This window comes from Biomphalaria glabrata, chromosome 8 (genome assembly GCF_947242115.1).
Source record: "Biomphalaria glabrata chromosome 8, xgBioGlab47.1, whole genome shotgun sequence".
NCBI lineage: Eukaryota > Metazoa > Mollusca > Gastropoda > Planorbidae > Biomphalaria > Biomphalaria glabrata.
Genome location: NC_074718.1, coordinates 29,617,359 through 29,833,455, shown reverse-complemented (window position 1 = coordinate 29,833,455; position 216,097 = coordinate 29,617,359). Strand labels below are relative to the sequence as shown.

At 34.2% G+C, this 216,097-nt stretch overlaps 8 protein-coding genes across 32 annotated transcripts; 4 read left to right on the top strand and 4 right to left on the bottom strand.

Annotated features, from left to right (window-relative positions):
- The first annotated feature begins 616 nt into the window (after positions 1-616).
- LOC106066433 (sodium- and chloride-dependent taurine transporter-like) lies at positions 617-20,678 on the top strand. The gene is made up of 13 exons (XM_013225450.2): positions 617-773; positions 6,231-6,362; positions 7,603-7,939; positions 8,147-8,279; positions 8,657-8,791; positions 8,996-9,099; positions 10,140-10,264; positions 10,378-10,490; positions 11,145-11,282; positions 12,401-12,500; positions 15,754-15,875; positions 16,367-16,546; positions 17,823-20,678. The coding sequence occupies exons 1-13, from the start codon at positions 617-619 to the stop codon at positions 18,018-18,020; spliced, it is 1,974 nt and encodes a 657-aa protein (XP_013080904.2). The 3' UTR covers positions 18,021-20,678.
- A 751-nt stretch (positions 20,679-21,429) lies between these two features.
- On the bottom strand, positions 21,430-42,688 carry LOC106066432 (ceramide phosphoethanolamine synthase-like). Of its 8 annotated transcripts, none has more exons than XM_056037809.1 (6): positions 42,513-42,688; positions 37,304-37,469; positions 30,846-31,728; positions 25,878-26,000; positions 22,905-22,985; positions 21,430-21,556 (listed from the first exon to the last, which is right to left on the bottom strand). In XM_056037809.1, the coding sequence occupies exons 2-6, from the start codon at positions 37,315-37,317 to the stop codon at positions 21,533-21,535; spliced, it is 1,125 nt and encodes a 374-aa protein (XP_055893784.1). In that variant the 5' UTR covers positions 37,318-37,469; positions 42,513-42,688; the 3' UTR covers positions 21,430-21,532. The 8 variants fall into 8 exon arrangements, with proteins under 8 accessions (XP_055893784.1, XP_055893785.1, XP_013080900.2 ...); XM_056037810.1 differs by lacking the exon at positions 42,513-42,688 and adding an exon at positions 37,592-37,778; XM_013225446.2 differs by lacking the exons at positions 37,304-37,469; positions 42,513-42,688 and adding an exon at positions 36,174-36,330.
- Positions 42,689-59,567: 16,879 nt separating this feature from the next.
- On the bottom strand, positions 59,568-73,308 carry LOC106066431 (cilia- and flagella-associated protein 58-like). Of its 4 annotated transcripts, none has more exons than XM_013225440.2 (11): positions 73,287-73,308; positions 67,555-67,690; positions 66,827-66,964; positions 66,390-66,569; positions 65,913-66,089; positions 64,475-64,595; positions 64,078-64,370; positions 63,477-63,688; positions 62,569-62,785; positions 60,668-61,395; positions 59,568-59,729 (listed from the first exon to the last, which is right to left on the bottom strand). In XM_013225440.2, the coding sequence occupies exons 2-11, from the start codon at positions 67,657-67,659 to the stop codon at positions 59,645-59,647; spliced, it is 2,256 nt and encodes a 751-aa protein (XP_013080894.2). In that variant the 5' UTR covers positions 67,660-67,690; positions 73,287-73,308; the 3' UTR covers positions 59,568-59,644. The 4 variants fall into 4 exon arrangements, with proteins under 4 accessions (XP_013080894.2, XP_055895482.1, XP_013080892.2 ...); XM_056039507.1 differs by lacking the exon at positions 73,287-73,308 and adding an exon at positions 69,939-69,964; XM_013225438.2 differs by lacking the exon at positions 73,287-73,308 and adding an exon at positions 69,858-69,929.
- Positions 73,309-76,566: 3,258 nt separating this feature from the next.
- On the top strand, positions 76,567-131,604 carry LOC106066430 (copper-transporting ATPase 1-like). 8 transcript variants are annotated; one of them, XM_056037360.1, is made up of 23 exons: positions 76,575-76,684; positions 78,615-78,726; positions 80,982-80,998; positions 103,110-103,953; positions 107,868-108,068; positions 108,884-109,047; positions 109,507-109,668; positions 110,184-110,263; positions 113,050-113,302; positions 113,659-113,892; positions 114,130-114,379; positions 116,292-116,416; positions 116,520-116,654; positions 117,684-117,701; positions 120,970-121,161; positions 121,964-122,146; positions 122,503-122,710; positions 123,364-123,522; positions 124,218-124,360; positions 124,994-125,197; positions 125,512-125,629; positions 126,533-126,635; positions 127,318-131,604. In XM_056037360.1, exons 4-23 carry the CDS (start codon positions 103,209-103,211, stop codon positions 127,574-127,576), a joined length of 3,936 nt encoding a protein of 1,311 aa, XP_055893335.1. In that variant the 5' UTR covers positions 76,575-76,684; positions 78,615-78,726; positions 80,982-80,998; positions 103,110-103,208; the 3' UTR covers positions 127,577-131,604. The 8 variants fall into 8 exon arrangements, with proteins under 8 accessions (XP_013080886.2, XP_055893335.1, XP_013080887.2 ...); XM_013225432.2 differs by lacking the exon at positions 80,982-80,998 and having other exon boundaries at positions 76,567-76,684; XM_013225434.2 differs by lacking the exons at positions 76,575-76,684; positions 78,615-78,726; positions 80,982-80,998 and adding exons at positions 83,690-84,647; positions 90,190-90,650.
- Positions 131,605-137,839: 6,235 nt separating this feature from the next.
- LOC106066429 (copper-transporting ATPase 1-like) lies at positions 137,840-175,219 on the top strand. 6 transcript variants are annotated; one of them, XM_056038300.1, is made up of 22 exons: positions 139,469-139,936; positions 148,223-149,754; positions 151,140-151,313; positions 152,239-152,402; positions 153,780-153,941; positions 155,116-155,195; positions 157,203-157,452; positions 158,676-158,909; positions 159,610-159,859; positions 160,386-160,510; positions 160,688-160,822; positions 161,166-161,357; positions 162,229-162,411; positions 163,037-163,244; positions 163,903-164,067; positions 165,398-165,540; positions 166,011-166,214; positions 166,680-166,797; positions 167,576-167,678; positions 169,351-169,500; positions 171,736-171,804; positions 173,976-175,219. In XM_056038300.1, the coding sequence occupies exons 2-21, from the start codon at positions 148,515-148,517 to the stop codon at positions 171,773-171,775; spliced, it is 4,320 nt and encodes a 1,439-aa protein (XP_055894275.1). In that variant the 5' UTR covers positions 139,469-139,936; positions 148,223-148,514; the 3' UTR covers positions 171,776-171,804; positions 173,976-175,219. The 6 variants fall into 6 exon arrangements, with proteins under 6 accessions (XP_055894271.1, XP_055894270.1, XP_055894275.1 ...); XM_056038296.1 differs by lacking the exons at positions 171,736-171,804; positions 173,976-175,219 and adding an exon at positions 137,840-137,951 and having other exon boundaries at positions 139,648-139,936; positions 169,351-169,964; XM_056038295.1 differs by lacking the exons at positions 171,736-171,804; positions 173,976-175,219 and adding an exon at positions 139,369-139,442 and having other exon boundaries at positions 139,648-139,936; positions 169,351-169,964.
- Positions 174,069-187,283, bottom strand: LOC106066428 (WW domain-binding protein 4-like). Of its 3 annotated transcripts, XR_008779372.1 has the most exons (9): positions 187,036-187,281; positions 180,103-180,175; positions 179,882-179,944; positions 179,135-179,206; positions 178,742-178,835; positions 178,110-178,262; positions 176,747-176,917; positions 176,473-176,576; positions 174,069-174,209 (listed from the first exon to the last, which is right to left on the bottom strand). XR_008779372.1 is itself a non-coding variant. In XM_056038303.1 (8 exons), coding segments are annotated over exons 1-8 (672 nt in total). In that variant the 5' UTR covers positions 187,038-187,283; the 3' UTR covers positions 175,361-176,532. The 3 variants fall into 3 exon arrangements, 2 of the variants coding, with proteins under 2 accessions (XP_055894278.1, XP_013080884.2); XM_056038303.1 differs by lacking the exon at positions 174,069-174,209 and having other exon boundaries at positions 175,361-176,576; positions 187,036-187,283; XM_013225430.2 differs by lacking the exon at positions 174,069-174,209 and having other exon boundaries at positions 175,361-176,576; positions 176,787-176,917; positions 187,036-187,273.
- A 232-nt stretch (positions 187,284-187,515) lies between these two features.
- Positions 187,516-208,500, top strand: LOC106066427 (MBT domain-containing protein 1-like). Its single transcript, XM_013225429.2, has 22 exons — positions 187,516-187,608; positions 189,957-189,972; positions 190,139-190,236; positions 190,644-190,815; positions 191,686-191,843; positions 192,466-192,532; positions 192,658-192,737; positions 193,117-193,240; positions 193,799-193,933; positions 194,441-194,529; positions 195,390-195,533; positions 196,106-196,202; positions 196,371-196,450; positions 196,579-196,680; positions 197,409-197,556; positions 197,694-197,773; positions 197,889-197,953; positions 198,209-198,378; positions 198,491-198,574; positions 201,576-201,782; positions 203,520-203,941; positions 207,149-208,500. Exons 1-22 carry the CDS (start codon positions 187,606-187,608, stop codon positions 207,305-207,307), a joined length of 2,700 nt encoding a protein of 899 aa, XP_013080883.1. The 5' UTR covers positions 187,516-187,605; the 3' UTR covers positions 207,308-208,500.
- Positions 208,320-214,779, bottom strand: LOC129927745 (small ubiquitin-related modifier 3-like). The gene is made up of 4 exons (XM_056038305.1): positions 214,622-214,779; positions 211,054-211,179; positions 209,787-209,858; positions 208,320-209,107 (listed from the first exon to the last, which is right to left on the bottom strand). Exons 1-4 carry the CDS (start codon positions 214,649-214,651, stop codon positions 209,033-209,035), a joined length of 303 nt encoding a protein of 100 aa, XP_055894280.1. The 5' UTR covers positions 214,652-214,779; the 3' UTR covers positions 208,320-209,032.
- Positions 214,780-216,097: the final 1,318 nt, after the last annotated feature.

The window sequence follows — 216,097 nt, the reverse complement described above, 5'->3', positions numbered from 1 at the left end:
AGTGTTTATGGAATGTCCAGTGGCGTTGCTAGGGTGGGGGGAGGAGAGGGGCCCACAAATGAGTGTTTTTTACATTAAATATTAAATATTACGCAAATGCAGGGGCCACCAAAGAGGTCAAGCCCCCCCCCCCGGGCCCCCAAATGATAGAAAATTCCTAGCTACGCCCCTGAAATGACTAATCCACTAAGTGACAAAGGGAACTCATTCTCACACAACATTACATCACATCAACACTTATCATTGCCTGAAGTTATTCATTGTTTATCGATTATTCCTAGCCTATTAATCATAGATCAACATGTATGTATGTATATAGTCTAACAAGTCATTCATTGCCTCCCTTTATGCACCTTATCATTGTTCATTCATTTTCTTTTCAAATTATGTTTCGTTTTTTGCTTTCTTTTCAGTTCTGCTTCAATTTTCTATGCTTGTTGTCTACTCCACCCCCTCCCCCAAGGCGTTGCTAATTAGCCTGTTACTAATTAACCTATTATAAAAGATGAAGGATTGTCAAGTAAAGCGAACATACCTGGAATGTAATATAGGCTTCACAATCAAGTACCGGTAGTCAATTTTCAGAGAATCTTCACGAAGACTCCACAACCGGGCAATGAATGCCTCGGAGCCAGTAGGAAAAGTGAAACCAAAACTGCGGAGAAGGGAACAATGGGCCAAAAAGTTGGATTTTCTGATGGCGTGTATTGGATTCTCTGTAGGACTCGGGAACGTCTGGAGATTCCCCTTTCTCTGTTACAAAAATGGAGGCGGTAATTATTGTGTTTCTTATATATTTGTTTAATTGAGAAACTAAATTTGAAGTTTTAATGGATAGTCCATAGTAATTTCTTAAACAAATTCACTAAATCGTGGACACAAGAGACCGTCGGGAATGGTCACAACGACAGTTGCTGTTATTATTATTTAAATTAAGAGCAAACATTTTTAGCGCCCCCCCCCCCCAAGGGTAAAAATCTCTATTAGTTTTGTGTGGTCTGTCCGGCCGTTGATCCATCCCATTTAGGTCCCAAAAAGTTATGGAAACTCATTTCATGATAATTTGGAGCTTGCAACGGCTACCTTTTATATTCTAAAATTAAATATTTAAGTCCTTTTTGTTTTCCATAAAATTACACCATTTTAAAAATTATCTGTTATTAGTAGCAGGCCTTATAAAGAACAAACATAAATACAGCAATAAAATAAGGGGGGGGGGGCTATAATACGAAAGGGAGTGATTATTTTTGCAATTATTCAAATTTATGCATATGGTTTTGCCTATTGCAAAAAAAAATATTAATTTTTATTGGTAACTTATGTGTTTTCTGTTGTACCAGCGAAAAACTTTTACTGATTACTTGTACTTAAAAAAAAAAAAAAAGAATGCACATGCGGAACATATTGAAACCTGCCTCTTCGCTTGCATTGCTTACCAAACATATGAGCCAAGAATAGAAACTTTAAGGACCACATCTAATGAAACCATTTTTTGCCTTGATAACCAATGAGCCTTAGTGTATATCTGTAGTAGAGATGGGAAACAAACCAAGCGGAACGAACCGAACTCGAATCTCACTTACGACCGAACCGAACCCTAACTTTAAAACTGATCGATACGAACCGAACCGTCCTTACCTTAACCGAAGTGAATCAAGATTTTGCAATCTTCTAATTAGAAAAAAAACATTGTTTTGAGAGACATGATTTGACAGTTATTTTTTAATGCTCGGAACATTTTTCTGCCTTCTTGAGCTGGCCGTGTCCTTGACACTTGTATGTGCATCTTTCCTGCGTCAATTAGGGCTGTCCTACGTTGGTATCCATTCTGAATGTAGACGCTACCAGGAAAGGTGGACAGATCTTTTGCCTTTTGTGGAGCATGAAAATAAGCCAACATATTTGATTTGTATAGAGCTGCTTGTGGCTGTTTCTATAGAATGTAACGTTAAACAGAATTAGGAAATCATAAACCTAAACAAATATGACGACATTCGTAGTATGAGCCGCGAAGATAACATCTTCAAGCAGGAGTGGCCAACCTATAGAGCATGCGCCAAAACGTGTCGCATTGCGCAATTACAAGTGGCGCATTTCACCCCGAGACAAAAATCAAGAAAAAGCATGCCTGCTCGCAAAAAAATGAGGATATCCTATTTCTAAAAAAAAAAAGTTCTACGGGAATTTAATTGACTAGATATTACGACGCCCAAATTGACCGAAATGTTTTTAAAACGTATCAGCTCAACACAGAACACGTTGGTTTTATGTAATTGTTGGCATTGGATATTTGTCGCCAATATGAATGGTCTTTGCGTTAGCGTTGGACATTTTTAATGTTACCTATTTAAGCTTTTTGTTATTTGAAACAAATGATGACGATTTCCATATTTTTAAAGACCTTATTGGCCTTATGTCACTCTAAAGAAAAACCAGATGGTTATTATTTGAGGAAGCAAAGTCATGTCTAGGAAATCATCAATTATATAAAGTAAACTAAGCCGTCAATGACTGGTAGAGTTATTGGAACTATATACTTTTTTAAATGAGATTAATCTATCCTGTTCTGAGATATCATTGCATTATAAACGCTGTGTGTATGGAACACTTTTAAACTTCCAGCATGTTATGGATACCAGTTGTGAAATGTTTCAATACGACTAGAATGAAAAGGATTAGATAGAACCCAGATAAAATTGTAATCTGTAAGATTCATCTATTGCGTGGTGCGTTAACTTTCTATTGCCTGCATGTGAATTGCTTTTTAAAATTTTAAACTGCTAACAGTTTTCATAACATATAATTAGTCTAAAGGTAATTCAGCAGTAATAAATTAAGTGTTAAATATAAACTAAAAATGTTAACAGACAGACTTCATAAGCAAAGTTTTTTTGTTTTTTTCTAATTCACCTTCTCTAGTATACACATATATTTATAACCGACCAAATTCTGTACAAATGACCTACTTTAAAGGAGTGAGACTTCTAAAAGTTTAGGTGGCGCATCAGAATTAGAAGTGAATAAAATTGGCGCATTTGAGTAAAAGGTTGACCACCCATGCACTAGAGATTAGAGGAGAGACGAAAATAGTTCCCAAGAAGGGACAAGAAAATGTGTCGGCGCTATGAGCTTGCTGCAAGGTTGCAAACATTTTAAGTAGGGAAACAAAGCCTTTTTTCGACTGCAAATGCGTAAAAATAGGTGTTACTACCAGTGATGGAGAAATGTATCATGAAAATAAAAAATGCAGTTAAAGCCGCCACCCTTCTTCCCATGATAAATAGAACATTTAAAACTAAGAGATAGAGCAGGAGAGTTCGAAATGTTTTCTATTGCCGCCAGCATATCTGATACCGCTCAACTCTTGGTACTTATTCGCAGTACGAAAAACAATTTTAAAATCACATAAAAGATAACTACTATGAGGAGCGTGCATGGGACCACCACTGGCAAAGACATGTACAAAGAAGTTTCAGACATCATGTAGGATGATTCTATTCTTTGGGTCAAATTAGTTGGTGTGACTACAGATACCACCAGAAGTATGGCTGGATGTCATAGCGGAAGAGCAAGAGTTATTAGAAAAAATATGAAGTCAAACGGAACCTCTGTGGCAAGGTGTCGAATCAGGACCATGTGATGATGTGATCAGCACTTTATATTTTATAAAATTTCAAGCGTTGAACTATAAAATTTCTAAGAATTTTCTGATGTTTTATTCTACAGTGAAGTGCGCTGGTTTAGCAGAGGAAAGATTCTAAAACCTTTTTTTTGACAGACATGAAACGGACATTTTTTTGTCGGAGAAATTAAAATAAATGCCTCGTGGTTGTGGGATTTAGCTTTTTTAAAGTGACATCACATCATATCTGAACTCAATGACAAACTACTAGAAAAAAAAAAGTGGATCTCGCATGTATAAGCCAAGTGCCTTTTAAACGAAATTGCACCTCATCATTTAGCAGGTGGAATGGGCGAAGTGTTGATATTCGACTCACATATGAACATATAGATTTAGTGCTTGGGCATGGTGTCACAGCAACGCAGTGGTATATCGAGAAGTTGGTTTCCGATAAACTTCCTAGATCCCATGAATTAGTCTAAGTACTATATTCAACGTTTCTAATAAAAGTTCTTTCTTTTTTTTTTTCCATTTCTGTTTTTGTGGCCCACGTCACGAGTGACGGAAATTAAAATGGCCCATTGTCTGAGTAAGATTTGCCATCACTGTTTTATCTAATAAATTGATTTGAACATTATTGAATGTACATAGTTTTTGCTATTACCTAATTTCATATTATCGAATCGAACCAGAACTTAAATCTGACCGAACCGTACCTGAACTTAAATCTGACCGAACTGAACCTGAACTCTAAAAGATGGGTTCGATTCCCATCTGTAATCTGTAGGTTAAAACTCCTTATTTTAAAAATCTGTGTTGAATTGAGTTTTTTTAAACTTAAGATTCATCACCAAGTAACTCAAAACGTTTTATCAATCTAACATTTTTTAGACCTAGACCAGCTTTAATATATTGAGCTTTGTTCGTGAACCACCAAATGGTTAATTTGTTAAGGAAGTAAATACAAATCCTTTTAACTCTAACGGAGGTATGTGTAGATATACATATATATATATATGGTAAGAAAGAAATAGTTTGGTAAAGCTTACGCAGGTTGAACATTGTAGTGGGCACATGAAGCCATTGTATGCTATGAACATAAGTTCAAATTTGTTCCAAACTATAACCTAGATTTTATTACCGAACGGGACTAAAGCTGTTTAAAAATAGTGTAGAGTTAAAATTTATGATGAACGAATTCAACAAATATTCTAATGACGTCTAACCTAAAAAAAAACAACTGACCTAATTAAATCTTAGCTACGTGAGGGAAATATTAATCTACATTATATTTGAAGGCACGTCTGCAATTTATAAAAGATAGATAAGATTGGCTACCTATATTTTGTACATGTCTGTCAGCTCATATTGTATTGATGGGAATACATATGAGCAATTTCACTACTAGATGCAAGTTGAAACATAATAAAAAGGTGTGTGTGTTGAGGGCAGGGCTGCTCCTGGGTAGAGCCGGCCTTAGGCATAGGGAAAATAGCAGCCTACGGCCCTCGATTGGTAGGGGCCTCGCAGAGGACTCTTACAATTTTTTTCCCCTCTCCAGACCCTCTCCTAAATATCCACCATGTCATTCTTGCTGTGGTTGTGCAACTATGAAAGTATCTTGTCTAGATTGTTTTATAGTGTTCAAAGTCTTTAACCTACATTTTGTTTTCTTTAATTTAAAAAAAAAAGCAATCCACTTTTAACAGACATTTAAAACAGGAAGAAAAAAAAACTATCCTGTTTCCACATCAAGGGTATTGCGTGGAATCTAAGCCACTTTTGAAATTATTGAGCCTGAAATCTCTTTCTGTTTCATCACTTTTGTGTTGCGATTTTATTTAAATTTTGATAACTTTTGTAAGTACCGGTATTACTAATGTTTTACTTATCATATCAAAGAATAATTCATTATTTGAACATTTTAATAAATAATAAAAGGATTCTTTTTTTTTTTTAATTTTACAAGTTTATATCAACTCTTTATGACTGTGTCTGTCTGTCTGGCCAAAAAATATTTCTACGACAACCTTTCTCGGATGAAGCTGAAATTTTGCCCAATTATTTCTTCTACCCGACAACACGAGAATCAATTTAAAAAAAATACCAATTAGTTAATGATGAAATATTGGTAATTAATTATTTTGTTTGGTATCTCAAACAAGGGAAAGAAATAGTACTTGAATGAAGTATAAGCTGAAATCGTCCCCTTTATTTTAGATTGCCGTCTGAGTGAACACGAACATGAAATAGAAACAATAGATAACCATACATACAATCTTCCATGTTCATACACTCTTCGCTAACAGAGTGGTTACTGCGATAGCTTGAGAAGCCTGAGATGGCATTAGCCCGACGGTTCTAATTCAGGTCGTTCCCCCTTTTTTTAAACATTTAAAAAGCGATCACTCAGATACCCTGTTCTTTCTCCCCCTACCTCTTTCCAACTGGCCCAGAGAAGAGATAGGATCATAGCGTATTGTGAACTCTAAAAGCATGAAATTGAGCTCAACAAAAACGCTTGGTAAAAAAATACTTCATTTCGCGATAATTGTGCTTTTTTAAAAAGTATTTTTCAATCAATTATTCTCTTAAATTGTATTTACAGGCGCTTTCTTGGTTCCATACTTCATCGCTGTCTTCCTTGGAGGTATCCCGATGTTTTTTCTAGAAGTGGCCATCGGTCAGTTCATGAGTGAAGGAGGCATCGGGCCATGGAAGATAGCGCCACTTTTCAAAGGTACATCTAGATGAAACAAGAGTTTAATAATTGCTGTACACTCCAAGTGCAACCAAAGTCTATGTGATTGTAACGTGATGTTATTCTATGGTTTATGATTTCACGTGAGTAAAATCTGGCATATTGTCCTAGGTTTTGACGAAGAACAAAAGGAGAATGGAGGGATAGAGGTGCACATGGAAAAGAAATCCAATAAATAGTAAAACGTAAAGTGTTTCTACGTGCCTGTTCTTGAATGCCACAGTTGTGGTCCACACATAACCTTCTTATATCTTCAAAAATTTAATACTTCACGCCTTCCCCAGTTGGGTTTTTTAAATCTACTCTTATCTGACCAACATTCTCTATATTCCTATTTTCCCAAGATTACAATTTTTGAGTAACAGTTGGCATATATACTAAGTTTGGAAAAGGGAAAATATCGTCTCTAGGCACCTGTATCCCACAGATACCGGGTACTATGAATAAAAAATTCTTCATAAAATAAATTCAAAATATAAGAATAACTTATATTTGCGTGCATCCCAGGTGCATTCAAAGTCTAGGTGATTGTAACATGATGTTAATCCAAGGTTAATGATATCAAGTAAATATAATTTGGTTTAGTGTTGTCGTTTTTGATGTGTGGGTCTCTTAATTGCCTTTCCAAACAATGCCATGGTTGGCTTTGATCATGCGAAAGCCTTTCTGTGCTATTCTTCCAGTCCTCCTGCTGCCTAAACAAATTTTGCACACTTTTTGTTTTTAACTCAAAACGAGGCAGGACAGACAATAGAAAAATATGCTGATTATTCAGTCGGCCCATTTTGGTAGTTAATGGTTAAATGTTAAACTTTTTTTTTCCATTTGTTATCTTATCTTATCTTATACAGACGATACTTCAAAAAAAAAAAAAAGAAGATAATTATGTCCTACGCATTTCATATGTCAATCTAGTCATGCATGTTAATCAATGACTTAAACTCTGATAAGTCGCTGGTTTTCCTGGCTGATTCAGGCAACCAGTTTCATTCTCTAATGGCCCTAAATAGAAGAAGCACTGGTGCGAAATTGTTCTAGCATGTGGAATAAGAAATGTGCCTCTATTTTTGTGTCTATCTGAGTATTTCATTAAGTTTTATTTTTCTATTTGTAAGTTATGGTTACTATAGTAGCTAATCACATTTCTATAACATTTTAATTTGATTTTCTATTGGTATGGATATTTCTTTTTTTTATACATTTTCCTTCTTGTCCACAGGTATAGGCTACGCCTCTGCAGTCATAGTCTTTCTTCTCAACTGTGAATATATCATTATACTCACCTGGGCCTTCTACTACCTATTTGCTTCTTTCACGTCCACACTACCCTGGTCCCACTGTGAGAATGACTGGAACACGCCAAACTGCACCACCTCCAATTATGCGAGTATTGTCTCTTCTTTGGGCCTAAACGTCAGCGGCGGGAGCGCCCCGAGCCTTCATCTGTTCTCAAACACGACGTGGCCACAACAACGTGCATTACAAAACGAAGCTAGTAACATTAACGCCAGCTTGCTCAGGCATCTTGTTTCTGATCCAGTCACAGAGTTCTGGGAGTATGTATACTTTCTTTCTATTTTTCTTGTCAATGTGGAAATAAATTGTAAGATCATTTTCATATTAAGTGTCTACCAAAGACTAAACTTCACATTTCTTTGTGTATGTGTTTACTGTAATATTTAAAATCACATCTAAATTTTAAATTTAATACTGCTCTAAAGTGCTAGGCTTCAATTTAATCTAATGAACTGTTTGCTTGGTAGACGCAAAGTTCTGGCCCTGTCACCTGGAATAGATCACCCCGGACCAATCAAATGGGACCTGGCACTTTGTCTTCTGCTTGCTTGGATCGTGGTCTATGTTTGTATTTGTAAAGGGATCAAGTCATCTGGAAGGGTAATTCTATTTCTATTAACGTATAGACTTCAAAGGCAACAAGTAATGCTATTGTTATGGTGTGTGTGTGTGTATTGATTGTCATATTACATGTAGCTATTTTTGGAAAGAAAGTTTCCATGTCTGTTGTATGATAGATGGGAAGGAATGATGAAAGTGAAGCTGAGGTGCCACTTATGAATACTGAATGGAGAGAACCAGTAGATTTGAATGTCTTCAGAGATATAAAGAAAATCTTTTAACATCTTGTGGCACAATTTTTATTTTGTTTGCATTGTGTCATTAGATTATTATATTATGTATCATTATGTGAATGTTTATTATGTCTTGTCTCTAGATTATTATATAATGTATGTGAATGTTTATTATGTTATTAGATTATGTATGTGACTGCTACCAGCCCTTACATCTTTATGTTCATACTACTAGTCAGAGGCGTCACTTTAGAAGGGTCTTCCAACGGTTTAGATTTTTACCTCAACCCCAAATGGGAGAGGTTGAAAGATGCCCAGGTATTATTTTTGTTTGTTTTTTTAAACTGTAATCTATAGTTATTAATACTTATATAAAGCATTTAACATGCTTCCACTTTCTGACCAAATTATAAGAATTATTGAACAATACAGTGTTTAGGACACACATAATCTAAAAATCTATTTAACAGCATACTTCGTAAACTATTCATTAAAAAGTGCATTTAACTATTTTGTAAATAGGTTTGGGTGGATGCTGGAACTCAGATTTTCTTCTCTTATTCCATCGCATTAGGAGCTCTGACAGCTTTAGGCAGCTACAACAAGTTTCACCACAACTGTCTAAGGTAAGTCAATCCTTAGCGGTCAACTCTTAGTTGTAGGCTTACTTACTTACTTACTTAGGTCCCCTCGCGCTGTTCGGTGCATTAGGTGACAAGCTCCACAATGATCTGTCACTGGCAATGTCTGAAGCCTCCTCCCACCTGGTATCTACTGTTCTAAGGTCCTTCATGAAAGTGTGGTGCCAAGTTATATGAGGATGTCCCTGTTTGCGCTTTCCTCCTTTTGGCTTCCATGTCATCTCTACTCTTGGTATGCGTAGTTCATTTTGTTGAATATGTCCCGCAAACATCATGCGACGCTCTGTCACAACCTCACTAAGTGTTCAACTGCCAGTTCGGCATAGGATTTCCTTGTTTGTGACCCGATCTGTATAACTAACTCCCAAAATCGTTTCAGCCATTTTTGTTGAGCCACATTTATTCTTATCTCAATTTTGGAAGATGACTTCCATGTCATAGAGACATAGTTGTAGGCTATAGTACTGTAAACTAACTATAATGTCAACATGATGATACATTATTTAAATTTATCACAGTTTCATTTCTTTTCTTCTTTATTTTAATAAAGTTTTGATGTTGATAATTGCCTTTTTTTATCAAAATAAAGTAAATAACCATAAGTGATTAAAGTATTCAGAGAGATAGACTTAAGTTCATTCTAAATTATTAGCAGGAATAAGACAAGATCTAATGGTTTTATTTAACTCAAAGAGGATTTTTTTTGACTTAATTCATATACATTTAAAACCTTGCAGGTCATTTCATGCATATAACTAAAAAAAATAGAACAAACAATGCACATAAGAGGACATCAATAGCCTAGTTGGCAGCTGTAAAGTAAAGAATACAATATCTTGGAGCCAGAAAGTAAATTTCAATATACTATTGAAGTTGCCAAATAAAGATGTATTCACTCATTGGTGCATTACAGCCACAAAACCCAGTAGCTTTTGTGTGTTATTAGTTAAAAAATATTTAATGTACTCATCATTATATGCTTGTCACAATCCATGTTTCAACTTTCATTTTTTCTTGATATTTAGAGACAGTCTTCTGTTTGCTTTAATCAACACCTTCACCAGTCTTCTTGCTGGCTTTGTCATTTTCTCTATCCTTGGCTTCATGGCTCACAGACAAGGTGTCTCTGTTGAAGATGTGGCTGAATCAGGTAGAGAAAACCATCCATTATTTTTTTTTCATCACATTAAAGATAAATAGAAATTTATTTTTAAGATTATAAGTGATGACTTAATATTTACTCCAATGATTTTCTTCTAAAAGGGCCAGGTCTTGCTTTTATTGCATATCCTGAGGCTGTTTCCCAGATGCCCATTGCACCTTTGTGGTCAGCGCTCTTCTTCATTATGTTGTTATTACTTGGACTTGATAGTCAGGTTGGTCAGACTGTAAACTTAATTAACATCTTTTCACTGGAGAGTGATGGTCTGCATATCATTTCTATTGTCTGATTTTTATTTTATTATGATATTAAAGAGCACTTTCTGTCCCCTAACAATCAGTTTAGCATACTACGTCTCCAACAAGGATATCCTTCCCAGGCAATACCATCATTGTACTCTGACCATGATATTTAATTTAAAAAGAAAATATGCACTGTCTTTACTTACACTAAAGAAAATTTTTTTGTAATGATTAAACTTATCAATGTAGCTTCAGATTAAACTACCCAATAACACATTTATAAAGCATAAATGCTTTCATCAATTCATTTCTCTGAGCCTAATTAACCAAGAATTTTCACTGTAGACATAAGAAAGGAAAAAAAAAAGATTTTGACTAACTAACAGTATGCTTTTTGCTAAGGCTATTCTACCTGTCTGAATCCTGTGTTTTAACTCTGATATGTAGGTTACAGAAGGGTCTGTACGGTAGCATAAAATATTGTATTCTTCTTTAATTTTTGGACTTGAAGACATACACATAAATACAATTAAAAAAAAATATTGTACATTAAGATTTTACTTATTATGTTTCGTATTACTATTTTAAAATTCCTAAAAAAAATTATTTCTTTTCCCTCTAATCAGTTTGTTGGTGTTGAAGGATTTATAACAGCCTGTGTTGATCTCTATCCCAACATCCTCAGACGTGGTTATCGCAAAGAGTATTTCACAGGGGCTGTCTGTGTTGTCTGCTTCTTGATAGGACTGTCCATGGTCACAGAGGTATTACATTGAATCATAGAGCAACGTTCACAATCTGTGGGGAAATTTAGTCTGATGAGCTTCAGCCAGTGTGGCACCTAAGGGTGACAATACTCTGAGATCACCTATTGGCAACATAAAATATAGTATAGGGCTCCCTCTTGTCTGGGGGTTCCCAAAAATAGTTACTGTGATATTTTCAGTAGTTTTGAAGAGCAAAAGAAAAATTACCTTCAAAGTGCTAGATATCTCGAATAGACTAGGGCCTTATCAAGTCTAAATCCAGCCCTGGTGATACTGCTTGTGGGTCATGCATGGTGGACTGTCATTCAGTCATCTGTATAGTCCTGGGCTCATACTCTGCCATCCCTCGTCATCCTGTTTCAGATTTGGAGTAGATTATCTTCAACTCTGAAGGAACATCCGAAACATGTGAAGCCATTTAAAACATTTACAACCAACCAGTGAGAGGCCTTTGGGTGGAGAGACTCTTGGGACTCCTTAGGGCTGGGAGATTCAACCTGTGAGGTGCTTTAGGGTGGTGAGATTCAAACGGTGAGGTGCTTTAGGATGGCAAAATATTGTGATTACAAGTGGATGTAAAGGTGGTCTTTTTTTCTCAAGAAAAAAATCTGTTTTATTTGTTGTAGATATAAATCCGTATTTAAATATCAATCAAGTAAAAACAACTTTATTACTTATGTTTAAACAATTAATATAGTTAAATTAAAAAAAAAATGTTTCATCTTTTATTGATGTCCAAAACCTACAAAGAAACTCAATTGCTTAACAAGAAGTTTATCTTATGCCGATCCTGCTGAATAGAGATGCACATATGCTTCAAATATCCCTTACACATTAAAAGTTTTTATAAAAGTTGGTGTTCAAATCAGTCTCTGGAAACAATAGTTCTCTATTATGGCATATTTTAATTACATTTTCAATAGCATGATTTATTTTTATCTGAATTAATTTTATTTGTGTATGGCTGGATAGCAGTATAAATCCATGTTCACAATTTTGCTATATAAAATTTTTGAAATAGTTTATTTCTTTTTAAATAATCTTTTTCTACTGAGTTATTACTGAGTGATACATTTTTCTTGTTATGTTTTTAATGCATGTATGTATATTTACAGGGTGGTATGTATTTATTCCAACTGTTTGATTACTATTCTGCTAGTAGGATAGTAATGGTAGTAGCTGTTACAGAAAGTCTTGTTGTTGCTTATGTCTATGGTGAGTACAAGCAGTTAAAATGTTGTCCTTCTTATTTGTAATTGATAGAACTAAAGAAGCTCAATTTAAATTAATTTAGTCTTAAAATACTCAGCTTAAGATTATCTGCTTTAATCCAAAATCCAAAGAACAAAGTAGATTAAATTAATGGAACCTGACCATACATGGGGATAAAAAATGCTGTTGATCATAGTACTTGCAATTTGACATCCTTGTTAATCACTGTTCATAGAAACAAATCTTTACTAATTCTTTGTTAAAATAGAAATCAGTCTAAATAAAGAGTTCATTGGAACATAAGCTCATTTGGATTATTTATTTACAAGGCTTTGAAAAAAATTAGTACAAAGATTTTAAGTGGATCTGTTTCTAAAGACGTTGCTAAATATTTAAGTACATTTTTTTCCTTCTCGTAGAAAATGAACACAATATATTCTAATTGAATCATAACTAATGCAGAAAGAGTTTACAAAAAGTATATAAAAATTAAACACTTAACCCAAAAAGTAAGCAGACAGCTGCAGAGTGAATACAGAAACAATGTAATATCTAAAGATAACAACAAAAACCTATGGTCATACATTAAGTCTAAGAAAATGGAAACAACAGGCATAGCGCCATTAAAAGATGAACATAACATAATACATAATGATAATGAAACTAAAGCAAACATCCTAAACAAATACTTTGCATCAGCATTCTCAGCCCCAGGAGACAAAGACATATTACTGAATTTGAACCAAGTAGACAACATAGAAGATATAGTAGTACAAGAAAATGGAATTCAAAAACTATTAGCCAACACCAAACCAAATAAAGCTTCTGGACCTGATGGTATTCCAGCTAGATTACTCAAAGAACTAAGCAATGAGCTAGCCCCAGTGTTCAAAATACTCTTTCAGGCTTCACTTAATCAGGGCAGAGTACCAAAGGACTGGAAAGAAGCTAATGTCACACCCCTATTTAAAAAAGGAGAAAAATCTGACCCAGGAAACTACAGACCAGTATCACTTACCAGCATCACATGTAAAATCCTAGAACACATAATATGTAGCAACATCATAAACCACTTAGACAAACATAATGTCCTCACACCATACCAACATGGCTTTAGGAAATATAGATCATGTGAAACACAACTGATAGAACTAATTGATGATTTTTCAAAAGGTTTAGATAATAGTGAACAAATAGATGCTATCTTACTAGATTTTTCTAAGGCTTTTGACAAAGTCCACCACCATAGTTTGCTTAAAAAATTAAAATATTTCGGCATTAATGGTTCACTGCATCAGTGGATTAAAGATTTTCTGATAGGGAGAGAACAAACTGTAATAATAAATGGCTCTAAATCAACACCGATAACAGTAAACTCAGGTGTACCTCAAGGAACAGTCTTGGGTCCACTACTATTTTTAATTTACATAAATGATTTACCAAATTGCATTACTTCAGGAACAAAAGTCAGATTATTTGCAGATGATTGCATAATATATAGAACAATAAAAACAACACAGGACACAGATATTTTACAAAGAGAATTAGATGAATTACAGAAATGGGAATCAAATTGGAGCATGTCTTTCCACCCAGAAAAATGTCAGTTGTTAAGAGTAACAAAAAAACTAAAATTAATTCCACTTATTTTATTCATGGCAAACCAGTAACACAGACTAAAAACACAAAATACCTAGGTGTTATAATAAATGAAAAACTGTCATGGAATCCACATATTGATGAAACTACAAAAAAATCAAACAAAGCATTAGGATTTATTAAAAGAAATTTCTATAAATCAAATAAGAACATAAAACTAAAATGTTATTTAACCTTGGTTAGGCCAATAATAGAATATGCATCCTCCGTTTGGGACCCCTCAACTGAAGAAAACATTAAAAAAACTGGAACAGACACAAAATAGAGCAGTGAGATTCATAACAAACGAATATTCACATTTGACTAGAGTAACACCTTTAGTAAAATCACTAAATTTAGAAAGCCTTCGGGACAGAAGGCTCAAAAGTAAAGTAGCAATCATACATAAAACACTGAACCATAATCTTCAAATACAAAAACAAAATTTAATAAAATACTCTGAAAGACACAAAGATAAAGGCACATTCCTCGTCCCATATGCTAGGACAGATTTGTACAAACACTCCTTCTTCCCTAGTGCTATTAGAGCATGGAATGGGTTGCCTGAGCTAGCCAGGAAAACCAGTGACTTGGCTGAATTTAAGTCATTGGTTAATATGCATGACTAAATGCATGACGCGTAGGACGTAATCATCTTCTTTTTTGAAGTAACGTCTGTATTATATAAGATAAGAAGATAAGAGTGTACTTAGGCCAAAAACTGCTTTAAAAATTATTATTTCAGGACATATTATGATCAATAAGGCAGCTAAAGCTTTAGAATTAATTTTGGATTTTTATAAAGCATAATTTTAATTTGTTGTATTTGTTATTTTAAAAAAGTGCATTATAAAGATCTTTAAAACAAAATTTAGTTGTCTGGTCTTTATGTTGCTATTATATTGTACATTGTACAATCAAGGAACACATATTGTTAATGACTGAAGGAAGCTGTGGCCCAATACAAAAAATCATAATCTAATTTACTTTATGTAATGAACCCATTTCTAATATTTAAAAAATATTTTTATTTCAGGACATATTATGATCAATAAGGCAGCTAAAGCTTTAGAATTAATTTTGGATTTTTATAAAGCATAATTTTAATTTGTTGTATTTGTTATTTTAAAAAAGTGCATTATAAAGATCTTTAAAACAAAATTTAGTTGTCTGGTCTTTATGTTGCTATTATATTGTACATTGTACAATCAAGGAACACATATTGTTAATGACTGAAGGAAGCTGTGGCCCAATACAAAAAATCATAATCTAATTTACTTTATGTAATGAACCCATTTCTAATATTTAAAAAATATTTTTATTTCAGGACATATTATGATCAATAAGGCAGCTAAAGCTTTAGAATTAATTTTGGATTTTTATAAAGCATAATTTTAATTTGTTGTATTTGTTATTTTAAAAAAGTGCATTATAAAGATCTTTAAAACAAAATTTAGTTGTCTGGTCTTTATGTTGCTATTATATTGTACATTGTACAATCAAGGAACACATATTGTTAATGACTGAAGGAAGCTGTGGCCCAATACAAAAAATCATAATCTAATTTACTTTATGTAATGAACCCATTTCTAATATTTAAAAAATATTTTGATTTCAGGAATAAACAGATTCAGTGATAATCTTGTCATTATGTTTGGATTCCAAAGCAAGACTTTTATTGTTATTTTTCGATGGGCCTTAAAGATCTTTTGGTGCTTTTTAAGTCCCTTTTTTACATTGGTAAGATATTTAAAGCTTTTTTTTTCCACTGTTATGTAGTGTAGGCATGTGTTCAATAGAACAGCTTACATACAGTTGCTAAATTTATGATGTCTTTGCAGATTTTTTTAAGCAAATCTTTATTCATCCTTAATAATTCAATGCTTAACCAAATATTAAAATATAGGCTATATATTCTCTGTTTGGGACCCCTTAACCCAAGAAAACATGAACTTGAACAGATGCAAAATAGAGCCATGAGATTATAAGAAACAACTATTCTCATTTGATTAGAATAACTTCACTTTCATGTATTCCAAATTTTTAGAAATGCTCCTTCTTTCCTAGTGTTACTAGAGCATAAAATGGGTTACCTAAAACAGCCAAAAAAGTAAAAAAGAATTGAAACAAAAAAAAAAGTGATTACCTCCCATTACAAATGAAAATAAAAAGAAGAAAATGTACAATTCTTTCTTACATCTCATGTGTTGTTTTTTGTCTTTTTTGTCTAGTCAGTATTTATTCTTGGATGTGTTCGTTACTCTGAAGTCAGTTATAAGAGAAAGTTCATGACTTACGAGTACCCACCTTGGGCTATTGGCATAGGATGGCTTCTTGCCCTGATCAGTGTTGTTCTGATACCTGTCTTCATGATTCAGGGACTGATCATAACTCCAGGAACACTAAAAGAGGTGAGCACTAATGTATAATTTAATCAGCTTTGCCTTTATTACCAGCTTTATATATATACATATATTACTTTCAGCATTTTTATTTTTATTTTACAAAATATTTATTTAATAATGTTTTATTTCAATACTAATTAGGTATTTGTTTAGATTGATATAGATTATTGTGTTGTTTAAATGTGATTTGCTTAGCAAGTCATGGCTATGTTATTGGTAGAATCTACTTTCACAGGATAGGGTGCTATATAAAAGTGTTTTAGGGTATAATTCTACATTATAACAATTTCTATTCTAATGTGAAACCATTTTCTTGATCACAAGAGTTGTGTCTGACTACTTCCAATCATTTTTTTTTAAATTTGGCTTTTAATTAGACACTGAAAAGTAACTCTTCCAAATTTAAGGCATTTTAAACCTAGATTATGGTATTATTAGCCCAAAGACACTTACATAGCAGGAAGATTCGTCAAGAAATAAGCAGCCCAGACTCTTCAGTTATGCAGTTAACTTTTAACTCTTAACTAGGCTTCTCCAGTCATATTGTCATCAACTTATTTTACAACTTTTAGAGTGTCAAAAGAGGAAGCACTCTTTGTATCTCTAAAACTCATCCAAACTTTAAATCTTTCTCTTGCTATTTTTGACTTAGTTGTACAATCTTCCATTTTCTTATCCTGTAATATTAAACATTGCTTTAATACCTGAGTTACCTTTTTTTTTTATTTTAAAAAATGGTCAGGAGTTCAAATGATATAATAGATTTCAAATTTTTGTAGATCTAGAGTCTTTAAGCCCAGTCATTATTAATGAGTAACTGATATCTGTGGGGTGATGAAGAAAATGCTCTTACATCCTATTGTAATCCATAGTAGGCAGACCCTATTACCACTACAGCCCAACATAACTAACACTCTGTATGGCAGACCCTATTACCACTACAGTCCAACATAACCAACACTCTGTATGGCAGACCCTATTATCACTACAGCCCAACACAACCAACACTCTGTATGGCAGGACTTTTTTTCTAGGCACAGGCAGCAAAAGAGCCTACAGCTCAGTAGCCAAATGCTGACTAGAAGAAGAAGAATATATGCTCTGAATCTTTGTGCTAGACACTAATAGTACTCAAACAAAATAATAAAGATGTAAATCTTATCATTTTTCTCTTCAGAGCATTCGACTTTTATTCACTTTAGATTGTTTTTGTTGAATTGTCATCTCATTGCTCCATTTTCATTCTGTCCACCACAATGTATGTCTTCTTATTTGCTCACAGCGTTGGAGAATTTTGACAACACCACATTTGAAAAAGCACCAGCTGAGGCCAAATGAAGACATGTCTAAAGTTATCCTTTGTCCTGATGAGGATGATAAACCAAAGAATATTGAAGAAGAAAAGCATAAACTGAATGATCAATTAATGTCCACGTCACTAATAGATGAAACAAATAATGAAATCAATGGACATCTATGACCAAAAACTAATTTTATTGCGTGCATGAAGTTGACAGTGGTGCTGAACCTTTGATTGTAATATTTTTATTGTTGTAGTTGGTAGATAACATTATTTTACACAAATATTATTTATTCAGTTTGTTAACTTTGACACAGATATCAAAATATGTGTAGAAGATTATTGTATTATTATCTTATCTTATCTTATATAATACAGACGTTACTTCAAAAAAGAAGATGATTACGTCCTACGCGTCATGCATTTAGTCATGCATATTAACCAATGACTTAAATTTAAATTATTGGCAGCTTGGACTGCCTTAAAGATATAGAGAGTTAAATTAAGCTCACCTCTTACAGAAATGTTCAAAAATTTACAGTCTAAAATAAGAATTAAAAGAAATGTTGTTTATCCATGCTCATTTTGAGAATGAGGATACTAAAATTAAAAAAAAAGTGTGTTTTCAAAGTAAACATTTCCCTTTTTAACAATGGCAAATTAAATACAACAATTAAAAAAATGTCAGCTTTTTAAAATAATAGTGAATCAACATTCCACTAAATCATGTTGGCCACTTACAAGTAGTCTAAGCTTTAATTACTTTCATAGAAGTGTTATCTGATCAATTTATGAAAGCCATAATCTGATACTGTTTGTCATTTGTTCTTTAAAAAAAAAGTACTAAAATAGTCTTATTAGTATGTACATTTTATAGTTAGTAATGGTGCTAACAAAGAAACATGATCTATATTTCTGTACTAGTCTCAGACCATGCCATGCATTTACCTGGTTGTTTTAAACTATAAACCTCATAGAATATAATCAATGTGTATATATATATTGTAGAAACAAAAAAAAAATATGATAATGTTGAAAGAAAACCAGAACAATGAAAGTTGTCTGGAAGCATATCAACTATTCTATTTGTTTTAATTTACTTTGTCAGATATTGTGTTTTTTTAGTTTATATTTCTCTTCCCCAAACCTTTTAGCTTAATTTAAATTTATTGATTATGACAATTTTATATTAGAAGCTTTAATTATTTATTTATTATTTTTCTCCAACATATCAGTTGACCAGTATTGTATTGCTAAGACATAAATATTGAACACATTGTCCAGTTAATAGATGTCTACATATCAGACCTCTAGTGGTATATTCTACATATCACGTGCTTGTTCATATGGACTGTTATGACAATGGTCCCAAGTTTGAGCCATACATGCCTTTATCCCCTGCTGTCCTGTAGGAGGTTTAGGGGTAGGAAGTAAGCTCCTCATTTCTGTAGGAAAGTATAAAGCATATGAAAAGAAACAAAACAAACCTTTAGTCCTGTACTCTGAAGATCTACGTATCAGACCACTATTCCTATGCACTTATGGCTGGAATAGTGAAGGGATAAAAAAAAACGTGTCAAACAGTACTCATGATATTTAACTTTTTTAGCTTCCCAATCTTAGTTTTAATGTTATCTTGTTCAAGGCTTTAGTTGGATTAGCTTTAGTCAATCTCTTAATGGACAAGCTCATTCGGAAGGAATATTGAATCCTTTACACACACATCGTGTATTATATTTCTATTTGTTTAACTGTGGTCTCAATCTACTCAAAGCTCAGGTCTCGCTGTTCGAGTTTATGCGCATTGGTTGTGAAAGTATCGAAAGGGGTGCAGCACTCTGTAAATGATCCGCTCTTACAAGTCTAAGGCCTATATTCCAATTTAGAGCTTAGCGCATATCATGTTTTATTGGAAATTCAGGGCGAATTTAAAAATAAGCAACAAAAGCTATAGTTTAGGGCCTCCAAGAAATATTTAGAACTGACTGATAATTACCGGACTTATATTGAGTCCCATATCTAAAATAGCCTTAGGCCCTTTTTAGCATTAATACGGCATAACATTGTAGCTTTCGGCATAGGAATGTAGAGATTGAACAAATATGCATATATTGTGAAACGTTATTTTTACTTATCGGACATTTTGTCTTTACATGAAATCATTTAATAAAAAAAATATTTACACAGTTGAATTACGGAATATCTATGTATATTTCTCTTTATTCTCCTTACAAAACCTATATCATCTCACTCTGTCTGTCTGGTAAAACGTGTGTACATGCTATTTCTCCCACAACCAATCTCGAGTCAAGCTGAAATTTTGCACAAATATTTTTATTACCTGACAAAACAAGATTTTTTTTTTAAAGTTGAATTTGTCCCCTTTATACTTTGTAGAGAGAAAAGTTTGAAACTATCAATAGATAACAATAAAACCTTCTATTTTTATGAGCACTTCCCCTGGCACAGTTATCTCGGCATCTACTAGCACGAGGAGGCTTTAGCCCTCTAGTAGAGTTCAAGACGTTCACCTTTTTTTATGTTGTATAAATAGGCCTCTATTTAAAAAGCGATCAGCCAATGTCTTCCACTCCTATCCAACTGGTTCAGAGACAAGTGAAAGGATCATAGCTAATGGAGAAAGTTAAACGCATTGCACTAAACAAAAACAATTGGTACAAATATGTGTAATCGCACAATTACAAATTTAATTACATGACTGATCCAAACTAATTTATACAACTACGCTTAATATTAGCTTTGTTTTTTGTTTTTTTTAAGTATTATATATGTTTCTCTTGTTTTCTGCATTAAATTTAAAGCGTTTATTTCTTTCAATATTTACATTTATTTATAGACTTTGTGTTGTAGTGACTCAAACATAAATTTATGACCAAACAATAAATACAATAGAAAGTTTATGGAGTGATATAAAAAAAAGTAAAACAAAAGTTCAGCCAATAAATTTTTAAAACGTTAACTGGTATGTTTTAAATTTTATTTTGTAATCTAAAGTAGTTTCCAGGCTTAAACTTTTGAAAGAACTCGACTCTTGCTTGGGAAAAAATCATTTCTTTATATATTTCATAAACTCATTAATGAGTTAACGTTTACATTGTTCGCATGTCACAAACTGCTGTTATTGAGACTATTGTGTGATCGGCCAGTCCATTTTTTTTCCTATTATAAACATTCAGTCTTAGGCTAGCCGAAACTCTAACTTGAGACCCACGCTCTAGAAGGGAACCACTTCAACACTCGGCCATAAAACATCAGTATTAGTTTCTGTCTTATTAAAGGCAAATTTACAATCCTCTTATTTTCTTTTCTCATGCACCATAAAATTCAACAAATGTACAAATGCTAAGGACAATAAGCTGTTTACCTGCCGCCTCGACAAGTAAGAGTTTACATTTAGCCTATACCATATATAGTCTTTCTACGAATGTTTTATTGGTGGTTCGCTTTTATTGCCTTCTAATTTTAGATTTGTATAGATCTAATAATTTTATGATTTGGTGCCCAATAAGTACTATTTGTTCGACACAGAAAAAATAAAGCCACTGAACAACGAAAAATGAAGTCGTCGTTATATATATTTGTAAAATGAGTTTATTTTAAATTTATATCAATCAATGAGGCTTTTCAATCACATAGTGAAATAAAAGATCTAATACTTTCCTAGTCACAAGTCAGAGATGAAGGGCGCTACTAACCTGAAATTTAAAAAAATAGGTATTAGGGCCTGCTATTATGGTCTAAAATTTTAAACATGCAAATATTTTGCAAGCCTAGAAATGAATTTGAAATGAAAGTGATACCACTAAAATGTCAGGATATCTCCCTGCCTCCACGTGGCGCCCCATTGGGAAACGGTTGTAAGAGGAAACAATTAGGCTAGGCCCAAAGGGTAGGAAAACAGGTAGGGGGTGCCTAAGATGGTGCGAGAGCACGGGTTGTGGTTGCAAAGAGCGCTCTACAAACATGATAACAATCTACACGTCGTACCTCACAGGTCCGTTTGAAAAAATTGCCGAGTCCTGCCCAATCAGCGTAGGAAAATGGGGGTCGTCTTCTGTGTACTCGGTCTTTGGCCACGTCTCTAATCCCCATGATTCCGGAGTTACTGAGTCACTGGAAATAGTGGTGTGGTACCAACTTCCCAAACAGAAATCTACTGTTCAGGCAGGCCGTTAGAACCCCCCCCCCCCCCAATTGAGAGAATTAGTGATGGGTGAATCTGTCAGCTAAAGCGTTGCCTTATCGTGTAACATCATCGTCACAAAGGAGATCGTTATATCGGTATCTAATTATAAGTCGACTAAATCTTTAATGTAATGATGGTCAACAGGGCCGAATTTAAGGGATGTCAGGTGGGGCTACTGGCACTGTGGTCTACAAAAAGAGAGAAAGACACACATTATAAAGATTTTTAATAAAAAAAAAAATTTTGTTGGCAAAAACTGCTGTGAAAGAAGTGTCCACTTGTTGCGTATTCGTAATACATAATTGCAGATTCTGATTTACGGCAGTGCGTTAACTTAAGGCCTTACCCTTCATAGACTAAAGAAATATGTATTTTATCTGAGATATGCATATTAAATATTTTTTAACAGAAGGAAAATTAGATTAAATTTACAAGTACTCTACTTCTTTCAACTAAAATATGACAAACGTTTATATATGATTAGCATTATTAGTAGGCCTAAATGGATTTTGATTAACGATTTCGAAAACGTGTGGGGGCGTCCAAAAAAAATCCTACCCAGGGTACCGGGACCTCCATTCACTTAAATTCAGCCCTGATTGTTAATCTATTTAAACAAATACTGTTCGATAAAGTCCATGCACTAATTTCATTTATCAGACACTAGGAAAAAATACACGAGAACTGAAGAGGAATTGGAATGTTGAAGAGATGGAAATAGTTAAAAATGGCGGCTTTAAAGGGATATAACTCTTCCCCATACAGTTGCTATGACAATTAAAAAATCTTTTGCTCGTCTATTCCCTTTATTGTGCTGCTTAAAGGAAACCACTGGAGCTTAACAGATCATTAGTTACCTGAAACAAGTATATACATGTCGCTATATAAAGCAGTGACGAAGCTCCGAGGAAAACATAAGGCATATATTGAAGAAACTGCTGAGAAATGGAGAAAGAAAGCAAAATATCATTTTAAACAAATATCAAATCATCCTTCCTCACTCACAAATAGGTAAATTTCTTTAGACGCAAAAAAAAAAAAAAGTTCATTTTCTTTCTTTACTAGGGCGTAGTAGGGTTAGCACAACGACCATCACTTTCGTTCGCTGAGGCAGTCGGGTTGAACCTGGATCTATGGTTTTATGTCTACACTAGGCCTCAACCGCATGACACCCTAAACCAGTGGTTCTCAAACTGTGATACGCGGACCGGGGATCCACAAGACGAACATAGGGGTCCGCTGAAATATAAAACTTATATACCATTAAAAGAACTTAGCTAAAAGCCAGTTTATACAATCAGATAATTTATATATAGTTGTCGGTGCGTAGGTTATGGTATTCTAGCACCAATGCTTATTAGATGCACAATTTTTGAACGCACTTTCTTTCTTGCCTTGTTTTTAAGCGTTTGGAGTTTTGTTATTATGCTGGCGTAACGTTTTTTTGAGATTCTTCTGTGTACCCCTGTTTAGGGTGAGTATCTAAGACAGTACTGCATTTCGCAGTTGTTTCGCATCCATAGCGTTTTGGACTAGACCTTTCATTTTGTCTTTTCATATGTCTCTACAGGGAGTTAGTTATGGCATAGGGAAGTCTACACTAGAGGCTAGAGTCAGCAGTGCGTTGTGTTGTACTTGTGCGTACTAATGTGTTACGTGGTGGGACAGCAAGGTGCAGAATGATTAGTTAATTAATATAACAATTATATTGTTACGAATCTCACTATCCAGGCTCTCTGCAAACTGCACCATACACCACCAACTTAAAGAACTTGAAAACTCAGGGCTCCAAAGTAACTAACACTTTAATAGTTGAATAAATAACAGCCAATACTGTACAATTGGCAACACGTACACTGTACAAATATCTCTCCGATAACACCGTACCGCCGTATCAACTCTTGCACTGGCCTCTCCGTCTCGTTCCGGGCTTGCACTGGGTCCAACAGTTCAGGACTGACTTCACACACTAGGCTCGTTGTGTCGGACTCGATCGCAGACCAAGATCAAGACGCCAGTCGTCTCAACTGTACTTGACAGTACTCCGCACTGAACCGTCGTAATGCTCCGTACAGAACCACACCGTTGAACTGTGCTGTAGTTGACCGTGTTCTGAGCTTCTCTCGTGAACCTTCTGTCGTGAACCTTCTGTCGTGGACTTTGCTGTATTGAGCCCCTTTTCTCGACCGTCTTGACTGCGACACCTCCGCTCTTAAATAGGGTCCCTACTGGCCTTCTCGAACCGGACAGAACGCCGCTCGACGTTTCTAGGTGGTCAGATGACTACAACTCTCGTGACGCTCCTGAGCTCTGTTCACGAAGTCGATCCTTCCCGAACCTTCGTGTTGACACTCGTCTCGGCTGACCGTCGTAACTCGTCACGGTTGACCGCTCGTCTAGCGCTGGCCTGGGGCGATTAGCGTCGGCTGACTACACACACACCACTACCCCCATCTGTGCCACCACCAGGTTTATAGCAATATTATAACATTTGTTAACTTCAATGATATTATTTCATCAATTTGTCATCATAAAGTACATTCATCCCATTAGACACTTATATTGTTAACATCGAGTCGATGGTTTATTGTAAGCACGAAAGTGCCTGTTGAATGTCTGCGGCACGGGCGAACGAGCTAAGGCTTAAACACAATCCTGACAATAATCAACTCGCCTCTTTAAAAGTGTCTATTACGTACTGTTCCAAAGTACCAAAGATTTGAAAACATTATTCATTTGGATATTCCCGACTGGGTATTCAACTCTTTAGCGCGTGAACTAACTCATATCCCAATCACATATGAATCCATATTAATACAGGAGCAACTTATTGAAATAGCCACAAACGAGGAACTGAAACCAATCTCTGAACAAGGAGACCACACATTTCTTGTTACAAAGTGGATTCATTTCCATAATGAGCCTCGTCACAAATCAAAGAAACCGACTAGAAATGAGTGCTCGTTGAAATTTGCAGTTGCTACGTACAAACATTGAGCCGGACATACAAACAAAATCTCTTCAACGTCATCCAATTTTTTTTATATTTTCTTTGAAACAAAATTTGTAATCTCAATAATAACTGCTTCAACAAAATGTTTTGTTTTGTTGTTGTTGTTGTTTTCATTTGTAATTTCTATACTATGCATTTATATAGCCTTTTCACTTAGGGGTCCGTGGAAAGTTTTGACTATTTTAAGGATTTCCCGGGTCAAAAAGTTTGAGAACCTCTGTCCTAACCGTTAAATTACTTGTAAGAACCGCTAACCTAAATGATCATGAATTATATACAATTTCTAGATAATGTTGACTGCTTGACCGTGATGTACAATATGGCCAGAAACCGTTAAAATTTGTCTTGTATGTTATTAGAATTGGAAACAAATAATATATGTACACATTTTTTCTAGCTGTTTTCTTGCTAATGGTCAGAAATCGTAGGATATTAAAATATTATTGTAGATGCAAACTTAATGAAATTAAAACTTAACAACACTCATACATTATTCATAAATCTTAAACTAGGTGTCTGGTTGAAGGAATGAAACATAAATAATGTTATACCGACTTCATAGTTTCAGTTTCACCTATTCGCTTTGCATTACCTAATTTTCGATATTAACTAATATTTCAATGAATACTAATTTGGGAAATTAATATAATCAAAATGTCTAATAATAACAGCTGTGACTCTCTCCTTGTCTGCCTACATGATAAAATAAACACTGAGCTATGATCCCGCTCTATTCTCTCTAGTCTTCACACCTATACTCTAACGTTCACACATACACCACAGGTTGCCTTCTAAAAGTTCAAAGGTTATTACTCACCCATGTTTTATCCAAAAAGATAGCTATAAGTACGTAATTCAATACTGACTGCCCTCCACACAGCCTCCATAAGTAAAATATCACTAAAGTCACGTGCGAATGACTATACTCTGTTTGCATCGTCTGCAATGAAAATAAAGTGTGTACGGAATAAACAACAACTTAAATGCGTGCATATGTTAAGGTCATTAATACGATTGTATCTAATCATTATATGCTAGCCCATGGGCAAAGCCAAGGAAGGGAGAAATTTGAACCCCTCTACCTTCAATTAAAACTACAGTTATTAATGTCCATGAGAGTAGCGATGGGGTTTTGAGGTTTAACCCCTCTCTCCCGAATAAAATATTTCAAACATTGATTGTTTTCTTACCGACGGTGGGATTCATTAATACAATAAACCTATGAGAATTCAAGCCGCGTCATGAGGAAAAGAAATAACTTTCAAAATGGCTTTGAAACATATAGCACATTTATGGGAAAAGATCTATTTTAAGATCAAGTTTGGCATGGGTCTCAAGAAAAAAAAACGACTGTCGTTCAAAAAACAAAAAATTCAAGAAATATAGGCATAACTGAAAGATTTCACTTCATGGATCAATGACAACAATGGGACAAGAAAAATACTGTAACAAAAAAAAATACAATTATTAATTAGTTTGGATAGGTCACGTAATTAAATTTGTAATAGGTCTAGACCACCAATAATAAATCTGTGCGATTAGAAATATTTGTACCAATTGTTTTTGTTGAGCGCAATTTCTTGCTTTTAACTTTCTCAATACGCTATGATCCTTATCACTTGTCTGGACCAGTTGGAAAAGGGTGGGGTAGAAAGAACGGGGTATCTGGGGGATCGTTTTTTAAATGTATTTTTTTTTAAGTGAACGTCTTGAATTAATTACCGATAATTAATAAACTTATTGGTTAATTAAAAAAAAAAACAACTGATTATTGTGTTGTGAGGTAAAAGAAATAATTGTGCAAAATTTCAGCTGGTCAGAGATTGGTTACGGGAGAAATAACGTGTACAAACTTTTTACCTGACAGAGCTGATATAAGTTATGTAAAGCTATGCAAACAGGAAGAGTTAAAAAAAATAAAGATTTGAACAACAACGTTGAGAGATCCATTGTGTTTATCCAATGTTGTAATTATTAGATTACGCATCTGCTTGCTTTGAAATATTGCAAACTCATTTCAACAATAAAACGTTCCTTATCACTGAATCAGCACAGTTAATATTAGCCTTTTTCGTTTGATATATTTGCAAAGGAACGCTTTATTTCATACGTTAGCACAGACCTAACGCTAAACTGAAAAATACAAACGTAGCTTATCAACACTCTTATTATTTCATTCGCCGTATGCACCAAAAAACCTAGCTATAAAAAGATTCTAGAAATTAAAAAATCACCCTTTAGGTCAGGATTTTGTGATGTTACCATCACAAAAGAGATACAAGACACCGATAGCAAAGACAAACAGACATGAAAACTCTTTTGTTTCCCTAGTAGGCTACCAATATCGTTACATATATACACAATCAGATATAAACTTTTCGCATGTAAATTATAATAGAGTCTGGTGTAAATGTATATTTTGGTTTTCTACATGTTTTGTTTGGTGTAATGCAGAACTTTTATGACAAATTTCCTTATGGATAATAAATATTATTATTATTATTATTATTATTATTATTATGTTAGAAATGAACGAGTAGTCATTCTCTGGCGCTGCCAGGGTCGAGTTTCGCTAAAGAGAAACAACATTCATCGTAGTCCCTTTAACAGTTTCCACTGAGGAATTTTCTGGTGATGTGGCAGGTCTGCAGCAGTACCGCCCTCTGACAGGCAACGAAGATGTTCCTAGGAATGTTAAGGGCCTTGAAGGTGTCTGTGAGGTCAGTTGTTATTATCCCCTCGGTTGATATAACAATGGGGTATATTGTTATTTTGGACAATTTCCATAGACGCTTAATCTCCAAGCCTAGGTTCCCATATTTTCTTTGTTTTTCTATCTCAGTTTTTCTTAAATTATGAGACAGTGGTACGGCGATATCGATAATGGTAGCGGTTTTTTCTTTTTTATCGATGAACAGCAGATCCGGGTGATTGAAATCTACCGTTTTGTCGGTCAGAATAGGCCTATCCCAGTACAGCAGATGTTCAGTAGACTCGAGAACCTCTTGCGGAGAGTATTTATAATAAGGGGGAGTGTCCTTACCGATCAATTTGTACGTCAAAGCCAGGTGTTGGTGTATTAACTTTGCAACTTGGTTATGGCGACCCAGGTAGGCTGATTCTGATAGGGCTGGACATCCTGCCATAATGTGTTCAATCGACTCGCCCACATTTCCACATTTTCGGCATTTGTCGACAACATTGAGTTTCAGGATATGCTTCTCGTAATTTTTTGTCCTGATTACTCTGTCCTGTATTGCTGTAACAAAGCCTTCTGTTTCAGGGTAGAGATGACCTGCTTTGAGCCATGTTAAGGAAGCAGCCTTGTCGATGTTGTCCCCATGTAATGAAGCCGGAAATTTTCTGTGGAGTGTTTTTTCCTCCCATTGGCGAATCTCATGCCCTACGTCGTCCAAACCGACATTGACATCAGCATTGTGTAGGTTCAGAGGGGTTGCATCGGAGTCGTATTTCCGTAGGAAGGAAACTAATTTGTTGCTGGAGGCGAGCAGTTTTGATCGTATTTTTAAAACTTGCATCTTACACAATTTGAAGATGTTCTGCAATCCACGACCCCCATCCTTCCTGGGCAGGTATAACCTTATGGTGGAGGACTTGGGGTGTAGGCATCGAAACTTGGTTAGTAATTTTCTAGTGAGTCTGTCAATGTCATGTAGATCGGTGTCAGTCCATTTGATCACACCGAACGTGTAAAGGAGCACTGGGACGGCCCAGCTGTTTATTGCAGTGATGAGATTACTGCCAGACAGTTTGGTGTTGAGGATTTTATTAACTCTTTGCCTATATTTGCCAAGAAAGTCCTCTTTTAATTTCTTATGGTTTATCTTGACATTCTGGTTTATTCCAAGATATTTATAAATAGAGGCGGAGTTCAATTCCTCGATGCCTTCAAATTCAATGTTGGTGTTCGTTGCCTTGCCCTTTTTAATGCTTATGATGCCACACTTATCCAGGCCAAAAGACATACAGATATCGTCACTAAAGCATTTTACCGTTTTGATTAAGGTGTGTAATTTTTGCTCGGTTTCTGCATATAGCTTTAGATCATCCATGTATAATACGTGGGACACACATTTTGTACATTTAGTATCAACCCTAAAACCGTTTGTAGAGTCTTGGAGGAATGTAGATAGAGGATTAATCGCTAGGCAGAACCAGAGTGGAGATAGTGAGTCACCCTGGTATATACCTCTTCTTATGTGCACAGAACCTAGTTTATCACGATTAAGGTGCAGGTTTATCTTCCAATTATTCATACAGACTTTCAATAGTTGTTTTATTCTTGGGTTGATTCTATGAATATCCAAGGTTTTTAATAGCCAATCATGCGGAACTGAATCGAAAGCTTTTTTGTAGTCGATGTAACACATGTGTAAATTTCTCTTTCTTCTATTAGCTTGATGCAATATAATACCATCTACAGTTAGCTGTACTTTACAGCCCATCGACTCTTCAATGCAACCTTGTTGTTCCTCTGCTAGTAGATTATGGGCAGAACAAAATTTATACATTTTACTTTTTAAAAGTGAAGTTAATAGTTTATACACCACTGACAGACAAGTGATAGGGCGATAGTTTGATGGTTGGTTCGGATCCCCTTTTTTGGGGAGGAGAGATGTTCTCCCTTCAGTGAGTTCTAACAGCATTGAAGACGGTTCTGATATTAGCTCGTTAAAACTTGATGTTAGTGGTGCATGTACGGCTGTAAGTTTTTTTCAGCCAAAAGTTGTGTATATTGTCCGGTCCAGGAGCAGTCCAGTTGTGGGTTTTTGATATAGCTGCTAAGACTTCCTCAGCTGTGAAATCCTCATCAGGCATTTCTGGTATTAGGTTGTTTTTAGTTTGGATTTCCTCGATCCAGTCAGCCTGCACATTGTAATTATTATTATTATTATTATATAGTTTTTCTGATATAGAGGAAAATCTCCAATAAAATTATCGAACCCTAGGCAGTTTGAAGATGGGAAACTCAATACAGTTGACATAATTCTTTCATCTAGTAGACTAATTCTAATTGATAATCTAATACTTCAATAATGACAATGTCTTCCATTTAGAAGTTTAAGGGCGAGTGCTATGCTTCACATGACTACACAAACCCAGTTGCGACCTAATCTCTATATTTTTCCTCTTCTCATGCAGACAAAGCCGTTGTCCGCCGGCGGTCTGTTTTTTTTTTCTTTTCGTCTTCTGCGCCTGTCTTTATCTAATACTAATTGCTACCTTAATGATAATAATAACAATAATAATATTAATAATAATAATTTATATAGCGGTGTTAAAAAAACATACGCAATGAAACCATATGAAACATTACTTCGAGAGTTAAAAGTAGCCTAAATAAGTTTGGTAGGATACCTCATTCTAACTGGTACCTTAATACAGTTAGCTAGCTTATTGTTACCTACAAATAGCAACCTACCTTCAAACTATGTCTATTCTTGAATGTAGCCCAACTCTGACCTGAACTCCATTTCTTTGAAATTAACACTAGGACGGCATTTATTTCTATTTTTAAATAAAAGGTAAAACACTAGCTTGCCCTTTCAAATTAAAAGAAAATGATTATACTATTCGAAAACAAACAAACAGACAAAAAGATATGCCTAAAAGACAAAGTAATTTAAAGATAAAGAACACTTTAAGGAATTTTTATCAATATAGCCCAATGATGGACAGATGGAGGGATCCAACCCGTACCCAGATGTAAGAGTAGATAAGTTAAGTTTAAACTATTTCAAGCATTCAGGTGTTAAGGTCTTACCGAAAATGACGATTCTTTCTTAAACTGATATTCGTAAACGTTTGTGAAATCGTCCACAGCTAAATCCCAACATTTGCCAGCGACTGCCAGGCTTAATCCGAACAAGAACGTTTTCCACAGCAAATATCGCTCACTGTAGCTTTCCGTCGTGGTACGATCATTGTCCAGTGTCACCACCGCATCGGGGATATTGGAGTGAAGTTTATACCCGTTGGCTTGCAGTTCGCCATGACCAACCCCAAATCTTTTCTTGAGGTAGTAGAATATGCCTAAGCAGAGAAAGAATCCGCCGAAGGTGTCAAAGATGGAGTCGATAAAGTACCCAGATGAAGAGTGGTTGGAGTGGTACTTGAGCCTCAACCCTGCCTGTGCTCGATACACCGTGCCATCCAGGGAGTCCAGCCACGTACGAAACTCATACAACATTACACCTATCCGCCTGTCCAGCAGGTGGTTCGAGGCTAAGAACTTCCCGGCGATAAACCCGCACAGAAGATGGCTGTAGGAGATGACGTCGGGCGTGATAAATCTGTTGCTAAAGCCCAGGATGGAGTCGACGTACTCCGTGCTGGGCACGACGATGAACTGGCTAGGGTGGTCGTTGAGGAGCCCTTTGACCGAAAAATGTGTTAATGGAGAGTAAACCTCGTCTTCTCGACCTACCGAGGAATCTTGAGAAAGCTGGATTTGAGCGAAACGTTTGAACAGTAAAATGTCCATGATTAAAAAGTACGTCAGAAGAAAAGCTGCTATAGCTACGCAAACGCTTCTTCTGGCTAAGCAGGACAAACATGGTACGTCAAAGAGACGTCTTGCACAAGAAGGTGGTGGAGTGTTGTACCAAACTGCAGTAATAAAATCTGAGCAAACATATTTTAGTGATCTGAAATATAACAATAATAATTATTATTATTACATGAGCTAATATAGTAATTTTCGTCTTAGCGTGGCTAAGGTTGAGATTCGTTGTGGAGAAATAAACAAGACAAATATTTAAAAAAAAACTTTAAAAAAAAAAAAAAAAAGCTTACTTAAATGGGGAAGAGCTCCGTCCTTAAAACTATATCTACCAATGATGTACATGTTATTTCCCCTATTCGACATAAAACAAAATAATTAAATACCAAAAATTAAAGGACTAATTGCGTATTTTTGTTTATTGATTCATGTTTTGTTAGGTACAAAAAAATTTTTTTAAAGTATCAGCTTGATCGGAGAATGCGTGAGGGAGAAATAGCTTTAACAAATATTTAAGGAGTCTAAACCCAACAAATTTAACCATATCTGTGAATACTGAGGTTTCCCTTGATGCTTTTAAAACAAAATTATAAATGATCACTATACCAGTCATTAATTCTCCAATTTGTTACCTTTTTTTATTTATTCATGTCTTGTCTATGTCAGTTAATAATTTTGCGAAGTTTCAGCTTGATCCAAGAATGAATGTGGGAGAAATAACGTGTATATACTTTTTAGCAGACAGACAATCAGACAGATTGAATAAATATAAGCTATGAAAAAAATAAATTTTAGTGTCCATTGAGGACATTTTAGCGATTTATAAATAAAAACATGTTTTTAAAGTTTCTATTGTGTTGTAATTGACTAAAGATATTACTTAAGTAGACAATAAAGGAGATATAGAAGTACAAGAAAAGGGGATCCAAAAACTATTAGCAAACATTAAACTAAATAAAGCATCTGGACCTGATGGTATTTCAGCTAGATTACTCAAAAAAGCTAGCACCAGTGTTTAAATTACTTTCTCAAGCTTCATTTAACCAGGGCAGAGTACCAAGGGACTGGAAAGTAGCTAATGTTACCCCCTATTTAAAAAAGGAGAAAAATCTGAGCCAGGAAACTACAGACCAGTATCACTAACCAGTACCGCATGTAAAATCCTAGAACACATAATATGTAGAAACATAATAAACCACCTAGACAAACATAATGTCCTTACTCCATACCAACATGTCTTTAGGAAATATAGATCATGTGAAACACAACTAATAGGACTAATTGATGATTTTTCAAAGGGTTTAGATAATAGTGAGCAAATATAGATGCTATCTTATTAGATTTTTCCAACGCTTTTGACAAAGTTCACCACCATAGTTTGCAATAGAGATGACGAGACCTGAAGAAAAAAGGTTTTCAATTAAACTCGAAATATATTAAAGTTGGCAATCTCCCAAAGACGACATAGGGGATTAAAAACGGGGTTCTTTCTAGACAAAGGGCAGTCAGACGAGCTATCTGCCACTCCCAAACTTCGCTGCGTTGCATGCAGTGAATAACTATAGTGGGGGTAGGGGATCCAAATTTGAAAATCTCCTCCCCGGGACCCCACTTGAGGATTTCCCCAAACGAGTGTCCGAAATGTGTTTTTACATTAAATCTTACGCCATTATCTCACCTTTAAGCGCTGAAACAAATTAATAGTAAACATGACATGTAACATATAATGATAGCAGCACAAAGATTCCAAGGTACTTATTATTGTTTTTTAATAATATGTAGAACACTCCATGTTTTATCACTTTCTGCCGCTTGTATTGGGTACAATAACATTATGGTTGCCCCAAAACAGGTCAATCATCCCGTCCCAAAATAAATTTCTCCCAATAAAATCTATCACTGGTTAAATCTTCATTGTTATAGTATAATAAAAAGAACTGGTTAGCCTACATACATTCATTGATCTGTAAAAATGTGCACCGAACGATGATCCTTTTAAAATTAGCTTATTCTGACATTTCCTCACTCTCGTATCTAGCCTGTTCGTTCCAGGACGTCACTACATGGACAGTTTCGTTTTTAGCTGCACCCGAAAGGGGAAAGCCGCTATTAGTTTTGTGTGGTGTGTCTGTCCGCCCTCCCTTCCGTAAGTCATTTCTATTTAGATCACAGAAACTAGAAACGAGATTGAAAATCCGACATTATGACATTTTAAAGCTTTCTAACGTTTTGATGCAACGGCAACTTTTGTTCATTTCTGAAAGTGAATCATTTATTTTTTGAAAAGTAAATATGCAAGCATTATTTTTTTCATAAAAATGCACTATTTTATATTACAAATTTTGGTGTGTTCTGTTATATAAGCTACTTACTTTTTTTAATAAATGTTTACTTTTATTATTTTAAAAGTGAAAGGATGTATTTAGTATGTATAAAAGTCGAATATAACCAAAGGGAAAAGTTTCTTCTTTGAGGCCTTGAATGAGAGATTGGCCCTTAAGAAAATTGGACAATCATTCCATAACATAAGATAAGCCACATTCACATTGATCCATATCTTCTCAATCGCCATGTCATTCAATATGTAAAATGAATGTAAAAATAATAAGATTAATATATGCTCGTATCTCCGTATTATATGGAATCATGTCGTCAGTCGGCCTAACAAATAGAATAGTATCGGCAAAACTATCCATACGTACACGTACGTCTTTTTGTATTGTCGGAGATAGGGTTGGGGTTGGTGATAGTTTTTGGTTCATATCTTCTGATATTCTTGCTAAAAAGTTGCCTTTTTACCTGCCTGACTGAATAGAATACTTGGGGGAAGGGGGGGGGGAAAGCGATTGTGATTTTGTGTTTCTAAACAAACTATCTTTGTAACCTATTATTATTTTATGAAAACTTTGTTTTAATAGCAATTTTTATTCATAGAATAATTTAAATAAGTTTTCTTAGGTATTTTCATCTTCTCGCAATGCACTGCTTAAAGTAAACCATTCACTACCAAATGCACTTCATACTGTAAAGCTATACACCACAGCAAATATTTGTATACTGTAAATCTATACACTACAGCTAACATTGTATACTGTAAAATCATATACAACAGAAAACATTTTATACTGCAAAGCTACAAACTACAACTAACATTGTATACTGTAAAACTTATAGATAGCTCCTCCTTCGTGATCGAAGATGAACACATTTCTCATTTCATATGGACTCGAAGATGACTGTTCGACCAAGCCACTCTCCTTGCTTCGAATCTTGAGACTTCGAGACTCACAGCTTCACGACATGAGAAGTGCTTCCCAGCCGTGAATGTAAAACTATACACTACAACTAACATTGTATACTGTAAAACCATACATAACAGCAAACATTTATTCTGTAAAGCTATACACTACAGCTAACATTTTATAGTGTAAAACTATACACTACAGAATTTATTCCTATTAATTTGTAAATGAAATAAAAAAGTGCTTTCCCAATGATTGGATAAAAAATTACTGGATAACCAGAGAATTAACAATATATAAAAATAGCAGAAAAACTACTTCGATGTAGGTTATCTGGTCTAGTTTTTTTTTTGGTCCCACCTTACAGGCAAAGTTGACATATGTGCTAAATGTGTCCGTGCAAACATGCCAATGAAATATTAACCTAGTTTTACTCAATGTTGTTTTCTCCTCAAGTTCCCAGGGAGAAGATTTCTAATTTTGAAATAGCAACACACCTCCCACGTTTTTCTTGTTAGACGCCTTCTTTCACACTGTTCAGACACATCATAATCATAAAAGAGTTAGTTTTCGGATCCTAGTAAATCTGCGTTTTTGAGCTTAGTAATCTGCGTTGAGAGCTTAGTAAATCTGAGAGAGAGGGAGAGAGAGAGAGAGAGAGAGAGAGAGTGTGTGTGTGTGTTTTGATGTAGCCATTAGATTTATGGTCTAAAAAGAAATTTCATTTCCTATGAACTTTGCTTTGAAAAGCACGGGTGGATTGGGCTATTACAGTATTGAGTTAGCTTTGCTCTTAGCCTACTTTTTATTTTCTTGATATTTTATGACAAGGAGGCGCGGTGGCTTGGCTTCTCAACCAGGGTCCCGGTTTCGACTCCTGGTGAAGACTGTGATGTGCTAGCTACATAACACCCTCGTTAACAGTGTGCCACATAAACAGATGGCCTTTACATTATCTGCCCAATAAATCGCAATGTCTGAGAAGGGAACTTTTATTCTATGACATGAATGTGTGTAGGAAGACCATGTGACCACCATTTAGAGTGAAATGACCTAACAACATAATTTATAAAGTAAGGTGTTCACTAAATTTGAAGTGTACCAAGAAATCCCACTTTGTAATATCCAGTATGTCTAGGACAGAGAAATAAGACAAAGCGAAATATTTTTGAGATAACAAATGATTTCTGTATCATTACTAAAAAATAAAACGGACCCAAATCAGCCATAATTTATTAGTGGATCTTTATAGGGACCTACAGAGGTAATGCATAAATCCTACTAGCAAAATGTGTTTCCTAACAAAGAGTTATCGGCCATTCTATATTGCAGTTTTTACAAATCTTACCTTTGCAACATGAAGGCCTATACAAGTCACAAATAAAGTATATACATTATGTTACACGTCCTAAATGTTGATATGTAGGCTACACTTATCCAAAAACCTAATATTTACAACTTAGATAATGCATAGACGATCACGCAATGTTGAAACTTGGATTACACTATGTTAAATGTTGAGTCTGCTGTTTGTACATTTTTTGCACTTTTAAAACCGGTTACTGGGTCTAGTTCTTAATAAACTACAAAAGTCTAGATTGAATTTTTAACAACAAAAAACATGGTGTAACTGAAAAAAAATATTTAAAAAAATGTTTACTTAAAAGATTCCATTTTTTATTCTAGCACTTTTGTCTAGCACTTAATTGTTTTTTATGTACAAACAAAACACTGCCAACAAGCGTAAACAAAAAAAAAAAACGATATTAGACCAGTATAGAAAAAGGGAACATTACTGAAGTAAAACACTGGTCTAAATTCAATCCAGTAGATCAGTAATACCCAAACTAAGGCCCGAGGCCGTAGGTCATATTTGGCTAGTAGAAAATAAAGAAAGCAGAAAATAATCATTATAATAAAGAAAAGAAAGAAAGAAAGAAAGAAGGATAGATAGATAGATAGATAGATAGATAGATAGATAGATAGATAGATAGATAGATAGATAGATAGATAGATAGATAGATAGATAGATAGATAGATAGATAGATAGATAGATAGATAGATAGATAGATAGATAGATAGATAGATAGATAGATAGATAGATAGATAGATAGATAGATAGATAGATAGATAGATAGATAGATAGATAGATAGATAGATAGATAGATAGATAGATAGATAGATAGATAGATAGATAGATAGATAGATAGATAGATAGATAGATAGATAGATAGATAGATAGATAGATAGATAGATAGATAGATAGATAGATAGATAGATAGATAGATAGATAGATAGATAGATAGATAGATAGATAGATAGATAGATAGATAGATAGATAGATAGATAGATAGATAGATAGATAGATAGATAGATAGATAGATAGATAGATAGATAGATAGATAGATAGATAGATAGATAGATAGATAGATAGATAGATAGATAGATAGATAGAGTCAGTATACATATATTACTTGCCTTAGTCTGTCCATCAAAGACAGCTGTTCGCACCCGTGTCTATCTACAACGTAAAGATATAAGCACTTGTTGGTTCAAATTGAACTTCGAATGTCCCTCGCTGTGAATCGACTTCTAACGCCAGCCACATGTATTTCACGCCAGTCATAGCCACCAATCAATCGTCCTGCATTAAGTAAATAACGAAATGGAATAGTAACGCTAAGGTCCTTTTTAAAGTTTGATATGTGTCTGTGGGGCTAATTTAGTGCATGAAATATGACACTATTATTACCACTTTGCCCTTACCGTATAATAGGCCAAGATCTAGTTATTAAAAAAAAAACTTTGTCTAAATGTGATTGTAAGGACTATGTACAGAAATATAAAATTGGATTTGTACGCATACATCTACATTTTATTTTTAGTTTTAAAATAAAGTAACGTTATGCTCAAGATGCTAATTTTAAAATATATTTTTTAAAACTTTGATTTTTCACATTAGGGTTGATTCCATAGACTTATAAAGTATACAAGACTGGAAACCGGAAATGAATTCTTATCCGCGACTGATCGATTCACAGACCAATATATATATAGAGATTTTTATGTACGTAAACTCTTTTTTAAGCGCTAAGGGGAGTCGTCCCAATAAATCTTTTCTGTCTTAGAAAAGTAATGATCTTTAGTTTTCAAAGTTTAGAAATAATGCAAAATCATTTCTCGGATATTCACGCAAATATATGAAACAAAGCCATTTCCTGTTTGTTTCCATTGAGATAATGATTAAAAATCCTAGATCGAAATAATTCATGTTGATTTTAATCATCTTATGTACATTTAAATACATTGATTACATAGATCTTTCAGATTATGTATCTAAAAATTGCAAAATAATAATTATGAGACGAGAGTACTCTTATTTTTGATGTTCAATTAGCCTACTAGATCTAGATATTAAATTATATGTTACATAAATTAGGGTTGAAAAAAAAAACTTCACTTTTTAAAACTACTTCACAAAACAACGCCTTGATCCAACTTTCTAAAAAATTTTCACATTTTTATGTAGTTTTAAAAAGTCTACATGTCCATTCTAGAGTAGTATATATAAGTCTATGGTTGATTCCTTACAAGAGATTATCATAAAATGGAGGCTAATCTTAAATAGAAAGCATTTTGATGTAGGCCTATCTGATGTTTAGAATTCAGAAGGTCTAATAATTTATTATTATTTTTTAGCTTTTTTTTTTTAAATCACTTAGAAATCTATTAAAATAGTGAAATGTGTGAACCAAGAGCAGATTATTTAAAATAAACTTTTAGTATGAAGTTATGAGTTATGAAGAATAGTTTCTTACTTATTAATTATTAAGTCGAAAGCATAGACATAAATAAATATAGACTGGCCGAAGGAAGTACTTCATGTAATATCTATTGTATTCGGATTTCCGAATTATGAAAAATTGCATGATCATCATTCTTAGAGATTAAACAAAACTACACTGCCTCCTTATTTACAATATATATAGGTGTGTGGCTACGTCTACTTAACTTTTATACTGCTCATAAATGCTGTACACAAAATTGTAAGTCACAAATTTTCGTTTCATAAAACTCTTTAATCGGCCAGTCTATATTTATTTATGTCTATGGTCGAAAGACAATGTGTCGAAATCGCAATTACACTCATTAACACGCGTAGAATCTTGTTTTCTTGATTCACTTTATTTTTATAGGTAAAAAAGAAGAAGAGGGAAAGATAACAACGATAGTTACATGCAACAAAATCAAACAAATAAAAACGTCGATTCTGCATAGAGAAGTAAGACTCTTTTATGGGAAAAATCAATTACTCTCGGTCAGAAGTTAAAAGGAAACTAGTTCAAACAAGTACAATAAACACAAGTTTCTCGACCTACGCCATTTTGTTTTATTTCACGTGCACTGTTCAATGGTTACAAAGTAATGAATATATATTTAGAGAAAGAGAAGTTGAGAAATTACATCGCAATAAATGAAGTTTTACATGTTAGAAATTACTAGTCTGCTGAAGGATATATAAAACAATCAACAATATAAGGCTTGTCTTTGAGTTCGCAGATTAAGGTGCACGATATTTCATTCGGCTGCGCAATTCAGTGGTTCACCTTTATGCCACATCCAGTGCATATTTAATAAATACCATATTAGTAACCATAGCCTACTATTCTCGTAGAATAAATACTTTTAAATATGCATAGTGTTTAATAATTTAATTATGTATGGTCTGGCGTTCAAAAGTCCATAGAGTTAGAAGATATGCCCAGCTCCATGGGCGTAGCCAGGGGGGGGGGGGGGTTCAACCCCCCCCCCCCCCGAAATGAAATCCCCCCCCCTGGGGGGGGGGGAGGATCGGAATTTAGTGAATGATTTTTTGCTTTGATTTTGTTTATTTAAGTTGAGATTTTAATACTAAACCATCAATTGCCCCAGCACAACCAATGGGGTTTTGAGTTTAAAACCCCTTACCAGGGGGGTTCGAGTTTAAAAACCCCTACCGGGGGTTTTGTGTTTAAAAACCCCTACTATGGGTTTTGAGTTTTAAACCCCCTACTTAGGGTTTTTGCAGTTAACCCCCCCCCCCCCCCTCTTCTATAAAACAAAACAAAACAAAAAATGCAAACGAAAATCCCCTAATTCCAAGAGCACAGTTAAGGGAGATTTTGATTTTAAAACCCCCTCCAAAATTTACGATAAACCCCCTCTTCAATATAAAAAAAAGTTAATTACGCACTCAAAATGTTATGAGCGTAGCTAAATGGGTTTTGACTTAGTTTTTAGTTTAAACCCCACTTCAGCGGGGTTTGAAGGTAAAATATACCTCTTTAATAATAAAAACAAAGCAAATTATACACTCAAAATGTTTTGAGTGTAGTCAAAGGGGTTTTGAGTTTAAACTCCCCTCCAGTGGAGTCTGAAGCTAAAATGTACCTCTTCAATATAAATAAAAGCAAATTACTCACACTAAAATCTATGAACGCAGCCAAAGGGGTTTTGAGTTTAAACCCCTCGCCAGGGGGGTTTGAGGCTAAAAAATACATCTTCAGTGTAAGCAAAAAACAAATTACTCACTCAAAATGCTATGAGCGTTGCCAAAAGGGGTTTTGAGCTTAAACCCCCATTCAGAGGGGTTTAATGCTAAAAATACCTCTTCAATATAAAAAAAAAGCTAATTACACATTAAAATTATTTGAGCGTAGCCAATCCAATCGGGGGTTTTGAGTTTAAACCCCTCTTCTACAGATGGCGTTTGTTTAAAGTTTAAAACCCCTCCAGATGGTTTTGAGTTTAAGATCCCCCTACAGAGCATTTTGAGGTGGAAAACCCCCAACAGATGATTTTGACGATAAAACTTCTCTTTTCGATATAAAATCTAAAGCAAACTACAGTCACTTAATTCCAAGAGTGTATTCAAGAGTGGTTACACATTTTACCAGTGGCAGGGCTCCCTTAATAAACTGTAGTGAATAGTCATCTGCCGAAATTGAAAAACACTAAATGTGGCTCAACAAAGATGGCTAAGACAGATTTTAGTAATCAGTTATAGAGATCGGGTTTAATCAAGGAAATCCTATGCCGAACTGGGAGTCGACCCTTTAGTAAGATTGTGAGAGAGCGACGCATGAGGTTTGCGGGACATGGTCTCCGACAAAATGAATTACGCATAAGAAGAGTTGCAATGATATCGTAGTACAACTTGACGCCACTCATTCATTGAGGTCCTCATGGCAGGTGGGAAGAGGCTTCAGACATTACCAGTGACAGATTTTTATGGAAACAGCTTGACGTCAAATGCTCCGAACGGCGCGGTAGGGTCTAAGTCAGTAAGAATAGCACATTAGGTTTTTGAAATAAAACTTTTTAATAGCAGGAAAATGCACTGTAGATACCTCAGAATATGCATTTTGTTGGCTTTCAATATCAGAAATAGTGCTTTGCGGCGGGGCTTCGCCCCGCGCTGGGGGAGCTCTTAGCGCTCCCCCAGACCCTCTTGCTAGTATTGGCGGGGAATCTACAATTTTTCCACTAACTCATGGAAGAACCTATTCTAGGGCACAATAAACGTCTTCCGAAAGAATGAAGGGTCAGAATGCAATAAAGATTATTTACACACACACATAAATACATATTTAAAAAAAAAATTCGCGGGGGGGGGGGGTGGGGGTGGGAAGAAAAAAATCCCCCCCAACCCCCCCCCCCCCCCCCCCCCGAAAAAAAATCCTGGCTACGCCCATGCCTAGCTCTAATATAGTGAAATATATTTCGGAGAAAAAAATTTTTGTCGCCGGATTCACTATAGTTGACATATACAGATCTATGTTATAGAGGAACCCGCGACTTGTTTAGATAAAGGTATGATCCGAGCGACTTAGATACAAGACATTATTTATGCTAATAGACTTGAATGCTTAGCTTCACGTGTAGATAAACATAAATATGAAACGCAATAGAAGTCTTCTTCCTCAAGGTTTAAACAGTACACGTTTTATTCAGCTCCTTTATTTAGCAATTGATTTATTAAAACTAAAAGTGATAATCTATTATCTATTCTTAGTACTAAAGATCCTTTTGATGGAGGTTGATATTGTTTTCTATTTTCCCCATTAAAAAAAATATTAATACTTGGAGTCGGTCTAATCAGTCATGTTTTTGGAGATGTTCACAATCAACTAAACATATCAAGGACGCTAAACTGAACGTCACTGTTGCCAGCTAAGGGAAGAAGAAATGATCTACAATTTGAACCATATTTTTTTATTTTTTTTTTGTAAATTTAACCGCTGTGATTTCAATGGTATAAAATGACCAAATTGTTGTATGAGCCTGGTAAGTAATACCAGGTATATTTTTTTTTCGTCCACCGCAAATGTAAGAATTTGTGATGACAAGGCCCCTTAGAAATATTGTTATAGATTAATAAATGTAACATTCTCTAGTGACCGGGGGGGGGGGGGGCGGATGAAACTATTTTATCCTATGGATACCTGTCAATTCAAGCGTTTCTATAAAGAAGCGTAGACAGAGTTGGGTGACTACTACTTTAATTGTGTGTAGGCTATTAAGGCTATATATATATGTGTGTGTGTGTGTTCTTATATAAGATGCCCGAATGCGCGGTTAATGTTCTAATACTTGCCAAGAAGCCACACTTTTTCTCCATATTTTAGTCCATGAAACATGTGCATACCTTCAGACTCTGTATTGTGAGAAAACTTATTCAATAAAACAAACACTTGGAACTGCTGCTCTGTGTCTCTGGCTGCTCTGTGTCTCTGGCTGCTAGCAAGAATTGTAATGGTATTGAACAGAATTGATCTCAATCAATAATTGTCTAAATTTACTTTATCAATAATATAAAGAAAAAAAAAGAAAACAGCTCTTTTGTTCATTTCAACCACTCCAGCCGTAAAAGCTGAAGACATAACATGACTAGACATATTGAAGCTGCATTTTTTTAATTGTTCTGTTATAAACGTGTTGGTTCAAATCTTGTCGACAAAAGAACGCAATGGTCTAGTGATTTTTATATGTTTTTTACATTCACGGATATGCATACAGTTGGGTTCCTTGTAGACCATAAATGAATGCTTTTGATTTATTCCAAAGAAAAAAGATTATTATAATACGAATTATGCTCTGAGATTTTATACGTCATCCGGCATGACAATTATTTATTTATTTGTTTTTAAATCTAAGCTATATATGTCCGTAACATCCAGGTCTGATTCATCTATTGATATCAAACTGTCATCTCTGGTTATGATATTTTTATGTCTATTTACGTCAGCACATTCTGTGTAAGCAGGGCCTCATCCCCATAGTAGGGGCCTCCACAAACAGACAAACAAAAAATAGACAAACTTAAAAAAAATAAACATCTTTTGATTTTTCTAAAATAATACATTTCCAAGCCACTCTTACAGCATTGCAACGTTTACGGTGTTTTAATATTGACGTCCTCAATTAGTTCTCTATGCATCTGTATTTATAGTTTAAATAATGCAAACTGGCTCTTAAGAATAATCCATATAACACATGATATTTTCTTATGCAGAGGTTACTTCAAAAAAGAAGATGATTACGTCCTACGCGTCATGCATCTAGCCCAGTGATTCCCAGAGTGGTCTATATAGACCCCCAGGGGTCTACGAAGACTTCCAAGGGGTCTACGAAAGTGAAAAAATAAATTGGGGGTCTATGAGATGTCTACGGGGGTCTACGATAATAAATTTCATTTAATCATGTTGCGACTTTAATTTTCACATCCCACTAATGTAATTATTTACTAAATTAATCTATGATTTGTACCTTAGTTAATCCTTTAAATATGTATCATGCTATTCAAACGAAAAATTGTAGCATTTAATTTCAATACTTATTTCACTAGCTTAATTTTGTCTCCATGTAACTAATGTTAAACAAAAAAAGAAAAACTGTACAGCGTTGATTATTTAAAACTGGGACTCATTCTTTCCTTGTCATATAAGCGGTTTTATGACGATATGAAACCAATTACGCTGGAGGATCGTTTGAGACGATGCCACCCTGACAAAATAGATAATGGTTTGAAAAACTTTCAAACACTCAAAGATAAAGTTCAGAATAGACTCACAAAATCCATCTTCGACATCATATAGAGAAGATGATGGTTTGTAGGCGACTTACAATATCTCTTTACTTATACCAAAAACCAGAAAACACTATAGGTAAAACATTGATTTTATCAGCCGTTGTAGTTGTAAAAACTGTTTTACACAAACCTACATCTGATATTATTAAAACAATTTCTTTAAGCAATAATACAGTTCAATGGCACATTGAAGGCATGAGCTATAAAATTAAAAGCTTCTTATGTACTTCTTTGCAAACGACATACATACAGTGTTTTGGATAAGCGATATCACAGGCTCTGACAGAATGTAATGCTGTGTGCTTCAAACTGGTTAAGGCTCGCAGGCTTCTTATTTTTAACAGGGTTGACCCACAAAACGTTTCCAGTGTTTGGGTAAAGTTGGACGCAGCAGAGGTTTGAATTCAGTTTTCCTTCTGTTAGGTGGGCAGCAAGTCTAATTTTTAATGTTTGATGGTTACGTCATAGAACAACAAATTCCTATATGAAACATAATATCCATAGCAACGGATAATAGACGTGCAAAAAAGACATTTCCAGTGTGTTTTGGTGATTCCAGTAAAAAATATTAATTGTTATTTTAATTGGTTTAAATTTGAATTTTATGAATAAAAAAAGATAAATCTCTATTTTTCATTCTTACACCCACTACAGGTAGAAATTAGTTTTAAACAATGGAGTTGATGAATTTGCAAAAATGCAATATAAGTTAAGCAGGGGGCAGTGGCGTAGCATCCATGGCGCGAAGGGGTTCAATGAACCCGGGCCCACAAGCAATAGGAGCCCACAGCTGTGGCGTAGCAACCATTGCGCGAAGGAGCTCATTACGCTTGGGCCCATGCCTCAAGGCCAGTCTTATTGGCTGGAGAGGAGCCCATCAAGATGTTCTTGAACCCGGAGTACTGGTGTGATATTTACTTGTGTAGCAGGCAGTGGTTACGTCCTAGTGTCCTCGCAGTACTGGAGTGATATTTACTTGTGTAGCAGGCAGTGGTTACGTCATATAGTCCTCGCAGTACTGGTGTGATATTTACTTGTGTAGCAGGCAGTGGTTACGTCCTAGTGTCCTCGCAGTACTGGAGTGATATTTACTTGTGTAGCAGGCAGTGGTTATGTCCTATAGTCCTCGCAGTACTGGAGTGATATTTACTTGTGTAGCAGGCAGTGGTTATGTCCTATAGTCATCGCAGTAATGGTGTGATATTTACTTGTGTAGCAGGCAGTGGTTACGTCGTATACATCTGACCATCACCTAAATTAAAATTTAACTTAACACTAATAGTCCAATATTTAAACTACATGCTTACATATTACTTCCTAATGTGTCTTAAAACGAATAGATATTAATTAATAATATCATTTTATCCCGTGCTTTTAAGAATGTGCGCTTATAATACTGTCTCTAATTCAGTCACAAGAAGCACTGGCACTTGATTTCCAACATCAATTCGGTCCAACACCAAGCCGTGTTTATCCCATCTCCCATTTAGCTCGAGCTTGTCACACAAGTCCTGGGTTGGATCCCCATACTAAATGAAATATTGATGTTAAATGTTTTCTTGGAGGTTCAGCGAGTGCCTATTTAAATTATTCCGATAGCGGATTCCAGCGGTGGTTGATTTTGAAACCAATACGATGCCGATGCCCATACATTCTCATCGTATGACCTCAAAACCATCCATTCGAAGTTTGTTTCTTTGTTTTCTTGCGGTGGTTGATTTTGAAACCAATATGATGCCAATGCCAATACATTCTCAACAAAGTTTGTTTGTTTCTTTGTTTTCTTGCGGTGGTGATTTTGAAACCAATACGATGCAATGCCCACTCATTCACATCGTATGACCTTAAAAATATCCATTCGAATAACTTATTTTTTTAAAAAAAGGTACGATCGATCTTTACATTAGAATGTCTTTGCATTTAGATTACTCATTTTTGTCACACACTAAATTTGTCTTATTGGCTGGAGGGGACCCACCAAGATGTTCTTGAACCCTGGCCCACCAAGATGTTCTTGAACCCGGGCCCACGGGTACCTTGCTACGCCACTGTCAGGGGGTCTACCGAAAAGCAGAAAACATGGCAAGGGGTCTACGAGATAAAAAAGTTTGGGAACCACTGATCTAGCCATATGTTAACCAATGACTTAAATTGTGCCAAGCCACTGGTTTTCCTGGCTGGTTCAGGCAACCCATTCCGTGCTCTAATAGCACTAGAGAAGAAGGAGTAGGCCTATTTGTACACATTTGTCTTAGCATATGGAACGAGGAATGTGCCTTTATCTTTGTGTCTTTCTGAGTATTTTAATACATTTGGTTTTTGTATTTGAAGATTATAGTTTTAACTGTATATCAACTGTCATCTTTGGTCTCTGGTTATGATATTCATATTTCTATTTACGTCACAACATTCTGTGTACCTGAGCAAGGCTCCACAAAAATAAACATAGTTTTAATTTTCTGAAAGAATACTGTAAAGACCATGTTCTGTAGTGACTCTATGGTTGCGCACCAGCGCACGAGGATGGACTAAATGAACGGGGAGAGAGGGAGAGGAAGTGCGAGAAGATTGAGATTGGAACGGTTCTTGTTTTTGGTGATCTATGTTGATTAAACTTTGTATTATCTTTGTTCCCATACCTCGTTGAGTTGCCTCCTTTAAATGTTGTAACATTGGTATCAGAAGTGGGATTATAGGCGACTCAACGAACGGGAGGTAAGTTAGTAATGGCTTCCCCTATTATGAAACAACTAGACCAACTCTTGATTAAAGAACTAAAACAAGAGCTTCGGTATCGAGGTCTAAAGCTTGGTGGTAGCAAGGAGACACTTACAGCTCGTCTCCGGCAGGCCCTGATTGAGGAAGAAGAAGACCCGGACAGTTATCAATTCGAAGTAGGGCCAGATATAACTGAACTCCTAGGTAAGATGCAGGAAAAGATGGAACTCCTAGGTAAGATGCAGGAAAAAATGGATACACTTGATATAGGGATTAGAACCATGCAGGACAAAATAGACACACTCGATTCAGGGATCAGGACTGAATTGGTATCGGTTAACCAGAAAATAACCACGATGGAGGTCACGATGAACTAGAGAGTCGATGTGGTAGAAAAAGATATAGAAGAACTGAAAGTTCAAGTTAGAGAAGGGCTCAGCAAGGCGCCGGTAATACAGGATCAATGTTACCCGAAGGGCTTGTAAAGATGAAACCCCCTGTGTTTGATGGGTCCGTCTCCTGGTCAGTCTACAGAAGACAGTTTGAGGCAGCTGCTAAGGTCAACAAATGGGGCAGCGAGGAGGAAAAAGCGACCGCTCTAGTACTGGCCCTTAGAGGAAAGGCTTCCGAAGTACTCCAATCCATTCCAAACCAGCAGGATTATGCTGCTCTCGTCCAGGCTATGGAGCTTCGATACGGGGACGAGCACTTACAGGAAGTTTATAGGGTCCAGCTGAAGACCAGACAACAGCGGGTCAGTGAAACCCTACAAGAGCTAAAGACGGACATTGAACGACTTGCCCATCTGGCATACCCCACAGCAGCACAGGAGTTCCTCGAAGTAATCGTCACTGATGCCTTCATCGATGCCGTTCGAGATCCAGAGCTAAAAAAGGTTATTAGAGTTAGTGGCAAGCGTAAGGCCAGCGAAGCCCTTGTGTATGCTCTGTCCTATGAAACCGCTAAGAACGCATCCATCAACAGTCATCATGGTCGGAGACTGGAAGTTCAGGAAGAAGATTTAACACAAGTACTCAGACGGATGACGGAGGTTCTTGAAGAGTACAAGCCAAGCCGGTCACAGGGAGCTCATCGTGCGACCAGAGTCCGTTGCTGGAACTGTGGTGAATCTGGGCATATACAAAGGATGTGTAGAAGAACACCTAATCAGCAAGAAGCGATTCAGCACAGATCAGAAAGGGGTGCATGGCCTGGAGCCAATGGCTATCAGGAAAACTAACATTCGTCGGCTTCAAGGGGCAGAAACCGGCGATCCAGGAAATGGGAGCCCCTGTCAATGTCACTCCAATAGCTGTGCTGGGACAGAGTAGGAGTCTTATGGTAGAAGGAAGGATTAGAATTCGGAAGTATCGGTTTCTCATAGACACTGGTGCTTCACGTTCAGTCATTCGGCCAAATGTCGCAAACAGCAATAATACTACAAATGTGAGCCTTTTCTCCCTAAAAACAGCCAGTGGAGAACTGATGCCCATAAAAGGACTGGCGGACTTAGAATTTGAGCTCGGGTGTCAGTCATTCGGGCATGAATTTTTTATAGCAAACATAACTGATGTTTGCATTTTAGGTTTAGATTTTCTACAGAAATTTGGATTTTCCATTAACATTAGCGGAGGAACTTTGTTGTATGGAAATGTGGAGATTCCTTTGTTAGGTGATAGTGAAGAAGGAAACAATCGGATGATGAAAATACTATTGACGGAGGATACAAGTCTGCCTGCACAGTCCGAATCAATTATTTGGGGAAAGTTAGAGAACGGACATGAAAAGTCGGGAACGGCGCTAATCGAAGGAACGGAAGACAATTACGACGGAGTGGCTGTAGGGAAAACGCTGGTCATGATCGGTAAAGATCATCAGAGAGTACCTGTCAGAATCATGAACCTTGGTTTGAGGGAGAAGCATCTACGAAGGGATAGTTACATTGCTAAATGCCATACAATCGACCTAATTAAGAATTGCAACATTAACAACGTTTCTTTTACGCCCACTGAATCGGTCAACCCTCAAATTACCAGGCTTTTGACAGAAACCAAGGCGAACCTATCTGAAGAGCAGTATAGCAAAGTCAAAGAGTTGATAATGAAATTTGCAGACATCTTTCCATCTGATGAGTCAGAATGCGGAAGAACAGACATGGTACAACATAGGATCGATACTGGAATAAATAGACCGATTCGGCAGCCACCACGCCGCCTTCCTCTCGCAAAACAACAGGAGGCTACAGACCTGATAGAACACATGAGACAGCAAGGGGTCATAAAGCCCTCTAATGGCCCTTGGTGTTCACCAATCGTCCTAGTAAAAAAAAAGATGGATCCATGCGATTTTGTGTAGACTACAGAGCACTTAATGAAGTCACGCATAAAGATAGCTATCCACTCCCAAGAATAGACGATACCTTGGATACGCTTGCTGGATCACAGATTTTTTCTACTCTTGATCTAAAGAGTGGATACTGGCAGGTGGGAAAGCATCCTGAAGATAAAGAGAAAACGGCTTTCTCTGCTGGCAACGGTCTTTGGCAGTTCACTGTGATGCCTTTTGGTCTCTGTAATGCTCCCGCCACTTTTGAAAGATTGATGGAGCGCGTTTTACAGGGACTTCATTGGAACACGTGTCTTGTATACCTGGATGACATTATAGTCACTGGTTGGATGTTTGAAGAGCATCTGGCAAATCTACATGAAGTTTTTGGACGGATCAGGAATGCGGGTATGAAAATCAATCCAAAGAAGTGTTCGTTTTTCAGGAAGAGTGTCAAATATCTTGGTCACATAGTATCAGGGGACGGCATCGGCACTGATCCTGACAAGACTGAGGCAATAAAACGTTGGCCTACACCATCCAATATTCGAGAACTAAGAAGTTTTTTAGGACTCTGTACGTACTATAGACGGTTTGTGCCAAATTTCTCCAATATATGTGCACCCCTTCATCGATTGACAGAACAAAAGAGGTCATTCAACTGGACTCAGGAGTGTCAAGAGTCCTTTGAAATGTTAAAAGACACACTTGTCTCATCCTCCATACTTGCCTATCCGATACCAGGCATGACGTTCATTTTGGATACGGATGCAAGCAATACCGGAATAGGCGCCGTCCTTTCCCAAAAGATTGATGGAACGGAACGAGTCATCGCTTACTTCAGTCGAAGTTTGTCAAAGGCTGAAAGGAACTACTGTGTCACAAGACGTGAACTCCTGGCCGTCGTCGATGCAATAAAACATTTTCATAAGTACCTTTATGGGCAGAAATTTATTTTAAGGACAGATCACGCAGCAATACAATGGCTTCTTTCTTTTAAGTGCCCTGAAGGTCAGGTCGCTAGGTGGATCGAACGTCTGCAAACCTATGAATTTGAAATTCACCATCGAAAAGGACTAATTCACCAGAATGCTGATGCGCTATCTCGACGACCTTGCAAAACAGAATGCAAACATTGTAAGAAAGCTGAGGAAAAGGAAGAGATAATCAATTGTCAACGTTTGGACCTGAATGTTTTAGAACCTTGGTCTGATGAGAATATCCGAGAGGATCAGCTGAAAGATGAGGATCTGGCAATCGTTCTTGTTTGGAAGGAGAAGGGACAACGGCCAGATTGGCAACACATTGCTGAAAAAGGGGCTGCCATGAAGGCGTACTGGGCACAATGGGACTCAATGTTAGTGGAAAACGGAGTTCTTAAGCGAATGTGGGAATCTACTGATGGGACATCAACACGATTACAAATAGTTCTCCCAAAGTTAGAATCCAAGAAGTACTACAAGAGTTGCACAATGGTTCCACGGGTGGTCACTTGGGTATTAACAAGACGTTGGAGAAAGTGAGACAAAGGTTTTATTGGTGTCGGTACAAGGAAGACGTAGAGGATTGGTGCAGAAGATGTGATCGATGTGCAGCAACCAAAGGCCCGCAACGTCGAACAAGGGGACCCCTACAACAGTACAACGTAGGTGTTCCATTCGAAAGAATCGCACTGGATATAGCTGGCCCGTTTCCTGAGACACTAAAAGGCAACAGATATATTCTAGTAATAATGGACTATTTTAGTAAATGGCCTGAGGCTTTCGCGATACCAAACCAAGAAACCACAACAATAGTCGATGTTTTAGTGGAACACTGGATTAGTGTACCTATGGAACTACATTCAGATCAAGGACGCAACTTCGAATCCAAGCTATTTCAGGAGATTTGCAAAATCTTAAAAATTGAAAAGACTCGAACAACGCCACTTCGCCCTCAGTCAGACGGGATGGTGGAACGCTTTAATCGCACATTGATACAACACTTGGCTAAGATGACGGTAGAACAGCAAAACGATTGGGATGACTACATTCCTCTATTCCTCATGTCTTATAGAGGAGTCATTCATGCAACCACTGGTTATACGCCAGCCAAATTATTATTTGGTCGGGAACTTCGGCTGCCAGCAGACCTTTTATTCGGGTTGCCAGGAGAAAAACAAACGACAGCTAGCGAATACGTAACAGAACTTGGGGGGAGACTTGAGAGGGTTCATGCACTTGCACGGAGTAGGATAAAAGACAGTAGCGACCTCATGAAGACCAGATATGATAGAAGAGCCAATTCTACGTGGTTTGTAGAGCATGATCTCGTTTGGCTGTACAACCCAAAGAGAAGGAAGGGAAGATCGCCTAAATTACAAAAGGATTGGGAAGGTCCGTATCGGATTGTGAAGAGAATCAACGACGTGGTATACCGTATCCAGAGGGGTACTCGAACTAAATGTAAGGTGGTACACGTCGATCGGTTGTATCGGTATTGTGGAGAGGAGAGAGGAACAGAGTCAGTTCGGGACGAACAGACATAAGAAGGGGGCAGTGTAATGACCATGTTCTGTAGTGACTCTATGGTTGCGCACCAGCGCACGAGGATGGACTAAATGAACGGGGAGAGAGGGAGAGGAAGTGCGAGAAGATTGAGATTGGAACGGTTCTTGTTTTTGGTGATCTATGTTGATTAAACTTTGTATTATCTTTGTTCCCATTCCTCGTTGAGTTGCCTCCTTTAAATGTTGTAACAATACGTTTCCAAATATTGGTACACCATTGCAACGCTTACAGCGTTACGGTGTGTTCATATTAAAGTCTTCTAGTATTTCTCTATGCAGCTGTATGTATAGTTTAAATAATGCAAACTGAATCTTAAGAATAATACATATACCAGGTGATTGTATGATCTATATTTTTAATACGCATTTTAAATGGTATTTTGAAATTTAAAAAATAGGATACTCTTTCTTCATCAAGGATATACCAATAGTGGAGATTTTCACGATAAACTAAACAATGTTTAAGATGCTAAATTTAAATTTGCCAAAAAACATTACAAAGAGGAGAGCTTAATAAATATACTTCTGCAGTGCTAAAAACATAGAGATATATGTAGGCTATAAATGTAATTGTTTCGAAACTGGATTATCCACAGTTCATTTGTTTAGTATACTGGATACACCAATTAGCTAATTATAGCTAGGTTTTCCTATAAATATATTTATTTTCCTATGTATGAAAATATCCAATTTAGTTATTAGAAGTGCATTTGATGAAAGTTTTTGAATGGTAATAGTAGACCACAAAATAATCAGATGCCTCCAATGACATAAAACCGGCCATATTTCTATTTCATCTACACAAGAGGAAATAACGTCTGTAAAATAGTGAATTTAAAGAGATGTCATGTGCGTGTATGTGTTTGTGTGTGTGAGTGTCTGTTTCAGTAAAACATACATTAATATTTTATCAGTAAATGGAACAGGACTATATTTTAACATTTCTGGATTATGTAATTCGATTTGAAAGAAAATATGGCACACACTTAGTGGGGGATGTGACAACAACGGAACAATTCTTCCTTCTCACTCCCTCAATCACTTATTCTTGTGGTTTGTTTCGTTCTAATTTGCATTTTGACTTAACTTTGTTTCTGAATTCTTTTTAAAAATAGCATTATTAGGGATTTGAATTAATAGCGGATAACGATAAATAGCTAGCTTTTTGTGTGTGTGTGTGTGTGTGTGTGTGTGTGTGTGTGTGTGTGTGTGTGTGTGTGTGTGTGTGTGTGTGTGTGTGTGTGTGTGTGTGTGTGTGTGTGTGTGTGTGTGTGTGTGTGTGTGTGTGTGTGTGTGTGTGTGTTTTTTCTGGTGTACAAAATATAGGGAGTGGTGATAAGATATGTATTTTAGACGGCATAGACCTACGATGATCAGTGCGCACTTTTTAGCATTTTAGGCCTAAAACAGAATTTTAAGTCCTTTAACTTGTAGAGCAAATTAATATCTATTATTTAGTTGGCAGTGATCTTTCAATATAGCGCCCTTGAAATCGTTTAGCTTATCTATTTCTTTCAAAGTCGTTTTTCTTTAGGCTACCGCCCAGCCTCCATTTCTCCGTGTTGCTCCAATTCTTTTTCTATGCAACTGTATTTATAGCTTAAATAATAGTAAGCGGAAACGAAAACTAAACAGAAGGAATATAACTGTTTAGAATTTATTGAGAAAATCCTCAACGTTGGCAACACCGCAGACTGGTGTAATCTATATAGGTCTGTGGGCGAAACCTTTGCCACTTTCCCCATAAATAGATTTTTTCTATTTACAAAATAGTTTGTTTGTGTGTAAATATAATACTTTTTTAATGAAAAAAACTGCTTGCATAAGGGATTTTAAAAATATATTTTTTTTGCTTTCAGAAAAGAAAAAAGTAGCCGTTGCATCAGAACTTTGAATGGTCTAAAATATTGTGATGTCGGTATTTCACTATCTTTTCTAGTTTACGAGATCTAAACGGGACGGACGGACAGACATTTCACACAAAACAAATAGCGTCTTTTGCCCTTTCGGGGGCTGCTAAAAAGTTGAATTTAATATCTTTTTATTCGTTTCCTTGTTTCATTTGTCGGAACAGTTTTTATGACCCCAAGCTACTCTTTTAACCTAAAAAAGACCGAACAAAGCTTACAATATTAACACCGCTCAAAGCCCATTGATAACTACACCGCGTTTACGCATTGGAGCAAAAGTAGGCTACACGTTAGTTAAGGCGTTATCAAGGACGTCGCGGTTGGCTTCGAACGACAGATCAAAGATAACTTAGAATGTTCGTGTTTTCGGAGAAAGACTTCACCCCGTTATTATTAGACCTACCCACGTTGAGGAGCAAAGTTATTCTAAACTGGGTGGTGGTTAATACAATGCAGAGATATATCGTACCCAAATAAATAGCTGAGTTTTGCAAAATACAGACATTTACAGAAATGTAAAAATTTACAAGAAAGGAAAAAAATAATTAGCAAACAAAAACCTAACCTAGTTTGGAGTACAGGAAAAGCGTCATATTTAGTGATATTGAATGTACAAGTACTATATTTCTTCTAAAATATAGCATGCTTTAAGATATAAGTATTTTCATTCAAGGGCGGATCTAATTAAGGCTTAAAAGAGTGTAGGGGCCTCCACAAAATCTTGCCCCGGGGCCTCCACATACCGGCCCTGGCCTTAACTTTGTTTTTCCTCGCCTTAAAAAACTTCTTTAAACTTGAACTATATGTCCTAGACTTGCAATCCTAGTGGAAATATGAAAGGGTGGTGTAAGCTACTTCTGAGGGATACATCGCACACATTTCTACAGAGCAAAAGAAACGCGCAGGTAAAATCAAGAGAGGTCTGGGAAAACCGATGCTAAGACGTCTGTAATGTGCTTGATCGTGAGATCATCCATTTTACCCAGTAGTCTTGGGCCTACTTAAGTCATGAAGAAGGTGTCAACTGAACGATGGTGAGGTGCTTGAGTGAAAATTTGACCATTTTCAGGTTTAAAAGACCGGCGGAATAGCGTTTGTGAAGCCATATTAAAATGACTCCTGAAAGATAACGTTTTTTTGGCAGTCTTGTTGCAGACTCTTTCTTTAAATAGGTATTTATGGTCATAATTACTTAGAATTAGGTCTTTCCGCGCCATTCTGCGCATTGGGTGGCAAGCTGTCTCCATGAAGATATGTTATTGGCAATGTCTGAAGCCTCCTCCCACCTGGTGTACACTGTTCTGAGGTCCTCCATGAAGGTGTATCGCCAAGTAATACGAGGACGTCCCTCTTTGCGCTTTCCTCGTATTGGCTTCCATGTTATCGCAACTCTTGGTGTGCGCAATTCATTGTGTCGTAGAACATGTCCCGCAAACCTCATGCGACGCTCTGTCACAATCTCACGAAGTGTTCAACTCCCAGTTCGGCATAGGATTTCCTTGTTTGAGACCCGATCTGTGTAACTGTCTCCCAAAATCCGTCTCAGCCATTGTTGTTGAGCCACATTTAGTCTTTTCTCCATTTTGACAGATGAATCCATGTCTGACATGCATATGTAGCAATTGGAATGACGATTGTGTTGAGAAGGTGTATTTTTGTCACGAGTACAATGCTAGTCCAAATAGGCTGCAGACTTTCGTCATAATTAGACGTTGCTTTTTTTTCACTAATTCAATAATTTAGTAATTATTTTTTTTTAATTCGGTAATAATGATCCTTTTCCTTGATCAATTTTTGAATATGCATCTATGACGACAATGCAAATACAACAGAATTGTGTATCCATAAAAAACAAGGTTACAAAGACAGTTTGTGTGGAAACACAAACTCAAAATCGGCCCCCGAAGTGGTCCACCCAGGCAGGCTTCAATATTTTCAGAAAGAACATCCGAATGAAATTATATCAAAGACAAATGAGAGATAAGAATGAAGAAAGCAGGCTGAAAGATCTTGTGTAGTGCCCCAACTGTCCAGCAGATCAAAGGATAGGTGCAAGTGAATGCAAAGTTAGATGTGAACCTGGCCTAACTAGTTCCCCTATCAGACCTTATGGTCTATAGGGCAGATGATGTAAAGTTCATCTGTTTTTGTGGCCTACGGTTAACGAGGGGATAATGTAGCCAACGCAACGACCAACCGCCTTTTCTTTTCCCTAACTAATGTCAGGTACCCATTAGAGCTGGGTAGACTCAGAGGCGCCAAAGATTCCGAAGTTGAAAATCCCAGTCTTCACCAGGATTCGAACCCGGGAACCCCGGTTCGGAAGCCAAGCGCTTTACCGCTCAGCCTTCCCTGGCCTAACTGAAGTCTTATAATTGATGTAATTGTTTTGAAAAGGCTCAATCTCTTATTCGAATCCTCGAGAGTTTGTCTTTGAAATTTGAAAATATTCAAGAAAATGCAGTTAACAAGATTACTACTCGTTTTAAATTAGGTCTAACTTATAATGCATACTAAATAGCTTTTTCTCTTCAAAAAACTGCTTGCATGAGTGATTTAAAAAATTAGATTTTTCGCTTTCAGAAAAAAAGTAGCCGATGCATCAGAATTTTGAATGGTCTAAAATATTGCGATGTCGGATTTTCACTATCTTTTCTAGTTTACGAGATCTAAACGTGACGGACGGACAGACATTTGACAAAAAACTAATAGCGTCTTTTCCCTTTTCGGGGGCCGCAGCAGGGGATGGGGTTGTGCACCACATGTTGAGAAACGCTGTTATATACGTCCGCTCTTCACCATATACTAAACGATTGCAGTCTATAATCCAAGAGTGTGTGCGCGTTGTTGCGCGGAAACAAGAACAAGAACCTTTTTTTAAAAAAATATTACCTGGCTATTCAATCATAGACAAACTATTGATATTTATTGATCTCTCTGATCCCTGAATGGCTGCATCTTGAGGGCAACGCTGCTGCAGTAAGTCTTACTATAAATAAGATCAATACCTGGTCTTCATGTGCCACAGTGACCGTCATGCATCGATGCCGCTGAGAGACAGGGAAGGTAATTTGTAGCTTTCACGTAACTCTTTGTATATATGTGTGTGACAAGGCCGGATTTACGAATGTGCAACCGTACAAGGACTCACCCTTAAAGGAAGGCCTCCGCATTTAAAAATAAATAAATGTTTAACAAAATATGGATATTCAATCTAAAATAAGGGGGAAATGAGACTAAATTTACAAGTACTCAATTTTTCTTCTTTACGTGCTTTATATTATTAATATCTTTAAGAACATTTATATTGAAGCTTAAAGAAGGTAGAGGACATCCACAAAATTAGGTATAGGGCCTCAACTTCGTAAAATCTGGAACTGGTGTGTGAACTGTTTTACAATAAGCTATGTGGTAGCTGTAGGTTACCAAGCATAAGTTATATTAAGGGTTTTGTTATAATTTTAGCTACAGCTGCCTGGCATCCAGCAACTAATGGTTTTGTAACATATTGAATGTAAGAAATAGAATGAAGACAAAATTGGCGATTTTCATACATGGAGGCAAATTTATAAATAGCAAGCTTTTTGGTGTATCCGGTGTTTTGGAATACGGAAGTATTGATCTGTCTCTTGACTTTCGTCGTAGGGGTGCTGTAACAGTTTGCGTAACCAAATCCCTTCACTTTCCCCGGTCAGCAGCTCTTCTTAGCAGAATAGTAAGAGTGAGGCCGTTCATTTTCTCTTTTATGTTATCCAGCCAGCATTTCTTCGGACGACCATATCTTCGTACTCCCTCCACTGTACCTTGAAGAATGACTTTTGGTATTGAGTCATGTCTAACAATAGGACCAAACCAGTTCAGCTTTCGTCTCTTCACGGTATTGAGGAGTTCTTCCTTTTTGCCAACTACTTCTAAAAATACAAACTCATTTGTCTTTTCCTTGTATCTGATTCAATAGTTCAGCATAGACCCAGCTACCTGGCAGACAGAGGCACATGACAGAGCATCATGGCGTCGCGCTGTGAAAACTGGCGCACAGGTTGCTGAGGAAAGGAGAACAACGCTGGCAGAAGAAAAACGACAGAGAAGAAAAGCAAGGCCTATGGGGAGGCATAAGACCCCAATAAAAAGCCCTCAGCTCCCTGGATGACAAAGTAGTCATTCGTACCACGATGGAGGAAACTATGTATCTGATACCCAGCATTTTTCTGTAGCTTTTACTCTCAAAAGCTTGAATTCTTTTTTTCAGCTTTAGCTTTCAGTGTCCAACTTTCACAGTTATATAAGGGTACAGAGACCACTAGTGAAAAATACAGTTTTAATTTTACTGCGAAGCTGATGTTACACTTACACTTCCAGATTTTCCGCAGTTTGCTCATGGCAGAGGATGCCAAGCTCAAACAGGTTTTTATCTCTTTTATTGGTCCTTCACCCCTTGTTATGATTAACCCTAGGTATTTAAATGTGTCTTCTTCTAATGTGTGGCCATTCAATAGTATGCAACATCTCGTACTATTTCCACCACAAACAGGTATTTTGCTCTTTTCGACACTGATTTCCGTGCCAACTGCTCTAGCTGCTGCATCCAATTTGGAAGTAAGATATTGTAACTGATCTGCCTTTTCTCCAATGAGGTCTATATCATCTGGAAACCTAAGATTCGAAATAGGCCGCTCATTTATGGTCAAGCTAGAAGAAAATCCTTCTAGAGTTTCCATCTTTATATTAAAGAGCTGGAGAGATAGTGCATCCTTGCCGTACTCGTAAAACTTTCTCCGATTTGGTTGTTCAGAAGTAGGCCTACTGAGATATTCGCATTTTGATATAGGCTTTGATAACATCAATAATGTTTTTATCTATGTTGAACTCCTTCATCACTTGCCACATGCCATACCCGGTCAAAAGCTTTTTATGAAATCTATGAAGTTGTCTACCACTTTCTTTTGGCGTGGATGTATTGATTAGCGATGCAAAATGAAATATTGATGAAGGAAGGTCAGTAATGTACAACTTACTAACCAATGCAATACATTTGAAGTCTTTTAAAATCAGATTTAGTAGTTGGTAATAGCTTTCCTATGAGGTCCTCCATGAAAGTGTGACGCCAAGTTATACGAGGACGTCCCTGTTTGTGCTTTCCTCGTATTGGCAGTGGACACCAGGTGGGAAGAGGCTTTACACATTGCCAGTGACAGTTCTTTGTGGAGAAAGCTTGCCGCCCAATGCGCCAAACGGCGCGTAAAAAATAGTTTTCCTAGCCCCAAATGCTCGGAAACTTTATTTTTTGTGGTAAGAATCAGTGGAGTAGCATTAGCAACCATGTTTCGAAGGAGTTCATGTAATTAAATTTGTAATCTATCTAGACTAACAATAAAAAGGCATCTATAAAAATAAAAAAGGGGGAAAGACCTGAATTCGAACTCAGGTTTCTCGAGTCAACACGGTATCTGGGATCCGGAATTTAGAAGAGATTTAAAAAAAAACGCATAGGGAAGGCTGCCTCGACCTTCGCTAGACTCAGGTCAAGAGTTTGGGAAAACCAGAAGCTCACTACAGTGACCAAAATGGAAGTCTACAAGGCATGCGTTATGAGTTTGCTACTGTATGGCAGTGAATCAAGGACCACCTTTGCAAAGCAAGAGAGAAAACTAAACTCATTCCTTTTGAGATGTCTCCGAAGGATCTTGAAAATCACATGGAAAGAAAGAGTGTGCAATGCTGAGATCCTTGTGCGAACAGGTATTCCCAGCATCTTTACAGCCCTCAGACAACGCCGCTTGCGCTGGCTTGGACATTTTCGCCGGATGGAGGACAATCGCATCCCGAAAGTCATCCTCTATGGACAACTCGCGACTGGCTTAAGAAAAACTGGTCGTCCCCACCTCCGTTACATAGATGTAATAAAACATCAATACTGACCATATAGCTCTAGACCGCACCAGATGAAGAGAGAGAGAGAGAGTAACCAAGAAAGCTTTGGACAGCGAAAAATTATGGGCCTCAGCTTTGTAAAAATTAATAAGCTTAAGTGATTTGGGAACAACTCACACAAGGTTAAGTTACTTTTTAAAACGAAATTTGAAGTTCAAAGATTTACAAAGTTCTATGAAGTAGTGTGTAAATAAATTTATTGTAAAGGTTATATCAAATATCAATACCAAAATTTGAGATTGATATGAAATGAAGTTTCAACTTGATTTTTTCCTTTGACCTTTCAGTATGACATAAAATTCTGCATTTTTGAATATATTTGATGAATTGTTTTGTTGAGATCTGAAAATATATTGAAATAAAATAAATAAATAAAACAAGAGGTTTTTTTAACTAAACAGTACAATTAAATGTTCCAAAATATGCTAAAAGTTCATATAGAGTTTTCTTTTTTTTTTTCTTCTTTCTTCCCCATTCTCATTATTATGTTGGAGCAGTTTTTATAAAACTTTTAATCATAAAAAGTAGTGTTTTCTACAAATATTAGATATACAAGTTGTATGCTCTGATATGTTTTATATTTGTAAAAAGTGCAATGAAAAATACTTGATTTGGCATTAATATTATGAAAGCCTGTAAAGTTTTAATTCCATCAAAGATAATCTTAAACATTTTTAACTGCTAAAACACACTAAGAAATCTATGTTTTTTACAAAATTGTAACAAAGTAAATAGAATTTTTAAATTTAAAACTATCATACAGACAGTTAAAAAAACAACAAAACTGTTATAAAAGGCATCATCTGATCAGGACTTCAACTTTCTTCATTTACTTTTCCCAGCAAATGTTATGTCACATAAGAATGAGGAAAAGTGAAGAATTTGTTAAAACAAAAAATGTCTGGATAATGTATGTTTGGTTTCAATCCTAAAGAATAACCTTTAAGCCAACACGTTTAAAAAAGTAAAGATCCCCTTTCAGACCCTGTGATCTATAGGGCAGATGATGTAAAGGTCATTTGTTTCTGTGGCCTACGGTTAACAAGGGTGTCATGTGGCCAGCACAAACCAACCTCCTATACTTTTCCCCAACTAAGGTCAGGTACCCATTAGAGCTGTGTGGATTCAGAGGCGCCCAAAGATCCCTAAATTAGAAATCCCAGTCTTCACTAGAATTCAAAGCCGGGACCCCCAGTATGGAAGCCAAGCGCTTTACCCCTTTGTCACGGTGCCTCCAACCAATATGTGTAATAAGTTTAAAGTAGAAGTTAAATCATCACCTGTCTAGCTCCAGATTCTGTTGCTTCAAGAAGTTTTTCATTTCAGTGCTAAGCCTTATATGTGATGTGTCACACTCCAATTCACTGCTTTCATCGAAATCCTCAGTTGCGTCAGACTGGTCATTCTCTGATGAAGTGGTTACTTCCTGTAACATCAGCTTAGAAGATTTCCTTGTATTCCTATTTCCAGCATAAGTTGAACTGTCCGACTCGTGCAGTAATGAAAAATTTGGTTTTATGTTTTTTTTCTTTGGCTCACAGTGCAACTCTTCTCTTACTTGACTCAAAGATTGTGTATTTAATTTTTTGCTTGAGTCTTTTCTGTATGACTCGTTTTGCATTTGACATGGATTTTTTCTGGTCATATTTTTCTGCATTGACATTTCAAATGAAAGATTTGTACAGGATCCTAAATCAGCCTGTGATAATTTATTGTATTTTTCATCACGGCCAACATACTGTCTATAATCCTGTCTTTTACCACAATGAAGCCTATCTGTTTCCATGCATTTGTTGTAACTATTATTGCTCTGTTGCTGGCATTCATAGTTTTGAATTTTATTCAGTTTATTTTTGGGATCAAACTGAAACTTTATGAGTGAGTTCACTTTTTTTGTCATTTCTTCTGGCTCTAGAGAAGTCTCAGACATGTTTTCTAGTGTGGAGTCATCTTCACTACTGCTTTCTGTATCTTGTTGATGATGTTTGGAAGGTGAAGACAAAGTTGTCTTAAAAACAAACAAAATTATTTTAATTCTTTATCCACTTTAAAATTATGCATACAAAAAAATTATACAAATATCATATATTCTGAGTTACTAGTTTTTAAAAATTAAAAACTATAATGATAAATAATTGTTCTCTCAATTTTTTGACAAGTACAGCATAAATACAAGAATATAGTGTGAATGACCAGATGTGCTATTTATTATAGATAAAAATAAAGCTTCATTTTGTGTTCTCTTTTCAGTAATTAATTATTTGAATTTCAATCTTTCTTTAGATGCTTTTGGTTTGTTCTTCTGCACTACAAAACCAGTCCCTCAAAAAAAAACCCACTATTCAATTGATAATAGATAGTTTGATTGAATATAGGCCTAATACTAAGTGAGGAAAGATGTAGCAAAGTAACCAAAATGAAATAATAATCTAAAAATAACATTTAAAAAATGTACACAAGCAGCTAATCTAGGTTGATTTTTTTTTATATGAAGAGTAAATCCAATTATTAGTTGATTTTATTTATTATAACATTAACAAATAGGCTCTTGCCAATTTAATGATTACAGCATATTATTTTTCAATAATGTAATATATTTAATTAACTAGGCAAAAATAATAATTACTTTAAAAATAATTAATTTACTGTTTTGTGTGAATATGTATTCCATATGACAAGCATTGGGAGATGTGTGAAAGGCCTTTCTATTGTCTTTTCCTTTTATAGTCTTCAATCAGTTTTATCTTTCTAAGGGAAGCAACTTGGGTATTGAGACTTTTAAGTTATGCCCCATTAAAAACAAAACCAATGGCTAATATGAAAAGTGAGATTCAAGGTCTTTGGCATCCTAAAAACAAATGATAAAAATCTAAGTATTGGGATCAGCAATAATTACATCATAAGAAGTGAATTGTATTCTTTTTTGAAGTAACGTCTGTATTTTATAAGATAAGAAAGGTAGCAATGTCAACACAAGTTTGAAAAGGATCAAAACGAAATGACAAATATTTGTGCACTATATCATAATGATGATGGCATTTATTCTCTATCATTTCTTTTGGTTTTTATCCTTCTAAGAGTATCCAATTATAATTAACAGTATATCTATCATCACCTCTCAATATGTTAAAGATAAAAGATAGCATACATAACAAGTAAGTCAATTTAAAAACTTTAGTACCTTGTAATTGGCTTTAGTTTGATCTTCATCACAATTGTTTCTTTTTCTGTCAATGTTGGATTTGTTAACAAAGTCAAGAACTATATTCTCCACAATTAAACTTTTCTTTTTCAAAAGGGACTCCAATTTGATAACATCTTCAGACTTTTTAATCATTTTTTTCAGGAGGTCTTGTATTGTCAATACCATTTGATACTTTGATGCATCATTGATGGATCTGATTAATGGAGAGGAAATTTATTTCGAGGGACTAATATATATATATATATATAGGCCTATAGTTACAAATATTTTATAAGATGTGTGGTTCTGGATTGAGGCTTAGAGCTAAGGTTAAAATGAAGTGTATTTAAGCATATGGTTTGTGAGAGGTTTAATAGTAAGATTCAGTTTAGTTTTAGTATTATGGTTAAAGTTAGATGTAAGTCTAGATTACAGTGAATGTCATTATTATTGTTACATATATATATGTTTGTACACTTTCGGACATTTATTTTTGTCAACCAATCACCAAATCGAATCATCAAAATTTTCTGATTTGTTGGTAGATGATAAAATTAGCTCAACACAAAATAATACTTAAGTAAGCAAACCTGAAAAAAAAATAAAAACATAATTTTACAATTTTTCCTTTCTAGCCATGGAATAAATGAATATTATGAATTATACTTTGATCATCCAGCTCTGTTTGTTACTTAGAGATTGGTCAACAGCGGAGTCTAGTCTCAGCCCAACTAATGTGTTATGTGGTCATCACATACTACTGTTACATTATAAACAGTTATATATTTGGTCTTAAAGTCTATTTAGCCCCAACACTTATTATGAAACAAATAGGAACAATAATCTTGAAAGATTTATCTAGATTATTGTTCATTGTATAAAAAGGATCAGTTAAAAATAACTACCTTTCTAAAGTATCATCTGTCTGCACTTGCTTTGAATGCACTTTAGCTTGAGTCCTGCAGTTTGTTTTTAACAACTGTTTAAGTTTCTGTTCAAACATTTCATTTCTTGTCTTATTTACATATTCCAGCACCTTCAACTTTTCTGTCATGAGTCTAATCTGTTTCTCATTTTTAATTTTCAGCTCCCTCCATTTTTTGTTTTCAACAGCCAACTGAAATTAATAAATAAAAAAGGACAATTCTGACCATTGAACAAATTTAAAATAAATATACTGAAATTGCACTGTAAAGTTAATTAATTAGAGGTTATTTAGCATTCAAACTGTAAAATATGTAAGTTTTTATTGTCACAACTTATTTATAGAATTTAAGCAGCCAAGACCACTATGCATTGGCAAATGTTTTCAAAGATAGGTACAGAAACTAATCGACACTCCATATTGCCTGTTAGCCACTCGTATTCACTAGTTTTGTAATGCAGATATTATATTCAAAAATGTTTAGAACAGCATATTTAAAATAAAAAAAGATAACAAGTGTAGTAACTATTAGATTTCAATTACAGAAATACATTTTTAGAACAAATATAAAAAAAAATTACTGTTTTTAGAGCTACATTTCGTGTTTCAAGGTCACTAGATTTGGTTTTCAGTTCCTGCTGAAGTTTTTCTATTTCCTTTTCCAAGCCCTGATAATGTTCCTGTACAGCTTGGTCTTGAAATCTCATCGTTTCAAGGTTCTTCTGAGATACTTCAAGTTCCTTTTGTAGCTTTTCTATTAATTTCATGAGTTCTTCTTTGCAAACTTTGTTGATTTCTTTGTCTTTTTTTAAATTCAACTGGCAAAAGTTAAGCTTGTCCTTGAATTTGTCTATCAGATCTTTAGTAGATACACCTGAAGATTGAAAAGATCAGGAAACATAAACAAATAAAGCTTTTTGTAAGTAAAACTGTTTAGTTTCAGCATATAATTTAAAGAAAAGAATTAGGAAAACTGACTATTAGCACTTGTCCCTTCAAGAGTTGACCAAATAACAGAAGAATTCTTTAGAAAAAGTTCTGCATCTTTGTTTATGTTATTGTTGTCCACATTGAGAATTTCATTTTTGGATCCACCCATCTGAAAAGAAAAGAAAACAAAATTCAAATTTAATAATGAGCTCAACAAAAACATTAAGGCGTACAGGAATTACTTTAAAAATAAAGTTAATAACTTTCTTGATCTTCCAGGACAGAAGATTAAAAAACAAATAGCAATAAAATATGAAGCAGTGGTGGCCGAATTGTAAAATGCTTGGCCTCCAAACTAATGGGTATTTAGTTTGAATCCTGGTGAAAACTGTGATTATGAACTTCTGGATTCTTAAGACATTCTAGAGTCCACCCAACTCTAATTGAGAATTAACATAATTGACACAAGCTGGGTTAGTCAAGACAGTTGATCATTGTGCTGGCCACAAACATCCTAGTGATCTTTACATTGTATGCCGCTATAGATCACAAGGTAAGTTTGAATATCGTTCCTACTTTTTGCAAACCATAACTTTAAAAAAAAAAATATATAATACAGAGAAAGAAACAGAAATAGAAACACATTTCTTGTTCCTTACACTGAGACTAACTTATAAAAGAAGCATTTATTTTCAAGTACCAATAAAGCTTGCTTTGCCTGGAAAACTAATGACTTAGTAGACTTAAATCTCTATCAAAGAAGATAAGATGCTGAATGGAGTGAATATTGATATTGTTAATCATAACCTAAGAGTAAACTTGTGACTGGCTCAATAAAAATGGTCAGACCCTCCTCAGATATGTGGATGTATTCAACTGGGACATCAAAGTAGTGGAGATTGATGCTGACAACTGGGAAGACATATCTCTAGACTGCTATATGTAGAGAAAGTTGGTGACCAAGAAAACTATGGATAGCAAAAAAGCATTGCTGTCTGTCCTGGAAGAAAAATGTGCCAAACGAAAAATGGCTAACTCCTATACCAAAGTGAGTTCCACATTAACCTGCGATACATGTGGAAACAAATCTCTCTACGGAATAGTGCTCCAGAGTCACATAAAAAAAGGGTTCAATAAGATGAACCAAGTAAATAAATGTTAAACAAATAGAGTTCAAATAATACCTTGTATTACTAAATTTTACAGTTACATGGCTAATTAATTTAGTAAAGTTATGTATGTTGTGAACTATAAGTAAATAAAATCTGAGTAAGACAAATCAGGTCTGTTTAGGTTTCCCATTAATGCCAGATATTCTTCTGATATTTTTTTTTGAAACTGTTGATATTTGAACTTTTTAAAAAGAAAAATAAACCTACCTTAATTTTTGTATAATTATCCCAATATTGGCTTTCATTTATCACACTTATTGTTGATGATAAAGATTAATAAGTGAATACTAAGAAACAGTTCTAAATCATACTACCTGAGGGTGATTCAAAAGCCTTGAAAGTCTCTCTTTTTCAATATCTAATGAAGTCAGTGATGTGAGGGTCTGACAAGTTTCTCGAGCAGCTATGAAATCATCTATGGATAGTAGAGTTTTATCCTGCAAATTACAGTTCTGCTCCATTGTAAACTTTGAGCCTAATTTATAGTTGTTCTGTAATCAGATAAAATATTGCTCAAAGATAGGTCATTAGCAAAAGACAGCTAGCTGATTGTAAGAATATTGATGTTATTTCCTTAACCCTAATTAGTTTGATAAAATTTTAGTAAAATCACACAACTATACAAAACTGTTTTACCCATATTACTGTAGACCTATAAGAAATGGCCCAGTTTTGTACAAAAATCTAAAAAGAATCTATAATCCAAGCCATGCTCAAAATAATTTATTAATTTCTTAAATTATTCTGAAATATTTCTATTTTTATCATTTTTTCTTTCTAATTACACCCACTTTATCTATAGCGTTTGGCTCCTTTACAGTGACATTCATAGCTCCAGAATCAACTAGTTTTTCAGTTTCCAGGAACTGTAAATGTTTGTCAACTAAAAGAAGAATTTTTGAAAGTTCTTGATAGCTATTTGTAACAGAGTTTAGTTCTGATTTCCTAGCCTCCAATTCTTGATTCTTTATCTGTAACAAAAATATGCTTACAACAATGAATGAGAAAAAGCCTTGATTTTGCAACATTACAAAAAATAATTTGATAAGCACAATTTAGTATAATAAAATCACTTTTCAAAGTGAAATCATTATTAAAACTAAAGTCAATGTCTACTAATATATTTAAATAAAATAATTTGAAGTAGTATGTATACTAAACATTGACTAAGAGTCTACATATTTTAATTTTCATTTTTCATTTATTGATTGTGTAAAATAAAATCTACCTCAATGGCTTTGACAAGATTTACATGTTCATGATAGAGCTGTTCTATTTCTTTCTCTTGAATGCTGCATTTGTGTTCTAGTTCTCTATGTTTGGCTTCAAGGATTGTTAGCTCTTGCAGTTTCTCTTCACAGTATTCCTGGGCATGAAAGAAAATTGTAACTAAGCTGCTAAATTAAATTCTAATACTTTCAGCTTAAATTCTCTATCAAAATGCTTTCAAATACAATATAAGTGCAACTTAAAAAAGTTATTTCCAAAATACATGTTTGACAGAAAAAACATTCAAAGCGAGGTGAAGAATCCAATTCCAAACTTTTACACAAAAAGCAAATGAAGATAACAAAACACTAAGACAAATTAGGAACTAAAGTCTAGTTCGTATTGATTATTATTGCAATAGTCTTATTCTTCAAAAAAAGGTAAATTAATCTAATGATATTAATATTTTTTTCCGCACTAATTAGACTTTATAACCAATAAATATTAAGCATTCTATTAGAACTGAAAAATTGTAGTCTATAACTTTTTTTATGCAAAAATAATTATTAAAAAGAACTAAGTTAATGAATGCAGCTCTATTTATTAACTGAATCCTGCCCTCTCATTCCTGCCATCCTGAGCAGAGATTGGGCTAGAATGAAGTAATTTTCCTTCCCTTCTGAAGGAACATCCAATACATGTAAAACAAATTAAAAGTAAGATTGTTCTGTTAATCTTTAAATTTACCTTCTGCTTTTCGTATAAAGTATGATATTTATGCACATCTCGCTTGAGTTGCATTATTTCCATCTGAAGTTTCTTTTTTTTAGGTTTGCCTTCTTGTTCCATCATAGACTTTATAGTTTTACTTGACGATAAATTACTATGAACAAATGCACAGAAAAGACTTTTGTTACATACATTTTTTTTAAATGTTAAAAAAACAAAGGAAGAATTAATTTACATAAACTATTGTAACATAAGATAATTGAAAATAAAAAATACTATTACTCGGCTTATTTCAAGTCTGCCTGTCTGTCTAGCTTTGATTTCTGTCTGTGTGATCAAAATCTTTTATATGTTATTTCTCCCAGTTCTTAAACTTGGATCAAGTTGAAACTTTGAACAATTATTCATTGTTGGTTACAACACATTAATCAATACAAAAATTTACCAATTAGTTAAATTATTATAGTTTTCATTGATTCATTTTTTTTTATATAAGCTTTTTTTGTTGTTGAAAAAAGGGAGTCAAAACATAAAAACTCTAATAGGGTTTAAACATCATTATAACTTTCCATAATTGAAAGTTAAATTTTAATCAAAGAAGAGAAAAAAAAAAACTGGCACAAGATGTGCCCTTTAATTGTTTCAATTTAAATCACAACAAAAGAACACACACAAACATACTTTGTAGAGTATAGATCTCTTTAGAGTATGACATGTAAATTGCAAGTATATAGTTAAATTTGAATCATTCAAATTATTGCATGATTGATTCAAAATAACTGATGCAATTCCCTTCAATATAAGTGAGGTTATATTTTTATATTTAACTTGTTTTTAAATTTGGATTAAAAGTCTGTTTAGAGGACCTAATGGTGATATGGTACAGTAGAATTGAATATAGCCATTGAAATTGTCACCATGTATCTAAATACACCTCAACAAGTGAAATGTTTCAGTGCACTATGATATCATCATCATCACTCCTTTGAGTTCCTCATGGAACATAGGGCCTCGACAAAAAAGTTTTTTTATGGTTTCCCAGCTCTTCCCGGTCTTCTCTGCACTATGATATAAACTATATATATTGGCCACCTTCAGTCCTAGAACGACTATGGTTCATCTCAGAGCACACTTCCTCATGTGGCTGGGGAGCCCTATTTTGGAGAGACACTCCCTTCCACAAATAATGCAAGTTAAAGTGGCTTTCACTTCGGTGGTAGAGGAGCTGGCCATTTTTCGCATTGTGCGTTTTTCTTCCAGAGCTGAGGCCCATGTTTTTTCGCTGTCATAACTTTCTTGGTCACTGTCTCTCTCCATCTGTTGTGGTCTAGAGCTATATCTTCTCAATTGTCAGTATTGATGTTCACTGATTTGACTTCCCGTTTTATTACATCTATGTAATGGAGGTGGGGGCGACCAGTTTTTCTTGTGCCAGTCGCGAGTTGTCCATAGAGGATGACTTTCGGGATGCGTTTGTCCTCCATCCTGCGAACATGTCCAAGCCAACGCAAACAGCCTAAGGTTCTTTGTAAGTAGCTAAAGTTCAGCAACATTTTACACATGTACTGGTAGGCCTTATATATTTAGATCTATATGAGCTTTTGTGTTGTTGTTGTTTTTTTGGGGAGGAGGGGGAATGGGGTCAGTTATAGTCATCTTTTTGGTTTTCTCATTTGTGTTTTAAAATAATTAAACCTATTTTAAAACTAATCCTACTATAATATAAGGACCTATTACAAACTAAAAAAACAAAATGTACATTCACACCTGACTCATTCATAATTTACATGGGAAAAGTTTAAATCAGATTGTTTCTATTTAATCATAATTTGATTGTCAGGGGAACAAAAGAGTGTTTGTGTCTGTTCGTCTTTGCTATCGGTGTCTCATATCTTTTTTGTGATGGTAAAATCATAAAATTCTGACCCAAATGTTGATTTTTTATTTCTAGAATCTTTTTTCTTTTATTAATATTTGTCTCAAACAGCTGCCCAAAAATGGAGATTGTTTTTTGCCAATGACTTTACCAGCAGCATTTAGGATTCTATGGTGTTAATTTTTATTTTTGGAGCTCAGATTGCTATACCAGGCAGTGGTATTGAAAGTTAAAATATTGCAGATGTGGGTGTGATAAAACATAACCAAGGCCTTTTCGCTAACATTAAATTTTATTAAACGAGGACAGTTTTGTCAGTGAGTAATCGTAATCTTTGCTGCCCTATTTTGTTCGGCTGATTTAACTTCAGCAGTATTTCAACTATTTGCAGCAAAACTTAGTTTATTGTCTAGGATAGTACCAACAAGGTATTTAAATACTTTACATTCGAAATAGAGACCTGTTTCTAAATCTATATTTTATGCAAATTATAAAGTACATATAGATCTAGATCTATATCTACAACTTATGTTCCATTTTACGGCGTCCATCGTGTATCCATGACGCCCAACTCTAGGTCTGTGATTATAGATCAATCGTACATTTGCCGGGAAAATATTTTAAAGAACAGTTTGCGCACTGAGCTAGATATAGAATCTTATCGTATCTTATCTTATACAGGCCTTAATACAGACGTTACTTCCAAAAAGAAGATGATTACGTGGCTTACGTCCTACGCGTCATGCATCTAGTCATGCATGTTAACCAATGACTTAAAGTGTGCCAAGTCACTGGTTTTCCTGGCTGACTTAGGCAACTCATTCCATGCTCCAATAGCACTAGGGAAGGCCTACAAATTTGTCATAGCAAATGGAATCTAGAGTTCTGGACTCTATTCACTATAGATCTATATAATTTAAGTCTATTATGACTTTTAAGCCGAAAAAAAAATATATATCCTTATTACTTATTAGGCCTATATATAATTATTATTATAGTATTAGGCCTACTAATTATTACATTATATACTTATACACATATATATATATATACTTTCAACTAATGGGATATCCCCCTCCCCCTTTTTTTTTAAACCCCTCCCTGGTATCAATCAAACCTGTTTTCCCCTATACTGATTTTGGAGTACAAATTAAATAGTAATGTAATTAATATATATATATAATATATATATATATATATATATATATATATATATATATATATATATATATATATATATATATATATATATATATATATGGCTCCTCATTCTCTGAAGACAATGAATGCGCCCAAATGAGTCACTGGCTTTGGTTTCGTCTTGAAACGGGGCTAAATTTGATGTGAGTGATCAAGCCAATTCTGGAACGCCAGAGTTTGCCACTGTTCGTGCAAGTATATGCATCTGTCCTAGGGCTAGCTGACAGGATAGCTTTCTTCTTCTTTCTCTTGACTGATGCAGCTTCGTTTCTTTAACCCTCGGCGAAGTTCGTACCAGCACGTACAGTCTGTCTCCATGCTCTCCGGTCTTGGGCTATCTCCTCCCACATACTTTGTTCGATGCCCGTGGTTCTCATTATGTCTCGCTTACAGACATCTCTGTAGGTTAGTCTTGGGCGGCCCTTGGGTCTGACTCCCTCTGCAAGTTCTGCGTATAGGATGTCTTTAGGGATTCTTCCATCTGGCGTGCGAGGGACACCGAGCCAACGTAGTCTTCTCTGTGTACGAAGAGCATAGATACTGTGCATATTGGCCCGTTTCAGAACGTCCTGGTTGGAGACATGATCCCTCCAGGAGATGCACATTATGCGTCGCAGGCAGCGTAAATGGAAGCTATAAATTTTTACTTGACACATGTAAGTTGCCCATCTCTCACTGCCACAAAGAAGTGTGCTCAGAACGCAGGCATTCTAGACTAGGATTTTGGTTGCAGTAGTCAATTTGGTATTCCCACACGCGCTTGAAGAGTTTTGCCATTAAATTGCTGCAGGAGTCTTTCCTATTCTTTTTGTCAGCTCGGTGTCTAAATCTAGGTTGCTGGTTATTGTTGTTCCCAATTATAAAATTAATAGGTCAGCTGAATATGTGGATTAATTTTAATACAAAATTAAATCCCAGACGAGTTGTATTTGTAGCTGGATGCCTTTATTTTCCAATTCCGATGAATATTCTTCATACGTCTTTTAATATTCCAATTTTAGACTTTATTTCCGCCACCTACTAACATGAGCAACTTATTTCTAGTTCATTTCTATAGAATTGGAGAAAAATAGTTGAGACAAAAACAATAAAACATTTTTGTTAAGTGACCAGTTCATTCCATTTAATAAGGCTTTTATAGAATCATTCTTTCGACAACTGGTGTAATTTTCCTTTTGCTCTGAATAATTTCCTTCGTAAATTATGTGAAATATGCACATGTCAAGAAGAACAATCCCCTAAAATATTGAAGTTTATATCATATATTGACTGACTCATTGCAACATTATCTTTAAAATCTCAATTGCCACTTATAGTTACTTTCCCATTCTGCGGAGTTAACATTGTGAGATTTTGTAATAGTTTATGTCTGACGAATGTCGTCATTTGATAAACGGTAATTATTGGTGCCATTCTTGTATTTTGATGCTAGCTTGTAGCTACAACTTCAATAGATTCTATTAAATAGATTCGATAATTTTTTTTTTTTTTTTTTTTTTTTTTTTTTTACAAAATTAGAGTTGCTATCTTATCTTATATAATACACACGTTACTTCAAAAAAAGAAGATGATTACGTCCTGCATGTTAACCATTGACTTAAATTGTGCCAAGTCAGTGTCAAGTCACTTGTTTTCCTGTCATGCTCTAATTAACTCTAATAGCACTAGCCTCTAAGTAGAAGTGCAATACGTTATGGTTTAAATTCTTGTTTGCGTGCGTACGTTGTTTTCGTTGCATTATCAAACTTTAATTATTATGATCGTAAATAACAATGAGTAGGTCTATATAGATGCATATTCATAGACATAAATATATGTATGTAAATATATATGCCTGTTGGGTAGGGGGTTTCTGTCGAAACGCAACATATAGGCCTAGATATCTAGTAGCATATATTAAATATTTTGATGTTGAATGGATCTCATTCACCAATCGTAAACAAACAACATTTAGCCACGTGATAATATTGATAAAAACAAAAAAAAATGTCACGTGATAGCCATTGTGTATTACGTAATTTGTATAGAAGAGATAAAGAATCACATGGCTATATATAAATGTATGTTTACGATTGGTGATTGAGGACCATTGAGAGGCCGAAAAAAAAAGTCATAGATTGTAGGCGTAGGCTACATAGGAGTAACTTCAAAAGTCTATGGAGGAGAACATTACGATACGTAGGGAAAAAAACAACACAAAAAGAGGGTTCCAGTTAGAGAAGAAGAAGAAAGGAAAGAGAAAGAGAGCGGCCGTTTTATTTCATTATAATTTAAACAGTTAGGCCTACAAATCTACAATACAATACAATGTTAGGGGATCGTTAAAATGTGGCCCGTTTATTGAAAGTTATAAAAAAAAAAAACAAAATAAGGAGATTTAAGATTTTCCGGCCAAAATAAATAATATAAAGCTTGGGAACAAATCATGACGTAGCCGATGTGTCATCCTAGTTTATCAATGTTTTCCCCATAGACATACATAAATATAGACTGGCCGAAGGAAGTAACTTCATGTAACTTGAAAACATGTATATCTATTGTATTCCGATTTCCGAATTATGAAAAATTGCATGGTCTTCATTTTTAGAGATAAAACAAAACTACACTGCCTCCTTATTTACAATATATGTAATACTTATGTAGGTTATGTCTGAAATAGATATGAATACTTAACCTTTATACTGCTCATAAATGCTGTATAATAAAGTACACAAAATTGATTGCAAGTCATAAATTTTCGTTTCATAAAACTCTTTAATCGGCCAGTCTATATTTATTTATGTCTATGGTTTTCCCATTCTGTACACCGGATATACCAAAGATTTCATTTATGAAATGTTCCACATTTTTATGGTCCTGGAAAAAAAAATGCATTTCCGCTATCATGTTTACCATTTGGATCTAGAATCTAGAGCAATAAACACCACCACAATAGTCTTAATATAATGAATAGATCTAGCTAAATCTAGTACTTTATAAAGTATAGTTCTAACTAGATTCTACCTAGAATAAGAAATTTACTAGATTAACTAGTTCTAGATCTAGATTTTTACCCGTACTAGTACACTCACTGAGTTGAGTCGAGTCACGACGAGTGTAAAAAACTAAAAGACTCAGTTAACTCAGTGTAATGAGTGTTACTTTTACTTTACAGTTTACACTATTTAAAATTACAGTACTGTTTTTAACTATTTTAGTGTTTACATTTAACACTACACTGGACTGATCACTCAGTCTCTCTCACTAGTCTCAGTCAACATACACTCTCAGTTGAGATTCTTAGATCATTGATCATACATTGAATGATTATGATTGATTAGTGAGTTCGAAATCCGCGTATAAACACCGGAAGTAGTATTCCATTTTTCATATAAAACCTGCATAGGTCCATAAACGTTGGTATTTTGAATTTCATAGTAAAATTACATTTTTATTTTTTTTTGTACAAAATTTGTGCTCAATGTGCTCTAGAATGTTAATATTTTCAAATGGCATGTCCCGATTATTCCAGTGTTGGCTTGTTTTTATTAAAATGAAGATCAAATGACTGCATATTTTTTGTTTTTATGTTTGTCAATTGAAATAATCCGAATTTCAAACTTTTTAAAAAAGGCTCATCTGGGTAATTACTTAAAGATTCGTAATTGATAACTTAGAAGCATATTTTCAATCAGATTTAATTAGAAAAACGTCTTCGAGTGAAGTCCTCTCGATTCACTCAAATATGTGACCAATTATCGATAGTTGACATTTTTCAGCACTGAACACTATATTTTTGGACAAGTTGGCAGAAACAAAATTATCCATGAAAACAAGAGCTTTGCTAAAACATATATACATCCATCACTGTCAGTACGTATTTAAATCCATCTCAATCGGCCCCCTATTTATAACCATCTATGATTTGAATAATTTCTTTTTAAAAGCAATTGATTAATCTAAATATAAAATTAATTATTTTTACATAAGGTTAAATAATTTTCTAATTATTCCAATTCAATACAATATATGATTTAATGTAATCTATACAATTTTTAAAAATTCTTAGTTATCTTTTAAATAAGTTTGTACCACTAGTCATTGGTAGTGTTCATAGAATTTAAGCTTTGTTTGCATCATATAATTATCAACTACTCTAGTTAGGTTATTATTATTTCACTATAATTTTTTTTTTACTATTATTATTATTATATTTTATTACTATTAATTTTAAGATTTTTTTATTAAAATATTATATAGCTATTATTGTTAAATACAAAAATATAAGAAATTGAATTACATTTTTAAAGGCAATACTATGGTTTGTTTTTCACATTTAGGTGAAACATCAAGGACACTTTACACTGCATTAAAAATTGCTAGATGCACCAGAGTTTCTATTTAACTCTCAGATTAATGCTTTTAGTTGTCCTCTAAATTAATTATCAAACCATGATATCTCTACTGTTAGTAAACTCCACTCAATTTTTAAATCAAACTATACCTCAGTCTACACTGGGCATATTAATGAGTTTCTCATTACAAAAGGATTTATCAGGCCCATTAGTATGTATAAAAAAATGTGCTTCACCACAATACTTGGGCTGAAAGAATCTTAGGTTTTTTAATTTATTATCATGAAAAGCACCAAATGCTAAAATGGCTATTTTTAGATGGTAAGACAAAAGTCAATGGCAACAACGCTTGCATTATCTTTGCACTAAAAAGAAATGAGCAAGAGATAAATTTTCTTTTTGTTTACCAAGAAAAAGATGTTGGGAAATTATTATTGCACTAAAAAAGAGATGAGCAAGAGATACATTTTCTTTTTGTTTAGCAAGAAAAAGATGTGGGGAAATTATTATTAAATTAATTTAGTGTGGACAGATGAGCAAGAAATGAAATGGCAAATGAATAAAAGCTGCTTTGAAAGATGTTGGTGTGCCTATTCTTAAAGAAAATATATTGTTTACAACAGCAAATAATCTAAGAATCTGTGAGATTACCCATAGCCTATTAGAAAAATTATGGATGATGCTGAGATTATAATTATTCTTTAACTGTGATACTATTTTACATTTCCTTAAATGTATTTTAATTTTATTTGATTGATTTGCTGATGTCTAAGTGATGATTGTAAATATGCTATTTTATTTCCAAAAAAAACAACAACAAACATTTGTTGCAATAAAAAAAATCTATTTTGATTAATAATCAACCCATAAAATAGAATATCTAGACATTTTTCTTATATAAAATCATGCATTAGGTATTAATATTTAGAATGCATCTATTTTTTTCATAATATTAATTATGTTCTTCATTAACTTGTGTTGCAGATTTGATATAGATTTAAAAATTATTTACTTCATTCTTAAAAAATTACTTAAAATCAAAGCATTACTTTTCAATTTTTTAAATAATATTTTCAGCATAATAATTAATTCATACTTTAAAAGTATAGATACCAGACACTTAAATAAAAAAAAAAATTCTCTTTCAAGATTTAAATCTTTCAAAATGAATTTTTAACAAACATAAGTACTTTTCAATTACAAATAGTGTTTTACTATATATTCATTAAGAGTACACTTATATTTCTTTAAATAATAATTATTAATCCTATCAATACATTCAAAATTGATTCAATGTTACATGCAATAAAGAGAAACTCAAAACAAACTTAGAAAAAAATTGAGGATCATTCTTGTCACAAAATTAGATAAATTGGCAGCACAAACAAAAAAATACTCTTGACCTATTTCCCAGTTTGATTCAACTTCCGGTAGTGAACAGAAATGACATGGATCTAAAAAATCAAGACTTTCCTCCTCTCAAATAAAAATTAATATCTCCCCTTCCACTTGTCATACAATGATAAATTTAGTATGGTTGGAAATATTTTTTCAAGCCCTATTCAACCATATAGGTTTTATTAGTATATTGTGAGTTTGAATTTTTTATCGAACTACCTAGATTGATTACATCATTACAATTGATTAGGGCTTAGGGTTAGGTAATTAAAAGTATTTAATTAATTAAAATAAAAAGTCATTAGACTCATTAGTCACAAACTGTGTCAAAGACTTCAAAGTGAGTACACTTAGTTACACCAGACTCGTCTCTAGATTTAATATTTATATTATAATATATAAATAACCAGTGATTTTTTTTGTAAGAAATGGTAATTCGGAATGAGTTCACGGGTCAGCCATCTTTGTTATTGTTTTGACTGTAATCTTAAATCTTGGGTTTTCTCTCAGATTTGGGTTTTTGTTTTGTTTTTATTTTAGTAGCTAAAAAAATATGCTAGATCTAGATACACCGGTATCATCTAGTCCTAAGTCGGCTAAGTCTATTAATTAGACTCAAAATCTAACTGCTAGAACTAATTAATATATTGATATAACAACGGAAGGAAACTGGTTTGTTCTTGGAGCCTAGTATTCAATGCATTCAGTACAAGTCCTGGGAGAACCTGTGATCTGGAAAGGTAGCCTTTCCACAGCATATATTTATGTAGTAACAGCCAAGAAACCTGCAGAACTGTAGACAAGACTTGGGGTGAAGTTGCCTTTGCTGGTCTCCAGTAGCTTTTTTGGGAGACTATGCAAGTCAATACAAGAACTCCATTGAGATTTTTAAACTTGGCTAGAACTGTCTTCCCTTAATAAAAGGCATTCCTTCTGTGTCAAAGCTTGATCTTAGTGCAGTGATATTGTTAGAAGCATGTAATATGTGTGTCATGAGTCAAGTCTGTGACCTATTTCGACCAGTTTCTAGAAGCGAGGTCAAACCAGTGCAAGTATCCAGCGTAAACAAGTTAATTTTAGGTATCCAATCAAAAGAAAGGGGTTTAGGGAAAATAATAGCACACGTCAGCTTCTAGAAGGTCAAAGTTACTAAAATAATTATCGGAGAAGTTTCCATGATTCTGGAATGTACGTTTTAAAAAAGTATAAATTAAGGGAAAGTCAGTTAGATGGGGTCCTCGCTTAGTCCTCGATTAGTAATGGTTATAAGTTTTGTGATATTAGTGGGTCCATTAATTAACGTTTTATTAGTTGAAGTTGAAGTTATACTAAGTGAAGTTTCATGTATCTTTAAGTTTTATTTATGAAGTATCAAGTCAAATTGTTGTTAAATTGAAAAGTTAATTTTATGTGAAAGTTGAAGAAGTATTATTAAAGAAGTTTTGAAGAAAATACAAAGATGTTTCTTTACTTCATTGAGTTATCAAGTTTGATAATATAATCCCCGGCAACTGTGATCGTCACAATGTGCATTTAGTTCTCCTAAATACAACCTGCTTAAGTATGTTAGTTGTCACCCATATGCCCAACCAGCACATCTACAGAATAATAATAAACATTGCCTCTATGGTGTCCACATTGGTCTTCATCAGAATTTAATAAAATACTCAGAAAGACACAAAGATAAAGGCACATTCCTCGTTCCATATGCTAGGACAAATTTGTACAAAAGCTCCTTCTTCCCTAGCGCTATTAGAGCATGGAATGGGTTGCCTGAACTAGCCAGGAAAACCAGTGACTTGGCGGAGTTTAGGGCGTTGGTTAACATGCATGACTAAATGCATGACGCATAGGACGTAATCATCTTCCTTTTTTGAAGTAACGTCTGTATCATATGAGATAAGAACAAGATATCAAAATTTTTGTATAGTCTAGCCATGTTATGCTTTTAATGTGTACAAGCACCTTTAGTGAAATCATTCTAGTAGTCTACTAGTTTGAGTTGTTTTAATAGCAAATTACATGGCTGTGAACAATAGTGAAAGATTGTGAATACCACTAAATGGAAGGTCAGGAGACAAAGAGACATATTTTACAAACTTGGATTATTTAGATTATTGAAAAAAAAAATAGTAACGAATTTTAAATATTTTCATTAAATTTGTGAACATGGTGATTTTAAATTACCAAATTAATATTTAATTGATTCATAATTAAGTAGTGTTAAATGTATTCATAAAAATATACCTTTTTCCTATCATGTTCAATAGGATGTCATTTAGAAGAATAACTATATTAGAGATAGCCAGACTCCATGATTACAGTTCTGTTACAGACCTCAAGAATCTGCTTCAGCAGCAGACTGGAGTTTACTCAGCTGAGGTAGGTGATATGTTTGTTAAAAAAGAAATATTTGTGTATTTATTTTGTATATTCTTAACAACCTTTTTTTTTCTCCATAGCCCTCATTATGCAATAAAGATATTTAATATTTGTATTCTGTCACAATTTTCCTGTAACTCTAGTAGTTCAACTAAAAAAAATGATTTCTTCTCTCTGTTTTCTAAAATTTTAAGATTTTGTAAATTTAGTCTATTTGCTACTAGTATATCCATCATGTCATAGATTTTTTATAAAATTATAAGAATTTAGAAACAAAGTTATTTCTATTTTTCTGGCTTTCAAAAGATTTTAAAAAGTTTTTTAAAATGTAATTTTCTACCTCTTGAATCCTGTGGTGTTAATAACAAATGTCATAGTTTTAATTATCATATTTAATAAATAATTTTCATCTTTGATGTTTATACGATTCTATCTTCTGAGTTAATAGGATGAGCTTTGAACAGTCCTAGAAGTAGCACATTTATCATATTTTTGTCGTCATTGAATATATCACTAACTAAACATTTTATCAGTCCATTGAACATCACACTAGAAGCATGTACATTCAACTTTGAATAATAATAACAAAGAACAAAACTGTCTTGTGAATTCAGAATGCTGTAAAGTCTTTGACTTACTCTTTTATTACTATATATATATATATCTATGTAAAAAAGAATGGCTGTCGCCACAAGTTTCTAATTTTTGATTTAGGGCTTGTTATTCAATATAGTCTTGAGTATATTTTGTTTGTTATATTTTGTGGCATATTTATTATAATCAATCCTTAAAAAAAAACAACTTTCAACCTGTTTTATTTTAGAATCAATCTCTACAACACAAATGCAAACTTTGTATATGGTTGTTTTGCTTATTTCACTTAAGACAGAATTTATTTTTTTTTTAAATCCAGAAAATAATATTTATTTTGATAAATGGCTATGTGAATTTGATAGCAAGTTTTGTTTTAACTTTAAGCACCATTTAACCTTTCATTCCATTCATTGGTACAATATTACCATTTTTGCATATTATCATTATATGTTTGAAGGTGACCGGTCATTTCATCCCCGGTCACTTCATCCCCGGTCATTTCATCCTCGGTCACTTCATCCCCGGTCATTTCATTCCCTGGTCACTTCATCCCCCGGTCACTTCATCCCCCGGTCATTTCATCCCCAATTAAATATTTTATATATAAATATGATTATGTAGAATGCTTTTTGACATTTTATGACTTATTACTAATACGTTTATAGAGTTTCCTCTTCCAGTTTCTTTTCTTAATGAGAAATCTTATTGTAAATCTGGGTGTGTACTTAGCTATAGCGCTTCTATTGGATGTGTGGGTTGTAATATAATATTATCCGGATCGAAGGCCAAGTAAAAAATCATTTGAGAGATAGAAGTGCGATTAGAATAATTATGATCATGCCGCTGATAATTTATCATAAAAGACCAAGTTGTGGTGCAAGTAGTGGAAATCTTTTGAGAGATAGAAGTGCGATTACAATAATTATGACCGTGCCGCTGATAACTTATCAATAAAGGCCAAGGTTTGGTGCAAGTAGTGGGAATCTTTTGAGAGATAGAAGTGCGATTACAATAATTATGACCGTGCCGCTGATAACTTATCATCAAAGGCCAATGTGTGGTGAAAGTACGACCATGTTTCACTTTATTTTATTTTTCAATCGTTCTTTCTTGAAAAAGGGTGCGTCACTTTTAGCCTTGAAATAGGGTTTTATTTTTTTCTAATTAAGGCGGAGTTCACCCATCCTCGTGATATCATGTCGCCTGTATAAGTTTTGCTTTAATTCCTTTTAAACATTAACGTGTTACAATTTTGTCATTTAAATAAAAAATGAATACATTAAATATTCCTCGTTTCATGATTTTTAAAATTACAATTTGTTAGATAAAAATGATCAGATGATGAAAATATCAGGGGATGAAATGACCGAGGATGAAATGACCGGGGATGAAGTGACCGGGGGATGAAGTGACCAGGGGATGAAATGACCGGGGATGAAGTGGCCGAGGATGAAATGACCGGGGATGAAGTGACCGGGGATGAAATGACCGGGAACCATGTTTGAAATCTATGTAGTAAGGATCCAAGCACACTTAAGTCTCAGTTGGTGAATAGAGATTAGTTTGATATAACTAGGTTTGACTTTTAGAATGTAACTTTGATGCTCATAGCAGTTTGATATATTCCTAAACCTTTGCTTTCTTTTAAATATCTACAACAGACTTATCCGATGAACTAGTGAGTAACATCTATGTCATCCTTGTTGTTGATTTTATATTTTCTGTTTCGCACACTGTTTGCCTTTGTTTTTATTTATTTTTTTTACAGCAAAAAAAGTTTGTTTTTTTTTTCTTGGTGACTTCAAATTCTGGATTTCTGGTTGAGGAGTTATTTCTTTTCCCTCCCCTCTTTTTTTTTTCAAACTTTGATTTTGTTTTTTTACTGAAATTTTGTGTTTGTGATCATGCTTATGTGCTTTTTGTGCAGCCATTAAGAAATTTTCTTGAAATTACACTAAAGTTTCAAATTAACCGTTACTGAATGGTTTTGTTAGGTATATTTTACTTACTATGCAGTACATTGAAAAAAAAGTATAAGGATAAACTTAAAGACACAAATTTTGAAGAAAGACTGTAAATATCTTCAAAGTTGCTTTCTCCATTACTGGAGTCTGTAGTAAATCATATAAGAATTTGAGAATGAAAAAAGACATTATGACTAACAACTCTAACAACAATAAAATTTTGATTTACAATTATTTTTATGGATAAAAAATGAAATCATAAATACATTATTCTTACATTTCTTAATATGGTAAAAATGGATTAAATTTAGTAGAGACAATGTGTAAAACCTTTTTTTTTTATATCCACTTATAATTTTTAGCGACCCTGAAAGGGTAAAAGACAGTTTAGATGCTATTAGTTTTGTGTGAAATTTCTGTCCGTCCGTCCCGTTTAGATCTCAGAAAATAGAAGAGAAAATGAAAATTGGACATCATGATATTTTAGATCATTCAAAGTTCTGATGCAACTGCTAATTTTTTCTTTTCCGAAAGTGAACCATTTAATTTTTAAAATTACCTATGCAAGCAGATTTTAAAAAATAAATGCATAACTTTTAAATGAAAAACTTCATGGGAGGTAAGTTTTTTAAAAAGCTCACAGACTTCTTCATTAATAACTCAAGCTTCATTCATAGATTCGCCCATTGGTACACAAAATTTCCATCTAAGGTCACAATGGACTTGTCAGTCTAAATAAGATTAAATAGAGCCCAGATCTAGATATATTTATAATATATATATTATAAATGTATTAATAATTTGAACAAAATTTTAATTATTAAGGCAATAACTTATCTTCTGACAACTTAGGGATGCAGAATGGCGAACACTAACAACCGAAAGTCCTGTGTTTGAATCCTGGTGAAGACTCTAGGTGGACCACTTCGGGGGCCGATTTTGAGTTTGTTTTTCCACACAAACTGTCTTTGTAACCTTGTTTTTTAAATGTTACAGGCAGTTTGTGAAATCTTGCATTCTGAAAGAATACCTAAAGATTTCAGGCAATGTAGGAAATGGGTTCCCTGCAAATGTATAAAATGCCTACGAATGACTTGAACTACTTTAAGCAAAGTGTGAAATTTTGATTTAAAATATTTTATTATATTTCTAGGAATGATATTCTTATTTGATAGTAATCTGAATAGTTTCATTCTGTTCTTTAAAGGGTGAAGTTTGTTTATGACTAAGTGTGTATGCTGTGTACAACTTTATTGTACTAGGTAAATTGTGGATGCAAACATTTTTCATATTTAGTTTTATGAAAGGTGAAAGAAAAGAAAATGTGATGCAACTATTAAGACTAGATCTTGATGTATAAGCTGATCAAACATTGTGTTCTGTCTGTTAGCTCTCCGTGCCGTCTGTTATATCTCCGTGCCGTCTGTTATATCTCCGTGCCGTCTGTTATATCTTCGTAGCTCTCCGTGCGGTCTGTTAGATCTCCGTGCCGTCTGTTATATCTTCGTAGATTTCCGTGCGGTCTGTTATATCTCCGTGCCGTCTGTTATATCTTCGTAGCTCTCCGTGCGGTCTGTTAGATCTCCGTGCCGTCTGTTATATCTTCGTAGATCTCCGGTCTGTTAGATCTCCTGTGCTGTCTATTAGCTCTCCGACCCCCCAATTTGTGCTGCTGCCAAATTCACTTTCACTTGTCTTAACCAATAATTTAAATTTATAATAAAAAGTGTCATTGAGAACGCCCCCCCCCCCTTTCAAGCGAATTCTTCTCCACCTCTCTTTTCCCTCTCTCTTCTAATTACTTGCACACACTCTGACTTCATTTCTTTTTGCTCCATCTCTCTTATTGATGCTGTCGCTTCTCTCCCCCCCCCCTTTTTATTAACCTCTTGCAACCTTTCTTTCTATCCTTCTATCTGTAATTAGAATACATGTCCACTTAAGATCAATAAAGCTGCCTTAGTCTTAGTCTTTGGTTTTCTTTCCTTGTTTTTTTTCCCTCTTTCGCAAGGTTAACCTTTTGTTTTTAAATTGTATTTGCATTACCAGGGTAACCATCCTTAATTGAACATTGATTTTGAAATCTACCTGTAGGCCTACTGGTCGTCTCAACGCGCATCTAATTAACCTTCTCATCCTACCTGTAGGTCTATCTGATTGAGGAGCTACCCCCCCCCCCACCCACCCACCATCTGAGGGAGATTTTAATTTTTTTTTTTCTAGACACGTGTGGTGTGTCCTCCACTGGATACTTTTCTTCACTTGTGTACATGGCATCTTTGGCTTTTATTATTTTAGAACTGGTTTTCTATAGGTTTGCTATATTCTGTTACTATTTAAACATGTCACACTGATCGCCTCAATCTACCCTCAGTTGTATTTAATAATCTGGCGTAAACCTTTAAATGAGACCGTCCGATGTATTCTTCTGATTTGATTGCTAGTTGCTTCCCTGCCCGTAGCATTAGTTGGCCATTGATTTTCATTCTCATGGTAGGTGATTGGTACTATTGGTGTATGTGTGTGTGTCTTGAACTTTATTTATTGAATTCAGAGATTGGTACTCTTAGCGTGAATAGCTTTAGAAGGGAGGGGGGAGGAGTGTAGCATTTGAACGAACCTAGTAGTTCTGTGGTTACTTGAGCTGCAGTTGCCCTCCAAACCGTTTCGCAATCATGGTAAAAAGTTGCGCGATGTTGAGTTATTTGAGAGTCAATTAGGAATAAGTACTATGGTGTATATGTGTCGCTTATGTACCGCAATCTGATAGTTAAGAACACTCTGCGAGGACTATTTCTACGGTGTAGCTATTATTTGGCTAACACCGCGTTGTTTGACATAATTAAGTTCCGTAAAATGGAATTTCCTAAGCCACATTGGCATACTGCTATCGATTATATGATTCCATCCACGAGGTTCACAATTTTCTATGCGTCGATTCTATTTTATGGAAATGTATTGGTAATTTAACGTATTTGAGCAATTTTAGACTGTGTGCGTTGCTTGGAAATGTTAAAAAGAAATTATTTACAAAAAATGAAGAAGATAACGCGATGACAATATATTGCACTCGGGTATAGCATGCTTGAACTATTGGAACGTGTGTTTTTTATGGACCTAAAAACGCTATTATTACATTTTCTAAATATAGGCTAAGGGGAGATCACAACTTGACCAAACTTGCCCTATTTCTCAGGTGATCTATTATGCCCTGATAAATACTAGATTTAGAATGTACATGTCGCTTGTGGTGTGTTGACGTTTTAAGTGCTTCATTTTCCTTTTTTAATTGCTTTAATTTCGCACCGTGGATCAAACATTAGGATGTCAGGATGTGTTAGATAGAATTTGGTTTGATCTATAGTGAGCGCAACTTTAAAATATAACATATGTATGGTATATTACATGTAGTTTAATGTGCGCTAATACATTCATCATATAGATCTATATCTATAATTGGTGTTCACATTGCGTTCCATGAAAAAACACGTTAAAATGTATGTTCCCGATGAGGCAAATTTCTTGTGTTGGATAGCCCATTTTGTGTAGCCTAACATAATTGATTGAACTTCACTAAAAGTTGAACATTACAATGTCCGTTCTCTTCCTTTTTGTGGTGTTTAAGTTCAAATATTGATCTTATTTTTTAAATATCGGCATTTAAAATCGTAGACCAGATTATAATCAGACAGACCGAATTCCATTGGATTTAAATCTCCTTCAAGAATTTACGTACACGCTGAACATTTTATACATTTTCGGCAGTAATTTTCATTCAGGCGGATAAAACCTCAGTTTACATCGCCCGAAATTTTTTTTTGTCTGTCTGTTAACGTCTTCTTGCCTGTTAACGTCATATAAGATCAGTGTGTGTGATATCAGTTCTGCCTTCCATTTTTTCATGTCTTAAATAATTACACACCACGCTTATCCTTGTGTTAATCTAGTCATGCATTTTAATTAGATTTAAACTTTGGACTCTGCTTTGATTCGCTGATATTGTCAATTGTAGTCAACCTGAATTTCCATTTGATTGGATCAGTAAAATTATCTTATCTTATCTTAAGTTGTTGGTTTTCCTGGCTGATTCAATCAACCCCGTTCCATACTCTGCAGGGGTTCTCAACCTGTGGGTCGCGACCCCCTTGGGGGTCGATTGACGATTTGCTAGGGGTCGCCTAAGACGATCCAAAATATGGATTGTTATTGACTACTCATCTATTGCTGTATGTGTGTGTGCTTGGAGGGGGGTCGCAGCAGCAGAGTGGGAGATTGTAAAAAGAGTTCACCAAGCATAAAAGGTTGAGAACCGCTGTTCTAATGGAACCAAGGTAGAAGAGGCACGTGCACAAAGTTGCCCTAGAAATAAGAAATGTGTCTGAGTATGTTCTTAGGTTGTTTTTTTTGTATTCGTAAGTTTTCAGTGTTTTTATGTACTATTTCTACTATATTCTTAGTCTTCTGTCTTGAAGCATGTCTTTATTTATTGATTTTACTAATGATGATATTCTAGTTTTTAAATGTAACTATTCATTTCTTATAAATCTCGTCTCTTTTTTTTGCGTCTGTTCTAGTTTCTTTATGTTTTCTTGTGTTGAGGGGCTCAAAAAAATAAAAAGGACACATATTGTAATGTTGGTCTAAATAGCATTTAGGTTTTATGTTCTTGTAATGTGGTTGTGCTGGGGGGGGGGGGGGGCACAGTTGCTGAGTGGTTAAGAGCTTGGCTTCCGAACCTGGGGTCCTGGGTTCGAATCTCGGTGAAGACTGGAATTCTGAACGCCCCTGAGTCCACCCAACACTAATGGGTACCTGACTTTAGTTGAGGAAAGTAAAGGTGGTTGGCCGCTGAGCTAGCCACATGACACCCTGCTCGTTATCCGTTGGTCCAAAGAAACAGATGCCCTATAAACCGCATGGTCTGAAAGAGAAACTTGATTATAATGTGGTTGAATTACAGTTTTTTTTAAAATTGTATAACAGTTTTTAAAAGGTTATAGGTGCTGGTTTCATTGGCTTTTCAATACTTTGTGTACTTCCTTACTAGTGTAAAGATCTTTGGTTCTTAGTATCTTTCCAGAGCATCTCTATATCTTTCAGTTTTCTCTCCAGTTCTTCCCTTCATGGATTTTGCTCGTTGACGTCATTTAATTCCAATGTGTCCATTATATCCATACAATAAAAAGACTGGAATTGAATGAGATACGTGAAACGCTGAGATTACCCTACCGTGGGAAGTTTAGTAAGCATTATTAATGTACCTCCTTTTTTTCCTTTACAAGTTGGACGTAGATTATGATGTTCGAATCCTGGTCTTGATTGAGGACATTCCAGAGTACACTCAATGTCTCTGAGCACATTTGACTCAAGGCTGCTGGTCTACTACCTGCTGCATACCCTAGTCATTTCATCATGCCCTATGAACCTTAAAGAGAACTTTCTGCTGAATAACTAGAACTATCTTATCACACTTGAACTTATCAGCCTCGTCACTCCTTGCGAAAGTGGGTTGAGACTAGTTGAGATCGAGAAACATTCAGTGGCCTATATATTTGATATACATTTCTAAATCTCAGTCACTTTTCATTTAATAAAAATAACTTTTAATTCAAACATTTTAAGCATATTGGTTTAAACACATTTAATTGATATTTTAATAAAATATTTTAAAGTGTTCTTTAAAACAATAAAAAGTACGTTTAACCTTGAAAATGAAAATAGATTCGAATACGCATCCTCTGTTTGGGCGCCCTCAACTCAAGAAAACATTAAAAAACTAGAACAGACACAGAGTAGAGCAGTTATATTCCTGACAAAGGAATATTCACAGGTAATTATTAACACCTTTGGTAAAATCACTAACTTTAGAAAGCCTTCAGGATACAAGACTAAAAAAGTACAGTAGCAATTATACATAAAACACTGAACCATAATCTTCAAATACAAAACCCAATAAAATACTTAGAAAGATAAAGGCACATTCCTTGTCCCATATGCTAGGACAAAGATGTACAAATGCTCCTTCTTCCCTAGTGCTATTAGAGCATTGGTTGGGTTGCCTGAGCCAGCCAGGAAAACCGACGTATTGGCCCAATTTTTTGTTATTTTAATGAACAATGGATAGTTGGGGGGGGGGGAGCTTTAAACCTAGCTTCATTTGAGAGAGTAAACGTTTGGGTTTGACAAGACCAAGACTGTTAGCTTGTCTTTCCCCATCCCCTAGTATTGGCCGTGTACTTTGGTTGACTATGTGAATTAAGTCAGCTCACCCATGTCTTTTATTCTTCACACATGGTGTCTTTAGTAAAACTTTTTGTTGCTTTTTGCAAAGCTTATATCAACTCACTGTCTGGTAAAAAGTTATTTTTCCAACACCCAATCTCGGATCAAGTGGAAATTTTGCACAATTATTTCTTGTGCTTAACAAAGTAAGAATGAATTTAAAAAACAAACAGTTAGTTGATTAACTATTGGAAATAAATTATTTTGTTTGTTATTGAACAAGGGAAAGAAATTTGCTTTACAGATGTCGTGATATAAGTTGAATTAGTCCCCTTGAGGAGACTTGAGTCCTCAAGTTCGAATTCAAGTCTTAAAACCTTTTTTTTATGCATTCAAAAAGCGCTCCCGGTAACATTTACACAGATACCCCCATCTTAACCGCCCACCCTTTTCCCAACTGATCCAGACAAGTCTTAGGACCATAGCTTATTGAGAAAGATAAAAGTATGAAATTGCGCTAAACAAAAACAATTCATAAAAATATTTCTAATAGCACAGATTTATAATTGTAAAAATATGTTACAAATTTAATTGCATGACTGATTCAATCAAACTAATTGATATAATTACACCCTATATATTTTTTTAAATATTGTTACAAATCTCACTATCCAGGCTCTCTGCAAACTGCACCTTATACCACCAACTTAAAGAACTTGACAACTCAGGGCTCCAAAGTAACGTAACACTTTAATAGTTGAATAAATAACAGCCAATACTGTACAATTGGCAACACGTACACTGTACAAATATCTCTCCGATAACACCGTTCCGCCGTATCAACTCTTGCACTGGCCTCTCCGTCTCGTTCCGGGCTTGCACTGGGTTCAACAGTTCAGGACTGACTTCACACACTAGGCTCGTTGTGTCGGACTCGATCGCAGACCAAGATCAAGACGCCAGTCGTCTCAACTGTACTTGACAGTACTCCGCACTGAACCGTCGTAATGCTCCGTACAGAACCACACCGCTGAACTGTGCTGTAGTCGACCGGACTGTAATGAACTGGGCTCTGAACCGTCTTGACTGCGACGCCTCCGCTCTTATATAGGGTCCCTACTGGCCTTCTCGAACCGGACAGAACGCCTCTCGACGTTTCTAGGTGGTCAGATGACTACAACTCTCGTGACGCTCCTGAGCTTTGTTCACGACGGCGATCCTTCCCGAACTGTCCTGTTTGACACTCGACTCGGCTGACCGTCGTAACTCGTCACGGTTGACCGCTCGTCTAGCGCTGGCCTGGGGCGATTTGCGTCGGCTGACTACACACACACCACTACCCCCATTTGTGCCACCACCAGGTTTATAACAATATATTTTTCTTTGTCCTGCAATTTATTTTAATTAAGTGCACTAGAGGTTCATCTAAATGTATTTATTAAAAAAAAATAATATACAAACGAAAAAAACTATTTTTAGAAAATGTATTCTAACTTTTTGGATCCACTGGCTTTAATGATTGAGTACGTTAATCAATATGAGTTTGTTATTGTCTATTGACTTAAGTGTCACACCTGTTTTGTTAAGATGTTTGCTTTATGTTGTGCGTTAGGGCTTTTAGACGCTTTAAACCATACGGTGACTTTTCTTCTTTGTTCAGTGGTGTGTTCTTTCTTAGAAGTGGGATTCGTAATCATTCGTTAGGTTTTGTTTAGTTTGCCTTTATATTTTCTAATGAAGTGTCTTTATACTGGACTGATTTCATGATTACCAGTCCATCAGTCACCTAAGCCTGGTCTTCACGAGTGCTATCTTACGCTTCTGTTATTTTTTTTTTTTTATCTTGCCAAAGTTTGACCATTACTTGATTTTGTCCTCCATTGGTAACTTTTGTCGATTTTTTTGTCCTCCTCATACTATGCCCCGTTACTAGGCCCGTAGGAATGTCTTGGCGATTACTGTTGAGTTAATTGTTTGTTTGTTTGTTTTTAATGAAGTTTTTTCATACACGTGGTAAGCCCACTGAATTCTTTCTACAAATCAGCAGCAAGGAAGAAAGTTTCTTTACCCTGACCATCAAAGCGATTGTAGTTCAAGGCTCGCTAATATCTTGTAGCTTTTATGGTTTTACTTTCAGTGTGAATGTAGAATAGATCTGTTGGCTGCTGACCTCATTGGTTTTAGATCGATCTTATTATAAGACTAGAATCAGACTTTGAACTAAAGCTTCTGTCCACTCCCTGTCTTCACCACTTCCCGGAGTTATGTCCTCTATCAGTTAAATCGTTGTTTTCTCTTCCGTGACACCTTGACTACTGCTGAAGACATATGACTTTAGCACGACAGTCGTCTGTTGTGTTTTTCCCACTACCGCCATCTCTTTCTATAGCCATAACCATGTTTCATCTAGAACGAAGGTAATAAGAACCGTGTAATCTCTCCATCGGGTCACATATTTATACATCAGTTCCTTTTCATCTTCCTTTAGGCCAGTTTATTTTTCACAGGTCACGAAGCGTTTTATTAACTGGCAGGTTCATCACAGTTGTTTGCAGATCGAGCAACCTGTTTAAAGAGTATAAAGAACTAAATGATTGCTTTTTAGTTTATAGTTCAGTAAAGATTCAGTGTCTCGTAAGGGAATAACGACAAAACGTTATGTTGTTTTTTTTTTCTATTTAAGGATTTCATCTTCGAAATCGAGTTATGCTGGGCAAATATTTAGCTAGCCTATCTTGTTTGAAAACTGTTTGATAAACCTGCTATCTCCTGGACAGACTCTGGTGGCAATGGCCGTTATAGTCTGGCGGGTAGTTTATGCCTGCGAGCTACCAAACAGTTGTATCTACATTTCACACTGACCTTATTTAAATTATGTACAGCTGCTCCATTGAAGAGCACTCCAACCAAAGTGTTTCCTCAGTATTATACACACTTTCCATATGACATTTAGCTGTCGGATTAGAATGATGCGCCCGTCTTCTTATTGTGTCGAAATGGCATGCATTCTGGACTTAATGTGAATAAACCAATACCCAGAATATGGTGTAAAAAGAGAACAGTTACATGATTTCACAAAGTGACTTGGATTAGGACTAGCACTCAGCCATGTTGTCTGGGAAGAAAGGATACCAGAAGTTGAAGGTAAGGGACACTACTCGTGTAGGGTAATGTGTTTGTACCGTTTTTATGTTTATAGATATACTTGTGATGGTAAAGCTAGAAAAAATTGTGGGAGTCCGCCCATCTCCAATGCGTTTCCGACATTTGTTTGTAAGAGTCAAGGCTGTGAGTGGCTGTGCTGGCCTCTCTATGTGATGGCCTCAGAGACAGGTGAGCTTTATCCATTTTACCTCCATCGGCATCTTGTTCTCGAATAAAACTCTTATCTCATTTTTTTAAAATCCTGTGTAAATGATCACAGGCATTCATGCTTCAGAAGTATACTTTTTTTTAGAGAAATAAGTAATAATTAATTTGTAGTTCATAGTGTCTGATATCTGTGCTGAAAATTTCGAAACCTGACTTATTACTTACGTTCAGTGGCGTCAGTAGGGTCGGTGTTACCCGGTGCGGTAAGCTCAAGGTGCCCACCCCCCTCTCAAGGGAAAAAATAATCTCCCCCTTAAAAAACAAACAACAATTTTTTTGTTTCTTTATTTTGAACAATAAATTTGTAAGCTAATTAATTGATTGGTTATACCCGAAAATGATTTTCGATTCTATTTTTTTTTATTTACATTTTATTAAAAGTGATTACATACATTTGTAATGTGCAATTACTGATTTGAGAAACATTGAGTTGAACATTTTTATTAGAGATTATTTAAGAGCTCCTTACGGAAAAGGTTTTTAAATATATTAGTGTTTCTCAGCTGCTTCCAAAAAGGCAAATCAAGCACTATACAGGTTTACGTCCTGCGAAACAACAAAGGATGTTGATCAGTTTTTGTAGATTTAAAAAAAAAGGTTGACAGCTTCCATCGGAATCACTCTGGAAACTATTAAGAGAAGAAGGCATCTAGCAACAATTTGTCCAGATTCAGCGACACTCATCAAATCAAGCTGCCGTGTTACAACAGAAGGTGGAATTCTTCAACATCAATACGGACATAAGATAGGGTTTATCTTATCCCCATTTTTCTTTCTTGCTGCCATCGACGATGAAATAGAAATACATTAAATACATTCGGGTTCCCATGGCGTAAAACAAACCGATTTTGGATTTTGCAGACGACATAGCATTACTTTGAAATACAATTAAATGTATACACGGTATGACAGATGAAGACGCCCTCAAAGTTATGCACATTGTGTGCAGGTTACCCATCTCATTATTTTACAATAAAAAATGTTACGTTCGCCACTCAACTGATCAGATAAGATGTTTGTGGGGGTTATCCGGGGTGAAGCCCCGGGCGCCAATCGTTTTTCTACATTTCTGAGCTTCAGAAACTCTTTCTCCAGGCGTCTACAACGTATTATTTTTCTACTAATAGGAAGATTACAAGCCAAATAGAATACAATTTAGAAAATTTGGGACATACTAAACAGTGAGTAGTTTTTAGTTTTAAAAATTGCATTTTGGAAAAGTGAATTTTTCCGACTTGGGTGTCACCCCCTGGTGGGTGTCACCCGGTGCGGCCAGTACCCCCTAGTGACGCCACTGCCTACGTTGTTTACCAAACAGCGGACCCATATGGGCCGTAACTGAGTATGTGTAAAAACATAACACTTGTAGTAATCTTTTTTTTTTCTTTTAGCCACTCACCACTATTACAGTTCCTATAGTTGCAATGCTTTTAGCTAAAATTATAAAAACAACAACATATCTATAGTGTTTACAACGGTCAGCGAGTATTTGTCTACTTTGTCTTTTTACCTGAATTCAATACCAATTCGCCAATGTGAGGCTAAATAAATCTATGAGGTTTGGACTTAACCAATTATCCTTCTGTAATCACTGATTTATTTGAGACTTATATTACTTTTTTTTTATTCCCAACTAGCGTAATAATCAATAATAATTTAAACTAGGTTGATTAATTAGACTGACTAGTTCACATTCACTTTTCATTTGTACTGCTAGAGGAAAAAAAGGACATAATAATAGCAATGGGAATTTTAGCAGTGGGAAATTATAATTAGTAATATTTAACATAGTAACGTTTAGTAACATTTATTTTTCCAAACGAAGTTATAAAAAATCAGGGTGGGCCTTTGGAGATGGCGAACGTGGACTAACGTTTATGGACTAGCACTTGAGGGTCCCCCGTGATATGAGTTCTTTAATCACTTTCTTACTTCTTACTAATATGCTGATCCTCTACCATGCATTCTAATGTATCGTACCAATACGCTATAGGCTGAATTACGGTACGTAGATTTATTTGGAAACAATTCTCCAAAACCTGGACTTTTTATTAAATATTGTTGAAGCCTTTCCGACATCAAACCAGTACTAGAAGGCCTCCAACATGATTTTTTAAGTTATGACACTCAGGCCCCATCTGAAAAAAAAATGTATGTGTTTTTTTAGCGGCCCCCGAAAGAGGAATAGGCGCTTTTAGTTTTGTGTCGTTTGTCTGTCCGTCCGTCCGTCCCGTTTAGATCTCGTAAACTGGAAAAGATATTGAAAATTCGACATCATGATATTTTAGACCATTCAGTGTTCTGATGCAACGACTACCGGTTTTTTTTTTTTTTTTTCTTTTTGAAAGCGAAAAAATCAATTTTTAAAATCAACTATCATAAAAATACACCATTTTTACAACTATGCGGATATATGTTCTGTTGATAATTTAAATATATTTTTTATAATTACCTTTTTTTTAAAACTGTTTTCTTTTTTCTTTTTTTAAATTTTAATTTTAAGTTGAGATCCCATAAATTAAATAAACCAATTATTGTTTGTTTGTTGTGAACAAAACATTGCATCCATTTTTAGCGCCCCTGAAAGGGGAAAAGACGCTATAGGAATGTCTGCCCGTACCGTTTAGATCTCGTAAACTAGAAAAGATAGTGAAAATCCGACATCATAATATTTAGACCCTTCAAAGTTCTGATGCAACGGCTACTTTTTTTCTTTTCTGAACGCGAAAACTCTTAATTTTTTTAATCACTTATGCAAGCAGTTTTTTCATAAAAATACACCACTTATACAACTATTCACTATTAATAGTAACAAACACGGAAGGCTCCTTAGTAGGGGAGATATCAATTTACCATATTTTTAACACATTTATGCAAACGGTTTTAGAATTTTGGTCAAAAAATATTTTTTTTACATGTGTATTGCTAAGCTTAGTTAAGTTCTGTTATACTAAATACTACATTTACACAAAAAAATGTTTACTTTTTTTTAAGGAGAAAAAATCTATTTAGTATGCATATAAGTTGGACATAATGTTCTACTTTGGACAATATTAAAAACCTACAGACACACTATGATGTTAGTATGTTAGTAACAAATTTAAATCCTAACTTAAATGGTCAGAAATGACTTCGGTTCTTTACATACATAATATATTTGAACAAAAAAATGCATGCCAAACATAGATGTGTATATCACTGTTTTTAAAGACAAAGAAACATATTTAATGTGTCAAAAATATTAAGCGTCATGATGTCTGTCGTCAAAACAACCATGTCGCACAAAAGGGCTGCGCTAAAACGTCTTGCTTCATCACTCTTAACTTAGGCGTAGCGGTAATTACATTTCTATTCACCATGAAACAGAAGACATTTGTCATCATTATCTTCTTAAAAACATCTATCAGTAATCTAGTGAAGCGGAGCACCAGTGTCGACCTCCTTTGCATTCCCGACAAAATGGCAGAAATACAAAACTTGTGTGGTAAAGTCATGGGACATCCGTTGTATCGAATCAAATGCTGAAAATTATTTAAGAAATATCTTTTCTTATCAAGCAAAATTAACATCATCATCAAAGCAATTTGGAAATTTCAACATGTCGGCGGACCTCATAATGTACTCTTGCGGTCGTTTTGTTCAGTCTTACTAAATCTACCTTGATATACTTCATATGTATTCAGATCTGTGTGTAGAGATCTGCATGGATCTTATATGGCCTACTTTTTTTTTTTTTTTACTGCGATGTAAACATGTGAATAGGAATGGGGGTATGGACTTGGTAGGCTCAGACATTGCTATTTAACAAATTGAAAACACAGGGCCTATTCATTCTAATCGCAATAGCGGGCGATGACTAGTTTACTTGTTAAATGAATGTCACTAGGAAAGAAACTATGTGGGAATGTTTCTTCCTAAAACTCTTGTAAGTCACCGATGTCTGGGTCTTGTCAAAATGTGAATAACGGGCCCCGGGGGAGGGGGGAGAAAGCTTTTGTTCAGGAGTCTCTGAACAATAAGGACAATAATAGGCTACTCAGGTCTAGTCTTAGACTTAGGTCCTCCCGCGCCGTTCGGCGCATTGGGCGGCAAGCTGTCTCCATAAAGATCTGTCATTGGCAATGTCTGAAGCCTCCTCCCACCTGGTGTCCACTGTTCTGATGTCCTCCATGAAGGTGTGTCGCCAAGTAATACGAGGGCGTCCCTGTTTGCGCTTTCCTCGTATTGGCTTCCATGTTATCGCAACTCTTGGTGTGCGTAGTTCATTTTGACGTAGAACATGTCCCGCAAACCTCATGCGACGCTCTGTCACAACCTCACAAAGTGTTCGACTCCCAGTTCGGCATAGGATTTCCTTGTTTGAGACTCGATCTGTCTAGTAGGTCTAGTAATTTACGAATTTTTCTTTTCACTCTCAGGATACTAAGACAATGCATTTCTACCCTTTAAAATGCAGCAAAGGGCTCCAACCCGTATCCCGATGTGGGAACTTTCCCCCTGTACTTTTCCATGACCTAGGGTGGGGTGGGGGTGCGAACGTAATTTTGTTTTCCATCTGATGAGACCTCACCAGCCAACGTTTGAGAACTACTGTCCTAACGCCATCATTGGGTGAAAGTGACGTTTATCTTGGCAGCCCAGTGTCGTTAGCTTCACCTGATAAGAGAGACATACGTTTGACCCAGAAATTTACCGTGACATACAATCCACCATCAGTTGAAAAACAAAACTCTAAAAATAAAAAGTGCATCAGATGACAACACATCTTGTGATAACTGATGGTGGACCAAATCGCATGTATTAACGAGATGCTAGCATGCAATGTTTATCTGATTGAAGTGTCTATCTCGGTTATCTTGCGTGATGTGTTCCCTCACCCTGTTCCCCCAAAGTCAGTGTTTATGTCGCTGCTAACATTGTTGGTTAGTTCTCTCAGCGTGAGAATCACTGAATCAGGAAAACACAAAAGAGTGCAGTGGTAGGTGTCACTTTCCGAAATGTCAAGTTGTTTTGTATTAAGGTCCTTTTAGCAGACACTGTGCACCCGGTGGACGTCTGTGTCTGGGTAGTGATGTTCGATTGATTTACTTAGCGTCATCGCGTGTGCTTTATCCATACTTATTGATAATGCGGCTTATCTTTATTGTGTTATGGAGCTCGGGATTGGGGTTTAGGCAAATACATCTCAAGTCTAGCAAAATTGAATGATTCCCGCGCGTCTTCGTGTGCTTGTAGTGTTTAAAGAAGATCCCTTTGTGGTTCCTTTATAACTTAAGATTTTTTTCATTGCAGAAGCCTTAAAGATTAAGCCTTGGCGTTAATTGTGACTTATTCAACTACACAAACTGTTATTGATTTTGCTATTTTATTAAACCACAGTTCACCTCAACATTTAGGATTTAAGAAAAAAAAAAAAAAAAGCTTACTGTTTGTTTTTTTTTTATTTGTTAGTTGTTGTTTGTTTTTTTTTTTTCATTTTGTGGGCTGATTTTTTTCAATAAAAAAAAAGACAACAAAGGTTAAAGTAAAAGAAATAACTATGCTAATAAGAAATGCCCTATTAAAATAAAATAAAAAAAAACACAACAACCTGGGATTTTGGAACAAAAGATTCGAAGCCTGGATTTATAATAATAATAATAATGACAATATCTTTGATTTCCAAGTGACTACGCGAACCTAGTCGCGACCTGCATATTTATCCACACATGATGGAAGCAAAGTTTCCTTCTTGTCTTCTGCGCCTGTCTTCGACAAGGTGTTTTCTTTGAGTCTCAGATAATGTGCGTCCCGCTGCTTTTGTGCTAACTCTCCAACTGTGAGGCCTGGATGTGCAAAATTATTCTCGTGTTATAGATTAGTTTAGGATTAGCAAAGAACTCTTGGTTCACTTTGTTATGCGTTATAGAAAACACATGTTGGTAAATAAATCTCCTAATGATGTAGAGGGGAAAAACAAACACGATATAAAAAGTAGTATTTATATAATGAAAACAAATGTAAACTTAAATTATTTTTTTGTGTATCTGTAAAAGACACCATATTTCATTGCCATTTCTTTTTTTCCACCTTGATTTTTGACTTCGTGCCTTTCTCGTATGAATGTCGTGCATTGTGGTAGTAGTAATCGTCCTGATTCTTTTCATAGTGAAAGTATTTGAAGGCCACAAAAACAAAAATAATTATAAATGTAAACTTATAATACACGAATTCTCCGAGCTGTGACATCACACTGTGTAGGTTGATGTAGTATTTTCCTTGGACGATGCTGACCCTCTAAAACAGCGGTCCGCAACCTTGTTGTTTTTTTTTAGCTCCACGACCCCTAATACAGTTTTTCACGAGGTGGCGACCCCAGACATAGACAAAATTTCGTTCATAGGCCTAGGTAAATGTGATTTAGCTAATTTTATAAAAATCGTTATCAAAATGTCTATATCTGATATCCATGAGGTTAGAGACTGAACATAGCAAAAGCTTTATTTAGTGTCAAATAAATTTACGCTTCAATTACACAAAATAGTCTATCATTTATTACTTTCATTTATTTACTTTTTTTTTATTGCGTGTTTATAACATATTCATGTTGCATACAAAACTAAGCATGGAAAACGTACAGTCTTTGACACAGTAAACTTAAGCTACAATATTGTTGCAACAGTATTTTCAAACACCCCAAAGTAGAGTGCGAAGGTTGAGCTTGTTTTTATTTCACTAGATTAGGAATTCACATGTTATGCATCAAGTTTATTTCTGTATCTAGACTTGATGACTAACTGGCAAAAAAAATAACAACCATGTTTCACGAAGATGTGTTGTTAGAAATGGAAGAAGGTCTCGCGAAAAAATCTCAACTAGAACAGAATGACGCCCAACGATTCATCCAGAATTGTGTTACTTACATTGAAGAGAAATCATATGTAGCTGCCTTGCTATTGATGTAATGCTTGTGGCAGTATCTTTGTTTATGGGGACTCATTCTGTAACAAACATGGAAATCCAGACCGACATTCAAGCATACTTTGAGCAGCATCTGTGCAGAGGTCTTTTACTTTTCCAAAAATGAACTTAGTCAATTACACCACTTGCTGCAGAGGTCATTTTAAGAAGTTTGCAAAGAAACTTAATCTTTATAATCACTATTATGTCAAGGAAACCAGTAATTGTGAACAAGTTACATAATCTGTGGATTTATCAAATTGTATGCTAAATATTGAAAGTGGAAGACATTTAATATTTTTGAATTACCTGCTTGATAATATTAGCAGACATGTCTATTCTTTCCTGTGAACAGTGTCATTAGATAACGAAATTGCACTAGATTTAGTAAAGAATTCGAGCAATGACTTTGACCGCTGGTAATATTAACTCCTTGGTAATAGTGTGAGGTTTCATAGCTCTGGCAATTCTGAAAGCCACCGAATAAAAAGCTTCTAGGGCAATGGCTGTTATGTTTTAATTATGCCAGCTGAGTCAAGTTTGGATTTCTTGACTTTATCAGCCTTCAAAACTAAAATACTAGATGTCCTTATCCGCAAAGCTCGGACGTTTGTTCAGCTTCATACATTGGGCAGAGAGAACTTCATTACAAATGACGCATTTGTCACCCCACTTTTTAGTTTATTTTATTGATGCTTGATGATCGTTTCATAAATTGTTTGAGAATCTAATCTAAGCAATCTCCCTTTGCTCCATTATTGCAAACGTAAATGCATATCAAGCAGTGTACACGTATGCTTCTTACAACACGTGAAAAACGAACAAAAAAAACAATTCCGATAAAAATAGCAAAAAAAAATAAAAAATTCCGATGTTCTTAAGCGACCACTGGCAAATGGTCGTTCGACCCCCATAGTGGTGAGAACCCCTGCTCTAAAATGACCTAAATGAACTATTTGTATTTAGATGTATTGTGGAAGGAAAGTGTGTTCATTCTAATTTTTAACGCCATTGTTTTATCATTAGTTTCACTCAGGGGGGAAAATGTGTTTGTAAGTAACTCCAGAAAAGTTGTCTGCGTGTGTATCTATCTGTATGTCTATCTGTCTGTCCATCAGTCTGTCTATCTATCTATCCATTTAACTGTACATTTTTTTTCTTGATAATAGTGATTTATTTATATATTTTAGCTACAGATGTCTGGAAATATGAAAAGATAAATCAAATAGTTTTTTGTTTTTTTTTTCAAAGGAGCCATTACAAACTTTCTCGACAAAATTGCTACCGCTATTTCCAGTTGCGCGGAGCAGGTGCAATAACCCCATACCCCCCCCCCTCCTTTTTGCGGTGAATGAGCTAATAAAAAAATACCTTTACACCAACATGCCTCAATACGGTGAATCTTTACACGGAGGAGACAACGAGGATTGTTATGAAATGTCACCATTTGATCAATTGATAAAATTGACTTTTGATTTAATGATGTTTTGCAGGCTGTAAAATATTAAATCGAATGTTCAGTATTTGTTTTGATAGTTTTTGAGCGCTAAAGGTGACAGAGGGACAGACCACACAAAACATATAGCGGCCTGTACCCTTAAGGGAAATGGGGGGGGGGGTGCGTGTATCTGCTTGTGTACGTGTATGTGGTCACATCGGAGAATCCCGTTTAAAAAAACATCATATTCTCTCTCGCTCTCATACACACACACACACACACTGTTGGCCTACTCACTCTCTTTTGTAAGAAATGTGTCATTCTGTCGTAATTCAGACTCGTACAATTTTGACCTTTAGGTTGATCTCTTGCTAGGAGCGTACATGAGTTCGTTGAGGTCCTGTTCGAGGCATGTCCATTGATCTAAGTCTGTGGTTAGTGCTAATTCTTTCAATGGGGCATTTTATCTTGATGTATTTTGATTCGCCCCAGTGACTTCTTGTAGACGACATTGTGTCCGTGTGTCGGAGTCTGATTGGCGGTGTCGTGCATCACAGAAGGGGTGAGTGTGTAAGTCGTCTGTTGACATGACAGCACGTGACCAGCGTGACACAGCTGTTTTTTTGTTTTCCTCGTAGCGAGTGCTACTGTATGCCGTTAGTTCGTTGGGAGAGAACCAAAACAACAGTTAAAAGTACATGTCTATATTTAGATTTGTGTGATAGCGTATTGACTGGATTTCAGTCACATTCTGTGCTGTGTGTAATGTAAACAGAGGTAAGGTAGTATAGACTGGGGTATAGTATAGGCACTATATATTATAAGGCAGTTGACTCAAATATGCCTTGTACACCTGTTATTGTGTGCTATGCGTAGACGTTTTAACTCGCCTTTAGTTTTAACCCAAGACCTTCTTAACTTTATGGACATCGAGACAGATATTTTCAGTATCTATGTAGATCTAGATCTGTATAAGTAAATCTTAACATATCTGGCTTTGGGAAGTTTCAATTTAATCTGCCGATGGATTCAAAATAAAAGTATTAGGCCTGTACACAACAACGAAGGCTGAAATTATAATAAAACTATTTGAAACAATTTCCTCGCACATTGTCAAAGGCTCTACTATTATTACAAACGTACAAATATATGACTCTGTGATTTTAATAACTAACTTCATGTTTCTATAAGTAAGTTATCTTAACATCAATGGACTATCTATTATCGTTCCTTTAATTTATATTTACTTGACGAATCTCGTGTAAACAAAAAAAAAAATATATCAATGATACAATGTTTTACATTGGCGTAGTGGAAGCTGTCTTACAATTATAGCACATTGCAGAACGGGACATTGTCCTAGAATGGGATATTGTCCTGTCAGTTCTTACTTTGCAGGGCTCATGCCAAACTTCCCACTTACGATGAGGAAACATGTGCCTCACATTTTCTCCTATTCCAGATTTACTAACTTCCATCCCAACATGTCCACGTGCACTTGACGTATGCTGACTTGCGTGTCTTGTGCTCAACCACAGGGCGTCTGTCCAGCCTCCCAGGCCCTCATTTCAATGGAGTTGGATGATGATGATGGACGATAGTATACTAAATTGTATCACTATTACTAGAAGACAGTTCATTCCCGCATATACTGCCAATTAATGATAGTTTCTCAGCAGTGACGGCTCTACGTTTTAAATTTGAGTTCCATTTATCAGCTCTCGTGGTAGGGCGGGGGCGTAGCCTTGCATCACACTGAAGTGAACCAGACCATATGCTGAACATGTCTGTGTTTACATTGAAAACTGAGTATTGTGACTGCTTTCGTTAAACTGTATGGGCCAATCGAATGTGATGGTAGATATGAACGAACATTAAGGTAACCTAACGAGTCATTCATTACTTAGAATGTTGAAGTGTATGCTTACAGTGGCTTGCACCCTCTTTAGGTATCGATTTCTATTGTTATACAAATGTCTAATAGTTGAGCGAGAATATGGGATGTTTTATCGTTCAGAAGCTCTCAATGTAGCCTCAATGATGTCTGTGATGTGGCCATGTGGGCACGTTTTCATTATTCAAAAGTTCTCAGTGTATAACGTCTGTTGTGTCTGGACACGTTTTCATTATTCAAAAGTTCTCAGTGTATAACGTCTGTTGTGTCTGGACACGTTTTCATTATTCAAAAGTTCTCAGTGTATAACGTCTGTTGTGTCTGGACACGTTTTCATTATTCAAAAGTTCTCAGTGTATAACGTCTGTTGTGTCTGGACACGTTGTCATTATTCAAAAGTTCTCAGTGTAGAACGTCTGTTGTGCCTGGACACGTTGTCATTATTCAAAAGTTCACAGTTATAACGTCTGTTGTGTCTGGACACGTTTTCATTATTCAAAAGTTCTCAGTGTATAACGTCTGTTGTGCCTGGACACGTTGTCATTATTCAAAAGTTCTCAGTGTATAACGTCTGTTGTGTCTGGACACGTTGTCATTATTCAAAAGTTCTCAGTGTAGAATGTCTGTTGTGTCTGGACACTTGTCATTATTCAAAAGTTCTCAGTGTATAACGTCTGTTGTGTCTGGACACTTGTCATTATTCAAAAGTTCTCAGTGTATAACGTCTGTTGTGTCTGGACACGTTGTCATTATTCAAAAGTTCACAGTGTAGAACGTCTGTTGTGTCTGGACATGTTGTCATTATTCAAAAGTTCACAGTGTAGAACGTCTGTTGTGTCTGGACACGTTGTCATTATTCAAAAGTTCACAGTGTAGAACGTCTGTTGTGTCTGGACACGTTGTCATTATTCAAAAGTTCTCAGTGTAGAACGTCTGTTGTGTCTGGACACGTTGTCATTATTCAAAAGTTCTCAGTGTAGAACGTCTGTTGTGTCTGGACATGTTTTCATTATTCAAAAGTTCTCAGTGTAGAACGTCTGTTGTGTCTGGACATGTTTTCATTATTCAAAAGTTCTCAGTGTAGAACATCTGTTGTGTCTGGACACATTTTCATCACCATTCAGATATTCTCTGGTTTTTTTTTTATGTGAAACATTTGTCTCTACTAGAGTAAACTGATAAGTGTAAAGATAAGTGGGAAATGTTGATTGATACTGTTATGATTGATGTTGCTTTGTCGGGCATAATTTAGCATTATTTCATTAGTCAGCCATTGAGTTTCATTCCCTGTATAGCTGATCTGATCAACTGGTCCCTCATCCTAGTATTTCTACCATATTACTTCAGCCATAAGTTTTTGATATGATCATTATATCAGTCATCATAATACAGTATCCTGCTTCATACTCATGTATCTGGTCTGAACACTGTGGCTTTGTATGTGTGAACGTGAGGCTATATGGACATTGAATTACTGGATAAAGCAATATGTATATAATAAGGTGGCCACAGAAGTCTGAGTGACATGGAGACTCAGATCTGTATCAGAAAGTAAAAAACAATTTCTGTGTCCATAAAACAAACCAATCTTCCCTTCTTTGGGGTCTTTGGATACAGATAAATCTGTAATTCTCTTAAATACTTTTTATTTTTTATTGAAATAAATGTTGTTCTTATCCATGTAGTCTAATTGTTCGTAGACTTCCATTTTGCTTGATGTTTTATTCATATAGCTATATCCAACAAACTTTTTATATTTTATTATTTGAATCTTTCAGTACTTCAGAAAGTACTTCCCACCCTTTTAATTTAGTAACTACTTTAACTGAATGATCCTCATAGTCCTAGCTTATATGTTGCATGGAATGCATCTTACTGAAAATGATTTTGTGCGCATATAAAAACTTGCATTAAGTTAACATTATTGTAATCCTTTTATTTTAATCTTTGTTTGATTTAGGTGAGTTTTGAAACCAAGAGGGCTGCTGTCCAGTACAGTCCACTACAAACCAGCCCACCAGTCTTGGCTGAGGCTGCTGCTAAGAACGGCTATCCAGCCATGGTGAAGGCCATAGAGGAGGCCCAGCCTTTTATGGAGGAAATGGAGGTGATGGTGTCGGTGGAGGGCATGACCTGCATGTCTTGTGTGCGGAACATTGAGGGCAACATCTCCAAAGTTCCTGGCATTAAGAGTATCTCCGTCTCACTAGAGAACAAGAATGCCAGGCTTGTTATTGTCCCCTCCATTATCACACCAGAGGCTGCAGCTGAGGCTATAGATGACATGGGCTTTGATGCCAAGGTTATTTCTCCATCTTCCTCTGGGGACAAAGCAGTGGTTGACATTCATGTTGAGGGCATGACCTGCCAGTCTTGCGTGAAAAATATTGAAAGTAACATGTCCTCTAAATCTGGAATTCTGAACATCAAGGTCAGTCTGACCAACAAATCAGCTCACGTGACTTTCAACCCCTGTGTTACTGTTCCACTCAAAATAGCTCAGCAGATTGAGGACATGGGGTTTGATGCCTCAGTTTCACCAAGCAATACAGACAAAAGTGTTCTAGTCTCAAGTTCAGGGAGCGTCAAAGACGTTAGGACTAAAGTTTTAAATATTCGTGGCATGACCTGCCAGTCTTGTGTTAACAATATTGAGGGTGTTATTGGCAAACACCCTTCAGTGGTCAGCATAAAAGTTTCTCTGGCTAGCCAAACAGGGACTATACAATATTATCCATCACTAATCAGCCCTGAAAAACTGTGTGAACTTATTGATGACATGGGCTTTGAAGCATCAACAACAGGTAAGTTCTTTTTTTTTTTTTGTCAAAGTGAAAACAATACAAACAAAAACAACAAGCTAATATATAAAGTGCAGTTGAATCTTATCAGTTCACAGGATTGTTTTGGTCCAAATAACCAGCTAGTCAGATTAAGCAGATTTGACTGTATCTATAGATATCATTTCAATATCCTCTTTGTAATCTTGCTTTCTCTCCATTCAGAAATTAGGCTAATTTAGATTGCTTTTCAAAGCTAGACATGGTCTAGTTAAGTTATTTACTTTTCTGTATGAATTAGTAGAATGTCTGTGTTTCATCTTGTAGAGCTACTACTATAGTGACTATGAATCCTTATTCTGGAGAACCATTTCAGCCACCTATGTCAGTGGCTTCTATCTGGGTGTTTATAAGACAACTTTTTTTTTTAATTTATACTTTCCTTAAAATTTAACAATTTATTTAATATTTTTTCTTAAATCTAAAATATTTTGTTGTTGTAACTTTTAAAATAAAATTGAGTAATTGTGCGCAAGTTTTGTCCCAATGTTTTGCTCTATAATTCTGGGCTACCAAGGGTTGTACCTGCAGTCACAGACCAGGACAGAGGGAAAAGTATATTACTGGCCCATACAAAGATAAAATAAATGCCAGAAATAAAATCACTATTGGAACATGGAATGTGAGACCAGATGCAACTGCTACTTTTTTTTTTCTGAAGGTGACAAATTTAATTTTTAAAGTCAGCTATGCTAGCATGGTTACTACAGCGATTAGACCCCACTATGACCTGCTAAATATTGTAAAAAAATGCAAACTAAAACTATGCCCATATTACAAGAGTTCAGGGCTTGCAATGATCTTCCTTCAGGGAACAGTACCAGGAGAAATTAGAAGATGACTGACAGAGAAAGCGATGGGAAGATGTTGTTACCTGTCCTTGACTTGTAGCACCAAACTGCTGGTAGAAAGACAACTAAACCATTGTAGGCATAATAGCTTAACTAATAGCACAGATTCTCTTTTTATCACTAACTGCCAGCTTCCTTATGTCCATGTAGTGCGGAATCTTGGAGTTTTCTTCGACTCAACACTATCTTTCGACCCTCACATAAGTCAGCTCTGTAAGGGTCTTTATCTACAGCTGCGTAGATTAGGCCAGATCCGACCATATTTAACAACGGAGTCAACAAAAACGCTAGCTGTGGCATTCATACTCTCCCGCCTTGACTACTGTAACGCCGTGCTAGCAGGTATACCTGATGACAAAATAGCAAAGCTGCAACGTATACATATATTTAAAAAATGTTATTTAAAATTTTCAAAGCATGGAACTTCTTGATTTCTATTTGTTTCTTATTTCACTGGCACATAGAATAAAAATCCTATCAGTTTAACTTCACAGACATCAGAACTAAATGGTTTCAACTTCTGTAATTGTTACAATTTGTATAACTGTTTGACAACAATTTTAAGTTATTTAACAAGTTTGATATATAAACTATTATGCACACCTTTGTTGTTTTTCCAAACATGTCATGTAGTTATCATCACATTCTGTAATGTAAATAGTCCTGTTATTTTATATCTAAGAGATAATTGTTAGAAACCAGACCTTAGTTCAGATGAATGATGTCAGATGCTAATCATATTCTTATTTTAGTAATTTATTAGTATTGTTTTTCAAACCCTTTTTTTTTTTCAAAACATTGTCTAAATTAAAACGGGAAAATGATAATGAGAAGAAATACTTCTTAATGCTTTGTTCAGATGTATACACTTTGCTATTTAAATATCCCAGAAGCCTGATAATAAACATGCTTTTGGAAATTATTATTTTTTTAGGGGAGAAAAAAAGGGGGGATGGGGCAAGTTGAATGTGTAATCTTGTTAGGTTATATCAATGCTTTCACATAATACATTACAGAGTATATATATATATATATATATATATATAATATATATATATAATATATATATATATATATAATATATATATATAATATATATATATATATATATAATATATATATATATATATATATATATATATATATATATATTTATTATTATTTTAATAAAATGCTTATTAAATCTTATTGTAAATTAACTTAGAATCATATACATAAATCACTTTCTATTGTAAATTAAATGTAGACAAAAGAATTTTAAGATCATAGTAATTGATGACCACCTTCTAAAAAAGCTCATTAGGGAATTGGAGTGCCAAAGGTATCCCCATCGACCATTGGGATGGAGTTCTCCCAACAGATAGGAGTTGACTCAAGTCCTATCTGAAGGTTCCACAATGGCGCAAATCCCCCGTTCATGGACTCTGTTTGCTACATGAGGCTGTCCACAGGGAATTTCTTCCTATTCCTATTCTGTAACTGCTTCAATACTGTGTAGGAACCACCATACCAGCTACAGGACATTGATAACATCCCCCTTGTTGAATGGCATTGCAGACTTGTTGAACAGTGTTTTCAGGTCTCTGTTCCATCCTCACCCTGAAGGAGATATAAAAAAAAGTTAAACCAAGGTAAACCGATGGAGGCGGTGTTTGACACCTATTATTTGCCTACTTGCTTCCACTAACAGAAATTTCCACTGAGGCACCACAAATTGATTATGTGCATCTGTTTTTACATCTATTGTTACGTGCCCTCATAATAATTAAAATTTAGATGATGAAAAACTGAATGCAAGCATGCAGATGTGGATTCAGATAGGTCTAATTTAGCGTATTTAATTACATAATTGTGAACCAATTTGATATAATAAAAAGAGTGAAGTATAGCACTTGAAAAGGGAGCAAGCTGAAAGTTTTTGCTATACATTAATTTATCAAGGATGAAAAGATCCCTCATCAAAAAACTTTATCAACAGCCTTAAAAAGTGAAACCTTGTGTATTATGTAACTTTCACAAGTTAATTGCATTAGCTCTAACTCAAAAGCCAAGTGTATGGTTACAAAACACCACTGCCAATAAATTGTATGACTTAAAAATTCAGTAACAACCGTTTTTAACAGTTATTACAGAACAACTCTCTTTGCTTTCAACTCCATCTTTCATAATAGTCATCTTCCTCTTCAGTCTTTGTTTCCCCCAATTCTACTCATAATGTCTTATCTCTATTCATCAATTCGTTACATAAATTGTTAATGCTGACTCGAGTCAAAGTCAAATTTCATTATTTCCTTATGTTTTCATGATTGAATGTTAATTCATTTGTTAAAAGGCTTCGGAAGTTGAAGATAATATGTAGGCCTATATATCTATTTTAAGGAGGAGTTAAAGGGTTCTGCATCTTCATGGATGTGGGTTATCTAACGTGGCTTGATCGCCAGAGTAAATGGTGTTGTGAATGTTATTGAGATTCATCAAGGTTCTTAAATGGGTTGTACCAAAGTGGTGAGGAAATCAGTAATTTTATTGCATCACTTACTAGAGGATTCCAGCCCTGACCATCTCTGGTGCACAGAAGAGTTTCAAAGTTCTGTCTTTACAGGATATACTATGACTAAGAGAATCATGCTAAGGAAGATTGAAAGACAAGTTTTGAGAGCAGCTAACACTTAAGAAAATCTGAAGACTGCAGTGAATGGAAGAAAGTTGGTCGATGAGACTGTTGTAGTACCGTGTCGAACAGAGTTTAGGAACAGAATGTGAGAGAGATGGCTTCAGTTATTACCACTCTCAAGCAACAAGAATACAGAAAATCATTTAATATGTAAATCTTGAGTGTATTCTATTGCATGATAGTTTCAACAACACAGTTGCAATCTTAATGCATGATTTAATTTAGTCTCTTTTATTCAGTGAAACAAAACTGACTGTATTTAAACTTTTATAACAAAGACAAACACAACTTTCCTTTTGTTTTATACCAATGAAATGAAGACTTAATTATGCACCAACACTTTCTCCTTACAGATTCATCAGTCAGCCCTGTGCCAAATAAAAAAAACATCCGATCTGTTAGTGAAACTCAACTAAATGGTGCTACTCCTAAGAAAGGGAATGCCACCAAAGCTTTTGATGATGAAGACTATGAGAAATGTTACTTGAATATATCTGGCATGACATGTGCATCCTGTGTGGCTACCATTGAGAAAAATGTTGGCAAAATGGAAGGTCAGTAACAAAACATGTTATTTATTAAGGAAACATGTTTTTTTTTATTTAAATAAATTAAACTTAAAAGAATCAATGCTGCTGAAATATTGTATATATACATCTGTAGCATTTCATGTCGTAAAAGATGATCATTTCCCTTTGCAACTTCTCATGTGATTAAAGAAGCCAATCCTAAGATACCCATCAACTGTCAATGGCTAGGTATTTGTAATCACAAAACACTGCTGCATTTTTAATATATATTTATGTAGTGACAAAGTATTAACCATATAACTTTATATTATTTACAAAAATAGAATTTCTAGAAATGATCCTCATCAAAAACTATGGACTAAATGTTATTGAGAAAAGGACAACACATTTTCTTTAAATGAAATTTCATTCTCAGTGTTACATTATAATGTGGAAAACTTATCAAGGCCTCAATACAATATTTGTTCATTTGTGAGGGCATTTTATCTTTAACTAGTACAGCTATAAAATAACATTTTTGGCATTACATATTTAGTAGACAAAAGTTCTATTAACTGTTCCTTTAAATAATTATTTCATGGTTGATGAGTTAAGCAAGAAATTGTTAATCTTAATTTAATTTCTAACCTGTAGAACTATTCTACTATTAAGTTGAATGTCTGGACCAAATTTTTGTTGAGCTCACTTATTTTGAAATTGTTAGTATTCCACTGTGCTGACCCCACAAAAGTTTGTGTTTGCTGAGCATATTATTGAAATCTGCTTTTTTAAACTACATTGGTTCAATTACTTTTAATTGTGATTTTCTCAAAATCTGTACTTTTAATTTTTATTTCTAGGAGTTCACAAAATTCTGGTCTCATTAATGGCCCAGAGAGCTGAAGTGACTTATGATCCTGCTTATGTTCTACCTAGTCAAGTTGCAAATAAAGTAGAAGACTTAGGGTTCAGTGCTTCTGTTGCTGAGGGAGAAGCAGTTGGCAGAGGAACATGTGAATTGACGGTGTGGAATTTTTTATGTCTACTTTGACATTACTATTTATTTTCCAAACCACTGGTTTGTGACTCCACTTAAACCTGGAAGTTTTTTTTTGGCAAATTAATTGGGATAGTAGGGTGTTTAATTTGATTAAATTTTATTTTCATCTGAAACAGTGCTGGAGAGCTTTCCAATTAAAGTTAAAACACTTTTTAAAAAATTAATTTTTAAGACAATTATTGACAGTGTTGGTAGCTGTAATTAAACTGCAAAAGGAAAAAAAAATAATTTCATGATCAAGTTTAGAGTTCATAGTGATGGCAGTCCTTTGTGCATACCATGACCTGGAAGCCATCTATTTAATTCAAAGCTATTATTTTGTTTTAAGGAAAGAAACAGATATAATATAATATTGAATGCCTTGAAAAACGTAAAATTTATTTGAATTGATTCTGAAAAGGTTGTGTTAAATTTTTATTTCAGATACTTGGTATGACATGTAGTTCTTGTGTCAACCGCATCGAGTCTGAGATGAAGAAAAAGAATGGAATTTTGTCAGCCTCTGTAGCTCTTGCCACAGAGACAGGAAAATTTACTTTTGATTCTGAGCTGACTGGTCCCAGAGACATCATTGAAGCCATAAAGGTATTGTATGGACTGGTTTATAGGATTTTAAACTGCATGTTTATTTATACTTTGGCTTCTCAAAGCTTTGAGTTTCTACTCAGAGGAGTAAATTGTTGTAAGGGAAATAATTCATTTCCAGTAAGTGCATTCTTAAATCTTTGGTTTGAAGACCTATATCTATAGAGGAGACAAGTTTATTTCAGGATCCAAAATAATCAGTCTTTTCAGTTCATAAGTTTCAATCTTCATGTTAAGTTAATTTTTTGTAAATCTGTTATTGAATTTGAATTATAAAGTGTATTATTGAATGATGTATAGAGTGTGTTCAATCTTTTCATGATTTCAACTTGAATATTAAACACTGTATGTTCAGAAGGTCAGGACATCTAAATAATTACATAATCTAGTAGAGCTTTTAGCCAGATACCAACAGAAAAAGTATTATGAAATACTTCTAATGAAAATGGTTAATTACCAACTACTGTAAGAAAAATAGCTTTTTAAAATTATTATTTATGTATATATTCTTGCAGTCATTAGGCTTTGAAGCTAAACTAAGAACAGATGATGACATGAGAGCATCACGCTATGATCACAGAGAGGAGATCAAGAGGTACAAATCTGTTGTTGTTAAAGATACCACTTTAGTACTTGAAATTCCAAATGCTTCTCTAAATATGATGAAGTTTTAAATATTCATAGTTTGCACAAAAATATTGTTGTCTTCAATACATTTCATTTATCTTTGATTTTTTTTTAATAATAAAAGTAATAAGATGAACAAAAAAAAAGTTACACAATTTTAATGTACTTTTGTTTTTTTTGCTTATAATAGTTTTGCTACAAATCATAATGAAAATTAGTCCTGGATATGCTTCCTCAATGAAAATACGGTTTTATTTACTTCTCATAAAATTTCTTTCTTTAAATTTAAATTAGCAAGTGAAGATTAAAATCTTCCAACATTTTTAGCAGAATTTTGATTTTAGTTTTATGGTTTTAAAGCACCTTTGCTGACTTCAAATTCTTAGCTTTTTTTTTTTTTCAATCACACTGGTATAAGTCAATACTTCATTTTTGAAAGTAGAATTTGGCATCTTCTCATGCCATTATTGATCTCTGCATATGCATACTACATGATATCAATAAAAGGCTATAAATGGCATATATCTCAAACAACCTCTCACAACCAGTCCAACTCCTGACCTTCATGTGTGACTCAGAGATTGGGTTATCACTTATATGAGAAGGTGCAAAGGTGCTTATGCCTGTAAGCTTTGGACAGAAATTGCTTATTAGCCTTGGGGAAGGAGAAGGAAAACTATGTCCAAGCCCCTGCTCTCTTCTGCCTTGCGACAATAAGCATGAATAGGTTTCGTGAGTCAACCCTGAGGAAACATCTGGAGCTGGTTATCTTTATGCAGTACATAGTGCTACACCCTTGCAGAACCTGCACTGCAGCTGGTCCTAAACTGTATCAGATACCTTTCATTCTTTTGGACACATCAGTTGTATGGAGAGGGGGGGGGTGCTGGGTGGGCGACATCATACTGCCCATAGCTAATGCCCAGATTTTCATTATATCTCATGAGTGTGACAAGTCAAAAACTCGCTGTCAGAGTCACTCAAATTTATCACAGCATTAATTATTATTTTTCATTATTTATTTATTTTATTTTAATTATTTCCCCATCCAACCCCTAAATCATTCACCCGCCACACCTTTTCCTCTCTACCAGGCTAGACTTAGTCCACCACCTTGGAGAAAATTAGGCCAGTCCTTTCATTTATCTTCCCTTGACCGGGGCAAAGATACGCTCAGACCTTGATCTTATCGACAGGATGTCTGACAGCCGCGGTTGACACCACCTTGGTTTGAATGCAAGCTAATCCTCCCCCCCCTTCCTTTTCCTCACGTCTCTCTTTGATCTAAGAGATTACCCTGGTCAACACACCGCGTGATACTCCAAGGTGCGGCTCTTGTCTTGTCGGATTTCACCCACGTGTAAGATAATTCTTAGCCTAGGACATTTCCGGTGTCCGCCCACACTTTTCAGGCATATATATATAGTAAACCAACTCAAATCACCCTCTCTTTCTCATTCGAGCTGAGCTATCGAGTCTGGACTATATCACTTATTCTTTCTCCCTCCTAGAGGAATACCTGGTGGTAAGCCGAACTTAATCACAAGTTCCATCTTGATTACTCTGTGTATATTTCCATTGGATTTTATCATGTGTATTTTGCTTAGTTCATTTATATTTAATTAGTGCATTGTGTATTTCTCACTGGCCCTCCCTCAGGTGTCTGCCTATTTGCCTACTGGCCTATCTATGTGCTTGGTGCTAATCAGCGCTGCCCTTGCCTAGTTGCTATCAAGAATCACCTATTGCCTAGTTACTGGATCAACGATCCATTTACCTGCAGTTGTGCTTAGTGCTATTCAGCGCTGCATTTGCCTACTGAGATCTACCCAACTCTACTACTTGGCGCTATCGGCATTGCCCACCTATTCGACAGCCCACCTGTCAAGCTATTAGGCGCGACGTCCCTATAGAGTCAGATCTGTGCGAGACGTCATAGCTACGCCAACCCTCTGCAACTCACTGGACATATCCTGTTACTCACACCGCCCACGGCAGATCAGCTCTGCCCGCAGTAACCTTGTGCCCACGGTATCCGGCCACCCGCCATACTGTGCCCACTACAGATACTAGAACTTGGGACTGAGACTCCACAAGAGCTATATCGCCGGCGTCCCTCTATCCGCTAGAGCGCCACCTCCAGCTGCAGAACCTCAAGCCAGGACACAGCCAGCTGCGACATCAACAGGACAACCAGCTAAGTCAGAGGACAAAGTGACATACTCTCTTATTATGTGCAAGAGTGATGATTAAACATAGAATATACTAGAGATAGATGCAAACCCTCCCCCTTTTATTATTATATGTATATTTATGTAAATAAATATCCTTTATTTTAACTTTGGTATCTATCTTTCATTGCTTTGTCTCGTTGCGTGTCTGCTCCCGATTCATATGCTGATAAGTGGGGGTGTGATAGCATTAAAAATAATCATCCCCTAGACATAAAACGTGCCAAACACACGTCACATTTCCCCACCTGTCACAATGAGATTAACCATAGTTGTTAAATGACTGAAGGAAACCAACAACATAATACAATCTCATGCGTGTTCAATTCAATGAGATACAGTTATTGAAAACAAATATTGCCTGAATAGCCAAAGTTTATTGACATTGTTTATTTGCTTTTCTTTTTATGCATGTATAAAATGAAAGAATTAGTTCAATATTGGTGAATATATGCAATTTTCTTTTATCATATGTATCATTTATCTATTACATAAGATTTTTTTTTTCCTTTGATGTATTTAGGTGGAGGACATCATTCTTATGGTCCCTAATATTTGGTGGTCCCTCAATGATCATCATGATGGTGTTTATGTTTGGTATACCCTCCCAGGACTCTCATGACATGACATACAACGCCAGTGACCCCCACAGCAATCACACTGCTGAAAAGCCATGGTCACATGAAAAAATGGACGGTCACTATCCTCAAAAGATGATCATCCCTGGGCTTGACTGGTTGAATCTCCTCATGTTTCTTCTTGCCACACCTGTACAGGTAAGGAGTTCACAGGATATATATTAGAGTATGAAGTTATGAAAACCTTTGAAATGGTTGTAATTCTAATTATGTTTTATTCACTCAATGGACCCTTGGCTTTCAATAGTGTTGCTGTTTAAAATCTCTGCTCCTCTCCTGATCAGAAGCCACCCACTTGATTCGTGTCAGACTAACTACACATTGTATAAACAGGTTTTCTTTTGGTCAGCTTTCTCTGCAGTACCATGGCAAATGATTCATCTGTCTCACTTTGTATCCCAAACATCCTTCATTTTTACAAATAAATATTTTTTTTGTATCAATAAATTTTTATAGAAATGATGTATTAAACAACTATGTTCCTTTCTTGGCAGTTTTTCGGTGGCAGGTATTTCTACGTCCAAGCCTACAAAGTGCTGAAGCACAGGTCCACAAATATGGATGTGCTAGTCGTCATGGCAACCACCATTTCCTACCTCTACTCATTGGCAGTACTTATAGCTGCCATGGTCCAGAAGGAGGAGAGCAGCCCAATGACTTTCTTTGAGACAACACCCATGTTGATGGTGTTTATATCACTGGGCAGATGGTTGGAGCATATAGCTAAAGTAAGTTAGATAGATCTGGTTAGACTTTATAGCTAAAGTAAGTTAAATAGACCTGGCTGGACCTTATAGCTAAAGTAAGTTAAATAGACCTTGCTGAACCTTATAGCTAAATTAAGTTTACAAGAACTAATCTTTTTATAGATGAAATAAGAATATTTATAAAGCTTTTATGCAAACTTTTTTAATAACATTTATTTGTGTTACAATTAGCTTTAATTTTTTTTTTCTTGGTTCTAGGGAAAAACCAGTGAAGCCTTGGCCAAGTTGATTTCTCTGCAGCCAGCAGATGCAGTTTTGGTACAGGTGGATAAGAATTTCCAAATTCTTTCTGAAAAGGTCATCTCTCTTGATCTTGTCCAGCGTGGTGACATTCTCAAGGTCACTCCAGGTGGTAAGATTCCTGTGGATGCCAAGGTCATCTTTGGCCAATCAGCTTGTGATGAGTCACTGATAACAGGGGAGAGTATGCCAGTGGAAAAATCCATAGGTGAATAAAGGCATCTATTCAACATAAAATAGTATATTTTGATTAACATGTCATAGTTAACTGAAAGATGTCCTCTGTAAACTGGAAAACCAAATAGCCAAAAAGTTTACCCACTGCATATGAATGGCTACATAGTTTGCGACAGTATTTTGACTAACATAATTTAGTTTCTATAGCAAAATTTTATTTCCATTTAAACTGATTTAACAGACACAATTAACTTCATTGTTCTTTAATGCTTATTAATACTGAGTAGACACTGAAATAGTAGCATCATAAACCACTTAGACAAACAAAATGTCCTCACCCCACACCAACATGGCTTTAGGAAATATAGATCATGTGAAACACAACTAATAGGACTAATTGATGACTTTTCAAAAGGTTAAGATAATAGTGAATAAATAGATGCTATTTTACTAGATTTTTCCAAGGCTTTTGACAAAGTTCACCACCATAGTTTGCTTAAAAAATTAAAATATTTCGGTATTAATGGTCCATTGCATTAGTGGATTAAAGATTTTGTGATAGGGAGAGAAGAAACTGTAATAATAAATGGCTCTAAATCAACACGGATAACAGTAAACTCAGGCGTACCTCAAGGAACTGTCTTAGGTCCACTACTATTTTTAATTTACATAAAGGATTTACCAAATTGAATTACCTCAGGAACAAAAAACAGATTATTTGCAGACGATTGCATAATATATAGATCAATAAAAACAACACAAGACACAGATATTTTACGAAGAGAATTAGATGAATTACAGAAATGGGAATCAAATTGGAGCATGTCTTTCCACCCAGAAAAATGTCAGTTGTTAAGAGTAACAAAAAAACTAAAATAAATTAATTCCACTTATCTTATTCATGGCAAACCTGTAACGCAAAATACCTTGGTGTTATAATAAATAAAAAACTGTCATGGAATCCGCATATTGATGAAACTATAAAAAAATCAAACAAAGCATTAGGGTTTATTAAAAGAAATTTCTATAAATCAAATAAGAACATAAATTTAAAATGTTATTTAACCTTGGTTAGGCCAATAATAGAATATGCATCCTCCGTTTGGGACGCCTCAACTCAAGATAACATTAAGAAACTGGAACAGACACAAAATAGAGTAGTGAGATTCATAATAAACGAATATTCACATTTAACCAGAGTAACACCTTTAGTAAAATCACTAAATTTAGAAAGCCTTCAGGACAGAAGACTCAAAAGTAAAGTAGCAATTATACATAAAACACTGAACCATAATCTTCAAATACAAAAACAAAATTTAATAAAATACTCTGAAAGACACAAAGATAAAGGCACATTCCTCGTCCCATATGCTAGGACAAATGTGTACAAATACTCCTTCTTCCCTAGTGCTATTAGAGCATGGAATGGGTTGCCTGAGCTAGCCAGGAAAATGAGTGACTTGGCAGAATTTAAGTAATTGGTTAATATGCATGACTAAATGCATGACGCGTAGGACGTAATCATCTTCTTTTTTGAAGAAGTTAAGTCATTGGTTAATATGCATGACTAAATGCATGACGCGTAGGACTTAATCATCTTCTTTTTTGAAGTAACGTCTGTATTATATAAGATAAGATAGACATACATTTTTGTTCCTATATTTAAATAAAAGTGACCTCTTTCTACTCCTAGTGTTTAATATGTATCGTGTGCAACCAGAACAAAATGACAATTACTTTACCCATCAATTATCTGGACTCATAATACACTTGGCTGGACTACTCAATTCCACATTTAAAATGTCAATCTTTACAAAGATTGAAACTGGTTTGGAAAATGACTGTCATGACAACCAAGGATACATTCAATAAGCAGAGTTTTCTTTCCTTATCTGAAAGCAATTTTAGCTAGACCATAATGCTTTCTATTTAAAATGTATCAGGTTCACCTGTGATTGGAGGCAGCATCAATCAAAATGGTATGCTATTAGTAGAGGCCACATATGTTGGAGCTGATACAACACTCAGTCAGATAGTCAAGTTAGTGGAAGAAGCTCAGACTTCCAAAGTAAGCTTTGTGTCATCTTTAAAACTTGAGAACCACTAATCCTTAGCTTAACATTGTTTCATTTCATGTAATGTTAATCTGCTGTGCATTTCTCCTCCATCAGGCTCCAATTCAAAACTTAGCTGACAAAATAGCTGGAATATTTGTTCCAGTGGTCAGTATTTTGTCACTGGTCACTCTGATTGTCTGGGTCATCATCGGTTACACTGACATCAAACTGCTGGAAAAAAACTATGATGTAAGCAGAAACAAGCTTAAACTTTTGAAAATAAAGAAATGGAAAAATTGTTTAGTTGAAAAATGAATATATGTTTGGTAGTCTGGAAGAAATAAAGACATATTTTGTGCAGCTCGTGTCACATACTCCCCATTAAAGTCAAATGATTAGAAGAAAACATTAAGTTTGAAAGTAAGACATTGATACACAGAAACATTTGTAGAAGTCTGGAGCTTTGATCTGTCTATGAAAGTATAGAAATAATTTTAAATGGACACAGAGACACTTAATTCTTTTGTCTCTTAAGCAGTTATTTCAACTGGCTCTTTGATAGTTAAACAGGGTTTAATTTGTTGTTAACCCTTCCAGCTCTGAGCCCCTGAAACAGACTGTATTCTATGTCCTGAGGGCCACGCACCTCTTCACTTACTATCTTTGAAGCTCTAGATCTAATGAAAATCACTGTTTTTTCTTATCAATCAATCTCTCACAGTATTATTCATTATTCTTTGTGAAGTTTTTTCTTCTAAAATTTAGATACCTTTAGGCTTATTACAAGCCTAGAACTACCTTATGCCTGCTTCAGGTCTATTACAAATTTTCTGGAAATTTTCATGTAAAACCACACCAGTTCAATATAAACACATGGGCGCAGGCATTTGCATAGCTAAACATATAGTTTAGTTATGATTGGTTGGTTACTTTTAGATTCTGACTAATTTTTTAAATCGAAATTGTCAAGTACCAACAAAAAATAGTCCACCAGCATAGCAGCCATTTTAGAAATTACTTAAAAAGCAGTCCACCGGTCAGGCATTGTTAAGGTAAAGTTATTGGTTTCTAATAAAAATGTCCATTCTGAACCTTAAGTTAGGTCAAGGCTAAGAAAGAACCTCATGTTCTAATACCAATATTTCTTTGGATGTTAGTAGTCACACAATAATATACTTAAATATATAAGTATATCTAATGGTATCACAGGATCGTCAACTCTGTGGGCAAATATTATAACAACTAGCTTTCATTTAAATATTTTAAAATATGCTTTAGATCCAGAATTCAACATCTGTAAGTATGGTGTTTACCCTTTAGAACCATTTCCTCATCACTAGCTTTGCTATTTTCAATAAGAAATAAAAAATAACAAATCAGGTATTGCCTTTGAGTCCAAAGTTTAAGGGAAGAAAGCAAATCTTTTTTCACAAAGCTATGCTATGCACATCAAGCTGTTACCAAATTATTTTTTCTATTTTTCACATCAAGACTCACATTTTAAAATGTACAATTTTATTGTTCTTTTTATTTTAATAAATTTTTTTTTTTAGCTTTTGAAACTTAGTTAAATTATACATCATTTTTTATCCTTGTCTGCTTTTCTGCCTTAATTCACACACATTTCTACCATATTCTAACTAATTATCTACAAGAGTAGATCTGAAGCTGCTGAAACTAATTATTAATAAACATATAATGTATATTAGTGCAGCATTAGAGTGTTTGTTGACAGACCAGACATTCTTTTTGCAGCAGAATTTAATTCTTTAGTATGCCCTTCATATCCTCCATTACAAAGCTTATATCAACTCACTCTTGTCTGCTTGGTAAAAAGTTTGAACATGTTTTTCTCCCACTTCCCATTCTAAGATCTAGTTGAAACTCTTAGTTCATTGATTATTGGTAATTAATTACTTCATTTGATATTGAAATAAGGGAAATAAATGAAACTTTATGATAGGTGTGGATCTATTCTCCTTTTTACGTTTTTTGTCACATTTTTTCTTCATTCTTGGACACTAGCGGATCCAGAACTTTGGAGGGGGGGGGGGAGATTTTTTTCCAAACCCTAACGCCCAGTAAACCTTAACCCTATGCATAAACATGTGTACAGCGCACGCGCGCACACACACACATATACATACATACATATATATACATACATACGTACGAATTTAAAAAAGCATTTCTCAACCTTCGTTGAAAAACAAAGCAACTGGGGCAGCACTATAAGGTCCCGTAGTGAGTTTCGGGGCAAAGCGTTTTCTTGCTTTTTTCACTGCAGAAATGCATTCTCCTGACATCTACAGCTTATTATTCAACAATAAAGTTCGGGGCGAAGCCCCGACGCCAAAAGCGTTTTCTTGCATTCTTCATTGCAGAAACGAATACTCCTGACAAGTACAGCTCATTATTCATCAGTGGAGTTCGGATTCACCCCGACGCCAAAAGCGTTTTCTTGCATTCTTCACTGCAGAAATGCATTCTCCTGACAACTACAGCTCATTATTCATCAGTGTGGTTCCGACGCCAAAAACGTTTTCTTACATACTTCAGAGAAGAAACTCATTATCCAGACCTAAAGCTCATTATTCATACTATTAAAAAAGGACCTTTTGAATAATGTTGTACTAGAAACATATTCTAATATGAATTAATAGGCCCTTAATACATTGCAAATAAAACCGATTTGTTCTTTGAAAAGATAAGATACCCCACATATTTAGATTTTGGCTTTGAGGATCGCCGCCGAAAAAAAAAATTATTTGATAAATAATACTCAATAGAATGGAAGTATAAATTGTGAGTTATAGTCCCAAATATTTTAACTAGAAAAATATCAGAGTTAGTAAAGGTTGGGAAAAAAGCGACTATGAAAATGCTATTTGGGTTTAGAAATCATCTCAATCATAACTCTTATACTGAAAAATTTCGTTTGAATTCTAACTTTCTTAAAAAAATTATGATAAATTCATGTGAAATTACATAAACTCTGTCTGGAAATGGGAGGGGCGGTAGAGTGAAAATGATGAATCCTCGCTCCTCTTTATAATAATCTGTTAAAGATTGCATTTGGCATTAAAGAATAGGGGTGGGGCGACTCGATATAAGAATTTAATTTATAGTATATATATGACAAATTTTTTAATTTTTGTAATTTCTTGACTATAATACAAAAAGAAAAAGTATTGGTTTGTCCGATGGGGGAAATGTGATTGCATGTATCGCCCCTCCCACCTGGTACAGCCCTTTTTCATCTAAATTTACTACTGATAAAATTTGAGGTTAGAGTGTGGTACGACATAATATACAATGTGTTCACATATCAATATGTAGTTTATATACAACTAATTTTGTTCACAAACTATGATTCTCCATAAAAATAGGACCGCCCCCCCCCCCCCCCCCCCCCACTCATAGGTTTTAGGTGGGATGGGCAGTAGAGGTATTGCCCCCCCCCCTCAATCGGCAAACAGGGAACGACATAATATAAAGATCGGTTAAAATATCAATAACAAGTTTTAACCATATAGATATTTAATTGATTCTGTTAACAAGCTGTGATTTCTACAAATAAATTGGATCCCCCCCCCTCTAAAATTTATTTGGGGGGGGGGCGGGATTGATGCCATCGCCCCCTCCCGACCCCACCAAATCGGCCAACATACTAGAGGAAGGGGCAAAATAATCTAAAAATAGGTTGAAATATATATATAATTAGTATATATTATTAAGATAAGTAATAAATTCGTATACAAATTGTGTGAATTCTATACTAAAATTCGTCCGCCCCCTGATCCACCAGTGTTCTTGGATCAAGTTGAAATTTTGCATAATTATTCAATGTCGATAAGAATACCTAAATTAATCATTATAATTAACCTATTAGTTAATCTATTAGTAGTAATTAATTAATTATGTTTTATTTACCAGAAAGGCAGCTTTACTCTGCCATCTTGAGATAAATGGCAGTAATTGTTCATGCAATTGATGGAGAAAAATAAATTGTCTATAAATGTCATTTTCACATTATTTTGCTAATGAGAATGTACTCCAATTCTGAAAGTATTAATTAGTCTTTTTAAGTAACATACATATAATATAATATGTTTTAAGTACAAGTATACTATACACTTTTATGATACATTTTTTATGTTGTAAGCTGAGCTGTTATTAGTTCTATACATTTTGAAAATCTTGTTTAAAGTAGCAATTTTTTAAATAGCTACACACTTTATTTTACTTTTTTCCTGTTACTTAATATTTATCTCAAGCAACTGTTTGTTAGCAACAGTTCATAGTGTATTTTTTTTTAAATTTTGAAACAAAAATGCTGGTTGGTTTCTCTTCTATGCTTTCTAGCAATATATCACAGGTTATAATTATATAGATTTTTACATCCAGTTCTTCACAGTAATTCCAGATGATATACTTAGAGGTTTCATATAGTTTTTTTTTAAATTTATTCTCCTAAGCAAAGCTTGAGACAATATTGCATTAAAAAGAAAAAAAATTGATAATTAATCATTTCCAATAAGTTACATTTCTTTTTTTTTTTCAGCCACGTACTAATATCCCAAAGTCGGAAATCATCTTTGAGAAAGCTTTTCTCTATGCCATTACCGTGTTAAGTATTGCTTGTCCCTGTGCCTTAGGACTGGCTACCCCAACAGCAGTAATGGTGGGCACAGGTGTTGGTGCTACAAATGGAATCTTAATAAAAGGGGGAGAGCCTCTGGAGCTAACTCACAAGGTCTGTACATTTTCCAATGGATATAAGTGTTGTTTTAAAATTTCTAGTGTTGTTTGAATTGACAGTTTGGGTAGCCATTGGTGTATTTAGGTAACCATTTTTTTAACCATCATTTTCATTCTTTAAAACAACAGTTTTATTTAATTTTGTTTAGACTGAATTTTAAGCATGTAAATAGAATAAATCAGACTTGTATTATGGAAATATTAATATATAGTAACATTTTGAGTTTAAATTATTCCAAACAATGTATTTATTAATAATTTGTATTTTTTTTTAAATATATTTTTTCTATTTTCATTCAATAACATAAATAAATTTTAGGGGAAAAAAGTTTTTGAGGTTTAAAGATAGTAAAATGCTATAACTGTGCTGAAAATAATGTAAACTTGAAAATAAGATAAATTGGAGTTTGTTCTACTTATAATCTCCTACAATTATAAAAATATTAGTTTTTTATGTTTATTCTTTTATACCATATGAATAATCATTAAAGCTAATAATTTTCTCTGAATTTTCATTGAGTTGAAATATTAATTATAGAAAGATGATATATTGGTACCAGTATTCACAGTATAACCTTGTTACAAAGACAGTTCATGCAGGGTGTTTTTTGTTTTTAGCAATGAAAATATATAAGTGGGTGTTATTAAAACATTGAGATATAGAAGCAGCTTTTATTTGAAAAAAAACAACAACAAGCAAATGAAAAAGGCAACTTAACTATTGTTTTAGGAAATAGGATTAATTGAATTAGTTTTAAATGAAGGGTATTAGAAATCCAGTGTTTTGTGTTCACCAGCTGAAGGTGATTGTATTTGACAAGACTGGTACAATCACTCACGGTGTACCCAGAGTGTCCAGAGTCTCCATGTTTGTCAAGGACAAGACTTGCTCCTTTGTCAAGTTTCTTGCTATCGCAGGCACTGCAGAAACCAGCAGTGAACATCCAATAGCTTCTGCCATCTTAAAATATGTTAAAGAGGTAAAAAGCTCTTAATTAACTTACAATAGACTTCATTAGAAGTCTCTCATTTAGTCTGAAATATCTAATTTAGATATAGGATTTCAACAGTTATGTTCAATGCATTGTTGGAATCACAAATCTAGATGTCTTTCTGACCAGAAAGTCTAGAAAATTAGTAATACTTTATGGACACAAGTAAAATGATAATACTTATATTCAATAAAAATCTGTAAATGGGAATAACATTATCTACTATATTAATTGTTAAATCTTAGATTTTAATTAATTCAAGGGAACAAAATGAATTAAACTATGGTAGAAAAAAATTTGATTATGAAATTTATATTTTAAATCTTCTGACAACACCTATCCAGACATTGCTTACAGAAAGCCTTGGAAAGGTGTCAGAGTTTTCAGCAGTTCCTGGGTGTGGAATCAAGTGTAAAGTCTCACACCTGGAGTCTATCCTATCTGGAATCAACTTATCTGAAGTCAACAACAGAAAGAACAAATTTGGAAGCCAGAACATTTTAATAGACAACCTTCTTTATGGCATTCAGGAAACTGCTAATCTTATACTAGGTGAGGCAAGCAACTTTGTAAAATCATTTGTGTTTTGTGTCTTTGTAATACTTTTTGTTTGCATGAAATATACAAGTAAATGTGATCAAATTATATTGTGATTTTTAACCTTATTGTTATCAACAGCTAGCAATCTTTTTAAAGTTCATTTTTAACTGTAAACTTTGCAGCTAGAACTAGTAGAGTTGAAATGTTTCCATTCTTTTATCTCTTATTTATGTATAATGCAAGCATTAAACAACTTCATTTGTCTTGTCATGTAGAAAGAAGGTGACTGGTGATTAAGGGTGTCCATATGACTCTTATCAGATCTGAAGCTTATTTCTAAATGAACCCTTCTCTGATTGGTTTTAAGAAAATTAACAAGGAATAGTTAGAAGATGCAATCAAGGTTATGTTCTAATTCCTCAGCTGACCTCCTACTCAGAATGTAAATGAATACAAAAGTGTGTCACTGCATGAAGTGTTTGATTCAATCTCTAGTTAGTCAAAAGTTTACAATGGATTCATGGATGCTTGAAATTGAGTTTTCTCTGAACTGTTTTTAGCTAATTATTGTTTTAAATTTTCTGAAGATAGTACTAACATATTTGTATTATCTGGGGTTTGAATAACTTTTTTTTCATTTTGTTTTTTATATACTACTTTTGCAGACATACCTCTAGGGGCTGAATCATCACAGGAGTTTGAAGTGCTCATAGGCAACCGAGAGTGGATGCAGAGAAATGGACTAGTGGTAATTGACACGATGGACCAAGTCATGACAGAGCATGAGATGCAAGGCCATACTGCTGTCCTGTGTGCCATAGATGGTAATTGTTAACAGTATTTTACATGTATTTTTATTGATAATTTTTATTGATACCTTAATTCAGCCATTATTATGATTTTGAAATAAGAAAAGGGAAGTAGTTTCCTTCCTTTGGCAAAACTGTTAGTAGATGTTTTGATATCTGACAGCCCTTGCTAAAAAAAATGAAAAGATAGTTCAGAATATGACAAGAGAGAAAAGAGAGTGAAATGAGGAAAGAGTTTTACCAACAAGGCTGCCCACTGATTAAAGGGGAGATAAAACAGATTCGCAAGTATGTTCCACACAACAAACATCTTTAGCAGAAACTGTTCATGTTGCCACTAGACCAGTCAGTACTAGCATTAGAGGATGTTTAGGATTGCAGTGTATGCTACTTTCTTGTAACCCTAGTGCATTATTGTTCATCATTTGTTACAATGTATTGCAGTCTTATACATTTGATCTATAAGGTCTCAAATAAAATATTTTTGTTTTGAGTTCAAAAAGAAAAAAATGTGAAAATGACTGGTCATAAACCATGTGGTCCTCAAACCAAGAGAAAGTTTGCCAGAGAAATGGTATAGAGCCAACTGAATACAGACATTAAGTTCTGAATATTAAGCATTTTGTAAAAAAAATTCTTCAGAACATTCATTAAAGAGACAAGGATCTACTGCACTGATTGGCCTTTCTGTTCTTGTTATTGTCATGCAGGTGTTATTGTTGGTATGCTTGCTGTGGCAGACACTGTCAAATCAGAAGCTCATCTTGCTGTGTATGAACTAAAGAGGATGGGACTTGATGTGATTCTCCTGACAGGGGACAACTTGAAAACAGCTAAAGCCATTGCTAAGCAGGTTAGGATTTTTTTCAAGTCTTTAAGATTTTTTTCAGTTAGCTTTTGGTTGTTAGAAATTCTTATTTCTGTATTTGTAAGAGGCTTTTTTTTATATTGAGAAATATTTTACTTTCTGTTTTTTTTTCAAAAACACTTAGTTAAGCTACCTTTACTTATTCATATAACAGAACATTGCTATTTGTATACTTTTAGTGACCAACTTCCTAAATTTTCCTTTATTGTTGGTACACACCATTGAACCTTTTTTTTTCTCATGTGGGAGGGGGGGGGGGGGTAGAGTACGATTTCTGTTATTTTCCTTTTAGTTCTTGCACACTTCTGCTTTTCTTTCTCTCTTTTTACTTAGGGGAACCTAAATTGTTGCTGGAAGTACATGATCTTATTTTAAAAATCTGTTTACAAATAATGTCCCATTTGCTTGGGTGCTCTTTGTCTAAGATTGTTCTGAACAAATAAATGCTATTTTTTCTTGGTCAGCATCTGGTTCAGAAATAATCCAAAAAGTCAAAATGATTGGATTTGGTTTTCCAGTATTGGCTACCATTTAGTAATACTTTTATAAATATTTACAATTCTTTTAGTCATCAGAAAACAATTTTCCATTTTAATTGCAACCTTATTCTCATTGAAGGTTGGCATCACAAGAGTTTTTGCAGAGGTGTTACCATCTCACAAGGTGAAAAAGATCAAGCAGCTGCAGGCTAAGGGGGTCAAGGTGGCTATGGTGGGCGATGGTGTGAATGATTCCCCAGCTCTGGCCCAAGCAGATGTTGGTATAGCTATTGGCACAGGAACAGATGTGGCTGTGGAGGCAGCTGATGTTGTACTTATTAAGGTCAGTGATATGATTTGATTTACTACATCAGTTTGCTTTAACTTGATCTCCTAGCATTATTGATATCATTCATCTCCTGACATTATTATCAATCATCTCCTGGCATTATTGACATCATTCATCTCCTGACATTATTATCAATCATCTCCTGGCATTATTGACATCATTCATCTCCTGACATTATTATCAATCATCTCCTGGCATTATTGACATCATTCATCTCCTGACATTATTATCATTCATCTCCTGGCATTATTGACATCATTCATCTCCTGGCATTATTAATATAATTGCTTTCCATTCACTGTTTTCAGAATGATCTCTTGGATGTGTATGCAGCCATCAAGTTGTCTAAACTTACAGTTAGAAGAATACACATTAATTTTATTTCAGCATGCATTTATAATTTATTGGGGATACCTATAGCTGCAGGTAGGCAACTTGATGTACTGACTGCTATTAAAATAGTACCTACTATAAGCTGTCTTTTATATTCTAGTGGTAGACAACATTGATATGAATATTTGAAACAGCTAATCAGAAATGAAACATTTGTTTCAGTACATTTTTACAAAGTTTATATAAATTCACTCTGTCTGTCTGGGTGGAATCTTGTGCATATTATTTCTCCCATTTCCCATTCTTGAGTCAACATGAAACTTTTCACAATTATTTTAACAAATTTAAACAAATGAAACAATGTAAAAATCATAATCAATAAGTCGTAATTTTTTAAATTTTGTTTTATACAGATACAATAAGTGACTACTAAGCTAAGGAGAGCTTTGTGTAGAGAATTAGGTTGTTTGCTTAAATTTTAACAATTTAAAATAAAAATAGGCTATAAAACTTTTTACTTTTAAAAGCACTTGGATAGCTCAGTGGCTAACAAGTAGGTTTTCTATTGTGGAGTTTGAATTCAGACTCTAGCAACATTCTCCCGGATAACCCTTCCCTCTCTTTTTCCACCACATTGGTCCACAAAGTGATTGGACTCAGCATAAGCATTAAAGTTTTATTTTAAAAAAAGCAATTAATAAAAAAATTTCCAATCGCACAAATTAATTACATTGTGGATTTAATAGAATTGATGCTATTTCACTCCATATAAGCTTTGTTTTTTAAAAGGTATTTTTTATATTGTACTTGTTGTCCAATGATAGTTTAAACTTTTGCCCAAAAATTTTCTAAAAGTCCTCTTCATAAAAATTTTTAAAACTTTAATTGCTTTATAAGCATGTCTCAAGCCATACTAAATATTTTTATTATGAATTTTTAGAGTATTAATAGATCTAACAAACTTTATAGCAAATTTTTGCTTTAATTCTTGTCCAGGAATGTTAACACCCATTGGAATAGAGTTACGACCCTGGATGGCCTCAGCAGCCATGGCTTTATCTTCTGTATCAGTTGTGGCTGCTTCATTATTATTGAAAACGTGAGTCCTCGTAAAATGTTGTACATTCTAAGATTTATCAGCATTGCCTTGGCAATTTTATCTCTACTGGTCTGTGTTTATGTTTGCTTCATTTCATGTCACAACAAAGTTAATTTCTCCAACTTGGGTTATAACTATCACCCTCCATCTCTCTTCTTTGCTGCCCTGACAATATAAACTACATTTTTCTCCTAAAGAGAGCCAAAAGTTGCAAACTTTTAATATAAGTTTTTCAAATGTTTTTCTTTCAGAAAAATCTGTCTTTACATAATTTACTTATTGCCTGTTGAATTTTGGTTTAAAAAAAGTATTTTGAATTTATAAAAAATACTGCTCTGCAAAGCTGAAGAGAATAAAAAAAAATATTATTTTCTAAAAAAAAGATTTGTTGTCACTTTTGAGGTTCTGGATAATTTAAAATGTCTTTGTTTTAAATCCATGAAATTAAAATAAATGGAATAATGAAATATTTCTTTATATTTTTTTTCAACTTTACATTGTGTAATCTGTATTTTTCTTTCTTTTTATACCGGTACATCTAAAAAAAAAAACAGCCTTGCTATAACTCTATCATAGTATTGTAAAACTCTTCAAAATAATGAAAGATGTTTTAACAAATGTCTCATGTTTTTGCCCTTTCTCTATCACAACCTATCTTTTATGTTTATAATCATGTTAACAGATTCCGTAAGCCTAGAAAAGAAACTTTGTTGACACAAGAATACTATAAGAGTTACGAACAGGACCAGGATATGGATAACATTTCCACACACAGAGGAGACTGGGACCTACCCCAGAAGCCCCCACGCCAGAACAGCAGCATTACTGAGAAGTGGGGCTTTCTGAAGAGCAACAATGTGACCCCTGACCACAAGAAAGGTCTGCTGGAAGAGCATGATGAAATGGACACCGAGCTACAAGTGGTCAGCTCAATGCTTTAAATGTTTGTTTTATCCTAGCATATGAGTTAGTTCTCAAGTTTGTATGACCATTTTTTGTTATGAAGAAAATCAAACTTTTAAAACATCAAAATGATGTAACTTTTAGTGATACATGCATTTATCATGTACCTTTTTTTTATATTGTGTAAGTATTTTGTTTAACATCCTGAAAAGAAAAAAACATATTTTCATTTATTATACAAGGATTTATACTTGAAAGAACTCAATTATTTATTCTTAAATGTCCTTGACCAGTTGATTGACTAAACTTACCAGGAAAAACATAGTATAGAAGCATAAAAAATCTTCAATCATAATTTATCAATACATATAATATTATCACCTGTTCTTTTTGTTCCTTGTAGAACATAGGGCTCCATAATATAAGCCACTCTCCACTCTTTCCATTCAAGTTTTTTTCTAGCTTCTTTTATATCCATTCATTCTCATTTAATCCACTATCCATAATGTTTCCTTTGGTATTCTTCTACGTCTTGTGCCATGCAGAACTGCTCTAGATGGCATCCTTCCTAAGGGCTCGTCCAGTCTCTATTTTCTATCAGATATTTGTGCTTTAATATTTCTCTTTAAGCACATCTTGCACTTTATGACTGTGAAAAATACATTGTGATATAAATGTTTGAATAATATTTAAAGACTGTTGTATTCTTTTTTAAATATCTATTGTTGGCCTATATATGTAGCATACTCATATTGTATAAAGATTGAATTTCATTTTTAAGCAATAAATATTCATCACATATCTTTTTGTTTATGTCTGCTTGACCAACCTTTGTTATAATATGTCCAAGTTTTACATATATTTGTCTTCACTAAATGCTATTTAATTATTATGTGACAATTAAAGCCATTGATTTTTTCTATCTTATTCTCAAGTTGGTTTGTCTTAAAAGAATGTAGTTTTGTATGTGGGGAGTTGTTATTGTTACAAAGAGTGAAAAGGAAATGGGGCAAAGACAGAGGGATTAGTGGTACCTCCCTACCAATCCACTAATGCTTTGTGAATTCAGCAGCCCTGAAATATGCAGTCCACAGTGTCATGCTTAAACAGAAGCCTTGAATATCAGCAAAACTTGAATCAAAATTCTTCTCAGAAAACTGTCAGATCTAGTTGCTAACACTCAACAAATGATCAGAGTTACAGTCTCAATTTTGAGTGTCTTTTAAAACACTACTATCCTTTGTTATTGTTTTTTAAAATATATGATGTGATTATTTTACTAGGAGAGAAAAAAAAAACACTGTGCCACTCTAGAGGCCACATTGGCCATTTTTCTTAAACAATCTTTTGTAGTTATCATTTTGATGCAGTTAGTTTGTTGAAATTAAATATTCCATGCTCTTCAAAATTACCCTTTTTAGTGTGTGTGTGTGTGGGGGGGGGGTAGAAGAGAATCTTAAACTTTCTATTTTCTTATTAAATTAATAGTAAATATCTCCTTCATTTCTGTCTTAAGGGATAGGTGTTGTAGAAGTAATTTGATGCACATTTGATTACTTTAATTATTATTATTAGTGATAGTTTATTTAGTTTTGACTAAAGAATAATTATTTTTTTTTGCAATATTTTATGGAATTGGATTAATAATAATCGTTATTGTCCATTTGTCTTTATTTGGTTAATGGTGACAATATTCAGAATTGGACAGCACAAATCATTTTCATAAACGTAACTAATTTTATAATTATGCAGGGCTGATTGAGCTGATTACCATACATGAAAATGCAATCAACTATCTTTAAAAAAAAAAAAATAGCAATATGTTTCTGATACATTGTGATAAATAATAAAATCTAAATCAACATGTCCATTACTTCACTCCATCCATTTTTGTTTACACATTTCGAAAATTTAGTTTATTGTAGTCTGTTCATAGGACAGTCACTTACCTTTTGAAAAGAAGAATTTCATTGAAGTTTTTGTGATTCGCTAATATTTGAATACAACTTTTCATCACCAACTTAGTATAGCTGGATTCAAAGCAAGGCCATCACATTATACTCTCAGTGTATGGTGTCTAGACTTAGGGTTACCTGGTGACTTTTGACAAATTTGTAGTAAATCTGTGTCATAGTTATGTTATAATTTTATCATAATTAATAGATTAAATTTTCTTTGTATCCTAAAGCATGTTCCTCTTCAACTCTCCCTTTTCTGTGACCATCATCTGCTCCCAACTTGATCATGTCCAGCCCAATCTATTGTTAAAAGGGTAGGAATGTTTCACCTTGGTCTTTCATTCTGTTTCATTGTGGTTCAATTGATGCTGTAGCTTCAAAACTTATACTCCTGTATTATAGCTTGATTGGACTGAAATTGTATATTTTTATTACTCTTATAATAAATGACTGTGTAAATGACCTCTGTAGCTGTCATTCTGCTTTGTTTAATTGTTGCCTTAAAAACTGTTTCATCTCCTAATGACCTTAGCTTTTTTTTATGTACACAAAGTTCTTGTAGCTTCCTTGTGTCAAATTGAGCCTCTTACATGAAATGTAAGTAATTTATTTGAACCTTAATAGATTGTTTTAGATCATTAAATACTGAAGAGATTTGGGTGGGAGTTTTGGGAGGTTAAGTTTATCTATATATTTGTTGTTATATTTTATAATATTTTAAGGAGACTAGACATTGAGCAAAATGAACTTAATGAAGTTCTGTTTATGTAAAAAAGCCTCGTGGACCTTAAGAAGTTGAACTTATGGCACATATACATACATTCAGTTCACTTTGATTTTTTATTTTATCAAACATTGGTTGTGGTGGCTGAGTGAGAAGACAATCTTCAGATCCTCCTACTCTAGTGGGAATATCCTGTAGTTTTTAAATGCCAAGCAAGTAGATTGGCGTTTTTGGACATATGTCTTTAAAAAAAAATGTTGCATAATCATTTGTGTATGTCTATTTTCTAATGAGCCACAGAGATTATGATGTCGGGGATCCCCTAACCCGGGGATCAACTCCAATTTATCATTTGTTTCAGGATTGTTGCTGCTTTGGGCCTTTTCTTTTCATATACATTTAAGGTTTTTGAATTCTTATTACGGTATAAAATGTAAATATTTAAGCCAGTTAAAAAGCTGCATCAGTTATTTGTGTCTGTGTAAATACATGTATTATCTATGCTAGTATGACGTATTTGTTGTTTGTTTTTTTTATAAGGGAATGGGCTTTTCCAATGCTCACTAATATGTTAATATAACTTTAGTCTTGAGACTATTCAACTGAACGTTAAATATAAGTATGTTTTAATTATCAACTAGTATTTTTTTTCTACTATTGTAAGTCTGCGACCCTTAGGCAGTTTGCTGCACTCAGTGCTACACCCTTGCAGCTAACACCCTTGCGGCTGACCCCAAACTGTATCGGCACTTGCTGTTACTTTGGATAGATGAGCTTTGTGAAGGAAGAAACTGTTGTGAGGGCGACATCTTTCCCAGCTTAGTTAATGCCCAGGCATTCATGATCCAGACCATAGGGTGTAAGTTAGAATTATTGTTTCAATATCATAGAAATTACCACACAGCTAATAGCAAGAAGTAAAAAAAAAATTGGCTACTTATTGTGTGGATTTTGCTTTGAATTCTGATGTGACATCCCACTCAAGTGCTGGAGACAGAATGTCTGGTCTCATGTAACTATCAGAGTACTAGATATCGAGTGGAATAGTGTAGAATTCCTCTAGCTACTTCTTGCTCTTGAAATGACATAGGGTTCGTGAAATGAAACTCGTATGCTGTTGGTCCTGACAATTATAAAACAATACTTTAACCCCCCCCCCCCTTTTAGTCATGCATGGAACTTGTGTTCATATTATAGAATTAACATTTGATGACATGTTTTTCAAGGACCAGAACTTGATGTACTATGATGATTTGAATGTTATGCTTACGTTGCGATTGGAGAATAGAATGTTATGATTGGTTTGATAGTATATTGAAAGTTAATGGTCTTATTTTTTTAGCATTGTGCACAAAAACACAATAAATGTTGGTGTTTTTTTGTGTGTGTCACTTTTGTGTTTTTGTATTTTAACTATTGAGTAGCACACTGTTATAGTCTGTATTCCGACAAAGGGCTGGGTCACTGATGCTGGGTTAATGTTAATCTTGGTTGTTGATAATTGAAACAAAACAAGCTATACAACTCTCGCCACGCAATATTTTGAATTGTCTGCCCGTCAATTTGGGCAATAGAATCGGCGTCTGTGGTTACCATGTGATGCATTGATGTGCCCAAAAAATCAGAGCGAGTCTTCTATTTCAATCAACACTGAACTAAAAGAAGGCTGTGGCTTATACCTTTGGAAGACAGAGCAAATTTTTTGATAAAACCAACAGAGCGGCTTACATACAAAGGAATAATGGTATGTGGAGAAGTCAGACCTTTTTGTTTATTTTGCGATGTTAGTTCTAGTTTATTAGAACCAGGACTATTGAAGAAAGAAGTGCACTTAGCTACTCCGCACTATTGAAGGAAGAATTGCACTTACTTAATCTGCACTGTTGAAGGAAGAAGTGCACTTAGCTACTCTAGACTGTTGAAGGAAGAAGTGCACTTAGTTACTCTGCACTTTTGAAGGAAGAAGTGCACTTAGTTACTCTGCACTGTTGAAGGAAGAAGTGCACTTACTTAATCTGCACTGTTGAAGGAAGAAGTGCACTTAGCTACTCTAGACTGTTGAAGGAAGAAGTGCACTTAGTTACTCTGCACTTTTGAAGGAAGAAGTGCACTTAGTTACTCTGCACTGTTGAAGGAAGAAGTGCACTTAGTTACTCTGCACTTTTGAAGGAAGAAGTGCACTTAGTTACTCTGCACTGTTGAAGGAAGAAGTGCACTTAGTTACTCTGCACTGTTGAAGGAAGAAGTGCACTTAGTTACTCTGCACTGTTGAAGGAAGAAGTGCACTTAGTTACTCTGCACTGTTGAAGGAAGAAGTGCACTTAGTTACTCTGCACTGTTGAAGGAAGAAGTGCACTTAGTTACTCCGCACTGTTGAAGGAAGAAGTGCACTTAGTTACTCCATACTGTTGAAGGAAGAAGTGCACTTAGTTACTCTGCACTGTTGAAGGAAGAAGTGCACTTAGTTACTCTGCACTGTTGAAGGAAGAAGTGCACTTTGTTACTCTGCACTGTTGAAGGAAGAAGTGCACTTAGTTACTCTGCACTGTTGAAGGAAGAAGTGCACTTAGTTACTGTGCACTGTTGAAGGAAGAAGTGCACTTAGTTACTCCGCACTGTTGAAGGAAGAAGTGCACTTAGTTACTCTGCACTGTTGAAGGAAGAAGTGCACTTAGTTACTCCGTACTGTTGAAGGAATAAGTGCACTTAGTTACTCTGCACTGTTGAAGGAAGAAGTGCACTTAGTTACTCTGCACTGTTGAAGGAAGAAGTGCACTTTGTTACTCTGCACTGTTGAAGGAATAAGTGCACTTAGTTACTCTGCACTGTTGAAGGAATAAGTGCACTTAGTTACTCTGCACTGTTGAAGGAATAAGTGCACTTTGTTACTCTGCACTGTTGAAGGAAGAAGTGCAATTACTTAATCTGCACTGTTGAAGGAAGAAGTGCACTTAGTTACTCTGTACTGTTGAAGGAAGACGTGCACTTAGTTACTCTGCACTGTTGAAGGAAGAAGTGCACTTAGTTACTCTGCACTGTTGAAGGAAGAAGTGCACTTAGTTACTCTGCACTGTTGCAGGAAGAAGTGCACTTAGTTACTCTGCACTGTTGCAGGAAGAAGTGCACTTAGTTACTCTGCACTGTTGCAGGAAGAAGTGCACTTAGTTACTCCGCACTGTTGCAGGAAGAAGTGCACTTAGTTACTCTGCACTGTTGCAGGAAGAAGTGCACTTAGTTAAGACTTGTTTTCTCGCCAAACGTTTTCTGATTTGTGCTATTTTTAAACCCGTCTCTCCCCCCTCCTCCCCTCAACACTATTTTTGTTCGTACGCTTATTACGGATTTTCCCGATATGTTGTAAACAAGGTTATCTGCTCAAGTTCCACAATTTGCTGTTTACATTTTGAGTTTGAAGATCCGGTTTATATTTTTTTAATAAATGAAAAGAAAAATCGGCGATGTGTAGAAATGTGGAGGTAAACTTGAGAAAAACGTAAGAAATGAAAAAAAAAATTCGAATAAATTTTAAACTAAAACAAAACAATTTCAAAAACTATAGTTGAAATAAACTGTAACTGTGGCCAACCAAATAATAAAAATTACTTTTCGCTCAAGCGAATGTGATATACAGTGCTAAAAAGTGAAAAATAATTCTTTACTACCTTCTAAATGAAACTTACAAAGCTTGTCAAGACTTCCTTCCTATATTCGTTACAACAGCAACGCCAAAAGAGCTAGCTGTCTGTCATGAGCCGCCGTAGATGCAAATCTCCAACAGCATTAAGAAAGAAAAAGCTACCACTTTTGATCTCAAAACAATGTTGGTCGGAGAATATAATTCATCCGTTATTTTTTGTTTACAAATGTGAAATCATTATATTTTTATTTTTTTTACAAAGCTTTTAATAACTACTAGTCGATCGGCGGCGTAGCAAACACCGCTATTTTGCAGGGCCGGCCATAGGCCACAGCAACCTATCCGACCGCAGTGGGCCCCACACTTTCATAGGACCCGCATTTATTATATGTGTAAATTATTAAATTAAACCATTTTTTAACTTATAACAGATTTTTTGCGGCGCCTGATTTACCAGGAGCTCCTGGAAATCTCCTGAAATTGCAAAATATTTGAAAAAGTCATTGAAATCTCCAGAAATTATTAAAAATCTTTTGAAAACATACAAATCACATGAAATATATAGACAAAAATTTGTCATTTTGGGGTGTCATTCAATATGGAAAACGCCAATCCAACGGGCGATAAATAAAAACGGCATTATGCATTAGCCGTAATTGTGTAATCTGGTGAAAGAAGCTTCTCGCGCCTCAAAATAATGAAGAATTACTTGAGGTCAACAATTCTCAAAGATAGATTGAAACATTTGGTAATTCTTGCTATTGAGCGTGATCTATGTAAGAAACAGAATTATTAGGATATACTCTATGACTTTGCTACACGCAAGGTTCGTAAAGTAATTCTGTACGTAGTTAAGAATGGATAAAATGCATAGACGAATTTACTTTGTAATACAAACTCTTAAATTTCACTTATTGTCAGCTTCCCTACCCAAACTTGGCCCCGCGAAATCCGTTTCGCATAAGGCCTCACAATGGTTAAGTACAGTCTTACTATTTACAGATATATATATATAGTAGATTACTTAATCTCTTTCCATGACTTCTTGGGTCACAATGATAAAGTCCGGCGCTGCTGTTTTGTGTTTGTAAAATGTTTGACAATGTTTCGAATGTTCCGTCAGAGTTAAAGATAGTTTACTTTCTAGTCCAAACCTTCCGCAGGACAAAGGGGGATGGGAGCGGGCAGGATTTAATAAATTTTTAAACGACAGTCTAGCGAGCAGGCAGCCATCCGTAGTGTGAACACTACTCTTGTGTTTTCTCGTGGACTATCCGCAGAAATAAGAGAGTGATCTTTCCTTTACTTCTTGTTTAAACTCTTGAGGGAAGAAGAGAATTATATATATAGATAAGATTGTCTTTCTGTCCGGTAAAAAGTTTGAACACGTTATTTCTCCCACACCCATTCTCGGATCGAGTGGAAACTTTAAACAATTATTGTACCCAACAAAATATAAATCAATTAAAAAAATAACCAATTAGTCAATTAATTATTGGTAATTTAATATTCTGTATGATATAGAAGAATGGAAATAACTTCTCCATTATTGAAATCTAAAGATTTAAATGCGGTTTTCTTCCCCTTTGATAATTTGATGTTGTTGTTTTTAAAGTATTTCTTGTTGTTTTTTTTTTAAAGTATTTTTATCTTTTTCTTGTTCAAAACCTGTTTCTTAAATCATACACAGAAGGTCCCAGAATAGTTGTAACGTCGACATTCCGAGTATATAGGGAGTGGGATTAAAAGAATACAATAGGCCTATACATCGTATAACAATAGATTTGATATATGAATATGGAGCACGAATAATAAAGGGAACAAAGGCGACATAGTTCCCGCTTCTATGTAACAGAATAGTATCGTCATCCCACGGTGTATTCGTTTCTAAAAGTTTGCCAATCCTGTTAGGATAATTTCGCTTGTTTACCAAACGTTGTTTACCAAATGGCTGGTCGACGGTGTAGTAGACAAAGAGGAACGGAGTCACAAGTGGAAATGTGTGCATTCTCTGTGCGTACCTTTTGTTTGCGTGTTAGATTTAAATCTTAATTTGACAATACCGGGTTTAAATTTAGTATATATCAGATAAATGTAACCCTTAATTCCACTCATAAGAATTCGCTAGTAATGCAGTAAACCATTTAGTTTAACAGTTGTGCCGCTTTGGTAAATAATTAATTTAAGAACTCCCTGATGTAGATAATCAAAATCGATCAAGTTATGTTGAATCTGGCGTTCTCATTGTGTGCTTGGTCGTGTGGTGTGCGCTCTGGACTGTCGTCGTGATGGCCTGAATGGTGTATGGTTTCGAACCCTGCCCACCGCAATACTCCGCCCCTGACTGTCGTGATGGTCTCAATGGTGTATGGTTTCGAACTCTGCCCACCGCAATACTCCGCCCCTGACTGTCGTCGTGATGGTCTCAATGGTGTATGGTTTCGAACTCTGCCCACCGCAATACTCCGCCCCTGACTGTCGTCGTGATGGTCTCAATGGTGTATGGTTTCGAACTCTGCCCACCGCAATACTCCGCCCCTGACTGTCGTGATGGTCTCAATGGTGTATGGTTTCGAACTCTGCCCACCGCAATACTCCGCCCCTGACTGTCGTCGTGATGGTCTCAATGGTGTATGGTTTCGAACTCTGCCCACCGCAATACTCCGCCCCTGACTGTCGTCGTGATGGTCTCAATGGTGTATGGTTTCGAACTCTGCCCACCGCAATACTCCGCCCCTGACTGTCGTCGTGATGGTCTCAATGGTGTATGGTTTCGAACTCTGCCCACCGCAATACTCCGCCCCTGACTGTCGTGATGGTCTCAATGGTGTATGGTTTCGAACTCTGCCCACCGCAATACTCCGCCCCTGACTGTCGTCGTGATGGTCTCAATGGTGTATGGTTTCGAACTCTGCCCACCGCAATACTCCGCCCCTGACTGTCGTCGTGATGGTCTCAATGGTGTATGGTTTCGAACCCTGCCCACCGTAATACTCCGCCACTATGTGTGAGGCTAGGATGTAATAATCTTCAATTCTTTAGGAAATCCAAATCCTTTAAACAAAACAAAACATGTTATTATTGTAGTGTTGATAAAGGCCTCCCCCGACCAGGATCTACGGTCAAATCAGTACAATTAATTGGTTTATCTTACCCCCAAAATTATATCTTCAGGGAATGTGTGCCACAGCACTGGTAAACAATGACGTTGTTAACTTGATAAGAAAATGTGACCCCTTTGGCACATGTCCTTTCAGAAATGAAGATTTAAAAAAATACTCATAAGTCGATATTTTTTTCCTTCTAAATCTTATCAAGTTATATAGGTACGTGATCTGCTTCACAACATGATTATCGAGTTGGTTATAGAATAGACTGTACACAGAGATTTGTGTGTCAAGTGGGGAAGCTTGCACGATTCTCATTCTGTAAAAGTAAATATAAATATCATCGTAGTGCAACAAGTTTGGGGGCTCACCAGTCACCACACTGTCCTTATCAGAGGCGGCCTAAGCAGTGCGCGGGGTCCTGGGCAAGTATCATACCAGAGCCACGAATAGTTTGTACGAAGGGCTGGCGGGTACAAAAAGGACAATTATCGCGGGTTGCCCCACTCGCAGCACCCTAACGCCACCTCTGGGTCACTGCGAGAGTTCTCAAAAATATTTTCAGCTTTTGACGAAATTTAGAAATTCACGGACAGAAGCAAGAACATGTTCACTATGAAGTGCGTATGTTACCTACTGCTAGCCAGGGCCGGACTTAGGAAATTGGAGGCCCCAGGCAAAATATAGGCCTATTTGGTGACAAAAAATAACACCGAAAAAAATAAATTACACACTTTATTAAAATAAAAACTACCTACAGTGATTTCTAAATAAAAAGAATAATCGAGATTCATATGTCGCAATTTCCGTAGCGTGCCAGTGGTGTGCCGATGTAATAAACGAACTACGATGGCAGCCAAGTCTAGAAACTTTTGAAATTTTTACAACAATTGTATCGAGAATCTCGGAAGGAACAATTAGACAACGATTTCAAGTGAATCTAAAACCTCCTCACACCATCATAAGCACAGCTGAGAGGGAGATAATGTATGTTCAATTTCAAATTAAATACCATAGTTCTCTTTTTTATTTGTAAAATGTAAAATAGTGTATTAACGTAGATGTATAGATTGTTGAACGCATCATTGCTTGGCAACATTTGAGCAAAGCCTGTTAGTTTTGTATATTTAGTATATTTAGTATATTATATATATAATATATATATATTTATATAAATATTTTATAAGATATGTGGTTCTGGTTTGAGGCTCAGAGCTAAGGTTAAAATGAAGTGTACAATTAAGCATATGGTTTGTGAAAGGTTTAATATTAAGATTCAGTTTAGTTTTAGTATTATATGCTCCATGATTGACATGCGTCCAGCTTTTGTTCCTCTTACATCTGGTCACCTTAAAAATTATATTTCTTAGAATCGGAGTTGACAATTTACTTTCTTGTTTGTAGGGCAACGTAGGCATTACTTTCATGGAGATATTTGTGTACACTGTAGAGTAGCAGACCCAGTATAATATAACTGTAATGCACACGTGTTTATAAGGGAAGACAAATTAGGAACTTCGTTTATTATATAAACACCAACGATGTTGCACTGATACGCTAGGGTGCAAATGTAGGCTACATAAATACCAATTATTACACCGAGATCTAGAAATATAAACGATGGATGAAATTTTATAAGATTGTTCTATTGTTTTTTGTTTTTTTTTGTTTTTGTTTTTTTGTTGTTTTTTTGTTTTCGGCTGAATTTTTAACTGGGCTAAGCTATACCTTATGTAGCCTAGGGCCTAGAGGTAAATCGAGAACTTTGGGGGTGGGGGGAGGAGAGGTAGTTATCTGGGAGATTTTTCGTGCTCCCTTTAGGCGCTAAGGTTTTGAATTCGAGCCCTATTGTTAGGTAGCCAAGCGGTTTATACCTGTCAGTTAAACATCTTCATGTTTTCTTTTTTAGGGAATTTAAAAAACAGAATGACTTTTTTAAAAATATCATGTAGAGTACGGGTATATATGCAGAGTAATAATACAGACCTACATGTAAATGACAAAGTAGCTATAAATAGATCAAGATTTGATCGAACGATACTATAATGATAAGCTTTGTAAAAATAGTGATCTATAAGAACATTAACTTGAAAAAAAACATGTAATTGTTTACGATTTATTTCAAGGAAATTGATCGTTGTGGAATCAATCTTATTTTAAGTTGCACTTTTGTCAATTGTATCCTGGACTTTGCCAGAATTGAAAACATTCTCTGAAAACATGCCAACCTCTGTCTAGATAGCATTTTAAACTTGAAAAAAAAAAGGCGGGGGATTACGCGACTACAGTTAGTCCCTTATCCTACTTTTAGATTTGTTTTTATTTTTAAAAAGTACTTTAAAGTAGGCTCCGTAACCTTGCACTTTGTCTCGAGAACGCTTGAAGGCCGTATTGACTTGTGGGGCCGCTCCTGCTCAGTCGCAATGCCTTGAGTCAATAAGCGCTAAGCAAACAGCTAGTCAGCATGAAATGAACAGGGTATTACTTTGCATTTCTAACGCAGTAACGGCATAAGTCTAAGGGGACAAATACGTAATCATAAACATGGAGTTCTAGGATGTAGATGGCATTGATATAAATACATTTTGTAGAGTATTCAATAATCAATGTAAACTGCTTTTTTTTTTATTCCACTTTGTATCGTGAGGCCAATAATCATTTTAAAAATTATATATTTTGATAGACTCAGTTTCCATTTGAAGTTATCAAGACTCAACCGCTTCCATGATAAAGTGGCTACAGATAACCACTGCTTCCGTATCTGTCTGGTCAACACGCTGTTTATCAGTGGAAACTGTTTGTACTTAGCCTACGACTCATCATAGGGCTATAAATGTGTGAACCAATAGATAGAGCCCTGGATTGCTCGACACACAACACGCTGCTTGGAGTCACTTTTTAATGACCGGCTTATTCTTTAATGACCGTGTCATGTGTCGGCTATAGACCTGCTTATGCTTCTTCACAGTAAGGTAGGCCTTCATCAATTGTTTGACTTTATTAGGCATGTTCTAGAATATTCTTGTGGTGGCCTTTTTACTTCTTAGATTTCAACAAAAAAAAAATTTTTTATGTAGATTTAGGCTTACTACATATGAAAATTAAAATTTATTACAGGCCTGTATTTAGATTTTTTAGTTATAGGCTCACTATTGTTCCTTTTTTTATTTGATTCTTGTCAGCACAGAAAGAAACAATTTGTATGACTTTTATTTGTTTTAATCGTTAGCATAAATAAGCTATATAAGTTTAAAGGAGCAGCATTATCTTTATGTGATACAAGATGAAGCGAGAGCTGCTGTATTTGGAGAGTCACGTCTGAGTTTATCTTAGAGAAACATTGTGTTAGCAAAGCTTGGCATTTTAATATTTGCTCATCTCGCCTGGAACAGCTAAACAAACACTTAGACTTGATTTAGAGAAAGGGTGGAAAAAAGTTATTATAATGAATTCTTTTCATAGTCACAAACTTATAAACGTTTTATGAAACCTAATCATTTAGTTTTACTGGAGATTGACATTCGTAATAGGTTCATATCAATGCCGTTTTAACATTTTTTTACAGAACCATCTTTCTGTACGTATTTTACAAACCTCTGCACTTTTGTATATTATTATTGTTGAAGTTAAAAGTTAAATATTATTATTTGTATAACAAGCTTGGAATTGAATTTCTATTCTTATAGACCAGGAAATATAGGCCCAAGAAAAAAAAAATATATATAGGTCTAATATTACTAATTTATATTAGGCATTACTTTTATTATAAAAAATCCGGGCATTGAAAGCGTTATTAGCAACTGATACATTGATGCCAAAGAATGCGTCGAAATGCACAAATATCATTGTGACATTGTGGTCATCCTTTGATCTTTTTTTACGAGTGGCGTGACTAAGCATATCTTTCTTTTTAAAAAATATAAACCATATATATATATATATATATATATATATATATATATATATATATATATATATATATATATATATATATATATATATATATATATATATATATATATATATATATATATATATAAATATCATGGTCGTAGCCGGGGTGGGGTGGGGTGGGGGGTTTACCCGCAGGAGGGGTGTCGGAATTTAGTGACTGATTTTTTGCTTGATTTTGTTTATTTTAGCTGAGATTTTAATACTAAACCATCACTTGTCCCAGCACAGCCATGGGGTTTGATTTTAAAATCCCTACCAGGGGGCTTCGCAGCTAAATCCCCCTCTTCTACAAAACAATACAAAAAAATGCAAACGAAAATCCACAAACTCCAAGAACACAGCTAAGAAAGATTTGGATTTTAAAGCCCCTTCAAAATTTACGATAAACCCCCTCTTCAATATCAAAAAAGCAAATTACAAACTAAAAATTTTTTTGTGATTTTTGATTTTTGTGGAAATTGCTTGCCGGAAAATGCGCCGAATGGCGCGAGAGGATCTAAGTCAGTAAGAATAGCACATTAGGTTTTTGAAATAGAACTTTTTAATAGCAGGATAATGCACTGTAGATTCCTCAGAATATGTATTTTGTTGGCTTTCAATACAAGAAATAGTGTTTGGCAGCGGGGCTTCGCACCGCGCTAGGGGAGCTCCCAGCGCTCCCCCAGACCCCCTAGCTAACAAGGGTGGGGAGTCTAAGTTTTCTCCACTAACTCAGAAAGAACCTATTCTAGCCCTTCTAGGGTACCATAAACTTCTTCCGAAAGAATGAAGGGTCAGAATGTAATAAAGATTATTTATGTACACACACACACACACATACATGTATATATATTGGGGGAGGTGGCGGGAGCAAAAAAATGTATAGTGTAAATTCTAGCACCATCCAGCGGATTGTTTTTTTTTTCGTTTTCTTTTTTTATATAAAAGTTTTGCTTATTTTATGAATGTATAATAAGTCATAGTCCTGAAACGTTATGACATGCTCCCCTCTCCCATTTAATTTCAGTTCTGCTACGTGCACTGGATCACAATCTTCGGTTTCTTTCCTAAAGACATGTAAAAAAAAAAAAAAAGAATTGACATCAGTTTAATATCAGAACAAGCTAAGATACTTTTAAAAGATATATTTTGAGAAATCGGGTAGGGGTGATTTGGGTGACACATCTCCCCTTGACGCAGGTGAAGTCCAACAAGTGAAGACAAGACCAGCACCGAGCACTGGTCGTTGGCGTCATGCGCCATCTCCTTCTGACTGGTCATTACCTGTGACACCTATCCCGCCCACTCTCTTCTGGGCACATTTCACTCCTTGCACAGACTCTTTCCTCCACCCTTTAAACCTCTCTCACGGGTAAGATGATAATCTGTTTCTTGACATCCCTAGGTGCGAATTTATAATCCTTAATCTTAAATTCCGAGAGCGGCCCAAGATCTATCCCTCTCTTTCAATCTCTTCGCCCCTACGTCTTTATAATCTGGCGTAGTTTGGAACATTCACTAATCATATGTCCAGCTCGCTGACAAACTGGCAAAACTTTCGCCATTTCATTCTATTATATTTTTAACTGAAAACCTTGTGGCAGCCTATATAAACAATGGAAAACGTCCAGTCCAAGCGAAGAAAATACACAATTTCGCATGAAGTATATCGCTATGTTTTTAATTTAGTGCAGACCACTTTTAGAAGTTCTGGCGTTGTAAATTTAAAAATGAATGTAGAGCTTGTCTACACACAGAAGCTGTAAACAACGACCTTATTCTATATTCTATATCAACTAGACAGCACAGCCATGAAAGTAGTGCTGCACAACTTCAGGCTGCCTCTACTTTAACAACAATTCAAAAGAATGCTGGTTCTTCCACAAATATCGCGACTTGTATCATAAACAGCGCTTTACAGGGAACTTTAGCAGAAGTGCATGCCAAGTTGCCTAAGAAACATGCTTTGCGTAAAGTAATTCAGCGGAGAAGAAATTAAAGGCAAGGAGCTCCTCCACAGCCTAAACATAGGTCAACTTTGACTATTTCATTAGAATACTAGAACTATATAGTTTCACCTGAGCAAACATTTTTTTTATGACTCGGGAGAAAATGAAAATAAAAGAAATTTAGTATTCGGTAGAGAATCAAATGGCAGTTGGAGCAGTCTAATGAAAAAGCTTTACGTGGAATGGACATTCAGAATCTCCCCTTCTATATTCTAACAAATCTACGTTATTATGGTTGAAAGAGGTGGTTTTGTACTGCCTGTCCTATATGCACTACTGCATGGCCGGCCAAATTACGGCCCGCGGGCCACATGCGGCCCGCCGGAGACTTTTATGCGGCCCTCGGACACCTAAAGAAATCAGGTGTGCCCACAGGTAATACATATAAAAATGCAAATATATTTAAAAAATAATAATTCTAAAATCTAAATAAATTATTGAAACTTCTGATTCTTATCACTTATGATGAAGGGTCTAATGAAACATTGTCGCTACATGTCATTCTAAAAAGTTTAAAATAAACGAAGATCATTCTTCTTGGCAATCAAAACACCAAGTCAAAAGATAAAAATCAAGCTAGCATTTATTCAATGTTATGAAGAACTGTGTTGAAAGTGTATAGTTAGCTTGTAACAAGAAGGCATGTGTAACAACTGATGGAGCCCGTGCTTTGACTGAGAAAAATAGAACAATATCCCAATCATAAACTCTACACGGGAAAGTTTGTGCACAGAATATCAAACATATTATTGACCCAACTATATCAGATATCAAACCTATTCATCACAGGTAATTTGTAGAAGTACTTAAGATTTGAAAAAAAAACATTCCGACGTTCGGAACCACAGTAGTATCCGCTGACCTAGCATGGGCAAGAATGTATTGAGCAGAATATGGTATCTTGGTATCTTAAGGAAGAAATTATGTTCATTGAAAAACATTGACTTTAATAATTCAAATGAAGAGTGGAAGACAGAATACACTTTTTACATCGGAAGTAATGCTATGTATGTATATATTAAATCTTTTTAAACAGTGCTTTCTCATTTCTCCATTTTTCAAGTGAAATGTTGAAAAGTACAAAGACTTATTTGAATTCCTTGATTGTGAATTCGTAAAGAGCTTGTAACCAGTTCTCATTACCCTCAGCTCACTATTTAGTACAGAAGCTGATTCAGCTCCAGAGGAACTACCTCCAAGCAAATTACGACCTAAAAGAGAAGTTCCAATCAGTTCTTCTGTGGGAGTTTTATGGGTGCCAGAAGCTGTATTTCCACACTTTAAAAACAACTTTGCTGCTAAACGTTCACATTAATAGGGTCCATATACACCTGTGAACAAGTTTTTTTTTGTTTGAAAAGAAACAAGTGTAAATTCCGGATTACGAAGCACGAATGTAAACAGTTCAATGCCTCACATAGAGTAGGGCCTACAAGTTTACACTTGTGCTGATGTACAAAAGACTTTATGAAAATTAAAAAAAAATATTCGTAAAATTAGTTTCAGAAATGGCTCTTGTTGTAATTCCTCAATTGGAAGTGTAAAAAAATGAAATGTAAATGTAGAATACATGTGAATTAAAAGATATTATACACAGTTAGCTAGCATAGTTTTCTGATTTCTGATATTTTACATGAAATTTCATATACATAAATGTGGCCTTCGAATGAAAAAGGTTGCCCACCCCTGCACTACTGCATTATACTCACCCCCCCCCCCCCGAAAAATAATTTCAATAACTTTGACTATATTATGCTCGCTTACTGTGAAGTATGGATGGCTGCCTGGTCTGTAATATTAGTGATCTAACAATAATTAAATAACAAACTTAAACACCAAAAATAACGGACAAAATATTTCTCGTTCTGTAATGGAAAATACGTTCAACACAAACACTCATACATAATATAGATATGTATCGTTCTTTTTAAAGAAATAATATAATAAACTGAAATAATGTCACCAAAACATTTCGCGCCAAAACGTCCCATGCGCCAAAACGCCAAAACGACCTTCGCGTCGAAACGGCTGCGCCAAAACGTCCTCCTTCGGAATTCTTCATTTTGCATATTACAATACTCCCCCTGTTATGATTAAGCTTCAATAGCTTTGTCGTTTGTTATCAGAAAAATGTTTTATTTAGTCTAGAATTAAAGGGGAATGCACGCTCTTTTTATATAACACAAAATAAAGTTTATAAAATAAAAATTTATTAAATTTAAAGAGGGCAAATCAAGGATGGTATCGTCAATTAGGAAAGAAAAAGTTAATTAACAATAATTAATTAACTAATTGGTTAATATTTTACATTGTTTTTGTCAAGTACAACAAATAAATGTGTAAAGTTTCAACATGATCCGAGAATGGGTGTGGGAGGAATAATGTGTTTAAACTTTGGCTCACACAGACAGAGTTAGTATAAGCTATGTAAAAATTAGAGAGAGGGGGGACGAAGGTTATAGGCCTTATCTTATCTTATATAATACAGACGTTACTTCAAAAAAGATGATTACGTCCTACAAGTCATGCATCTAGTCATGCAATGACTTCAATTCTGCCGAGTCACTGGTTTTCCCGGCTAGCTCAGGCAACCCATTCCATGCTCTAATAGCACTAGGGAAGAAGGAGCATTTGTACACATTTGTCCTAGCATATGGAACGAGGAATGTGCCTTTATCTTTGTGTCTTTCTGAGTATTTCATTAGATTTTGTTTTTGTATTTGAAGATTATAGTTCAGTGTTTATGTATAATTGCTACTTTACTTTTGAGTCTTTTCTCCTGAAAGCCTTCTTTAGTTTATTTGTTTATTTGGCATGTTTCGGTTGTTCCTTTAGAGTTGAAGATTAAATCTGCAAGACGGCGGAGATGGCAGTGGGTAGGGTGTAAACCTCGATCATACAACTTATTGGGTGGGACAAAAAAAGGTGGACGGAAGAGGCAAATATAAAGTCCAGCAAATGTCACACGATTTTTGTTCTTTATGAATGGAGGATTTCTGTGACGGGGTAAGACTCATTCAGTTCCTTTTGTTTTATGTATAAGCTGTAAAATACTATTTTTCTACATTAAATGGGAGAGCCCTGGGCTATTGGACAATGAGTCAAAGACATTATCACTTTCATTGTGTTTTATGTGTCACACTAAAGTAATTGCACATTAGCCATTACTGTACGTAACTGTATCATGCTGTATCACCTGTATATATGTGTGTGTGTGTGGTAGTGTACATACGTGTGTAGCCTGTCCACAAGTGTGTGTGTGTGTAAATAGGATTGGATCAATGGCTTGCTCGTAAATCGCTTGCAAAAATTTCTTGTTACTTTTCTTAGAGCCAACAGCAGTCACTTCCATTTCGCGCTCACAGTTTATTATGTGTCGGAAATGTTTACTTTTAATTCTCTTTCAAGCAGTAATGCCCATAAAGCGCTGTTATTAACTTTCTTGAAACTTCTGCTCACGGTACATAAGGAAACCGATGATATTCGGTTCCATCGGGTTCGACGACTTTTTTTTAGGCACTAGAAACTCTATTAGGAAATGTGTGTTTTCCAGGAGGAAACATTTTGGGCACCACTGCTTACAGGAACATTTTGATCCAAGCATTATGAAAACAAAGTAAGACATTGTGCTTTTCTTCAAAATGAAATTATTTTGTGTATTTCTTCATCGGAATGTAAGCTAGTGTGTATTTCTTCATCGTAATGTAAGATACTGTGTACTTCTTTATCGTAATGAAAGATACTGTGTATTGCTTCATCGCAATATAAGATACTGAAGCATAGACCATAGATATATAGACCATAGATTTCTATGTCAATGAGATAGATACTTTGTTTGAATAAAAGTTAGGATTTTGACTCTACAAAGTCTGGCTATTTTAGTTAAAGATCAGCATTTATAAAGTACTTGTTTTATACTGCTAATTTTGTTAAAGTTATTGATGGGGATTCGTTAAAGATCACAAATGTCCCATGTGTTCTAATGACGTCATTCTCTTAACCAGGCCGCTGAAATCCACGGGTTCAAATAAAAAAATATATATAAAAGCATTTTGTTGAATTGAAAGAGAAGAGTTGTGGATCAAAGGAATGCAATTATATTTCCTATCAGGTCCGACACAAAGGATGGACAAACAGGACTCTAGTATGGAGTCCCAAAAAGAAAGGGGGTGGGGAGGTTTCACTCTACATTTCAATCATCTTGTATACGTATTTGAGAGTTGGGGGGTTGTCCGTGGCCCAAATATTTTGGGCCGCCTGTTCCAAAGTTAATTGACTTTCTGCTAGTGAATAAACCAGACATTAATCTTGATAAAGTGCAGTGGGTGTTCAAACCACCTAAATTAATAAACTGCTCAGTGCTCTATAGACCAATCACATTTGTGGACCAGTTGCTCGAGTCTGAATTCGAACTCCGGGTTTCCAGTCTCCATGATGGAAGGCCGACACGTTAGCTATTGAGCTTCACAAAATAGAAGTTTGTCTAAAAAAAAGTCTATAGTTTAACATTTTTAGCGAACGACCTAATTCTATACACAAGGCTTATAACGTAACTTAGTATATTTCTATATAAACAACTAGTTGATTGACTAATTATTATTTTTTTTATTGATTCTGTTTTGACCTAGACAATAAATAGTTTTGCAAAGTTTCAACTTGATCCGAGTATGTGAAGTGGGAGAAATAACGTGAACAAGATTCCACCCAGACAGACGGAGTGTATTGATATAAGCTTTGTAAAAAACAACAACAAATTTTATGAAGTTCCGTCCAGGTAAATCAAGAATGATAACCTTGAGGCGTCATAGTCAATACATGTCTTGACTGTATGTTCTTCCGGTTGACAGTTTGACAGGTTGAATTGATCTCGAGATTCGCACATGAACCGGATGTCCTGCACGCACGTAACTGGAAAGTCTTTCTCGTTTGAAAAGACCAAAAACAAGTAGTTCTGGAAAATTGGAAAAACACACACATACACACACACACATACATTCATTAGCGTATTGTCCTTTTTTAAAAGTTTTTTTTTACAATATACACATTCAGCTTGTCATTGTGTAGTCACTTTGTTAGGATCTAGCACAAAGAACTTTAATAACACAGAATATAATAAAATGTGTCTCTTGAAGCTAGCTCTTGAGTCTTTTTATATTTGTTTACTTCCATTCAGTTTGCTCTAATCCTAAACTATTCAGAGCACCTTTTCCCAGATAACGCAGGTGAATTCATATTGATGTTATTGGTTTCGTAATAAACATAAATGTTGTGAACTTTGATCGCCTAATTTTTTATTATTTATTATTTTCTTTTTAGGGTTTATGAAAAGACTTGCAGAGAAAAACATTCTTAATTTGAAATAAAGTTATTCAACACTGAAATACGCCGTGCTACGCTCACAATAAGACCATCAACTGTATCTCGTGAGAGTCAACTGTGTCTCGTGAGAGTCAACTGTATCTCGTAAGAATTGTGGAGTAACAGAGAAGTAGCAAGTAGCAATGGAAACGATTCAGACTGTTTAGAATTGGTAAACTGAATTTTGCAAATGTTGGCGTGAGGCAATTATTTTTAATGGATTAAATTTGGGGTTCAAACTTAAAACAAAATGGAGGAGGTCGAGCTGACAGTGTCTGTTGAAGGCATGACCTGCATGTCTTGTGTTCGGAACATTGAAGGTCACATCTCCAAGGTCCCTGGCGTCAAGAGCATCTCGGTTTCTCTGGAGAACAAAAACGCAAGGCTTGTTATTGCCCCTTCACTGATAACACCAGAGGCCGCTGCAACGGCGATAGAGAATATGGGATTTGATGCCAAAGTTATATCACCTACACTTTCAGTAGGTGACCTTTCAGATATTGTTGACCTAAATATAGAGGGGATGACCTGCCAATCTTGCGTGAAGAACATCGAAGGTCACATGTCTACGAAACCTGGCATCACCGATATCAAGGTCAGTCTAGACAGCAAGTCAGCTCGCGTGACTTACAAGTCCGATGTTACCAACCCGTCAACAATAGCTCAGCAAATTGAAGACATGGGATTCAATGCTTCCGTGATGAGAAGCAGCATAGAGGAAAGCGTTATTGCCGCGGCACCCTCAACAGCTGGCCAGACAGCTGCTGCTGACCTGAGGGTAGAGGGCATGACCTGCCAGTCCTGTGTAAAGAACATTGAGGGTCACATGTTTACGATACCTGGAATCCTCAACATCAAGGTCAGTTTAGAAAATAACACAGCTCACGTGAACTATGATCCGGCTGTTACTGACCCGTCCAAAATAGCTCAACAAATAGAAGACATGGGTTTCAGTGCGTCAGTGCTGCTTAGCACAAATCCTATCGTCCCCATGCCATCTCCTTCAGCTTCTAGCCAGACGGCTACTCTTGATCTAAATGTAGATGGCATGTCCTGCCAGTCCTGTGTGAAGAAAATCGAAGGCCACATATCCACTAAGCCCGGGATTCTGAACATCCAGGTCAATCTGGACAACAAATCAGCTCACGTGACCTACAATCCCAGCTTAACTAACCCCACAAAAGTTGTTCAGCAGATCGAGGACATGGGATTTGACGCATCTTTGTTGCCTAGCAACGAAGATCAAAACGTTCAAACACCAAGATCAGGGAACTCCAGAGACATTTCGACAACAGTTTTGAACATTCGGGGCATGACATGCGATGCTTGTTCTAATAACATTGAAATATTTGTATCGGAAAACCCAGCAGTGGCCAATATAAAAGTTTCACTGGCCGACCAAACTGGTACCATTAACTACTATCCGTCCAAAATAACCCCAGAACAGTTATGTGCAATAATTAACAGCATGGGCTTCGAGGCATCAGTTGGTAATTATATACTTTTTAAATTAATATAGTAGAACTAGTTATCACCCGTGTCCAGTTCCGGTCTAGGGCTGTCAAGAAACAAAATACATTCATTTTGTTATTTTAAACCAATTCAAATATTATAATTCTGATACAAGCATGTGTAGCCCTAACTATACTTCACAGTTAAATTGACTTACCATTTACCATACTTTTTTTTTAGTTTATTGGACGATAGACAATATTGGTAGATAAAATAAAAAATAATCTTTGGTTTTATGAAAAAGCCTTTAAATAAAGAGCGTTCAATATGAGTTATCAAGGATAAGATAAGAGATAAGATAATTTTTATTGGTCCAATCAAATGGAAATGCAATTTGACTACAATTGACCACCTCTGCGTAACTACTGTACAATAACAATACAGATGCAAATACGAGCAACATTCACACACGAAACACATACACACTCACAACCATTTATGAATTAGACCTTTATGTACTTCTCGATGACGACAGATGACCTTGTAACACTGACCGAAAGAGAGATAAAGGAGTTTTTAAATCTTTCCGTTTTAGTCCTAATGGAAAGGAAACGACCACTTCGTTCAGATTTGATGTAATAGTGGTTTAATGGGTGCAGGTTATCTTTGAGAATCGTGTGTGTTTTGGAAAGGCATGGTAGCTGTGTTCGACTGATATCTTGGAATTAAAAGAAAAACGTAGAGGATATTTGGGATGAAAAAAAAAATGTTCTACTTAATAAACTTGTTTTACAATCTAAAACCAAACCCTTAAAGTTGCGATAAATTTGATGATAGATTAGACCGAAACTAGACTATAATAATCAACTTGCTATAACAAAAATTTTAAACATCATTTAACTATTTCGGTGCGAGGTTACTCTCAAAGAGAAACTTCGCAAGCGCTTGTTGGAGACCTATTTTTTTAAAATAAAATCAAATACGTTAAATTATATTATAAAATAAAAAAGATTAGTTCTAGTAACTCCTTGCAGATTTTTGTTCGTTCAAGTCAAGTACAATTTCTTTCCCTTGTTCGAGATAACAAACAAAATATTTAATTACCAATAGCTAATTATTTTTTTATTGATTCCTGTGTAGTCAGTTAAAAGAAAGAAACTTCTGCTTGATCCGAGATTGCGTGTTGGAGAAATAACGAATACAAACTTTTTACCAGACAGACAGAGTTAATATAAGCTTTGTAAAAATTACTGATTGCCATACCTTCAGTCTTCCTTTTAAACTTGTATGGTACTTATATTCTCCTTATTTCTCGTATTTCTTTTAATCTGAACTTATTTAGAAATGTTCTGTTTCGCTAAAAAGTTTTGGAAACACTAATCTATATCACTCACAGAAATAATTTGTTTTTCACTTACTTTAGCTGTACCTAGTCACACTATAGTTGCATCCGTGAGTGGCACTCTGCCGAAGGATGTTTCAAGGAAGAAAGAAGCTCGCAGAGCTGAAGGAGCTGAGAAATGTTATTTGAATGTATCTGGGATGACTTGTGCTTCCTGTGTGGCCTCCATTGAGAAAACTGTGGGGAAGATGGAAGGTTAGTATATCCACGCAGTTTAATAGTTATCATAGCTACACATATTCTCTAAGAGCATGTTCTAAGGTGAGCGGCTTGAGGGTCAATGGGTATTTAAGTGTCCCGAGTTTGAATCTCGGTGACCACTAGGATATTGAATGTCGGGATTTTTAGGATGTCCTCGAGTCCACCGAACTCTAATAGGTACCTGCCATCAGTTAGGAATAGTAAGGCGCTTTGTCGTTGTGCTGGCCACATGACACCCTGGTCGGACACAGAAACCGGTGACCTTTACATCATCTGCGATGTCTGAAAGAGGCTACTTAACTATGTTATACAGATCGTGTATTTTGGCCTCTTTGGTTTTATATTTAAGTGGGTGCAGGTTCCGGACTTGGAATGTGAAGGCCTTGTGTAAATTAACTATGGCTGTCCAATGTATACGAAACGTCCCCTTTATTCAGCTAGGTGATATGGAGCCTCCATGTGAAACCCCCCCTCCTTCACCCATGGTGACGGCTTAGCGAAAAGACTAAAGTACCTTTTTAAGATCTTTCGATTTATATCTTTATCTAAAGATTTACGAGGGTGTCATGTGGCCAGCACAACCACCATCCGCCTTTACCATCCCCAACTAATGTCAGTATTCATTAGAGTTGGCTGGACTCAGTGGCGTCCATACGATCTCGAAATTCAAAATTTCCGTCTACACCGAGACTTGAGCCTGAGACTACTCGCTTCGGATCGGAAGTCAAGCGCTTTACCAATTAGCCGCCCGATTTCCTGTTTTACTTTATAAATAATTGGTGTTTATGGGTTTATGATAGAGATCTGTATGGACATTGGAATGATGTGCTGAAGCATGCCAGAGCCATGGGCTGTAACGTCACTGGGTTGGGTGGATGTATGTTTATGAGTGCTTCACTAATTGAATGTTTCACTACAGGTGTTCACAAAATTCTAGTCTCACTGATGGCCCAGAGAGCAGAAGTTACATACGATCCACTGCTGGTTCAGCCACAGGAGGTTGCGGATAAGATTGTGGCATTGGGCTTTAGAGCGTCAGTCATCCACGGAGAGTCTGTTGGACCCGGAACCTGTGAACTAACGGTAGATGAGCTTAGCTAATAATAGAAAGCGCATTAAGTCTATGAATAATTGTTTTTTTTTTTAATCAGAAACGATTTGATGTATTGTTGACCATATTTCACTGAGAATTTCATCTGTATAATATAAGAGAAGATAAGATAATTGGTTAACGAGATTATCATGTCCTGCTCAATGACCAACTGCTTATACTTCCAATATAAATGCCGATTGGATATTTTCATTCATGCCGAAAAGAATATAAATTGCTAGATTGTTTTTGGTGCATTCAGTGTAAGTAAAGTTCCCCTTTCAGACTTAGTGATCGATGGGACAGATGATGTAAATATCATATGTTTCTGTGGTCCACGATTAACGAGGTTTATATATATATAAAAATGGAGTATTGCTAAGCTGGGATTTTTAGAAAAGATATTTGGACACATTGCAAAACAAACTAATCTAAGCTCGTTGGTTGTATAAAATAATTTCCGTATGAAGGAAGCATTGGACTATCACTCAGTAACGAAAACAAAACCTAGGCAACAGCCGAATATAATTGTGCATTGTCAAAGTTAGTACCTCGTGCATTCAACAACAAAATACGACTCTTTGCTCTATTTTGTTTATTCAACTGCCAACATTGACCTTCAATGTAGCGTCCTTGACATTGTGTATTTAATCGAGACAATCTCCAATACTCCGAAGAGATCGAGCGAGACCAAACGTTTTGGAAGGCCTGAAGACTGAGCTCGTGGCCATGTACAAGTCTGTACGAGGTGGCAACGAGCTATTGGTCTAAACTGCCCACAGGTTGTGACGTTTCAGGTCAGTGTTGTGGCCTTCTATAACCAATAGTCCTAAATAGTTACTTGAAAAGAATATTTTTCTTTTTAGTCAAACCTTATTTTTTTTTATAAATGTACATTTTAAGTTTTATAGGTAAATCGATTTTCTTGCAGCTTAAAAGACCCATGAATAGAAAATTGTGCTTCTGTATATTCGGAAGCAACAGAAAATTTAAACGATTATGTAAAGACTAAAAACTGTAGCATTGCTCTTTGGGAAGATGACGACGCTTGTTTTGTGTGTAATTATACATGTCATTCTTTATTGTTTTTAAATTTAAAAGAAGATTTTAATCATTACAAAAATAAAGAAAAATAAACATTTAACGTACCTTCAAAGGCTTCCAAAATAGCTAAAGTCTCTCTCTCTCTCTCTCTCCTATAAATTGCACATTTTACTTCTTTTCTAAAGAAGAGTTGCTTCCCTTATTTTTAATGACTTCTTTGCACCAATTATTTCAAACAGTTAATAAATTGAAGACCAATTTGTTCAGTGAAACTAATACATCAAACTACTACATTATTTAACTCACAACCAAATAAATAATGACAGATTCTCGGCATGACGTGTAGCTCCTGTGTTCATCGCATTGAGTCGGTGGTGAAAAAGAAAAGGGGAGTCTTCTCCGCATCTGTGGCTCTGTCCACCAACACTGGAAAATTTACATTTGATTCGGAGCTGAGCGGCCCAAGGGACATAATTGATACGATACAGGTAAAATGGAAAGATAATCAATTTGTTGAATTATATTAAGGCGCAATGAGCTACGGGTAATATGTCGGTGTTGTTTTTTTTTTTACAAAGGTTTTATCATCTAACTCTGTCTGGTACAAATGTTGTGTATGTTATTTCTCCCACTTCCCATTCTCGGATCAAGTTAGAACTTTACACAATTATTCATCTTCCCTAACAGCACAAGAATCAATGAACAAATTAGACCATTCAATCTTTATCAATTAGTCGTAATTATTTAATTTTATTTATATAGAGACAGTACTAGCTTTGTGTAGAGAATAATGTCATCAACTAGTAATAGTCAATTGAATACTATAAAAACTACCATCTTCATAAGCGCATTTCTAACTCAGTGGATAGCATGACTGCTTTTTATCAAAGTGGCTTGAACTCTCGATTTTAAGTCTAGCAACTTTATATTTTAAAATGCTTTTGAAAAGCTAGTATGGATACCCCATCCTTAGGCCCTACTCACCGACAGGTCCACTCGTGATTGGACCATAATGCATTAAGCATGCTCAAAGCATGAAATGGCGTTAAACAAAAACAATTGGTAAAAACTATTTCAAATCGAACAAATTAATTATTGTTATTCTAGATCTATAAGAAATTAATTTCATGATATCGATATTAATAAAAACAGTTCATACAGCTAAGCTTTTTTAAAAAGTATTTTTAAAATTTTACTTGTTTTAGTGTTGTATATGTAGGCTATGCTCCCTTGGCAAGCAGCAACGATCCCTTGACAAATGATATATTTAATATTTTTAACAAAGTGAAAGGGCGCTTGAACGTGCTGGCATTGCTCATTAAATGAATATCAAAACGAGGCTAGAGGAAGAAACAGAGATTCCATTGAGAAAACAAAGAAAAGAAATATTATCATAACAAAAGAAGATGCAAAAAGAGATTGAAAGAAAGAGGGTGAAAGAGAAAAAGAGAATTCCGTAAGATAGATAAAGATACTAGAAAGCTAGAGAGAATGAAGAAAAAAGAGAACTGTTAAAATCCTTATTAACCATGTCTTTGCATCATGTGAGTGTAAAAGTAAATATTTTGTGAAACTTCTGAGATATTTGAAAAGCGTCTCATCAAGAAAGAATATGATCTAGTACGGCTGAAGTGTTACCTATGATGACATTCTTTTCAACAGGCAATGGGGTTTGAGGCTAAACTGAGAACAGACGATGACATAGGCGCCTCACGCTATGATCACAGAGAAGAGATAAAAAGGTGAGTTAGTTAGAGGCTTTAGGTTATATTCTAAAAGTGAAATAAGCAGGTTAGTTATGTGGAAGCCTCATGGTAAGCTTATGGAGGGTAGATATATATGTCAGTTATATGGGACTGAAAGATAATTATAGTATGAGCGCAGAAAGATCACATATAGGCCCATAGGACATCATATCTATCTATCTATCTATATGTCTGTCTATCTATCTATCTATCTGTCTTTCTGAATGTCTATCTGTCTTTCTGTCAGTCTGTCTATATATTGTTACAATGACCAGTGACAGGAAGAGGTTAACGTGTGACCCCGACGAGATAACACAGCAGCGGGTGTTCCCTGGAATGTACATGTATAAACAGAGACAGGATGTGACGTTTCCTGACATGTTATTCCAGAGGATACTAGGAGTGTTTGTGCAACTTTAGAGAAGCGATTAGGGACTCTATATAAGCCAGAGAGTTAATGTGAAAGTCAGTCGTATGGAGTCGTGAGTGAGCCGGTACAGTCGATACAGACGATGTAAGACGTGTGCGGCTCTGTGGCAGAAAAATGTGTACGACTCGATGCAAGTTAACTAGGGTAGAGTTAACTGGAGTGGACTACTGTCTTTAAAGTCTATACAGCGAACTACAGTGGACTTGAGCCGTTACAGTCGATACAGTCGATGTAAGACGTGTGCGGCTCTGATTCGGTAGGCTTGAGTACGACTTGGTTCAGCTTTGGGAGACCTGGAGCGACACTGGGAAGTGTGTCGTTGGTCTGTTCTGTGGAATACGGCTCGAGGAAAGTTGAGAAGAGATGAATTGCAACAAAGTGAAGAGATGAATTGCAACGAAGTATAGCTAACTGTAAACTGACAGATATTGTACAGTCTTCTACGCTACATGTTACAGTAACGAATTGTTAGAGTTAATAGTCATTAAAGTTATATGAAACTGAAAGTTTAGTCGTCAGGTTCTTTGCTGTGTTTTTATTTGTGTGCCAACTAATACATCTAGCCAGAAGATTCAGAAATACGTAACAATATGTATCTATCTATCTGTCTTTCTGACTGTCTATCTGTCAGTCTATCTATCTATCTGTCTGTCTTTCTGTCAGTCTGACTGTCTGTCTATCTATGTATGTATGTATCTATCTGTCTTTCTGACTGTCTGTCTGTCAGTCTATCTTTCTATCTATCTATCTATCTATCTATCTATCTATCTATCTATCTATCTATCTATCTATCTATCTATCTATCTATCTATCTATCTATCTATCTATCTATCTATCTATCTATCTATCTGTCTGTCTGTCTTTCTGTCGGTCTAACTGTCTATCTGTCTATCTATCTATCTATCTATCTATCTATCTATCTATCTATCTATCTATCTATCTATCTATCTATCTATCTATCTATCTATCTATCTATCTATCTATCTATCTACCTATCTATCTATCTATCTATCTATTTATCTATCTATCTATCTATCTATCTATCTATCTATCTATCTATCTGTCTGTCTGTCTGTCTTTCTGTCAGTTTGATTGTCTATCTATCTATCTGTCTGTCTTTCTGTCGGTCTGACTGTCTGTCTATCTATCTATCTATCTATCTATCTATCTATCTATCTATCTATCTATCTATCTATCTATCTGTCTGTCTGTCTGTCTGTCTGTCTTCTGTCTGTCTATCTATCTATCTATCTATCTATCTATCTATCTATCTATCTATCTATCTATCTATCTATCAATCTGTCAGTCTAACTGTCTATATGTCTATCTATCTATTTATCTATCTTTCTGTCTTTCTGTCGGTCTGACTGTCTATATGTCTATCTATCTATTTATCTATCTATCTATCTATCTTTCTTTCTTTCTTTCTTTCTTATTTCTCTCATATTGATGTTTTCCCCTACCCTAAGTCTCAAACTCCAATATTTTTTATGCTCAGCTATCTTAAGTAATTTGGAATCTTTTAACATTATGTCTTTTAAAACGATACAATCCTGTCTTCTGTTGGCATCTAGATGGCGGAGATCTTTTCTGTGGTCCCTGGTGTTCGGTCTACCTTCTATGATCGTCATGTTTGTCTTCACGTTTGCAATAGATGCCTCTGGAGATGACATGCCGAATCACAATGTCACATCCATGACTGACAACCACAGCGATGTCATGGTGACACCCACGAAGATGGATGGCCACTACAACCAGATCATGATCACTCCAGGCCTGGACGTGCTCAATCTCCTCATGTTTGTGTTGGCCACTCCTGTCCAGGTAAATTGTTTAAATTCAAACGAAAGTTCAGTGCCCAAACAACACGCCAGGCATCCATCAATGCTGGTCTGTTGCTGAGTTGAAGAGAGGAGGAATTATATTAGGTGACGAGAATCGTCACTGCACCCCCATGACACCGGGGAAGATAAGATATGAGTAGGCTATTTGAGTTTTGTTTTTTAAGGACTAAAACAAAAGATTTTCTCACTGTCTAAAGCAGTCCTTCTTGGTACAGAGGAGGAAGCATGAAGAAAGGGTCGTCCGAAGAAAAGCTGGCTGGATTATGTAAAAGATTGGATCGGCCTTTCTCTTCATATCCTACTAAGAACTAATATTCATTTTCCCTAACAGCGCAAGAATCAATTAACAAAATAGACCATTCGTTATCAATTAATCATAATTATTTAGCTGCTGACCGGGACAAATGGAGGGATGTAGCTATGTGAACTGTCACAGCACCCCTACGACCATAGTCAAGAAACAGATGACTATGATGATGACTGTCATGGTTGGTCTGTTGGGCGGGTCAACCTTGCAATTGTGACTTTATAAGTTCCAAACGTTCTTTAGAATGGAAATAATTAGGTCGTAGCTCAGATCTGTTTCGTTGGATATCTCCAGTCAAGATTCAAACTCGGGAGCATCATGAGTCTGCAGCGCATATCACAAGACCTAGCAAGCATCCAAATTTTAACACTTTTCAAATGAAGGAATCATGAATTATCACCCATTGTACATGGCATCTCATTTAAGGGGGGTTAACTCATCCACGCCTTGAAATGTACTAGATATTTTAATTTAAATAATATCTACACATGATGTTAAAGATAGATATGTTGTGGAGATTGGTGGTATAATTCTTGTTAAAAATGTCGAACTTAGGAACAATGTTAACTGGAGCTTAAAATATTCACATAACATTTAAGGTTTATTGTAACCGAAAGAAATTGTTGGAGCAGAGGCATAGAGAGACACTCTAAAACACATTGAGAATAAAACAGAAAACAGCAAAAGCAACAAGAACTTAAAAACAGAATCAAAGAAGATGTATAGGCTAACTTTCCAGGGATAGAGACAGAAAAAAAAGCGCTTTAATTAACAACAAACTACATAGTTAACTAAACTTTATTTCTACGCATTTTTCTCCCATGATAGCAGGTATTTTCTAAGCATGTTTTGGAAGTGCGGATAATTCTTTATTTCTATGTATTTTTTCTTCCTAGTTTATTGGTGGCCGATACTTTTATATACAAGCTTACAAAGTGCTGAAGCACAAGTCCACAAATATGGATGTGCTGGTCGTCATGTCAACCACTATCTCCTATTTCTACTCTTTGGCTGTGGTCATTGCTGCCATGATCATGAAGGAGAGAAGCAGTCCGATGACCTTCTTTGAGACCACTCCCATGTTGATGGTGTTTATAGCACTGGGGAGATGGCTGGAGCACATCGCTAAAGTAAGTTCATTTTACTGTAAGATTATGTTGCTGGTACATATAATGCTAGATCTAGCCCGTCATATCAACTTATAGATCTAGTACTCTTTTCAGACCTTGTAATCTATAGGGCAGATGGTTAATGAGGGTTTCATGTGGTCATCGTAATGACCACCCACCTTTACTTTCTCCAACTAATGTCGGGTACCAATTAGAATTGGATGGACTCTGATGTCCTTAATATTCAGGAATTCAAAATCCCAGTCTTCACTGAGATTCGAACCTAAAAACCCTTGGTTCAGAAGCCAAGCGCTTTACTACTCAGCCACCACACCCCTCAAAACAACTTATAACAAAGAGACAAAGGATGATGCTTATAAATAAGCTAAAGACAATAGCAGCACACATCCTGACTGAAAGAGTTGACATAAATACTGTGAGCTGGTCACAGGGTGCATTTAAACAAAAAGTGTTTTTGTTTTCTTTTAGAGCATTTAGTTTTTTCTTACAATATTTATCCAATGTATTAACGCTTTGGCTTCACTATATAAAATCTAGTTTTTAGTCGTTGAAGCATGTCACAGCTAATATTGATAATATAAGTAATGTCTTCTATTTGAAAACTACACAGATAATAAGCAAATTTAATTAGAATCTATTCGTTTTTTATGTTAAAAATCAGATACTAAAACGTTTTTCTACTTGTTTTTCTTGGCTCTAGGGTAAAACCAGTGAAGCCTTGGCCAAGCTGATTTCTCTGCAGCCAGCAGACGCAGTTTTGGTAGAAGTGGACAAGAATTTCCAAATTCTTTCTGAAAAGGTCATCTCTCTTGATCTTGTCCAGCGTGGTGACATTCTCAAGGTCACTCCAGGTGGTAAGATTCCTGTGGATGCCAAGGTCATCTTTGGACAATCAGCTTGCGACGAGGCACTGATAACAGGGGAGAGTATGCCTGTGCAGAAATCAGTGGGTGCGTCTATAAAAGTAAATTAAAGTAATTTAAAAAAAACTGCTAGGTCGAAATAAAATAGCTACACAATTTATAAAACGTCCACTTTATGGGAAATGTGTTTCAATGGCCAATGTTAACGAGTGTGTCATTTGGCAGCACTACAACCAAACTCTTTCAAACTTTTCCTAACTTATGTCAGGTACCCTTTAGAGTTGGTTGAGCCCTTAGATGTCCTAAAGATCTCAGGATACCAGTCTTTCCTCCCTCCCCCTCACCCCACACATCTAATAATATATAAAAGTGTTGTTTTTTATGTTTTATTCCAGATATTTTTATCTGGTATATTTTTGGTTAAAAAAAAATAAATCTAGAAATATTTAGTTCAAAATGTTCTCTCAAATACAGTGATTACTTGTTGCCACATATTACTTAAGACATGAACCTTACATGCCTATAGATGACGAAACCAGTTTAACAGGAACTGAAACATTAAAGTTTCTAGTCTCATGACATTATCATATTCATAAAATGTCTATTTTACCAGGTTCACAGGTGATTGGAGGCAGCATCAATCAAACTGGAATGCTGTTAGTGGAGGCCACGTATGTTGGGGCTGATACAACACTCAGTCAGATAGTCAAGTTAGTGGAAGAAGCTCAGACCTCAAAAGTATGTATAGTCAAATGAATAGGGATAATTGACTTAAATATCTGCAAAAGCCTTAACACAAAGGACTATTCACAGTTGTCTTCATCGGCTGCTTTAGACAGAAGTCAAGGCGCTGATGGTGTTGTCAGAATTTGATTGTGTTGCTATATTGCTATATTACATTGCTATCATCCCCAGGCTCCTATTCAAAACTTGGCAGACAAAATTGCTGGTGTGTTTGTTCCTATGGTCATCGTTCTTTCTTTGGTCTCCCTGATTATTTGGGCCATTATCGGCTATTCAGATATCAACCTCTTGAACACCAATTATGATGTGAGTTGCATTTTTTTTTATCATTAAGATAATGCTGTTGATGAAAATACTAGTGGAGATAGCCTAAGATCATTCGATACTGACCATTACAAACTAGTCTAAAACATTTCATTTAGAACCTTTTCTTCAATCTAAATATTTAGTATCAGTGTTATATTATAGTAGTAATGTGAGTTTCCTACTTGGAAGCTTACTAAATTTTCAAATAATGTAGTGAAATATTTAAAGTATGTTTCTGTCCTATTTTAACAACTTCTCAGAACTAAATCTTACTTATTATGTCAAATATATATTTATATGTTAATTCTAATACTTATTTATTTTGCTTTTTTAAAAACTATAGCCAAAGAGTGAAAAATCCAAATCTGAAATAATCTTTGAAAAAGCATTTCTATACGCCATTACAGTGTTAAGTATTGCTTGTCCCTGTGCCTTGGGACTGGCGACACCAACGGCAGTAATGGTGGGCACAGGTATAGGTGCTACCAACGGAATATTAATCAAAGGTGGAGAACCATTGGAACTAACTCACAAGGTTAGAGCTTTGTGTTGTGATTGTGGAAACTGTTTTTGTCTTACAATCAAATTATTAAATAGAATATAAACAGAATGTCTTGTCCCTCTAAATAAAGAGATAAAAACCTAGATAAACGTATAGTTCAGTTTTCATTAATGTCCCTTTTAAGCTATTTTACAACTTCAAACCCCAACAATTATTGACTCCAACTCACGCCACACTAAGAGGTACAGGCATAGAGGGGTGGCAACTCTAGCAACCATACTTCAAAGGGGTTAATTGGTAGTAATTGAATTTGAAAGCCATAAATGTACTGATATATATCATAATCATATAGGCTTATGCAGGATGATTCTGTGTAGACTTTGTTTTGCTCAAAGTACATTAATGAAGGAGGGACAGGCTTCATCATACTATTGAACATGGGCTCATGCTTACCTTGATATGCTTATGTCAAGATATGTACATTAAATTTGACCAACAGTTCAATCAAAGAAAGGAGTTTTAAAAAGCAATTTGCATACATATGCGGATGGAAGAACATTTTGAGATGAGATTCAGCTTAAATATGGCTATTGTCACTCAACATTAAAATTGTAAAAAGTTTTACATGTTTTGAATTGCATATTCTAGTGAGTAAATGATGTACTGTTTAATATTTTCAACTAGATAGACACAATTGATTGAGAAAAATGCTATAATAAATTAACTGAACTCTAGCACTTGTATATAAAATCATGCAATTTTGACATATTCATTATTGACGACAACAGAACAGAATGAGTTAACGAGCATGTGGTTGAAGACAATGTTTTTTTAAAATAAACTCACAAATCAATACATTTTAAAGATGTCTGAAATGAAACTCTGATTTGTGTGTATTCACCAGCTGAAGGTGATTGTATTTGACAAGACTGGTACGATCACTCACGGTGTACCCAGAGTGTCCAGAGTCTCCATGTTTGTCAAGAACAAGACTTGCTCCTTTGTCAAGTTTCTCATCATTGCTGGCACAGCTGAAAATAGCAGTGAACATCCAATAGCTTCCGCCATCATGAAATATGTTAAAGAGGTATGATTGGTGTGTTTTATGCTTGTGTTTAAATCTCATGAACAAATTTAGGACAACGGCACTTACAGGCTTTTAATTTTAATAAATCTCATTGCTCTATTTTGCGTCTGTTCTAGTTTCTTTTTGTTTTCATATACGCATATATTCTTCTTAACATTTCTGCTTTATTTATTGTTTAATTTATTGTTGCTGTTGTGGTTTCGCCTGACCAGTTTACATTAGCTGGACGTTGAAATATATTCAATCCTTTGCAAATCATTTCAATTAAACAATAATTCAAAATTGTACACAATGTAGACTAATGTGGTACATTGTACAAAAGCATGTCTAGAATCGGGCACAGTTTTAGACAGACAAAATTGCATAATTTTATTTTTTTCTTGGTTTATTTTTTCTTTTTTTTTTGACGCCACCACTTCAACTAGGGCCTCCAATTATCTAAGGTTGATCCTGCTAAAGTCTATGTTTCCATTTAAGAGATGGGCTAAATAGTAGATGGATAGGCTGAGATTTTAATTGCACATTAATTGAGATTGAAATATTGCACATAGGTTCTGAGCTAATTCTTGCTCTTTTTTTATGCAAACTAATGAAATGTTTTATTTGTTCATGCTATGTATCCTAGACTTTGGGTACAGAGAGCCTGGGCAAAGTATCCGAGTTTGATGCAGTGCCAGGGTGTGGTATCAAGTGTAAAGTCTCACACGTTGAGGCCATCCTGTCAAGAATCAATATGGTGGAAGTCAACAAAAGAAAGGACAAGTTTGGCAGTCTGAGCATCAAAATTGATAACTTTGTGAACAGCTATCAAGAAACAGAGATATCTGAAATAGGTGAGAGAATAAAAATCATGAAAAACATTATCAATTAAACATATATTCCAGGGAAGCAAAGCTGAACTAAAGAAAAAATAAATAAATTCCCTCCCTTGAAAAAAAAATTCCCATCATGTTTTGCTAGTTAAGGCGAGGCCAATTGCTATAGAAGGCACAATTTACGACATGTGATGGTGCAACATGTGGGCAATTAAGACATGTGACGTGGTAACGAGCTATTGGTTTAAACTGCTCTCATGTTACGACAACACAGGTCAGTGTTCAGGCCTACTATAACAATAGGTCTCAGTTATGAGAATTCTTATAATGCATTTCTGACCTGCCTAAAGAGGTGACAAACTTGAGTTATGACCATGACATAATTCATTTGCCAGCTTACCATTGTCCCCTTCCCAACTAAAGAAAAATGAACAAGTTACCCTTTTTCCTGTTTGTTTACAAAATTATCAGGAGCCTCTGTTGGAATTTAAAGCCTTTTATTCTATTGTTTATTTGCCAAGCGCTCTGTCTGTTTTTCACTATGTCCCATATTTAATGTCTAATTATAATGTTTAACTCTAATGTTTAATTCTAAAAAAGCAAACAAACAATTAAAGATAGATTTTGCTGTGGTTATGTAAGTGGCCCACTCTATGTATTTCTTTCTCCATTACAGAACCAGAAATAACTTTAGGCGCAGAGGCATCGCAGGAGTACGAGGTACTCATTGGCAACCGTGACTGGATGAACAGAAATGGGCTAGAGGTGACGGACGTCATGGATAATGTCATGACAGAGCACGAGATGCAAGGTCACACGGCAGTCTTGTGTGCTATAGATGGTAGGATAATATTGTTGTTTTGTGCCTTTTTCTAAACTTCTGAATGAGACATTTAGATCTGTAGACAACATCTTCAACATAATTTTTGCTACCAAGGCCAGTCTTAGTAAATTGGAGGCCCTAGGCAAAGTATATTTGGTGGCCCCTAATGAAATAGAAAAACAAAAAAAAATTATGCAATTCATTAAAAAACTTACCTGTACCAAAATAAAAAAAAAAGTAACTGAAATTCATATATCGTAATTTCCATAACATTCCAGTGGCGTGCAGATGTGATAAACGTTCAATATAAATCAACTTGTGTTTCAAAGGCAGCTAAGTCTTGAAACTTTCAAAATTTTGTCACTAAATTTGTTTGTTTGTTTAGTCCTGTCCAAGGCACTCCTCCCCAATCAATCAAAGGCCTTAAGTGGCTGCCTAGCTTTTTATTGTACAGTTTCTTGTAAAGTTATCTGCAATGGGTGGTTTTCTTAGCAGTTTGCATAACACGTTTTTGAATGTCGGCTTACTTTCCTATGATTTCTTATGACAAAATGGTTTGGTTTCTACTGCCATTTGTGTCACACTAACAAGCGTTCCAGGGACATAAGAAAACAATATTTAAATTACTAGCTTTGTAATTCTTCTTTCGAATGAAATGTGAATGCCACATTGTCAGCAAACAGCAGTTCCCTATTCAAGTTACGCCATCTTTTGGTTTGGGCTTTAAGTTGAGCCAGGTTTAAAAGCTTTCCATTGGATCTACTGTGCATATATTTTCCATCTTCTAGGGATTAAAAATCCCTTGTGAGTACAACTGAAAAGAAGATGCTGAATAGTGTGGAGCCTAAAACACATCCTTGTTTTACCCTGCTCTTGATGGAGAATGGCCTAGAGGCAGAATAGTCAAACTTTTACCTAATAAAGCAAGAATAAAAAACAATTAACCAATTAGTTAATTAACTATTGGTAATTAATTATTTTGTTTGTTATCTCAAACAAAGGTACATAAAAATCATTTGATTCTAATAATCTAAATGTGTCTGAGGAATCTTATGATTATATATGTGTTGTTTATATTGATAAAGTATGCAGCTTTGGAAGTCATATTCAGTTTTGCAAGTTCCAATGTTTAGCTTCTAAAACATATGTTGTCTCATTATGATGGGCATGGAGTGGAAAAACTATTTGTTGTTCGTATATGGATAGCATAGTTTTTCCTGAAGTTTAGGTTTAAGTATTCAAACTGGTGACTATAAGATAAAATATGCACAAAATAAATGATTCACTTCAACTGAAAGAAGAAATGTTATACAAATATTAAGTACAATTGCATCTTTCTCACTAACAGGTACAATCACTGGCATGTTAGCTGTGGCTGACACTGTGAAGTCTGAGGCTCATCTTGCAGTGTATCAACTCAAGAAGATGGGACTTCAAGTGATTCTTTTAACAGGAGATAACCTGAAAACAGCTAAAGCCATTGCTAAGCAGGTAGACTTTTAAAAAGAAATTATAACATTTTAAATTATGTTCATTATATTATATATACATTGCTGTGTAATTATATTGCATGAAATATTTGTTGGTTTCAGAAACAAAAAAAGCTAGCCAAGGTCTCATTAATCTATTGATTTTCTTATGTTGCTGCTTAGGAAATATTGTAATACCAAGATGTTAGAAAAAAAGGTTTCCCTTGTGTGGCATTGTACAGGTTCACTCATGACCAACTGAGCAATGACTTACCCTGTGTTGACTGGCTAGTAATGCAACATGCCTAATTAATTTATTTCAGCATATGCCAACTACCAGTTACGGCTAGTTGGACTCTAAATCTGACTAAATTCATTGTTTCAAAAATAATTAAATCCTTTACTTTTAACCATAATGGTGTTTTTTATTTAAAATACCTTAGCATTAAAAAAAATGGCTCATATAATTGTGATTCTTTCAATCTTGCTAAGGTTGGCATCACCAATGTCTTTGCTGAGGTGCTTCCTACCCATAAAGTGAAAAAGATCAAGCAGCTGCAAGAGATGGGTCTGAAGGTTGCTATGGTGGGAGATGGAGTGAATGATTCCCCAGCACTTGCTCAGGCAGATGTTGGCATAGCCATTGGTACTGGAACAGATGTAGCTGTGGAGGCAGCTGATATTGTACTTATACAGGTTAGGGATGTTCTAAGGCTTAGATCAGTGTTTTTCAACATTTTACTAGTGATGCTCCCCCCTGTCCCCTCTTCTTTCTAAGCTGTAGAAATGTATTATCCTGATGTCTACAGGTAACTAATCCTTCTAGCAAAAGGAGTGCAGTAAGAGTTAACATAGTGTGGGAGCACACGTCTTATAATCTTATTAATTACTTTTAATTACTTGGTCAGTATTCATGTGGATTTATAACTAGAATGCAAATATTTTTTTCTCCCTTAAAATGGTTGTCTATGATACTTTTCTGGCGGTGTCCTTTTACTTTGAAAAAGATGATGTAAATGTATATTTCAAGTGATGATATTGTTCAGGGCAATACTACTAATACTGTAATAGTATATGAAATAAATAGTCATTGAATGAGACAAGGACCTATGCCATAAAAATATGCCATTATTTTGTTGTGGTCTTCTATTGTAATTTCAGAATGATCTATTAGATGTGTATTCTGCTATAAAACTGTCAAAGAAAACCGTACGAAGAATACATATCAATTTCTTCTCCGCCTGTATCTATAACTTGCTTGGAATTCCCATCGCTGCTGGTGAGCATTGTAATTGTATTCTATGTACCATGATTCCCTTGTAGTTTGAATGTTCTCATCAATCGGTAGTCCTATTCAACAGAATGATGTGGTAACATGTAAGGTATGGATGTATGACTCTATATATATTTTGTTACCAATAAATAGCCATTAAACAAATTCAATATACTAAACAGCACATACCAATGTATTATTAACCTTGTAAATCAGAGGAATATTAACATTCTATCTAAATAAAAATAATTATTTATGTAGATGGTGCTAAATCACTTCAAGTTTTCAAATTACAGGCTCTTCTGTAAACAATTGATTGAAGTGTTTATTGAATTCTTCTTATTATTTTTTTAAATTCCTTTTATTTTAATGTTGATTTCATACTTTGGTTTTATATATTTTCTTTTTCTTCTTAATCTTTCATGAATGAAGCGAGACAAAGAATTAATAACATTAAAGACAACAAATTATTTTACATTCTTTAAATCTTTGTTACACTTTACAGAAATAATTTTTTGAATGAATTAAATTAACTTGAAATAAAAATAAATTGTATACAATGTTTCCAAAAATTACTTTGCATCTATTTTGTAATAATCAATGCTAATTTATTAAATTTTTAAAAACTTTCATTAAAAAAAATGAAAGAAGCTGTAAAAATTAAAGTTTTACTTTATAAACCATCTTTATCTTAAACTGTTCTACCAAACAAAGTGTTTACCATTCTAGATCTACAAAGTAGCACAGTTTTTATTGTTAAAATATTGGAACTTATATTTTACAGGTGTGTTCACTCCAGTTGGTTTAGAGCTACGTCCCTGGATGGCATCGGCTGCCATGGCGATTTCGTCTGTATCTGTTGTCTTAGCTTCATTGCTACTGAAAACGTAAGTTAGCTTTAAACCAGTGATATGAAGAATATCTTATGTTTTCACTTATAACTTTATAACTACGAATATGAATAATATGATGTTTGCTAACTTAACTCAAATAGTTGGAGGGGGTGAGTGTATTAGAAACACCAGTTTTGTATTAAAATCGTATTGATTTGATGGGATAGAGAAAGAAAGAGTAGGCTTCAAAAGCAGTTATACATTGAACTGCAGTATCATTGTTGCAGGGTTTGTTGAGTTATATAAGTAAGCAGAACATATTTTTTCTTGTAGAATAGAAATGTAGCATAAAAGGGTGCTATTTTTTATATTTTTTTTTTACAAAGCTTATATTAACTCACTCTGTCTCATTTGTAAATGTTATTGCTCCCTCTTCGTATATCGGATCAAGTTCAAATTTTGGACAATTATTTCTTGTACCTGAGAAAACAAGAATAAAAAAAAATTTACTTATTAGCTAGTTATTGGTAATCCATTATTTTGTTTGGTATTGAACAAGGGAAAGAAATTATATTCGACAAATGTGATGGCATAAGTTGAGTTAGTCCCCTTGAGGAGGCTTGAGCCCTGGGTTCAAATTCAAATTTTTTTTAATGCATTTAAAAAGCGATTACAGTAACCTTCACCCAGATAACCACTTCTTTCTCCTCACCCCTCCCTTTTCCCAACTAGTCCAGACAAGTGATAGGATCATAGCTGATTGAGAAAGTAAAGTTCCCCTTCCAGACCTTGCGATTAATAGATTAAATGATCTGAAGGTCATCTGTTTGAGTGGTCAAGCACTTGGCTTCCGAACCTGGGGGTGTGGGTTAAAATCTCATTGAAGACTGGGATTAGGAATTTCTGGATATTTATGGCGCCCCTGAATCCACCCAACTCTAATGGGTACCTGACTTTAGATGGGGAAGGTAAAGGTGGTTGGCTGTTTTGCTGGCCACATGACACCCTGCTCATTAACCATTGGTCAAAGAAATAGATGACCTCAACATCATCTGCCCTATAGATCACATAATACAAGCTGTTTTTTTTAAAGTATTTTTAATGTTATTCTTGTTTTGTTTTTTTTAAGAGGTGGAGAGGAATAAAAGAAAAGTGTTTAGAAATAATCTAAGAATTTCAACAAATTCTGACCTTACTTTTATTTACAGATGCATCAAATTAAATGTCTTGCTAGTCTATAGATTTCACAGAACACCTTCTAAATTATACTAACACATTCTTCTTTTTTTTTTTAATCTATACTTTTTTCTCAGAACTGATAGTCTAAAACTCTACATAGTCTAAATGTCATGTTTAATTTTTTTTTTAATCATACCAGATTCCAGAACTCTGTCACAGATTTAAAAGATTATTGTAATTGTGAACCAAATATTAGTCTAAAAAAATAATGACATAGCTGTCATGACAGCCAAGAATATATCTGAAAGTTGTATTTCATAGATAATGATGTCAGTGCCCTGTAACTCTGAAGCGAATCTGAATTGTGAAATAATTTGAGATGTCTTTTTTTTATTCCAATTTATTCAATTTTAAAGATCAGTATTCTTGACAACCCACACAGCCTAATCCTCATTTTTTATCATTTTTGCTTCAGCCTCATATTCTGACAGTTTCGTTTGCTTTCATGTAACTTCCTTCAGATTTGCTATGTCTCTTTTGCATGTAGGTTCCGCAAGCCCAAGAAAGAACATTTGATGACATCAGAGTATCGAAAGAAGCTGAAAGAAGACCAAAGCGATGATGTGGTTGTCATGGCACACAGAGGGGACTGGAGCCTGTCCATACGATCATCACGACATAGTAGCATTTCGGGAAGGTTGGTTTCTTCAAAGCACAAAAATATATTTACCCAACAAGACCAGATAAGTCTTTTAAACCCAGAAGTGACTATTGACTTACGAAATTCTGAATATAGTACTTTTATTTGAACTGGTTTTCACCGTACAGTATTTTATTTTGCATTTAGGCTATTTCAGTTACAAAGGAGAGTGATGGGACTGTTATTAGATCAAAATAGTCTCATAAGTTTTGCTTAGTCTGCTTTGTAATTGGTTTGATCTCATTTGATTATAGCCATTGTAAAAAACAAATCATCTGCTTTTACTATTAGGATGCAGCCTGCTTACTTCCTTCAGCTATATTTTAGATATTTATGATACTAATTCCTGTAGGTATCACATGCATTTTATCAAGTGCTAGTAAACATAACTGCATTCAACTGAGGAGAACGTAGCGTATGTCCATTCTCATTTTCAAATAAAGTATGTTGTTAAGAACATTGTTTTGTGTGCCTTGATTGTTTCATTGATTAGTATGTCATTAAGAACTTAGTTTTATGTTCTGCATGCCTTGACTGTTTCATTCATTGAAAGTCACATCTATGATGCTATTACTTGTACCAATTTTAATGGGAATTGAATTGTTGATGGTGTCGCCAAAATGCATATAGATGCATGTGTGTGTTTAACATTCAATACATTATATATGTGCTCTAATACGAGCCTATAAAGTGTAATCTTCAGACAGGTGCATTGTTCATGCTGAAATTTTATATATCAGTACATGCTTTCTTATAAGATAAGATAAGCGTGTTCATGTGCCAAGCTATTTTCAGGTCCATCAATCTTTTGAAACATCTTTTCTTAGCAACAACTAGCTAATAAACCAACGCTAGGCTGGGCACACAGTCTTATCAAATATCATTCATTTTGAATGAAGAAGAGATGGTATTGTGGGTGTTAATTTTAGTGAACGTCACACACTTTTTTTTACAACACTTTCCTAGAAAGTTTTTTCTTCCCTTCTAAACCAATCTTTCTTTCATTTTCATTGCACTCTAGTTCTCTCCCTTAAACTGATTCTACTTGCATGGTTTTGAGTACAAAGCTTATATCAACTCTGTCTGGTAACAATTCAAACACTTTATTTCTCCCACACCCATTCTCGGTTAAGTTGAAACTCTGCACAATTATTCATAGGCATAGACAATACATTGAATTCATAAAAAAAAAAGTTAACCAATTAGTCAATTATTTATTGGTTGTTAATTATTTTGTTTGATACCAACAAGGGAAATTAATGCTTCAGTATTCACAGATATATTTAAATATGTCAGGTCTTGTCCCCTTAAATAATTGTATATCATTTCTCCTACGACCATTCTTGGATCAAGTTAAAAATTTAAACAATTATTTATTGTACCTAACAAACATGAATCAATTAAAAAATTAACCAGTCAATTAATAATTGGTGATCAATTATTTTGTTTGATACGGTATTGAATAGGGGAACTAACTTTTACATGCTTGAGTGATATAGTTGTAACTGCAGATAAGCTTTGTTGTAGTTTTTTTTTTAAAGGATTTACATTTGATAGTATCAATTTGAAACTTACATGATTGATGTTAACCCATTTTCTGCAGCTGACTGCAGTTTAAAAAAAAAATCTCAACCCATGGATTTGGATATATCAGGTTCAGGTCAAAAGTAACCTTTTCACAAATCAATAACATGTTACTACTGATAAAAGAATAATGTATAATTAAGTTATATAAGTACAGTAATGGTGGTAGAGAAATAAGCTCTATGATGCTAACCTGAAGGTTGTGGATTCAAGTCTGGACATATGTCTCATTATGCTTTAAATGGAAATGGTAATCAGGTCATAGCTATGGACAGTTGGTTGATGGTACATATAACTTTCATTAACATTAGCCAACAAAATGATAAAACTTAAATTCTTATTATGAACCGCTAGGTCTAAAAGATGAATTTTAACTTGTATCTATGTTAGTGGTGGAAGTATGCAACCCCTAAATAATATATATGTATATATTTTTTGTTTTTCATTTTCTATAAATATATAAATACAAAACAAAAAATAAACTATAGATGAATAGATTATATTTTTAAAAAATGTAACCATGATTTCTTTTTTCAAATTTAGAAATTACTTTCAAAAAGTCATTTTCATCATTAAAAAATAACATCCAAATAATTTCATTACTCACAGTTCATGTGTTGACATTTTTTCATTAATATCATCCAATAGAAAAACTAGAGAATATGCAGAATCCAGATTTTTATCCTGAACTATTCGGTAAAACAAAAACATTAGTCTGTAAGTATGTTGGAACAATCTTTTTGGTTCAATGTAGCCGCTTTTTGTAGCAGCTTTGAAAGTGTAGCCACTAACATATACAGCTTTCTTCATTTTTTTGTTTACTTTTTTATTTATTAACTGGTGCTTTGATTTATGTAGAAAAAAAAAATACAAGTAAGACTAAGCTTTGAATTCATATAAAAGATTTGTGCAATTATAAAATATTGTCCGAGATGTCATTCTAAAATAAATTTGAAAAAAAAAAATTGACTTTAAAACATCAAACACAGTTGTATGTACAATAAAAACAGCAACACATTTGTACTTTAAGGCCTGTCCTTAGCCTTGCTTACATTTAAACCCAACCATTACATTTATTTTCTTTGATGCATGCTGCAGTAGTAGAAGAATGAAAAGAAAAGACTACTATGGAAATGAGAAAGTTTTAGTCAGAAGTAAGAAATGTAATATTCATCAATGGAAACATCAGAATGAAAAAAAAAAGATATTTCTTCTTCTTCTTTCTCATTGTTATGTTGGAGTAAAAAAAAAGAAAAAGATATGATTCAAGACAAACTTTCAACTGATCTATTGAAATACCAAGTAGGATTTCACTGGAGAAAAAAAAGAAAGCAAGAAATGGAACCTAAAGGAATGTAGATTGGAAAAAAAAAAATCATTCTCAGATATGTAGTGAGGACTTTGACAAAAGAAGGACATTCCCTAAATGGTGATGGGCAGTGGTGATAATGAAAAATTTTGGTAAGGAAAAAAAAAAAGGATACTTAAAAATGCTGAAGTGCACACGAAGCATCATTCACTGTACTCTAAGTAGAACTTGGCATGTTAAATGACATCAAGATTTACAAAATATGTTTTGCAGTCTACTTCAAATCATAAAGCTTTAATTTTTTTTTTTTCATTTTAAAAACATTCCTCTTATCTAATGTTACCTATTGTGATATATGAGAATTTACAAAATATTGTCTTGCCAAGAGTTGTTCTGCAATTTATTTCTACTATACATGAGAAAGTTTATGCATCCATTTGTATTTATACAATAGTTGTATTAAGTTGGCAGCATGTAAGCTGGTGTAAACCATCAAAATGTTTTTCCTTCACTTTTAGTACTATATCAACTACTATAGATTACTAATACCAAAACCCACCTCTAAGACATAGTTTGAAGAACACTCATGTTGAAATCTAGAACTGGGTCCCAACCCTGCTGCAAACAAAGCACCACTTTTAAGTTGGGGGAAAAATATTATTGCAAACATTATTAATTTTTTTTTTAACTAAAATATAAAAGTGCGATATTTTTTTTTCGTATTTCATCCAAAACAATACTAGGCCTATATCTAAAATCAAGTTTGTAGCAGGAAAATTTTATTTTTTTTAAACATTGGACTTGTATTTAGATCTAAGTCTTCTAACTTGATAGCAACTTATTATTTGTTTTTTCTTGGTTTTTAGCAGCTTGAAATATTTGTAGATATTTTGTCCAAAAGTGTTCTAATCAATTGACATATAGTACTTTTTACATCTAACAATTATAGATGACTACTTATTCTAATTCATTAGCAATGGAGGTTCAGACTTAAGAGATTTGTCAATAATGACATTTTTCACACCAGGCATATTTTATAAACAGCTAAGCTGATATTTAAAAGGCAGAACCATATATTCCTTTAAAAAAATTTTTACAAGCAGGAGAACAAAGATTCAACCTCAGATATTTTTTCCTTTTAAAAGTACCATGCTAAAAAGCCTAATTCAGCTAAAACCCCCACATTAAGAGGAATAGCATAAAATTATGTAAATGTTTTTCCATTTGCATTTAAAAAAATGAAGCTGAAACATTTTTGTCCCACTTTGCTGAAAAAGATACCAGCACTACCTCACCACATAGCTAATGAGATATTTAAGTGGTATTAGTAGTCATCCGTATAGTACATTCAAACCTCATATCAAACTTGCTTTTTTAACCTCAGTTGTTGTTTTTTTATCATCTTAAAGAAAAAGTCCATTCATATATCACACAGTATATAGAGCTCAGTCAGGATACAAGTAAAACTATCATACATAAAACTTACATTTCAAAATATGTCTAATGTCTCATATAGTGTAAAATGTTCAATCATTCCAGAATTAATTTACTAAAACATACAGATAATTCTATTCTACAGTACAAGTGTCAGTCATCTCCAGTCTTTTGACGAACGTTTCTTGCCCCTGTTGCGATCTTCCTCTTTTTGAAAGTCACTGTTTCCCCAGATTCTGGACACAATGAGGTCACTATCTTTTCTTTAAATTTGGGCCTTTTTGGAACAGGAGTGCTATCATCAGCAGATGGTTCTTCTGGCAGTGGGATCTCATCCAGAGAAGGAGGAGTGCTGCTGTCATCATATATTGTTGGCTGCCTGTGACCCAGATTAAAACAGACATTTGTTCAAAATAAGACTAATTTAAGATAATTCAATAACCAAATAGCTGTAAACTGAATGGAACTAATTGTATTATAACTATATCCTACATTTTTTAACAAATTGTGTTAAGAATATACTAAATGTATTTTAAATGTTCTTAGTATATTCTATGACAATAAGAAAAAGAAAAGTATTCTATGAACTGCTCATACTCTATCTCAATAGTTTACAGCATAAAAGAAAGTTAAGCCACGACAACAATGAGCATCACAAGAATATCAAGAATAACACACACAAAAAAAAAAAAAGTGTAAAAAATTCTTTAGAAATGATAACTTGAGTAATAAACACTATCAAATGAAGTGATAGTTTCTAAAACGTTAGTAAATTAAGTTAGAGCTACTTGTTTTCACCAATATAGTTTAACATAAAGAAAAAAGAGAAGAGTTCCATGAGCTATAATTAAGAAGTTAGGAAAAAACATTACATTTGTATAAATCTCATGTTCAGATGTATAAACTGTTTTAGCATTGACTAATATATATATTAATAGGTCTATTTATTTTTGTATACATTGACAAATATGTGTATTTATATTCCTGCATCCAATAGTATCATCAGACATTATATGTATTAATAATAATTATTATATATACTTTTATTTTCATTCACATAATAAATGCAAATGAGTCTATTAATTAAACAACATTAACTCAATATAAAATACCCGGTATATATATACAATATATAAAATAATAAAAGATCAATGGGCTTTATTTCTGCAAGTATAAATATATATGTCAGATGTACATATAGATTCGAATTTTTAAAATTGAAGTTACGAAAAAAAGGTTATGCACACATTCCTATACACTGTATTTTTTATGATTGAGATGATCAATAGTCGCTAAAAGCGACTCACAGAGGCCATAAATCAATTATTTCATAAATTCTAATAAATGCTGTATTAATCTGTTTGAAGCCAATAAACTGTGTTTCATTAATTTCATATTTATTCATTGAAGAGTTCTGAGAAAATATTTTTTGAAGATTTAACTCTACTAGTCTACATTAAGATATTGACAGCATCTCTATATTTGTATAGGTCTGTGATATAAAAATTAGATCTAAACTATACCCCAGTTAATTGCTACAAAATAGAGAAATAATTTAGAAATGATAATTTCTTTAAAGTACAAAAAATGTCATATAAATAGTGATTTACTTTGGTCTACTTATTTTTTAAATAAAATTTTTTAATAGGCCCTATTTACTGTAATTTATAAAAAAAAATATTAAAAAAGAACACTAAGTATTTATAAAAATTATATTTATAAAAATTACATTTAAATTAAAGGATTTGCTTGGCAGTGTACTGGATTTACACAGTCTGTCAATAACTATGGATCATGTTTTAGACAAAAAAATGTCAGTATTGCTTGATTTTAAACATGATATTGCGATTGTTAATTTTCATAAGATATAGACATATTAAAATGGTTAATTTGATATAGAAAGTACTGCTAATGTGTTGATTCCACTGAAATTATAACCCCTATTGGGTTTTATCCCAACCCTCAGTATTTTTTTACAGAATTTTATTCCAAATCAGTTACATTGAGATTTACAGCTTAATGTTATGCTTTCAGTTTTAAAAAAGATCTGCAAAATGCATAGAATATATAAGGAAAAACAAACTTCCAACCCCAAGTAATTTGTTTACCAAGACAAGATGATAAATAGGGACCATTAAAATCTTTTTAAAAAGTCTATTAGCCTATGAAAACAAAATGCAATTTCAAAGCAAAAATGTACTTTAAAAAATGACACATTTTTTAGCATACAGTAAAGATCTTTTAATTTTATAGAACTAATTGTATCAGTTTTTCCAGTTTAGTTCAATAGAATTCTCTAAAGTATAAAATACTTAATGTTTAGTTATTTTTAATGGGTATGTTTTATATAGTAATATCTGATTTCATTATCATTACACCTGAGTATAAGAAACATAGAGGCTTACACTGTGAATATTTTTAAAAAGCCAAAGAATTGTTTTTACATTGTAGGATTATGAACTACATACATTTTCTGTTTTGTATTTGATGTCATGTTATAACCTTGGGACACAGAAACAGATGACCTTTACATCATCTGCCTTATAGATCGCAACTTTTATAACTAGCGATGCAGAATAGATTAACTAACCACAAAAAATGTGTTGACTTAGTTTAGTGAGCATACATGTGAAATAACTTACTCAACTTCTTTCACTACACTCCAGGATCCATATGCAGATCTGTTATTGCTTGTAGAACTTTTAAATGTAACCTTTGCTTCCTGAACTACTACTGGTGGTGTTTTCTAAAAAATGAAGATAAAAAAAGGATAATTTAGAATAAAGATTTATTGTTTGAAGAAGTAAAACAAACCTTTAGTTCCACATTTAATTCTATATTTTTGTTCTAGCCTTAGCACTCTTAATGAATACTACCAAATTTAGTAACTAATTGTAAGTTGACATAAAAACTAACTTGAGAAATTAAATCGACAAGAAATAAATTGGTGATTTACAGTTTCTTTGACTGTTGCATCTTTTGTTTCTTCTTTCTCTACTACATCTAAATCTTGAGATACATTCTGTGTCTTCTGTGCCTCTTGTTCAGCAAGAGATAGATAATCTTCAGGAGCTTCCCAAACAGACTCTGGATATTATAAATATTTTTTTAATGTAGAAGTAAACATTAAATCAACATATTTATATAAATCACAAGACAGTAATGTAATTTCAATGAATTTAAGAGCAATGCTATCTCTTTGAAGCCGAACTCATTGAGAATTATAAAATTTAAAACTAAACCAACATTAAAAACAAAAAGTATAAAATGAATAAACTCATAAATACATGAGATGATTAATATGATAGCTCACTATAGGTTGTGGAAGTGATCTCCCATACTCATTTCAGTGAAGTGATTGTTTTAAATAAGTATTTTGAATTGAACTATTTGAAAGAGATCCTAAGTCATGTTAATATTTTATAATGCTACAATATCTAGTGATGAGACAAGGAATTGGGAAACACAAGAGAGAGAATATGTAAGGGACAAAAAAACAATGCTCATTAATTCATCACAAGTTTCCTAAAGAAGCAGATGACTGTCACGTACGCATTATCTATTTTTATCTCAAGGTTCGCCGGCAGACAAAGCGAGCTCGGGAAAGTCCAAGTTAACATCCTCTTTTTAATAGAGTATTTATAATTAGTCATAAATGCAAACTATTGTACGTTAAGCTGTAATTTGATTGGTTGGCCAAGCGACAAAGAAAGAATAGTCACGTGATAACGCGAGGGACTGTGAAGGTTCTAGATATTACCGCCAGTCAGGAGTTAGTATTTGAAAGGAATAAGACATAAATTATTATTGTGTAGATCATCTAATCCAGTAGAAATATATTAACTATTTCATTTAATTACAGTTTACCATTGTAATTATTGTGAATAGCTGTTCCAAGTTTTAAATTAAAGTTTCTGTATTTGACAAGGAAATGTTTCTTCAGTGAATCTATTAGTAACATACTTAGATCATCTTATCAACTGGCGATTTCTAGATAATCATCTTTTCAGCTGACAGTTTTTAGATCCTCAGCAATCACGATCATCGATTCTTCAAGTCAAATCAAGATCATCTTCAATGTGACAGTAATAGGAGGCATATACATATATAAGAGATTGTGACTTGTGGCATACAGAGTGATCGTGACAATGACATTAGATAAGGTCAGAGGTGGCTAGGCTGTCAATAGTGGTGTACCAATAAGCCAAGCATGGAATAGCTTGTTAGACATGAATGTGAATAATTATGATGTATTTTTTTAAAAAGATTATTGACATGCCTCCAGTAGCAGTGCTCCAGTAATAATGATATCCTTCAGGTGTAACTGCCTCCCACCATTCTTTTACTTTTGTTTTCTTTTTACTTTCAACTTTTTCTTTCTTTTCTTTTTGTGTTTCTTTGGCTTTGTCTTGGTAAGGTTTCTCTGTACAATCTAAAATTAATTTGATTAAGCTCAACTTATTGAAAAATAACAAACATAGTACATGTAATTTGAACAGTAAAAGAATACATTGTAGTACAGGAGATGCCTTTAGAACTTTAAAAGTTCCTAAATTTTCTGAAAAAGTAAAGAATGATATAATTGTTTGTGAACTTCTTATCTTGTAAAAATTATATAAAAGTTCTTTATAAAAAAAAAATAATTTTAATAGTGCTACAAAAATATACTTATTATATTACATAGTTAAAATAAGAATAGGCTAAAAGTTCAATGTAGCTATAGCTACTGCTCTAATGTAGTTGCAACGCTGACATAGGCATGATCCTTTCTTTTTTACCCAAAATAAATAAACAGAATGGAAGTTTCTTCTAAATGTTAAAACATGAAAAACACAAAACTGCCCAAACTCAGCTTAGAGGTATATTTGATGATGGAAAATAAATGGCTATGTAATATAATTATTTGCTTACTGCTAGGTTGAGGCTTTGGTTCAAGAGACACTCCATACTTTGCGGCAAGTTCTGGATTATCTTTAAGATCTTTTTTGAACGCTTCTAATGCAGCCTGAAAAATTAAATTTGTTGCAATATTTAAATATTTGTAGAATACCTGTATGATTCAGCAATAAATTGTGTATACTTAGTGATACCAGTGAATCAGTGAAACAAAATCTTTTAAATTTTGCAATCAAATAATTGTCCATCCTAGGAAATTTTTAAAAAGAGCAACTATTCAACAGTCATAGAAAAAAACAAAGTAGAATATGTAATCATAAAATGAGTAAGCAAAAAATGGAAATGAAATTTAATGAAATCTAGCTAATACATTTACGATCTCTTATTTAATAACTGTCTATTTAGTACCTTTTCCATTTTGTCCATATCTTTCTTGAGCTGTTCATCATCAGCTGATTTCTGGAGACTTTTCTTTCGAACCTAGTTAGCAAAAAAAATAATAATATTTGATAATGATTGGGTGGCTGTACTGAGCATCATGTGTATCTTCTGTCAAATTAATGATTGGCTGGCTGTACTGAGCACCATGTGTATCTTCTGTCAAGTTAATCAACAAATTCATTACAAAAAAAGGAAACCAAAACTAAAGGTTTCATTTCACAAAACTTAAAACATGATTGATGCCATAGTTGAGATTTAAAATGGGTGGAGTTGCTGATTGCACTAGTTGAGTTATTACAAACAAGATTTGTTCATGAGTCATGCTCATAATTAATGCAAAAGCAACATGTATAGTTTTATTCTAAAATGTAAACTACCAATACTAAACTAAATAACAGAAAATACAGCATATTAAATATGTACTAAAGGTTATAACAATACACTGCTCATAATTTCAAACAAATAAGTAATGTATAATTTAATGGCAGCCAATACTTTAAAGGATGCATCAGGATCAAGGATAATTAACTCTAAAGCTATAACCCATATCTGACTGAATAAAACTAATTGCTTTCAGTTAATGAACTAGATCTTATCTTATCAATTACAGATGTTCCTTCAAAAGAGAAAATAATCTACTGACTCAATAATACTTAAGTGTCTTAAACTTGTTAGTCAAGTTTTCTACCAGCAAGTTTTAGTGATTTAACAAACCTCTTTAAGCCGAAGTTCCACATTTTCCTGGTGTCTTTTTCCACGCTCATGAAAATCAACACTCTAAATTAAAATCAATAAAAATCATAAATTTCAAGGCTTATATAATATTGTTTCAAGTCATCAAGATCTATATGATATCTTTATACAATAAATCATCAACTAATTTATTAAAACTTAAATGTATCTATGTTAAAGAAAGATGTTAACAAGGTACCTACTGGTTTGTTATCAGTGATCCAACACTTACAAAAGTCACAAAATTTTCTTGGGACAGATTTCCAATATTCTGACCTGATAATATTTATATAAACATAACAGTAAATAATCTGCACATATTTAAAACTACTGGAATATATCTTAATTTGATAATTTTCTGATCTGACCCTACAAACTGAAAAAAAAAAGTCACATTTGTACCACATTTACAACTATTGATATTATGATTATAGTCTGGTACAACTATGGCTATACTTCACTGCAATGATGTTACAGATTAGGATTATGCCAAGAAACCTGGTGTGGCTCAAGGAGCTATGACCTCGCAATTAACAGATTCTTAATCTTTAAGCTCTTTATAGAGTCTAACCCTACATCTACTACATGCAAAGAAGTATTTTTTAGTAACTTTATCTTACTTATTTTACACATGTAGTTTATAGACAAAAATTAAGATGTTCAATAAAATATTTGTGAAAATATTTAAGAAAAATGTTTACCATATTTTTGTGCATATACCCAGCATGCATGTATACCCCACACATAATTAACAACAAAATTGAATACCCTGCATGTGCATAGAGTGACTTAAACTACTGGTACTATTTGGTTTCTTGAGGTTTTTAAAGAGATTTTCATAAAGCTTTCCTATGTATATTTCACAACCACACAGCGAACTATAGGAGGTATAAAGACCCACAGATATGTCCTTAGTTTCAGTTATGCTATGTTTATGAGTAAACCCTGCACCTAAGTATACCCCACAAAGCTGCCATTCAACTGGTGGGTTATAGGCCCGAAAATATGGTACTGGTTATTACTATTATTCTCAACATTAGTAAAAGCATTAACAAGATGTCAATCCCTAAAGAAATCTAGATATTCTTATCAAGACAAAGAAACTTTACCTTTCATTTTAGACTGAATAAGTTTTATAAGAGTTAGGGACTAAGTCGATTCTAAAAAAGTTTTCTATTTAGGTTATAGAAAATTTTGCGTATATAGTATTCTAATCAACATAGATAAATTATATCTAATTTTTCATACTAATATATACATTCTTTATACTAATATATATTTTTTTATACTAATATATATACATTTTTTAAACTAATATATACACATTTTTTTTATTAATTTTATATTAATACTGAGAAACTGGCAGCACAAGACTCCGCCCAATATGTTCAGTGAGTCTACTTTGCCAAGAAAAGATGAAAGCTGGGGTGGTAATACATCCACTACTGTTAATCAAATTTTTACTGTATTGCTAAATAATATATATGTGTAATAATAATAATCACAAATGTCAACACAGAAAAGGTTAGCATGTTAAATTCAAAAGCAAAAAGAGTGACATATTAAATTCAAAAGCAAAAAGTGTGTGACTCAAAGATTCTATCTTTTCATCAATTGATATTGATGATGGGGAAAAAAAAGACAAAATTTAACTGAAATTATGAATAAAGTCTGATTAAACTTAAATGTACGAACAAAAAGGATTATTGATCGAAAAGTTGCCAAAAAAAAAGAAAACATTGGATAAAGGTACAGTTGGCACCAAACTATCACCAATGTTTATATTTAATAGGTAAACAAAATCTAATAAAATACTCAGAAAGACACGAAGATAAAGGCACATTCCTCTTTCCATATGCTAGGAAAAATTTGAACAAATGCTCCCTCTTCGCTAGTGCTATTAGAGCATGGATTAGATTGCCTCAGCCAGCCAGGAAAACCGGTGACTTGGCAGACTTTAAGTCATTGGTTAACATGCATGACGCATAGGATGTTATCAACTTCTTTTTTGAAGTAATGTCTTGACATATAAAATAAGAAAAAAGTTATCCCATGTTCAGTTGTGCATCTTTATTAGAAAAACTGATGAAAATGTGGATACAAACAGTTAGGTCTAAAAATTCTGCAATGACAAAGCTCAAGAAGCTTTCCAACTGCTGGAAAAGCAGCAATGACATTAATCATCAAGCAAAGAAATACTAACACTTCTTTCTGTCACCAGGAGGTTTGCATATTCATTTATAATTAAAATGTAAGGGGGAGGGAGGAAGGGCGAAGGGTACTCTGCATTACAAAAATTATAAAAGGGCCTAATTTTTTTTTTAAGCGGGTACATATCATCATTCATATAGATTTAGAAATTTAGATCTAGAGTCTAGAAACTAGATCTATATATTTAAAATTTCAATTTGGTGTAGTGAGTGCAGTCTCAGACTTGTCACTATTCACAGTATTGTCAGTGTAGATTCTTTTATTTTATGTAGATCTAGATATAGATAATAAGATATCTAGATCTATTTAACTATTTAGTAATTACTTACTAGATTTCTAGATCTAGATTTATCTATTTATTTTACTTTAGTTTAATAATTTACTTACTTAACTAAATCTATTATTTACTTAGGACTTAGATCTAGATCTACTAGATATAAATCTACTAGAGTAGTATTTAAATTTAAGTATTTAGTAATAAATTACACTCACTCAACTCATTGTGACTGACACTGTCAGTATTAGTATAACTTAGTATAAGTAGATAAGTATTTATAGATGTAGATCTATAGTAGTTTATTTATTTCGGACATTACATGAATTTGGACATTCGCTGTTTTTTGTGGTCATTAAATAATTATTTTAATATTTGTTATAAAACTAGCGCGCTGTATAATTTGCTTGTCCATTTTCCAATTATTCTAACCCAATTTCCTTCCATTTAGCTGTCTTTTTATGTAAGAAAAACGAATTTCAAATTTGTTAGTCAGGTTGTTGTTTTTTCCTATGTTACCCGGATGACTTTACCTCTTCCTAGAGTTAAGACTATATTTTTTGATTGGCTAAGTCTATACTAATGAGCCCGGCAATATTTATTCTGTTTTTGGAGCTAATTTATTTGACCAGTATCACTTACCAGCATCACATGTAAAATCCTAGAACACATAATATGTAGCAACATCATAAACCACTTAGACAAACATAATGTCCTCACACCATACCAACATGGCTTTAGGAAATATAGATCATGTGAAACACAACTAATAGGACTAATTGATGATTTTTCAAAAGGTTTAGATAATAGTGAACAAATAGATGCTATCTTACTAGATTTTTCTAAGGCTTTTGACAAAGTTCACCACCATAGTTTGCTTTAAAAAATTAAAACCAAATAGATAAAACACAGAGTAAAGGCATCCAGAGACTATCCCTCTTGAAAAAAATTAGCTGGCACAGATTGGGGAGCTAATCACAACATCCTGAAAAAGACCTATACCAGTTATGTAAGACCTGTACTAGAATATGGTGCCACAGCATGGGGCTCAGCAGCCCAAACCAACCTAAGAAAAATAGACAAGGTTCAAAATATTGGTCCAAGGATAATGACAGGAGCAATCAAAACAACACCCATAAGAGCTATGGAGGAAACCGCTGCCCTGATCTCTCTGGATGAAAGAAGAGAAATAAAAATCCTTTCCCAATTCACTAAATTGGAAACCTTGGAGAGGCACCCACTCAGAACAAAAATCCACAAAACTGGCACAAAAAACCGTCTCAAAAGGACCAATTTCATACAGGAATCTCTAAACCTAAAAAAGAAACACCAACTTGAAAAAATTACTCTGGAATCCTCGATACACTATAATGAATCTCCACCCTGGGACGAAAGCCCTCTTCCTACTATAAGGGACCATATTGAAAACATAAAAAGAAAATCTGATTACAGACCAACAGAGCTCAAGGAAATAGTGAACTGTTTTCTACATACCAATTACCCTAGCAATCAGTGGATCAGAGTTTACAGGGATGGCTCATCCCATAAAGCCACCACAAATGGAGGAGCTGGAATACTTATCGAATGGCCAGATGGAGGAAAACTAGAAAAATCCTTTGCAACTGGAGAGCTCTCTGACAGTCACAGAGCAGAAAGGGAAGCACTAGCACTAGCTGCTACCATGCTAGCAAATCATCCAAGTTCCCCTCACAGTCAGATTGTCTTTCTAACAGACGCAAAAACAACCCTCCAAAGCCTGCAAAACTCTGATTCCCCTTATATTAAAAACCTCAGAACAGCACTCACAAAGCTCAACCACAACAGCAAAAAACTGTTATTCAATGGATACCAGCTCACATACAACTAGCAGGAAATGAGAAGGCTGACACACTCGCCAAGAGTGGGAGAACAAACTAACAAGTAAACTCTGCACTCTATCCAGAAGAAATGAAGAAATTAATTGTAGATAAAATAAATGAGAAATGGACGAGCTCCCATCCAAATCACAAGAAAGATGATGCTTACTATAAGCTATCCCGACAAGACCAACGTCTAATCTTTCGACTCAGGACCGGACACAACAGAATGCGACAACACATGTTCCGGAAGCTCAAAATTGGAACCAGTGAAATCTGCCCATGTGGAGTATCACCAGAAAATGCCGACCACGTCCTCCAAAACTGCTCTCTCTACCAAGAGGCCCGTATAAGACATTGGCCCCAAATCACCCCAATAGAAAGAAAACTATATGGAGAGCTCCCTGATTTGGAAACCACTGCGCAGTTCATCTCATGTATTGGTCTAGTCATATGAACACTCCAACATAACAATGAGAATGATGAAGAAGAAGAAGAAGAACTAGATTTTTCTAAGGCTTTTGACAAAGTTCACCACCATAGTTTGCTTAAAAAAATTCAAATATTTCGGCATTAATGGTCCACTGCATCAGTGGATTAAAGACTTTCTGATAGGGAGAGAACAAACTGTAATAATAAATGGCTCTAAATCAACACCGATAACAGTAAACTCAGGTGTACCTCAAGGAACAGTCTTGGGTCCACTACTATTTTTAATTTACATAAATGATTTACCAAATTGCATTACTTCAGGAACAAAAGTCAGATTATTGTCAGACGATTGTATAATATATAGAACAATAAAAACAACACAAGACACAGATATTTTACAAAGAGAATTAGATGAATTACAGAAATGGGAATCAAATTGGAGCATGTCTTTCCACCCAGAAAAATGTCAGTTGTTAAGAGTAACAAAAAAACTAAAACAAATTAATTCCACTTATCTTATTCATGGCAAACCAGTAACACAGACTAAAAACGCAAAATACCTAGGTGTTATAATAAATGAAAAACTGTCATGGAATCCACATATTGATGAAACTACAAAAAAATCAAACAAAGCATTAGGATTTATTAAAAGAAATTTCTATAAATCAAATAAGAACATAAAACTAAAATGTTATTTAACCTTGGTTAGGCCAATAATAGAATATATGCATCCTCTGTTTGGGACCCCTCAACTCAAGAAAACATTAAGAAACTAGAACAGACACAAAATAGAGCAGTGCGATTCATAACAAACGAATATTCACATTTGACTAGAGTAACACCTTTAGTAAAATCACTAAATTTAGAAAGCCTTCAGGACAGAAGGATCAAAAGTAAAGTAGCAATAATACATAAAACACTGAACCATAATCTTCAAATACAAAAACAAAATTTAATAAAATACTCTGAAAGACACAAAGATAAAGGCACATTCCTCATCCCATATGCTAGGACAAATTTATACAAATACTCCTTCTTCCCTAGTGCTATTAGAGCATGGAATGGGTTGCCTGAGCTAGCCAGGAAAACCAGTGACTTGGCAGAATTTAAGTCATTGGTTAATATGCATGACTAAATGCATGACGCGTAGGACGTAATCATCTTCTTTTTTGAAGTAACGTCTGTATTATATAAGATATAAGATTCATAAGCCAAGTTTTCTAATTCTATACCAAAAAAAAATTAATACGGTGTCCGAATTAAATTACGATTTTCTTACCAAAATTTATTTCGGACAGCCAGTTTTGGACATCAATAAAAATGATTTTATATTATATTTGTTCGTTTGTTGTTGTTTTTTTTAATAGAGAATAAATGGGCAAATGTTTGGAGTGAGCTTAGTACATTGAATGAAGTTAAATGCTTAGATCTAGACCTACTAGATAGATCTAGATTTATATAGAGAGAATATAGAGGATTCAGTTAGCAAGAATGGCTATCGTAACCTGTAGGGGCCTCCTATACTACAAAAGATCATCTGTATTAGAAATTTATTAAATTAATAAACAAAAAAAAAACACAAACATTCAACACACATCTAATCATGCAAACCCCAAACATTCAACACACATAAAATAAACAAACATAAAATAAGTCTAAAAGTCGGTGCAGAAATCACTATTCCAGTGACCTAATTTTGGTAGAATAAGTGTGTTCATATTTTTATTTTTTGTGTTCGTATTTATGCATAGTTTGAAAACATCGTAATGATTTCATGTGAGGGGCTATGCCTGGGGATCTTAAAATTTAGTTAATGTTAATATAGAATTAAAATCTGAGTTTATTGATGCCTAAATATAGAGACTGTCCGAAATAAATTATGGTGTCCGGAATCAAATAATGTGGGTCAAATGTGTCCGAATTAAATGAAAACACACGGCCTCTTTGACCTTAAATATAATAACAAATATAGGTTTGGGGAACAAATATAAGTAGTCATCCTCCTTTAACTAAAGAAGATTTTGATACGTCATTTTCTTTTCTATGTCAAACCATTGTAAAATAATGCGCTGTCAAAGTCAAACTTTCAAATTTGGGCCTATAGGTGTCCGAATAGCATAAACTACTCTAGAATCTATATAGACTCTAAATATTTATAATTTTATTTAATTTTCTTGAAGATTCTAATTTTCTATCAGTTTATTTATTACAATTACAGCTACGTTTTTCTATTTACATTACTTTGTTAAACTATCTCTAGATTAGGGTATACCCTAGATCAGTTTATTAACGTTAAACAATATATTTTACATAGATGTAGATCTAGATATAGATTCTAGATCTAGTGTAGTTACAATTCTTACATTTTGCACCTGCATTTATAAATAATGTCAACAACTTGACTATTCTAAATTTCTCCGGTTATCTACACGTCCACGTTATTATCTTGTATGCAATATTTCGAATCTAGATTTAACTTCTTTTCGGAAAAATCTATCTAGACTTTTTTTTCTTTTTTTCAATTAAAAACATAAAATTGTAAAGAAAAAAAATTAAAAATTTGTTAAATCTCATATATCTATCCTAATCAGACTTTAAAAATACACTTCTTATGTTTTATTGACAATAAACGCCGGCGAATGAATAGTTGTCTCAGTCATAACAAAAAGGTAACCTGTTTTTTTTTTCTATTTTTATTTAAAGAAGAGTTCGAAGGTCACAATATTGTAAGGCCTCTGTGTTCATTGGGTGTAACTGGGGAAGCCTTCTTAAAAATGCTAACTTAAGCCAATCATTTCATTTTTTTCACAAAAACGTCATGTCACGACGCATGCGCAATAAAACAAGCTTGTGTTGTCCTGCTGCAGAAGATTATGTGCAACAGTCCATTGTTTATATTATTGTAGAATCCTTTAAATGATGTGGTAAAGACTATGGTAAGCCTTATAATAATTATAAAGCCTTTTTATGTTTCGCATGCATTTAAGATTGTTTTAGAGCTTGATCATGATAGTCTAGACATGAGCTTAGAGTCTCAGTCTTAGTAACTTTAACTTACACTCTCAAACTCAAGTTCTCAAGTCTCAGTAGTCACTTAGTCTTAATACTTATGACTTATGAGTCTCAGTCTCAACTGAGTCTGTCTCTAGTCTGACTCTAGTCCTAATCTATAGTAATAGTCTATAGTGACTATAGGCTAGAAGTATAGATCTAATATAATACATTAATAGTCTACGACTAGATCTACTAGTATATTTCTAGTTCTAGATCTATTCATCTAGATCTTAATAATCTTATAACTTATACTAGACTAGCTGTCACTAGAAACATATCATATGATATTAATATTACTTAATTTGAACCAAGTAGACAACATACTAACATAGGCCATGATACTATTGATAGGAGATATAGATTCTAGTAGTACAAGAAAAGGGAATCCAAAAACTATTAGCCAACATCAAACCGAAGTCTGGACCTGATGGTATTCCAGCTAGATTATTCAAAGAACTAAGCAATGAGCTAGCACCAGTGTTCAAAATACTTTTTCAGGCATCTCTTAACCAGGGCAGAGTACCAAGGGACTGGAAAGAAGCTAATGTCACCCCTCTATTTAAAAAAGGAGAAAAATCTGACCAAGCTAGGAAACTACAGAACAGTATCACTTACCAGCATCACATGTAAAATCCTAGAACACATAATATGTAGCAACATCATAAACCACTTAGACAAACATAATGTCCTTACTCTATACCAACTTGGCTTTAGGAAATATAGATCACATGAAACACAACTAATTGATGATTTTTCAAAAGGCTTAGATAATAGTGAGAGAATAGATGCTATCTTACTAGATTTTTTCAAGGCTTTTGTCAAAGTTCACCACCATAGTTTGCTTAAAAAAATAAAATATTTCTGCATTAATGGTCCATTGCATCAGTGGATAAAAAATTTTCTGATAGGGAGAAAACAAACTGTAATAATAAATGGCTTTAAATCAACACCAATAACAGTAAACTCAGGTGTACCACAAGGAACAGTCTTAGGTCCACAACTATTTTTAATTTACATAATGATTTACCAAATTGTATTAGTTCAGGACAAAAGTCATATTATTTGCAGACGATTGCAAAATACTGTATATAGAACAATAAAAACAATACAAGACACAGAAATTTTACAAAGAGAATTAGATGAATTACAGAAATGGGAATCAAATTGGAGCATGTCTTTCCACCCAGAAAAATGACAGTTATTAAGAGTAATAAAAAAACACTGAACCATAATCTTCAAACACAAAAACAAAATTTAATAAAATACTCAGAAAGACACAAAGATAAAGGCACATTCCTCATTCCATATTCTAGGACAAATTTGTACGAAAGCTCCTTCTTCCCTAGTGCTATTAGAGCATGGAATGGGTTGCCTGAGCTAGCCAGGAAAACCAGTGACTTGGCGGAGTTTAGGTCATTGGTTAATTTGCATGACTAAATGCATGACGGGTAGGATGTAATCATCTTCTTTTTTGAAGTAACGTCTGTATCATGTAAGATAAGAAGATAAGAGATACTCTAGTCACTCTAAAATCTAGATTCTAGATTAAGATATCCTAGATTTAGATTTTTATGATTTTATTAGATAGATCAATCTATCTAGTAAAGTAGACTAGTGATCTACTCAAGTCTCAAGTGCTTGTAACTCTAGATATACTAAGATAGACAGTCTAGCTGCATTCAACCTTGCACTGACTTACATAGAATCTGTTACCGGCCTTGACCTCTCATCCTGTCTACAGGCTAAAGTGTGAGACTAAGAGTCAGTTACTTGAAAAGTTCTAGTCTCTAGTAGCAGAACTCTTAACTATTACTAGCATTAGTATTAGTCTCTAGACAAAGAATCTAGATCTAAGTCTTATCTCACTGTATCTTATTGTAATGCTTTGAAGTAGTTCTAGACTACTTACTAGTTAACTGACAAGGTTGCACTAGTTACTTTAGAGGTACTTTTATAGAATCTAGTTAGTAATCTGGATCTAAATAATTCATATAAGATCTAGATGTAGAGAGATACAGGTTTTTATCTTTGTCATTAATTTCTCTTGATGACAAGATTACTAAAACCATTATTATGATCATGGTGCAAATTTTAAACTTCTTATTAACTTGACCAGCTGAATATTTTAGAATTTAATTAAGTGAACATAAATACTGTTAGATATGTTAAGGAATTAACTACATTGACCAATTAATATTATCAATTTTTATTTCATTCTTTTTCTTTATAGGAAACAAGTGATGCAGGTATTCAAACATTTTATTGTCTGTTGTTTTTTTTTAATAATTATTTCATAAAACTACCTTTAAAAATCACTTAAATAAATATTTTGAGCATGCCAATGTCCAGCAAAAGACATTAAGTGTATTGTTCCTAACAAGTATTTATCCATTTGTCAATACTTGTCTACAGATTGGAGTAACCTGAGTCTTGTTGACCGGGATGACTCTGTACTAGGTGCCTTTCAAAAGCAAGAGGACTCTTCATCTCTTGATAACAGATCTGATCAAGTAAATAAATTTATATTTTACAAAAGATTTTATTGATAGTTTTTAAAAAATATTCTTGTCTAAATGTACTAGGCACTATTTTTTAGAAATTTTGCATAAATAGCCAGCTGGTCATTTCTGAAAGTTTATAGCTAACCCACAGAAATGTTTACCTGTGTCAAAACTTTAATTTTTTTATTATTTTGCGTATATATCTATATATTATATAATCAGTCAATCATTTAAGAATGTGCATCTTTTACAGAACATTTGTTAGAATTTAATGATGCATTTGAGAGCAACTTTTGTTATTAATTTATTTTTTTTTTAGATAGATTTCCCATGATTTTATTTTGTTAAAATATGCACTTATTTATTTTAATTAATGTACAAAAAATCAAAGTGTTTTTTTTGTTGTTTTTTTTAAGGGTGATGATGAGTTCACTAACTCGTTAGGAATGTATGATGGTTATGATAGCTACAATGAAAGTGGAGCTAGTACTGATAATGAAGATGCGGATGAAACTATTTTGGATGATTTCTTAGAAAATGATGAAGCTATTTCTAAATACAGATTTTTGAACAATAAAGATGGAATGGGTAAGTGTAATAAATGATATTTCATCACTTTAAAAACAATGTAGGTGCATTGAGCAAATCTGTTTACTGTTGCACAAAGGGCATATGCATTAAATGCTAATTCTCTTTAACATGACAGCTAGAACTGAAACAAGTCAAAAACTTTGCACTTAGGGGAATTCTGGACTTTCTGGGCTACCAGTTCTTTTTTTAAATCTCCACCCCAAAACATCTGAGATGCTTCTCTCTCAGAACATTAAAGTATCCATTGTGAACCAGTTTTGCTGTTCATTTATTCTTACATAGAACAGTATACAAAACTTTAATTTCCAATCTTTAAGAGAATAAACCTTTCACACCTACCCCACTGCAGACACTAACAAAACTGTCACAAAACAAAATTTAGAATGTCCCAACATATTGCACCTTTGGTAGACACTATTACCTTTACAATTCAGCCCAATGAACAACCCTGTTTTCAGCAGGTGACAAAAAGAAGAACAAATTCCATATTACAAAATTTAGGATGGTAAATAACTTTACATATCATTATAATAACTCACTATTTCCTCCAATTCCAGAAATGTCAAAGCCTGTCAAAAATTACTTCCAATCTGCTTTTCAACTAGACAATTTATAATAAATCATATTTAGACAGAAGATCTTAACAAGAGCTTTACATATGTATAGGGACCTAGTAACCTTGTGGTGAAGCACTTGGCTTCTGAACTAAGTGGTCACAAGAATAAATCCAATATATATATATGTGGTTGCCACCATTCACTTCTGAATTTATAAACAATTTTTGTGTGTGTGAATGTGTAAGTCAAATATTTTAGAAAAGAAGAAAAAAAAAACACCTTTTTTTAATTCTTTTTATATATTCTTTAGCAACTTGTGAGCGCTGTGGTTCAGTTGGAGTAAAACATGCATTTTATTCAAAATCAAAACGTTTTTGTAGTCTTTCATGTTCCAGAAGTTTTGCCACACATCAGAGAGAAGGGAAGCCTCTCAGCTCTAAACTCAGCCTTCCTGCAGCTGTTAAAAAGGTAACAAATGCATTCTTAAGAATTGTCTTAATATGGTTGATATTATTAAGTAACTCTCTGTAAGTTCTTAAATCTATTGTTTTTTATTTTCTTAATGAAAGTTTAGTTATTAGAGCTGAAAAAAATATGTACAGTGATCAAATGTTGTGTTTTTTTTACCTCTTGAGATCTGCCCTAATTAATGCTATGTTGCTCATTATTTGAGAATCAAGGTCTTTAAGCTGTCTCATATATAATTATAAGCCATCTGCCTTCTCCTTTTTGCAAGTTATAACAGGCAGCTTACAGTGAGTTTTTCCCCCCTTTTCATAGATCTAAAAAAAAAATAATGGAAAGTAGTTTTTGATTGTTCTTTCCTGGACCAAAGTCTTGGTTACTCTGTCATGTCCTGGGTGGATTTAGTATCATTCAGGAGCACAAATCAATGTTCATTCTGGATGAAAATATGAAAATATTTAGAATTGGGGGGAAAAAAAAATCCGGATTAAGGAAATGTGAAATGACTGTTTTTTGTTTTTTTCAACATCATCCATGTTAATTATTAGTTTTACATTTTAAAAAATAGCAACTCTGAAGTAAAGTCAAAACACTTAATATCCTATGTTTATCTTGATATTTGCAGGGTAAACCAGGAAGTAAAAAGTTGAATTCTAAAAACCAAGGATTGCATAAAGCTTCATTACGTGGTGGTAAGTCTTTTGAAAATATTTTAATGGTGGAATGGTTTGCTAATAATAACAAAAAAGGAAATTGTATTATATGATTAATTTTCTTTATTTATCAATAAGCTATATTTTTTCAATTCTCTTTATAGAAACTGGTAGAGTGTTTGATTGGGGTCCATACCTTATGAGCACTCAGACAAATGCAGCTTCTGTTATTTGTTTTAAACATGTAAGCCAAGCAAGTCATATTTATTGTCCTTAATAATATTAATTCTTTTTTTAAACATCTCATTTATATTTTTTTAGTTACCTTAATGATATATGAGGGTATTTGTTTATGAACATAATAATATTAAAATGGGAAAACATTTTTATGAGATCCAGGACTTCTCTCAGCATACTGTTTTTTTTAGGTGGTAAGACTATAAGATAAAAATATATTTAATACTAGCAATTCTATTTCAGAGATAAATAGGCCTAACATTGTATATGGAAAGAAACTTTTTTTTTTTTCTGTTGGATGTAATCAATCAATTCCTTTTTTTTTTTTTAATGTTAAAAATTATCACTTTTTAAGTATTACAAGACTGATTTAAACAAATCAACAGGTGCCAATGCATGATTGTTGGGAACAAATGATAGATGGAGTTCTGGTTGAGGTGCCTAATACAGACCTTGATATTGGCAAAGATATAAAAGTATACTGGATAGCAACAGTATTAAAAATATATGGTAAATATATTTATGAAGTTATTGTTTTATCTGTACAAGCTTCCTTGGATACTTATGTACATGGCCATTTTTGTTGTTGTTGTAATAAAATCATAATAAGCTTGTCTTTAAGCCGAAGGTTAATAAGGAATGCAGTATTTCCTGTGGCTATGCAGCCCCAGCTGTGACCTACATATTTTGCCATATACATTGCAGGCATAACCATAGTCCACCGATGATTGGTTTAGGTTTTCTTTTCATCGTTTGCGTCTGTCCTCCTTTTGATCTCAAATGTGTGTCCCGCTGCCTTTGTAAGTGACCTCCAGCTGTCTTGTTCTGATGCTGCCTGCAACCAGGTGCTCTATTCTATTTTGTAAACTGGGCTCTATAGCCTTGGTTGACAGTAGTTCACAGCCATCTCAGACTTCTGTGCCACTGTGGACTGTTTGCTAGAGTGCAAAAAATAAAAGCATAAATTTTTTTTTATAGTTATCGCTGAGTTATTTTTTAATGTTTAGTTGTTCAGTTTGGGGGGGGGGATTTTTTTTTTTATTAACTTATTTACCTATTTGTTTTTAGGATACAAAGCTCTTCTGCGTTATGAAGGATTTGGAACTGACTCATCTAAAGATTTTTGGAGCAATTTAATTTCAGAAGATGTTCATAATGTTGGATGGTGTGCTACATATGGGAAAATTCTTGCTCCACCAAGAAGTGAGTGTTTTGAAAATAAAATCCATATCTTGTAATTTACTCACTGCAAGCAACACAACATTGTAATTTAGAGTAGATATGTTACATTATTATTATTTTGTTATAGTCCCTCAATATAACAGAAGCACATGGGCTCATTAAATTATATGCTGAAGTAACACAGTGCTAATATAATTAGATATGTTTAATCCTTTTCAACTCAATCTGCAGAATCCAAGTGTTGAAATTTCAAATCACCTCAGCTAAATACTAATTCTCCCAACACACTCTCTTTCCCTTTTCAAGAAGCCTAATTGACACCTTTTAATCCTTTCTTTGTAAGTTCCATCATGCTTGCCAGTCAGACCTGTTTGCATATGGACTGGTCATCAATTTTAACTTGAAGTTTCTTCAACAATTCCGGACACACATTTTTTTTTTCTTTGACCTAGATACAAAATTCTGCCCTTTAATCCTAATATGACACTAATAAATTTTAATAAAAAGATTATTTTTTTTTCGTTATAGCCATTAGAGAAAAATATTCAGACTGGAAGGAATTCTTGATCAAAAGATTGACTGGTACACGTACCATTCCACCTCATTTTCACACCAAGGTATTATTGTAGTCTTTATATGCCATCTATTATTTTTCTAACTCCCAGTATTTAAAATGTAAGGACCTTTTTTTTTTCTTTTCAAGGAAGAAAATTTATGCTGGTGGTGTTAACATCATTTAAATCCATATTAAGAATCACAGAAATATTGGTTTCAAATTTTTTTTACAAAGCTTAAACTCTCTTCATCTGTCTGTCTGGTGTACATTTTATGTTATTTCTACCAATTCTCATTTGAAACTTGGCACATTTATTCATTTTCCCTTACAAAGCTTGAGACAATAAAAATTAAACAATTAATTAGTAGAAATTATTTTGTTTGATATGGAAAATGGAAAATAAATCCTACAGTATTGATATAGATGGCAGTAAATGTGCAGTTCTTTCCCTCATACAAGCCTTTTCTTAAAGTATTTTTTTATATTTTGCTTCATTTGTTTAGTCTTTTACTATCCTAGTTTTATTTATTTCGAAGAGGAAAAAAATATATTGTAGACTGACTTAGATCAGTGGTCCTCTCACACTGTTTGGCACAAAGGGCGGCAAACTCTCTAAAATCAGTAGACCAGTTCAAATATTAACATCAAAACTTAAAACTTGACATCATTTACACTTAAATAGTTTCTATACATCATTATCCATCACTAAATGTCCCTAGGCTTTTTTTTTTTTCTATAGAGCATTTCTAATATGGATTTGTTTTTCCAACATTCTTACCCTTTTAAGTAAGTCTTTCATTACTCATCTCCCCAATTTTAAGTCTCTTTTTCAACTGATAAGCTTAACTAGTTTAAGCAGACTTACAGTTATTCTGTCCTAGATAGCACTGGGCCAATAAGCAAACATATATCTGTCAACAGTCTTTAGAATGGTTAGAGGACCACAAATTAAAAGTTGGAATGCAGCTAGAGGTTGTGAATAAATTGTGTGTCTCTGCTATGAGAGTGGCTGTCATCAAGGAGATCATTGGCTGTCGACTACGACTAAATTACTTGGATAGCAAAGTTAGTGTGAATCATTTTTATTTTATTATAATTTAACCTATTTTGAGTTTAAAAATTCTTTTTTTAAGTCCCAAGCAAAGGGAGATCATTCTATAATGCAACATCTCATGAAATTTTGTGACATTTTTTACACACACACATACAAGAAAAGATATTAAAATGCACCAAATAGAAACACAGAACAGCACTTACAAAGCTCAACAACAACAGCAAAAAAACTGTTATTCAATGGATACCAGCTCATATACAACATTATATGTATTTTTTTTTAAATATAAACTTTCAATACCTTGACAGAACAAAGCCATTTTTTATGGTTGACCTTATACACTGCTGAGATATGGTCAGCTTTTTATTTGATAAAGATGTAGAGACAAAACAAAATAGTTAAAAATAAAAACTCTAAAAGTTTTAATAATTGTTGGTACTTTCTACTGCACCAGGAGTTAGCTGCTAAAATTCATTCTAATGCATTATGATTTAATTGTGAGTTTTGTGTTTCCACACAAACTATCTTAGTAACCTTGTTTTATTTTTGTTAATGCTTAATTCATTCTTCCCTTTTTTTAAAGGATGAGATAGATGAGTTTTGGTGTCACATGACATCTCCTCTCATTCACCCTGTGGGATGGTCGCAGACAGTAGGGCATAAACTTCATGCTTCTCAAGGTAAACATTTTTATATGTTGTTTTTTTTAACTAAGTTTAATCAACATTAGGAATGCACATACTATTGATTAAAATATTATATGCAATGAGCAGTGAAAAGTTTTGAATAAAATTGTTAAAGGACATAAAGTCATGTAGTAGATAACGGTTTAGATTTCTTTTCCCCAGAGTATATCAATTCATGTCTGAGTAAAATAACAATGCAGAAGTATGGACCAAATGATGCTACTCCTGACATGTTCCCAAAAGTAAGTAGAGCACTTCTTAAGATGTTTAACCATATTCTTTTTTTTTTTTGGGGGGGGGGGGGGGGGGGCGGGGTCCATAATTTTTTAAATTATATTTCTTTTTTATATTCAACCTTTTCTGATCTCAGTGTCGAGACCCACCACATGGTTTGTCCTTTCAAGTTGGAATGAAACTGGAAGCTATTGATCCATTAAATCTCTCTGCTATCTGTGTGGCTACAGTTATGAAGGTAATATTTTATATTCATGGATTCTCATTTAATATTAAATGTGCTCATTGCGTTGCTCATTGTTTTTAAAGGTACATCAAGTTATTTTTTATCATTTTTTAAATATTATTTGTGCTTTCTTTTCATAAATTATCTTTGATCATTTTGAACTTTGAAGGGTTAGGATACATATTAGAGTAATATATTATTCTATAGAAATATACAAAACCCTTAATAAATTTATTAGTTTCAGTCAGCTTATAAAAAAAATTATATATACCAGTATTTATAATACTTCACATTGTTATTACAGAATGAAATCCAAATGTGTAACTATTACAGTTTTAAAGTAATTGATTTTTTGTTCACATAATTCTGATAAAATGAACTGGATAAAGTTCTTCAATATTTCTAGTCGTCAGATTTTTTTATACCATCAGTAGTAAAAGTTAAAGACTTTTCTTGCATAGTTTAGCCTAACTAAAAACAGATAGAAATAGAGTTCTCATGAACCAATGACTCCTAAATTGAATGATTTCTGCTTAACCAGCATTATGCACCTTAAGTTCTCTTAAATTTAAGCACAGAATATATAAAAAACATAATGGAAAGTGAATCACAGTGTTCATTTCTTTTATCCCTCCACAGCTGTTGCCAAATAATAAATGACTGGATAATTTGTTTGCAAAAGAAAAATTTGTAGGTGAATGGTTCCAATTCTATATTTTTATTTTATTTTGTAAATCTAGGTTCTTCGTAATAACTTCCTAATGATTGGTATTGATGGTTCCATGGCTGAGAATGGAAGTGATTGGTTCTGCTATCATGCTACATCACCTTGTATTTTTCCTGTTGGATTCTGTGAAATCAATAATCTTGAGTTGACACCTCCTAGAGGTACTTCTTGATATGTGTTTTAAAGAGTTTTACTTTGAAATTTAGTAAATCTAAGTTGCTCCCCATTTGATATTTATTAATGATTGGTATTAGCACCAAAGTGGATGTCTTTATGAGTATTTATATTTTCTTTTCAGGCACTAAAGGACCATTTAAGTGGTTTGATTACTTGAAACAGACAAAATCAATGGCAGCTTCTGTTAAGTTGTTTGATAAGGTGATAATAACATAAAATCTGTTAAAAATTCTACTAGCATTCATACTATAATAGCCATCTGCAATGCTATATATTTCCTAAAATGTATCTTTTAAAATGTCTATATATTTTTTAGGATATTCCAAAACATGGTTTCAGGCCTGGCATGAAGGTAGAAGCTGTTGACTTAATGGAGCCTAGGTACAAAAATTTCCTTTTTACTCCATAAAGATTTATAATAATTAACAATACTATGGTGACTATTCAGCATTTTTTTTTTACATATAGTTTCAAATTTTAAAAAATATGTGACCTATAATTAGTCTTATCATTGGAAACTTGTGTGTGTTGCTTGGAATATTCCACATTTAATAATAAGTTTTGTTGTTGTTGTTTTTTTTTTTAAGTTTAATATAGATTTGCCTTATTTAATGTATATTGATATCTGTACTGTAGATTGATATGTGTTGCAACAGTGACTAAAGTGGTTGGAAGATTGCTAAGAATTCACTTTGATGGTTGGGAAAACAACTATGACCAGTGGATAGACTGCCAGAGTCCAGACATCTATCCTGTTGGGTGGTGTGAAGTCATGAAGCATAGTCTTGAAGGTCCTAGGGCAAAGAGTAAGAGTTCAGCTTTCAGTAGTATTTCTAGTGTTTTCATTCAGTACCAGCAGTTATGCTTTTTATTTGTGTAGGAAAGTACTAGAGGATACTTATTGTTATTTCTTCTTAGTGGACAATGTTCAAGGGAACTCTGCTGCAGCTAATTCAAGGAAAAGAAAAGGAAAAACTCAGATATACAGAGGACCTAGAAAGAGTAAGTTTTTTTTTTTTTCATTTAATTTTCATTGCCTAATAACACATAATCGATTGATTCACAAAAAAGCATCATTGTCTGTGATAAATTATTAGGTACAATAGAGCTGTACGACTTCTAATAGTCTTTCAATGAAAACAAAAATCCCTGTATTTGAATTAGTACCAATAAACAAGATGTTTATCGTCAACACTAAATTGTGAAGTCAGTCCACCTGTACCTTAAAAAAGTTTAGACTCTTCTCTGCCAGAAAAAGAATAAAACAAGTTGCCAAAAACATACTTAGACTCTCAAGACAATATCCCATAAATATAGCAAAGGAAGTGAGAATCATAATAAACTCTTTCTCTCTGAAGCGACGATAATAGCATCGGTCATTTTTGTAAAAGCAGATTAAGTGTGGATATTGTCGTCGGTGCAGTTAAACATCTTTGTTTCGTTCCTATTCTTGGTATATAATTTTAAATGCTTATATTCTAAATCTACATGATTTCCGCTTGCAGAAGAGTTCACTGTTTACTTCCTTCAACATGGTTTTAATATTACAGAGTGTTTTGAAAGTCGTCTTTTTTGTTTGTTTGTTTATGATTGGAAATGGAGATCGATCTACTAAAACTTGTAGATCTAAAAGATCTAAATTATATTCGGATCAACATGTAAAAGACCTAATTGATTCAGATAACAGTGATTTTGTTTTATCTGTTCATAGTGAAGTGATAGTTTTAGTGTCAGTGTTAGATCTAGATTTTAGATCTGAATCTGATAGTTCATCAACTGATGAACATGCCATGCCCCCTCCTAAAAACTAGACTAACTAGACGTATTAGCACAAAGAATACATCTAGATCTAGGCCTGTTTCAACAAATTTGAAAAATGCAGAGATGGGTACTAAAACCGAAAGCAATTTTAGAATTATCCTTCCAGTAAGTCTAGATCTACTTCAGCCAGGGTGGTATATAGAGCCTAATAGAGGTGTCAACATGAACTCACTCAATTCTGAGTCAACTGAGCTTTATTCTACTAGATTCCGCAATTGTTGATAATCTTGTTAATGCAATAAAGAGTTTAATGCAGTCTACATAATAAAACATACACTCCAGCATGCAGGGCATCCAGTTTTACAAAATGGAAACCAGTTTCTAACTATGAAATTTATACATTTCTGGCCATAACTACAATGATGGGATTAGACTCGTCGTTACGTCCCGCACATCCATATAGATTAATTTAAATACCACAGTTAAAACATGGAAGTTGTTTTTTGTTCAGGCAAACATTATATAAATAGCAATGAATCACTTTTATTTGAAATATATCATGTGCAGTGTAATTATTTTCTTACTGAACCTTAATGTTGCAAGTTGTTGTTTTTTTCTCATACATTTTCTATGGTGGTAACCTTGGATAATGTGCTCCAGTTTTGTACTCCATGAGTTTTTTTTATTGTTTTAGTGTTTCTATTTCATGAAAATATGAATAAGGATTATAAAACAATAGCATTTAATTCAGTTTGGAATAGAAATGATCTTCTTATATGACTTGGATTATATTTTTTGTTGTCCATTGGTGAGTTTTCAGATTTTCATTTTTACTTTTCATAAAGCAAAAAAAAAATAACACTTCAATTTATATACTTGATTTATTAATATCTAAAAAGAACATTCATTTTCCTTTATTTCAGTATCAAAAATATTATTCTATGATTGTAAATACCAAAGTTATGCCCATTTAATTAGAACATGTTAGTGCACTTCAATCGGATTAAATTAATAATTCCGTCAGAACGTGGAAAATAATTACGGAGAGAAAAAGTTTAACTTGTGTCAGAGATAACTATGCTGTGAATACATTTTTGTTCTGACCTTTTTTTTTTGTTTAGTTGTGTGGGTTTAACCAATGTATTTATATTTTGATTTATTAAAATGAAACGTCTACCAACTATGGCAAACATTAAAAAATACTCGTGTTGAAAGCCAAGAACTTAAATCAGAGACATGCATACAGTGAAAACTCTCACACTAACTTTGCATGTAATTAATAATAGTAATTTGGCAAACTTTTGTTCTTGGGTCAATCTGGTTAGATGGCCTTTGAATCATGGATATAAAAGCACTTAGAAAGTAATGACTAATTAAGCTTCACTTTATATTCTTAACAAAAATGCGCTCATAATTGAACCATTGTTTAGTTTATATTGTTTGATGGCATTTTCTTTGAAAGAAAAATGTGCATGTCTGTGACAGAGATTTAGGCATGTCACGATCTGTTATAAATATGTTATGTGTGCCTCCTATTACTGTCACATTGAAGATGATCTTGACTTGAATTGTAGAACCAATGATCGTGATTGCAGAAATCGTCAATTGATAAGATGATCATCTAGAAATTGTCAGTTGATAAGATGATCTAAGTATATTACTAATAGATTCACTGAAGAAACATTTCCTTGTCAAATACAGAAACATTAATTTAAAACTTGAAACAGCTATTAACAATAATTACAATAGTAAACTGTAATTAAATGAAATGGTTAACATATTTCTACTGGATTAGATGATCTACACGATATAATCAATCTGACCAATCAAATTACAGATTAACGCTCTAAACCTGCATTTCTGACCAATTATAAATTCTCTATTAAAAGGTCGATGCTAACTTGGACTTTTCCGAGCTAGCTAGCTGAAATCTGCTGGCAAACCTTGAGATAAAAATAGACAATGCGTATGTGACAAGGCATATGTTTTCATTTTCTTTTTACTAATAAATATTATTGTTGTCCAAATATGATTATTTCTGTTAGAATTGAGACTTAGTTGAACAAAGAAACAATACTTCAGAACTGTTGAATATAGTAATTTTTATTTTAGGGTGATATAATTTTTTGGATGGAAGGGGTGGGGGGAAATGCTGGAAAATGTGGAATGGAAGGCATATTTGTGAAAGAATGAATACTTATATATTCTCTTATAGTCAAAATTTATTTTTTTTTTTTTTTAGAGAGAAGCTCTGTATCTGATAAGAAAGCCAAAGACCCATCTAAAAACTCTTCTTATTCTGCCTTTGGGGCTTTGGGCAGCAGATACCCACCCTCTATGTCATTGGCAACAAAGAGTGACCCATCATTCCCTCCACACAGAATGCTGCCACCAGAGGCAGTGGCTGCCACTTTGCCACCATTGTTGGAGCCTGACATAGATATGAAAGGTAAGGGATTGACAGAGAATAATTCTGGATACAAAACAGTTGACAGAATAATTATCTAGAATTAACATATTGTAGTCAACTTTTGTTATGTTTCAATTACCTAAATTAAATGAACTGCTTGAGATACAGTGAAACCTAACCTAAGGACCACATTCCATTCTGAAAAGTTAGTTGATACCCAAAATGAAACAAATTTTCCCATAAGAAATAAAAGAAATATATTTAATTGAAGGACTTAGATTAAGAAAGTGGTCAAGTCACATTTTTAATCTTTTTGAGAAAAATGTCAAAAACACTATTTTTTTATGTTCCTCGTGACATTTGGTTCTTGTAAGCCATGAACTAAAATTTAGTTAATTTAGTTAAAATTCATTCTTAATTGGCAATTTTCAACTTCTCTATCTTAGCGATTTGGGGCTATTCTCCATAATTTACTTTTCTGTCAATGTAAGAAGGAGGTCAAGTCCATTGCATTAGACCCCCTTCTTACATTAACAGAGATAATATGCTCATTATTATTCTTTACATGAGTCTATTCTAAGCTAAAATATTGTAACATGGTATTTTATGATATTATGTTATAATACAAGCTCAGCTAAAGTAATACTACACGAACAGAAATGTTCAAGCATTGTTCTGATCAATGTTAACTCTACAGACCCAGATTAGACACACCACACTAGATTTAGATCTGATATGATACTAATGTCTTAAAAGCCCACTGTGGCAGTGCCCTAGGCCTAGATATCCACTCCTTGCAAACAACTTGTATCTGCCATGTTTGTTAGCATGAAAGTGTCACACAAGAAAGCCTCAAATTAATATGCTCAATATGCATTTTTGTGGCTGAACATTCTCTCCCTTTAATGCATTGTTCCTCATCCTCACCAGAGATTCAACAGTTTTCTCACAGTTGTTTTTTAAAGCATTTTTACTCAGATGAACCCAGAGTAAAGTTCCTTTTCATTCATGTACTGTATCAGTGAATCAAACAGAAGTGTAGCTTATACATTTGAAGCATTTAAAAAAAACTCTAGCATTCTTTTTATTTTAAAACACATTTAATTTTGTGTAGTTGTTACAATACCAGTAAAGCATTAATTTATAATGAATATTCAGACTGCCTGGACCAGAAATAAAGCTAGATGCCAAGTGAAAAAGAAGAAAAGCTGTCAAAGTTCTCTCTTCTAAATGTACAAACAATAGTGCCTTGCTTTCATTTTGTGTGGATGTGTGCAGTAAATCTCATGTAGTGTAATTTTTTTGTAGCATTATTTAAATAAAATACTAAATATAATTGATATTTACTTAATTTTAAACAAATTCAGCAACTTCTTATTTAGGTTTCAGTGACATTCTGGTTCACTAATGTAAGTGTAGAAAATATTGTAAAATTTTCAGTCTTTTCCTATCACAGATTACTGGCTATTCACTTTTCACATTTTTTCGGTATCCAGTGAAAATTTTAAACCAAATTTTTGGTTATCGGAAATGTTCGCTAGCCAAGGTTCCACTGTTGTAACAATTTATACAATTCTACCTTCAATGCCCAACATCTTTTATTAAAGTAGAAAATAGAGGTGCAAGTATCATACAGAAAACATGTAATAAAGCACTGTAACTTAACACGTATAGAAGGTGATTAAAGCTATAATGGCACTAAACTATGGATGTGTAAATTTAAGTCAACTTTCATAGTAGTTAGTAAAATCTGCCAACTATTTTCTTTTTACACAGTAAAAACAGAAGAGACCATCAGTCCCACTCCAGCATCTGATGCCACTCCACCCATACTAAGTCCTCTAGGCAAAATTCCTCAAGGTTTCTCCCAAGAACTGGCAGAGCGCCTGAAATCCACAACTCCGTTGAAATCCTCCCTTAGCAGCTTGAATAGTAGTAGCATCCTTTCAGAGAAGGCTGCCAGGCCTGTTAATAACTCAACAGCACCAGAGAAGGAGTCCATGGAGTCCAAGTCTAACTGTATTGTGTCTTCATCCATTGCTGGCTCTGGCCGCCCGGAAGAATCTGGTGGTGTCATTGTCCTAACATTGTCCTCACGTCTAAGGTCACTTCCCTTGGGCAAATGGAGTCTTTCAGATGTTGTTGATGTGTTAAAAGTCAATGGCTGTGCTATTTATGCAACTATCTTTATTAAAAAGGTGAGGTTTTTTTTGTCTCCACTCTATTATGATAAAGGTTATAATAACTGGGGTTAACTCTTTATCTCCATAATTATTTTCCTCTTTTTCGATAATATTATTCATTTTGCTCATTTGTATTTGACTATCTTGTAATAATTAAACTTCAATAACTTTTTTGTTTGTTATCAGAAAATGTGATATTAAATTGTAGGAGAAAGCATGCTCATTTTACACAACACAAATAAAAGTTTATAAATCCAAAAAATCAATTTAGTTTAATGAGAGTCAAATCAACATTGGCATCGTCAATTAGGAGAGAAAGAGCTAACAAGTTTCCACTGTATAATTAATATTTGTTTATATAAGCTCACAAATTCAAAACTTGTTGATTTAAGTTAATAAATCTAGTATTATTTATAGATAGGTAATTCAAAAAATGTAGAATTAGCAGTTTTGTATGTGAACTTAGCTGCTAGCCTTTTTTTAAATCAGTACTGGTTACATTAACAACACTGCCTAGTAGTCACAAGTCATTACTAAAGTGTTTAAAAGTTTTGGTTAAAAAACAACTTTGGCATAAAAACTGAGATTTGTTAAATTTTGGAAATATCTAGGTCAGCTGTTTACATTACACAGGTTAGTTATCACAAGAGGTGAAACAGCAAGTTAAATCGCATCCCCGTAACATTGAAATGCAGTTAGCTACTTTGCTTAGCATTACATCATTGTGATGGGTTACATTTTTCCAGTAAAATTGAAGTGACAATAAAACTGATATAAATGTATACATCTATAAATGCCTTCTGTGAAGAAAAAGAAGTAGATGTAATACACGCCAATGCAAGTTTATTCAACATTCAAATTTGACTGCATCAGACATCTGCTATTCATTGATGACTGCTCTAAATCACTCTAAATGCCACCAATAAATCAGATCTTCAAAAGAGCTTTGCCCTCTTTGCCAAGACCTGCAAAAGTTTTGACCTATCAGTACAAAACAAAAAAGGCAAAAGTTCTGCATGAGCCTCCTCCTTATTTAACAGAACCAGACATATACACTGAGATTGCCAGAAACTAGCAAAAAGTTTCTCTACTAAAATGCCAACCTAGATAATAACACATGCTGTGCCATCTTCGACAGACCTCAAGAACTGAAAGGTTAAAATGATGTAGTTCTTCCATCAGCCATCTTCCAGTTCATAGGAAATGAGATTTTGCTGATCTTCAACCACAAATCTAGATATATAAAGAGAGATATTATTACTTGCACAGCCAGCAGGTCTTAATTTGTGTATAGCTGATATAGCTAGTGATAAAGTGTATTAGAAACTATCAAAATTAAATGATAATGTTATAAGTAAATTGAATGTGTGAAGGTAAAAAATATAAATTTAGCTATTGAAATAGCTAATCGACCTAAATACATTTTTAAAAAATCAAAACATTTGCTTTTATATATTTATATCTAGAGTCTAGAAACTATTATAATAGATGTAGATCAAAATTTTTATTTTGCCACAAAAATAAGTAGAGTATAAAAATGGTTTAGCCGACATATTCATATGATCATATAGATACTGTGAAAACTGGTTCACCCGATTTATTAAAAAGTTTCGCTCTTTAAGAGATAAATTTAGATATTTTATTTTTAGGGTCCCCCTAAAGTGGAGGGACAATAAACATACACCACAGTCTCCGCTATGATCTAAGGAACATTTATACCAAGTTTTATCAAGATTGGTCAAACGGTTTTGATTTCTATTTTGTATGCGGTACATACAGACATATGCCTTACATTCTGATATATATATATACATACTAGCTGATACCAGTGTTACACTACATTTGAAATAGTTGGTAATGGGGTATATATGTTGTTTTTTTTGCCTGGAACACTCTTAAGGACCCATCAATATAACAGCTTGCATTAAATGCTCCCCTTACCCCAACACAATTTTCTAAATCTCAAATTTTATGTCTTTTTTTTTCTCTTTCATCCTACAAACGAAGGGCCCACAACCCACTATTGCAGAGTATGCACAAAGGATTCTTCGGCCCATCAGTTGTAGCCTTCCATCTCCCTGCACTAAAATGCCCCCCCCCCCCCCCATATGCACGATATTTTTAATGAAAGAAAGAAGGGAAGCAACTCAGTCCTTTCTTTTTTTACATTTTTTACCCATGCTACGCTGCTGTTCAAGTAGTTGATATATGTGTATGTCACCTTCAACACTTCTTAAATCCACCAATAAAATGGCTTGCATTACAATGCTATCTCACAGTTGACACAATTTTCTAACCATCATATTCTGAAAGTCTCCTTTATTTTTGTCTCTTTCAGTCTAACAGCCTTCAAACCCCTATTATGGAGTACTTGTATGCACAAGCAATACACTTTTTTGCTCTTGCGTATTCAGTGGAACAGCCAGTATTACAATAATATCACATATTTTCGGAGCATCCTCCATGAGAAAGCCCTCATTTACAACCTTTTCTTGTTTTCATCCTTTAAATGAAAGGCTGCACTACACACATTTTGTACCCATACATAATACAAGTAGAGTAGAACATCAGTTGTCAGGATTAATTGGGAACGGTATATGTCCAGATAATCCATCCTCTGGATAACCAAATGTGGAATATTATAAATGGTCCATTTCACCAAACTTCTTTTAGGCCCTTATATTCACTCAGACAATTTTTAGAACTTTTAATTTTTGATCCAGAATGATGGCTTACTTGTAGATCTAAATTTAGTCATTTTAAAATTGTTCAACACATAGTCTTAGCAGTTCAAATTGTAGTAATTTTCTTCACACACACACGCTTTCATACAGATGTAAAAACACATTTGATAATCACAGTGATCAAAGGATAATCCCTTACACTCAGCCTAACATAACAGTCATCTACAACTGGACGAGAATTACATTAAAGATCTAGATCTGTGAAGAAAGTTATGCACAGAAGTGTAAATAAGGGGAAGGAATTCTTTTTATACTCTAGACATTAAAATGTTGACTTTCAAATATAATAAATAGTTGGTACAAATTGTGAATAAAAAATTTTGGTATTATTTAACCACTGTGGTTTATTTAACCACTGTGGTTTTCTATCTTTAAAATGGCTTAGTAGTCCTAGGCTAAAAAGAATAGTTTAAAATATTTTATTTTATTGTCTCTAACACACATTAACCTTAAAAATTAATATCAATATCATCTATAGAATATTGATGGTGCTAGCCTGATGACAATGTCTACCAATCGCTTGACTGAACTGGTGTCAGTTGTGGATGGTCCCATTTTACGCCTCTGTGATCTGGTGCAACAGGTTAAAGCCTGTGCTGCAAGCCTTAAGGATGGAGGAGAAATAAAGCACTCTTAGCTGGAAACCAATTTTAAATTATTTATTTATTTATTTATGTTTGTATGCTTTAACATTTTGACAGGTCTTCAGACAATATCACCTAAGCTTTATTCTAACATGGAGAAAATAGACTTTTTATTTTGTATACTCATTTGGAAATTATTAAAGTAAATTTGGCTGGGATTTCTTAAAATATTTGTTTTTCCCAATTAAGTTAAATTGTGGTTAAAAAAAAATTCCGCTGCCTTTTAAAATTTTAAGAACTACCATGTGATTTTTTTTCTTGTTTTAATATATTTGCATTTAAAAAATTCAATCAATTGTAAATAAGTTGATTTATTAGTAAATTGTGTTCAAGTACATGTTTGGTCATTAAACTAGACAATAAGCAATACATTTACAAACTCGAAAACATGCTGTGGCAGCTGTTGCTAAGTACAGATATATGTATAGGTTGAAATGTGATTCATGGTCACTTCTAAATTTGTACATGTACATCATCTGTGTATATATATATATTTCAAGTGAACAAACATGTATTCCAGTTAATGATTTATGGCTTAGAGCACTTTTGTGGTCATTTGAGAATGTATTTTGTGATAATGTATTTGTATACACTACAGTTACTGTTTCTTTTAAATTGTTGATTTTGAAATTCAGATATTAAATAATCATTTACACAACATGTAGGTGTTTGGCATGTTAAACTATCTAGGCTACTTTTTTAGAACCAGCATTTTCCATTGAGCATCATTCATCTAGATTTTATAAATAAGGAAGGTTGGGTGTTTAAATATTAATATGTAGGGAGGGGTATTAATTTATTGTAAGAAAGCTCAGGTTAACAATACCTAGTTGTACCTGTATTTGGAATTGTGTAAGAAGTTCTGTGCAACATAACATTTTTTTAATGGACAGGTTTGGATAAACTATTCAAATTACCTGTATTTTACATATTTAATATTTTAACCTAAATCAACAATCTGCTATACCTTTAAGGGAAACAAAAGAAACTCAAAATTCAAAACAGTGAAAAATATTCAAACATTTATTATCAAGAAACTACCAATAATGATATACTATGGCTATGACATCATGAATCAATGACTCATTATGTGAGTGCCTTATCTTTTATGGCCCAGTAGGTGTCAGTCTTTCTTATGTACATGGTTAATGAATGAATGATCAATAATGTATCTATTATTTGTATGTCAATAAAATCAAATTTCAAGTTCTAAAATTGTTGTTTTGATGATTATTAACAACTTAACAGAAAAGAAAACCAAATTTGTTTCTCTTTTCTGAAGGATTTTATACTAATTGCAAGTCTACTTATTTATTTTATGAAATTAAACTATAGGATAGAACTGGGTCATACTGGATGCATAAAAAAAAAATATGAAATATTCACATCAATGAAGTTTACAAAATGAAAATAAAATAGTACAGATAAAATGACATATTTTAGTATAAAAGGAACTTTTTTTTAAATGCAAAAGTATTCTTTTCAAAGGCTGGTAAACTGTTAATTTAGTTTTAATTCAGTAAGATTGCAATGGAAATAATGTATTTTAACTGTCCAAACTGTTGAAATTTCAGAAGTGCAACCTTTACCAACACATGGAGAAACAAAAACACTGGACTGTGATTAAGCTTTACACTGTACAACACTTTACACCCATAACATAGTTCTTTCTCTCTTTTCAAATACTTTCTTAACATTCCCATTCTGCTGACATTCTTTCAACATAGCAATGATTTGCAACCTCCTGTCTGTTGCTGAAACACATCAATTGAATCACCATCCTCCATTTCAAGCTGAAATAATGCAGTGATATAATTAATGGAGCACTTTATGTACAAATTTAGATTTAGTATTTACTTAGAAGTAAAAACTCATTCTTATACCAATAAATGATCTGCTAACTTTAGGTCGAGCAAGATAATAAACATGCATAATCAGAACCTCATATACCACTTTCATTTTAACCTGCTAAATTCATTTTAATTTTTTTTCCTACAACAATGTTTTATTTCAAGATTCTTACTACCTTAGTTAAAAAAAAAAAACTTCATGTAGCTGTATTTCCTAAATGTTGCAAAAAAAGTTTTTTAAATTCTATGGTAATAAATGATTCAATGTAACAATTGATAATTGGGAACAGATTACTTTATTTTCAATGAATTCCTTTAGTAAAATGGTTTTGAGTTTGAGTTTTGGGCACATCGGCACAATTTAGGCCATGTCGTGCCCGTAATCTTCCTGAACAAAGTAATGGCAAATATTGTGAATTACTAATATTACTAATGAATACAGAGGCTGCATTTTATCGATAAAAAAAAATGTTTTCTACTTTCTTAAGTTTCATTAAAATTTAAAATCATGCCATACAGTTCTATTTTCAAGCAAGAAGATGTCTTTCTCTTTAGAAGTGGTCCTAATTAATATATTAAACTATACATAATTTTAAAAATTACTAATACAATCATAACTTACCATAGCTGGTGTGTCTTCATCATTTATAGGATTTCCATCAAATCTAAATCTTACAACACCTGTTTGAATTCCCTTTAAAAAAAAAAAGATTAACCTAAGGTTAAGCACTATTGAGTTAGAAAAGAACTACTTTGTTTAAAAAATTATTTAGTGACTTTTGTTCAAGTTGTGGAAAAAAAAAAACTCATTTGAAAAGCAATATCAGTGATAGGCAAACAGACTTTGCAAAAATTTCAGAAGTTGTGGAATTCTTTTAAAGAAAGTAGAAATTGATTATATTTAGTATTTTCATGTTAAAAGTACATGAGATTTACTGCACACATACATACAAAATGGATGCAAGATACTATTGTTTGTACATTTACATGAGAAAGACAGACAGCTTTCTTCTCTTGCCACTTGCATCCAGCTTTTTACAATCTGGTTTAAGCAGTCTGAACATTCAAAAATAACCAGCACAGCCATGAGAAGAAATGCTTTGGTGGGAGAGAATGTACAACAACAACAATTAATTTAATTTAAGTTTTTAAGCTTCATTATGTGACACACTTGCTAACAAACATGGCAGTTGTAAGAAGAAGTGAATCTCTAGGCCTAAGTCTAGGTCTAGAGCGCTGCCAGAGTGGACTTTTAAAAAATACATTACTTATATGATCTAGAATAATCTAAAATACACTCTATATATTACTCCACTAATAGAGTTAGACCTAAATATATAATATAGAATCTTAATTAAGTCAATTAACTATTAATGAAGTGAAAGTCTAGGTGCTAATCCATCAATTTTGTTTTGCTTCCAGGAGATTTATGATCATTAAATGTTAGCATAATCATTCGTTGTAAATAAAATATTTTTATCTAGATCCAATCTATCTATATATCTTTTAGTCTTACTAATTCTTCTATTCTAAAATATAGATGTAGACCTAGATCTAAATACAGAGTCTAGACTTTAGACTTAATAAGATAATTCAATATGTGGAAAATGCATATAATATGCATGATAGGCTAGGCACACCAGTCACCACACGTCCAAGCAACCTTTCAAGGTCCAGATATCTAAATTAAAGAATCTAGATCCAGACATCTATCTAGAATGATTCAAACCACTTTTAGACCTAGATCTAGATATAGACCAGAGAGAATGAAATGGTTTAGAATCAGAACTATGTAAACAGACCAATATCAGATGAGCAGATGTACAATACAAATCAAGACTTCTAAAAAATGTAAAATCATGAAAAAAGCACCCAACTTCTTATCTTACCGCTCTGTTACAGTATGCTCCCATTAGCTTCCTCAATGGTGTGTTCTTTTTAATTTTGAAGTGTACCACACTACCATCTTGCCCTGTTACTTTAAGATTAATGTGTTCACTCTCCTTGTGGTCCTCCTTTGAAAATAAAAAAAAAATGGTAGTAACATGCTTTGTTCAAATTTAAAATTCCAATAAAATATTTATAGGAGGCGCTGAAAGGGGAATTTTCCTTACCTGGAACATTCATTGAACAAATCATAAGATTTATAAATCCCAATATATCAATATTATATCAATCCCCATTACAATTTTGTCATGTTCAGGGAAGAAGAATGAGTTAAATTCATTATTATTCGTTGAACACCTTGTTTTATATTTTCTTTCAGTGCAAATTATTTTGATAGAAAAAATTGGAGTTTTCCGGATTTAACACAAATTTTCACCATGGGTAGAGTTACTAAAACTAACATAACTTTTTTATTTTATTAAATAATCTAATATATTTGATTTTATTTTAAAGGAAAATGAATGAGCTACAAAAAAAAAAAAAAAAAAAAAAATTATTCAAAAATTTTTTTTTTCCATTAATTTAAAACCGAGCACGGAAAAAGAAAATATTTTGAAATTAATAAAAAATTGAAAACTGAAAGATTTAACCTTTTAATTAAACATTTAATCCATAAATATTGAAAAATCACAATACTAAACACATTTAATCGCTTCAGTTTTCATAAAAGATAAAAAAAAAAGCACTAAGAAATTTACATTATTTACATTTTTCGGGTCCCTGGACCTCTAAGGACGGGGTATTGTTTTCGAGAACGAAGCGATCGCGACCATTTTACCGGAAATGATGGAAACAATGATAACAATGGCCGTATCGTATTTTTCTTACATTCCTTTTATTTCTAAATCCATCAACAGCGATCAATTCTTTGATCATCTATTAATTTAAAACTTTAGAAATATTATTTTGACGATAATATTTAACTTTTATGATGTTATTTTCTTTATCTCGCAAGAAGCCTGATATTCAATCGCGATCAAGGTCGTTAATTAAGAAATAATTTTAAAGCTAGATCTAGTTGCGAGATCATAACTCCGTTATAATTAAGCCTATTTAAAAATCTTTGCTATTTAATTTAAATAGTAGATCTATACATATATTTATAAATTTAGCAGTGGAATTAGATTTTAAATAGATCTAGGTCCAAAAAGACTGGATTCCTAAAAATCATTAAATATAATTAAGATTAGATTGGATTAGCAAGGACCCATATCTTCTAAAGACATATAATTTTTTTTTTTTTAGAATACTAGGTCTATTTAAAAGAATATTATTATTACATACTATGCTAGATCAGTAGCTAAGAAAATATTTTAAAATAACTTTTCTAAAATAAATCAAAATCTAATAAATTGTGTTAAATTATGAATATGAATATATGATAATTAATTGAAAATCAAATTAAAGACAATTATTCAATTATAAATATTTTTTTTTTATTTTCACAGAAAACTTCATCATGGACGTAATTGGTGGTGAGTGTGGTGACATGAAAGTCAGATGGATGGCTGCCTGGTCGTGCGGTCTGCGTGCTGGATTGTTGTTTGGATTTATTGATGGTCCCGGGTTCAAACCCTACCCGCTCCCTCCTCGTCAAACCGGAGGTTTGGACTAGGAAGTAACTATCTTCAACTCTGAAGGAACATCCGGAACATGTAAAAACAAACAAAACATACACTGATGATGCAGAGGCAGGGAGCAGTAGTGGTGTAGTTAAGTTGTATTGGATGATACACTAACTTTGACACCTGGCAGTATCGCAGAGCTCAAGAAGGAGATGTGGCTGCAGTTTGTTTGACATGATTGTCATACACACTAATGTGGCAGCAACAGACAGGGATGTAATTTAATACTTTAACAGATTCTCTGAAAATTAAAAAATTACAGCCTTTTTAACAGAAAAAAAGCACTTTTCTGTCTTTTTTTTTTGACACGTGGTGCCTCGTCATGAAGTGTAAAATATTTTCTTGGACTTCTATGTATAATTTAAAGGTAAAATAAGTAGTAACAGGTAATCAAGCATCTCTGTTTAAAATTGTATTCAATTATCTCTTACGGTTCAAAAGTTACGGTCTTAGAAATGTGAAAAAGTACTTCGTCGATCGTTTCTTTTTTAAAAGTAACCTCACTTTAAAAATTAATAAGAAAATTTCGTCAAAGTCTATCCCTTGTTTGAAAGTAAAATAAATATCAGGACATAATCATGCATTTCTTGTGAAATTTTCATGCAAATAACTCAAATAGTTTATAAGTTACAGCATTTTTATTGCAAAATTTCCCTTTTTCGGTCACGAAATATTTTTAAAAATATAGGCAAAATTTTCGCCACTAAAATTGCTGTAACTTCTGTTCTAATTATCTTATAAACATAAATTAGGTATCAATAAATTCAGTTTAAAGAGCTCTATGTAAATATATCAGTTTCATTACAATATATTGAGTTTGAAATTTTTATCAAAGTACCTAATATAGATATGTTGTTGTGTGTGTGTGTGTGTCAAATACTAAGCGTGCTCTAAAATACAGTGTTTTTTTTTTTGGTCAACCAGGTGGTTTAGGGAGGGCAGATCTATCTACATCTATAGGTAACACAGCTCGCAAGCTACCATAGCTTTTCAGCACCCTCCCCCTTCCCCGCCCAGATCGAAAAATATCTAGCACTGACTTTTGGGCTGTTACATACACTGCTAGATCGGCGGCTAGCTACGAAGGGCTGCGCACTGTATGTTTTGTTTTTAGGTCAACCAAGTAAACTGTTGTATCCTGCAATGACTTGGGGAGGGCAGGATTATCTATTGGCTACCAAAGCTTATTAGGCTCTCCCTCAAATAAATAATATCTGGATTTAATTTATTAATGGCCTTCCTTATGTCTCAAAATAGCTTAGACCTAAATAAGTACTACGGTAATGCATTACTCATTTACTGGGCTTAGCACCGTCAGTTTCTAAGCAGAGCTGATCAGTGATAGATTCATTCGATGTGGACCATGTGAAAATGACTAAAATCTGTCTGTCTTGACATGGCGTAAAAAGAAAATGATATAAATAAAAAATATAGAGATAACACTTTTAAAACACCATACTTCTTGTGTGTTCGATAAGTTCTTAATATGTTCGATAAGATAAGATAAAGGTAAGTAAAACAGTGTTCGATAATCATAATTTAAGCTTTTGAAATCATCGACCTGACCCACTTTAACATCAAATATAAGTTTAACTATGAGTAGTAATAGAATAAAACATGTCTCCTTTTTAAGAAAAATGGATGAGGAGTTCACAGATACAATCAGTTGTTTTCTAGGTCTAATTTTTACGGAGATACACAAATTCAAACAGAAAAAATGTCGGCGACTGAGCTTAACTTGTTCGATAATGATAAACGTAAGTTTCTCTACTCTAGTTAGACTAGAATCTACATTACAAGATTTACATCTAAATCTAGAATTATAAAAATCTAATGCTTCGGAAATGTGTTAATGTGAAAAGATGTTCTTTTAAATGATAATCACCTTTTTTTGACTTTGTTGGTCTACGTCCATTCTTAAAATAAATAACCACACTAGATCTGTACTGTATTCTGCTTTCCTTTGAGAACTGTAAAATGGCGCACAAAGGGAAGGTACGCTGGGATAGCATTTGTGACAAACCAGAAATGAAAAAAAAATCCAAGCGTCTTCCTAGAAATAAATTATCAATTATATGTTTAAATATTCTTAGTTTATCATGAATACCTTTTTGTGTATCATCTACAAGTACTTTTTATTTTTGTAATGGATATTTTTAGCGACAAAAAAATAATATCATTTTATTTGCCGCGGAATAGCGAGGAAAGCAGTTAGGCCCATTAGGCCTTAGGAATATAGGCCTAGGCTACAGATTTACTTATAAATAGAACTACATCTATCTAGGCATACGTTGTTCAAATCCGTGATGGTTTTTATTTAATAAAAACACTCAATTTATAACCTCTTTAGTCATAGTCTACCTAGCCTATATACATATGTAGATCTAGATCTACATGATATAAAGACATACATACAATCAATTGAAGTCTAATTTAAGCACGTCGGCATGTGATTATTTATTTATTTTTTATTTTTTGTTGTTGTTGTTTTTGTCTTGCTTTAATAAAAAAGTTTCCGTTCTTTTTCGATTTTAATGTGTCATCTTCACCATTATCTTAAAAAAATATTTTGTATTGTCGTTTCTATTGTAATCTAATTTCTTGTTCCATGTGCTAAAAACGCCAATACTTGTCTTTTACGTGTATTTCTAATTCATCTAATTACCTAATAGGGCCGCCTATGAGTTTGTGTCAATCTTAATGTTATTTTCGAAATCTTATCTTATCTTATATAATACAGACGTTACTTCAAAAAAGAAGATGATTACGTCCTACGCGTCATGCATTTAGTCATGCATATTAACCAATGACTTAAATTCTGCCAAGTCACTGGTTTTCCTGGCTAGCTCAGGCAACCCATTCCATGCTCTAATAGCACTAGGGAAGAAGGAGTATTTGTACAAATTTGTCCTAGCATATGGGACGAGGAATGTGCCTTTATCTTTTTGTCGAGTTGGCCTATTTTATTAAATTTTGTTTTTGTATTTGAAGATTATGGTTCAGTGTTTTATGTATGATTGCTACTTTACTTTTGAGCCTTCTGTCCTGAAGGCTTTCTAAATTTAGTGATTTTACTAAAGGTGTTACTCTAGTCAAATGTGAATATTCGTTTGTTATGAATCGCACTGCTCTATTTTGTGTCTGTTCCAGTTTCTTAATGTTTTCTTGAGTTGAGGGGTCCCAAACGGAGGATGCATATTCTATTATTGGCCTAACCAAGGTTTAATAACATTTTAGTTTTATGTTCTTATTCTTATTTGATTTATAGAAATTTCTTTTAATAAATCCTAATGCTTTGTTTGATTTTTTTGTAGTTTCATCAATTTGTGGATTCCATGATAGTTTTTAATTTATTATAACA

What these genes read in the sequence shown, in the direction of transcription:
- LOC106066433 (XM_013225450.2), top strand. Translation starts at nt 617, where the DNA reads ATGAATGCCTCGGAGCCAGTAGGAAAAGTGAAACCAAAACTGCGGAGA. An exon ending in TACTTGGACTTGATAGTCAG is followed by an intron (nt 10,491 to 11,144) that starts GTTGGTCAGACT and finishes CCCTCTAATCAG; the next exon opens with TTTGTTGGTGTTGAAGGATT. An exon ending in TGTTGTTGCTTATGTCTATG is followed by an intron (nt 12,501 to 15,753) that starts GTGAGTACAAGC and finishes TTTTGATTTCAG; the next exon opens with GAATAAACAGATTCAGTGAT.
- LOC106066432 (XM_013225441.2), bottom strand. Translation starts at nt 35,232, where the DNA reads ATGTTTGCACGGACACATTTAGCACATATGTCAACTTTGCCTGTAAG. An exon ending in TCTTTTTGGATAAAACATGG is followed by an intron (nt 22,986 to 25,877) that starts GTGAGTAATAAC and finishes TCCATTTCTCAG; the next exon opens with CAGTTTCTTCAATATATGCC. An exon ending in CATGTATATACTTGTTTCAG is followed by an intron (nt 21,557 to 22,904) that starts GTAACTAATGAT and finishes TTTAAATTTCAG; the next exon opens with GTTAGTAGCGCCCTTCATCT.
- LOC106066431 (XM_013225438.2), bottom strand. Translation starts at nt 69,913, where the DNA reads ATGTACTTTATAATTTGCATAAAATATAGATTTAGAAACAGGTCTCTA. An exon ending in ACAGATGATACTTTAGAAAG is followed by an intron (nt 62,786 to 63,476) that starts GTAGTTATTTTT and finishes TCCATTAATCAG; the next exon opens with ATCCATCAATGATGCATCAA. An exon ending in AAACTAAAGCCAATTACAAG is followed by an intron (nt 61,396 to 62,568) that starts GTACTAAAGTTT and finishes TTTGTTTTTAAG; the next exon opens with ACAACTTTGTCTTCACCTTC.
- LOC106066430 (XM_013225432.2), top strand. Translation starts at nt 78,616, where the DNA reads ATGTCATTTAGAAGAATAACTATATTAGAGATAGCCAGACTCCATGAT. An exon ending in AACTGCTAATCTTATACTAG is followed by an intron (nt 122,711 to 123,363) that starts GTGAGGCAAGCA and finishes CTACTTTTGCAG; the next exon opens with ACATACCTCTAGGGGCTGAA. An exon ending in GGGGATACCTATAGCTGCAG is followed by an intron (nt 125,630 to 126,532) that starts GTAGGCAACTTG and finishes ATTCTTGTCCAG; the next exon opens with GAATGTTAACACCCATTGGA.
- LOC106066429 (XM_056038296.1), top strand. Translation starts at nt 148,515, where the DNA reads ATGGAGGAGGTCGAGCTGACAGTGTCTGTTGAAGGCATGACCTGCATG. An exon ending in TGTTGGCCACTCCTGTCCAG is followed by an intron (nt 157,453 to 158,675) that starts GTAAATTGTTTA and finishes TTTTCTTCCTAG; the next exon opens with TTTATTGGTGGCCGATACTT. An exon ending in TCTTGAACACCAATTATGAT is followed by an intron (nt 160,823 to 161,165) that starts GTGAGTTGCATT and finishes TAAAAACTATAG; the next exon opens with CCAAAGAGTGAAAAATCCAA.
- LOC106066428 (XM_013225430.2), bottom strand. An exon ending in ATATGGACAAAATGGAAAAG is followed by an intron (nt 178,836 to 179,134) that starts GTACTAAATAGA and finishes TTAATTTTTCAG; the next exon opens with GCTGCATTAGAAGCGTTCAA. An exon ending in CTGGAGCACTGCTACTGGAG is followed by an intron (nt 176,918 to 178,109) that starts GCATGTCAATAA and finishes TATAATATCCAG; the next exon opens with AGTCTGTTTGGGAAGCTCCT.
- LOC106066427 (XM_013225429.2), top strand. An exon ending in AACAGTATTAAAAATATATG is followed by an intron (nt 193,241 to 193,798) that starts GTAAATATATTT and finishes ATTTGTTTTTAG; the next exon opens with GATACAAAGCTCTTCTGCGT. An exon ending in TAAATTACTTGGATAGCAAA is followed by an intron (nt 195,534 to 196,105) that starts GTTAGTGTGAAT and finishes CTTTTTTTAAAG; the next exon opens with GATGAGATAGATGAGTTTTG.
- LOC129927745 (XM_056038305.1), bottom strand. Translation starts at nt 214,651, where the DNA reads ATGGACGTAGACCAACAAAGTCAAAAAAAG. An exon ending in GAGCATACTGTAACAGAGCG is followed by an intron (nt 209,859 to 211,053) that starts GTAAGATAAGAA and finishes TTTTTTTTAAAG; the next exon opens with GGAATTCAAACAGGTGTTGT. An exon ending in ATGAAGACACACCAGCTATG is followed by an intron (nt 209,108 to 209,786) that starts GTAAGTTATGAT and finishes GCATTATTTCAG; the next exon opens with CTTGAAATGGAGGATGGTGA.